The 281,088-nt window shown below is 46.6% G+C and overlaps 2 protein-coding genes and 1 pseudogene across 16 annotated transcripts; 2 read left to right on the forward strand and 1 right to left on the reverse strand.

Moving 5' to 3' along the window:
- Window positions 1-31,282: 31,282 nt before the first annotated feature.
- Window positions 31,283-201,008, reverse strand: Afg1l (AFG1 like ATPase). 13 transcript variants are annotated; one of them, XM_039099033.2, is made up of 14 exons: window positions 193,960-194,679; window positions 193,462-193,543; window positions 178,555-178,778; window positions 161,051-161,102; window positions 143,830-143,931; window positions 141,913-142,043; window positions 130,812-130,911; window positions 116,618-116,676; window positions 82,708-82,790; window positions 62,810-62,880; window positions 62,454-62,554; window positions 37,144-37,284; window positions 34,183-34,296; window positions 31,283-31,891 (listed from the first exon to the last, which is right to left on the reverse strand). In XM_039099033.2, the coding sequence occupies exons 1-14, from the start codon at window positions 193,975-193,977 to the stop codon at window positions 31,766-31,768; spliced, it is 1,404 nt and encodes a 467-aa protein (XP_038954961.1). In that variant the 5' UTR covers window positions 193,978-194,679; the 3' UTR covers window positions 31,283-31,765.
- LOC134483941 (large ribosomal subunit protein uL29-like) lies at window positions 161,462-165,697 on the forward strand (annotated as a pseudogene).
- A 23,743-nt stretch (window positions 201,009-224,751) lies between the features above and the next one.
- Snx3 (sorting nexin 3) lies at window positions 224,752-258,278 on the forward strand. 3 transcript variants are annotated; one of them, XM_039099063.2, is made up of 4 exons: window positions 224,752-226,128; window positions 248,552-248,647; window positions 255,597-255,721; window positions 257,623-258,278. In XM_039099063.2, the coding sequence occupies exons 1-4, from the start codon at window positions 225,967-225,969 to the stop codon at window positions 257,633-257,635; spliced, it is 396 nt and encodes a 131-aa protein (XP_038954991.1). In that variant the 5' UTR covers window positions 224,752-225,966; the 3' UTR covers window positions 257,636-258,278. The 3 variants fall into 3 exon arrangements, with proteins under 3 accessions (XP_038954991.1, XP_038954992.1, NP_001037748.1); NM_001044283.1 differs by having other exon boundaries at window positions 225,641-226,128; window positions 257,568-258,278; XM_039099064.2 differs by lacking the exon at window positions 255,597-255,721.
- The last annotated feature ends 22,810 nt before the right edge of the window (window positions 258,279-281,088 follow it).

Consider the following 281,088-nt stretch of genomic DNA (forward strand, 5'->3'; position numbering starts at 1 on the left):
TTTTTACTGTAAACACGCTGTGTTCTTTTACACAATGCATATCCTAAGAGCATGCAAAAATGTGCGGCATTATAAGAGTTTGTGGATTCATTGAGAGCACTCTGACCCTGACATTAAGGGAATGGGGACCAGACACTCGATGCCATTTCTCTCAAAGACTTAGTCTTACTTGGTGCCACAAGATATATATAAAAGTTCATTATTTCAAGAGTTTGAAATCAGTGCAAGACAAACCAAGGACATGTACAAAATGTTAGTTAACTGTCAGATGTCTGTGTTTCACGCAGGGATTTATCCCTGAGGTTACTTCCTATGGGAAAACTCACACGCAGGCATGCACTGAGCCTTAGATATCATTCCTCTGATTTTTCCTTTGCCTGCCCTTCGTAGACCTCCTGATCTATCTCCATTTCTCCTCACCATCTTTGTTTTCACCTAAACTTTATTATTGTAGGAAAACTGAGGACATACAGTGAGTGTTGGCCCAGTCGAACACCCACGTTATCTTTAAGGCAGACTTCTCCGTTTGCCTGTTGAAGACTGGGTGGGTCTCTTGTAGTCCAGGCTGGCCTTGAACTCATTATGTAGCTAAGGTCAGCCTTCAATGTCTGATCCTTTTACCTCCTGGGTCTCCACCATGACAGATACACCCAGCTAAGGTTTAAAAAAAAAAAAGTCATCAAAACTTTCCCCACCTCTTCCTTACTGTGTTTTGTTTTTTGTTCTTTTCTTTTCTTTTTTCTTTTTTTTTTTTTTTCCGGAGCTGGGGACCGAACCCAGGGCCTTGCGCTTGCTAGGCAAGCGCTCTACCACTGAACTAAATCCCCAACCCCACTGACAGTGTTTTGTATATTTTTTTTCTTTGAATGATTGAATGATTTAAGGTGGTGGTTATGATCCATTTTTTCTATAAATTCAGGTACTAGAGGAACAGAATTTTAAACTTTAACCTGAGTAAGATGAATAAAAGCATTTGAATACCTAGCTGTGACGGGGGCTGGGAAGAGGTACAGGCTCAGCCTCCTTAGGAACCTCTGTGGCAAACTTAGCACAGGCAGGCAGGCAGGTCCTGGTGCTCCACTCCAAGCCCACAGCCTAAGTTCTTGGTGCAGAGCATGGTGCACACCAAAAAGTGCTTCCTTTTCTTCAGAGTTGGCTCCTATGTTTTCTCAACAAATATGTGGCCCAGCTTAAAAAAAAATATATGAGAGCCCCCAGTCCTGCCCTCTGTTCTCCCAGCAAACCGGTCATAGTGGGATGTCTTGCTTAAACATTGGGTAGCGACAGTCATAGTGTCCCGTGGGACGTCATTCCGGTCAATTTTTGTCCTCGCTTGCTCCTGAGAGAACCTACAACTCCTGTCTTCTCATTTGCTGTCACAGACTTGCCCTGATAACATGCTCTGGGAAGCCGCTAACAGTGACAGCCTGGAGCCCGGACACTGTGGGAGGATGCTAAGTGGAGCTGAGTTCTGCTTTGCCGTTGGGAGCACTCACTCACTCAATGATTAGATTAAGAGTCCAAGCTCTTGAACTCAGGCTGACTCCTTCATTTACCAGCTCTTGACTTTGGAGAAGTTTTCAGCCCTGGAGTCCCAGTCCCAGATCGGATCAAGTGGCGTTATAGATTGAAGGCATGAGCGTTAGAATTGCTGTACTAAAGAGATGTTGTACATACGTGGACATGGGTAGGGAGTGGCTCAGCCTAGAACGGCGATTTCTGCCAAGTCTGATGGCCTTTGGTCCCTTAGACCAAAGTGTGATGAAAACTCGGCCAGTTCTAATGGTACATGCCTTTCATTCCTGCATTCAGGAAGGCAGAGGCAGGTGGATCACTGTGAATTCAGGACCAGTCTGGCCTAGAGAGTGAGTTCCAGGACAGCCAGGGGTTCACAGAGAAACCCTGCCTCAAAAAGACAGGAAGAAAACTGATTTCCACACATTGTCCTCTGACCTCCACATGCCCACCGTGAAAGGCTTATGCTCCGTGTGTGTGTGTGTGTGTGTGTGTGTGTGTGTGTGTGTGTGTATGGCCCATATGTATATTTTGTGTACACACACACACACACACACACACACACACACACACACTCTGAGGACAGAGAGGCTTTGAGGAGTCTTCAACATTTGCCAGTCAAATGAAAGGCAGTGATGTTGGAGACCCCTGCCTGACACAGGAACCACTCCGTTCCATGCTCCTGTGTTCGTTCACCATAGTGACTGGCAGGAAGACAGGGCATTGACCGGATTCCACTGGAGGAGGTGAGTCCATCGCAAACCACCTGAGCTCCTCTTAAGAACGCCCTGCCAGGGCAGAGACCATCCCTCTCATTCTATAGGACTGTCACACGGTGAGTGACAGCCTCGGAGTCAAGTTCAAAGTCTGTCAGAGCCCAGACAGGTGTGCGACTGTCGGCCTTGCTCGGTTTCCCCAGCCGCAGCTGCAGAGAGGAGGACCTGTACACCGGCCACTTGGCCTTGACCAAGGCGGCAGGGGCCAGAGGAGCCACAGGTCGCCATCACTTCCACAGCCAGCCCAGAGCTGTGGGCCGTCTGCTGATCTGCCCCCATGTGTCTGCTTTGCAGCTCGCTCTGTGTTTTCTAATATTGTTGCTAGGGTTTTAAAGAAACAAGGTGTATAGCTCTTGAAATGTTGGAAGATCTGGTGACAGCGGCATCTACACTATGTCAGGCCTCCCGTCTGTCCGTCCTCTGTGCATCTCTGGGCGTTCACTTAACCCCCTCAACGTGGCCCTGACATTCTGTTGCAGCTGGTGTTGGTACTTTGAGTTGTGTTGTAGTTTGGATGGACACTGGCGGCTGTCTACGCCCCTCAAAGTACAGCAGATCAAGCCGGCCTGCACCCTCCCATCTTCCTTGTCTCTCACCCCCGTCGTCTTCTGCCCCCATCTCACGTTCTGAACTAGAAGTTTGTTCTGAATGAAAAGTAAAAGATCAGAAGTGGCTGCAGTGACACATGCCCATAATCCCAGCATGCTGGAGGCTGGGCCAGAAGGATCAATAGTTGGAGGCCAGCCTGGAGCAGGGGGACAGTACTGAAGAACACAGGCGCCCTTGAGAACACAATTACAGGTAAGGACTGGAGGGACTGTCAGCAGTTCAGAGCTCTTGCTGCTCATGCAGAGGACCCAACTTAAATTCCCAGCAGCCACATCGGGCCACAAGACCCCAGCTCCAGGGGTCTACTGTCATGTGCACACACCCACATGCAGACTCCCATTCCTACATGCTTTTAATAATAATAATAATAATAATAATAATAACAATAATAATAATAATTTTTTTGGTTCTTTTTTTCGGAGCTGGGGATAATAATTTAATATTAAAAAAATCCAGCCCCTTAACTCTACTTAGCCACAGACTGTTTTCTTTTTTTTGTTTCCCTTCTCTTTTTTCTTTTTTTTGGAGCTGGGGACTGAACCCAGGGCCTTGCGCTTGCTAGGCAAGCGCTCTACCACTGAGCTAAATCCCCAACCCCCACAGACTGTTTTCTAATCTTGTGTTTAAAGTAATTCAGTTCAGTGTGATGGAATAAACAGATACCCAAGATGAACTTCTTGATGAAACCAAGCTTGATCAACAACAAGAACCAAAAAGAAAAAAAAAAAGCTAATATTAATATTTTTAAATTTTTAAAGATGAGCCATTAGAAAGCAAGAAGACCAGAAATAAAGCTTGGCCACGTTCTCCAAGAGCCGGAGATGAATATGAAGTTTATCTGCTTTGCAGAAGACTGAAAGGGGGGGGAAAGACCCTGTGTGGATGTTACTGCAAGCAGATCCTCTTCTTGAGGGGCTGCACCTACGGGTACCCCGCTTCTAAGATGAAGAGTCAAGGTCGCCAGTGCCGCTGTGGGGTTATCAGGCATCTTCTGGCCTGGTTTGTGAGACTCTAAGCAACTATCAAAAGTAAGCACTAACCCTCTCCAGGAAAATATCCTGAGCCCAGACCTCCGGGAATTCTCACAGAAAACATGTCAATAACAGAAGCTCCCGTTCCGAAAACAAAACCTGAGTGAGGGCTGACAGAGACAGAAGCCATGAGGAGACAAGCAGAGTGGGCACACAGAGGCAGAAAGCAGATGTGCTTATCTATTTAAAAAGTAAAAGAGAAGCTGGCCGGTGATAATGCACACCTTTGATTCCAGCGCTCAGGAAGCAGGAGTTCAAGGCCAGCCTGGTCCACAGAGTGACTTTCAGCCAGGGTTACACACACACACACACACACACACACACACACACACACACACACACACAATCTGTCTCAAAAAAAAAAAAAAAAAACCCCAAAAGCTAAGATAAAAGGGTTTGAAAGTATAAGAAAGGAACAAGGATCTTTAAAAGACCGAATGTTTTTGTTTTGGGCCAGGTTCTAGCTACATAGCCCAGGCTAGCCTTTGACTTGCCTTTCTCCTCAGCAGGAATTACAGCCTTGGGCCACCACACTCAGCTCTCACTTAACCTTTTTATTTCCCAGCTGGGTTTTAGGTTCTTGAGGACATGGAGTCAGGATCAACACATTAGAACGAAGGGTTCATTCAAAAATTTCCTTCTAAAAGCCAGAGTCTGTATTTACATCTCGGAAATGTAAATATCAGAGCCTTATTCTAAAACAGGAGCTGAGAATAGGTAAAGTCAGCATTTATGGGATGTTTCGGGGCTGGCCCAGCGGGCGGTGGGCTCTGTGGGTAAACTGACCTTCTATTGCATTCTGGTCTTGGGAAAACATGAGAGATGGGCCGGTGTTCCTCATCTACCTGTCAGGAGACCTACTTACATGCCCAGACATTGGAACCTCAAATACAATTACTTCATGTGCTACGTAATTCAAGACCATATGGATGCAGTCATCATGCTTCAGGATACGGTGCGTCTCTTAGATGCAATTTGTTGCAGACACTGATGTCAAGTTTTCTGGAATCGTCTTATACTAAAGCCCATGGGGTGTGATTCAAGGCTCAAAGATCATTAACCTGATTGTTGCCCCTCCTGAAACCACACCTGGAGACGGAGTGATCCTGTGAAACGGGAAGATGACGGAGGAAAAGTGAAGCTTGGCCAAGTCTTTATGTCTAACGTTAATGTCAGTTTAGAGTTGTCAGACTATCGAGGCAAAGCCCGTGCCTCTGTGATAGTAAACCCTGGCACAGGAGGGGGAGGAGTCACCGCTGACATGTGTGACAGAGTCACCGAGTAACACATATGTGGGCAAGAAGGGTCAAGACCTCCAAACTGGGGGTGCTTATGAAAGTACACATGGATGCCATGTGTGCATACACAGCACCCGGAGTCCCTGTAGAACCTCACTTTTCAGCTCTATCATTGGAAGGCTTAGTTTTCTGTCTAAGATGACGTTTTAAGCCTATATTTGAAATGGACAGGGAAGACAAGTGAATAGTTACATAAATGGATGCTCCCCTGGGGCCCTCAGCCTGTTTAGGGACTGACCATTTGTATTGTAAATTCCCAGATTCAGTTCTCTCTCTCTCTCTCTCTCTCTCTCTCTCTCTCTCTCTCTCTCAGAAAGCCCTTGGAATGTAGGAATTTTGACAACCATAGAAAGACAAGTTGGGTCTTTTGATTTCTTTACTTGTTGAGCACAAAAATACATCATGAAGAGGGAGTGGGTTGTCATGACAACTCTAACCAGAAGCTCCCACATGACACACATGGATTTTGGAAAGGAGAGACCTGCGGCCCCCACAAGCCAACCTCTCAGCCAAAGTGACAGGCTGTTGAACTTGGAAGCCAGTGTCATCCCGCACCTGACAACTCTGTATTGCTGACAACACCCAGTCCCCTTAACATTCAGGCCGGATTTGAAGGCAGATTCGGCAACAGCAATGTGAGGTAGCTCAGAAATGCCTTCCAGAATCCACAATGACATCTGTCCCAAGCAGACCTCTTTCTCTTAAATATAAAACAAGTTTATTATCATGATGTCACACCTTACCCAACATAAAACCAAGATATCACACTATTTTTAATATATTTATTTTTACCTACTCTTTTCCACTTGAGGAAGATTCTCTTGTCTTCATCAATATCCCTCGGAAAGAAGAGAACCAGCTTCGCCAAATTGTCTGATCCACACATAATACACACACACACATACACACCACATATCACATACATACATATACACACTCCACACACATCACACATAAACATATACACACATCACAAACACATATCACACACGCACATACACCACATATCACATACATGCAAACATACAACGTACATCACATACACACCACACATCACACATCATATACACCACGTATCACAAACACATCACATACATACCACACCACATATACCACATACACACATATACACACCACACATCACAAACACACACATTACATACACACACACCACACCACACACATATCACAAACACACACAGACCACACCACACACATCACAAATATATCACAAACAGACACATCACACACACCAAACATATACACATATGACACACATACACTCACACAGTGATGGTTTGTATAAGCTTGGTCCAAGGAGTGGCACTGTTGGGAGGTGTGGCCCTGATGGAATAGGTGTGTCACTGTGGGTGTGGGCTTTAAGACCCTCATCCTAGCTGCCTGGAAGCCAGTCTTCTCCTAGTAGCCTTCAGATGAAGATGTAGAACTCTCAGCTCCTCCTGCACCATGCCTGCCTGGACACTGCCATGCTCCTGCCTTGATGATAATGGACTGAACCTCTGAACCTGTAAGCCAGCCCCAGTTAAATGTTTGCCTTGGTCATGGTGTCTGCTCACAGCATTAAAACTCTAACGAAGACATACACATACCACAAATATCACAAATACATGCATGTGCGGGCACATACACATCATAAACACACACATGTACAACATACCACACACATCACAAGCATACACACATATCACACAAATAAGCACACACACAATGCATATCACATATATACATAAACACACGACACATCACAAACACACATCATACAAACACACAACACACATCACATACATTCATATACATATACCATACACATCCCAACACACACACACATCATACGCACACACATACCACACACAACACAAACACACATATCACATACATTCATATACATACACCATACATATCCCAACACACACACACATCATATGTACACACATATCACACACAACACAAACACACGTGCACACTACACAAAGTTGAATTCTTTCACTTTTGTATTTTCTTCTTTTAGCGACAGTGGGTTAAAACGGTTCACACTCAGCTGGTAGGTATTCAGTGCCTGCCCAGAAGCAGCCTGTAAAGCAGCACCTGTGCGTCTTTAATCTTGGCGAAGTCCAACGTCCCTGAGAAGGAGTTAAGGCTCTCCTCGTGTCATAACCAAGAAACTGAAGGTCTGGCCAACCGCATGGATGGGCCACATTCTCCTCACATCAGTCACAACTACATCCTGCCTTCTGCTTCCCTCATCATCCTCTGGCTGGGTTGGAATGTCACCTGTGACCCAGTGAGCCCCTTACTGGGGACTAGGCTGCCACATTGCTGTTGTCCTGCAGACAGCAGGTGCAGAGTAAGCATGAGAAGAGCAGGGGGGTGGGAAGAAAGGCGGGAACGCTGACCACTGGACTCCCCGCCCTGTGATGTCACTGGGCACAGGAATAGTCTGCTTAGATCACACCCGGCAGAACCCCCCTTTTGAAGCAGATGTGCTTTACGAAGTCCCCAACGTGTCCTCTGGGTTTTATAACCAGTTCCACCTCTCCATACCAATCTTGCACAACTTTTAAAAGATTGAATAGTCACTCACCCTAGGGATGAATGAGTCTCACGGTTGGGGTCTTTTTTCCAGAAAGCATCACACTTCAGAACCATCTTGGGGGTGAGACGGGGTCAGCCAGTGGAGGCCTCAGCAAGCACTTGCCCTGCTGTTTTGCCTGTGTGAGCCCTGCAGCTACCTTGGGTGGGCTGGTCCGCTTTGCAACTCCTGGAACACCAGTGCAGCTGGGCGGCTGGGCACAGCTATCACAGTAGGAAGCGCCGGAGATTCTCTCTGGCTATCACTGTGGATCATCATTCACCCCTTAGCTGTGCGGTCCCTGCCCTGGCTGCTGCCAAGTGCCACCGCCCCCTAGGTCTTTGCAAAACAGCCAACAGAGAGGGCATCTCTGCGTGCGCTCAGCCGCAGAGCAGAGGCCACCAGGCTGTGCTGAGAGGCAGCCACCGGTGTCTGCATTCGATTGCAGCCTTTGGAACATGCTTTTCTTGTTCCAGAAAGTTATACCAGTGGCATGGCTCCACTTTCAGGTCCTTGGCTTGGTCAAGATGGCTGTCCCAGAAGCCGCTCTCACAGATACAGCCCAGACTGTTATCCGGGTTTTTGTGTTCTACCTGAGAGAGCACCACAGCTGACCCTGGAGCGCTGTGACCCCCAGAACTCCTTCTCTCTAGTGTCCGTTTTGGTAAGCTTTACTCCTTTGGTTTTCAACCTCCTGGCCACCACCTAGGAAGCGCTGGGAGGGGCAGATGGGAACTGAATGCCCTCTGAGGAAGGTTCGAGAGCTGCCCAAACATAGTTACATTGCATAGCTCAAGACACCAAGAAACCACAATACAAGTGTGTTGGGGAGAATCACACACACACACACACACACACACACACACACACACACACACACACACACACAGCTGGTTGACTAACCGGCCAGAGGCAGCACCTCTCAGTGACTTCTAGTCCAATGAGGAGCCACTTCTAAAACAGGACCCTTAACTTGCCCTGACAGAGACATTCAGACGTACTCAGAAGGGGTAAATTCTCACCAATGGACCAGGGCGAAGGAGCCATCCCTTTCACATGATGCTGTAAAGGTTCCCTCAGATGAACGAGTGCTTCCCACATTCACCCACAACCCGAGGCCCTCCAGGTCAATATTGCCTTGCTTCCCGCTGACAGGGAGAGCTTGAGAGGGCCAGGCTCGGTGGAAACCGCTCAGGTCTCAGCCACACTTCCTGGGTCCCAATGCCCCTCACAGGAAAATAGGTATTTTAATTGACTGGCACCTGCCAAGGGTTGGCTTTGTCCGAACGTTTGTAACACAGCTGGGGACACTGAATAACCGTTCTAGAAATGACATTGGAATTCCAAACATGCTTGGCACCCATCCCAAGGTCTATTGCTAGTAAGATACCAGGACACCTGCATGTGTGTCAGAGGGCGGGCAGGACAGGCAGCATGACACCTGGTATCCCTTTTCTAGAAACACTTCTATCTGCTGGGCTCTGTCTCGCTGGCTTTGTCACAGTGAGGCTGACCACGACAGGGATCCAACTTCGAGGCAGAGTGGGAAAGAAATACAGGATCCCAGTTCTGTGGTTGGCAGCTCTCATGATCACACTGTGCAGTGTTCGCTTGCTTTAGCCTGCACCTCTGACAGCTTTACCAAGAGAGCATGAGAAAAAGAAAGAAAGAAGGGGGAGGGAGGGAGGGAGGGAGGGAGGGAGAGAGAGAGAGAGAGAGAGAGAGAGAGAGAGAGAGAGAGAGAGGAAGAAAAGAAAGGAAAAGGATTTTTCTAACCAGGTGCCTAGGCACTGGCTGTGATAGGTTCCCTTGGGGGGGGGGGGCAGAGTCTGTGCTTGAATCTCTGATCTTCTCCTGCCACCTTGTGGCTGGGAGGACAGATTGCTCAAAAGACAAGGAGATAAAGACAGGGAAGAGGAAAACAGTGCTCCTGTGGCTCTTCTGGGATTCACTGCCCATCATTCTAGAGAAATATATCAATATACATGTGAGTGTGTATGTATGTGTGTATGCATGGTGTATATGTATGTATGTATTGTATGCATGGTGTATGTGTATGTATGTATGAATGTATGTATGTACGTATGTATGTGTATATGTGTATTGAGAGGTTTTATCATGTAGCCTGAGCTGGCCTTGAACTCTCAGCAATGCTCTGGATTAATTTCTTCTGAGTGTTGGGGTTATAGGTACAACCTGACATACTCAGAAATATCCACTTTGGAATTCACACTGATTATAGTAGTAGTAGTAGTAGTAGTAGTAGTAGTAGTAGTAGTAGTAGTAGTAAGGTGGTGGTAGTAGCAGCAGTAGCAGTAGCAGTAGTAGCAGTAGTAGTAGTAGTAGCAGCAGCAGCAGCAGCAGCAGCAGTAGTAGTAGTAGTAGTAGTAGTAGTAGTAGTAGTAGTAAAATAGTAGTAGTAGTAAAATAGTAGTAGTAGTAAAATAGTAGTGGTGTAGTAGTAGTAGTAGTAGTAGTAGTAGTAGTAGTAGTAGTAGTAGTAGTAGTAGTAAAGTAGTAGTAGTAAAATAGTAGTGGTGTAGTAGTAGTAGAAGTAGTAGTAGTGTAGTAGTAGTAGTGGTGGTGGTATTGAACTAGCTATGCAGTGAAAGATGACCTTGAACTTGTTCCTCCTGCCTCCACCTCCAGAGTGCGCAGTTCTGTGATGCTGGGGATTGAACCCAGGGCTTCAATAATTTCCCAGCGCTATTACCATTATCCCAAAACCCAAGGTGCTGGCTGGGCATAGTACTGCACAGTTCTAACAGCACTGGAGAGGCTAAGACAGGAGAATGAAGGGCTCCAGGCTAGCTTGTCCAACAGGAGCTCTTTGTTTCAAAACAAATGAGCATTTCTACATTCAGTCTCCCCTTTTCTGTCTGTGGTGGAACCAAAGCTTCCTTCACTTGAACTGATGCCCCCACACCTACACAACTGTTTTCCTTCCCTGTTCACCCGACCCAACCTTTCGAGATAGGATCGTACTATATAACTCTGGCTGGAATGGAACCTACTGTAGACCAGGCTGGCCTTGGCCTCACAGAGGCCTCCTGCCTCAGCCTCCTGCATGCTGGGATTAAAGGTGAGTGCCACTAGGCCTGGCCCAAAACCTTCTCAAAGCATTTTTGTTTCAAATATAACTTTTAGAAAACATTTGTTTTAAATTTAATTTTTTAAATTAAACTTTTGGGTTTGTTCTTTGTGTGTGCTTTATTTGTTTGTTTGTTTGTTTTTGTTGTTTTTTGTTTGTTTGTTTTTGTTTTGTTTTGTTTTTGAGACAGGATTTCTCTTTGTAGCCCTGGCTGTCCTGAAACTAACTTTATAGACCAGTCTGGCCACCAACTCTGACCCACCTGCCTTTGTCTCCAGAGTGCTGGGATTAAAGGCATGTGCCACCACCACCCAGCTAAAATTAAACGTTTTAGATGTGTTCATTAGCATGTGATAGTAAGAATAATACCTATAGAGAGAGGTTCCCCAGTGGCATCTTGAGAAAGGTAGCACGTTACCACTGGGATGCTGACCCTGACTCAGCTCTCGTAGCGAACAGCAGCATGGCAGTGACTTGTCTGCTGCTCTGGTGAAACATTGTTACCACAGCACCTTAGAGAAGGATGGATCATCCGGGTCTGCTGCTCCAGATGGATAAGAGTCCATCACTGGGCTGGAGAGATGGCTCAGTGGTTAAGAGCATTGTCCGTTCTTCCAGAGGTCCTGAGTTCAAATCCCCACAACCATATGGCGGCTCACAACCATCTGTAGTGAGATCTGATGCCCTCTTCTGGCCTGCAGGCGTACATGCAGATACAGCACTCATCTACACTAAATAAATAAATAAATAAATAAATAAATAAATAAATAAATAAATAAATATTTGTGGTATTAACAGAGCAAAATGTTATCTTTTTACAAAGGAGTCCCACACTATTGTGGCAGGGAAACCACCCCAGGAGCAAGCATGAAAAACTGAGATCTCACCTCCTCAGCTGCAAGCAGGATGCTGAGAGTAAGAACTGAGAACGGCAGAAATCTTTTAAACTCTCAAAGCCTACCCCCAATAGTGCGCCTCCTCTAGCAAGGCCACACCTCCGAAGCCTCCCCAAACAGTGCCATCAACTAGGGACCACATATTCAAACGCTTGAGCCCATGGGCAGGAATGCGGGAGGGACATTTTATTCAAATCACTACAAATTCTATATAGATTCCAGTAAAGATGGTTGAGAGCCACCATGTGGTTACTGGGAATTGAACTCAGAACCTCTGGAAGAGCAGCCAGTGCTCCTAGTTCTTAGTCCTCCTGTTCCTTTGTAACTGCACTGCCCTCATGCCGGGCCCATCTTGCCCCAACAACTATAAACCTAACTCTTTTTCAAGACTGTCATGCTAGTGGAATCTCAGTGTATGTGGGGGACAGACGGGGGGATGCTTTTTCCATAAGCCCATTTCTCTGGGTAACTCCACAAGAATGTACTATGCATTAACCGTTCCCTCACTTAAAAAACACTTTGTTGGGGTTGGGGATTTAGCTCAGTGGTAGAGCGCTTGCCTAGGAAGCGCAAGGCCCTGGGTTCGGTCCCCAGCTCCGAAAAAAAGAAAAAGGAAAAAGAAAGAGAAAAAAGAAGAAAAAAAAAACCACTTTGTCTGTTGCCACATACTTCTATGAATATCAGTGTGCAGGTTTCTAGGTGAAGATATCTTTGACATAAATGTGCAGGGGACAGTTGCTGGGTGGGTGGCACTTTTCAGTGTTGTTGCCTTTCCTTCAATCTGTTAGATTCGTAGTGATGCCTCCCGGTGGTTTTAATCTGCATTTCCTGGCTGGCTCATAGTGCAGAAAGTCTTTTTCTATATCTGGTGTGTGTTTCTCAACGTCTTTGAAATCCACTCGTCTTTTCCCTGTTTCCTAGGTCTGGGTCTTGTTGTTTTATTTACCTGTGTGAGTGTTTTGCCTGCATCGGTCTGTGCATGGCATACATGCAGTGCTCATGGATGCTAGAAGAGCATCCGATTCCTTGGAACTGGTGTTACAGATGAGTGTTGTGAGAGGCCATCGATCCTGGGCCCCGCAGAAGAGCAGCCAGTGAGAACTTTTAACCATCGAGCCGATCTCTCCTGCACCTGTTCTGTTCTCTTTTCGAGACAGGGTCTACTGCTGAGTTTTGAGAAGATTTTAACCAATATTCTAGACTAGTATCTAGTCTCTGTGGCTGTGTAGGAGTGTTGGGTGTATGACGTGCAGGGATTCTCCCCCAATCTTCAGCTCAAAGACAAAAATTTCCATTTTGATGAAACTTAGCTTATTACTGTTTTACTTTATACACAGCCATTACACCATTCCCAAAGATCATCTGAGCATGTGCGTGTGCAGCTCTCCCTCCCCCTCCCTCTCTCTCTGTCTCTCTGTCTCTCTCTGTTCTTCATTCATTCATGAGTCTCTGACCCACTTCTTGCCAATACCACATCATTCCAGTCATGGCGGTTCTGAATCTTACGGTTGGCTAGAATGGAGCCTTTCTCCTTCATTGACATTTCTCAAAGTTGCTCTGGCTTTTCTTACTTCCGTTTGCCTTCCCATACATATCTAAGTGTGCCAGTTCCTGCTTGCAGTTTGATAAGGAATTCACTGAGTCCTGTATCTGTGAGAATCATCATGCCTGCTTTGCTGAGTCATCTAGTCCATGAACATGGTATGTCTTCCTGGTGACTCAGTTTTCTTACCTTTGACCATCAGTATTTTGTGGCTGTCAGCATGTAAGCCATGTGCATGTTGTGTGGTTCAGACAGAGGTCTTTCCTCTTCCTCTTCCTCCTCCTTTCCCTCCTCCTCTTCCTCTTCTTCCTCATCTTCCTCCTCCTCCTTCCTCCCCCTTTCCCCCTCCTCTTCTTCCTCTTTCTCTTCCTCCTCTTCCTATTTTTCCTCATCTTCCTCCTCCTCCTCTTCCTCCTCTTTTTTTAACTTTTGAAACTGTAGGAAATGATAAATAAATAATAAAGAAAGGAAGAAAGAAAGAAAGAAAGAAAGAAAGTGTAAGCAGATGAAAAACACAACAGAGCCAACACTACCATCCCTGCCCCAGCCCAGCCCACATATCTAGACAGGAAACGAGAACATTTTCTGAAGGATTTTAAGCAGTAAGAGACAAGAGGCCACTGTGGGGTGACTGGAAAGGACAGAGAGGTTTCTGGGTTGCAGTGGATCCTTACAGAGGGCTAGCAGGTAGGAACAATGGGTGTTCCCTGGAACAGATCCCAGATGCAGGACTGGAGTCACCACACAGCCCCCGTCCATGTAAAGAACACAGTCCCCTCCCGTGCATTTCCTGTGCAGCTGCAGGGTGAGGCAGCTCTGTTACACCATGAACTCATGACTTAATCGCTCTTTTACCCGGAGACCATAATTATTCAACCGAAGCGAGTAACCTGCAATCTCTAAATGAAGACAGGGTGATTACCTTCCTCTGTTTACCTGCACTTATGAACCTTTGCCTGGGTAGTGAGTAGAAGGGGCCATCTTGGGCCTCTGACTGGGGGCCCTTGAAGGTGCACTTAAGCCACAGTGCTCGTTGCTTCTTTTACCTTTGTTAGAAGCCTGGGTTTTTCCCCTTCCGCTTTACAATGTGCTTGGCAAAGCTTCACTTTGTAGTTTTCCACATTTTAACCTTTATGCTTTAATAAATAGTAAGTGGAATTGTGCCCTGTCCCCGCCCCCATGTCCCATAGCATGTCCACCGAGTGACATGATCACATCTCTCTACCTCATTAGGACAAGCGACACCAGTTGGGATTTGGGGTATTTAGGGAGACAAGGAGTGAAAACAAACTCTGACCCCTCATAATTCATTGCTCTTGGCCGAGTTCTGCCTTTCTCTCATTCCTGCGGTGGGTACTGTCCTTACACATCTGAAAAGGAGAGTGACCTAATCCTCTAGTGTTCTGTGAAGGGTGTGGCTAATGTCACCATTCACTGGCAAAGGTCAGGACAATGACCAGATGTGGGCCACCTCTGGGGAAGCTGCTTCTCCTGTCTATGGCTGGAGCTAGATGGTGTCCTTGACCTTGGTCTCTAGTGGGGCTGGAACCTGTTTCATTGTCCATCAAATGTGAATCAAGATGGCCTCCTTGACAAGCCCTGTCTTGTCTTTTACTGTTGGCCTTCTCCAGCTTTCTCAGCAGGATGTGCCTCTGGATCTTGACCCGCCCACCTTCCCTGCCTTTCCCAGGTGGTGAGCCTCACTTGTCTGCACTCTCCTCGTGGACCTCTCCTGGGCCACGGTTGTACTGCAGAGGCAGGGAGCGCACCAGGAACAGTCTGGAGAAGGCATCAACCTCCCTGCCTCATTCTTGCTTCAACTGTGTAGTCTTCTAATTTTAGGGTCTTCATTGCTAATGTGAGGAGACATAATTGGCTTTAATGTTTATTTTGTGTGTTCTGACTTTGCTTTTTCTTTATAGACTTCATTGTAGATACTCTGGGATTTTATCCTCAGTCAGTCATAGAATTTGAAAACTCGGTTTGTAGTTCTTCCTTTCTGGTCTGTTTCCCTTCTATTTCCTTTCATTGCCCACTCTGCCAGGAGAACTCTGTAAGTTAAATAAGAGTCTGGAGCGTGCGAGTCCTTTCCCGTCCTGATCTTGGAGTGACAGCACCATCTACCACCAGCTTCCCACCCTCCAACCCCTCCCACCCCCCCAACCAACCCCATCTCCACACCAACCCCATTCCCCACCCCAATCCCTCCCACTCCCCACCTCAACCCCACCCCCACCCTGTCCCACCCCCACTCCAACCCCTCCCACCCCAACCCCAACCCCCCCATCCTTATGAGGAAAATAGTGACAGGTTTGCTCTTTTTCCAAGTGTGTGTGTGTGTGTGTGTGTGTGTGTGTGTGTGTGTGTGTGAGAGAGAGGGAGAGAGAGAGAGAGAGAGAGAGAGAGAATGTGTATGTGGGAGAGACAGAGAGGAAGAACTTGTGTGTGTGTGTGTGTGTGTATGTGTGTGAGAGAGAGAGAGAGAGAAAGAGAGAGAGAGAATGTGTTTGTATGTGGGAGAGACAGAGAGGAAGAACTTGTGTGTGTGTGTGTGTGTGTGTGTGTGTGTTGCTGAAGATTGCGCCTAGCATGTTCTCTACCACTGAGTTATACTCCCAGCCCCACAGAATGTTCTTACGATGAATGTATAGTGAGTCTTGTCAAATGCTCGCTGTCGCGGGTTGGCCTAGTGCTGCTCTTATTCTAATGCCAAGACTGGTGCCCCAGAGAGAGAGAGAACCACGGCGGAGACAGGACCATGAGGAGGGAGGGAAGATGAGGAATGAAGAACATGCAGGGGGAGAGAGAGGACAGTGGCCATGGGCTAAGAGAGGGGAGAGCATGGCCCTGAGGGCTGCCCAATTGGAGCTAAGAGCAGCCCAGATGGAACAAGTAAATAGTAGTAACTCGGGATTATTGATAGGAAAGTGGATTCTAACAGCATGGAGGGAGGCAGCTGCCTGGCTACTGTGCTGTTTAAGGCTTACTGTACATATAAAGGCTACGTGTGCAGTTTTTATCCAGGAAACCAATAACCTAAGGCAGGATAGAAACCCCGCACTGGGATTTTTAGTATTTTTACACCACTTATTATGCATACATTTCTCAGATTGTGCAAAACTAATTTAGCCTTAATTCTGTGGATTGTAGTAACTGTTTTTTCAAATCCTGGGTTAGCTTTACACTTCCTTGGCTATGATATGTAACTGGCATTTTGGGGTTTTGTTTTGTTTTGTAACAAAGTCTACAGGCCCAGACTAGCTTCCAACTTGTGATCCTCCTGCCTCGGCCTCCTGTGTGCTGGGGTTGTAAGAACACATCGCCGGGGTTGGGGATTTAGCTCAGTGGTAGAGCGCTTGCCTAGGAAGCGCAAGGCCCTGGGTTCGGTCCCCAGCTCCGGAAAAAAAAGAACCAAAAAAAAAAAAAAAAAAAAAAAAAAACAAAAAAAAAAACCACATCGCCACACACGGTTTACAACTCTTTTATGTGTTGGCTGATTGTGTGTGCTAGCATTTTCTTTACAGTTTTGTGTTTAGATCCATGAGGATCATTGATCTTTATTTGTTTGTTTGTTTGTTGTTTGGTGTATTGCTGCTGGTTTTAATGTCCGAGTATCTCCCGCTTCGTGAGACTAGGGGAACGTCCCTTCCACTTCTGTTTTCTAAAAAAGAAAAAGAAAGAAAAAGAAAGGACTGAACATGACAGATTTCTCCAGGGAAGTTGTAAGTTACTGGTTCTGATCCACTCGTGGTTGTAGGGCTTTCCTGTGTGTGTCATACGGTGTGAGTCACATGTTTGTGTTTGCCAAGGGACGGGTTCACTTCATGGAAGTTGCCAAATGTCAGATGAGGTCCACCTCACAAACACGTGCGTGGAGAACTGGCTGGAGTCTTCTTTCTATCACACGTGTGGGGCTCCTTGCCAAATACGTTTGACATCATTTTTGGCTACAGATCACATCAATCTCGTGTGATGCAAGATTTGAACAGGTTGCCTCTGGCCCACCTCTCAGTGCAAAGTGCGTCACAGATTCTGTGATGTAAAGGTCTTGCCTTTATGGAACAGCTATACTGGTGACATCGTGATGTGATTCCTTGCCAGCTAGGGGGACAGAGATGCTATTTTCAGGCTTCAGCATGGTGGGGCCATGTTTCCCTGGGAGTAGGAGAAGGTGTCAGACCATGCTGTCTGACTACGCAGGACCCAGAGAGTACTGTTCTGCTGAGAAAACACAGGGTAGAGCAGTCTTCATTTCTGATTAGAAATATGTTGTGAGACTCATAGCATAGCATAGCATAGCATAGCATAGCATAGCATAGCATAGCGCAGCACAGCGCAGCGCAGCACAGAACAGAGCAGAACAACTCAGCGCAGCACAGCGCAGCACAGAACAGAGCAGAACAACTCAGCACAGCACAGCACAGCGCAGCGCAGCACAGCTCAGCGCAGCGCAGAGCAGAACAGCACAGCACAGCACAGAGCAGAACAGAACAGAATCGAGACTAAATGTGCTTTCCCCTCCCAACCCAGGGACCACCAAGTGCCCTGTATAAGCCCCAGACCTACCGGCAGCCACTGCCCACTCTGGCACTTGCAGTGTGCCAATTTGCTTCCCCATGCTCATCCTGTTTCCCGGAGATAAAGGTCTCCAAGCCCATCCATGCTGCTGTGCTTGAGTTTGGCGTGTAGATTACTTATATTCTCATCCCTGATGTTTCTGATGAACCACCAAGTTGGAGGGCAAGAAGTAAGATAACAGGGGTTGGGGATTTAGCTCAGTGGTAGAGCGCTTGCCTAGGAAGCCCAAGGCCCTGGGTTCGGTCCCCAGCTCCGAAAAAAAAAAAAAAGAACCAAAAAAAAAAAAAAGAAAGAAAGAAATAAGATAACAAGTCAGCCTTAACTAAGCATCCAACCGGAAGTACCCATGGCTAACACTGCTGCTTGATACATAGTTGCTAGGAAGGAAACACTATGTATACTGGCCATAGGTCACCCAGATATCAACGTGAGACCTATGCATTTAACCCAGCTCTTCTGGGTCCAAAGAGCAAAAATGAGGAAAGCAAGTCACTACATCTCTAGGAGCTGAGACCCTTACTGGTGTCCCCAGCTCTGACACAGACCTCTCTGCCATTTGAAACACTTGGAGAGAGATAAACAGAGGCAGGAGACAGCAGTTCTGTATAGTCTTGCCATGGATCAGACAGGCTCTTGCTATGTATCCCGAAACACAACACCTAGTCCAGGCTTTGCCTCAGACCTGTGGGGATCCCCTTGCTTTAACGCTTCCTTGCCTCTGTTACAGGCATTTACCATCACATCTGGTCAACTGCAGCTCTTTGAACGGGACAGGCATGGACTTAGGGACAGAACAAGTTTGAGGACTCTTCCCTAACCCCACAACCCTGGAGCATCACTTCCAGCCTTGGAAGGAGACTGAAATGGTGTGGAAGGTGGCTTCTGAGGACTGGGCAGAGCCCAGGGGAAGGCTTCTAGGCTCTGGTGTCAAGGAGGGGTCAGCCTCTAAGAACCGTGCCTTGAGCTTCTTCAAGCTAGTCGCACTTGCTGGGTCAGGAAGGTGAGCCCGCCTGTGCCTGGCTGACCTCAGGTGGTCCTGTGGCTTCTAACCTGTGCTGTAACAAAGATGACATCATCCCTTGCTCTCTCTCACTGGTAACTTGTTGAAGTTTGGTCCTGGCTCTCCCTCTCAGCCCTGTACTCCCAAAAATAAGACTCAGACTTAAAATATATTTACACATACCTTGGCCATGTAGCTAGGATCTTCTCTGACTAGATCATAACTTAAAATAACCCATTAATTTTTATCCACATTCTGCCACATGGCTGGTGACCTGTGCTCAGGCCCCATGTGTCTGTCTCGTCCCATCTTCCCAGCGAATCTCCCACGTCTGGCTCTCTCCCAGAATTCTTTCTTTCTCCAGGATGCTCCACCTTCTTTCCTATAGACCATAGGTTTTAATGGACAGGCGATGTAACCATCCAACATACAAGATATTCTCTCTACAGTAACTCCGTGGCCTCCCCACCTGTCCGACAGGCAAATCTTCCCACTGCTTCTTCAAGTTTAACCAGCAGCTACAGAAGCGTGTGGGGCTACACTGGGCCTTAGCTCAGCCAGCATTGAGACCATTTTGTCCCAAACTCAACATTGTTTTAGTGTGGCTTGCTGCTTATTTTTGCGTTGCGAAATCTGATTATGTCGGGACTATAAAAGTCTAAGCAATTATTTTTTAATTCTACAGACTGTGTTACTCTAATCAACAGAAATCAGCCGATACTTATTCAGCAAATAAATTTAATATTCCGCATGCTACGGGGTTCTGTTAAAAATATGATAGGTTATTAGTGCAAAATGAGAGGTGCACACTGATGACAGCAGCAGTTTTTACATATCCCCGCTCTCAAGTTCGGATTCTAAGAGGGAGGGTTCTGGAGGACAGCTCACATCTGACTTTTCTTTAAACATTTGGAAAAATAATAGTCTAGTCATTTTGCCTCTTCTGAGTTTCCATAAGTAAGTGGTCATTTCTCTTGGCACTTAGCAAGCACTGTACTGAGTTCAGTACTCATTTAATAAGGGAGAAACAAGGGGTGCTTAGAACTCTGTCCCTTTCTGTCAACCTCCAACCTTTCTCTGCCTTTTGCTATGATTCCTGGCTGACTCGACAGCCCTCCACATCCCCAGATAAAGTCATTCTTGCTCACTGTATTGTGTCTGTTTGTCCCTAAGAGGTTAAGAGTCCGTCTTGGTCAGGGAGTTTCTCCTATTCACGTAGACGTGTCTCTGCCTGGCTCTTTGAATAACAGTGAGTGAATGGATGGATGGTTGGTGAATACTTGTATGCTGTTTTTGTTTTTGTTTTTGTTTTTTTTTTCTTTTTTTCGGAGCTGGGGACCAAACCCAGGGCCTTGCACTTGCTAGGCAAGTGTTCTACCACTGAGCTAAATCCCCAACCCCTGTATGCTGTTTTTAACGACTTCATTGACATACATTCACATATAAAATCCAACCATTCAAACAGTTCAGTGCTCCTTGTTAATCCGTATGCAGTAACTTCCCCTCCTCATCCAGCTGTATGTGATAACCCCACCTCTCTGTTCAAATGCGCGTAATAAACACGCCGAGCTTCCGGGGTGCTGTGGATTCTTCATCAGAGTCTTGTTCAACAGATCTCAGCTTCTCTGTATGTCTTCCTGTATGGAAATAAGAACGGGGAAGGGGCGGGGGGGGGGGGCTGGGGAGAAGGGTGACAGAGTCACATAACAAATCCTGAATCCGGGACTCAGAATCTAGAGACCAGCACCAGGGTGCAGATCTGGGTTTTGGGGCAGGGCCTAAGCTTGTCTGCAATGCTTGAGCCAATCCCAAGCTCCTAAATCCTGAGCCAATCATATCTCGCCACATCATCACTATGCCCCAATGAAAGCTCTGCACGATGAGTATCTTAGAAGGTAACTCACCTCTTAGGACTTCCGGGAACATGGGGGAAGCAGCCACTTCCCTGGCCTCTGTTCACCAGTGCGCATCAGGACTCTCCGAGGAGTCGCAGGACCCTGTGGTGCTTCATTCTCCATCCCATTTTTTCCTTATCAAGGTTGACTTCCATGTCCCCCTTACCTGTGTCTGTGTATTCTTTCTTCAAGTCCCTGGAGTCATGCCCGATTCGGTAGCAGACAGTCTAGAACGGGACGTGGGAATTAGGGAAGAGATGCGTTTGGGAATAATTGGTCTCAGATGGTCTTCGTAGCTATAGGAATCAAAGCGTGTAAGGGGGCTGGAGAGAAGGCAGCAGGGGGAAGGACTCAGACTCTGTTCTCAGCACCCACGTGGTGGCTCACAACCATCCATAACTCCAGTTCCAGGAACCTACATCCTTCTTCTGGTACCAGGCATACATACGGTACCTACACATACATCTAGGTAGACACACATATAAAATAAATCTTTTTAAAAAGAGAGAGTGTGAAGAGAATGCTGTGTGTAAAAGCTCTTTGTCTAATACTGAATGTGGCTTTCACAGTTATAAAATCCACCACCGGACGGTGCAAAGCAAAGGCCCTCACCAGCTGCACCTCCGTCATGCCTGGGTAGACACGAACTTTGTTATAAACTGCGCAGTCTCTGGTATTCTGTTACAGCGACGCAAAACAACCAGGAAGGCGTCATTGGCATTTCTGGGCCTTGTTCTGGGCAACTTTTCCAGAAGCTCCACGATGTGATGTTACACCTGACTTTGTCCTAGTGTGCTTTCTACGGCTGTGATAAACGCCATGGGGCAGAAAGGGTTTAGTTCACCTCACAGTTACAATGGAGCAGGAAGAGAAACCAAGGTAGGAAGCAGGGACTGAAGCCGAGACCAGGAAGAACACTGCTTACCTTTCACAGCTCAGCCTGCGTTCTTAGACAACCCAGGACCATTTGCCTAGGGATGGCACTGCCCACAGTGGGCTGCGCCTTCCCCCCATCAATCATTAATCAAGAAAATGCCTCCACAGATTTGCCTACAGACCCATCTAATGAAAGCATTTGGGGGGAGGCGGGTAGAGTGGTTAAGAGCACTGACTGCTCTTCCAGAGGCCCTGAGTTCAAATCCCAGCAACTACATAGTGGCTCACAACCATCTGTAAAAGAATCTGATGCCCTCTTCTGGTGTGTCTGAAGAACTCTCTTCAGAGTACAGTGTACTCACATAAAATAGATAAATAAATCTTTTTTAAAAATATTCTCCATGAAAGCATTTTTTTAATTCTTTGAGGTTCCTTCCTCCCGGAAGACTCCAGTTTATGTTAACGCCCCCGCCCTGCTTCCCCACTCTCCCACCCATAGCAGCACAGGTTGGCATGTGACAAGACTCCAAGTCAGACACACACACACACACACACACACGCACGCACGCACACACACACACACACACACACACGCACACACACACACACACACACACACACAGCCAAGCTAGGAGTGAGAGCAGAGGGCAGAGCCCCTCCCCCGGAGGTGGAGTTTAACCTTGCCAAGGGGAGGGGCCTCCGTAGCAGTTACAAGAGGGTCTAATATGGGAACCACACTCCACTCTAAAAATGATCGCAGGTCTCAAACGATTTTGGGAGCAGGAGCTGGAGGACGGGTGGACGCGGATCACCCTGTTAGAAATGAAAGCAAATGTTACCCAGATGCGATGGCACATGGCTGTCATCTCAGCTCTAGGAAGGCTGAGGCAAGAGGAGCAGAAGTTTGATGTCGGGTGGGTTGTTTCGAACTAAACATTGCATTTTAAATAATCTTTACATAAACCGCGCGTCCTCCCTCTTAGCACATTGTTGGTGAACATCAGGGCAGGAAGCCGTGGTGCCCTGCAAACCACAAGGCTGGTTTGTTGTTACCATGGGTGTGAGGATGAGGCAGGAGTCCTTGCCTTCGGGATGGAGGGAGAGACACGGGCATGGGAGGGTACCCACGAGGCTTTGAGATGGCCTCGTGTATTCGTGACTTGGGCACCAAGACCTAGGATACAGCAGAGCTTGGCCATCCCTTGAAACTGGAGTCCAGGCTGCAGTTTGGCCGCGTCATCGCCAGACGCTGCTGAACCAGGGTTCCATGGGGAGCATTAAAGAACATGGGTGCTGGGCTCCCCCTCTGCCGGGTTGCCTGGCTCTCTGGGGCGCCCTGGGGGAGTAAGGAAGCCTTGAGAATTCCCAACCGGAAGGCTTTTCCCTGTCAGTTCACCCACTGACCACAAGATGGTGCCCTCTTCATGGGAAATGGCTGAAGACCACCAAGCGAGCAACAGTTTCAGTATTCAGTGGATTTCAGGACATCCCACAGCATCTCAGCCTGTGTCCTTGGAGTGAGGCTGGGGGCAGCGGTCCTTGTTCCTCTGTAGGAAACCGCCGGTGTGGGCTGCGTTTTCAGTTTTGCATTTCTCAACGGTGGAGAGTTTACAGTAGTCAGGGGTGGAACATTCCCGAGCACGGCTGGTTACCCAGCTAACCCTCTACCATCTGCAGCAAACTTGCTATTGCTTTCCCCAGAACAGCCCTTTGGGGGAAAATGAGGCCAAGAGTCACAGTAAAAACCAGCACAAGAGTTTCCTGGTTCTAGAAGAATCCAGACCACCTAAGGTCACATAGGTCACAGTCAGCGCTGGGGAAGACCTCCCAGGGCAGCCGACATCTCCTGCTGCAGCTGGCCCAGCATGGGGACAGACTCAAGGCCAGACAGCCTACCTCGACCTTTGGAGATATGACCCCACTCACTTGAGGTTTTTCCGTCCGGCATGGAGAGGCTGCAGGTGTGAGTTTTACAGGCTGGGAAGTGAAGAGTGTAGAAGTTAGTGTCTAGATCCTTCCCGATGCACTACTGTGTGTCTTAGCACCTCTGGCCTTAGTTTCCCTGTCTGATGGGTGGGTGGGTGGATGGATGGATGGATGGATGGATGGATGGATGGATGGATGGATAGATGGGTGGATGGGGGGCACTTCAGGTAAGCCCATGAGCTCCGGGCTGTTCTACAACCCCAGCGAAAAGACTGGCAAGCAAGGAGCCTCACAGACCACAGCCGGGAGAGAGGCTAGAGCGAGGCTTTCTAGTGTGGAATCATTACACACCACACTTCGGAACTGTGGGCAGAGTATCCCTAACTTGAAATTCAAACCCTGGGCTGCCCCACCAGGTGGAGCTTTTGGTATGCTGACTGGTATTGTCCAGTGGAAAAGTCCATGCCTGCCCTCATATGACAGGTTGTGGTCAAAATGTGGGCAGTGGGTGGGGGGCTCGGCAGTTAAGAGCACTTGATGCTCTCCGCAAGGACCCAGGTTCAGTTCCCAGCACCACACGACAGCTCACGACCAGCTATAGCTTCAGTTCTAGGGGATCTGAGTCCTTCTGGCCTTTGAAGGTTTCAGGTATGCACAACATGGCACGCATGTACACGCAGGCAAAACGCCCATATATCTAATATATGATATAACATATAAAGAATATATTTTAAACACAGGTACACACTAGAAATGACATATAAAATCATTGTATTATTTTATACATAGGTTTATGTGAAACTTAATTGAGTTGTAGTCCCATTCCAAAGACATCTCATTGTAAATACGCAAATACCCCAAATCTAAGGGACACTCGGCATTCAGACCCTTCTGGCCCTGAGCACCTAAGTTTTCCTTTTGGTCTGGCTGCTATATTGCTTCTTCGTTTTCTCTTTTTCTCGGATGCTGACCTTGGGAAGAGAACAGGATGATGATGGATCATTTCCAGCACAGGTGAACTCCATCCTCCTGCATCTGATACGGAGGCAGAACCCTTGCACTGGCCGTCCAGCCCTCCTCTCTGAACCACCCGCCACCCCCCAACTGAGACAGGCCCTCCCACCAGGGCCTCTCCCACAAGGCCTAGAGAGCTGGGGATCTGGAGGGACAAAAGGGACAGGAGATGGCGCCCTGCAGTTATGCAGGCCGAGCCTTTCACTGCAGTTCAACCTACACACGGTCTTTAAAAGCTGTCTAAACACGTTAGTAGCAGAGGGATAAGCCATGCACTAAAGGTCCGTGAAGGACACAATTGTGTTCCAAACTGACCACGGGCGTGAGGGTGATCTGGCTGTGTTATCTGCCACACGCTGATCACCAGGTTGATTTGACTCACACGGCTGGGTAGGTAGGTGTCCCCTGCTTTTTCCTCTTCTGTCCATGTGTCCTTCCTAAAGCTTCTCTCCGTGGAAGACAACCTTCCCCAACAGGGGCCCACCTTGCTTGGAAGTGTGCACAGAGTGCGGGTCTTTCTGCAGAAATCTCCAAACAAGCTTTTAAGGCCCAAACCTGGACCTTGAACAAAAACAGGAGTGTGGGGCTGTGCCACCAGTACCATACACTCTGTCCTCTGTCCTCTGTCTATCCATCTACACTGTCTTTTTATTTAATGTGAAAAGTGAAAGCTAATCTTTAGAATTGGGGTGTGGCTGAGTGACAGATGCCTGGCACGTGAGGCCTTGGGTTGAGACCCCAGCACTGCACACGGAGACACACGCACATATACACAGATGCACTGAGACACACACACACACAGATACACAGATACACTGAGACACACACACACACAGATACCCACACATATACACAGATACACTGAAACACACAGAGAGACACACAGACACACAGAGATACACATATACACAGATGCACTGAGACACACACACACACACAGACACACAGAGATACACGCATATATACACAGATGCACTGAGACACACAGACACACAGACACACAGAGATACACGCACATTTACAGATACACAGAGACACACACACACACACACAGACACACAGACACCCACACAGACACACAGACAGAGACACGCACATATACACAGATGCACTGAGACACACACACACACACACAGACACCCACACAGACACATAGATACCCACACAGACACACAGAGATACACACATATACACAGATGCACTGAGACACACACACACACACAGACACACAGACAGAGACACGCACATATACACAGATACACTGAGACACACAGACATATACACAGAGACATACAGAAATACAGAGACACACACAGACACAGAGATACACACAGAGATACCCATACAGACACAGATACACTGAGACACACAGAGACACACACAGACATACAGAAATACAGAGACACACACAGACACAGAGATAGCAGTACAGACACACAGACACACAGAGATACAGAGACACACACACACAGATAGCTGTACAGACACACAGACACACAGAGATATGCATACACACACACACACACACACACACACACACATTTAAAGATGAAGTTGTTCCTCCATGAGCTCTGAACAACAGCTGTGCTGTTAGCTCCTGGATGCTCACAAGTCAAGAGCAAACAAGGTTCTGTTTATAAACAGGGTAAAATGACATGGGTTCCCAGTTGTGAGATGTGAACCTCTGGCCAAGTGACTCCACTCTCCCAAGCCTTGGTTTCCTGACCTGTAATTCTCTTTGTAGGTTTACCTTTTAAACCGTGACATAGTGAGCTATTTTCTTCCAAAGGTTTTGAAACGTGTGTGTGTGTGTGTGTATGTGTGTGTGTGTGTGTGTGTGTGTGTGTGTGTGTGTACAGGTGGTGCAGGTGCCCTTGGAAGCTAGGAGAGAGCAGAGTTACAAATTGTAGGAGTTGAGACTCAAACTCAGGTCCTCTGCAGGAGCAGCACACACTCCAAGCCACTGAGCATCTCCCCAGCTTGGAAACATCTCTTCTCCCTTTATTTATTCTCTTTGGAATTCAGTGTCTCACTTCAGTAAAAAAATCTTTTGGGTAGTGATACAGTTCAGTGCTGGAGCACTTGTCTAGCATAGGGGAAGGCCCTGAGTTTGGTAGCCAGCGTCACAAAATTCCATCCATCCACCCATCCATCCACCCATCCATCCATCATCCATCCATCCATCCATCCATCCATCATCCATCCATCCATCATCCATCCATCCATCTGCCCACCATCCACCCACCCATCCATCATCCACCCATCCATCATCCATCCATCCATCTGCCCACCATCCACCCACCCATCCATCATCCACCCATCCATCCATCCATCCACCCACCCATCCACCCATCCATCCATCCATCATCCACCCATCCATCATCCATCCATCCATCATCCATCCATCCATCCACCCATCCATCATCCATCCATCCATCCACCCATCCACCCATCCATCCACCCATCCATCCATCCATCCACCCATCCATCATCCATCCATCCATCCATCCATCATCCATCCATCCATCTGCCCACCATCCACCCACCCATCCATCATCCACCCATCCATCCATCCATCCACCCACCCATCCACCCATCCATCCATCCATCCATCTGCCCACCATCCACCCACCCACCCATCCATCATCCACCCATCCATCCATCCATCCACCCACCCATCCACCCATCCATCCACCCATCCATCCATCCATCCACCCATCCATCATCCATCCATCCATCCATCATCCATCCATCTGCCCACCATCCACCCACCCATCCATCATCCACCCATCCATCCATCCATCCACCCACCCATCCACCCATCCATCCATCCATCCATCCATCTGCCCACCATCCACCCACCCACCCATCCATCATCCACCCATCCACCCATCCATCCATCCATCCACCCATCCATCCATCCACCCACCCATCCATCCATCATCCATCCATCCATCATCCATCATCCATCATCCACCCATCCATCCATCCACCCACCCATCCACCCATCCATCCATCCATCCATCCACCCATCCACCCACCCATCCATCATCCACCCATCCATCCATCCACCCACCCATCCATCCACCCATCCATCCACCCATCCATCCATCCACCCATCCATCCATCCATCCATCCATCCACCCACCCATCCATCATCCATCCATCCATCTGCCCACCATCCACCCATCCACCCATCCATCATCCACCCATCCATCCATCCACCCACCCATCCACCCATCCATCATCCATCCATCCATCCATCCACCCATCCATCCATCCATCATCCACCCATCCACCCATCCATCCACCCATCCATCCACCCATCTATCATCCATCATCCATCCATCCATCCATCCACCCACCCATCCATCATCCATCCATCCATCTGCCCACCATCCACCCATCCACCCATCCATCATCCACCCATCCATCCATCCACCCACCCATCCACCCATCCATCATCCACCCATCCATCCATCCATCCACCCATCCATCCATCCATCATCCACCCATCCACCCATCCATCCACCCATCCATCCACCCATCTATCATCCATCATCCATCCATCCATCCATCCACCCATCTATCATCCATCATCCATCCATCCATCCATCCATCTATCCATCATCCATCCACCCATCCACCCACCCATCCATCCACCCATCCACCCACCCATCCATCCACCCATCCATCCATCCATCCATCATCCACCCATCCATCCATCCATCCATCATCCACCCATCTATCATCCACCCATCCACCCATCCACCCATCCATCCACCCATCTACCCACCCACCCATCCATCCATCCATCCACCCATCCATCCATCCATCCATCCACCCATCCATCATCCATCCATCCACCCATCCATCATCCATCCATCCATCCATACACCCATCCATCCATCCACCCATCCATCCACCCACCCATCCACCCATCCACCCATCCATCCACCCATCCATCCATCCATCCACCCATCCATCATCCATCCATCCATCCATCATCCATCCATCCATCTGCCCACCATCCACCCACCCATCCATCATCCACCCATCCATCCATCCACCCACCCATCCACCCATCCATCCATCCATCATCCATCCATCCATCTGCCCACCATCCACCCACCCACCCATCCATCATCCACCCATCCACCCGTCCACCCATCCATCCATCCATCCACCCACCCATCCATCCATCATCCATCCATCCATCATCCATCCATCCACCCATCCATCATCCATCCATCCATCCATACACCCATCCATCCATCCACCCATCCATCCACCCACCCATCCACCCATCCACCCATCCATCCACCCATCCATCCATCCATCCACCCATCCATCATCCATCCATCCATCCATCATCCATCCATCCATCTGCCCACCATCCACCCACCCATCCATCATCCACCCATCCATCCATCCACCCACCCATCCACCCATCCATCCATCCATCATCCATCCATCCATCTGCCCACCATCCACCCACCCACCCATCCATCATCCACCCATCCACCCGTCCACCCATCCATCCATCCATCCACCCACCCATCCATCCATCATCCATCCATCCATCATCCATCCATCCACCCATCCATCATCCATCCATCCATCCATACACCCATCCATCCATCCACCCATCCATCCACCCACCCATCCACCCATCCACCCATCCATCCACCCATCCATCCATCCATCCACCCATCCATCATCCATCCATCCATCCATCATCCATCCATCCATCTGCCCACCATCCACCCACCCATCCATCATCCACCCATCCATCCATCCACCCACCCATCCACCCATCCATCCATCCATCATCCATCCATCCATCTGCCCACCATCCACCCACCCACCCATCCATCATCCACCCATCCACCCGTCCACCCATCCATCCATCCATCCACCCACCCATCCATCCATCATCCATCCATCCATCATCCACCCACCCACCCATCCATCCATCCATCCATCATCCACCCATCTATCATCCACCCATCCACCCATCCACCCATCCATCCACCCATCTACCCACCCACCCATCCATCCATCCATCCACCCATCCATCCATCCATCCATCCACCCATCCATCATCCATCCATCCACCCATCCATCATCCATCCATCCATCCATACACCCATCCATCCATCCACCCATCCATCCACCCACCCATCCACCCATCCACCCATCCATCCACCCATCCATCCATCCATCCACCCATCCATCATCCATCCATCCATCCATCATCCATCCATCCATCTGCCCACCATCCACCCACCCATCCATCATCCACCCATCCATCCATCCACCCACCCATCCACCCATCCATCCATCCATCATCCATCCATCCATCTGCCCACCATCCACCCACCCACCCATCCATCATCCACCCATCCACCCGTCCACCCATCCATCCATCCATCCACCCACCCATCCATCCATCATCCATCCATCCATCATCCACCCACCCACCCATCCATCCATCCATCCATCATCCACCCATCCACCCATCCATCCATCCATCCATCCATCCATCCATCATCCATCCTTCCACCCATCCACTCATCCATCCATCCATCCATCCACCCATCCATCATCCATCCATCCATCCATCCATCCTTCCATCCATCCATCCATCCTTCCATCCATCCATCCATCCATCATCCTTCCATCCATCCATCATCCTTCCATCCATCCATCCATCCATCCATCCATCCATCCACCCATCCATCCATCCATCTGTATGAACATGCACACGGCTACACATTTAACTTTTAGAAGCCCTAATTCAGATGTTTTTCCAGTGCTTGGCTACTCTGCTCATCTATCTGCTTGACATAAAGAGTTAATATCCAAAATAGAATGCTGTGCACAGATCACTGAATGACAACAGCCTCACAGAATGCATTTACATCCACATGAGGCGTATGATTGACTACTCTCCCACACAGTTGATTTTCACATCATTTGGAGAAGGGATTGAATAGTCTTTCTCCTCTGAAGAAGAATTAAAGTCTTTAACAAAATTTTTATTATGCGTGAGTGTGTGTGTGTGTGTGTTGAGTACAGGCATGGGTGTGGCAGTCAGGACAACACTGAGAAACTGGTTCTCTCCTGCAGCTATGGTTCCGGGGATTGAACTCATGTCATCAGGGTTGTGCAGCAAGCTCTTTTGTCTGCTGAGCCATCTCAGTGGCCCAGAGTTTAAGATTCTCTTTTTCTTTTAAAAACAAGATTTTTTTTTTTTTTGGTTCTTTTTTTCGGAGCTGGGGACCGAACCCAGGGCCTTGTGCTTCCTAGGCAAGGGCTCTACCACTGAGCTAAATCCCCAGCCCCCAAAACAAGATTTTTAAAAAATGTATGTGTATGTGTGTTTGTCTGCGTGGGTATAGGAGTGTGTGCATGTGCATGTGTGTGAGGGTGGATCGAGTCCCTTGGAGCTAGAATGGCAGGCTGTTTTGGACCACCTGTCGTGGGTGCTAGGAGCTGAACTCTGGTCCTGTGTGAGATCAGCAAGCACTCTTAACTACCAAGCCATCTCTCCAGCCCTTTAAAATCACTGCAACCCAGTTCCCTTTGGTGATGAAACTTAGCAACGATGGGTTCTACTTAGAGGAACCAGACACGATCAGTGGAGGAGAAGTCAGCTTTTATTTACAGAAGATTTGTCAAATGTCCTTTCCAGTTTCCTACGAGGCCCAACTCTGCGACTCAGGATCAAGGACGGGGAGTGACTCTGCCTGCTTCTTATAGCGAATGTGTTTCTAAGGTGACTTCTGTGCAGCCAAAGCTTGGAGATGCACAGACGTCCTGCACTCTCTGCCCGTTTGTACGTTCATGATGAAGTCAGTTGCCGACATGTTGGGTTTTGCAGTGATCTTCAAGAGTGATGATTCCACTTTATGATGCAGAAATAAATCAAAACAAATGTGGATCTACAAAGAAGAGACATCTTCAGTGTGCCCGTCCACTGCCTCAGAGGCAGCAGCCCAGAGGGCAAAGTGCATTGACGAGGAGGAAAAAGATCCTGTCACGTCTCATAGTGACGTAGTGATGTCTCGCTGTCTCGCAGCTTTACCCGGTCACATTTTTATTATTAGTTGTGAAGGTGACAGTTACTTCCTGCTTCTGTCCCCTTCAATCCAGTACTGCTCGGTCTGCATCTCTGTGAGGCGGGAAAGAGTGCGTTGAAAGGAGAAGATTTCCTCCTCCCCGGTAAACATGGAGAGTCCCGCTGAGTCCTGTGGGCAGAACAGACAAAAGCCACCCCCTGTGAAAACCGTAACCCTGAGGGAAGACTTGTAGAAACAAATCCCAGTTTAAAGAAACCTTCAGCCTTATCGATTTAGATGATATATTTTTCCACAGACAATCTCTCAAGTGAGACCAAAGTGCCAACGGGTCTAAACCAATAGATAATCAACAGAACCAGGAAGAAAAAAAAATCAGATCAAAGCCAAGTACAGAGGTTTTGCTCAGAATGGAAGTTTACTGCAAACCCTAAAGGAACGTGCTAGAAAGGAATCTCTCTCCGACAGCAAAAATGGTAATTTTGCCAGGCATGGTGATTTACCCTCTAATCCCAGAACTCCATAGGTTAAGACAGGAAGATTGTAAGTTCAAAACAACACTCTGTCTTACCCACACCACCACCACCACCACCACCACCACCACCACCAGCAGCGAGAGAGGGAGGGAGGGAGAGGGAGAGGGAGGGAGAAGGGGAGGGGGAGGGGGAGGGAAGGGGAAGAGGAAGAGGGAGGAGGCCCAGTAGTTCTAATAATTTAGGAAGCTCCTCAGGGAGCCCTTTCTAGACTGAGAGACTGAGAGGTTCTGTGCACCCTGTCCCTGGAGAAGCTGTCTGAAATCCGACTTTGGTCCCCAGTTACAGGTATTGGGTATTTGGTATTTGCTGAGGGTAGCCAGGGAGCCTTCCTACTGCGAGGGCAGGCAGCACCCTTAGGACTGGGGATATCAACATGGACGTGTGGTCATGAAGACAGCTTTGGATTTTCCTTTCTCTCCCTGGGGGCTTGCTCTTAAGTTCTTTCAGAGAAAATGTCTACGCTCCCCCAAGCCCCTCTTCCCCACTGGGTCCCTGTGACTCTAGGACTCTGAGGTCACAGCCCATGACTTCTTGATGGCCTGAGCTCACTTGGGCCCATGCCTGAACCTTTACTCTTGCAAAACTGTTAAGAGCCTCACTGAGGAACTAGTCAGACTGACTAGCTCCCCGTACACTCCCTGAAATGGACAAGGACAATGGCTGTGTAATAGGCACTGCACTCTGACAGGCAACATTGTGGTGCTGTAGCTCCCACATGAGGGTTTTAGACAGGTAATCCCACACCACTGTAGTCTGGATGTCTGTGCCTTCCAAAATATCCAGGTTGAAACCTTAGCCCTCAAAGGAGTGACGTTATGTGACAAGAGCCTTGGGACTCTGTTGATTAGGTCTTGAGAGTGGAGTCCTCAAGAACAACAATGTCTTCATAAAAGAAGGCCCAGGATGATAATTCCTTCCTTCCCTCCTTCCTTCCCTCCTTCCTTCCTTCCTTCCTTCCTTCCCTCCTTCCTTCCTTCCTTCCTTCCTTCCTTCCTTCCTTCCTTCCTTCCTTCTTTCCTTCCTTCCACAGCGTGAAGCATATGACAAAACAACTTGACCTCAGGCTCAGAGCTGTGAGAAACAGTTCCCAAGGTGGAGAAGCCATACATGTTATTTTGCTATAGCAGCCTGCAGAGTGGGCAGACAAAGCAACCATGTTTTCAAAGTTTACCCCAAGGATGAAAAATGTCTATTCAAGTCAACAAGAATTTACTGTTAGGACTACAATGCCATCCCCGTGTTTGGGGACAAATGGTGGCAATTAAATTCTTTTTGGGATTTAATTATTGCTTTGCTTCACATGATGCACATGATGAAAAGTACATTAGATCCCCTAGAACTTGTGAGCTGCCATGTAGGGGCTGGGAATCGAACCCAGGACCTCTGGAAGAGCAGTCAGTGCTCTAAACCGCTGAGCCATCTCTCCGACTCCAGTGCTGGCAGTTTAACTCTTGACTAATAGGTCAATGGTTTGATAGCTGATCTGTATACCCCCTAATGCTTTCACAGAAGCAGGGAATCCTAATTGAACTGGGAGGAACCCAGAGTTCAAACTGCAGAAAAAAAATCCAGACCATATGAGTCTGTTTCCTACCAAGTATCCCTGAGCCTGGTACCCAGAGCTGCTCTGTGTTTCCTTAGTGAAAAGTCTGGGACTGAAGCACGGATTTCTCTGTAAGCTGGGGGCTCGCTAGGTTCTCTGTGGGACTTGTTTCTGCTCTGTGACAATGAGAGCAAAAGCTCACATGGTCGATGGCGGCTCCAAGATGAGACTCTCAATATGCTGAGATTGAGACAGAGCTGGCTAGACAGCACCGTTCGATGGTTAACCGTACGTCACATTCCTTCTGCAAACCGTGACGTGTGTCAGACTCTAAGCCACTGAGCCATTTTATAAGGAAAGGAAGTGGAGGTAGCATCACCTACCTGGCTCAGCCCCAAGTCATCCATCAGCACCCGACTTTGGTCCGACTCGCTGTCCTGATGCTGATACACAAACAGGCTGGAGATGGGGACCGAGGCGCTGCAGATGATACGCACCTGAAGCAGGGGGACAGTGGACAGTGGGATTCCGCTCACACGGTAAAGAAAACCTGTCTGTCGCAGGAGCAGCTCGGGACTTTGCTTTTACAGGGTCTGGGGTTTTTCCTAGTAGTTTGTACTTACGCACGTAATGTTTGAAACCACACAGCACTTACCAACGCATTTCCATACAGCGTAGACCGCGCTGTGAAGCAGCCAGCGGGGGCTTTATACAGGGAACCCCAGGCCTGTGGCGGTCTCAGTACGGACCCCCGGGTCCTACTCCAGTGGTCTCCTTTATGGCCCCTCCAGAGCCCATGTTGAAAACCTCCCAGTACAGGACTCATAAGAGGTGGGGCCGTTGGGGTCATGACGGTTCCACAAAGATCTGCCTGAACTCTTTTCTCTCTTTAGTATTTATTTCCAGTCATGTGTGTCTGTGTGCGGGTATGTGCTTGAGGGCTGTGCAGCTCAGAAGAGAGTGTGGGATCCCTGGAGCTGGAGTTGGAGGCAGTTGTAAGTGCCCAGCGTGGGTTTGGGTTCTCGGGGAGAGCTGCACTCATTCTTAGCCGAGGAGCCATCTCTCCAGACCTGTCTTCTATTAGCATCCTGCAGGGCACTTTTCAAAGAGAGTAACATCAACTTCCTCCCGTCATCTCGGTACTAGGTGAGTGGGCAGACACGACCACAGCTTGAAAATGGTTTGTCTTTTATGTCCATTAGTTTGTCATACTTGTTCTTCGTGTCATTTTGTTCTTTCAGGTAGATGTAGCTCAGGCTATCCCCCAACCTATTATATTCCTGCCTCTTCCTCCCATGCACCAGGATTATAGGCATGTACACACCATGTAGCTCAGGCTATCCCTCAACCCATTATATTCCTGCCTCTTCCTCCCATGCACCAGGATTATAGGCATGTACACACCATGTAGCCCAGGCTATCCCCCAACTCACCATATTTCTGCCTCTTCCTCCCATGCACCAGGATTATAGGCATGTACACCATGCCCAGCTCCAAAACACATCCCTCCTGATGTTTAAAGAACCCAGGTTTGTTGTGACCCTTTCAAAAATCATCCTTCAAGTAAACAACCAACCCTTTAAATAACATGTTGACTTCAGGGACCCGCATCCCCATTTTATTTTAATAAATCTCTCAATCTCTCAATGGCAACTGGCACTTCTTCCATTGCTTAAATGGAGTGATCTATTTCACAGGCCTTCATGAGTACATTCTAGAATAATGTCTGCTTAACGCTCTCAATTTCCGAAATAAGATAATTCTGACCGGACTTTAAGAGAGAATGAGAGCTCCAAATAAGTGGTTTGGTTATGAATGTCGGGGGCAGTTTCTATCGCACACTGCCAGGTAGAGCGTTGGCTCCCTTAAGGAGTGAGAAGCTGGGAGATGACCGAGTCCAGCTGGGCAAGGGGAGCAGATCTTCTTCAAGGCATTTCCAGCTTGAACGTCAGCCATGTACCCTTTACCCTCTGTGCCAATGCCACTCCCCCACTTTCCTCAAGAAGCCTTTGCCCTTTGAAACCCAGCGACACCCTCCAGCGTCATGGACTGCACCTGGTGCAGTCATGGACCCACCATTAGCACAGGGCAGTGCCTCACACTGATGAGCCTGGAGCCTCAGCTCCCTGACGTCCCTGTCTGCACCTTCTGACCCCCTGCCTGGGGTGGCTGTGCTGCATGCTGACCACAAGATGCTTCACCAGAGCCTGCAGGCTGCCTTTCCCGCTTAGCGCCCTCATCCCACCCTGCCCCTCCTGCCCCAGCAGCCAGCCCTTCATCCCCTGAATATTTATAAGGAATGTGTAAATGCAGCCTCCAGGCCCGAGCCTGGGACTCACTAGCCAGGGTGGGGATGGAGTGGCTCAGGAGCCTGGATTTTAAGTGGCCACAGAGGACTTCCCTGGGCCTCTCTCAACTATTCCTGGACACCAAGGCTCAGAGACCTCTCTCTGTGTGGTCATCTCCAACTAGTAAAGGAACACAATCTCCACAGACGTGAAATTGATGCTGCTTGGGCCCTGGGCCCTGGGCTCCAGGATGACGGCCACCATGTCTCAGTTGGCACTGTCTTTCAGCTTAGCATCTTGCTTGGGATGATAGAGGTCATTGAATGGGTGAGTAAATGAAGCATTAAACTCTCTCATTTCTGTTCCTTCCTCCTTTGCTACAAAATCCCCTCGGCTTTAGAACTATTGTTTAATTCTGAGCAACAACTAGGGAGGGAGATCTTCCCTAGTAGTTTTGAAAGAAACTTAACTCTTTTTACTGTTTGTATCTTCTTTTAGGGTGCATACACTGTGAGGAGGGGCTCACCTGGACTGCGACCAACCTGCTTACACTTCTTCACAAAACCATGCAAGTGTCATTGTTACCCTTCCCTTCTACAGAAGGCAGCAGATCTCAGAGGCTGAGCCAGTCTCTAGAGTGCCAGGGTCCGCTCCTTAACCACTAGGCTATATTGCCTTTTGAGGGCAGGCAATGGCTACGACACAGGGATTGAAAGCAGTACACCATGATGTCCATCTCTTGCTGGTTAGTTCCTCGGTGGGGCTGGTGGGTCGCAGGGAGCATTACCATAAGGCAAAGCACTCATCATCCTTGGTCTGACCTGTGAGCACAGTCTGGCGTGCACAATCTACTTGTGGGATCATGGAGGGGACATGGATGTAGCGGAGGACAACTTGTAATGGAGCTCGACACTACTGCGGGAAGTAAGGGGCAGGAAGTAACGGGCAGGAAGTAACGGGCAGGAAGTAACGGAAGTACTTCCGGGATTCCAGCCCAGGTCACCTGACTTCACAGCCCACAGTGCTCAGTTCTGTGAACATGGCGTCCGTCCTCACCTTGAAGTCGTAGAAGTTGTCAATGAGAGTGATGAATCTGCGCACTTGCGTCCTCTTTGCCAGAGAAAACTGTGGAATGTTCCGTATGATTACCGTATCAAAATTCTTGGATAATTCCAAATAGTCACTTGCTCCGAGTGGCTGTAGGTAAAACAGAGAGAAGGGAGCTGTGGCCATCTTCGGATGGAAAGCTTGTCACAGAGAGATTTAGATGGTAATTTAGGGTGACTAGACCGGATGAGGCAGTTTTTGAAGGCCAGGTAAGGACATAGGCTAGCGAAGCGTCCCTTCCCCTTCCTCCATTTCCCATCCCCAGACCCCCGTGCCTCACCCTGGCTGGAGCCACAACACTCCCCTTAGCCGTGGAAGAGTTTCCGGCTTTGAGTGGGGGAATTTCTGGTTTGACCCAGACACTCTTCCAGGGGCCCCTCCTGCTGAGATGAGGGTTGTGCCTAGCTGTGCCTGCTCTGTTCACTACTTATTAACAGCACTTGGAGGTCTTTCTGTTCCTCAGCTGTCTGGAGAATGGCCATTCCTTTCTGCCTCACAGAATTATGAAGACCGGGTGAAGTAGCCCAGCGGCTGGGGCATGCCTCTGAGTCTGAACCATCTTTGTTGTTGCCTTTGGGGAAAGGGTCTATGTGTTCTAGACTGACAGGGAACTTGCTATCTAGCTCAGGCTATCTCAGAACTCACAGTGATCCTCCTGCCTCGGCCTCCAGAATATGGGGATTAGAGGTGTGCGTCCTTCTGCCAGGCCTGGCCATTTCCTGATTACTATTTTGAGCTCAAGTGATTCAGATGAGGCCCAATGAGCCTGGTACATAAAGATATGACATTTCCATGGGGACCAACTAATCTACCCGATGTCTGCACCCCCAACCTTGTGCATTTGCCTGACATTGGAATCAAACCTTGGGGGCGCATGGAATCATAACTCAGGGTAAACAGTGCCAGAAGACGCAGGGAAAGGCCAAATGGTGTGCTAGCGTGAGAGAGAAGGGCCTCACAGCCCTGCTGCTCCACAGTCACTCTACTCTTTTGGAATCAGTTAGGGTCATCTTACCTCCTGCAAATCAGAAACCATATGCAAAACAACATACAAACCTCACGCTTGATATATGGTTCTTATAACTAATCTGGCGCTTTGACCATGGATGTGAGGTTTTTAATCAAACCAACACACGCCCGGGAAAAGCATGATGTATCCTGGAGTGCCAAGGGCAACTGGAAACTGGAATTGTGCTCACCCCGCTGTCTTACAGAGTGCACACCCTTGTCGGTAGGTCCTGCGTTTGCCATTATATTAGCAAATGTCCCCTCCCTCATATCAGGAAAAGAGTTCCCTACTCATAAAGAAAATAAAGTGTAACGTAGGATCTCTCTCCTGTAGAAACAACAGGCGAGGAGGAAATGTGAGGTTGCTTCTCAATGTGTGCCTGGGATGACGAAAATGTTCAAGGCAACAGTGCTGGGGTGGGAAACGGTGGCCTTGCAATAAGTTCCTGCTGAACTACCCCATTTTATTCTACCACATTAAAATCCCCACGTTAGGCCATAGATAGAGGGCAAGATCACTTCCCTCTTAACAAACACCAGGCAGAAGACTGAAACGTACTAGTTAGTGAAGATTTTCCAGTCAGTAAGCTCCACTAAAGTGGATTTAAAATATAAAGAGGGAACTTGTGAGCTGGGGTGGGGCTTGGTTGCTGGAGTGAGTGCCTCACAGGCAAGAGGCCCAGAGCTCTGTCCTGGCATGGTATAAAACCAGCATGGAGAACCCCTCAGCCTCAGCACTGGGGCGGGGGGGGGGGTGGAAGAAGAGGACCAAGCCAAGGCCAGCTGGGGCTACAAAGTGAGCTTGAGGTCAGCCTCAGACACTTGAGACCGAATCTCAGAAAAACATTAAAGAGTGAAAACAGGCCAGGTATGACGCACCCGCCTTTGAAATTCCAGTACTGGGAGGCAGAGTTCAAGGGTAGCCTGGTCTACATAGTAAGTTCCAGGATAGCCAGGGCTACATAGAGACCCTGTCTCGGAAACATAAAAAGGACACGGAGAGGGTTTTTAATAGGTAAACATTTTACATAGTGGCTTTGTTGTTTAAATGTCTATAATACAACACTGGAAGGAAAATTCAGGGCTGGATCTGGTGAGCGACAGGAGTGATTTTTAATTAGAAGTGTGATGTTTCATCTGGCAAAGCAGTCGAGGGGCTGGGGATGCTGGCCCCGTTCCTTGCTGTCAGGTGGCCTTGAGCAGACTGCTCTGAAGCTTGGTTCCTTCACCAGTGAAGGAGAGTCTATTTAGCAGGCTTGTCCTGAGGGCTCGACGTCCTGACTACCAAGTAAATGCTCAGGAAATGCTGGTCACTTACAGAAGAGGGCCCATGGGACACTCCTTAGCCTGCCACATTCAGTAATCCCTTCGTGAGGTCATGAGGTCATAAGGTCAGGTAGCCTCAGTGAGTGGCCAGAGGCACTGACCCAGGCGTCTGTCCTCCAGGAAAGGACACTGCTGCCTCCAGCTCTTCCTACCATGCTCCACATGGTCTCTGCCCATGAAGTCACGTGTAGGTGACAAACAGCTTCTGTACCAGACCTTGTCCCCAATGCACAGTTGGTGGGGAAGGGACCCAGGCCTCCACTATGCTCACCCTAACACAGTACATGGGATGGAGGAAGTGCTTAATGTTTATGAAATTAATCAGTAGAGAGATATACTGATAGCATGTAAGCTTGGCAGGGGAACAGGCCAGTTTTTTCTTTTGAACTCATTGGTCTCCAAAGCAATGAAACACATGCACACACACACGCTCACTCGCACACACACTGTCTTGGCCCTAATTTTCTGTTTCCAAAGCAAGCCTTTGCTATGTATCCTAGCACACACACAGGCAAGATTCAGAAAGATAAAAGATAAAATTTTGGGAGCTGGAGAGATGGTTCAGCAGTTAGGAACACTGACTGCTCTTCCAGAGGTCCTGAGTTCAATTCCCAGCAACCACACGATGGCTCACAACCATCTGTATTGGAACCCAATGCCTGTTCTGATGTGTCTGAAGACAGCTAGTATACTCATATACATAAAATAAATAAATATCTTTTTAAAAAAAGATCAAAATGTTAAGTGATTACCTTTAGGTGATAGAGTGAAATATGAATTTTTGTTCCTTTTATCTTTTATTATCAATCATCCCCGTGAACTTGTATAACGGAGTAAAAAGGCATAGTATTCTTAAAAGGCAGAGATAATTTTTATAATGAGCGTTCATGTCTCTCTCATCTATGCCATATTGTAATCTTTTTCATTCTTTTGTTTCGTTCCCCCCTTTGTTAAGTTTTCCTAATCACAGTTTTTCTTTTTAAAAGAAAGAGAGTATATCCCAACTCCCAAATTATCAGGTGCAATATTTCGCCTTAGAATAGAAAACTGTAAAATGGAATTTCTAAGTTATTACATATATAAATATATCATTTCAACAGTCACGTCTGCCAGCATAATTATGAAATAAAAATCTTATATTTAACATTCAAATGGCCAGTGCTCCTTCACTGCTTTATCTCCGAGCCTACCTCCTTCTTTCTTTTCTATCCCTGCATCTAGAATCATGGTCAAAGCCAAGAGTTATCATTTTTCTGCACTCGATCTTCCGGTCCTGTATACAGCAGCTGTCCTGCAATGGGACACACCACTGTGTCTACTGGTAGTGTCATGTGTGAGTCCTTGAAATGCAAAAAACAAAAGTTTTTTTTTTTTAAAAAAGCTCTTGAAACCCAATGTCACTTAGATTTCCAATGTTAATCAATTTTAAATTTTTTTTTAATTAAGGAAAGGCAAGTATAAGAGAACACGTGTTTTCCCCTGTACGGTTGTCAGAAGAAAAGAGGATTGACACCTGAGATGGTGACTGACTTGAGTAAACAGTTACATTCAACTGGGGAAACTGAGGCTAGGACGGAGCGGCAGGGACCCCAGTGGTTCAGTTACCTCACAGCCCAGCACCACGTGGGTTCCAGTACTGAGCTCTGCTCCTCAGTTTGATAGCAAATGCCTCTTCCCACTGAACCATCTTGCCAGCCCTCTCTCTACTGAGTTATCTGGTTATGTTTTCGTTTCTTGCCTTTTACAGGTCTAGAATTTCCATTAGGACTTCTTTTTTTTTTTTTTTTTTCCTTTTCTGATGGGTGCTCTCTATGTAGCCTAGGCTGGCCTAGAACTTGTGATCGTCCTGTCTCGGCCTCCCAGGCTCTGGAGTACAGGTATGTACTGTCAGGCTCAGATTCCATGCATTCGAGAAGAGGGCATCGGATCCCAGTACAGATGGCTGTGAGCCACTACTAAGTGGTTGCTGGGAATTGAACTCAGGACCTCTAGAACAGTAGTAGCCAGCCATCTCTCCAGCCCTCAGATATCTCTCTCTCTTTTTTTTTTTTTTTTTTTGGTTCTTTTTTTCGGAGCTGGGGACCGAACCCAGGGCCTTGCGCTTCCTAGGCAAGCGCTCTGCCACTGAGCCAAATCCCCAACCCCTCAGATATCTCTTTTTAAATCTTCTAAATCCTTTCTAAAATTCCCAAACCCAGATTTTGTCTTAAGATGCTCCTGAATATATAATCCTGGTAGTTTGAGCTCCACTCTGTGGAGTTCCAGGTTTCACAACCCTGCCTGCCTGCAGGCACTGTCCTGTCTGCTGCTGGTCAGTCACTTTTGTGTCTTACCATTTCATATTAGTAGAATAATATAGTCAAAGTTCCAAGCTGTACGTTTCCTGGGTACTCAGCTCAAAGTTCTGCTGAAACCTATGGCACGGCCGAGTGAAGTTGCTCCATGCTCCAACCGAAGCAGCACAGTTAGCTACGTCTCTTGAGTCGAGGTGTATGGGGGACGAGATGGGCGAGTTTCACTGCCAGTCTGCCCTGGGTGAGATGTGGGTGGGAAATGCATGCTGGTTTCTCAGTTCGCCGAGATTTGGGTTTATTGTTTCAGTGCTTAGTCTATGCTAACACTTGTGTCACTAGGCTTCTCCGAGTTCTGATCAGCAGAGGTGTATGCTGGTGTTTGTCATTACTGGCTAATGCTTTCCTTTATTTCTTTTCTGTAGCCCAAGCTGGGCTCAAACTCCCCATGTAGTTGAAGCTGAACTTACAATCCTCCTGTCTCCATCCCCATATGCTGGGGTTACAAGAGTGCACACCATTATGTGTTAGGCAGTGCTGGGAAGGGACGCAGGGCCCGTGCACACTAGCTGCTACTTTGCCCAAAAGTGTTCTCTAGCTCACCGAACACTTTTCTATATGAATAGAGACTCTCATTCTTGGGTATTTCTCCCTTGGAGTCTCCCAACTCTGAAGGATTGTTTTCCTTAAGAAATCTGTATCCACTCTTCTGAGGTGGGGAGAGGTAGGGAAAGAGAGAGGGGGAGTGAGAAGGAGAGGGGACAAGGAGGCAGCAGAGGAAGAAAATCCAAATTTCTCTTCAAGCTGGGCAGTGACACACACTAGCAACCCCGATTACCCTGTGGTGGAGGCAGGAGAATGGCTTGAACCACAGTAAGCTTGAGACTGGTCTAAGTGCAAGCCCTCGCCTCAGTTGTTTTCTCTTTAAGTCTTGACTAGATTGTGGTTTAACGAGTGTTTATTAGAGGTGGCCCCTGGCCATGTCAAGGCTGAGGTTCAACCTTAAGCCGGGTTGCGGAGGCAACTTTCTCACTGCATGGCTGAGAAGCTTTTATTTGGAAAGTTTCATCCAGATTTGATATATTTTCAAAAGCTTTGTTTCTTGTTTTCTATTATGGTTTTATTTCTTACATTTTATTTACTTTTTATCAATTTATGTATGTGTTCAATGTAATGAATATGTTCATCCATTACTATCTTCTCCCTCCCACTCCGACAGACCCGCTTCTTAACTAGTTCTTCCAGTGCACACACATACACACATACACACACTCTCTCTCACACACACTGTTACACCCTCTGACACACACACTCTTTCACACCCTCACACACTCTTACACAAACACTCTCACACACTCACACACATACTCTCACATACACTCTCATATATACACACTCTTACACACATTCTCTCACATACACACACACTCTTACATACACACTCTCACACACATGTACACATGCTCACACATACACTCACACACACTCTCACACACACTCTCTCTCTCTCTCTCACACACACACACACACACACACACACACACACACACACATCAGATTTCACTATGTAGCACTGAAGAATTTGCTCAGTCAATCAGGCTGGCCTCAAACTCACAGAGATCCAACTGTTCCTGCCTCCTGGGCACTGGGATTAAAGGCACGCACCACGATGCCTAGCTACCTGATCATTTTTTTTCTCATTATATAACATACAGAATTAGATGTTCTCACTGAACCACACGTTGCTGATAATGCTGTAGGTCACACAAATGGTATCGCTTTTGATGTATGCCAGCCATCATGGGGACTATAGGAGACTATACATAGTCGATGCTGCCACGCAAGCCTTGCTTTCTGGTATTCAGGGTTTAAAATGTTTGGAAGCATTCCATGTATCAATTAAAAATATTCTAGAAAATTATAAGTGGAAACATCTGACATGGTTTTGGAGAAGTGAAGCTGCCCGTTTGGGGTGGTCCAAGCACGGAGACAGCCTCTGGGTGTTCCTGCAGGCCTGTCTAGACCTTCACGACTCGTGATTATCCGGCTGTCTTATCAAGAGAGGAAGCGAAAGGATCTGCCCACTTTCCAACCCGGGTTTGTAATCCAGGGCCATTAGAAAGAGGCATAAGACGGTTTCAAGTTCTAAGCATAGGTCTCAACACCTGAGGTTTCTGCAGACCTACGTCAACTGCTTCAGAGGACCCAGCAAGGCTAACTGTTTTGACAAGAATGCACCCTGGACCAGCATCGAGCTGGCAGGTCCCCAGACGGACAAGAGTCCAACTTGGATCAGCAAAACTGCAGATGCCAAAGCTAGTCCAACAGAGATCAAAAGAATGTCCCAGCTGACCAGGACACTAGAGAGCAGGGATGAATGCTTATTGTTTTAATATACTGAGTTTGGGGGTGATTTATTATGCAGCGATAGCTAAGGGAACAATTCCACTAGAGAGAGCTGCTACGGAATTCTATATTCTTATTATTGATAACGAGTTCAGCACATGTAAAAATATGGTCTAGGTTTTTTAGTTCTACACTACTGGTAAAAATATGTAAGTATATATTCTGTGACTTACTTGATGCCATCGCATCCTGTATTGACTTCAAATTTTATGCAGCAGCATACATTTTATTTCCAGATATAAAGCTTATGATTTACTGCACACAGGAGTCAAGTAAAAAAGTTAGACAATTATGTGGCATCCTGACAGGATGCAGGACGACTTGGGAAAGACTAAAAGCAGAGCGTCGCAAGGAAAGAACGGACTGACGTGAAGAGGGTATGAGGGGGGAATCAGAAATGACTGGAATATAAGGGAAGCACTTTAAGGGCTCTCCAACAGAGATACGAATTAGGGTTCGAATTGACAATTCACAGATTGAGAATCTACATAAAGTATAAGGGTCATGTGGCAAGCAAAGCAAGGTCATAATCATCAAAGAAGGATGAAATGTCACTGACAGGCCAAGTCTCACATACCAGTCTTGCAAAAGAAAGTGAACAGCTGCTCTGTGTAGGCAAGCATGAAGCCACGCCCCTGGCCCCCGAGGACTAGTTTCATTTACTTGTTCCAGAAAACAACATGTCAGACTCAACGGCCACTTGGAACTGTGTGCACAGGGACACTTGAAGATGTGTGCACAGGGACACTTGAAGCTGTGTAGCCAAACTCAACCTTGACATCTGATAGGGGAAGTGAGTGACTAACGAGATACACTGATGGGATGTTGCCAACAACAATGGCGTTCATGAAAAATATTTTACGATACGGAAACACACCTATGAGAAACATTGAGTGAAATAAGCACAATGCAAGTTCATAATTGTGTTAAGTCGTGCATTTTGCTCAAACTGCATAAGCAGGAAAGGGATCAATGGCTACCTGCAAATACACTAAGAGTTGTGCTTGAAGAGCTTCATTTAAAAAAAATTCTCTATTTTACAAAAGAAATAAAATGCATTATGCAAAAGAGAATGAAGCAGAATGATGTTAAACAATGCAAAATATCTTTACTAATCCCTATTTATAATTTTAACACTGCATATGTGTGGTATGTGTGTGTGCATGCATGCCTACATGCACAAGCATGATGTGTCTGAGTAGCCATGTGGAAGTCAGAAGAGAACTGTGGCGTCAGTCCTGTCCTTCCACCTTTGCATGGTTCTAGGAATAGACTTGGGTTCCAGGCTCACACGAGTCTTCTCACTTGTAGCAATGCTCCCTGATACTCCCCACATTTTCAGGTGCCTAGTCCCCTGCGTACTCCCCAATACTAATGTAAAGTCAATGTGCAAAATATCCAGCACAGATGCAATCACACACCACACAATGATGATTTTGGTCAGTGGTAGGTCATACACAACAGGGGTCTATGAAATTATAAAGGAGTTGAAAAATTCCTAGATCCGGGTACCTTTACTGTACCCTTTCTGCATTTGCACACAGTTACTCCTGTGTTTCAAGCTGTGTTTGGTATGTGTTCAGCGCAGTGATCCACTGTGCAGGTTGGTAGCTTAGGAACAATAGATTCTCCGTTGAGCCTATGTGTCCGTGAGCACATTCTCCAGTGTTCGCTTGATGGCACTGCCTACTGAAGCAATTCTCAGAGTCTATGCTGACATTGAGGAGTATGGGACCGCACTGAAAAACTGGAAAGGTTACACAGTGGTTCAGGTTTGCCATGGCTACCTTCAATGTCTCACTGGAAAGGAATAAGAGGCTCGCAGGGTCACTACTGTCTTACTGTCTTCTCCTTCAGTCCCCAGCAGAAAGAAACAAAGGCTTCCATTTTACGCAACTTCTAAACACAAGATTTCCTCCAGCTGTGCATGATGGTACAGGTCAATCATCTGGGCATCTGGGCAGTATAGGCATTGGGTTCAGGAGTTCAAAGTCATTCTTTGATATGTAGCAGGTGAGACACTGTCTAAAAATAATATACCAACAAAAGACTTCTAAATTAACCACGGCTTGGATGAGGAATAATATTAAATCCTGTAAGAACGCTGAGAGCACACTGAGCTTATGGCCAGAGTATCACGGGGCACACACAGGGTGTCACGGCATACGCAGATACCTGTGCTTCTATTTTTCAGTAGCTCACCCTCCTGTGTAAGAAAGCAGTGGCATAGGATACTTTCTGAAACCATAACATATTGTGAATTCATGCAATGTGCCCTGTGAATAATTAAAGCCCATGATTACTTCTGAGTAGTAAATGACACTTCACTTAGTAGTATCCTTGAGTATGTTATTCAAGTAGCATTATCTGCAGCGGGGTTCTTCTGATAGATAATGATGACATTCTCCGTCTTTCTACCTGAACAATTAAAAAGTTTAATAGTCTTTGATGCGACTGGTTATCTAGATAATTTTCGAGACAGGAACAATTAAAATCCACTTATTCGATGGTTTGCGCATTCCCCACTATTGTCTCCAACTCTTTGTTTCTGTGGAAACCTGATGGAAACTTAAGGAACTTTAAATCTATAATGAGCTTGCAAAGAGCGTTTGTTTTCCTTAATTACCGGGAATATACAGCTGCATCACACGTAGCAGTTTCTCTGGCAAACTTTGAGGAATAAAGAGCTCGCTTGCTGGCATCTTTCTCCCGTGTGAGGAATAGCACAGCTGTCTGCTTTGGTTTTGACCCTGGTGCCAGGAGTGGAGATTTTCTCCAGGCCCCGCCCCCAGAGCTGCCCCTGCCCTACAGTAAGCAGCTGCCCACTTCCTCTGTGTGCGCAGGAGCTGTCAGCCTGAGGCTCTTCCTCCTGGCCTTACTATAAAGCTTATTCTGCTCAAGTCGGATGATTATCTCGTCAAGCTATGTCTAGATTATACCATCCTAAGAGTCACTCTTCCTCCATTTTAGCTTTTATAAATCCCTTGCAGCAGTATTGGGGAGCACTTCTGGGGAGCATCTCATTAAACACATTTGCATGGCCTCTTGCTTTGTTTACAATAGGAATGGCCATACCTCAGGTCATAAAATACCCCAGGAACTGATGTTTGCTGGGAGTTAGAGTGAACTTGGCGTTCTCAACACAAACCTAAAGACCACATGAGTTGACGTTATTAAACAATGTACAGCTGTCAAATTCCAAATCTGTAATTAGAAAACAAAGTGCTGAAATCTACTAGGAAAGTATTTCCCCGAGAGTCAGAGGGGAGAGAAGGCTCAGGAACACGAGGCCATCAGACCCAGCGAGAGGACACTGGACCACACTAGGACACTGCACCAACCCTTGGGGATTCTCTCCGGAGGTGTTCTTGGGAATGCTGAGGAAAACTCATCCTCCTTTGTGAATGCCATTTCAAGGTTGGGAGGTAAGTTCTCAGTCTGCCAGATCTAGCCCCTATTAGTGCTCAACACAGGACTTCTGGGAGTGGCATTCTAACAGTAAGCCTGCAATAAAGATCTCTCCGATTCTTGCAGGGGCCTAATTTCTGGAGATTCAGGGACTGACAACCCCCTCACAGCACAAGTCACACCTGGCAGCTCCACCAAGAGCTGCCCATGTGACAGCGGTGCTCAGTTGGGTCCTGAGAGTACTTCCGGCTTGGTGGAGGACGACAGAGTAGGACTTCCGGGGTTGGCCGGAAGCAGTTGGCTCGCGCAGCCAGCCGTAGGGAGGGAAGGAAGATGCAGTGCTGCATTGGCAGAACAGGAGGAAGGGGCTGGAGAGATGACTCAGCAAAGAGTGCTCGCTGCTCTATCCAGGGACCCGAGTGCAGTTGTTAGCGCTTAGATGAGGCAGTTCACAACCTTCCGTTAACTCCAGCACGGGGGATCTGACGCCCCCTTCTGGCCTCCCTGGGAACACGCCCACATACAGCATACACTCACACAGATACACGTAAATAAAATAATCTTTAGAAATAGGAAACTGTTATCACTAGGCTCATAACTACTACTAATCACTGATAAACACCAGTACGACCCAAGATAACACAAAACCCGCAGAACAGCTCCGTGGCGTGGGTTATGGGAACAACCCACAGTTGGTGTACATCAGCCTACAGTTCCTTAAACAGTCGGTTGACCAGCATGGGGTACCCGGGTGCTTCAGACACATCCAAACTTTTTGGAAATTTAAGAAGCTGGGTTCAACTATAGTACAGATTGAAAATGGCAGATGGGTTAGTGTGGCTCAGAGACCGTTACTCGGGCACTCAAACACATCTACAGTAAGAATGCTCTGCCTGGGTAGTTCTACCCAGGGTTTCCAGCTTTGGTGTAAGGCACAGTGAGGAGGCAGCCTGGAAAACTCAGCCACTTCTGCTTGTGACTGGTGAGTTAGGGCCTTCTCAGATACTGGCTAAGCTAAGTGTGGCCTGAAGGCTACCCCTACTGGGAAGTGGCCTCTCTACACTCTCCAGCTAGCTTTTGTGCTCTTAAGTTTAAAGTTAAGGAGTTCGCTTTCATCTTCTTAGAAGCTACCAGAAGACTTTGGACTACTAGATTCTATTCCCCCTGGCCCCCTTGTTCTTCAGGCCAACAACCTTCAGTAAACCAGGCTCCAGAAGGATGGGAATAAGTTAAATGAGTTGACCAGTATGCTCCACTCAGGGTTTTATGTGTCCCCCACATCAGGAACACAAGCAACAAGTCTTGGGGGTTTTGTTTGTTTGTTTTTCTCAGAGACATACCATCTATGTATGTGATTGCTTCCATAATTATTCCTGGTATGTGGGGGTTTGAGAGTGTGGGATGTGGTTACAGGGATAGATCTAGGGCCTGGTACGCTATAAACACATGTTCCACCGCCAAGTCTCACCCCAGTCTCACTGGCTAGGGCCATTATGGTTTACTTTTTATTGCTGGATGCTTGCAAGTGCTCAGTACTGCAGTTTAACTCGATCCTCAGCCATTAGACACACTGAGTTCCCTCTTTAAAACAATGAAGAACTAGCATAGCCACAGAAGCCAACCAGTTCTCTAAAAAAACAAGACTCTTGATATTAGCAACTGAGCAGATGCTGCAAAAAAAAAAAATATATATTGGCAAGGGAAAGAGAAACAGTCCCAGTGGTGCTAGAATTATTTCATAAACTCGTCTACTAAAATAACCCATAACAATTCCTTCCTTTTTTCCACTCAGAAAAATATTTTATCAGCTGGCTAACCGTTTTTGTGAATGCGTCACACAGAGGACGGTAGTATTTGACTGTAGAGACCACAGCGGATGACAAATTGTACAGCCAACACTGAAACATTTCTATGTTTCCCCTGTTCAGTTTCAAATGCAATGCATTTAGCGAGACATCTATAAGACAGCAGTGAAGGAATTGGCGACACATGTCCCCAAAGTCTCTGTAGTCCCTGCAGTCCCTTGGCCACTTACATAACAGAGCCTCCTGATAATCCCTCAGCAGGGGGCAGCATTTGCTGTGTCTCTGAGATGGAAGGCTAGTACTGTAAATGTGTCTGGCTCTGGGATCTTTCCAGAAATTAGGGAGACTAGTTATACAATATGCAAGATCAGGTTCTGGCCCCACCAGCGTTTACACAGGTATGTCAATTGGGGGCGGGCAGCACAAGGCAGGGAAAAGGCTTTAGACAATGAACTTACTTTAAACCCCAGGACTCTAATATCTGAACATGGCAGAGCTGTGTAAGTGCAGAGGTCTCCTTCCATGTGTTCTGTTTGCAGCTGTATGGTTTGGGTTTTTGCTGTTGTTTTGATTTTGGTTTTCCTTTGAGAGGGTCCACTGGGGACAAGCTGATTCCTCTTGGGCTTGGATGTTTGAAAAGTACCATCAGGACTGAAGTGAAATGGATGTCTCTGAGACTCACTATTCTTTCTCCCATCCTTCCACTTCCCACGTCATCAAAGTACTGGGCAAAGATGCCTATTCATCTGAGAAAGGCTGAATGCCTCGGCCTCACTATGCTGCTGCTGGGTATACAAAGGCCAAACCCTTCAAACCATGAACAACACTGTGAACAGAATAACTCACTCCGTCTTCTTGCCTACAAGACGACCTTGAACTATCTGCAGCCCAAATTTTATCAAAAGATAAACATTCAAGGAAACCCTGGACAGCCTTAGCCTCCCGGGTTCTAACACTTAAAACCTTTTCTGGTTTGAGAGATGTTCAATGATGCAAGCTTGTGGGATGCTGCTCCGACCAGCTCTAGCTTTGTGAAGGACTTTTCTAGATTAACTGCGGTGGGAAGCCCAGCAGAAAGAGGACAGTGCTAGTCTGTGGCTGGGGTCCTGGACTGAATAAGCAGGAAGCCCGGAGCCTACCTATCTCTGCCCTTTCCTCTTAGGACCACAGTCAAGCCACCAAGCCTGGCTTCTGACATGAGGGCTTAGGGGCAGACTTAGCTTCTGTGCTTGCACAGTAAGCACTCTACTGAGCTACCTCAGCCCACACAGGTCTCAAGACTACACACTTTTGCCTTCCTTCTTTTTGCTGTTGTTTGTTTGTTTTTGAGACCATCTAGTGAGGCTGTGTAGCCGTGGTGGGCTCAGAACTCACTATGCAGACCACAGACCACGGATCACGGGATCCTTTATGTCTGCTTCTTGAGAGCTGGGACTGCAGGCGTGTGTCACAATACTGGCCTATCAGTAATTTTCCTGTCATTTGAAATCTGGTATCAAGCATGTGTTTTCTAAAGGTCTACAATTTGTGTGTGTGTGTGTGTGTGTGTGTACATCTGTGGGAGCGCACATACCTGTGTGTGTGCACATGTATGACGGTCAGAGGCTGATTCTGACGGTCTTCTTCTGCAGCTTTCTGCTTTGTTTACTGAAGTAGAGTCTCCTGATGAACCCGGAGCTCTCTGACTCAGCTGCTCTGGATAGCTAGGTTGCCTCAGGGGATCCATGGCTCCATTTCCCCAGTGCAAGGTTATAAGGCCACTAGTTCTTATGTAGGTAACAGAATCAGAATATGGACTCTTGTCTTCACACCTGGCAAGAAACTGTATCTTCTGAGCCATTGGTTGAGGAACTGTAGGCCCTAGGTGGAGAGTATTTTAAGATTTTTTTTTTTACTTATTTGCATGTTCAGGAGTGGGGGTGGGGTGGGGGTTATAGTACGTGCGTGTGAGTACGGTTGCCCTTGTAAGCCAAAAAGACTCTTAAATTCCCTGAAGTTGGAGATGGGTGGTTGTGAGCTGCCTGGTGTGGGTGCTGGGAACTGAACTTGGGTCCCAAGTGACAGCACTCCTTGCTAACTGCCAAGCCATCTCTCTAGTGCCAGGTCCAGAATTATTAAGTTTAAATTTTCCATTTGTTTCTCTTTTATATTTTCAAATTATCTTCTAAGATTTCTTTTTTTACTCATTGCTACTATATTTTCCTTTATACCTTTGAATATACATATAACACACACACAGACACACATACACACACACACACACACACACACACACACACACACCATTCTTTTGAGACAACTCTGGTTAGCCTGACACCTGCTGTATAGACCAGGCAGATCTTGAACTCACAAAAATCTGCTTACCTCAAGCTACTTTGCAAACATTGTCTGGGGCTGGTAAGATGGCTTAAAGGGTAAGGACACCTGCCACCAAGACCAACAGCTGGGATCAATTTCTGGGGGCCATGTGGTGAACACAGGGTGGCTCACTCCACTGACCTCTGGTCTCCACACACAGCATGCCATGCAGCCACGCCCTCCCCACTAATAAGCAAATGTGACTTTAGCAATATCATCTGTAACTCTGACATTTGTATCATCTCAGGGCGAGTCTGCTGGCTATCTTCTGTCTCACTTAGGGTTTCTATTGACCAAGGTAACTTTTATAAAGGACAACATTTAGTTGAGGCTGGCTCACAGGTTCAGAGGTTCAGTCCATTAGCATCATGGTGGGAAACATGGCAGCATCCAGGCAGGCATGGCGCTGGAGGAGCCAAAAGTTCTACATCCTGTTCCAAAGACAAACGGGAAAAGTTGTTTCATGAGTAGCTAGGAGGAGGGTCTCCAAGCCTAGCCCCGCGGTCATATACATCCTCCGACGTGTGGTCACAACCATTGGTCACACGGCGCTGACACCTCTGTCCAAGCGTTTGCCTTCCTTTGCTATGTATGTAGTCCACGGGCTAGCCTGAGATTTGAGCATTGTCTGTCAAAAGATGTCCCAGGCTATTCCTTGGTGATTTTTTTTTTCCTTTTCTAGATTTTTGGCTGCTATGATGCCCACTCGCTCCACTGTGGCTCCTCAGAGCACAAGGCTGGCTGGATTCTCCTGAGTTTTAGGACACTGTAAGAGACTGCGACCTGCCTTCAGGCAAAAGACTGTACAGAGGTGCAGCGCATCAATCCTGCACCCAGTGTCTCCGTGCTTTTGACTGGCCAGGTGATTAGGCCGGTCTGTCTTAAGATGTTTGTCCAGGATTTACAATGTGGGTAGCAAGCGGGCTGGTCAAATGGAAGCTGTCCCATAAGTATGGAGGTGTGACAGCCTCCTGGCTTTAGCATCCTCTGGATCAACACTGTCATTTCCAGCTCTGTTCTCCTCAGCAACGTAAAACCTAGGAGGCAGAAGTCACGGAAGTCCTCTGGGATGAGCATCTCCCCTCAACTCCTCCCTGCCCTGCACTTTCATATCCAACTCGCAGCTCTCAAACCGGGCTCCTCCATCACCCACGGTGCCTGCACTTCCTGTGGTGCTAAGCTTAGTCTGCTCCATGCGCTACGCACACGCTCGCCACATTCTTCAGAACTGAGACTGTAAGAGTGGAGGCTGACTCTTCCTCCCTGGGACCTACCCGCTCACTGCCGAGAACTGAGCCAGCTTTCCATTACATCGCAGTAGATACTGGCTGATGGTGACGGAAAGGGTCACACTGTAAGGAGGGCAGGATTCTGCCCGTTAGCTTGCACGGGCGACATAAACAGTATTGGCATGTTGAGTGCTGCTGCCGCGTCTTCCTGAAAGAGAGGCCACCCTAGGAGGTGGCCCTGTTCCTTGGCCTCTTGGAACGTGCTGGTGAAAGCCAATGCCTTCTCCTAACCGCACAGCTTCCCAAACCTTCCTAGAGCTCTTGGGCTCTGAAAGAGCCACAGGTGGTGGGTGACTGGGGCTCAGCTCTCTCCTACCATGGGGCTCCCAGGAGCTGAACTCGTGTCCCTAGGCTTGGCAGAAAAGAGCTTCTACCCATGGAGCCAGCTCACCGGCCCTGAGGGAAATGACTAGATTTAACCCAGTACGATTTTATCCTTGAGACAAAGGTCATCCTAAAAGAGTGCTCTTCTCCCCTGGGACCCATGAGGAATCCCTGGGGACCTCTCCTAGACAGGGACTGGGCTGGCTTTTGAACCAGTCATAAACAGAAGAACATTAAGTATTCTGCTACGAAAGGAAACAGATTTTTGTTTGTTTGTCTGGGGTTTGTTTTTGTTTTCTCAAACAAGTGCTAGGCAGCTGAGTTTGAGAAATCTGTGGCTTGCGGAGTCTACAGCAGAGCCAGAGAGATGGCTCTGTGGCTTAGAGCACTGGCCACTCTTTCAGAGGACCTGGGTTCAATTCCCAGCACCCACACATGGCTCCCAACTATCAGTAACTCCAGTTCCAGGACATCTGAAACCTTCTTCTTGCCGCCAGGGGCACCAGGCACACATGCATACATGCAGGTAAAACATTGATACATGTAAAAGAAATTAAAAAGATTATTTAAGTCTACAGTCATAGACAACAGTCACAAAGGTACCATTCTTAATCAGGTTTGGAGACGGACACATGGTCAAAGGGTCTTGCCTAAGGATTTGCCCTCCAACAGAAATGTCCCGGTAGAGAGATCATAGCAATGTGTCCCTTAAGCCAGTGTCCCCTTTCTTCCTTCTGACTCCTTCCAAGTCTCCTTTCATCATGGACACGATCACTATGACTCTATGTCCAAGGAGTTTTCGACTTTCTTTTTTTTTTTTTTTTTTTTTTTGGTTCTTTTTTTCGGAGCTGGGGAGCTGGGGACCGAACCCAGGGCTTTGCGCTTCCTAGGCAAGCGCTCTACCACTGAGCTAAATCCCCAACCCCAGTTTTCAACTTTCTAATCCAGCATCTCTTTCATGGTCATCTCTCTGAAAGTCTTTCCTTCTTTATCCTTCTAAAACAGTACGACAGATATAAAGTGTCACCAAGCTGTAACCTAACGGAGTGTTTTCTTGGAAGATATAAATCAGCAACAATTAGAGAACAACCACGACCTTAGAGAAAATTATTTTCTCCTTTATGTCCGCAATTTCAAAAATAAAGGCATAAGCTCAGGTACTGAGTTATGTGCCTTTTCTCCTTTTTAAATCATTTTTAAATGGTCCGCACCAATTGTGAGAATTTATTCCAAACCCCTTTTCGTTCTAAGAGCACACGTGGGTGACTTTTATACCTAACCCAGCATGGCCTCCATTCCTCTCTGTGGGTTGAAGCACATCCCCAAAGTGAAACCACAGAACGAGGTTGCATGACGTACACCGGAAAACAAGCAAGAGAGACCCAAAAGGTGCCTTCTGACGCCACAACTGTGCCTCTTTACAGAGCTGACCAGGATTACAGCAGGAAAAACGGAACAAAACACAGCACTGGATTCATACTCCCACAAAAACCAGACCAACTTCCCGCTAAGGTCTTTGTGATGTCGCTTGAGGCTTTCCTGTTCCCCCTGCTTTAAGCTAGCCTCTGCCTCATTCAAAACATGGCTTTGTCAGGAGTCAGCCTAGGTAAGAAAAGAATTACTCAAGACTGGTCCTGATGCTGGGAAGACAAAGGGCCGTGGAGATTCCTGGACTGCCTCGGCCTGCTAATAATGGTCCCCACCCAGATGCTAATTACCACTGTGGCATTCAAAGACTACCTTGGCCAACAGCACAGATAAAAGCTATGCATCCTTCAGCATTCCCCGACACTGTGTCGAGATCGGACACAGGCCCAGAAGCAGGTCCCAACCAGTAGTTTCACTAGGAATAAAACCAAATAAAGTGTGAAGTGGAAGGAGGGTTCCAGTCAGGAATTCTCTAGAAGGCCCTGTTTGCTAAGACTTGTAGTTTGACAGTACATAAGCTAGAATGATGTGATTGAGACGGATAAAGGCCAATATATGACTCTGGTTCTGATGGACATCTATTCCTTGAGCACCAAGGGTAAGGGAGTGAGCAGGAAAGAGGGAGAGGGAGGGGGAGGGGGAGGAGAGGGAGGGGAAAGGGAGAGGGAGAGGGTTGAGGGAGGAGTAGAGAAGGGGAGACAGGGAGAGAAAAAGGAAGGGGAGAGGGAAGGGAGAGGGGAGGGGAAGGGAGGGAGAGGGGAGGGGAAAGGAAGGACAGGAGGAGGGGAGGGGAGAGGAGGGGAAGGAGAGGGGGAGGGAGAGAGAGAACAGGCCAGTGACAGCAAATACCCACCAAGAGCCATGCATATGCATGGATGGGCGTATTTTCTGCCCAGACTTTCCACAAACACACCTGGACACCTGTCATTTTAAAACGACAAATAATGACGTGCTCTTGCAAACAGTTACCTGTGAACACAGTTATTAGTTGAGGAACCAATTTCCTGCAGGTGTAAGAATTACATTTCTCAGAAGGAAACTTCGGGAATAGCCAGTTCACTCATTAAAGCCTTTAGAATTCGGCTTTGGCTTGCTTTCTCTGAAAATGATTCTTTCCTTTCTGGGTCACAAAAGTTTAACTGCGATGCAAGTTGACCCTGAGTGCTGTGTTTCTCTTAAGAATAACCAAGGAACCCCAGGAGCTGTGGTTCCCATGGGTTTCCTCCCCAACCTTTGTTATTACTATATTAGAAATTCAAACCAAGGAAAACTTAAATTGTCCAACAATTGGAATCTACAATGGCAAAAAGTTATTATATTAAACTCGTAATGTTTAAAAACGAGTTGTATTTTCTAAAATAAAAATGATTTCATGGTAAGAGTGACACTGTTCTACATTTGAAAAAAAAATCTCTTTAATGTTTGGCTCAATAGAGAGGGCTGATTCTCATCTGTTTCTATTTCTGGTCCGTTGCAAGTGAGGGGTGTTGGCCGAAGTATTTGGGGAAGCTTGGCTACAGGGGTCAACAGTTGGGAAGTATTTTTAACATCCTTTCCAGACAATTACAGGACTATCCTTTGATGCTACAGACACAACAGAAACTCCTTTGGGAGAGGGAACAGTACAGACTCGGGGAAAGGACAGCCTTCGTGTGGCAAAGCTGACCGGCCTTTGGACGGCAAGTGTGAAAATGGCTTACAAGGAGACCTGATGAGCTGTGGTGACAGAACAGACCGGGGTATGATGAATCGGAAGCACCATCTGGCCCATCAGCCCAGTGTAATCATGGGGAAAACATCATTCTACCAAATGCCCGCCCGGGACTCCTCAGAACAGTCAGGATCCTCAAAAATGAGAAAAGTCTCAGAAGCTGTGATGGTTAAGGACTAAGAAGATAAACTCGGAGGGTGACGACATCCTAGAACGGGGAAAGAACTTCAGGCCAAAACAGATGAGTGTGGATAGAGTAGAAACTTAACAACACTGTGTCACAGCTCAGGAGTTCAGTGTACATTACTGAGAAATGTAGCCAACACGTGTTCATTACATGTAGTGAACATATATTCACGGAAGATGTTAACAATGAGGGGACCTCGCAGTGGGAGCAGGTGTACTCTGACGTCAGGTCTTCCTTTTCTTTCTCCCTCTCTTTTCCTTCTTTCTTTCCTTTTCTGCTTTCTGAGACAACACCTCCCTGCAGCCCAGACTGGCCTCAAACTCACTGTGTGGTCTGAACTGCCCTCAGACTCACAGTGATCCTCCTGCCTCGGCCTCCTAACTGTTGCGACTACAGGTATGAGCCACCACACACCGCTTCCTCTTATTTTTCCTATAAACCTCAACTGATCTAAATATTATGTTTATTTAAATGTTTAAAAACTTTTTAATTGGTTCTTTGTGAAATTCACATCATGCATGCTAAACCCATTCACACACACACACCCCTTCCCTCGTACCTGCTGTCCTATGTTGCAATCTTCCCACCAAAGGAAGAAAAGAATCTTGTGGAAGCTGTACCATGCCACAGTGTGTCCCACAGACACGCTTTTGTCCACACTTCTTTGCTTGCAAATGTTCACTGCAATTACCTTGGTCTGGGTGGAGGCCTCTGGCTTCTGCTACTCTATCCTTACAGGAACCGCACTGGGACTCCTCTCAGATGCTGTGTGTCATGGAGATCCTGCAGCTTTGGATCTGCAGGGCCAGCCCCCTAACGCACTCCAGCAGTTCATTAAGGGGTAGACATTGGGGTGGGACAGCTCGAAGTTCTGAATCTGGGCCTGAGAGGTCCCTGAGTTGGTCAGCCTGGCTCTTCAGCTCTCATCCATCAGGGCTGGCTCAACAATAAATAACCCCCATTATCAGGGTCGGCTCGACTATGCGGCCTGGGTGATGCAGGACCTGCCTATTTAAATTTTTTAAGAAGTTGACAAGAGGTAGATTTTAAAATGCTAATTGCACAGTAGAATCAGAAACAACTTCTCCTGTGTGTGTGCATGTGTGCGTGCATGTGTGTTTGTACATGTGTGTGTATATTTAAAATCACACTTATTTGTATGTGTCACACATATGTGTGGAGGTCAGGGGAAAACTTGTTGGAGTTGGTGCTCTCTTTCCACTACGGGGATGTATGAAATCAAGTCAGGCTGGTGGCTGAGTGTTGAACCATCATCATCACCCCTGTCTCCAGCTTGAGGAAGAGTCCACTACGTAGCCCAGGCTAGCCTCAAACTCCCAATCCACCTGCTTCAGCCTCCCAACGCTGGGATTACAGGTACAGACCAGCATACCCAGCGTATAATTTCTGGATTGTTATTTTCCATTAGTCTTTCTCTATTTTTCTTCTGTCATGTGTGATTTTACAACAGTATGCATTGGTTATTGGGAAACGTCTTTTCAATAAACCAGACCTTCCAAATGTTGGAATGGTCAATTGTACAATGACCAAAACATTTAGGCAGACATAGAGGCAAACACCTGAGACCTCAGGAGGCTGAACAGAAGGTCAAGGAGCTCCAGGTCAGCTAAGTCACACACACACACACACACACACACACACACACACACACACACATGCACACACACAGAGACAGAGAGAGACAGACAGACAGAGAGAGACAGACAGAGACAGAGACAGAGAGACAGAGAGAAAGACAGACAGAGAGAGACAGAGACAGAGACAGAGAGAGAGAGGGAGAGAGAGATTGTTCTAGCCCTGTCTCCTCTTCCCAACTCTTGAAATTCTGCATTTGTTGATATCACCAACAATCTCTCAACCTCACTGGGTGGGGGGAGTAGGGGGAGGTGCAAATACTGGGACCGAAATGGCAGAGACAAGTGCCAAAATTTTAACTTTTCCTCATTCGCTCAGACTTCGACACTGGTGACAAACATTGCTCATTGTTTTAACTTGAAGTGACAGTCTCCACTCATTTCCAAGAAATGTCTGTCAAACACTGTGAGGAAATGTCTGCCAAGTGGAATCACCACACTCAGCCACTCCGTCTTTTACATAAGAACTGGTGATCTTTAAAGGAGGAAAAAAAAAAAAACAAAGACGGAGAGTTTTCCCCGAAGGCAGCCACGGTGTACAGAAGTGTCTCCTAACGTCAGCCTTTCATCCTCCAAACATAGTAAGAATGCATGGTCTCAAAACTTAACAAAAGCAGTCATTTGCCCTCCCTGTGCGACCCCGCTTAGATGGAGTGCGCGCTCTCTGCTTGGCTTCTGCTGTGTTGCTCCTCTGTGACAGCCCAGCTATGGAGGACAGACATAGCACACTCTGGTGCCACTATCTGAATTCAGCTGGTCTTGCCTGTAGCACCGGTGCTGGAAATCTCACCCCAGTGAGAAGAGCAGAGGGTTCTACCTGGTGTTTGCACACAGAGGGAATGTGGGTCTCAGACTGGGGGGGGGGGAGGGCTGACTGGGGCCCCTGTATACTTGTGGTTTCTCAACGAAAATCACTGAAATAAAGAGCTCCTGGGCACGCCCTGGCTCTGGATCCAGAACGTGCACCACATCTCTGGCTTCACTTTTCTTTGGGGACACTCTGATAAAGCAGCAGTATTTGTATTAAGGACCTCTCGGGACAGGAGGTGTCCATCCGCTTCTGAAGGCATTGTGCTATACCTGCATCTCAAGGCTGATCTCGGGTGTGGAAATATGCAAATAATCTGAGTAGATTTCTTGGCAGAATTTGGATTCTATTAATGAACTGAGACAGAACCTGCCCAGACACTCCCAGGCCATAACGTAGAATGCAGCATCTAACTTTCAAGCCAGTAAGGAGTTCAAGTCTTTCTTTTGCTATTTACTAGTTGTATGATCAAACAAAAGTTACTTAGTATCTAAATGCCTCCATTTCCGCATCTGTAAAATGGGATGATAATAGCATTATTTACCGTGGCATTAAATAAGCTACTATATAAAGAACACTTGAAATGATGCCTTATTTACGCTGTTATTTTTATGTGGGTGCTGAGGGGGTCCTATTTTGGACTGGTTTTCTGAGCATGACCGTGCTACATCAGACTTGTGACGAGAGAGAATGAATACTAGAGATATCTAGAATGTAGATGTCGATCTGCAGGGTTACAGATATAAAACTATGCTTGGAACAGGGAGGAAAGGGGCGTAGAGGAGAGGGGTGTAGAGGGTGGAATACCCCGGGCCTTTTTGGTTTACTTATGGAGCAGGTCAAGTTAAAACCCTCCCTTCCCTTATTAAGTAACACACGATTAGACAAGTTGCTACCTGCTTAAAAGTCCACAAAAATATTATTTCCTCCCATGGCTCAAGACTAATCATTGCAGAGTGGCAACCGCTTGCCCCTCGGGGGATGGCTTTCTCATGATGATGTCTATAGGCCTTTCTGAGACTACGGGTGTAATCCAAAGCTGGACCCCAACTCCCAGATGCTAACTCAAACCCCTGGGTTGAGCGTGTTGTTTTTATCTTTTGGCAGCTACCGTCCTGGCTCATAAGATCATCACAGCTAATTAAGAGTTTTAGGCTTAATCTGAAGTTGTTGATCTCAAGGAGTCTCTTCCTGCCACTATTCAGTCTCTGAACTGCCAGTTATAAAGCTGCAAAGAAATGCAAAATCACCATAATAAAGAAAATGGCAGCGAGGAACTGACCGCTTAAAAATGACACCTCTCCTCAGACACTCTCAACGCTAGGGGACGGACCACACCCTCAAGCCAACGCCCTGTCAGTCATTCCGGGCTTGTCTGACGCAGAAAACATCCCAGTTACAATGGGATAAATGCAGACTTATGGTGCATGTAGTGGGCAAACAAAAACAACTGGGATGTTCATGCATTAAAGGGACAGCAAGAAATCATGAGATTCTGGAACATTTTAAAGAAACCGAATGACCAACCAGTCACAACGCAAAGGATATAACAGTGTATTGGTCTAGAACTTCGATAAGATGGTTGTGCTGAAAATATGGAAACCTTGTGTTATTGTTGGTCCTGATAATTTGGTTCATAGTTGTCACTCAGTCCAAACTTTGGTCAAATACGGGCGAGCTGTGTTGGTATTATTTTCACTTTTCAATATTAAGCCCTGATTAGCCTTCTTCCCTTCAACCCCACTGCACAGAAAAAAGACGCTAAGGAATTTCGGATTCAGCCTCTGTCTGATACCAAGTGTCCAGAATTAATGAGCCTGGTATAGAAACAGAGACACTCAGGATCTGATCCGCCAGAGGGCCCTGGCCTCCTCCAGCACCCGTCGCCCTGCCTGTTCCCTTGCCTCACTGGGGTCCTCCTGCAGTGAGAGGAGGGCCTTCATCCTTGACAAGAGAGTCTGTTTTAGCAATGACAGTGAAACTTAAGTGCAAGTCCAAGTAGCTTTTCTTCCTGGTACAGGTAACTGGGAGTTAAGACTGATACACTATGAGAGGAGAGGAGAGGAGAGGAGAGCCGACAGCCACAGTGGGGATCAGAGGTTGGCTCTCCATGGGAGTCTTAATTAATCCTAATTGTATTCCTTCTAAAGAGCTAAACGACTGTGGCTTGGAGTCATCTGTGATTTAAAGGTGACAAATTCTTGCCTGCTAGGAGTCGCTCTTGAGAAACACACTCGTTTAACACTCAGCAGGTATAAATGACAGTCATCTTCGCTGTGCCTCAAAACCACTCTGCTTTCGTCGGCTAAAAGGGCTAAAAGTAAAGATTCGGGACCAGGGAGGATGCGTGACTGAGGAACTCTGTAAAGTTACGTGAATGTCTCCAGATTTACACTGCATGGTGACATTAAGTCTTCTTCTGAGCACTCGAGAACTCTCGAACTTTGAAAAGACAGACTTCATATCGACAGAGGCTTTGCAAAGACGTTCTGATCTGTAGGGGATATGTGTGTGTGTGTGTGTGTGTGTGTGTGTGTGTGTGTGTGTGTGTGTGCGCGTGCGCATATATTTCATCTGTGAGATAGACTATTTCTATTATAGTACTACTGTCATAGTTTTAGAAATTAACATTCTTTCACCTGACCCATGCAGCTCAGACAGAATGGCAGCCGAACGGTGAATTCGAAGAATGCAACTCTTTATGCCACGTCTCCTTAGATCACAGTAAAATTGCTTCTTTTGCCCCCCACAACTAATCTCGCCTCATTTTTTTTTCCTCCTTGTAAAAACATTTATGCATCTATTCCATACATCCCTGGCCAGGCTAGAAGGCAACTTTCGAGAGTTGTTCTCTGTCCTACCACAGGGGACCGGGGGAACAGAACTCAGGTGGTCAGGCTTGGCTGCAGGCTTCCTTACCCGCTGTGGCGTCTCCCGGGTTTCCTTACTTCCCTCACATGTGACTTTTACAACAGAGCCGTACATGACACTGATGCTGCTTCTGTGTTCGACAGTGGGTCCTACATTTCTAATTTTTCCTGAAAGCCCTTCAAAGAGCAGGTTTTGTGCCAGTCCCTATAAAAAAAATTGCCCGGCAAATCGTTGAAGATGTCCCTTATGGAGATTTCTACCTCCCTTCTGACTCTGCGAATGGCCGTTTTAAGATCTGAAACTGGCTGTGGGGGGCGGGGGGCAGACATGAAGTATTTTAACATGTGAAAAGGCCAACAGGTCTGGCTGGGCCTGGGTACTTACTCTCTCACACAGCTCCTCAAACGTGCAGTCGGCGACGGTTCCACAGGCTTTATTCAGCCGCAGCTCTCTGCCTTGCACTTTCAGAATCCTTGGGCTAGTTACTATGGGAACACGAACAAAGACTCAATCTTGTCTGGATAATTACTATAAAATTCATCTCTTACAGATAGGAAATGCATAGCTTGATGAATAATAGCGCATGATTCAACACATAAATTAGAGGAAATGCTGATACAATGGCGGCCACTTGAGTGTGGCATCAACCCATATACAGCAGTGGACTTATTAATTGGTCAGTGGAGATTGGGCATTGTGCTCTAAATGTATTCTCTTTCAAGAGAAATTAACTTACGTACGATCGTTTTGTTTCTGAGCCAGCTCATCAAACAACTTATCCATGACAGTCCCCACATCAGCCTCGCTTGTGCTACAGTGAAAAGAATAATAGAATATGAAATTAATAACACTTGAAGCCAACATCAAACAGCTGCCTAAGCCTGCTTAGCTTTTTGCCCATAAAAAAAAGGGGAGAACAGGCTGTTACGCTCTAAATACAAACATTCGATTTAGAACACACTTAAAAGCACCGGGTATTAACTCCCAGGTAGACGATCCTGCCTTATTTGCGTACATTGAAAGACTTCTGAGCTTCTGGATGGTTCTAGTAATGAGGTGATACGGGAGGAGTAAACCCATTAATCCTGCGTGTGCACAATGGGGAGAAAGACTCTGGCTCTCTCCTGCATGCAGAACAAGAGCAAACAGGCAAGGCAGTCAAGCACCCAGCGAGTGTCCTTTGAAATCTCCACTGAGAGGGTACACGTGAAATTAAATATCGAGGGCGTTTTTTTAGAACGGGAAGAACCAAGTCAAGCCACCGGCTGAGAGGACCGAGCGCTCGGAATGAGGCCACTAGCTTCCAAATACCAACTTAATTGGCACGGCGGAAACTTTGTCAGACTTCTGTGCATCCCAACACACACACACAGGACGGCCTTCTGTCAGGATAAGGACGGGAAGAGACCACGGTTTCTCTCAAAAGTGTCCTTGTTGGAAACGCACCCCCACCCACCCCCTCCTTCTGTGAGGCCTTCCAGTGAGTCTTACCACACAATCTTTTGTATTCTAATTAGGAATCACCATATGGTTTAAGGAGCTCACATATAGGGATGTGATAGTGCTATGGCCTCTTTTCTTCTCACTTTTTTTTTTTCAAAGAAGGGTTGATAAATTAACAGTCAATGGAAGAAAATAAGTGGTAGAAGAAAGGCCATTGCAAAAAAAAAACAAAAACAAAAAACCCTTCAAGTGCAAATCTAAGTCTCCTCCAATCCTGCATGCAAAGTTACACAAGATGTCCCGGCAATATGCTTGATTTTGACACAGATCAATCTTGGCTAATTGTGGAACTGACTGACATCCGTTCGATCTCATTGAAAATCAGTCATTAAGATAAAGTTGAAACTAAACGGAATCTTTCCTAGCAGGCTGCTGGCACTTAAGACACAACCACGGAGTTCCTCAAGTGTAGCAAATGAAGCAACTTAGAGCACAGCGGCACAGTCCGCATGAAGGGGCCGGGCTGCCCAACTCTGCAGGTTTCAAAGCTACCGTTTGCCATGGTGGTGGCCACAGGGAAGGCTACCTGAGCTTCAGAAAGCCCTGTAAGACCTTCAAATGAAGCCACATTAAAGTAAATAAGAGACACTGTGGGAAGAATGATTTAATGAGACAATCACCAGAAACAATTTTTTTTTTTTTCGGAGCTGGGGACCAAACCCAGAACCTTGCGCTTGCTAGGCAAGCGCTCTACCACTGAGCCAAATCCCCAACCCCCAGAAACAATTTTTTTAAAGTAATTTTTTAAAATTACACTTGCATTCCGTGTGGAGGCCAGAGAAAACCTTGTGGGAGTTAGTTTTCTCTCTCTACCCTGTGGGTCCCCAGCTCTGTCTCGGGTCATAAAGCTTGGCAGTGCTTCTATCAGCCCCGAGAGCAAATTTAACGATATCAAGAAACTGCAAAGTCAATATTAATGTCACACCAACCACGTGGTTCAATAGAACAATTTCTACCATGCAATGGAGTTAGACACATGCAATGTTGTTGAGAAGTGACGTGTACGTGTGTGCTCGTGTGTGCTCGTGTGTGTGTGTGTGTGTGTGTGTGTGTGTGTGTGTGATACAACATAGCCCAGGCTAACCTTGAACTTGTGTTCTCACAACCTTAGTCTGCAGAGTAAGTACCTGGTTAATGATCTGCTTAAACATTATCTATCGCCAGTGTGTTTTAGAGGACATGCATCTGCCACAGTGTGTATGTGGAGACCAAAGGACAGCTTTGCTAGGTCAGTTTCGCATGGTTCTGGGAGCTGAACTCAGGCCATTAGGTTTTCCCAGAAAATACTTTTACCCACTGAGCTGCTCGCTGGTCCTAATGGTTTACTTGTCAAGGCGATAGGACGGAATAGGTCATTCCTCCTTTCAATGCTCCTCTCAGGTATGTGTCACAGCGATGTGTCATCTGAGTAGCTCTGACAGCACTGATGGCAATATTGAGAGGCAGCCTGGTCAGTCGATCTGTTCCTAAAGTCAGAGTTGTTGGAACAGAACCACTCCCTAACTCTCTGTGGCGTTGGGAGCCAAGTGGTGGCTTACTATGATCTCTACGGATCATGAAACAGACAGAGAGCTCATGGTTGAACCTGGTTAGCATGTGCCCCTCCCCCTAATGACAGCGACCCACTTCAGCAGCTAGGCCCTACTGCCTAGCAATGTCTGCAACCTCCAATAGCTGGGAGCACACACATGCACCTATGGGGACTTTTTAATACTCAATCTATTCCACTCATAGGACAACACTTATGAAATGGTAACGAGTAACTCCTGGGAGAAAGGTCCGCAGTGACATGAAAATGAAAGGAGTCTAAATAGACATTCAGTGGTGGGGGTTTGATTAACCCATTAGATCCGTTTATTGAATGGACCATCCAGCAGTTGAGGACTCTGTTGTTCTTGGGTTGTTTGTTTTTGCATCTCACAAAGTTCGTAGAATTGCTAACTTCCCCGATTTCTAAATATACCAATGAGCCTCTAATATCTGGCTCCAACTCCTGCTGTCTCAATTACAGAGGCTCCTTTTCACCTCCCTCTACCGTCCCTCATCTTCTGCGCACCACAGAGCCTTCATAAAGAGGGAGGGGGGGGGGCTGGGGATTTAGCTCAGTGGTAGAGCGCTTACCTAGGAAGCGCAAGGCCCTGGGTTCGGTCCCCAGCTCCGGAAAAAAAAAAAAAAAAAAAAAAAAAAGAGGGAGAGGTGATCAAGAGTCATGGGTCTCTGTGGCCAGCGATCTAATAACAGCCTTTCCCTTCCCTTTTTCTCGAGAGAGCTGGTTATGGTCCCTAGAGACAGGTGACAGGGAGAAAAGCTTTGTTAAAACGACTACTTGTGGAAAAGGGAGTGTGTCACCGGAAGATGGCCTTGAGAGTTTAAAGACTGTAGTTTTGAGTTAAACCTCTGTTTCCTACATGGGTTTCCAGATGCTGCTCTGGCCACCATGCCTTTGTGGCACCACCATGGATTCTAACCCCCTGGAACTCTAAGCCCAAATAAATTCCTTCTCTGTAAGTTGTCTTGGCTGCGGAAAAGTAATGCAGTACCAGTGCTCGGCGTAGCAGACACTACCAGGTTTATACTTCATGTGGCGTGCACAGCAAAGTCCGCCTTCCTCACACCTGCGGTCCTGCCACTCTTGGACCATCGTAATCCTTACGATGTGTGCGCTGTAAATGACCTCAATGTCAAGGCCTAGAATTCTGCAGCTCTTTCTGCTATGATGATTATGGTGTATACATTATAAATTGCTTCAGTGTAAGTTGGTCCACATCATTTTTAGATATGAGTAGAACAGAAAATCAGACATAATTGAATTAATGAAACGGTTAAGCCAGGAATAGTTTCTTTTTCCCCAGATCTTTTAATAAAATATCATGACTATATAAGTGATATGTAAAATTACATTCCAAGACATCTAAGATTCCCCTTACTGTTTTTTTAATTTTTGAGATTTATTTTTATTTTATGAGTATAGATGTTTTGCCTGCACGTCTGTCTGTGTGCCACACGTGTGTAGTGCCTGCACAGGCCTGAAGAGGGTGCCGGATACCCTGGAACTAGAGTGACTGAGGGTCGGGAGCTGCCGTGTGGGTGCTGGGGACCAGATCCAGGTCCTTTGGAACAGCAGCCAGTGCTGTCAACCACCGAGCCGTCTCTCCAGCCCCACCCCCGCTGCTCTTAGGCAGAAAATGTCAAATGTAAAACATTGTTATAACAGCCCAGAGAAAATACATTTAGATTCACACAAAACAAACAAAAAACAAAAGAAAGAAAAGGAGAAAGGAGAGAGGGAGGAGGAGGGAGGGAGGGATATAGGGAGGGAGGAAGGGGAGAGGGAGGACGGCATTTTCTGTGACAAGCTGGAGGAGCAGCAATGGCTCCTTCACAGTTCTGAAGTGAAACCACTTAAAGGAGAAGAACATTATCTCAAACGAAAACTCTTTATTCAGAAATGTTACCAGACCCATGTAGCTCTAATGAGCACCAGGACTTGCTAGGTTTTTGATTGGTTAGTTCGGGGTGCTGTAAGACCTGTTGTTATTATTTTTACTGATGTGTGTTTGTGGAGTGCTGCATTTGTGGAAATGCTCCAAGAGGCCAGGAGAAGGCAACGGACCCTTGGGACCTGGAATATATGGATGCTAGGAACAGAACTAGGCTTCTCTTGAAGGACAGCAAGTGATCTCAAATGCTGAGACATTTCTCCAGCTCGCCATAAGTGTTTTAAGTAAACTTTTATGAATATGTGTTATATGGGGCCTTTTTTCCTAAAGACCTTATAACTAAAGAATGGCTAGGTTATGTAAAGTAGGAGGCCTGTGGTCAATCTCCAGGACAGAGAGCTGGGAGCTCCGCCTCATGACAGCCCAGTGGAGAGGTTCTAGAGACTGGAGCGATGGCTCAGTATCCATGGAAACCTGTGAGCATGGCGGCATGCACCTGTAACCCCACAGGGGTGCTAGAGATATAAAGGCCCCTGGAGCTTGCTAACCAGCAGAACTGGTGATCCCCATGTCCAGTAAGTGGCTTGTCTCGGAAAAAAAAAAAAAGTGGAGAGAGACCAAAGAAAACATTTGTCAGACTTCTGACCCTTGTGTGCACACACATGTGCAAGTGCACAAAACATTTGTCAGACTTCTGACCCTTGTGTGCACACACATGTGCAAGTGCACCTGTACAGACATGAACACACACGCACCTAACCACATACCCCCCCACCCCCAATGAGCTTAATTCTGAGTTTTCTCTTGGAGCTATGTAGCAGATATCCAAGTTGTTTTATGTAGTTCCATTCCGGCCATAAAGAGGCATATCCTGGAGAGGGGGAGTAGCACCAAAATGGCCAGAAGACAGGGGCTGAGGTTGATGCTGTGAACAGTAATCCCTTCCCCTCCCGGGGAAGGAAGAAAATGAGCAGGAACGAGGGGTGCTGTGCAGTAGTAGGGAGTGCCGAGAGTGCACAGTCCCTGGTTTGATCCCCAGCCCTATGAGAATTAACTGACTTGCTTTGGTTCCCTGGAGACAGCTGGCCTCTGGGTAATGGCTCTTGGAACAACCCTATTATATACTAGGCTTTTGTGTGGATGCGATGCAAGAAAAAAGAGCCTGTCCACGGCCAATCAGAAGTTGACACAGAAGGAACATTAGGGTCACTTCTGATCTGAGGCAAAGTCACTCTTTCCCAAAGCCGTTTCCCTCCCCTGAGGGCCCAGGCTGCCAGAGCGCACCAAGGCCTCCTTTTCTTCTGCTCTGCCGTGCCCTGAACCCCGGCCAGGCCATCTCGCAGCTCCAGTCACCTTTGTTCCTCTCGGGGACTGTGCTCAGGGCAGCCTTCCATTTCTGTGGAGCAGCACCACTGTGTCTTTAAGTCAGAAAAGCCCTGGAATCAAGCACTGTTCAGCTGCCAGGAAATTTGGCACCAACTCCCACAGGAACGCCGAGTGGCGTACCTGGATTAAAAGCCCGGCTGCTTTGCGAGTTTTTGAATCGTGGCTTGTCTTTTCCGCATTAAATCAGTAAACAGAAAAGAAAATAGTTAGTCATTCCAGATTTGAAAAAAAAAAGAAAAAGAAAAAGAAAATTTATGGCTGAAACCGGGCATTCAATGTAAAACTTAACCTCAAAGAAAGAGAACATGTTGGAAAAAAAAGAGCTTCTTATTACTGGATCATTTAAAATTCTCAACAAAAATTCCCAAGCACTTGGAGGTTTCTGGAAGAGGGTCATGCATGAATTTAAATGGAAATTCATTTCTTCAAGAATCTCCCACTTCATTAGGACTGACTCAAGGGGACAGGATGCTAAGCACACTTTGTTCCTTTGTCCCCTTTCAAAAATCAACAGCTTGTTAAGGTATCAACAAGTAGACTGGGGTTGGCTTTCCTCAGTCCCCCTCGCTCCCGAGTTCTCTATGCCAGAGAGCCAAAGTTGATCTGACAGAGAAATTTCCCCTTCCTCTTGGGGTTCGTTGCCAAACTTTCCTGGCAGAGTCCTCGCGCTCTGCCGATTCCTTGTGCATTCATGCTGTATGCCCCTTTGTCCTCCGACCAAACATAATCTGGGGCTGGAGGCAGGTCTAAAATTAAGTTGGTTTATACTTGCCTTAATATAAAACAGACTTGGTCGAGTTTCAAATCCCGGAGGTGTGTTTTACATAACGGAGCCGGCTGTCCAAATGGAGTTTGGGCCATTATCTTCCCAATCACACACAGGCTTAACTGACCGCTCGAAGATGCATTTCAGTCTGCACTTTCCCACCCTTCTCAGTCACCTGGCGATTAGCTTACCTGGGCCCATTAATCCTGACCTGCATCTAACGCGGGGAGTGGGATCCCTCCTCGGATTGCAGTGCTTCACCCCTCTCATCCCCGTATAAAATGTCTACCGAGTTTCTGTGTTGCCTTTCCCTGAGAGAAGTCAGCAGCTTAACACACGGGAACTTCGGGAACTTCGCTTTGGTACATTTTTTTTTTTTTTTTTTTTTGGAGCTGGGGACCGAACCCAGGGCCTTGCGCTTCCTAGGTAAGCGCTCTACCACTGAGCTAAATCCCCAGCCCCGCTTTGGTACATTTTTAAAAAAATTTCCTTTTTGTATAATTTCAGAAAGGCAAAGCAAACAGAAAGTTTTCAAAGCAATAAAGAGGAAAAGAACCGTTGGTTGAATAACGAGAAAACGAGTCAGGGGAGTTGTGGGAGCGGTGCTTTTCTGAAGTCCACGTATGTAACCAAGGACGTGGGACTTGTGCCAGATCAGTTTTTCTTATCCTAGAGGCTGACTCTTGGTTCACACTCTGATCTATCTGAGGATGAAGTAACAAACAGACAGAAATGCTTAGCAACCTGAGCCGGGCATCGCCACTCACGCCTACGATCCCGAGACACGAGAAGCCGAGGCAGAAGGACTGCGTGAGTTCAAAGGCAGCCTGGGCTACATAGCAAGTTCTGGGCTAAGCAAGAGCCTATCTTACGAACAGGGAAGGGGAAGATACTGTTAAGACTGAAAAATTGTATACACGTGCTCTGCTCACACAGTGTACGTTTGCAGATGATTATCATCTTCGGACTTCTGCCCGTGGGATTAAGCTTTCTTCGTGACAGCAAGCCTAAAGGTCCTGTGGTGGACTGTCACAGGCAGCTCAGTAGAGAAGGAGAGAGCTACGCTGGGCTGCTCCGGAAGTCTGTATAGGGCTCCTGCTTTGCTGTGCCATTTGTCAGGTGGTATTTCGGTCCCACGCACTTGGTGTTAATTTCTCATTCGGTAGCCCTTGAGTTAATGTGTGATTAATTACTACTTAAGTGTACATCCGAATTGTGTCAACTAGAACACTTCTGTGGTTTTAGCAGCTAAAAACTTGAGAAGCACTCTGTGTGATTACGTCCTCCGGGATATGAAGCAGGGAGCTGCTGTTTAGAATATAGGGCCGAGTGTTTGTATCAGCAGGAGGGAGGGGAAGAAATGGTATCGTTATCAAGTAAGATGGACCGTAAAATAATAGAGAGAGGAACTCTAATCTGAAAGTCGAGGTTTCACCTTCGGTGTGCTCGATCATCGACTTTACGCGAGCATTCCAAAGCAAAACCAAAAAACAATGCTAAAAATCTAAGCATCCCCAATAAGGAATATTCAGCTGAGAACTGGCAAATGGGCCAGCCTGGGTGAAATATACAATTTCCTAGGAAGGTTCAGACTACTGAAACAGACCAAGAAAGGGAATGTGGAAGGAAAGAGAGTCCTTCCAACCTTGTTCTGAGAGACCAGCGTTACCTGATATGAAAACCAGACTAAACTACGTCCAGAAAAGACAAGCAATGATGACCATGTCTTCTGACTATAAACGTGAGTCCCCAGTAAGGCGCCGGCAAGCCTAACCGAGCAGGGCGTAACCGGGATTGCACGCTACGATTATTACAGTTTTGAGCCGAAGTGCCCTCCCCACCCCAAAACACGCGGCTCTCTTCCACTGGTGTTAAACGCACGTGCGTGAAAGGTGTGGTTCCCAGCTCACAGCACTAAGGGGAGGTAGAGGAAGCTTAGGGGTGGGGCCTACTTGAAGGCAGGTACGAGGGGGTACCCTCGGATAAAACAGAGACGCGATACCCTTGCCCCCTCTTCCTGCTGCTCTCCCCTTTCGGCTTCCCAGCTGCCTTTGCCCCATCACGCTCCCAGCCACGATGTCCAGCCTCGCTCGACACAGCCCTACGGCCGCCTGCGTGTGGATGGAAACCTGTGAAACCACGGGCAGACATAGGACTCTCCTCTTGCTAAGGGGTTTGTTTGACTCAGACGCTCAGCTCGGGGATGGAAAACTGACGAGTGTGATGGGATTTATCCCAAAAATGCAAGGCCAATCTAAAATCCAAAAAATCAATCAGTGGCATCAAGTGTGTTAATATGACAATGGACCCAAATCACACGATTATCTTAGTAAAGGCAGAACCTAACATCACAGAAATGCTCAGCAAACCAAGAAAAGAATACGATTCACTGGTAAGAGGCAGCTATGAAAACCCAGACACAACCGGGTAAGTAATGGCCAAACCGAGGTCATTTGCCAGAAGCCCGAAACTAGACAGGGCTTGTTCTCTCTCATCTCTTCTCAGCACTGCACTAGGAGGAAACTTAGACAAGAAAAGTAAATAAAAGGTGTCCATCTTGCCTGAAATCATCTGTATTTAGAAAATTCTAGGGTCTCTACTGAGAATCTAATAAGCCAGTTCGGCAAGATCAATATGAAAAAAAAACGTTGCCTTTTATGATAGTATTAAAGCCACTGAAATAAAATTGGGGATGAGTTCATTTGAAAGGAAAAAGGCACTAATGTAAGAAGAGCTTTAAAGCGTGTTGTACACTGGGACGTTCAGAGCACTGTTGGGAGAGACAAAAGGCCTCTCACTGTGACAAACAGCGTGAGGTTCAAAATACAAAGTACCAACATCTGGAAGGGTTACCTGGCTTACGACTGTGGGGTATGGTGAAGGGGTCCCATGATGTCTCGGATACCTTCCCAACCAGGAAGTGGCAACCTTCCAGGCAGGGGCTACAATTCTGCCAATGTTTGACTAGAGAGATGGTTTAGTTCTTAAGAGCACCTGCGTTGGACTGACATGTGAGGCAGCTACGACTGCCTATAACTTTAACTACAATGCTCTGGCCTCTGCAGGCCCCACACTCATATGCACACACCCACAAACAGACACAAGCAGACACATGGTTCCTGGTCAAAATTAAGGGCCTGTCAAGATGGCTTAGTGGTTAAGACTGCTCTTCAAAGAGACCCAGGTTCAATAACCAGGACCCACATGTGTGGGCCTGAGGTTTTCCGCAGAGATCTCTGGTCTGGCTAGGTGAGCGGGATCAAGAGAAGCGACAGGAACTCAGGCAGGTGCTGTCCTGCCTCTGTTTCAGGCTGGGTTTAGCCAGCAGAGGACTGGCTAGCCAGCAAGCGGTGCAGGAGGGCTTCTGGTGGCGATTTTGGGAGAGCAGATCTCTTCCCCAAGTGGCAGTGTTACAGCTCTTGTGACAGAAGCTCTCAGACAACGGAGTGATTCTCGTGCACCTTTAATCCTGAACAGGACTCTTAAGTACAGTTTTGGGATGGGTCAGTGTCTGACAGCAGGTACTTCCTATTGGTTTAGCCTGAGAGCTGGGGAAGACCTCATCTACATATTTGGGGGCGTGGTCCTATCTCTATGACTGATCTGTTTTCAGCCTATGTGACCTGTGGAGGAGGGGCTTGGGGTATTGCCCTACATGACTGATCTGTCTCAAACCTCTCTAGAGGGGTCTGTGGGGAGGGGCACAGCTATGTGAGGGCTTGATATCTTAGGAGACTGGGAATGCTCCTTCCATCCCTTTTAAGGTCTCCTGGGGATTCGGCCAATCTCGACCAGGAATCAGGGTACTTTTCATAGTCTGCCGCCCCACACACATAGTGGTTTACAAGCATCTGTAACCCCAGTTCCAGGGGATCAGACTCTCTTTCTAGCCTCTGAGAACACCAGGCACTCACACGATATACAGCATGGAGGCACAACACCCAAGCGCTTATAAAATTAATTAAAATTCTCGTCTAAAAAAATGATGCCAAGGTTTCAGGTGTAGGAAACATTACTGACAACGCGGACCTCGCAGCTGATGGGCGCGAGAGAGAGAGAGAGAGAGAGAGAGAGAGAGAGAGAGAGAGAGAGAGAGAGAGAGAGCGCGCACCGGGTGTTTTAGCTGTGCTGTGGGGGGTGTGAGATGAGTTTCATCCTTCCTTCTCAGGTTTTTCTTCCTCAAACTGAGCTCCGGCCTTGGAGAGAGCGCCAGAGGGCTCTTTGTGTCAAGTAGCTGTGGCCCATTAAGAATTGGACCTCAAAGACTCAGCCACCAAAATGATTCTCTTGTTGGAAAAGTTGTTTCTGGCAAGGAAATCTAAGAACAGCTGTGGGGAGGAGCTTTTCCTGAAGAAGTATTTAAGAAGAAAGTGATATTTGAAATCTGTTCAAAGGATGGATGTGATATATATATATATATATATATATATATATATATATATATATATATATATGTGTGTGTGTGTGTGTGTGTGTGTGTGTATGTATATATATATATATATAGCTAAGTGAAAATTGATGAATATAGGTTATGTCTAAAGTAACTAAATCATATATTCTTCATTTTCAGGAGGTTCCCCGCACTCCCGCAGTTAAGACAGCCATGAAGCACTAGCCCACTGACGTGGGTTCCATAGGGATGCTGCATAGTAATTAAGTCACAGTGGGGACAAGTCTGGAAGATGGAAGCCAACTGAAATAAAGGTTCTCAGCTTTGATAAGTGGCCTGCTGAGATGGCCCTCTGGAGGTCTTCATGGTCTATATTCTTCTATACACTGAGCTGGGGTGCTGAGAAGACAAGGCCTTCACTCTCCCCAAGATTGTACTGAGACGAGACAGTGTGACACGTGAGACAAAAAGCAGACATTTTCCTTCTGGCTGGAAAATGATGGGTTCCGCACAAGCCAGAGCTCCTCTCAGGGCGCAGGAATCAAGGCCTGTTCTGGAATCATCTGGGCCTGGGAAACTCCTTCCCACCCACGAGACCTGGGCACCAGGAAGGAATGACAAATATTAACACTGCTCTCTGTAAAAGACAAATAAAATCCCGTCTTTCTGACTCAGATGTCTTGCTTCTTATACTGGCTGGTTTTGTGTGTCCACTTGACACAAGCTGGAGTTATCACAGAGAAAGGACCCTCAGCTGTGGAAATGCCTCCATGAGACCCAGCTGTAAGGCATTTTCCCAATTAGTGATCAAGGAGGGAGGACCCAGCCCATTGTGGGTGGTGCTGTCCCTGGGCTGGTGGTCCTGGGTTCTATAAGAAAGCAAGCTGAGCAAGCCAGGTGGAGCAAGCCAGGAAGTAACATCCATTCATGGCCTCTGCATCAGCTCCTACTTCCTGACCTGCTTGAGTCCTGACTTCCTGTGGTGATGAGCAAGTGGAAATGTAAGTTGAATAAAACCCTTTCCTCCCCAACTTGCTTCTTGGTCATGATGTTTTGTGCAGGAATAGAAACCCTGACTAAGACACTTCTGCCGAGATCCATAAAAGACTAGGAGGTAATCTGAACTCAGAGGCAGAGAACGCAAAAATCCCAGGTCTGTGGAATCTCAGAGTCATTTTGATTTGCATTTCGCTGGTGACTAAGGGTGTTGAACATTTCTTTAAGTATTTCTTGGCTATTAGAGATTCCTCAGCTGAGAATTCTCTACTTAGCTCTGTACCTCATTTTTATTGTGCTTTGTGAGTTGTTGGCGTCTGACTTCTTGAGTTCTTTATTATCTTGGATATTAGCCCTCAGCTGAAAGTAAGATTGGCTGCCATTTTGTACTATTGACAGTGTCCTTTGCCTTATGGAAGCTTTTCAGTTTTTTGAGATGCTATTTATTAATGGTTGATCTTAGTGCCTGAGCTATGGGTGTTCTATTCAAGAGGTTGTCTCCTGTGCCAATGAGTTCAAGGCTATTCCCCAATTTCTATTTTATCAGATTCAGTGTATCTGGTTTTATGTTGAGGTCTTTGATCCACTTGGACTTGAGCTTTGTGCAGGGTGATAAATATGAATCTATTTCCATTCTTCTACATGCACAACGCCACTCAGACCAGCACCATTTGCTGAAGATGCTCTCTCTTTTCCATTGTATGGTTTTGGCTTCTTTGTCAAGAATCAAATGTTCATAGGTGTGTGAGTTTATTTCTGGGTCTTCGATTAGATTCCATTAATCAATTTGTCTGTTTCTATACCAATACCATGCCGTTTTTAATATTGCTTGAAGTCTTAGTTAGGGTATCCTCCTGTCTTAGTTAGGGTATCCATTGCTGTGAACAGACACTTTGACCAAGGCAACTCTTATAAGGACAGCATGTAACTGGGGCTGGCTTACAGGTTCAGATGTTCAGTCCGTTATCATCAAGGCAGAAGCATGGCAGTGTCCAGGCAGATATAGTTCTGCAGAAGGAGCTGAGAGTTCTACATCTTGATTCAAAAGCAGTCAGGTGAAGACTGGCTTCCAGAAAGCTAGGAGGAGGATCTGAACGCCCACCCTCACAGTGACACACTTGCTCCAACAGGGCCACATCTCTAACAGTGCCATTCCCTATGAGCCAACCATATTCAAACTACCACATTCCACTCCCTGGTCCCCACAGGCTTCTTCAAACACATGAGTGGGGGGGGGCATACCTAAACATAGCATAAAGCAAAATGCATGTAGTCCAACTTAAAAAATCCCATGGTCTGTAGCAGTCTCAAGAGTACTAAAAGTCCAAAGTTCAAAGTCTCTGCTGAGATTCATGCAGTCTCTTAACTGCAATCCTCTTTACAATCAAAAAGCACATCACATACTTTGGACATAACAGGATATATACATTACCATTCCAAAAATGTCACAGTGAGGAAATACTGGACCAAAGCAAGACCAAACACCGGCTGGGCAGACTCCAAACTCTACATCTCCACGTCTGATGTCCAAGTGTCTTCAGCTTTGGTGACTGCAACACAGTTCTTCCTTCCTGTTAGCGGCTTTCCTTGGCTCTGGTATCTCTACCGTCTTGGAGTCTCTGAGGCAAAGTCAGCTTTATAGCTTCTTCCAAGGTCTGGGATCCACACATGATCTTCTGGGCTCCTCCGAATGGCTGGTGTCACTTCTCCAGCTCTGCCCTCTGTAGCACTCATTCTAGGTTCAGGCTGATCCACTCCACTGTCGCTGCTGTTCTTGGTGACCAGCCCATGGTACTCACATTTCCAATACACAGGGGTCTTCCTCTGCAGCTATGTTTCACCAACAGCCTCTCACAGACTCTCTTCATGGTGCCAAGCCCCAATTCCTTTGCATGACCGCTTCAGTCCTGGGTCATCAACTGCAACTGAGGCTGCACCTTCACCAACGGCCTTCCATGGCCTCTCACAGCGCCCAGCCTCAGCTGCTCTTCATGACCCCTTTATGCCTTCAAAACCAGTACCACCCGGGTGACTCTTACACATTACCAAGTCCAGCCACAGCATAAGGTACAACCTTGGCTATCTCTGAAACACAACTTCTTTGTGCTCTCAGAAAACACTTCCCAGAAGATTTCACCTCAGTGATGCTCTTCTCTTCTAAATCAACCACATGGCTGAAGCTGCCAAGTTCTGCTGTTTGCTGGGGCTGGAACATACTCCCCTTGTTCTATTACACTATCACCAGCTTTCTATTTTCCAGCTCCTTCACTAGCTGAGGTTGGCTGTCCTAGGACTTGCTCTGTAGATTGACCTTGAACTCAGAGATTAAAGGTCTCTGTACACTTTACCTGGGCCTAAGCTTTTCATAGTCACAATGCCTGCAGATCTAGATCACAGGTGAGCCCTCCATTTCTGGATTGTAGTTCATTCCAGATACAGTCAGGCCATTGCTGGGAATGCCCACCACACCTCCAGAAGTTCTTTTCTTGTACAGGATTGTTTTAGCTATCTGAGTTTGTTTTTTGTTTTGTTTTTTGTTTTTTTTTGTTTGTTTTTCCATATGAAGTTCAGAATTGTTCTTTCAAGGTCTGTAAAGAACATCCATCAGAATGGCTAAGATCAAAAACTCAAGGGACAGCACATGCTGGTGAGGACATGGAGCAAGGGGAACACCCCTCCATTGCTGTGCAAACTTGTACAACCACTCTGGAAATCAATTTAGCATTTTCTGAGGAAATTTCCAATAGTTCTACCTCAAGATCAGCTATACCATGCCTGGGCATACACCCAAAAGATGCTCCAATATATAACAAGGACACATGTTCCACTATGCTCATAGCAGCCTAATTCATAACAGCCAAAAGCTGGAAAGAACCCAGATGTCCCCCAACAGAGGAATGGATACAGAAAATGTGGTACATTCACACAATGGAGCACTGCTCAGCTATCAAATACAAAGACTTCATGAATGTTGCAAATAGATGGAACTAGAAAACATCATCCTGAATGAGGTAACCCAGACCCAAAAGGACACGCATGGAATATAAGTGGATGTTAGCCATAAAGCACAGGATAACCACACTACAATCCACAGACCCAAAGAAGCCAAGAAACAAGGAGGGCCCGAGATTCACGGAGCATGCCTGAGTCTTTCTCAGAAGGAGAAATAACAGAGATAGTGGAGGTAGATGGAGGAAGGGAGCTGGGTGTGAGAGAGGAGAGGGAGGGAAGCCAGGAGTGGGACTCAGAGATATGAAGAGCAGAGAGGAGACAAGAACAGTCAGCAGTGGGCAGGTGGGGGGCACTTCTAGGATGTGCCAGAGGCATGGGTGGAAGGAGGCCCTCTCCTAGTTGCCTGGAAAACAATTTCCTTTTGCTGTCTTTGAATGAAGATGTAGAACTCTCAGCTTCCTCTCCAGCACACTGTTGCCTGGACACTGCCATGCTTCCTGCCATGATGATAATGGCCTGAACCTCTGAACCTGTGAGCCAGCCCCAGTATACACACATACACACACACTCACACACACTCACACACATACACACACTCACACACACTCACACACACTCACACACTCACACACACTCACACTCACACACACTCATATACACACACTCACACACACTCATACACACACACTCACACACACTCATACACACACTCATACACACATACACACACATACACACACACTCACACACACATACACACACACCACACACTCACACACTCACACACACTCATATACACACACACTCACACACACTCATACACACACACATCACACACATCACACACACTCATACACACATACACACACTCATACACACTCACACACACATACACACACATACACACACACTCACACACACATACACACACTCACACACACTCACACACACTCACACACACTCATATACACACACTCACACACATCACACACATACACACACATCACACACACTCATACACACACTCACACACACATACACACACATACACACACATCACACACACAGCACACACACTCATACACACACTCATACACACATACACACACATACACACACACTCACACACACACACACATCACACACACCACACACTCACACACTCACACACACTCATATACACACACTCACACACACTCATACACACACATCACACACACATCACACACACTCATACACACACTCACACACACACTCATACATACACTCACTCACACACACTCACACACTCACACACACTCACACACACACACTCACACACACACACACACACACACAATTTAAAAGAAAATGAAATCAAATCTTCCCGTGAGGCCATGACTGATGTGCTGAGAATGGAGGTGTATGTAAGTCTGGGAAAGATGGATTGTGTGCTAAGAATGTCCCATTCTAGATCCTTCCACAGACTTATCAGAAAGACCTCACACTTCTTAGTTCCTAAAAGCAAATGAAAAACAAACAGGAAACGTGAGACTAAGGTGGTCAGAAACTCTCTCTTCAGGAAACCATTGGACCGTCCTGTTGCAGAAGAGACCACAAATGGCCAGGGCAGCATCCCATGAGGCCACCTCCATGGCTGTGCCCCCTGCTGGACAGACGTGGTCACTGCATGTACAAAAAGATACCCTCTCCTGCTACCAGCCCCACACAAAGAGCTAATCTGAGGTGAGTAAATTCCTGGGTAAGTGTGACACGGGTCATGCATGACAAGTTCCATGAGGTTCAAAATAAGTCAGTGCTCCAGGTGGCCCCACAGATACAAATGAGAAATCCAAAACCTAATGGAACCGCCTGGTTTTAACAGACCACCTCAGCAAGAACCCAGAAAGAAACTGTGCTTGTCGGAGGACTAAAGGTACAGTACTACAGGAGGAAAACCTGGATAGGGACAGGCTGGTTTCAGCCAGGTGCAAATTTGAGCATTTACACTCAAACTCTCTGTTGCTGGCAACTTGCTGACATTGACCTAAGCGACCACTCTGGGACCTACTTAGACAGGCAGTCTAGAGGCTGGGGGCAGGCGGTGGTGTTTCAAAAGCTAAACATGCTCTCTGCACAAGCCTGACTTTGGATCCGGCACCTAGTGTAGAGCTGCATATGAGGTTGTGCGCCTGTAATCCTAACATTCCTACAGCAGTGGGAGGTCTCCTGGAAGCTCAAGGGCCAGCTTGCCCGGAGCAGGCAGCTTAATAACAAACAAGACCCTGACTTGAACAAATCAGAAGGCAAGGGCTGATACCCGGGACTGCCCTCTGACCTCCACATGCATGCCATGGTACGAGCACACGCACTGAACACACACACACACACACACACACATACACACACACACACACACACACACCTCCAACTGAAAGGCATGACAAGTGAACAGGCAATGCCCGTGTGAGTCAGTTCTCAGGGAGCAGACAATATTCTGAGCTGTACGCCTCACTCCAGGCCAACTTTGCAGGTTGTTCTGAATGAACTCTGGCAGTTTTTAGTATTATTTGGGTTCTGGCTTGGGACGTATTTCAGTGCCTTTGGAGGCCTGAAGTAGTGAAGTGCTGAGCTAATGACTTTCTAGTCAAGCCTCTGATCCACAGCCAGAATACACTGTTCTCGTCTGAATATTTCCATGTAATTAATGATCGTGTGTGGGAATGGTTTTTGTAGGTGCTGCACTGGGGGGAGAAGCTCGGTTCTCCTTCCAGTGAAACAGACAGGGAGTAGTCTGGATCATATATTTACAAAAGATTTCGTCCAGAGAGTAATGAGGGGAACACGTCTGACAGGGCAAGAGAACAGCACAGAACTCGAGAGTCGGTTACGAGGGGAAATGCAGTAATGTTTGCTATAAGATAAGCTGAGCTGGGTCTGGGGCTCTGTAATCACAGATGCTCAGAAGGATTAGGCAGGAAGCTCACAAGTTCAAGACCCGCTTGCTGTCAGAGACAATTCAGGGTAGCGAGGACAACGGAGAGAGAGAGTCTCAAAACAAAAGCCCCAAGCTGGAAGGGTGGCTTGGAGGACAAGGCTGCACTAGCAGAGGACCTGAACTTTGCTCCATGCACCCAATCTAGGCAGCTTACGGCCATCTGTATGTACGTAACCTTGGCTCCAGGGAACCTATACCCCTGGCCATGAAGGAGTTCTGCCTGAGGGCTCATTTGAGGACGTAAGGGGTACACTCTGAGCCTGCTACTCTGCCGTATCTCAGGGTTCCCTTGTACAGCCTGGTTTCCTGGACTCCGAGATGTTAGCGTGAGTCTGTGTTTACCCACTGCATGTCTTAGAAACTGAGTTTCGCTCTGCTAGAGTCCCCTCGTCGTGGGCAGGCAGATGAGATGGCTCAGAGGGTACTTGCTCCAAAAGCCGAATACCTGATTTTGATCCCCAGAACCCACAGAGCAGCCACCTCTGACCTCCACATGCTCCTGAGAAATGCGTGTGAGTGCATGAACTTCCATGAAACGTGTCAACACATACATACACACAAGAAAGTAAATAAAAATAATTAAATTAAAAAAAAATAAAATCAGGAAAATAACTGGATACCCCAGGGTTAGGTAAAATGTCTATGCTTTCAGCAAAAGCAGCTTTTTTTTTTTTTTTTTTACCTCAAGAAACCCTACTGAGGCAGTGTTAGCACCGTGACAGAGACTTCATGATGCAGACGTGTGCGTGCCGATGTCTGGCAACTTCCTCAATCATATTTTTCGAGACAGTGTCTCTTAGACCTTAGAGACCCGACTATGCTGCCTGGCCAGGGAGCCCAGAGCCTCGATTCTCCACGTCCCTAGCACTGTGTGCCAGGATACATATGGCCACATCCAGCTTTTCCAAGGCTGCTGGGATCCCAGTCCTCATACCTGCACAGCCAGCTCTTCAGACAGACCTAGGCCCCAGCCCATTTTCTTCATGTAAGTAATTCCTCACCAAGAAATACTTTAATTTTTCCATAGTACTTTGCCTAAAAACAGGGAATAGTCCTTTGAAGAAAGAATCGAGGAAGTAACCACTTATTGACACTTACTACCTCCTGGAAACAACACGGAATGGGCCACAGCAAGTCAGGGGAAGGTTATTAGCATCAGAAAAAATAAAGGGTCCAAAAAACTCAAGATAAAAGAATCCGGGAAGAAAGCGTCCACGTGAGAGCAGACAATAGCGTTCAGAGAATAGTTAAGAATCATAAAGTACTTTAAAGACTACTTAAGGGCGGGTGAAGAAGCAGCTATGATAATCATCAGCCTCTGGATATAAGCTGCAACAGTCCCTTTGCTGCGCTATAAAGTATGCAATTTTAATTATGCGATTTCCCCGACTAATTTCTGCTTCAGAAACAGTAAGTACTTCTGCTTACAAGGCGGCAAGACAAGAAGTTTCCTCAACCTCTCTTAGGCACGTTGTCATCAAAATTTAAATTACCAGAAACATGCCCTTTAGTGAAATTACAATTAGGCCTGGAATGCAGCTCCTGAGAGCCCACGGTGCGCCAAACACTGTTGGCAGACACTGAACAACAGTTGCATCTAGAAAGCACTTTTTCCTGCCCGGGGTCCTCGCAAGTGACATTTTCAAACAGACTGTATTTGTTTTCTCAGCAATAACTTAACTACATGTGCTGAATACATCTATTAGATAAATTGCTTCTGCTCAGGAAGATCTTGTGAAGGACTTCAAGATATACTGTTACATTTGCGTATAGGATACATTTTGTATCAGTTATGCATGGGCGTCAATCAACAACAGTAAATACAGACAGATTGTCCAACAAAATACGGCAACAACTTCGGGGGGACGGGGATGGAACACTTGTCAGAAATGTCCACAAATAATTAATTCCTCTAGCACAGTAAAGATACTCTCTTAATGTCACAGCCTCTTTTGAGGGGACACTCATTACTTCCTGACCATCTGTCACTTCCTCCCCAAAAACATAATTAAGGTTTCACCCAATCGCACATCCGAAAGGACGCAAATGTGAATGGTGAAAGCAGTATAAAGAAGTTAACAGCATTACATTGTTTAAAAATTATAAAACCCAGATTAGTCTTTCGGGTTCTAATAAAGCACTTATTTTCTTAATCTTTTCCTGGTAAGTCATTAAATTATAAGCTAAAAAAAACTTTAAAACCACACACACACAAAGAGAACACTTACAGGTAGTAGAGTTTCCCGGCAGGGGTGAGTTCCCTTTTCCGATAATCTACCCCAGAATCCAGCTGGACCGTATTGCAATATTCCTATAATGCGGACACACACAAAAAAAAAAAAACAAAAAAAAAAAAAACAAGCCATCTTTTAAAGCCAGAAATAGATTTGACCTAATATAGGACCCATACCCAAGACTGCTTGAAGGGCCAAGAACCAGAGACTAGATAGCCCAGGGACACTACCAAGCAAATACCAAATAAACAGTCTTTAAAAATAAAAACAATTAAAATAAGAATGAGAAAATGACCCCTAATGATACTCTGCTATACTCATAATCAGGGATTTACTCGGCCATCATCAGAGAGGCTTCCTCTTGCAACAGATGAGAAAAATACGGAGATCCACTCTCTCTCTCTCTCTCTCTCTCTCTCTCTCTCTCTCTCTCTCTCACACACACACACACACACACACACACACACACACACACACACACACACACACACACACAGAGATCGGGGGAGAGAAACCTTAGAGCACTCAGCCTTAAATTTGATGTCTCCATCAAATCCCTTCCCTAAGAGCTCAGGGAACCTTGCAGAAGAGGAGGCAGAAAGGTCCTGAGAGTCAGAGGGGACGGAGGAAGGACACCAGGAGAGCAAGTCCCTCAGAATCAACTGAGAAAAGCTCATATGAACTCACAGAGACTGGGGCGGCAAGCACAGGTTCGCACCAAGTCCTCTGCATATAAACTGTGGCTTTCAGTTTAGTGTACTTATGGGATGCCTGAGCGTGTGGCATGTAGGTCTCTCGTTCTTGTGGCTTCTTTGGGGCTCTTTTCCTTCTGTTGGTTTGCCTTGTCCAACTTCCATGTGATGGTTTTTGTTTAACCTTGTTATACTTTATTTTGTTGTTAGAAACATAAAATTAAAAATGCTTTGGAAAAATGACCCTGACAAGTGAAAAACAAAAAACAAGTGAAAAATCCCTAAGGAATGTGTGTGTGTGTGCGTGTGTGTGTGTGTGTGTGTGTGTGTGTGTGTGTGTATGTATATATATACGTGTATGTTGTGTATGTGTATGTGTGTATGTATATATATGTGTATAGGTGTATGTGTGTATGTATATATGTGTCTATAAGTGTATGTGTATGTGTATATGTGTCTGTGTATGTATATATATATGTGTGTGTATATGTGTCTATATGTGTGTGTATATATGAATATGTGTGTGTATATATGTGTGTGTATGTGGTACCTGAGATGTTTCAATGAAATAATATAATGAACTTAGAAAACAATTTAACTCATGCAAGATTCATAAAATTGAAGTTTCAATATTAAATCTTTCCAAGTCCAGCTTGTCCATGCAAGAAATGACGTGACATGATTCTTGCCCCTGAAACAGAGCTACCAGGGCCTCCTCAGGTGTTGATGGTTGATGTGGGCGGGCATAAGGCTTATCTGTGTGTGTGTGTGTGTGTGTGTGTGTGTGTGTATATATATATATATATATATATATATATATATATATATATATATATATATCAAGTGTGTGTCTATGTCTCAGCAAAATGGTAAATGCTGAGACCTTCAGGACAGCCCTCAAGGCTATGGGAAAGAACTCTGAAAACATGAGTTCAAAAATACACACATTCTCAACTATGCAAAACATAAGGATGTGATATGAATCATATGCGGGGCTTCACAGACCTGAAACAGACAATAGGGCAGGCAGATTCCTGAGTTCCAGGTCAGCCTGGGACAGAGCTAGTTTGGGCCCAGGTGTGGTAGAAATAATGGTCATCTCAGGACAGGATCCAACCCAACTAGCTCATTGTCTTTGCTTACAAAGGCAGGCCGATCTCTGAATTCATTTGCAATATTTTTTTTAAAAAGTGCTTGTTGCCTTTTTCTAAGAATGAGGGAACTGGGGCCATGGTCTGCTGATTTGTGGGATAATCAAAAGGGAACTGGGGTAACAACTGAATTGATATGTGAATAAAAGGCTGGGCTTTTGATTTGCAAGACATGAGCTATCCAGAGAGTCATTAGAATGGCAAGAGCAGGCAATCGGGAAACCTGCTTCCAGCAGAAAACAGGCCAGTTTGTCTGCACGATTTGACCTCACGTTGTGTCTTTCGATGCTCTCAAACACCCCTTCTCTCAGGAAGCCCTCTCCAAGCCAAGGCTGTTGCGTGGCAAGGGGGTAACTTTTGTATTATGTTTTTCTGAAGCTTTGCCAGATCTGTGCTGTCAGTAAATTTCCCCAAGTACCTACATTTGAGATTTGGCTCTATTCTTTAGAATAGCCATTTCTATTACTCGGGAAAAAGAAGGTGGAAGCTACCAGGAAGAATACTTCAGCTTGGAGGTGGAGGAAAAGCAGTCTGAGAGACAGCTGTGCTAGCATTTAACAGCGAATGACCACACGCGAGTGATGCTTCTGGCAGACCCACCTTCACCTTGAGTATTTGCCAGTCCCTCATCCCTCCTTCCAGCCATTAAGTCTTCAGTGTTTGTTCCTGTTCTAGAAGCTTCCTTCAACCTCCATCATCCTGCATCATTAATCCTTTCTCCACCCAAGTAATAATCTCTTCTTCCATCCTCTTGACATGTAAATAATGTGCATGCGTACACACACACACACACACACACACACACACACACACACCACTCCAAATATCTTAGTGCAAAAACTCATGAACTTTGCAACACCTACTTGGATTAATTGGGGGTTCGTAGGATGGAGGAAACATGTGCACATATGTACATATACACATACATATACATCATATACATACACATATGCATATACACGTATACACACATGCATACATACATGCTCCCTGAGCAGCAGGGTAATCCAGGGTGTTTAGAACATGTCAAATATTTATAGGATGTCCTTTTAGTTTGTATTAAAAGCAAATCTGAATTTTTAAAAACTTCATGAGGAAAAGTATCTTCATGACTTTATTATTTTTTATGAATGAAAACCACATTTTTCAAAATTTCTTAGACCAAGAACAGATAACACTTCCAAAATAGCCCATAATACTTCAAACACCCCTTATCCTAGCCTGTTCTATTTTTTTAAGATTTATTTTATTTACATGAGTACACTGTAGCTGTCTTCAGACTCACCAGAAGAGGGCAATGGATCCCATTACAGATGGTTGTGAGCCACCATGTGGTTGCTGGGATTTGAACTCAGGACCTCTGGAAGAGCAGTCAGTGCTCTTAACCACTGAGCCATCTCTCCAGCCCTCCCAGCATGTTCTGACAATGTGCTGCTGATAACTCAACCAAAAAGAAACAGGGCTCGTGATCTGTCCCTTGAATCTTTACTTGTGGAGGTAGTGGGGCAGGCTATCGTCCCAGCACTCAGGGGGCCGAGGCCTGAGGACTGTTGTGCACTTGAAAATGACTTGGCTACAGTGCCCTGCAGGCAGTGCTACATAGACAGACCCTGCAAACAAACCCCAGAACGCTGGGCCTGGTGTCCTAGGGAGAAGTTATTTCAAAATACATAATACAAATAAGGCCAAGGGACACCTCTGGATACCATGTTTGCCTAGATGCAGGGGCCACCTACTCAGCCTCTAGTACAAGGAAGGGAGGGGAGAAAGGAGAAAAAAATAGGAAACAATGGTAGGTACCAGACACCTGACATGACACCCACTGAACCTTCTTAGCTGGTAGTTAGAATATTTCCTCAGGCGCTCTGAAGTGCCAGGTAAGTGTCTAACTGCCCAGAGGCCACCATGCTACAAGAAAACCTAAGCTCTCCATGCAAAAAACAAAAAAAAACAAAAAACAAAAAAAAAACAAAAAACAAAAACAGAAAACAAAACAAAACAAAACAAAAAACAAAACAAAAAAAACCCCAAAAAACAGAAAACAAAACAAAACAAAACAAAAAAAAAAACCAAAAACCTGACAAGGATATGCAATAACATGAAGATAGCATGTTGACCAGTTTCCGGCCAACATTGCAGCCACAGCCATTTGCCATGGTGCTGAGGAAGGTGAAGGAGCAGCTGTGCCCAGAACTAAAGGCTGTGAGAAGAAACTGTTTTTAAGCCTGCATGAGTTACAGACATGGGCTGTCTGTCCACCAGTGAGTCACAGGAACATATGGCCTGGGCACACCTGGGAAGTGGTATGTTTCTCCCCTCTGAGGTGTATTGCTGTATACACACTTCTCAACGGCCCAGGGCAGAAGACCACCCATAGCGGCAACAAGAACCCATCCTCAGGCTGACCAGTGAGCTGGAGGTTGAAGAGGTTCTTCGTGACAGAGGCCATGTGAGGATAGTCTGGGTAACCTCCTGACTAGTCTCCTTAAGGGCAGAGATCCAGAAAACTAGACTAGCGGGTAGGCACACGGACAGTATTAGTATTAGGCAGCTGCCGTTGTAAATTTGCTTCACATACAGTAAGCTCTACGAGCTGGACCTCTGAAGGAATCCGACAGCTGAGACTTGGCAATACACGTTCCAAGAATGGCCCCTGAACCTAACAAAAATCATGGCTTCTTAACTGCCTCCCGGTCACCCGGCTCATCATTTAAATCCACTCCATGCCTTATTCTCGGGACTGCCTGTAACCCATCGCAGCAGACAGGAGCGCAGCAACGCCAAGGGCAGCACCGTGCAAGCGCACCATCGCGCAAGCGCACCACCCCGTTCTCTCCTTGCTTCACCGGACCCGTTAAAAACGAAAATAAAAGCCGCACTCATCTACGGCTCCCCACCTCCATCTCTCTTCTCTTCTACTTTGAATGCTATGGCAAAACCCGAGGAGAGAGATTTATCCTTCCCTTTGCCCCTCCTGTGATAGCGAGGGCTCAGCCATCAGCTCGAAGGAAGAGAATGCACGATTAAAGAGCAGATTCCTCTGCTTCTGTGAGGAAGCCATCTCGGACTGTGACAAGGGCAGCCATTCATCTGTTCCCTCCACTGCAGACAGCATGCCATGGGGAACCCGTCCACTCAGGGCCGTGTATCTGCCAGGTTCTGTATCTCTTCATGACTACAATTTATCCTAGATGACCCAATATTCCTAATGTAGCTGTAATTTCTTCTCCTTTTCTTTTTCTTTCTTCTCTCTTTTTTTAATTATTAAAAATAAGGGTAATGGAAGTTCCACAAGCTTCAGTTTCTCTTTCCGGGTAGCTAACTTCTCAAACGTGAGTGATTAAGCCGCAGCAAATGATTGCGTTTGTACTTTGAGTAATCACCACCAAGGAACACCTAATCAGCAGCTAAGATCTGTAACCAAAGCCCCGCGATGGGAGCTCTTAATTGTCTGCAAGAGATTAACTCCCCGTTTGTATTTTTAGAGGAAAAATAAACGTCAAATCTTCCGATTGTTCCCACCTATGCTAGCCTAGATTCCTCAAAGCGCTTTGCAAAAGGGTACAAGAGGCAGGAAGCCACACTCTCCGAGTGGAGGACGAACCTAAAGGATCTAGCCTCTAGGACATCCCCTTATTTCCCTCGACCCTTTCGAGCCCCGAGTCCTCTTAACAGCGCTGGTTTCCATGCATAAGGACTCTACCAATCAGCCTCCAAGTGAAATTTATTTTCAAATAGTTTGTGTATTTATGTACAAAGGACAAATACAATTAAATAATCTGAAAATGCAATTAGGAAGATGTGGGGGAGAAAAAGGAGATTGCATACGGCAGCAAGCACGAGCCAATGGCCTCTGACTTTGGAAAGAAGGGATTCTGAATAAAGTCACTGCACCTCTGACCCCCTGTTGTAGAGTCAGAACTATGCCGTAGGGACCAGGACATCTCAGAGTGGCATCTCAAAGTGGCTTTCTATAGCGTCTACTTGGTCCCCAGTCTGATGCTGGGGCAGAGCTCAGCGGTGCAGCCCTTGCCCAATGTGTATTTATTTCCCAGGCGCTAGGTCCTTCCTCGGGACTAGAAAGGTGGAAGCCATTTATGCTTTCCCAGTTTGAACAAAGGAACAACAAACACAATGGAGAAAACCTTTTAAGATCACAACATATTAGCCTCTACGAGAAGACTGAGATGTGCCCATGCTTCGCATAGTTTGTTTAAAAATTAATACCTTATTGTAAAATGGAATAAAATCTAAAAGTGGAGATAGAGTAGCGCAAGTCGAGATTTTAAAATTTCTTGTTGTTTTATGTGCTCTGGTGTTTTGCCTGCATGTGTCCATGTGAGGGAGCGGGACCCTCTAGTTACACTTGTGAGCTGCCATGTGGGTGCTGGGAACTTAACCTGGATCCCCTGAGGGGCAATCACTGCTCTTTCCTGCTGTTTTTCCAGACAGGGTCTCTCTGTGTAGCCCAGGCTGGCCTGGAACTCACTCTGTAGACCAGGCTGTCCTGGAACTCACTCTGTAGACAGACCAGGCTGTCCTGGAACTCACTCTGTAGACCAGGCTGGCCTGGAACTCACTCTGTAGACCAGGCTGTCCTGGAACTCACTCTGTAGCCCAGGCTGTCCTGGAACTCACTCTCTCTGTAGACCAGGCTGTCCTGGAACTCACTCTCTCTGTAGACCAGGCTGTCCTGGAACTCACTCTGTAGACAGACCAGGCTGGCCTGGAACTCACTCTGTAGACCAGGCTGTCCTGGAACTCACTCTGTAGACCAGGCTGGCCTGGAACTCACTCTGTAGACCAGGCTGTCCTGGAACTCACTCTGTAGACCAGGCTGGCCTGGACTCACTCTGTAGACCAGGCTGGCCTGGAACTCACTCTGTAGACCAGGCTGGCCTGGAACTCACTCTGTAGACCAGGCTGGCCTGGAACTCACTCTATAGACCAGGCTGGCCTGGAACTCACTCTGTAGACCAGGCTGGCCTGGAACTCACAGAGATCTGCCTGCCTCTGCCTCCCGAGTGCTGGGATTAAAGGCTTGTGCCATCACCGCTCTTAATGACTGAGCCATCTCTCTGGCCCCCTAAGATGAGTTTTCTTTGGTTCTTTTTTTTTTTCGGAGCTGGGGACCGAACCCAGGGCCTTGCGCTTCCTAGGTAAGCGCTCTACCACTGAGCTAAATCCCCAGCCCCTAAGATGAGTTTTAACATTACCTAAGTGACTGTGTTAAATAGGAAGTTGAGGGGTGAAAACCATGAGATTTGACTGGTTTTACCTATTAATAAGTAACAAAAAGAAAACGGAGGACTGTCCTGTTTCAGAAAATAAAATAAGTAATACCTCTTCCTGCTTAATTCTTCTCAAAATTATCTTTCTAACTATGTGGTCCATTCCAGTCTTACCAGTAAGAATGCACACACACACGCACAGCACACACACACACACACACACACACACGCGCACACGCACACATACATGCACACACACACACACGCATAGCACACACGCACGTACACACACACTCTCTCTCTCTCTCACACCTTAACCCCTACTTTAGAGCATAAAGGTAAAAATAAGCCAGGCATAGCACACGCCTTTAATATCAGCGCTCAAGAGGCAGAGATGGGCTGTATCTCTGAGCTCCAGGCCAGCCTGGTCTACATAGTAAGTAAGTTCAAGGCCAGCCAGAGCTACATGGTGAGATTTTTGTCTCCAGAAAAATACATTTAAAAAAATTTTAAGAAATCTCCTAGTCCTTTAAAAAAAAAAAGTCTGCTAATAACTTACATGATTTAAGTTTTTCCTAGATATAAAGAAATACTGAGGGGCTAGAGAGATACCTCAGTGGTACTGGCTGCTCTTCCAGAGGTTTATGTCCCCCCAGATCCCACATGATGACACACGGCTGTCTAACTCCAGTTCTAGGAGATAGGAAGCCGTCTCCTGGTCTTTGAGGGCAGCAGGCACATAGGTGGTACAGATACATAAAAGCAAGCAAAACATCCATACATACAAAAAAATCTTAACACACACGCACATGCACACACACACATGTACACACACACACATGCACACACACATGCACGCACACAGCATGAATGCAGTGAGGAATGGCCGAGGATGGAGCCATTGGTACAGTGCTCCCTAGTGTGTAGGAAGCTCTGGGTTCTGTCCCCAGCACCACATAAAACCAGATCTCGTGTCACATGCCTTTGATTCCAGCAGTCATTCGCAGAGGCAGGAGAGCTGGGACCTCAGACTCAGCCACACGGAGAGTCTGAGACCTGTCTCCAAACAAAGAGATACGAAACTGATGGCCGTATACATGACTCTGAGCTTAACTAGTTTCGAGATCCTAAAAACTTTTATGAGAAAAACTAGTTAGGTATAAACATGCTTTGTGACTACCACACTGCCTTTTATGCTAAGAACAGAATTCCATGAGCAGGTGGCAAGTACCAGGAGAAACTGAGCCAACGACAGACAGACAGCTGAGGAGTGGACAGCTGAGGAGAGGACAGCTGAGGAGTGGACAGCTGAGGAGTAGACAGCTGAGGGGAGGACAGATGAGGGGAGGACAGCTGAGGAGTGGACAGCTGAGGGGAGGACAGCTAAGGAGAGGACAGCTGAGGAGTGGACAGCTGAGGAGTGGACAGCTGAGGAATGGACAGCTGAGGAGTGGACAGCTGAGGAGAGGACAGCTGAGGCGTGGACAGCTGAGGAGTGGACAGCTGGGGAGTGGGCAGCTGAGGAGTGGACAGCTGAGGCGTGGACAGCTGAGGAGTGGACAGCTGGGGAGTAGACAGCTGAGGGGAGGACAGATGAGGGGAGGACAGCTGAGGAGTGGACAGCTGAGGGGAGGACAGCTAAGGAGAGGACAGCTGAGGAGTGGACAGCTGAGGAGTGGACAGCTGAGGAGAGGACAGCTGAGGCGTGGACAGCTGAGGAGTGGACAGCTGGGGAATGGGCAGCTGAGGAGTGGACAGCTGAGGAGTGGACAGCTGGGGAATGGGCAGCTGAGGAGTGGACAGCTGAGGAGTGGACAGCTGAGGAGTGGACAGCTGAGGGGAGGACAGCTGAGGAGTGGACAGCTGAGGAGTGGGCAGCTGAGGAATGGACAGCTGAGGAGTGGGCAGCTGAGGAGTGGACAGCTGAGGAGAGGACAGCTGAGGAGAGGACAGCTGAGGAGTAGACAGCTGGGGAGTGGACAGCTGGGGAGTGGACAGCTGAGGAGTGGGCAGCTGAGGAGTGGACAGCTGAGGAGTGGACAGTTGAGGGGAGGACAGCTGAGGGGAGGACAGCTGAGGAGTGGACAGCTGAGGGGAGGACAGCTGAGGAGTGGACAGCTGAGGAGTGGACAGCTGAGGAGAGGACAGCTGAGGAGTGGACAGCTGAGGAGTGGACAGCTGAGGAGAGGACAGCTGAGGAGTGGACAGCTGAGGAGTGGACAGCTGAGGAGTGGGCAGCTGAGGAGTGGACAGCTGAGGAGAGGACAGCTGAGGCGTGGACAGCTGAGGAGTGGACAGCTGAGGAGTGGACAGCTGGGGAGTGGACAGCTGAGGAGTGGACAGCCTTCTGAACCAGCATTACATTCTAACAGCTTACGTCTCACTCAAGATGGACCATGTCCTGCTATTTCTAAAGCTTAAGAATGTGTGTGTGCATGTGTCCATGCATGTACATGTGTGCATGTGTGTGTATAAAATTGGGGTACAATTGACTCTCCAGCTAACTCCATCGAAACAGAGTCTCTCCCTAGCCGGGAGCTCATGGTTTTCAGGGGCTGTGTCCTATGTCACCCTGTCTCCACCTCCCACATCGCTGAGGTTACAGGCACCTAGATTTTTACACAGATACTAAGGACTTGAGCTTACTCCCACTTGGACAGCAAGAGCACTTACCTACTTGAGCCATCTCCCCAGCAACAAGGATTAAAACCTGTAAGCGTTTCGTCGTTTGGCTTTTGTCTTTAAGATGCCGTACGGACACCGACCTGAGCAAAGCTCACTAGAACTTCTACAGTCCACTGTCGCCTTCCACCTCCCACAGCGCCAGAACCCTGACTCCAGCACCAGAGAATCTGGCCGGGTCTTAGGGCTTTGTGTACCAGAACCATACAGAACGTACGTCTTCCTGGGCCTTCTTTTATGTTTGTGAGATCCAGCTCCCAGGCATCAAATGTCACTAATTTATCTGTGCTATCGTATTGTCTTTGTGAGCCTACCAGAACAGAGTCATACTTCTGTGGTTCTCCTTATTTATTTGCTGATTGGTTGATTGAGTGATTTAGTTTTTGGTTTCTTAAGACAGGGTCTCCTGTAGCCCAGGCTGGCCTCTAAGTAACCATACAATGAAGATGATCACGAATGAATACCCTGTCTCCACCCACAGAGGCTGGGATGACAGGCGCGTACCACAAAGAGCAGCTCGTTCTCCCGCTCGTGGACAGCTGAGGCTTCCTGTCATTTAGCCTTGCCAATACCACAGCGACAATCATTCTTGCCTGTGATTTCTGCTGTGGTGTGTCCATGCTCTTGTTAGGTCGACCCACAACAGGAACCACAGGACCACATGATAAGAACATGTGTAGCTTCCGTGGACATTAGCAGCTTTTTGGATGGCTGTAGTGATCTACACTCACACCAGTGGCCTGTGACTGTCCCCGTTTATCTGCTGCTGCTATGATTGCGATTAAACCTGTCTCTTTATTTCAGAATCTCACTATGTAGCCTGAGTTAGCCTCGAACTCATTTCTTAGCTCACATTGGCTCAAATTGGTGATCCACCTGTCCCAGCTTCCTGAATGCTGGGATTACAGGTGCGTACCACCACTGTTTTACGATTGTGGTGTGTGTGTGTGTGTGTGTGTGTGTGTGTGTGTGTGTGTGTGTGTGTGTAGACCAGCGTCCCTAGCCAGCTTGCTCCAGGGACCCCCCAACTCTGCTTCCCAAGGGCTGGGATCCCTGGCAGCCATCATACCTATCTGGCTTGGAAAAGGTTTCTGGGGACAAACTGAGGCCATCACATTTGTGCAGCTAGCACTTTATCCACCGAGCTAACTCCCTACTCCCTCACAACTGAATCTTAGACATGGAGACTGCTTCCTTGAAATATTCTTATATTCCATAAACATGCCACGCTGTCTTATATGACAAAATGGGCACTCGCAGGTCAACGCGTGCCTGCCAGCGTCGGTACTTATCTGGATCTGCCTAGCAATGGCTCTGTGACCTCAGGCTGCCTCCCAGGTGACTGTGCAGTTCATTAATGGTGGCCGGGGAGCTTTCGCTTGGGCAGTCTGCTAGATTCCGGTATTTGCCTCAAGTTACTCACTGTTTTCTTTTCCTCCCGACCATTAGCAAATTTTCCAATTTGATAAGCTGATTTCTGCTGCTAACTACTCAGTCATGTAATTCTTCTGTCTGTCTGTCCTTTATTTTGCAACGAAGGGAACTGACTTCTCGATAAGATGCTTCAGAACTTCTCCTTTCTAAATGTAACATGCACCTCTCAGGACTAACTCTGAATACTAATGACCCACATTCCCTGAAACAAAAGACGTAGGCTGGCTGATTGAATTTTAAAAAAAACAGGATCCATCTATTTTCTTCCTCCAGAAAACGGACCTCCCCAAAGGCAGACACTACCTTAGGGTAAAAGGTTGGAGCCTGGCATCCAAGCAGGTGGAGCTAGGACGCAGGTGGGCATTGCCACACTAACGCCTGGGGAAAGAGACTCAAGCTGAAACGAGTGAGAAGAGAGCATTTAAAGGTCGCCTTATGATGACTGAGGAGCAGTGTCAAGAAGGCATCGCAGCTCTAGGCATGCACGCAGCTAACACTAGTGGGACCACCTTATAAAGCAAATTCTACAAGACATAAGTCCAACACCGTAAACGGTATGTGACTTCTGTACTCTGTGACCACCGACATACCCGTCATTCAATGAAAAATGACTAAATAAATGGAAACATTACAGTCAGGATCATACCACAGGTCAAAAGGATCCAACGGATATCTATAAAGTATTCCGTCTAAACACCGCAAATTAGCTTTTCTCAGGTGCCCGCACAGCTTCCTCTGGGTTAGATCATACATTAGAGCACAACGCCCGTCTCGATGAATACAGGAAGACTGACATAACTTCTTAGAGCTACGGAGACAGGGCGGGGAGGGAGGTGAGAGATGGGGTGAGGAGAGGGCACCAGGAGGCCAACTCAAACTAATGATGTATGGAAAGCCATAAGGACATCATACGCTCAGTAGTCTTGACAGCTGCAAATGGTTTGAGTGCAGGCACCCTGTGTACAGACAGCACCGCTGCAAGAAACCACAGGTGAGGCGACAAGGACAAGGGGAAGGTGTGAGTGGATGTTGCCATTGCGGTTGGTCAGCTACCTGCACTAGACGATGAGACCAGAGTGCTGAAGAAACATGGAGAAGCCAAGTTGGTGCGGACCGAAAAGCTCCGCCTCCCTGCTGGCTAGCCCTCGGAGTGCTGGGAGATGCTGTGCAGGCTCCTGGGACAGGATTGTCATCAACAAGGCTACTCTGCTGTGGACCCTGCTGGCAACAGCACCAGCCAGCCAGGCAAGATGTGCCCACTGCTACAACAGCGGCGCCTCTATTCTGGAGGTGATGACCACTTTGTGGTTGGATCTGAGTTCTGCTTCACACGAGGGAACTTGCATGCAGCCCCATAAACCCAGTCAGGAGGCCATGGCTAGGGACCGTAGTTTCATGGGAACCTATGAAGGGACTGCTGACGCTTTGGTAAATGGCTGTGATGTGCCATTCGAATCGCCTTCTATCTAACCACGTTCACGCCCGCAGATTACCGATGCTGTCGGATTCAGTCACGATTCCCTTTGCAGAGGGCAGAGGTAACTGCGGTGACCCACACCAGGTAAAGCACTGAGAAGTGACTGCTGTTGACCGCTCAATCAGAAGTAGGGCACCTAGCCCACCTCCTGTAGGGACCGGGGACCATCACCAGAGTTGCAGAATGAATGTAGGGGTGTGAGGAAATGAGGGGTATGGCCGTGAATGTCTGTAAACGCTCTACATAGAACACCAACATCGTGTCATGGGCAGGGGAGGAGCTCAGGAGAGCCCACCCCTCTCTGAGGGTTTATACACAGTTCTTGGTGGTAGGGTGGGTGAGGGTGGAGGTATGAGGAGGAGACACCACATTTACTTGAGTGGTGTAGCCAGTGGGAAGGTGCCGCTTGCTTCTCTCATAGCTCCTAAGTCTCATGTAGTCAACCCTAGTGAAATTCAGTGAGATAGCAAAACAAAATTAAAATTAAAAAGTGGGGACACAAAAGCAGAAGAGGACTTGCTGGGAGGAGAGAAGGGGGTCAGTAGGAGCTGGGGGAGGGGCAGTGCGAGATATGCTCAAAACACAATACATGCGGCGTGATAGTGTCTTGACGAAACCCATTATAGTCAATATGTGTTAATTCAAAGGGGGAGTAAGGAAATGTCGGGGAAGCCCAGGACCAGCACTGAGCAAAGCCAGTCCAAGAGAAGAGCAGCCAAGCCACATGTGTCGCAAACGTCAGGAGCTTAGCGATGGTGCTGCCTTAGTTGATTTTGTCTCTGATCGTAACCAGATGCCCTGGGTACTGAACATGAAGCTCTGATCGTAACCAGTGTGCCCTGGGTACTGGACACGAAGCTATGGAATGCACTGTTGGCCCCGCTTTGCCTGCTTTGGGTCCAGTGTTTTCTTGTTGTTTGCCCACTCCTCCCACGGATTGGGAGTGTTCGCCATGTGCCACTACAGATTAAGGAAATGGGACTTGCAGTTTTGATTTTATAAGGACTGCCTTGAGTCTCGGAAAAGATTTTAAACTCTTGAACAGTGTCAGATCTGTTAAGACTTTGGGTCTTTCGAAGCTGGACTGAAGTCACTTTGCATCTTGAGAGAGCTCTAACCCTTTGGGGTTGCAAGCGCCGGATGCTGTGTTCTGAATACACAGTGTCTCCTTCCAGCTCACGCTTTCTGACCTTGGTACCCGGAATGTAGCAGTTCTGAAGGCTGTGGTGCCTTTAGAAAGTGAGGTCACTAGGAGTGGGCTTTTGAAAGCTGTACCTGTCCCTGCCTCAAGCCTTGTCCCATGTCCTGGTCCATGACCAGGACTTTCTGCCAAGGTGAACCCCTCTGAAACCTTGATGACCAAATACAAACCAACACAAACCTGCCTTCCCGTAAGTTGTTTCTGCTACGGTAACTGCCTGCGACTTCCTCTTGTTTATACTTGGATAGAATAACAAGAAAGAAAACATCATTCTTCTAAGCCGCAGCAGATGACACAAAGTATCTGGGCTGTCGAGAACTGTTTGAATGGATGAAGGCGGGCTGAGGAGCAGCCAGGGTCCTCGATCCTGACAGCAAGATAAAGTGATACAGGACAGGCTGTACTGGAAACGCCCAAAGCTCACCGCACACAGTCCTCAGTAGTCAGACTCGGAAACCGTGGCGTGAACTAAATCCCATTAAATATTTAGCTTCAACACCAGCCTCTGATCGTCTCCACACGCTTGATTAATAATGGTTTAGGGCATCCAACATAGCATTTATAAGATTCTAAACGCCAGTCCTTCTCTGTCTTCATTTCAGTTGCTCAACTTTTCCTCTGCCACTGTCCGCTAGCACTTTTCTCTGAGGATGAAAAGAGACCCGATAGTTACTGCTATTGAAAGAAACTGAGGGCTGGGTATGGCAGCCTACATCTTTAATCCCAGCACTCAGGAGGCAGAGGCAGGTTGATCTCTGAGTTCCAAGCCAGCCTGGTGTACAGAGAGAGAGTTTCAGGACAACCAGGGCTACACAGAGAAGCCCTGTCTTGAAAAACAAAACAAAAAACCAAGAACAAAAAAGGAAGTTGATGAGGAGTGACCTTAAGCTGTTAGCCAAAAACAAGTTTCTGAGTCTCTCTCGACCCAACTCACTGCCTGTAAGACCATGGCCAGACGAGTAAGACAGATCCCACATCTATACCACAAAGATAAAGAACTCTTGATTGAAAAAATACAAAATGATGAATTCTACCCAAAGGTTGTAATGTATGAAATATGCACGAGTGCGCGCGCGCACACACACACACACACACACACACACACACACACACACACACACACACACACACGCGCACACACATGCATACTGTGGAACACGGTCTGCTGGAAGAAACTCTCAATAAAGAACAGAAGCCTGGATTACAAACCTGGTTCTGCTACTGGCTAGACAATCTTACGGGAGATGAGAGCACAGTTTAAAGATGGCCTACATAAGCTCTTGGTTTTTCTGCTGTATGGAAACTACACAGATATGTGGGATGACTGGAAAGGTTGTGTGGGTGCGCACACACACACTACTATTTGGGGTTATAAAGAAATTTAAGGGTTACTTTAGATATTATGATATCTATAATACTTTAGATATTATAAGAGTTTAACCAGATAATCAAACTTTACTAATCTCTGTATCCTAACGAGCACTTTAGGCTAAGGAACAGCATGTAGAGAGTCCCACACATCTTTGAAGACAATGACAAAGTTGTTTTCTAGTAAAGCCAGAGAAGTAAATTAAGCAGTAGTTATGGATAGCAAGGATATATTCTAATTATGCACTCGGGAGCCTTTCTACGATTCTAACTTATGGGCCAGTGCTGTCCAGCCTGTCTTTTGTTCATTTCATATGCACATGTATAAGGAGACAGCACTGCCTCAGTAGCCTATGTGGCGTGCATGAGAGCAACTTAAAAATGGGAAGGTACAGCCACGGTCAATAGCAAACGCACACACAAAGTATTTTGTGCCAAGTGCCCCTGGTGTAATTAAGATTTTGACAGAGAAAAAGTAAATTCGCATAGTAGGAAAACGAGTGTCTTAGGCATCCAGCGCCTGGAGAACTTGGCCAAACTATTGTTCCCTGTGCACAGTTTGTGTCTTCACGCTCGGATGTTGTTGAAACAGCAGACTTAAAAGAAATAATGTCAATGAATCTACCAGGCACTACCCGTGACCTCCGGGGTAATTAGCAATCATTCAGAAGCAACAAGACTAAAATGTTCTATTCTTTATCACTGTCAGCTCTTATCTTGATCAGCATTTTAATAAAGATGGTTCGTTTCTAAGACAGTTTCATGAATCAGTCATAATTACATTCTGACACGCAGTGAATAGTAAAGGAAAACTAAATATCACTTCATCAACCTTTCTAACCTTTATGCAAGTATTAGCTGTAAATAATTTTTACACAGTCCTACAACAGGGGATCTGCATATTTCTTAGCTTTGTGCAGACTTTACCCCAAATGAATTTCCTGTGACCTATACCTGAAAAACACAATCAGCCACGATTATCCAGTTTTGTGAGATGTTCAGGTGTTGCCTTTCAGAGTTCAAATCAACTTCAAGCATAAAAGGCTACTTTATTCTGCAAATGGCACAATATGCAAAGTGGGTTAAGTGGCCAAAAGCATCTCCGAGCCTGGTGGCTTGAAAGAAGTCTGCTGGGAAGCAGGACGTCACAAGAAAGCTATCCTTAAGCAGTGACACTGACAAACGTTGATTCATAGATGACGCTCTGAGGAGCCGATGGCTGGGACTGAATTACACACTAAAAGGAGGACTTTAGGGGGAGTGCAGTGAGGCGCAGGATCTGATGGCGAGATTTTTTTTCTGTTTTACTCGATGCCAAAGCTCAGATGGAGCGGTTGGAAATGGGTCAGAAACAGGAGACTTTCAGAGCGCGCTGCCTGAATGGTCTGCCCCAGGCCTCGGCTCCCCCCAGCTTTGCAAAGCAAATAGGTTAACTCGGAGTTTTCAGGTGACTAATTTATTTTTGCTGGGAATCAATTTGAAAATACTCTGGGCCATCCGAGGGAATATAAATCAACTAGCAAAATAAATGAACACTGGATTTTAGGTGAGTTGGTTGTTTCTGAGCACCTCAGATTTTCAAAATAAATGCAAGGCTTTCTCCAAATGGAGCTCCTCTTTCCCAGGACTGAGAAGACAGTGCTCGGACAGCCGGGGACACGCCGCCAGGTTCTCAGGGTGTGCGTTTGGCTCAAAAATAAGACAAAGTAAACGGCAGACACAGTAGTGATATTTTAACCAAACTGATTTCATTTAAAAACTTGAATCCTGTACTAATAACAAACTTCCATTTTACTTGGTGTCATTTCCATTTAAAGATTAAGTTCTCTGCAAAAAACGACCTAAAATTACTCCCTGTGTGATTTCTTGTTATCTTTCTTATAAAGCAATTCTACTAGGACGTTACCCCTTTGAAGACAGAAAGGTTCACCAAACCAGGGAGGATTGAAAGCGCAGAGACATGCTGTCTTCTGTGTGATAAATTTTGTTTAATTTTTCTAGTTGGCTCTCCTACGCGGTCATCCTTTCTAGAGGTACAAGCTTAGGAGTGGGGAGTGTTAGTTTAAAAAAAAAAAAAACACAACCAACCAAACAAACAAACAAAAAACCCAGATTTCCCAGAGGGAATAAAAACAAAGTGTGATTACGATTTAGACAAAGCTAAAGATGGCTCCCTCGGAGGCCCAATGAGGTCCGCTACCTCATTAAGGACAACTAAAAACTTGTGATGCTTTTTTGTTTCAAGAGAATCCAAAAGTCCTTGGTATAAAGCGGATGGGGATGCGGGGTCCATTCAGCCTTTCTGTACCACAACCATTATGTCAAAAGTATAAAACACTGCCTTGTGTGCAGCCAAGCTACAATGACTCTTCCGACATCAAAGGCTTTGCACCACGAGGGTTTTTTTTTTTCCCTTCAAAATTTATTCAAGCTAAGGGCAGAGAGACGACGATTCATACACGCTAATTATGCCTAATTATCTATTCCCTCTTCTGACCAGCTCCGGCCAGGGCTAAATGCTATCTGGGTTCTCACAACCTCCCTCTGCCCTGTCCATCCCGCCCCACAGTGGAGGCTTTGAAGAAAACAGTTGTGGCTTTTCAGAGTTCCCTCAATGTAGAGTTCAAGCAAATTAAATAATGATTCTGTTAGCTTTGACACGTTTGAGCGTTAAATATGAGGACCTCTTGGCTAATTTGGCAAATTCCTCGCAACTCTTCCCGGGTAGATCATAGTAACACCCGCCTTCCGGGGAGTGCCTCTCCTGCTTGCTTTTCATGATCCAAATGGAATGTTTATTGGATTAAAGTTCGTCTCTGCAGCCCTCCATGGTGGCCTGTGAGAAAGGGCTTAAAAGTTCTTTTAATTGGCTTGAGTTTTAAGGGAAGGGAAAGGGAAAATTCTATTTCACATTACATCACTAGCCAAGAAAATTGCCATGTGTAATTAAACTAATTTATCTCATGATTCAAAGAAGCCACTAATTCATATTTAGGACACACTTCCTTTAAACCATTTTTGTCACCACAGAACTGATTCCTTGTAATTAAATTGAAAATAACTATTCAAGGACAAAAATCCAAGTCTTAGACTATATATTTCCATGTAAGCCACAGCTGCTCACATTTCAGATAAAAACAAGTCTATAACTAATATACTTCATAGAAAATCTTTATTTTCATTTTATGAGACAGGAAAAATGTTTTTAAAACCATATACCCCAAATTATTTTTCTATAGGCTGTCTAACACAAAGTATTCATCTGGGGATAAAGGTGGATAAGAATTACATCTTAAAATTATTTCACAAAACTTTTAAATTTTTAATCCTATGTATCCACTTCAAAAACATAAAACCAAACACATGACTGCCGATGAAGTTTAATTCCAATATCACTGTGTTCCTCAGGAATTGTAAGTAGATTTTTCTGAAGCTTACATGAAATAAGTCCACAGGTGACAGCCCCTTGGGTAGATATACATCCTTAATTTACTTGGGCCTAGGAGACACTTATCACAGAAATGCATACCAAACGATCATGGTGGTGAGGGGTCGTCCTATAAGACATCAAACACCCTACAGGACTCAAGTGAACTCTCATAGTTTGCAGGAAGCCAGAGTCTCTCGAATCCAGGAGTCTGGTCTGCTACCTCTGTTCTCCTCTGGTTTTTTGTAGTTTTAAGTACTGAAAGGGCAACTCCTAAGTAAAGACACCATCAAGTTAAGGAAGAGTAACATCACCCTGTAAGGCTGATTGGGGGACAGGAGTGGGGGTGCGGGGCTATAGCCCAGCAGACATCAACTAGGTAGACACTGCCCACAAGGCTAATTCCGATGTTCAATACACGTGAGCTCTTGTGCCAGAGACATCAGGAACACACCAGCAAATCAATCTCAGCAGTTGTGAGAACCATAGGAGGACACAGTGCAAGATCCATTTATTTAGCAACTCTGAAATCCTAGCACCGGTACCGGACAAAAGGTAAACACCACAGTGGTCCGCCTAAGGTCATAACCAATTTTTCTAAAGTCTGCCACTCAAGAGCACAGCACAAGGACATTCCCAAAGGGTTCCTTAACAGGCTGAGAGTCCTTCAGAAAAGATTCTCAGAAAACAAAGTAACAGAGACCAGTACACAGCTTTAAGGTCTCTGATCAAGAAAATGCAACAGTCTGGAAATATTACCAAGGAGAAGTATAATCACTCCTGGATACTAAATAGTACAAACTTCGTAACAACAAGACTGTTACTCTCTTCAATTATGAAGTTTCTATATTTAAAATCAACTCATGCTATGTCAAATCATAATAAAATTACTTCCAAATGAGCAATGTTTTGTCAGAAATGGAGAACTCCTAAGAGTTAATGCTGGGACCTTACCATTCTCTAATTTCATTTTCTACATGGCATTAACGGAAGAGACGCTTAGGCTGTAGCCTGCTCTGAAGGTTGCTGTCCACCGGCTTGCAGCTAGCTTGCCAGCAACCAATCACCCAAATTTTAGCTTTTAAGGGGAAATAAAGGACTTCCAAAAGGAGAGAGCTCATTGTCATTGTGCGATGGCAGTCACATCTGTGTGAAGAAAAAGGCATAGACAAATGCCTAGGACGTTCCTCACAGGGATGCTATTCTAGAGTTAAACAGACGATGAAAGTCCTACGAAGAAAGTGAGGTTCATGCTGAATTTTTTAACTTTAATATCTACAAACAGCATTTCTTTCATTATGGAAAACAAACAAACAAACAGAATGGTCTGTGAGTGGTAAGTGGTAGAGTGAACAGGACTTTTACCCAAATATAAAAGGCAGCCCTATTGTGTCACCTATTCCCAGAATCTGATCAGAGGGGAAGAGGAAATAATTGCTGGCCAATCCAACCCTCACGGCTAACATTAGTCCAATTGAAAGTAGCCTAAAAAAGAAAAAGCTATTCTTCTGACAACGTATCAGTTAGTACTCTATGTCTTTCATCACAGCCAACGTAAATACTGATAATAACACAGGTTGTGTTGAATTAATACCATTCAATCAATGTACACTCAAAGCTTGGCATTCTTTTAATCTGTATAGAATTACTGGGCAGTTCATGCCTCTCATCCCAGGACTCGGGCCGAGGCAGAAGGATTGCTGCAAGTTTGAGGCCAGCCTGAGTTACACAGTGAGCTTTGAGCCAGCCTGGCGTACAGACCAAGTGAGGCTGTTCCTATGTGAACAAGAAAACAACCGAGTGGGAAGAAGGCTCCAGACAGGACTCAGACATGTTTGATCAGGGCCTGGGTTCAGTCTCCAAGACTGCAAAAAACATAGTGAGCATGGATGTCTGCATGTATGCGTGCATGACAATGACATTTTCGCCTGATTCCAACAACACCGATAACCTCAGCTACTGAGTTAGCTGGCCCTTATCATGGCTGCCCTCGGAATGTGGTCTACCGAGCCCCTCTTTTCACCAAGCATTTCTCCGACTTTTGAAGTAACGCTTTCCCTGAGAGCTACCACTGAGCCTACCCTAGCGCGGGTTCCCGTCCCAGGGAAAGTGCTGCTTACACACAAGGTCCTAAGTAACTGTTCAATCCCCTCATGCTTCATCCCTGAGGCTCCATGCACTGTCTGGGAAGGGCAGAAAGGACACAGTTAGGCTTTCGAGACCATTAGTCTTGGGGCTGGAGAGATGGCTCAGCGGTTAAGAGCACTGACTGCTCTTCTAGAGGTCCTGAGTTCAAATCCCAGCAACCACATGGTGGCTCACAACCATCTGTAATGGGATCTGATGCCCTCTTCTCTCCTGTCTCTGAAGACAGTAACACTATACTCATACATAAAATAAATAAATCTTAAAAAAAAAATGACCATTAGTCTCTGCTATGAGGACTTAACCCTACTGTTGCTGCAATGTGCAAAGAGCTGTAGATAACATAGCAAAAAGCAAAACAAAACAAACAAACAAAAAACAATAAAAGCTTTCGATAAAGCTTTATTCACAAAAGTAGGTAGCAGGCCAGATTTAACTACTGCCTGTGTGTGCTGACCTTGATAACAGATCAGAGGCCGAGACAGAAACATGTAAATGTAAAGAATGATCTTGTGCAGTTACCAGCAAAAAAGTGTTAACAATTTTATCGGGGCACATACTTTAAAAAAATCACCCCAGGGGTTGGGGATTTAGCTCAGTGGTAGAGCGCTTGCCTAGCAAGCGCAAGGCCCTCGGTTCAGTCCCCAGCTCTGAAAAAAAGAAAAGAAAAAAGAAAAATCACCCCACATATAAAAACTACGACAAACAAATACCACATTGCATCATCTGACCAGCAGGGAGTTTCAAATTACAGGTTTTAACGATTGCTACATTCACCGTCTTTTTAGTATAAAAGAATAAAGTGCCATCGGAGTCTTTTTATTTGCACGCACCAGATACATCTTGCTTTTATTTGGAGGTATGGAGGGGGAAATCTAAATTTTATACAAACGTGCAAAGTCTCCAGTAAATGGAAGAATAGTAGCGACTGGCTCATAAAATGTTAATAAACTTAATTATTAATCACATTTTAAGTGTACAGTCTTCATGGTTCCACCCTTTCTGTACACCCTTCCTTCAGGATCCTGCCTTTCAGGCTTTCCTGGTAACTTAACTCTTTAAGGCTCCAGGTAAGTACCACCCCCTTCAAGAATCCTGACCTCCACAGCTTTCTCTCTCAGTGCAAGCTGCTCCTCTCTGCCATGTGCCCCAGCATCTCGTGCTTAATTCAATTACAGAAGTGCTCACGTGACAGGATAAAAATGTTACTGCCTGAAAGGTTTAATCAGATTCAATTCAACCACCACCAATTATTTTACTGTAATATCTCTATTTGTAAGTTATTCATTTTGACTGGTGGTATGAAATCTTAAAAGTAATTCGCTCGGGAAATTTTATAAAGACTGTAATTCTTACATTATCATGCGTCCAAAAATACATATCTGTGGGTTTTTTTTTTTTAATTTAACTCCCTCTGAAATAGAGCCGGGATTGATTGATTTATACACTGGCCCATTTATTTGGGGCAGGGTCTCACACCCTAGTCCAGGCTAGCCTGGAATATGTGATCCTACTGCCTCAGCCTCTTGAGTGCTGGGATTACAAGAGTAGGCCACATTTGGCCTGTCTGGGGTTAAATGTGCACAAAGACCTAACCAACCGAACCCATGTATCCTTTAATTGTATCATCTTATGTGTCCGGCTGTTTCGCTTGAATGCATGTGTGCAGCGCCCCTGGAAGGCGGAAGGTGGCACTGGATGCCGTGAAACTGGGCTTCTGGGCAGTTGTTCACTGCCATTTGACTACTGGGAATTAAGCAGGACTCCCCAAAGGAGGGGTCAGTGCTCTTAACCACTGAGTCATCTCTCCAGTCCTAACCCAATGGGAACAAATCTACCTTAGTATGGGATCTGTTTGAAACAGACAGGCCTCAGATCAACTCCAGAATCTTCCCTGTTTAAAGTCTTTTCTCACTGACTATAGAGTTTTCTTTTACCTGGGAGTTAAATGACACAACAGAAAAATATATTATTTTTGATGGACTTAGGCAAATACACAGTGAACATCAGATCCGGACTTTTCTATTTTATGAAACATTATTTTCTACTTTGTCCTTGGGTCTTTTTTATTTCAGACATATGAATTGTGACAAGTGACTCAGAGAGCTGAGGCAGGAGGATGATGAGTTCAAGTCCAACAGGAACAAAACTTGAAAGCCTTCTCACACGCACTTACAAACACAGGCACATGAATAGTGCACAGTGACACTTGGACCCTCTTTCCCTATCTGGTGTCATTTCTTAATAGTTTCTAACCTCAAATTTTTTTCTTTGTTTTTATTTCTGCCAGCTCGCTTTTCTTCTGATCTTATATTCATCTCCTTTATTACTGCATTAGTAACGTGACTTCTTCACTTTCCCTGGAAGTATTTTTCAAAACATACTTTATTTTGTCTTGTTTTCCAAGTCAGTGTGGTCATCGTACGCTTTGTAACAAGTAACTAGTCACGTCTTTCTCTTCTTCCTGCTCCAGAGTCTGCCTTCTCATAAGTGTGTGTGTGGGGGGGAGAGAGGGAGAGGGAGGGGGATGGGGAAGGGAGAGGAGAGGGAGTGGGAGTGGGAGAGGGAGAAGGAGAGAGAGAGAGAGAGAGAGAGAGAGAGAGAGAGGGAGGGGGAGAGGGAGGGAGAGGGAGGGAGAGGGAGGGGGATGGGGAAGGGAGAGGAGAGGGAGTGAGAGAGAGAGAGAGGGAGGGAGAGAGAGGGAGAGGGAGGGGGATGGGGAAGGGAGAGGAGAGGGAGTGGGAGTGGGAGAGGGAGAAGGAGAGAGAGAGAGAGGGAGGGGGAGAGGGAGGGAGAGGGAGGGGGATGGGGAAGGGAGAGGAGAGGGAGTGAGAGAGAGAGAGAGGGAGGGAGAGAGAGGGAGAGGGAGGGGGATGGGGAAGGGAGAGGAGAGGGAGTGGGAGTGGGAGAGGGAGAGGGAGAGAGAGAGGGAGGGAGGGAGAGAGTGAGGGAGAGAGAGGGAGAGGGAGGGAGGGAGGGAGAAGAGAGGGAGTGGGAGTAGGAGTGGGAGAGGGAAAGGGAGAAGAGAGGGAGTGGGAGGGGGGAAGGAGAGGGAGAGAGAGAGGGAGAGGGAGGGATAGAGGGAGGGAGAAGAGAGGGAGTGGGAGTAGGAGTGAGAGAGGGAGAGGGAGAGGGAGAAGGAGAGGGAGAGGGAGAGGGAGAGGGAGGGAGAGAGGGAGGGAGAGAGAGAGGGAGAGGGAGAGGGAAAGGAGGGAGAGGGACAGGGAAAAGGAGAGGGAGAGGGAGAGGGAGAGGGAGAGGGAGAGGGAGAGGGAGAGGGAGAGGGAGAGGGAGGGAGACACATGCCGCCATCCGTGCCTGTGGAGGTCAGAGAACAACTCTGTGGTCACTTTTCTCCCTCCACATTCCCACAGTTCTAAGGATTGAACTTGGGCCTCTGGCTTGAACAAGTGCCTTTCATCCTCTCAGTCCTCTCCCCCAGAGCCATTAGACTGAGTCCTCGAAGAGGCATGTGGCAGAAACCAGGCAATCGTCAAGCATCAGTGCTGAGCGGTGGGACTTGAGGAGCTGTGACCTGGGGGACGGACTGACACTGCTGTCAGCAGAGGAGCAGCATGTGCTCCTTCACATTGCTCATGGATGAAGCGTGGACACGCGCGCCCCACCCTGCCATGAGTGGATGCAGCTGAGGACCAGCAGATCCACACCTAGTGACCTCTGTGGTCACGGGGTCCCTGGCTTCCCGAGCTTCACGAACTGACCTGCGTTCTTTATAACACCAGCTGCCCCCAGTTGTTCTGGCTTCAAGAACTGGACACAGTCGCTCGCCACCACATTCGCGTTTACGGTGGTAACGTTCAAGCCACCTGCTTTATGCTAACACTTCAGCATCAAGTATGAGAGTCCTGTCTAGATCTGCCGATTTCCTAAGAACGATGGGCAAATCTGATCTGCTTTAAAAATGATCCATTGGAATAATAATGATCATTTCAGACATCCTGAAAATATCTAAAAGAGAATATTTAAGTCGCTCAAAATACTCGTCAGTGGGTTTCAGGAGGGAAAACAGGGAACATTTAAACTGTAAATAAAAATGCAAAAAACTTACATATAAATAAAAAACCATTCAGGCGCAGTTTCCATTAGCATTGAGATGCTTCCTCCCGAATGTTTCTGTGTGTGTATTGTTTGCACGCTTCCATGGCTTTAGGTAAGCTCTTACGTTAGGCTGTGCTCCCAACGTCTGTGATGAGTAGGACTTCTGAGACTCTTGCCCTGAGTAATTACACTAGACGCCCCCACGTGAGCATGACCAGCATTCGCCTGACCGCGCCTCTAAACCCATGGGATAAAGCACTCTGCTCATGCCTGCTTTTCAGTGCCTTCACATTTATGCTTCCTTATGTCTATGGTAAAACATGGCTGAGTTCCTGAGCTAAGGGAGAAGAAACTATCTTCTCTGTTTATAACGGAAATCCAAGGCGTTGGGGATGTAGGCTGAGCACAGCGCAGCAGGGAGGGAAAGGGAGAAGCCAACCTCGGAGCTCGTGTCCTGAACTCCGAGGACAATGGCGGCAGATTATATTGGGAATGGTAATTGGCTTTGAGACCAATTGGAGTGGTGAAACCTTCTCCAGCAAGGCCACACTTTCCTCACTCATCCAAGCAGCTCCCCAACGGGAACCGAGTCTTTAAATATCTGATTCTACGTGGGGCGTTCTCACTTAAACCACCTCACTCTGCTCCCTGGCGTCCACAGGCTGGCGGCCATATTATAAAAACAACACTGTGGAGTCTAAACCCGTGAGTCCGCAGACTCCTTCAGTCTCAACGTTGTTTAAAAGGCACAAATCTTTTCTGAGACACAAGGCTATCTCTTAACTATAATCGCCTGTAAAATGAAAAGAATCTACGTATAACAGCATAAAATACACACACTCCATTCCTGGAACCAAATCCTATGCTGGTCACTTTTTCATTGCTGGGATAAAGGACCATGATCGAGGCAGCTTACGGAAGAAGACGTTCACATGGGCCTACGCTGCCTGAGGGTTAGGTCAGGAGGCAGGAACAGCGAGAGGCTGGAAGAGGATGCTCGGGGCTCAGACCTCAAACCACAAGTACAAAACAGAGAGGGTGCGCTGGGACGGGTACGAGGCTTTGAGGTTTCGGTGACATTATCCAACAAGGCCATGTCCAAGCCTCCCCAGGCTCCCACCTCGGAACGGAGTACTCGAATACTTGAGGCCATGTCCCATCACAGTCAGACCACCACGGACATTAAAGGAATTATGGCTAAGGACACCGGACTTCGCAAAGAACGAGCCACACAAACTGGGAAGCAGGGAAACGCTCTGAGTATTCTCTGAGCCGCAATGAATTTCCTAGCCAGCCTAGCCTAGAGTCTCCATGAGCCACTCACAGAGGTGCTGAGATAGACCTGGGCACGCACATCCGTACAGCACTTAAAAACAACCCTCACACGCGGTGGCGGTGACGCACGTCTTTAATCCCAGCATTCAGGAGGGAAAGGCAGGTAGATCTCTGTGAGTTTGAGATCAGCCCAATCTACAGAGTGAGTTCCAGGACAGCCAGGGCAACACAGAGAAACCCTGTCTCAAGAAGCAGCCCTCCATAGACCCAAGCTTAACTGCAAGGTGTTCAGCCACTGCCAACCTAAAAATCAAAATTCTTAGCTCATTAAAAGGAAATGATGGACTCAGTGCCACAAGCACTGTGTCTTAGCATCTGATCCAAATTACCAGACATGGGGGAATAAACTGATAACCAGAAATAACTGAGATGGCAGGACTTACAGATGAAGACGTTTAATAAGGGGCTTCCACTTTGGGGGTGTGGAGATGTGTAATTTTGAACCCTGGAAATGACTTATAAAGCATTATTAAAATATTAAAAGACTCTGAAAGCATCGGCATGGAAGACAGCCCAATACCTCACGTGTATATATATATATATATATATATATATATATATATATATATATATATATATATATATATATGCGTGTGTGTGTGTGTTCAACTCCCTCAAGATTGCCAGCAGCGCCTCTAACATCATCAACTGCTTAGCCCTCTGACCAAAGACATCCATGAAACTCGTGACCATGGTCCGTACCATCACTGCCACCCACAAGACTATAGGTTCCTTCCTATATGGCACAATTGCCATGGGGTTGGCCAGAAAATCATCCCTGAACCTGCTGATGCTGCCACAGCAGCAGGCAAGCTCAGCTCTGGACTGAGCAGGAAGCCCACTGGCATAGCTTTCTCTATGTCCACCCATAACACATCCTGGATGGTACCTGCACGTGGATGAGGGCTCGCTCGGGTGTAATGATATCAAGAAAGTGATGGAAGAGACGCCGAGGCTCCCTGAAGGGTGCCCTGCGAGGCACTGAGGGTGTGGTCTTCTGGTTCACTGTAAGAGTGACCCCACTCACCGGCCTCTGATGCTGCATGGCTCCTACTCTGTCAGGTTCATGTCCTGGCATGACAACGGCTTTGGCTACATGAACACTACAGCCAGCTCTATGGTCCCTATGACTCCAAGGGGTCAACTCTTCTGGATCTTGAGACCCAGTGAGCACCGGCAGAAAGAAAAGGCCTCAGTTACTTAGACATTTCCATGCAGCTCAGTCCCTCAGTACACTGATTAGCTCCCTGCCTTGATACAATTTCCATGCTGGATTCCCCAGAGAAGAGGAAGGGCTGAAGGCCCTACGATATCATGTGTCACCAAGAGAGTCTACCATACTCCCCCAAAGGAAGAAAAGACGTTCGGCCACAATGTGGTCCTCCCTCGGCCTCAGTGGGATGCTTACCGGTTTTTGTTTGTTTGCTTGTTTTCCAAGAGAAGAAACAAGCATTGGCCGGGATGTAGAGATGCTACAACATCAGTGGTGGGAACATAAACTAGCAGGGCCTTTCTCCATATCCCAAATAAGTCAAATATGCAATTACCTACCACATCTGATGGTTAATTATCATCGCCAACTTGACTAATCACCATGGAAACACATCACAAGTGTGTCTATGAGGATGTTGCCAGAAAGTTTTAACTGAGCAAGGAAGACTCACCCTGAATGTGGACAGCCCCATCCCATGGGCTGGGTCCCAGACTGAACAAAGAGAACGCTACTGAGTCCAGCGTTCTCCGCTCTCTGGCTGTGACTACATCATGGTCACCGCCTCACACCCACCGCTGCTGCCATGCCTTCGAAGTCATGCTGAACTGTATGCCTTTATAAACTACGAGGGAAAAGAAGCCCTGCACCCCTTCTAAATCCCTCTTGTCACGGTAAGAACGAACATGACCAACGTGCCTCATTTTCACAGTTCCACTTCTAGACATAAACTCTAAAGGACATGGGTGTCCTCACTGGACCTTTGCCAATTTGACACAAACTGGTTATCTGGGAAGAGAAACCTCAGTTGAGAAAATGCCTATATCAGATCGGTTTGTGGGAGAGCCTGTGAGGCGTTTTCTTAAATGTTTAAAATGTAAGGCCCAGCACACAGTGGACAATGCCACTGCTCAGTAAACAGCCCCGTGCCATAAGAAACCAGGCTGGACCAGGAAAGAGGAGAGAGCCAGTACGCCTCACGGCCTCTGCTCCAGTTCCTGCCCCGACTTCCTTCAGCGATAGACTAGGATCAGAACGTGAAAGGCAAGGGCCCTTTTCTGACCGTGTTTCTTTGGCCATGGTGTTATACATATACAGCAATAGAAACCCTACCTAGGACGACATGTATTTGCACCAAAAATGTCCATGGTGGCTTTGTTCACAAGGAAAAATGTTAAATTAAAGGACTGGGTAAACAAAATGTGGTATGTATATGAGAGATAATTATCACATCATTCAAAAGAATGGGCCAGGCAGAGTGGTACAAACCTATAATCCCAGCACTCTGGAGACTGAGGCAAGAGGGGTAAGTTCAGGGCCAGCCTGGCTACACAGTGAACTTTGTCACTAAAAAGTAGGGAGAGAGGGGGCAGGAAACAAAATACTCGGATACTCCACCACATGGATAGACCTTGAAAATACTATTTTTTCTATTTTATTGTGTGACTTCTTTTGTGTGCACACTCGAGTGTGTGTGTGTATGTGTGTGTGTACCTGTGTGTGTGTGCGTGTGTGTGTATGTGCGTGTGTGTACCTGTGTGTTTATGTGCGTGTGTGTACCTGTGTGTGTACCTGTGTGTGTACGTGTGTGTATGTGTGTGTGTACCTGTGTGTGTGCGTGTGTGTGTGTACCTGTGTGTGTGTACATGTGTGTATGTGTGTGTGTACCTGTGTGTGTGCGTGTGTGTGTGTACCTGTGTGTGTGTGCGTGTGTGTGTATGTGTGTGTACCTGTGTGTGTACCTGTGTGTGTGTACCTGTGTGTGTATGTGTGTGCGTATGTGTGTGTACGTGTGTGTACCTGTGTGTGTATGTGTGTGTGTACCTGTGTGTGTGCATATGTGTGTGTATGTTTGTGTGTATGTACCTGTGTGTGTATGTGTATGTATGTGTACCTGTGTGTACCTGTGTGTGTCTGTGTGTACCTGTGTGTGTGTGCGTATGTGTGTGTGTATGTGTGTGTACCTGTGTGTGTGTACCTGTGTGTGTGTGCACCTGTGTGTGTGTACCTGTGTGTGTCTGTGTGTGTATGTAACTGTGTGTGTGTGTGCGTATGTGTGTGTATGTGTGTGTACCTTGTGTGTACCTGTGTGTGTGTGTGCATATGTGTGTGTATGTGTGTGTGTACCTCTGTGTGTATGTGTACCTGTGTGTGTGTGTACCTGTGTGTGTGTGCATATGTGTGTGTATGTGTGTGTGTACCTCTGTGTGTGTGTGTACCTGTGTGTGTGTGTGTGTACCTGTGTGTGTGTGTGTACCTGTGTGTGTGTGTGTCTGCGTGTCTTTTTACCGGGCCAGCTCGCTCTGAGAACCTGTCTCTGCCTCCTGCCCTTACTGGATCTAAGGCTCCAACTCTGATCCCCCATGCTTGCATGACCAGTGTTTGATACATACAGGCGCTCAGTCCCTGGGTGACTTCTTTAACTTGAGTGCTACCTACAAGAGTATGTCTTCATTTGCAAACAAGAAACTCTGACTTATCATACTGCCATGACGGCGCTCACGGATGACTGCACGGTGCCCAGAGACTGCTCTACCTGACTTCCGTCTTTCGGATTTATTGGTGAGACTGGCTCACAGGGTTGTTCCGATCCTTGTTGTGTTCCCCACAGCTATGGAAAGGCCTGTGGGAAGCATCCTCTCCTAAGTGAATCTGCTCCTCTGACGGTCCTGTCATTCGCCTTACACACTCGGAGGCCATGTCCTTCACATCATACTGATTAGAAATGACCCAACAACACTTGCCAATACAGCACTCTAGGATAATGGCTGACACCACGGCACCAGGCACAGACGACAGCCTGTGGAAGCGCTGTTACGGGACTACTTTAAAGTTTCATCGGATAGTTCTAACATCTCTATCATCTGACTGTGGCCACTGTCAGGAGGCCTTTTCCCACGAGTTGGAGGTCTCCCTGGCAGTGTTTTTTCACTGAAACCCGAGGACATTTCTGTAATCTATCGTGAGACTTTGAATCTTCTTTTAGTTAGACTTTTATAGACTTTATATACAACATAAAACCAGGCAGGGTGGTGCACATCTTAATCCCAGCACTCCGATCTCTGAGTTCAAGGCCAGGCTGGTCTATAGAGTGAGTTCCAGGACAGCCAGGGCTACATAGTGAAATCCTATCCAGAAAAAAATAAAAATAAAAATGCATGCATAACACAGATGCATCACCTTAACTGTGGCCTTAAGCACGTCCACTGGGTTCCTCGCCATCAGGATCCACTTCGGAACCTTTCAGCATTCCAAACAGATACTCTGTTCTCAGTAAACACAGAATCCATTCCTCTGGGGTCTGGGATAGCTCAGTGGTTAAGAGTTCTTGTTCTTAAAGAGAACCGGATTACAGTTCCCAGCACCCAAATGGCAACTTGCAACCATCTATAGTTCCAAGATGTTGATGAAACATAGACACACATGTAAGCAAGATACTCACAGATATAAAAGTAAAGAACTATCCATTCTTCCTTCTGCCCAACACCTGGTGCCCTCCAGTCTATTTTTGTTCTCTTTAGCCTGTCTCTCCAGGTAACTCACATAAACAAATCACACAATATTTGTCCTTTCAAGAAAAATGTATCCTTTTTGGTCCTGGGTTGTTTGATTTCACATAGTGTTTCCAAGATTCATTCATGTTATAACTACATGTCAGAATTTCAACCCTTTTTTATGGCAGAATATTAATCTAATATATGTGTACTGTTCCAATATAGTTATACTAATCTAACATACATGTAAACAATTCCAATATATATACATACTATTCCAATATATAGTCTATATTTTATTTATATACATTTATACCATATTTATTGATTAAACCTATAGATTTTAATCACACAATTCCCCAACATTCCTATTATCTAATGAAAACTGTTATCATTTATTAAGAACTTAGATAAGTGCTTCTGTGGTAAATTATAAATTCTGTTGACTAGGGAGAGACATAAAGAAAATGTATTAATAATATCTTTTCTGTTGATAAATTATAATTTTCTCTTTACTGAACTGATACTGTTATTTTTATATCTTTATTTAGAGAGAGCATGTTTACGTGTGTGTATGTGTGTATGTGTGTATGTGTATGTGTGTGTATGTGTGTGTGTATGTGTGTATGTGTGTGTATGTGTGGTGTATGTGTGTATGTGTGTATGTATGTGTGTGTATGTGTGTATGTGTGTGTGTGTTGTGTGTGTGTATGTGTGTGTATGTGTGGTGTATGTGTGTATGTGTGTGTGTTGTGTGTGTGTGTGCACGTGCACACACACATATCCCAGTGAGTGGAGGTCGGAGTGACACTTCTCTCCTCCCACCAGTACCTCTATCCCGTTAGCCATGTCATCAGCACTGCTACGTGCTTTACGTTGGTTTCTGCTGTACATTTCTCTCTGCTGGGCCAAGATGAAAATCATGCTATCATCTAAGTAGGCAAGATGTCATTCAATTAAACATGAAGCCATCTTTACTTACAACGGAGTCTTCCTATAGACAAACTGCCTGACTTTGCTTCCTGTTGCTTTCATAAAACACTGTTCAGAGTCATCTTAGGGAGAGGAGGGGTTCATTTCGCCATCATAGAGGAAAGCCAAGGTGCTCAAGGCACAAGTTGGAGACAGGAACTGAAGCAGAGACCAATGTGTGCTGCTTACTGGCTTGCTTTCCAGCCTGGCTTTTTCACACAGCCTAGGCTCCACCTGCCTAGCAATGGCGCCGCCCACAGTGGGCTAGGCCTCTTACACCAATTAGCTATTAAGACAGTGGCCCACAGGCACGCCCCCCAGCCCATCACTGAACACTAAACAGCACAGAGACAGACAAGCGCCCCCCCCCCCCCGAGCCAGCTCTAGCTTCTTGTCATTGAACCATGTTCTGTTATACATAAGAAATCTTTGCAATGAACTGGACGTTTTAGATGTTTTCTAGCACAACCTTTACATTGATGCTTGGATGTGTCGGTTCATGGTCAATCTGAAATTATGGATTATTCATGTCTGGATGAATTATAGATTATTCTGCTCTTCTCTCTTCAGAGAAATCATGAGCAGAGAAGGAGGGCAGAGAAGGAAAGAAAAGGAAATTTGGTTGGGCTGATGTAGTTGTCTATCATTGGTACTGTATATTGAATTATGGTAAATTACTGGCCAAAGACAGATAGAAGGCTTAAGGTCCCCCAGAAGCTATAGCGGCAAAGTTCTGTGAGCCGCCTTCTTCTACAGCTCGTCGTGTATTAGTGCCATGTGAAGATTCGATTTTGGGCATTGATTCTTCTTCATTTCTTGTGTGTGTCGTGGTCTCTTTGTGGAGCATATTACTTCACAGTATAGCGGAAACACTGTAAATCCGCCTGTCCCCACGAGTGAAGCACGGGCATGAAAGGGAGACATTTCTGACAGTACGGACCCTCCGAACGCACTTTCCTCACTTCTATAAATATCTCAGAGAAATTAAGTTCCCCGGGAACCTAAAATTGGTCAGGGAAACAGATGTTTGGATTCTTCTGAGTTAGTTTCAGGCACCAGCAGTAACGCAGTGTTGTGTCAAAGAACTTGCCTGACTGTGTGTTTGGAGCATCTGAAGCTGTTTCAACTCTCCCTTCTTAGCACAGAAATTTGGAGCTCAGTTTCTGCTAAGTAAAACTTTATTCTTTTTTGAATGTGTTGCTATGCATCGAGAACGTTTGCGGGCCTAAAATTAGATAAATTACATTTGGCACATAATTGTGCGTCATCTGGGAACTGTATACTTTGCTTTCTGTTGTAAGTATCTGTGTACATTCCACATTCTCAACAAGATTATAAAGACCTGAAGATAAAAACCGCCCATTTCACAATGCCTACTGTGAGTAGCATGGCAGCTTGCACAGAGTAGGCTTTCAAGAAATATTGGTAGGCTATAGAATCAGTGAACAATCATGCAAAAATTACTTAAAATTAACAGTAGAAAGAGGAGGCCATTTTATCCTTAATGATATTGTAATGAAGACTATTTTAAACCCTATGCAGCAATGATACACACAAATATTTAAACTATTTATGTGCCTCAACTTGACATAATTTCATGATAACTTGATGGCAATCACATTTAAATATATTAGAATATTTTTGAAATAATGGTGTTCTAGAATAGCAACTTTAATAGCTAGGAAAACATGTTAATAATGGCCATTAGCCTGAAGGAAACAAGGAACACCAAACACTTTTTTTTTCAGAAATAAATGTATAAGTTTAAACGTTCTGCTATAATATTTATAAGCAAACCTTAAGTTAAGACTTATAGAATGTAAACTATCAAATGTTTCAGCTAGGGGACAATCTGGACCATATTTTATAATTTTTCCTTTGTACATACTATTTAAAAAGATATATGCTCTTGTCTCTGATTAAAATAGAAGGATGAATTCTGTTTGCTGTAAGACCAAAGTCTTCTACAAATCAGTCAGAGGTCCCCCCTGTGTCCGTCAGTGGATGAACAAATGAACCTCCTTACCTTCAGGACAGCTATAAATGGCACAAAGTTAGCCCTCTGGAGTCCGTTTTTATAGAGATCTGAAACACACAAATGCGCAAGCTTTTTACTTAGTGTCAGTCACAATGATACTCTATCTTGAGCCTGGCTAATGGAGCTCTCTACTGAGTAAGAGAGGGCAAGAAAAAAAATCACCAAAATCATTTCTATTCATACAGTACCAAGACTCACTACATTCTTAAAGAAGAAAAAATTAGCAGCTATGGGAAAATGGCCATCAGGAGGAAGATGTCGTGGAGAACATAAAGACATGCCTTCAGGATCCCAAGTCAACTGCCCAGCGTAGGAAGATGGTGTAGAGAGGCAGAGTGGCAAAGACAGAGAGACAGGCAGACCACTGAGTTCAAGTTAATGTGGTTTACACAGAGAAAAACCTGTCCCAAAAGACCAGAAACGGGGTTGGGGATTTAGCTCAGTGGTAGAGCGCTTGCCTAACAAGTGCAAGGCCCTGGGTTCGGTCCCCAGCTCCGAAAAAAAAAACAAAAACAAAAAACAAACAAACAAAAAGACCAGAAACAAAAATAGAAGGGGAGAAGGAGAGAAGAGAGGGAGGGGGAGGGGGAAGGGAAGAGGGGGAGGGAAGGGAGAAGGAGAGGGGGAGGGAAGGGAGAAGGAGAGGGGGAGGGAGAGGGAAGGGAGAGAGAGAGAGGAGAAGATGATAAGACACATCTAAAAGCACTTGGCCCTTGAACATAGAGGACTCTGTCAGGAAAGGCTTCATCATCTTTCTTGTCTTATAAGTGATTAACTAAAAGTCATGTAAAATTAATCATTTAAAAAATACATCATTAGGCAAAAACTACTCCTGAGTTTGTGCCAAGGTGACATATTTGATCAAAAGGTAAAGAAAGGCCAGTGTTAATGAATTGTCAAAAAGTCCAAATGCTCTTCTTAATAACCTAAGACATCAGGTAATTATATCATAGGCAATAGTTTCCCACTTAGATACTTTGCAACATATGTATGTGTCACCATGAATGTGCGCTTATACAAAATAAAGATGCATAAATACACTTATTTCCAAACGCAAACAAAAAGAAAATGGCAGCATACTTTAAGGATTTTATACTTCTCTTTTAGTGGAAGAAGATTTTTGCAAACAACATGACACACATATGTAACTGCGGTACTCAGGAGTCACACGTGTGTAACTGCAGTACATACCCACACCCATATATGTAAATAAACAATAAAATAAGTCTTTAAAAAAGAAAGAGGGAGCTAGAAGGACGGCTCAGGTCTTAAGAACGCTTGCTGCTTTTACAGAGGACCAAGTTCTGTTCCCAGCGACAATGTCAGGCAGCTCACGAGGGTTTGTAACCTCCGGTCTCAGGATCTGATGCCTTCTGCTGGCACCTACAGGCACCTTCATGCACATGCTTATACACACATGAAGAGACACATATATACATATAAGTCAGAACAATATTGAAACCTCAAAATGTTTTTTAAGGGAGACGTCTTAGAAAAAGGTTTTAAGAGTTTGAAATCTTATTGCATCAACAACTGTCTTTGACAGGCATTCTATTAAGCTAAAACAAAATAAAATAAATCACAAAATAAATTACACTGTAAGTCAGACTTTTCAAAGTATAGCATTATAGGATCTTTTCTATATTTCCCTGTTTAAAGAAAAATTGATAATTGTGATAGATTTCCACTGCCATCTTTTTAGGAAAATGAAATGGTCCTTGGAAAACATGTACTCTCCTTAGAAATACTAACCAGGGCAGCATGATGGTAAAGGGAGGGTTTGCCTGCGCTCCGTGGTGACTAAGGAGACGTTCTGTTTCACGTCACCTAACATGTTGATTAGGAAGATCACAAAAGGAAAGATGATGCTGACCAGGCTGTGAGGATATCAAAATTCAACACGAGATCTTTTCTTTACTATAACCTACACCTCTGTTGAGTAACATGGATAAAATGTAGGAAATGTGTTTCAAATTAAATATCTCCAGTTTTCACCAACTGCAAAAGCTGCTGGAGAAGGTGCGTAAAAAGAGTGGGGGCTGGGGGCCGTCTCGGTGTTAAAGTGTTTTCACAGCGTGCACGAGGCCCTGAGTTCAATCCCCAGACCTCCACTCGCAAAAAAATAAAGCAGATAGATTGACAGGAAGTACAAAATGTAAAAATAAAAATTCTTAAAACTCCGAGGATCCTGGCCCGCAGCAGCTCTCTGCTCCCAAACCCCGTGGGAGAGAGACCTCACTGCCTGGTCAGGTGGGCACTCCTGAGGCTGCAGAGCGGAGGAGACCACCAACACTGCCCACCCCTGCCCACATCCCTGGCCCAAGAGGAAACTGTATAAGGCCTCTGGGTTCCCGTAGGGGAGGGCCCAGGAGTGGCAGGACCCCTGCCTGAGACACCCTTAGGGAAACACAGGAAAACATTAATAAACAAGTAGAAGCCTACAGAGAGGAATCGCAAAAATCCCTGAAAGAATCACAAAAATCCCTGAAAGAATTCCAGGAAAACACAATCAAACAGTTGAAGGAATTAAAAATGGAAATAGAAGGGGCTGGGGATTTAGCTCAGTGGTAGAGCGCTTACCTAGGAAGCGCAAGGCCCTGGGTTCGGTCCCCAGCTCCGAAAAAAAGAACCAAAAAAAAAAAAAAAAGGAAATAGAAGCAATCAAGAAAGAACACATGGAAACAACCCTGGACATAGAAAATCAAAAGAAAAGACAAGGAGCTGTAGATACAAGCTTCACCAACAGAATACAAGAGATGGAGGAGAGAATCTCGGGAGCAGAAGATTACATAGAAATCATTGACTCAACTGTCAAAGATAATGTAAAGCAGAAAAAGCTACTGGTCCAAAACATACAGGAAATCCAGGACTCAATGAGAAGATCAAACCTAAGGATAATAGGTATAGAAGAGAGTGAAGACTCCCAGCTCAAAGGACCAATAAATATCTTCAACAAAATCATAGAAGAAAACTTCCCTAACCTAAAAAAAGAGATACCCATAGGCATACAAGAAGCCTACAGAACTCCAAATAGATTGGACCAGAAAAGAAACACCTCCCGTCACATAATTGTCAAAACACCAAACGCACAAAATAAAGAAAGAATATTAAAAGCAGTAAGGGAAAAAGGTCAAGTAACATATAAAGGCAGACCTATCAGAATCACACCAGACTTTTCGCCAGAAACTATGAAGGCCAGAAGATCCTGGACAGATGTCATACAGACCCTAAGAGAACACAAATGCCAGCCCAGGTTACTGTATCCTGCAAAACTCTCAATTAACATAGATGGAGAAACCAAGATATTCCATGACAAAACCAAATTTACACAATATCTTTCTACAAATCCAGCACTACAAAGGATAATAAAGGGTAAAGCCCAACATAAGGAGGCAAGCTATACCCTAGAAGAAGCAAGAAACTAATCGTCTTGGCAACAAAACAAAGAGAAGAAAAGCACACAAACATAACCTCACATCCAAATATGAATATAACAGGAAGCAATAATCACTATTCCTTAATATCTCTCAACATCAATGGCCTCAACTCCCCAATAAAAAGACATAGATTAACAAACTGGATACGCAATGAGGACCCTGCATTCTGCTGCCTACAGGAAACACACCTCAGAGACAAAGACAGACACTACCTCAGAGTGAAAGGCTGGAAAACAACTTTCCAAGCAAAGGGTCAGAAGAAGCAAGCTGGAGTAGCCATTCTAATATCAAATAAAATCAATTTTCAATTAAAAGTCATCAAAAAAGATAAGGAAGGACACTTCATATTCATCAAAGGAAAAATCCACCAAGATGAACTATCAATCCTCATCTTCGGTTGGTTTATATACAAGTGTGCAATTTCTAGGCTTGAAAGTAAAATGATGCTATCTGGTGCTGGATAGAGGAGCCTTATTTTTTATTATGGCAGCTTGCTATTTTTGTAACATGGTGATTTGAACACAATAAATACAGTAGTAACTGAAAAAAAAACTCAGTCCATATTCTAGCAGCTTTATTCATAAATGAAGCAAAACAAACAACTCCTTAAGCTTTACTTGTAACCCCCCAACCTGAAAGCAATCCAAACGTGAAGTGTGGGTGAACAGAAAACAAGTCATGTGTGTACGCACAATAAAATACTATTCTGCAATGAAAAAGATAAACTACGTGTATGACAGGCAAATCTCAAAAGGAACCAAAACAATGTATACTGGGCAGCTCTCTGGATATAAAACTACAGTAAGGGCAAGCCGGTCTGCAGTGACAAAGCAACTTTGCTCTTGCCTGGGGAAGGAGGACAGGGCCGCTAGTGAGTTACAACAAAAGGACACAGCAAAGTGTGGGGAAAAACAGAAATATCTGCTACATGGTTGTGGTGATAGTTTCAAAGATGAATTTGACTTCAAATGTCTTAGAACGTGTGAGTACTATATTTACATGACCCCTACCCCATGTAGGTAAAACAATTTCTGTGGCCCTCCCTTCCCGCTGGGGATCATCAGTCAATATCAGCCCACAAGGACAAAGGGAGCAGAGATGACTAGGGGTCGCAGGAAATCCTGTGAGTGTGTGAGGTGATGACCTCACACCAGGACTGGGGGTAGGAACATCCAGGATGGGTGACGGTCACTGGTTGAAGGCCTCCATAGCGTGGGGAAGCGCTTCAGGAATCTCAGGTGCCAGCAGAACGGGTTCTTATCAGGAGAAAGGAAGTCGAACCTGCAATCTTAGTTTAGGCAATCATTCTGCAGGTAGAGGCGTGTAGGGATTTTGTAACTTCTAAGACAAGGTCAGAGAAGGGGGAGCCCTGCCCTACCTGACAATGGTACACTACAACCTTAATTAGCAGGTCAACTCGTTTCTATTATATATTAAAATCCATTCTAAAATCACATCCAGCATTAGTAAATATCTGTGAGCACAACAGACTAGAAGAAAGCCAAGGTGCTATTTTAAGGTATTTTTGGTTTTGCTTTTGTTTTGAAATGGGTCTATCTATGCGGCCCTGGCTGACTGACCAGGAATTCACCATGCAAACCAAGCTGGCCTAAACTCATGGAGATCTGTCTGCCTCTGCCTGAGTGGTCCTGGGATGAAAGCGTGCACCACCACATCTGTCTTATCTTTTTTTAAAAAAATGATACAGGGCTCCGGCTCCCTTGTGCAGCTGACACACGTATAGGGGCTCCCTTGTGCAGTTGACACACGTATAGGGGTTCCCTTGTGCAGCTGACAGACGTATAGGGGTTCCCTTGTGCAGCTGACACACGTATAGGGGCTCCCTTGTGCAGCTGACACATGTGCACTGGAATGCTGAGACCAATGAAAGCAGTGGTGGGGGAGGGGGTCACTTGTTCTGGATGGAAAGATTTCCGTTCATCAGTTAAAGAGAAATAGCCTTAGCTTTTAAGTCTTACAGAGTTAATGTCTCAAAGGGCTAAGTGTGTAACCCTGCACCTTTAAGGAAACATGAGATTCAAAACGCTCTGCTCTGGGACGCGTGTTCTAAGCAGAATCCTAAGCAGAAATCGGTTGACTTGAAAATCTCCAGGCTTTTATGGAGCTCATAATGGAAGAAGGGCTGTAGTCATCAAATTGAAGATTTTCTCTGCAATTCTAATACTAATTGCTAATCCTAATTCTAATGCTAACTGTGATACAGTAGACCCATCTCCTGGAATGTTACTTAGCTACAAAGTTTTTCACGTTTAGTTTTAACCTTCTTATAAGAAGGCTAGGCTGACTCCATGACAGGCTTTGAACTGGCTCAACGACAGTTTCCAGACTTCCCTAGCAACAGTTTCCAGTCCCCCAGGCCCCCAGCAATGGTTCTGGAATGTCCCTAGAGACAGATTCAAGAGTAAGATGGAGGTCACCTACGCCTCCCAGGAATTCCCCTAATGTGCTTTAAATCGGGCCTGTGGCGAGCTCACTTGGGGGCCCCCATCTCTGTAGATGGTAGACCCCAGCCTGCTGGACTTCTGCAGAGTAAAACACTCCTTGAGTTTGCATGCTATTTGAGTCCGGGGTATCATTCTTCAGCAAATCTTAGACCCTTACACTTAGAGGCAAAGATTTCCGTTATATTTATGTCAACAGAAGTTGTTATTTACTAAATATCGGTTAAAATTCGCCCATTCTTGCCCGTGAGCGTTTTTTCCCAATGATTCCAAACGGAGCTAACTGAATACTGTGGGTTCTGAGTCCCAGTGGAGTGGGATTGTGGGACACTCGACTGCAGAGACTAGGATGAGGGCCTCCGGCCTCTCCAGAAGGAAGAACGGCGGGAACTCTGAGAGGCGGAAGTCTCTCAGAGCAGAATATATGCGAAGAGGGCCTTAATGTAATATGAGCGTGTCCATCCGTGCAGTAGAGGTGCCTGGGACAGCAGATCCTGACCTTAAACTTCAAGTTTCAGACGCAAGGGGATGCATAGTGCCTATTTATACATGCACAAACTGGTTTAGACTATGGAATGCATTTAAGAAAGGTACTTCAAATGCATTTTCCTATAAAATAGGAATAAAATATTTCCATGGCTCTATAGGGTCGATTTGATTTATCCTTCTGAGATATTATTATTTTATTATAGATTTTTTTAAAGGGCGCATTTAGACCATTTAAGCAGTAATGGCAATTTAGCTTTTGTCTTTCATTATTTAGAAAACATTTTGTTAGTTTCTGTAATCCACGTAGGTAAGACCTTACCTATTTAATACAGTGAGCCTCATCTGCGCTGGCTGTAAATTTCTGTACAAATGTCAGGTCAATACGGTAAACTGGAATCCTTTTTCCCGACATCTATGGCCTAGCATTTGGTTTCCTTCACTAATAAAAACTAAAGCGCAAACAATATTTTGCTAAATCTGTAAAGAGTATAGCAGATTGAGTTTTCCTTTCGATTGTAAATTGTAGTTACGCAGTCAGGCAGGGTGTGTGGGAATCCCAGCATGTGGGAGCTCATGGCAGAAGGAAGGAGAGTCTGCTGGAGTGAGACTCTGATGAGAGACAGAGAGGGAGAGGGGGAAATTGAGAAGAAATGTAGCTTCAGGTACCTTTTCTATTTTCCTGAGGCAAAGTACATGGTGGCTTTAATCTCTTCGGCAGCCATAGTTCCTTGGCCCCCAACCTTAGTCCTAGCACTGGGGAGACAGAGGCAGGTGGGTCTTTGAGTTTGAGGCCAGCCTGGTCTACAGAGTGAGTTCCAGGATAGGTAGACTACACAGAGAAACCTAGAACATCTAGGAAAAGGACCCAAAGTGATTTATCATCATCATCATCATCACCACCACCACCACCACCACCACCACCATCATCATCGTCATCATCAATTACACACACACACACACACACACCACACACACACACACACACACACACACACACACACACACACACACACACACGTCTCTGTGTGAGTACAGATATTTGAGTGCGGGTGCCTTCAGAGCCCAGAGGCATGGGATGTCCCTGGAGCTGGAGCAGCAGGTATCTGTGGGCTGCTGACAGGAGGACTGGTCCTCTGTAAGAGCAGTACAGTCTGTCAAACATTGAGCCGTCTCTGCAGCCTCTAGCAGAGCTAACTGAGTTTATAGTAAGAACTGTGACCAAACAGCAGAACAACCAGGTTTGAACAGTTTTCAGTTTTTCCAGAAAAAAAAAAAAGTGTCTGCAAGGTTGGGGCCAAGGAAATACAGGCTGGGAGCTTGCTTAGCTTGGCAGCGGGGGGTTTCCTAGAGAAAAGCCGCCGATGGTATGTCCTGTCACTGAATTACCTAATCTTTCGTACAGTTCTTCCTCATAGATCTGGGCTCATCTGGGCGAAGCTCGTCTTCTGGGCCCGACAGGAGCGCTGCTCTTACAGATTCACAGTGGCTATGGATGCCGGCACAAGGCCCATGGCAAGATCAAGCTGTCCAGCATTCTCTCAAGGAGTCCACAGGGGTTCACAAGCCGCTCTACCTAACTGAGAAGCAGGGCACAAGGCCTGGGTTCTAAAGCTGAGACTGTTTTCTTTAAGGGTGTGACCCTGGTTAGTCAGCCTCATTCCAGTGAAAGGTCCTACGCCCAGACATACTTGGCTGCACAAACTGGAGTCAATCTGTTATTTAAAATGGGACACAAAGTTGAGGGTCAGGATCCAGGAGAAGGTAGATCTAGGCAGAGTCAGGGAGAAGAATATGGGGTAAATATGACCAAAATACACTGTACGAAATTCTCAAAGAATTAACTTTTAAGGGTTGGGGATTTAGCTCAGTGGTAGAGTGCTTGCCTAGCAAGCACAAGGCCCTGGGTTCAGTCCCCATCTCCGGAAAAAAAAAAAAAAAAAAAAAAAAAAGAATACCAAAAGAATTAACTTTTAAAAAATCTATAGTTGTAGACTCTGACACATTCATCGCCACATCAGAAATGTTACATAATTTCACTGATAAATGTAACTCTGAAATAAATACAGTTTTGAAATAAAACACATAGGTCTGATATCATATTAAAAGGCGATTCTAGTTACATTTTATGGAAGGGACAGTTACATTGTTCCACAGTGCTTTCAGACTTTGCAGTACTGACCACGAAGTGACTGTGGCTGCTGCTCTTTTGTTTTGCTGAGACACAGTCTCCCTGCTTAGTTCTGAAGAGCTTGGAACTTGCTGGGTAGACCAGGCTGGCCTCGAACTCACAGGGGAATCTAGCTACCTCTGCCTCCCAAATCCTGGGATTAAAGCATGCACCATCACACCCAGCTAGTGTGCACACAAATGCGACTGTGCACATAAATATGTGTGCACATCAATGTGAGTGTGCACACCAATGCGAGTGTGCACATCAATGTGAGTGTGCACACCAATGCGAGTGTGCACATCAATGTGAGTGTGCACACCAATGCGAGTGTGCACATCAATGTGAGTGTGCACACCAATGCGAGTGTGCACATAAATGTGAGTGTGCACACCAATGCGAGTGTGCACATAAATGTGAGTATGCACACCAATGCGAGTGTGCACATAAATTCGAGTGTGCACACCAATGCGAGTGTGCACATAAATTCGAGTGTGCACACACCGGTAGCCAATCTGCAGTGCCATCTAGTCCTTTGTCTACAATGACTATCCTGGTCTGAATAAAAATCATAAAAACATTGTTGCCTGGTGGTCTAAGAAAATGAGTTCTTCAAATCATTCTACTCGGGACATTCAAATGCTGCCCTCTGCATTTATCACTATAATAAACAGCAAAGAGAAAACAGAAACGTGAGCCAACAAGATGGCTCAGTGGGTAAGCCTGATCACCTGAGTTCAGTTCCTGGGTCCCATGTGGTAGGAGAGAGCCAGGCCCTACTAGTTGTTCACAGACATGCTCCACGTGTACGTGTGCATGGCATGCACTCGGGTGCACGGGTGCTCACACAAACACATACATAAAGTTTTAACTTTTCTAATGTTAAAATAGTTGGGGGTGGGAGAGGTGGCTTGGCAGTTAAGAGGCTGCCCTTGCAGAGGACATGACTTCGGTTCTCTACACACACGGTGGCTCACAACCGTCTGTAACTCCAGTTCCCGGGGATCCACTGCCCTCTTCCAGCCTCCAATGGCACAAGACATGCATGTGGTACACAGACATACATGCAGGCAAAATACCCATATGTATAAGATGATAATAATATTTTTTAATTTTTAAAAGGGAAAAAAGCAAAAATTCTAACATCTTCTGTGCAGCTCTAGGCTCGATCCTGGGGCCGCCTTCTTTTTGGTGGCCCAAATTATACTGCGAGGGAAGAGCAGTCACTCAACTCACCCAGTCTATTTCCCTCTAACACCGTACTCCTGCTTTTAAACAGAGTTCTCGAGTTTAATCATTAAGTTAATTTTGAATTTTTAACTAATTTGATCTCCTGACCTGCTCACTTGCTGGGTCACCATCCAATTAATTCTACTTTTTTCCCTACTGGAATATCATGAGACTAGAAAAACTTAGGAGTAGTGTGAGAACAGAAAAACTTCTATTTCAGAACATAAACCATGAGAATTATATGCGTGAAATTTTAAATCCCCGGTCTCTTTCCTGGTTGTCCCCTGCAGATCCGCAGCCATCATCACCCTCTCCCAGCTTTCTTATTCTGCACACTCCTGACATGCTTGTCCACGTGGTTCTTTGCATGAAGAATAGCTCTCTGCACTAACAATGTCTCTGGCAGCAGTCCCAGCCTCAAACCCGATGCCTGCCAGTACACCCGTCCACTTGGGTACAACAGCCAGACATTGCTAAATGTCTCTCAAGCCAAAGAGTTCCCACTGGAGAACTGCTGTCTGGGACCAAGACACAGCCATTTCTTGTCCAGTAATCCACAGTACTTTCCTAGCAGGTCTCCCTGGGTCCATCACATTACTACACTCTACCCAGAAGCCCATCTTCAGATCATAGCCGATGCGGTCTTCCTGACTGGAATCCTGTCGGCCCTGTTCGAGGCGAGCTTCAGTGGCTTACGTTGTCTCTTACAATAGGATTCAAAAATCCTTACTGTTGCTTTATAGAATCTAGCTCCTGCTTCCCGCACGCCCCACTTCCTGGTCACACTGGCTGTCTTCTGAACTCTCTGATACACTACTCTCTTTCTGGCCACTTAGCATGGCCCAACTCTGTGCCAAGAACTTTCTTTCCCCAGCTGGTACGGCCATCTGAGAATCTGCTGTCTGGGGATAGAAGAGGAAAAGGTCTCCCATTTAACCCTGGCTGGCCTGGAACTTGCTGTGTAGACTAGGTTAACCTCAGACTCCAATCCCCTTGTCCCTGCCACCCTGGTGCTAGACTAGAGGCAGGTGCTACTCTTTCTATTGGTGACTTCTATCTTTTCACTAACAGCACTATCTGGGGCCGTGGATCAAAGCTATCACCTGCAGGAAACCTGCGTGTGTTCTCATGGTTGGAAAAGAGAACCACCTTTAACCCGGGCAGTTAGACCTCGATCATTCAGCGCCATTAAGCAACCAGCGCAGTCTTCCTTAATTTATATAGAATAAAATTAACTCTCGTGGCATATAGTTGTGTGACTTTTAACACATATCACCACCACCATAATCAAGATGCAATTCCAATACATCAAGAAATATTCTCCCTTTGTTCCTGTGCACTCAAAAATCTCCCTCCCCGACCCAGGTAAGCATGCATTCATCCTTCATTCTCTCATTATGCCTCTTCCTGATACTGATATTCTGGTTTTTTTCTTCATGGTAAAATTATGCACACACAGGAATGGACTCACACATGAATATCCACATTCATACTGTGTCGTGTTATTCGAGTTACAGTTTTCTGATTTGGGGGGGGTTGGGGGTGTTTTGTTGTTGTTTTGTTGAGATAGGGGATCCTGGTACCAGTCAGGCTGGTCTAGGACTTCCACCATAGCTCAGGCTGGCCTAGGACTTACACCACGGTACCTCCTGGGTGACAGGATTACAGGTGTAATGCCACCATGCCTTGGCATCAAAGCATTAAGCTATCTGATCCCAGCATTCAGAAAGAAGAGACGAGCAGACCACAGTAGTTGAAAGCCAGCCAGAGCCAGGTGACGGTGGTGGTGCACACCTTTAATCCCAGCAGTGGGAGGCAGAGGCCAGCCTGATCTACAGAGAGGGTTCCAGAGAGCCAGAAGCCCGGTCATGAAAAACAAAAATAAATAAATAAAAATAAATAAAAGCTAGCTTGAGCTAGGTAGTAAGTTTCAGGCTAGCCAAAACTATAACGCAGCAACACCCTAGCTCTAGATAGATAGATGGATAGATAGAGAGACAGATAGATAGATACATAGATACATAGATAGATGGATGGATGGGTGGGTAGATTAGATAGATAGATAGATAGATAGATAGATAGATAGATAGATAGATAGATGGGTAGATAGATGGGTGGGTAGATTAGAGAGACAGACAGACAGACAGAGTAGATAGACAGACAGACAGCCTATTAAGATGACTTGTGTCTGCCAATGGGAGAGACCCCAGAGCTTGTGGGGAAAGTATTGTCAGTTGACCAGAGTCAACTGCTGCAAGTCTGTATCTGAACTCACTTTGGGGCTTCTCCAAAGGGTAGTTCTAGCTCACTTTTAGCACACGATCTGACAGACCAGGAGCCTTGTCTGTGCCTACCCAATCTGTGCTGCCAAGTGTCGCTCAGCCTCTCCTTGCGACTGCCTGTCTTGCTTTGCCACACCACCGAGAGCCACTTTCCTTCAGCAATCTTGCTAGAACTTCCTAGATTATCCTAGCACCTTGCTCCTTACAGGAATAGCATGGGGGGCATTATCACTCAGACTACCACAGCATTCAATGCCCCCTCCCCCCTTCTTTCCTTTCCTTTCCTTTCCTTTCCTTTCCTCTCCTTTTCTTTTCTTTTCTTTTCTTCTCTTTTCTTTTCTCAGACAGGGTTGCCGTGGCTAGCCTGGAAGTCAGTTTGAACTTTTAGACATCCACCTGCCTCTGCCTCCTTGCCATGCCTAACAGTAATTTTATGTTTTTAAAAGAAGCTCCTAAGCGCAAGGCCCTGGGTTTGGTCCCCAGCTCCGAAAAAAAGAACCAAAAAAGAACCAAAAAAAAAAAAAAAAAAAAAAAGAAGCTCCTGTGTGGCTCTCGCTGCCCTCATGGATGTCAACCCTTCGGTCCACATGGGCAAAGGGAACAGAAACATTGAGTGTGGGAGAGCGGGGTTCGGAAGCCCTGTGAGTCGGTAGGGTGAATGACCACACCGGACTGCTAGTCAAAGGTGGATCAACTTTACTTAGGGTGATTCAAGGCTTATAAAGGGCAGGGATATCCAAGATGGGCAAGGGTCCTTGGCTGGGGGTTATGGGTGCCTGGCATGCCTCATTAGCATGGGGAAGCATCTCAGGAATCCCAGGTGAGGGCTGAATGGGTTTTGTCAGGAGAAAAGAAGTCAATCCTATAAACTAATTGAGGCTATGGGACATTCCTCAGGGAGAGGTGAATGTGGGGGCTTAGAACTCCCAGACAAGGTCAGAGAAGGAGTCTCCATTACTCGCCAAGCCCCAGCAGGCTGCCCATCAAGGGTAGACTTCAACCTTACTTAGCAGAGTTCTCCCTTACTCTTGAAGGATGAGGGGATGGCCCAATAGTAGACCATTTGCTTGGTCTCTGTTTTTCTATTCCCTGTGACCCAGTCCATCAGTAAGCCCTGTTGACTCGGCCTATAAGAGAAACAGCATCTGAGCGTTTCTTACCACAGCTCGGTCTCCTCTGAGTGCTACGACAGCCTTCTCAGTCCTTACTCCCAGTCTCAGCCCCTCACAATCCATTCTTGCAGAAATGCAGGCATTCCACATTCTCTCTGAGGCCGATTACTGAGATCCATCCACGTGTTAGGCACTCTGAAAGTGCCTAACACACTCACACCCACTCACGGAGAACTCACACCCACGTGGAGATGAAAGACGTTGATTGATCAGTGCCCTCGGAAACCTTCTGGGCAGACAATGGGCCAAAAATAGAATAAATAAATCAAATATGGTGGGGGCATGTGTGCCATGTGGAAAAAGAGAGAGAAAGGTAAACAGAAGTACCACAGCGTGAGAGGGAAACAGGCCTGGGGCCTCTGAGCAAGAATCTGATGGTCCCCTGCAAGCGAAACATTATTTTGGATTCCTCGCCTTTAACTGACCACGTGGTGAGATCTAAAAGGAAAATACGAGATTTGAAATGTGCTACATCTGTCTAACACTGCTTGTATTTTAATTCTTAAATACTTTCCTAATAAGCCACAAGTGCCTTTTTAGAAATTATAAATTAAGTGAAGTAGAAAAAAAGAAAGTACTCATGAAAGTGAGCTTCCTCTCTTTCTAAAATTTAATTAAGAGTTTTTCATTTCATTGCGCTTTCTTTTATGGCATAAAAAAGCAGCTAAAAGGACTTGCATTTTTATATGTACCCGTGGGTCTAGTGTTGGAGGAACCGTATCCAACATGGGAATCAACTGAGCTCAGCTTGCTTTAAAAAAAAAAACAGAAATTTTTTAAATGTGAATTCAGACTAATTTTTCAGATTGAGCCTGTTACAAAACCAAGGGTAGGTGAAGCCATTGGGCTCACAAGCACAAGAAAATTACTACAGAAACGTGAGTTTTCGAGAGCTCCTTAAGTCTCCATCTAATTGGATGGGGAGAGTGCGATGTTCCGTTACCTTCCGGTGGTCTGTTGGACGTTGCCACAACGACGACCCCGTTTTTGAACAGATTTTCAAAAAGCTGTTTCAGAATCATGGCGTCAGCGATGTCAGTGACCTGTGGACGGCAACACATTTGTTTTATTTTAATTTCACTTCTGCTCTAACAAATTTGCTAATGGATTTATTTATTTATTTATTTATTTATTTATTTATTTATTTATTTATTTGCTAAGATAGAAGTGAATTCCAAGAGGGAAAATTCTAATTATCATCTTGAAGGAAGGAGTAGATAATTAAAAGCATGAAAGGCCATCAAACAGTCTTCTAAACTCACACATCCTGTGCTGTGAGTCATTATTCCGCCCAAATTATCAAACAGGGCTACGCTAACTTCTCCGGCAAGCACTCGTAAAAAACATAGAAAAGTGTCCTGAACATTCGGGAAATCCAATTAATTAGAACATGACCAACTCTCTCCTTACACGGCCACCCCCACCACCCCCACTCCAACACACACACACACACACACACACACACACACACACACACACATGCACACACATATGCACACACGTACACAAAGGCAAGGGAGTAAGAATAATGACATTAAAATACGCGAGCTGTTTGCAATTCCTGATACCTTCCTGGCGAAGGTCCCCGGAAAGGTGACTTTTAATGGCCATGGGACTTTAGAAATAAGGACAAGTAGCCAGTGAGACATAATCAGCTGCTGTTGGAAATAGAATGATATGACATAGATACTATTGTGCAATTGTTGCACAAAACAATTCAACAGATGGCCCGGCACAGAAATAAGCAATTTCATTGTTCTTTTTAAGTGCTTTCTATTACTGTCCATGAATAATCCAAAGCCACTCAGTCACTTCCAGCACGCCAGCCTCCGCTAACCTTCCAGACACAAATATTCCTGCTGAAAAAAAAAAAGCAAAAAACAAAAAAAAACCAGAAAGACACCCATCCCTTACCAGGATGCCCGGTACGGTGCTTTAAAACGGCCTCTGGCAAAACGAGAAACAAGTCGTGCACATAGAACGAGGCGTAAGACAGGGTGGGAGAAACTGTGTTAGGCAACGGAAACGCAGCCACTGGTCTCTTCAAAAAATTATTTCTTGTTCAAATCCATAATCAGAAGGTCCACTTAACGGCCACTTTTAAGAGAGGCCTTTCCAGTTTATAAAGAAATCAGCAATCAGAGGGGGAAACTCCGCACACAGCCTAATGCTGGATGAAGACACAGGCTGACCCCTGCGGCTGCCGGATGGTTCTTAGATGCTCAGTAGAAAAGTGCTCGGACATCTTTTACCAGCACATCTCAGACTCAGTTACATTTTGCCCTCCATGTGCTTACTAACTCCTCACCTTTTTTAATTTCCCCTCTGTTACGGGATACAGAAGCACATGGGAATCTCCCTGTCTGATCAGGAAATAATGGGTTACCAACCACTGACCCCTTATAACACAGCCAGGCAAACCTGAGCTGCTCGGGTCTAACTCGCTTCTCTCTTCATGGCTGGGATCTTCCTGGTGGTGAAGATTTTCCCGCCTACCTGAACCAAAGGAAACTGGGAGGAACAGCAGGACAGTAGGGGTTTCTTTTTGTCTCGAGCAATGACTTAAAAACATATTACCTAGGAGAAACTACTGGAAATGCCCTTCCACAAAAGGCTCCTGGAACTTCGAGTGCTCGATGAAGAAGAAAAGAGACTGGGGGAGGCTCAGTTGGAGCTCAGGATCACGGACAAATTTTGCTTTCACAAAAACATTCATAGAGAAAGTCCTTTTCAAACGCTTAAACACCAGTGGCATTTCTGATGAGGGGACAGAAGAACGAGCCTGCGAAATTCAGCAGTTAAGTGAACTTTTCAATGTGATTTTGAAGCCAGGTCTAGCTTTCTCCGTGCATTTACTCTACAGTGAAAATCAGTGAAATGTGACCCAATATTGGAAAACAAAGGCGGCCCTTTGACGACATCCACGATGCTTTTCGGAACAAAAAAAAAAAGGAAAAACAGCTTTTGTGCCCCGAGGTTCGGAGCAGAATACTCAGCTGGTAACACCGTACAAATGCTTAAACCAGAAATGGGTGGAACAGATAGGCTTGTGGTTGAGAGCCGCTTAGCTGTTTTTTTGTTTTGTTTTTTTTTTGTTTTGTTTTTTTACATTATGGAACGTTTCTGTGCTAGCTGAGAAAATTAACTTGGAGGAGCTATGACTAATTAATAAAGCAGGAGTCACCCAGTGCAGCTGGATGCCAGTGTAGCCTCTTTGATCTTGGCCCTGCACTTGTCCTGCCTTGCTGGGGAACAGTGATTTTACAGTGTAAGTGAACAGAAGACAATTGGCCCCACATTCTTGGAGAGCTGGGGTGTTCGGCACCCAGCATTTCATTACCGCCCCGAACAAAAGACAAGGCTACGGATTACCAAGAAGGGTAGTCTGCAGAGAGTGGAGACGTTTCATTAGCATTAAAGAGAAGAGATCTTTATGACCTAGTGTTGCCCATCCTGACTCACTTAAAAAAAAAAAAAAAGTAATTCATTTCCATGTATAAGTGCTGGCGTCTCAGTCACCACTGATTGGTACCTCGCCATGGAGTGACTGACAAACACAAGCATGTATTATCAGTAATTAGTATTAGCACAAAAACAAGCACCTACTTTTTATTAGCAGTTTTTAATAGCGCTCCTGCTTTGTAAAAATGGCGAACGGTATCTGGTGAAGGATACTGAGAGTTTACGGAGAATTTACACGTAGGTCTGCTCATCGAAACGCTTTTTAAAACTACTGTATTAGGTAGCTATGTCCTCCCTCAGGATTCTCATGTCTTGAGAGTCATAAGCAGTTTAGCATATTCAAAGAGTAAGTGGTTTAGCAGGTAACATATTCAAAGAAAATACAATAAATGTTTGAAAGGAAACCCGAAGAACGAGGTATTCTTTTATCTCAGCATCTAAAACGCACTTAAGGGGGAAAAAATCCTCTGCAGACACCCTCAGCCAAGCTAAGACTCGTGTCTGCGGTGTCTCCGTTAATAAGGATGACGAAGGGAGAATTTGCTCTGCAAAATGTGAGCTAAATGCTGCTAAAATAGCACCTCAAAACGTCCTTAAGTTCAAGAGCGCAGGTAGAAGTGTCCTTGATTCTAACCAGCAATAATTCCCATTTATCTCCCTATTCACTCCCACCACCCCAAAGGCCGAGCACATAAATCAAAACCAGCAAGTCTAAAGAATGACATGGTTCGGTTTTAAGAGGGAAGTGACAGTTGCAGACACACTGTCACTAAGAATAGAGCACCTAGAAATTCTCCTCTAATGAATCCAGCAAGCATCAGACGAGGTTTAAGGATGAGTATTAGGTTCTGTTATTAAAGCATCGACCAAAACCTCGCCTTCCTAGATATTTAAACACGTAACACAAGACTCTGTATATTAAGGAAAACACACAACTTAGCTGTTCCAACTCAGGGCAAGGATGCTGGATTTAGGCTGCGTTATCTCTGTGGCCACCGATTAGTCGAATAACCTCTCTGACTGGCCATTTCCTCATCAGTATAATGAAAGCGATAACCATACTTGTTCTAAAACTTTAATAAGACAAAGCTGTGGTTATTGTCCATACGGATGGTACATGTATGCTATACTGAACTCTGCTTGTAAATGGAAGGATAGATATCACACACAGTAGTACAGGCATCAGGGTGAGCAGTTAAGAGTAACTCTTGTCCTTCAGAGGACCCTAGCTCAGTTCCCAGAAGCCGGACAAGGAAGCTCACAGCTGCCTATCACTCCAGCTCAAAGGGATCCGTGGTTCCTCCTCACAGACAACCAACTTATGCCAACTAAAATAAAGCTTTCATTTAAAGCAAGAAGAGAAAGAAGATCGCATGGATGGAGCATGTTCTGAATCCCAGCACTCAGGAGGCGGAGGCAGGTGGATCTGTGTGAGTTTCAAGCCAGCCTGGTCTACAGAGCAAGTTCCGGAACAGCCAGAGCTACATAGAGAGGCCTTGACACAAAGCAAAACAAAACAAGGACAAACAACAAAAACACATAAGCACATAGAAACCACCAGGTAAATAGCACCCAACATTATAGGACACGTATAAGGAGCTGAGAGGCAGCTTGTAGGTGAGTTATCTGGCAAGCAAGAGGCCCTAGCAACAATCTCGAGCACCGTCCCCCAAAAATAAACAACAAAAAAATGAATATATATGACGGATAGAGTGTAACATCCCAATAAATAAATAAGCAGTACCTGAAACATTTCATTAAAAAAAAAACAAAACTAATCTAACTGGTAAGTAACCAATTGAGAAAATGTATATTGATACATAAATTAAGTAATAAGCTATCATATCCATCTATTAACCATTAAAAATTATCAGAAAACTAGAGACATTGACAGAGGAAAATGTGGGCTGAAGTTTGAGGTTTCCGGGTGCATAATTCTGATTTTGCTTGAGAGGTGCAATACACAAGGGCAGTGATGTTTAATCAGGGAATGCTGTAAGCGAAGCTTAATGGGCCATTCCGGTGGGAGTTCGAAAGACCGGGATGCCAAACAGGGACAGTAAAGACTGTTCATGAGGTTCAGGCAAAGAGGGCTCTGTTGAGAACTAGGCTGGGGCCCTTTGTGTTATAGTCTGGCAAAGCACGAGCGATATGACCTGCTCGTGTCCTGAAATTTTCAAATTAGGCAGGGTTGACTTCGAAGCCAGTGGGCTTTTAATTTGTTGTAGGGGGGAAAGTCAACCCAGTGTAGTATTCAACTGTGGCATTGTTATTGTTTGATGTCAGGTTTCTAGTGAGAAATCAGAGCAAAAAAAGAGAGAAAGATGTAAAACAAAAACTAGGCTCAACCAGGCAAAGAAAAGAATGTGAGAGCATTGTAACCTGTGGACGGGGCCCGGAGAGGTGTCTCAAGCAAGAGCACTGGCTGCTCCTGCAGAGGAACCAGGATCGGGTCTCACCACCCACGCAGCAGCTCGCAACCATCGATAACCACAGTTTCGGGAAATCCAGTGCCCACTGCAAGCACCAGGCACACGTGCAGTGGACTGGAACACATGCAGGCACACACTCATTGCCTTAAAATAAAAATAAACCTTTAAAACAGCAGGAAGGGGATGAGAAGGGATAGCTCAATGGTTGAGCACTGGCTGCTCTTCCAGAGGACCTGGGTTTGATTTCCAACACCCACATGATGGCTCCCAGTAACCTTTACCTCCAGTTTCGGGGGATCTGACATCCTTTTCTACCCCTGAGGGCACCAGGCATGCATACACAGGCATACATTCAGGCAAACATCTATGCAAAGAGAACACAATAAATAAAATCTTAAATGAATAAATGGCCAGCTGTGGGGATACGCTCCCCTAATCCCAGTACACAGGAGGCCAGAATGCATAGGAATTTCTGTGAGTCTGGGGCCAGCCTGATCTATGTAGAGTCCCAAGCCAGCAGGGGCTGTATAGTGAGACCCCGTCTCAAAATAGATAGATAAATAAATAAAGTTGTGGATAAAGCATGGATAAAAGTGTGTGGTTATTTAAAAGAGAACATCATAAAGAGAATCCTCAAACTCTGACTGGGACGATGGGAAAGACACCTTGATGCGAGACCTCAACCATCAAAGGTTCCAATATGAAAAGTGGGAGTATATTTGGAAATACGGTCCCTAAATAATAGTGCCTGGACAGACAGGGACAAAGGTAACTGGGTCTAAGAGTGTCCCCTATATACGTATTCCCCTAGTTGAATGAAATTCATAAGACACAAAGGTCCAGGGTCCCCGGCAAGCTTGTAAATCAGCTACTTATGGACAAGCATAGTTTATTTAGTGGTGGGACAGAGGGCCTGTGATACAGAGCCAGGCACCTGGGATAACTATCAAACCATGTTTGGATGAGACAGGAGATGACGCATACCTCCATGATTAGTGTTGGCAGGCAAGGTTCTTTAAGATCCTCTTTCACTCAGTGTGGTAGTTTGAATGAGATTGTCCCATTGGCTCATACAGTTGAACGTTCGGTCCCAGTTAACGGAACTGCTTGGGAAGGATTAGAAGGTGTGGCCTTGTTGGAGGAGATGTGACATTAGGGGTAGGTTTTAAGGTTTACAAACCCCAGGGCCATTTCCCATGAACTCTCCCTCTCTACACCCTGGTTGTAAGCTCTTAGCTACCGCTCCAACATCATGCCTGCCTCCATGCTCTCCACCATGATGATGACGGACTAACCTTGTCAAACCCTGTCAAGTTCTTTCTCCTGTAAGCTGCCTTGGTCATGGTATCTCTTCACAGCAAGAGAAAAGTACTTAAGACACTCAGTAGGTACCAAGACAAAACCCTGTCACTGCCTGTGCTTCTCTTAGAAGACTGGGCTTCTTTTAAACACCAATGTAGACGTTTCTCTTGATTCCTTCTTCCCGTAACGAGTCAACCTTCTCAAATATAAACTTAATAGAGTACTCAGCCAGCCAAGTTCCTGGTAGGACTTCATTACTTGTAGGACATTTTGATCTGGGGAACCCTAGAACATACACCTTCATGGGAGCCTTCCTCAAGAAAAGAACAACAAAAGTCTGAAACTGTGTTGATATGAAAACAGATAAAGAGTTGGCGAGGTGGCTCGGTGGTTAGGAGGACCCAGTTTGATTCCCACACCCGCATGGCAGTTCACAATAGTCTGTAACTCCAGTTCCAGGTGATATGATGCTTTCTTCTGACCTCTGTGAACAATGCACACACATGGTGTACAAACTAGCAGGCTAACTACTCATACAACTAAAATAAAAATGCATGCATGCATACATACATACATACCTACATACATACATACCTACATACATGCATGCATACATACATATATACACATACATACACATGCATACATACATACATGTATACATACATACACACACATGCATGCATACATACATACCTACCTACATACATGCATACATACATATATACACATACATACACACATGCATACATACATACATACATGTATACATACATACATACACATACACACACATGCATGCATACATACTACAAGATTTAGGGGGCTGAGGAGATGGGTCAGTGGTTAGGAAGCTTGACAGTCTTACAGAGGGCCTAAGTTCCTCTCTCATCGCTCCTAGTGGGCTCTTACCGCTGCCTATAACTCTAGTCCCCAAGGGTCTGGTGCCCTCTGGCCATCTATATACACATGGCACATAGAAACTCATGGAGGCAAACACAGACATAAAAATGAAATGAAATAAATATGGGTGTAAATATACAGACTTTGTTCACAACTACATGTTTATTTCATTCTTTGAATTTTAAAAGGAACCAAGTTAAAACATCTTCAAGGTCCCGAAGGTGTCACGGGCCCCAGACACTGTGCCCACTGTGTCTCATGGGTGCATCGGCCGTGCTAGCTATGGGGGCTTCTCAGGACCGCGTGCTTTGCACGCCCATGCAGTAGCCCCTTACTTTCCTAGTGTGGTCTTCCCAAAGCTCTCATGCCACAGGACCATGACGACTACCTCTCTGGACGGTTTTAGTCTCATACTTTTAAAGTTAAAGGTAACAGCTCTTTTTAAAAGTATGTTTCTTTCTTTCTGTATTTATTTATTATGTGTGGGTGTATGTGCAGGTCAAAGTACACATGTGGATGTCAGAGGACAACCACACGGGTCCTGGGAGACAAACTCAAGTCATAAGGCTTGATGGCAAGAGCCTTACCCACTGAGTTATCTCAGGAGCCCAACGACTCTTTTTTTATTTTATGAATTATTAGTGTGAACTCGAATCACTAAGCTCGAGCACAGAGATCTTTACCTGCAGAGCCATCTCCACAGACCAAAGGTAAAGGGAAATTCTGATACCTCTAGAGCCTCATCTGATAATAGAAAAGATGGCAATTATACTACTGAGCTAAACATGAACACAAAGACATTTTAAAGCAGGCTGGAGAGATGGCTCAGTGGCTAAGAGCACTGACTGGTCTTCCAGAGGTCCTGAGTTCAAATCCCAGCAACCACATGGTAGCTCACAACCATCTGTAATGAGATCTGATGTCCTCTTCTGGTGTGTCTGAAGACAGGTACTGTGAGTGAGTGTGTGTGTGTGTGTGTGTGTGTGTGTGTGTGTGTGTGTACGTGTACTTATAAATAAATCTTAAAAAAAATCAAAATAAATCAAAATAAAAGTGTCTGGGGAAATGGCCCAGCAGTTAGGAGCACCTGTTGTCCTTGCAGAAGACATGAGCTTAGGTCCCAGCACCCATAAGGGGGCTCAAAGCCATCTATAACTCAAATCTTAGAGAATCCAATGCCCTCTTCTGATCTCCATGGGCACAGCACATATGTGAAGCATTTACCTACATGCAGCTAAAACACAGACGCATAAATCTTTAAAATGAAATAAGTTAATGCACAGACTAGCATATTTAGAACTATGTTAGCTAAGAGGCTAATAATGGGAAATGAGAAGACATGGCCCTTCCTGACTATGGGCTAGAGTGAAATGCTCCCCACATATCTCAGGCATCTGGATACTGACTTGGTCCCCAGTTGGTGAGTGTTGGGGAGGATTAATTGTATGGCCTTGCTGGGGGGAGTATGTCATTGGGACTTGTGCCATTGTGAGCTGTTTGGGTTCAAATGTGAGGTCACAGCTGCTGCACTAGCTGCCTGTCACCTGCCACCTCCATCACGCCATCACGGGCCATTCCTACAGGATGGCAACCCAAATAAACCCTTTCTTCTATAAGTCACTTTGGCCATGGTGTTTAGCACAGCTGTAGAAGCCCTAACTACACACTGATCATCATGGCTGACGTTCTTTTTTTTTTTTTTTTCTTTTTTTTCGGAGCTGGGGACCGAACCCAGGGCCTTGCGCTTCCTAGGCAAGCGCTCTACCACTGAGCTAAATCCCCAACCCCATGGCTGACGTTCTTAAAGCAGTGTAACTGTTAAAGGCAGTGTCGTCCTCAGAACAGCCAAATGAGATCCTCTCCTTCTGCGTGCTTAGTTTAGCTCTTTAGAGGGGCAAGGAGTACTTTCTCTTCTGGAAAAAACTTGCCTCAGAAGACCTTTGCCATTCTAGACTATAAGGGTGAATTAGCAAACTGTCTCCCTTCCTTCTCCCCCCACCAACACCCCCTCCCCTGGAGCTGAGGACTGAACCCAGGGCCTTGCTCTTGCTAGGCAAGCACTCTATCACTGAGCTAAACCTCCAACCTCACAAACTGTCTTAATATGACTGAAGAGGAAAAGAAGAACGATCCTTCCTCTCCAAGTGGTTTGGGTTCGTGGCTGCAAAGGGTTAGGGTCCATGATGACTGGGCATGGCCTCAGATAGGCATGGTGCTGGAGCAGTCGCTGAGAATTCATGTCTTGATCTGCTAGGAGGCAGAGAGCTAACTAGGATGGCATGGGCTTCTGAAACCTCAAAGTTCACCCCCCAGTGACACACGTCCCCTGACGAGACCACACCTCCTAATCCTTCTCAAACAGTTCCACTGCCATATTCAAACATACAAGTCTAGGTGGGCAGTTCTCATTCAAACCCTATACTTTATCACAAACTGTACCCCGAGCTTAAAATGAGATGTGTCAATCTTTGCTTTTTATACCTCGAGCGCTACTTTACAATTGTATTACATCTGGTGTAGTAGAAGGGAAACATATGCCATTTACTGTAACTTACAAATCCGCACACACCTCTTAAGGTAAGTAACTATTCAGGCTTTCTGTGCCACATGGACTCTGTTCTATTTTCTTCTTCTCCTCCTCCTCTTCCTCTCATTCCTCCTCCTGCTCCTCCTCTTCCTCATCTTCCTCCTCTTCCTCCTTCTCTTCCTCTTCCTCCTCTTCCTTCCCTTCCTTCTCCTGTTCCTCTTCCTCTTCCTTTTCCTGCTCCTCTTTCTCCTCTTCCTCCTCTCCCTCCTGCTCCTCTTTCTCCTCTTCCTCCTCCCCCTCCTGCTCCTCCTCTTCCTCCTACTCCTCCTTCCTCTTTCAGGTACCACATAAAACATAAATGCATTGCTGGAGAGATGGCTAAGTAACTAACGCTCTTGCTGCTCTTACAGAGGACTCAAGTGCAGTTCCCAGCACCACAACCACCTGTAACTCCAGCTCCAAGGATCTGACGACCTCTTCTGGACCCCAGGACCACCCGCAAGTCGTACATGGGGGGCAGGGCAGGAGACACACACACAAACAGACGAATGAGTAAGAAAACAGATCTTAAAGCACAATAAAGTCTTTCTTTCCTTAGTGGCTGTTGCACCCACCTCGGCCGGCAAGGAAGAGGCAACACGGTTGGATTCTTCTCAACAGCCTTTATTGCAGGACCACCTCTTTGCTGATACCGGGACCTCGAGCTGCAAAAGCGCTCGCCTTCTATAGAGAGCAGGCTGAGGCTATGCTAATTATCCTTCAGGGATTGGTGGAGCATGAATCCCTCATTAGCATATTAACGTTCTGGCCAACTGACTCCAGGTGCAAAACCCAAGCATGCACAGTACCGTTGTTCACCACAGGTGGGCGCCGGATCACCTTATTATCCTACGGCCGCCCTGGCAAGGGGACAAATCTGCACATACCCGATAAGTCATTTACTACCAGACGGGACTGGATGTCAGCGCCATCTTTGTTTTACCGCGCCGCTCCCTACAAGTGACCACACAGAAGGAGGGCCCAACTTATCCTGAGTAGGCCACGGCTTGTGAAACTCTAAACAAGACAATAAAAATGAAGTAGAAACAGAGAATGTGTGAAATCGATTCACGAAACAATGAAAATGCCAGGAGTAAATATTCACACGCCATTAAATGTGCCACTCTGGGCTGGAGAGACGGCTCGGCAGTTCAGAGTGCTTAGCGCTCTGGCAGAGGACCCGCGTTCTGTTCCCTGAAGCCAGGCAGCTCATAACCATCTGTGACGACAGCTCCACGGACCCAGTGTCAGGGAGTCTGTGGACGCTCATATACACATCCCTACCTGTGAGTGCGAACCCACACGCACTAGCACACGTACACACACAACTCAAAATATAAAAATCAATCTAAAAAAAAAGAGAAAAATCTCCACTTTACCTGAAATTCATCAAAACACAGGAGACTAGCCTCTTGGCTGATTTCCTCCGCTATGGGCGCTATCGGGTCGTACGACTTAGCCATGAATCCCACCTTCCTTTTCGGCAAACTCTGTTTAAGGCGGTGTATCCCTTAGATGATGGAAATAAAACAGACGGAATGTTGTATTAATAGAAAAATTTAAGGAATCAGAACGTATTTTTAATCTCTAAATGAAAGTTAACTTGGACATAAAAATTAAATTTAAATTCCGCACGCAATCGAGTTTAATCACCCCAATTCCACTATTGGAAGGAGTTGCACTGTGTCTACTTCGAAACAAGTTATTCAAATATAATCTCAGAACTGCAAGGGAAATTCAAAGTCATTCATCTCGTTTGCAATCAGTGTGTGGGCGGCAGTGATAGGCGGCCAGATGCCAGATGAGGAATGGATGGTCCTGAGGTTGAAGGGCAGGGAGCAGAGGCTGGAAATCGGCCTGGGAAGTACACATCTCGTCCGGCATATCTGATCAGAAGGCTCTCTTGTCTCCAACCCAAAACTCAAGCCATCCTTATTCACGATATTCACCCCAAACACTAAAAGTGCCCGTGGGCAGAGGCAGGAGACGGGGGAGGGTGTGGTAGGCAGTGGGGGCGGTGGGCAGTAGGTGGTGGATGTGGGCAGGGGAGGGAGGTGGGCAGTGGGGGCGGTGGGCAGTGACTGGTGGGCAGGGGGTCTGGGGGGCGGGAAAGGGGGTGGGGGCAGTGGGTAGTGGGCAGTGGTGGGCAGTGGGCAGAGGCAGGGGGCGGGGAAGGGGATGGGGGCAGTAGGTAGTGGGCGGTGAGCGGAGGCAGGGGGCAGGGGAGGGGGCGGTGAGCAGTGGAGGAGGTGGGCAGTGGGCAGAGGCACGGGGTGGAGGAGGGAGGTGGGCAGTGGGGACAGCGGCAGGCAGTGCGTGGTAGGTGGGGGCAGGGGAAGGAGGTGGGCAATGGGGGCGGTGGGCAGTGGGTAGTAGGTGGGGACGGAGGGGGCAGGGAGCTGGGGGAGGGGAGGGGGGAGGGGGAGTGGTGGGCAATGTTCTTATTCTAGGGAGTTATAACTGATAGACAAATGGTACAGACAGTGAAATAATCGACAAACACTGAGAGATAGGCAAGATGGAACATACTTGGATCCCACCAACAGAAGGTGATACAGAAGGATCAGACAGTATATCCGGCTGTCTCAAAAAGTAAACAAGAAGCCTGGTGAGCTCGCACACCTTTTAGCCCAGAACTGAGACAGAAGCAGACAGATCTCTGAGTTCGTGGCCAGCCTGGTCTACAGATCAAGTTTCAGGACAGCCAGGTATGCACAGAGAAACCTTGTCTCAAATAAACAAAATTAAATTAAATTACATTTAAAAACCCAAGAAAGACCTGTGAACTATAAAATCTACATGCAGGGCTGGAGAGATGGCTCAGTGGTTAAGAGCACTGGCTGCTCTTCCAGAGGTCCTGAGTTCAATTCCCAGCAACCACATGGTGGCTCACAGCCATCTGTAATGGGAACCGATGCCCTCTTCTGGTGTGTATATATAATAAATAAATAAATCTTTAAAAAAAAATCTACATGCAAATACAGCTGAGTGCCTCCAAGTCAGGTAAAACAGTAAGGAACCAATCAAAAGGAACTTCCTGAAACAGCCGAGGCCTTACCGCGCCTACCAGGCCTAAGCTCTGTGTTCAATTATGGAGCTGAACTGGTCTTGAGATTTCCCGAGATTCCCCCCTTTTCCATAGACCATGAAACAAGAGACAGTGAAGGAAACCTCACTTCAAGTAAAAGCCTGGTTTGGTTTGGTTTTGTTTTTAAACCTGTACGTGCATTCACTACAAAGGAAAATGATTTAGTAGTCATCGCACTGACAACTGCTGCTTGGAATCCCGGACTTACTTTTGTGCACATCTAGCATGAAGCCGTGAAAATGGACCCGCCTTTTGCTCTTCACTTCCACATACTCATAAAACATGTCCATCACCATTGTTTTCCCCGTACCTTAAAAATAAAAATAAAAAAACTGAGGAATACCATTGAGCAGTGTGTGCCGCTCACACTGATGACGGCTCATTAGCTCTCGGGAAATTAGACGGCTCGCCTGGGAAACTCCGAGCTGATTGTCTCTGCTTCCTCCTGTTCCCGTTTGTGGTCAGCACTGAGAGCTGAGCCCGTAACCCGGCATGACTTATAGGTCATTCCTGTCTCTTCTTCTGAAAGACACTAGAACGAACTAATCTACTGGCGTTAGTACTCACTGGGAAGTGTGGGAACTCAGAAAGTAAGCGTAAGGATATCAAATGAAGGGGGCTGGCAAGATGGCTCAACAGGCCAGCCTGCACCTTACACTTGGCATGCTACCCTAACCTCCTGCATTTGAACACACACACACACACACACATACACACACACACACACCATACACACACACACACCATACACACACACAGACACACACACACACCATACACACACACACCATACACACACACACATACACACACACACCATACACACACACACACAGACACACACACACACCATACACACACACACACCATACACACACACAGACACAGACACACACACCATACACACACACAGACACACACACACACCATACACACACAGACACACACACACACCATACACACACACAGACACACACACACCATACACACACACAGACACACACACACCACACACATACACACACACCACACACATACACACACACACCATACACACACACAGACACACACACACCACACACATACACACACACAAACCACACACACATACACACACACCACACACATACACACACACCACACACATACACACACACCACACACATACACACACACACAGACACACACACACCATACACACACAGACACACACACCACACACATACACACACACAAACCACACACACATACACACACACCACACACAGACACACACACCATACACACACACCACACACATACACACACACACCATACACACACACAAACCACACACACATACACACACACCACACACATACACACACACACACAGACACACACACAGACACACACACACACCATACACACACACAGACACACACACCATACACACACACCACACACATACACACACACACCATACACACACACAAACCACACACACATACACACACACAAACCACACACACATACACACACACCACACACATACACACACACCATACACACACACAAACCACACACACATACACACACACCACACACATACACACACCACACACACACACCACACACATACACACACATATACATACACGCACACATATACACACACGCATACACACACATACACACACACATCACACACATACACACACAAACACACACACAAACACACACCATACACACACACAAACACACACCATACACACACACAAACACACACCATACACACACACACAAACACACACCATACACACACACACAAACACACACCATACACACACACAACAAACACACCACACACACACACCCCACACACCCCACACACACACCAACATATACATATATCACAGGCGTGCTCAACAATAATAGATAAAAATGTCTCTTTAAGGAAGTGAAAAGGTAATAAATGAGAGGAAATGGTCAATTATAATACTTTGTTCTAACACTGAGAACATGTTTTTCAAAACTGAGCCCTACTTCAGAAACCCTGATAAAACGTCTTTAGAATGAAATTACCTAGCTTTCAGCACTTGAAAATGTCACTCCCTGGAAGTTCACTAACAGTTGAAGGTCAGTCACCTGACACAGGCAAGCCCAAAACTGTTTCTCTCTCCTCTCCCAGAGAGCCTAGTACCTGGGGGCTGAGACAGGGCCCATAAGTCAGCAAACCGAACCAGCATGTAGGGATCCTGTCTCCTTCCCCCTCCCCCTCCCTCTCCTCTTCTTCCTCCTCTTTATCCTCCTCTTCCTCCTCCTCCTTTTCCTCCTCCTCTCCCCTTTTCTTCTCTTCCTTCTCCTTCTTCCTCCTCCTCCTTCTCCCACCTCCTCCCTTTCCCTCTTTCTCCCCTTCCTCCTCCTCTCCTTTTCCCCCACCTCTCTCTTTCGCTCCCCTTCTCCCTCTCTTTGCCTCCACACACATACACATATCAGGAGGTGCAATTACTAAAATTCAAAGGCAGCTCAGTGAGCGAGAAGAAGACACAGACTCATCTTGGGGCTTTACTCCAGAAAACACTGGGCCCACGCTATTTCAAGGCCAGGGTCCTCGTATGTGAAAATGGAATTCCCAGTCAGGCCTGGCATTAAACGGCTCGCTTAGCTGGAAAGGCGACTCTGGAAAGCGTCAGTGCAGTCCTTGTGGACTCCACCATCACATTTATCAAAAAGAGTAAAGCAGAGAATTTCCAAATTCTTCTCATGCAACACTGATCCAGAAAAGCTCTTGAATAACCCAACCAAAAATGTGAGGGACAGATGTGAACTCGGTCTGTGTGCAAACTCTCTTCTGAACGAGCTTAAATGGAGCGAGGTCATCGTGCGAGCTGGGAGCCAGCCCAAGTTGCTGAGATAAATGAACAAAAGGTGAAAACCACAGCCTCACCTCACGATGCCTAAACACGTGTGTCAAGAGTAAAAGCTGAGTGCCTCAGCGGTGGCACAGAGCACTGGCTGCTCTTCCGGAGGACCCAGGTTCGATTCCCAGCACCCATGTCAGCTCACAATCATCTGTAACTCCAGGTCCAGGGGATCGCACCGTCTTCTGGTCTCCTTGGTGATTGGACGCACGTAAGATGCAGTTATTATGTGGATTAGGCAAATTACATGTCCAGACAAACTGGACAGGAAGCAAGGATAAAGATCGACCCTCCGAGGTAAGATAACTGGTTCATGAAAAGGGTCGGGAGCCGTAGGCACTGGGGCCCACACCTGGGATCCCAGGCTACAGGAGGCTGAAGAGTGAGCACCGTGAGTCTACAGTCTACCTCAGAGGGGTTCCTTTCCTTGCACTGTGAGTCTACAGAAGTTAAATCACTAAAACCACTAATATATACATATAAGTATATCTGCAAACATACATACCCATATATACACACACATATACATATATTACATGAATATGTATACATTATGTTATATAATTATATAATTATACAGTATATAATTAATGTAATTATATAACTACAGTAACTATACTGGCTAGTTTTGTGTGTCAACTTGACACAAGCTGGAGTTATCACAGAGAAAAGAGCCTCCATTGAGGAAATGCCTCGATGAGACCCAGCTGTGAGGCATTTTCTCAATTAGTGATCAAGGTGGGAGGACCCAGCCCATTGTGGGTGGTGCTGTCCCTGGGCTGGTGGTCTTGGGTTCTATAAGAGAGCAAGCTGAGCAAGCCAGGGGAAGCAAGCCAGTAAGTAACATCCCTCCATGGCCTCTGCTTCAGCTCCTGCTTCCTGACCTGCGTGAGTTCCAGTCCTGACTTCCTTTGGTGATGAACAGCAATGTGGAAGTGTAAGCTGAATAAACCCTTTCCTCCCCAACTTGTTTCTTGGTCATGAGGTTTGTGCAGGAGTGGAAACCCTGACTAAGACAAATTGGTACCAGCTTAATGGGTTATTCCTGTGACAGGCTGACCAGGTTTTGGGAGGCCTGTGGAAGGACTCTGGGACTTTGGGCTAGAAGAGCCATGGGATGTTAAGAGCTCTGTGGGATGTTCTGTAGGAGCTTGGAAGATAATGTTGAGAACAGTGCAGAAGATGGAGGTCTGGCTTGTGAGGTTTCAGAGAGAAGATTAAAGACTCTTGTCAGGCCAATGTTTTGTTTGTGAAGATTCTGTGGTTTTGGCTAGTTGGGGCTGAAGAATCAGCTGTGATTAACAAGATCCCAGAACTGCTAAAGTAAACCTTTGCGTTACTGGGACAATTGATGCTGGTTAGCTGGAGCTAAGAAATTAGCGGTGATTAAGAAGAGACCAGCATCACTGAGGTGAAATCTCCTGGCAAGTGTTTGAGAGCACAAAGAGGCTGTGTTCCAGAGATAGCCAAGGTTGTACCTTGTGCTGTGGCTGGACTTGGTAATGTATGAGAGTCACCCAGGTGGTACTGGCTTTGAAGGGGTCATGAAGAGCAGCTGAGGCTGGGCACTGCGAGAGGCCATGGAAGGCCATTGGCGAAGGTGCAGCCTCAGTTGCAGTTGATGGCCCAGGACTGAAGGGGTCAGGCAAAGGAGCTGAGGCCTGGCACCATGAAGAGAGCCTGTGAGGGGCTATTGGTGAGGCCTAGCTGCAAGGGAAGACAGCAGTGTTTTGGAGATGCCAGTACCATGAGATGACCACCAAGAGGAGCAGCAGCAGCAGTGGAGAACAGGCATCTGGAGCCCAGAAGACAAGGTGTGTGCCACAAAGGACAGAGCTGGAAAAGTGACCCAAACCCTAAAGGAGCCCGGAAGATCATGAGTGGAGCCCAGATGTTGAACAGTTTGACTTTGTTTTTATTGTGACTGTGCCCTGATGTTTTTCCCTCTTGAAGTAAGAAAGTATTTTGGTGGAGTCCATAGTTAAACTTTGAATTTTAAAGATATTGGACATTTTAAATGGATTGAGCTTTTAATATGTAAAAACTGTGTGACTCTTAAAGTTATTTAGATCTTGGGGATGAATAAGAAGGTAAGGGTTGGGGTTGGGGATTTAGCTCAGTGGTAGAGCGCTTGCCTAGGAAACGCAAGGCCCTGGGTTTGGTCCCCAGCTCCAAAAAAAAAGAACCAAAAAAAAAAAAAAGAAGGTAAGGGTTGAAGCTTAATAGTGATGTGTTTGTGTGCCAAGTTGACAAGGGGTCAGTTGAACTGGCTGGTTTTGTGTGTCAACTTGACACAAGCTGGAGTTATCACAGAGGATGGAGCCTCAGTTGAGGAAATGCCTCCATGAGACCCAGCTGTAAGGCATTTTCTCAATTAGTGATCAAGGTGGGAGGACCCAGCCCATTGTGGGTGGTGCCGTCCCTGGGCTGGTGGTCTTGGGTTCTACAAGAGAGCAAGCTGAGCAAGCCAGGGGAAGCAAGCCAGTAAGTAACATCCCTCCATGGCCTCTGCATCAGCTCCTGCTTCCTGACCTGCTTGAGTTCCAGTCCTGACTTCCTTTGGTGATGGACAGCAATGTGGAAGTGTGAGCTGAATAAACCCTTTCCTCCCCAACTTGCTTCTTGGTCATGATGTTTGTGCAGGAACAGAAACCCTGACTAAGACACTAATGTATATTAATAAAGCATATATATATATACATATATATATATGTACATATACATATATAGAGAGAGGGGGGATACTCAGTCACAAGTCACTGTGGCACATACCTAGGGTCCTCGGGCCAATCTCAGATACACACTGAGTTTGAGGCTCAAAATAAATAAGACCCCCCCCCCCAACTCAAAAACCAAAGCAACAGAAAAATAAAGACTGAACGCCTGTGTTCTGCTGGTGGGCACAGTGGCCCAGCCAACCGCTGTGGCACAGTATGGCCGGCTCCTGAATGAAACACAACACAAGCGTTATCTGGCAACTCCACTTTGGGGTACACAGACCGGCTGGAAGGGGGAAGATAAAGGTCTGTGCAGTCATGTTCATATCAGCTTTACTCGCAATAACAGAAGACGGAACGGCTCACAACTCCCTCCGATAAGTGGCTAACAGCCTGTGGTATACACAGGTGAGAGAATACTACTAGGCCTTGAAGAGGAAGAAAATTCATGTGTGATTGGATTTATTTTTTGCCCCTGAAAAAAGTATTTTTTAGTTTATTATTGATATATTCTTTAAATTACCTCACTTCAAAGTAATAGCTTATAAAGTTTATTTTAAACTATACTGATGGTTTAAAAATGGGAAGAACATGAAAACAAAGACTCACTCTATGGGGGAAATTCTGGTGTGGGGGACAAGATAGATGAATCTTGAAGATATTTTAATAAATAAAATAAGTCAGATACAAACCCCGTGGGGGAGAGACCTCACCGCCTGGTCAGGTGGGCACTCCTGAGGCTGCAGAGCGGAGGAGACCACCAACACTGCCCACCCCTGCCCACATCCCTGGCCCAAGAGGCAACTGTATAAGGCCTCTGGGTTCCCGTAGGGGAGGGCCCAGGAGCGGCAGGATCCCTGCGCCTGAGACACTGTCGGAACCTGAAGGAAACAGACCGGATAAACAGTTCTCTGCACCCAAATCCCGTGGGAGGGAGAGCTAAACCTTCAGAGAGGCGGACACGCCTGGGAAACCAGAAGAGACTGCACTCTGTGCACGTCCAGACGCCAGAGGAAAACACCAAACGCCATCTGGAACCCTGGTGCACGGAGGCTCCCGGAAAGAGCGGCTCAGATCTTCCCGGTTGCTGCCACCGCGGAGAGGACTTAGGCAGTACCCCACGAGCAAACTTGAGCCTTGGAACCACAGGTAGGACCAACTTTTCCCCTGCAAGAAACCTGCCTGGTGAACTCAAGACAGGTCTACAGCACTCCTGACACACAGGCTTATAGGACAGTCTAGCCACGGTCAGAAATAGCAGAACAAAGTAACACTAGAGATAATCTGATGGCGAGAGGCAAGCGCAGGAACCCAAGCAACAGAAACCAAGACTACATGGCATCATCGGAGCCCAATTCTCCCACCAAAGCAAACACGGACTATCCAAACACACCAGAAAAGCAAGATCTAGTTTCAAAATCATATTTGATCATGATGCTGGAGGACTTCAAGAAAGACATAAAGAACTCCCTTAGAGAACAAGTAGAAGCCTACAGAGAGGAATCGCAAAAATCCCTGAAAGAATTCCAGGAAAACACAATCAAACAGTTGAAGGAATTAAAAATGGAAATAGAAGCAATCAAGAAAGAACACATGGAAACAACCCTGGACATAGAAAATCAAAAGAAAAGACAAGGAGCTGTAGATACAAGCTTCACCAACAGAATACAAGAGATGGAAGAGAGAATCTCGGGAGCAGAAGATTCCATAGAAATCATTGACACAACGGTCAAAGATAATGTAAAACAGAAAAAGCTACTGGTCCAAAACATACAGGAAATCCAGGACTCAATGAGAAGATCAAACCTAAGGATAATAGGTATAGAAGAGAGTGAAGACTCCCAGCTCAAAGGACCAGTAAATATCTTCAACAAAATCATAGAAGAAAACTTCCCTAACCTAAAAAAAAGAGATACCCATAGGCATACAAGAAGCCTACAGAACTCCAAATAGATTGGACCAGAAAAGAAACACCTCCCGTCACATAATTGTCAAAACACCAAACGCACAAAATAAAGAAAGAATATTAAAAGCAGTAAGGGAAAAAGGTCAAGTAACATATAAAGGCAGACCTATCAGAATCACACCAGACTTTCGCCAGAAACTATGAAGGCCAGAAGATCCTGGACAGATGTCATACAGACCCTAAGAGAACACAAGTGCCAGCCCAGGTTACTGTATCCTGCAAAACTCTCAATTAACATAGATGGAGAAACCAAGATATTCCATGACAAAACCAAATTTGCACAATATCTTTCTACAAATCCAGCACTACAAAGGATAATAAAGGGTAAAGCCCAACATAAGGAGGCAAGCTATACCCTAGAAGAAGCAAGAAACTAATCGTCTTGGCAACAAAACAAAGAGAATGAAAGCACACAAACATAACCTCACATCCAAATATCAATATAACGGGAAGCAATAATCACTATTCCTTAATATCTCTCAACATCAATGGTCTCAACTCCCCAATAAAAAGACATAAATTAACAAACTGGATACGCAATGAGGACCCTGCATTCTGCTGCCTACAGGAAACACACCTCAGAGACAAAGACAGACACTACCTCAGAGTGAAAGGCTGGAAAACAACTTTCCAAGCAAATGGTCAGAAGAAGCAAGCTGGAGTAGCCATTCTAATATCAAATAAAATCAATTTTCAATTAAAAGTCATCAAAAAAGATAAGGAAGGACACTTCATATTCATCAAAGGAAAAATCCACCAAGATGAACTCTCAATCCTCATCTTCGATTGGTTTATATACAAGTGTGCAATTTCTAGGCTTGAAAGTAAAATGATGCTATCTGGTGCTGGATAGAGGAGCCTTATTTTTTATTATGGCGGCTTGCTATTTTTGTAACATGGTGATTTGATTGAACACAATAAAGTACAGTAGTAACTGATCTCCCCCTCTTCCTGGATGAGTGAGGAGATGATTAAATGTTCATGTCAGCATCCAGGAGCATATTCAGATGAGCTTCTGCTTCTGTTGAAAAGGATGCTGTGTTTGATTGTGGTCCGAAGCTTTGAAGCACTACTTGGCATCTCCTTCCTTGGAGGTCTCACTGTTTAAACATAACAGATTTGATAGCTTGTTGGTAAGGTGAGGTCCAGCTTGTCTCCACTAGGTCATCTTCATGTGAATCTGGTGGTTATACGGTTTTGTTCTAGGGATATTTCATTTTTTTAATAACGGTTTTAGCTGACATTCACGGAGAGAATGAATCCTTAGAACTGTGCCACTAGTGAAAGGAAATCCTGTCTAGAGTATGTTTCTTTACAAAGCTGTGTCACACCATCCTTTGGGCCCTCTGCTGGAAAAGTAGAATCAAGTCTCAAATAATGCCTTTTAAATTGTATCCTCTAGTATTATAGATGTAGGACAGTACTGTATCATACCTCTGTGGATGTAAAATAGCTTGTACCTGCTTTATGATACGTAGTAGTGACCGTGCTTTATCAGAGCTGTTTTTAATGATGTTTCTCAGAATGTTTTCTTTCCAGATGATGATTGAGAAGCTAATTTTAAAAAAAAAAAATGGTGCCAGGTACCACAAGAGTAACAGAACTGTGCTGTTTTCTCGGGTTTTGTTTTTTTACTTTTTTTTTTTTTTTTAATGGAGTATGCTGGATGTCTCTACAGTTTTGTTCAGATGACTGCAGAACCTGGAAAAGCTGTTGCTGCTGTTGATGCATAACACTGCTACTATTGGTCTTTTTATATAAATATAAATATATATATACAGATATATAATTTGAATTTTTTGAAACTTTACCTGTGCTGTCAACTTTGGAAAAAAGTATCCCCGTTTACTGTGTTGAGTTGGCACTGTACAGAAATTAACAGCCATATTGGTCTAGAAATGTTGAACTTAAGTTTTTTCCATTTGTACAGGGGTAACACACTGTATTAAATATGTAAGGTCTTATATACGTGGGTTTGATTACAAAAACTAATAAAGTATTCTCTAAATTAAAAAAAAAATAAGTCAGATAGGAAAGCAATTCCCTCTCGGTGAGGAGCCTAGAGTCAGACTCACAGCACGAAGGAGAACAGTGGTCTCTGGGAACTTGAAGGCTGGAGAAAAAGGGGGTAAGTGGAAACTGGGAATAAACGATCAAGAGAGCACTGGCTCATCGGTCTATGCACGACATCCCCAAAGCCACACATTGCCTGGCACGGGACAGTCACTCAACAAGATGCTTCTCAAGTGGTGAGGATGAGGCCAGAGGACCTGGGGACGAATGGAAGGAGTCTGACACTGAATTCTACCAAACTCAAAATGTTGCTCTGTTCTCTAAGAATCATAAAGGAAACCAGCTGTTTTCTCAAGAGGGGGCATTGCCAGGGGATCAATGTTAACAATCTAAAGCTTTAAGTGCTTATAGTCAAGTCCTAATGTAAGAAGTCCAAAACAGGCTGAGCCACGGGCTTGCTGTCCCAGACGGCATCCTGGGCCTCCGCCTGGGTCAGGAACCCGCGCAGGAGGGAACTAATCAGAACCTGGGGCTGCCGAGGCCTACATGTCACAGCCAACACTGGCGCCACCCGCCACACCCGTTTGACCCTCTACTACCTCGGTCAGATTCTGAACATTAAAAAGTAGGGTGTCGGGGCTGGGGATTTAGCTCAGTGGTAGAGCGCTTACCTAGGAAGCACAAGGCCCTGGGTTCGGTCCCCAGCTCAGAAAAAAAAAAGAACCAAAAAAAAAAAAAAAAAAAAAGCAGGGTGTCTGCGTGGTGCATTTGAGGAACTCGGGGACGTTGGACAGCCTAAGCTCTTTAGACGAAAACAGCTTATAAAAGACTTCGAAAGAGACACTGGATGTCCTGGCAGAGTTCTTTGAAGACCTTGCAGATAAAAGCCCTACACCCTGAAAGGACTATGATGTCTCTTTTGGGGATGATGTGCTCGCCATTAAGCTGAATGGAGCTCTAGGGGCCTACGTGATCAGCAAGCAGACCCCAAACAAGCAAATCTGGTTATCTTCTCCTTCCAGTGGCCCCAAGCGCTATGACTGGACTGGGAAGAACTATGTGTATTCCCATGACAGCCGGTCTCTGCATGAGCTGCTGGCTAGGGAGCTGACAGAAGCTTTAAACACCAGGCTGGACTTGTCTTCATTGGCCTATTCTGGAACAGGCACTTGACTGCTGGCCAGATTCAAAGACATTAAAAATTATCAGGCAAATAAAAGAAGAAAGGAGGAGGAGGAGGAGGGAGGGGGAGGTGGAGGGATGAGGAGGAGGAGGAGGGAGGGGGAGGGGGAGGGATGAGGAGGAGGAGGAGGGAGGGGGGAGGGGGAGGGGAGGAAGAGGAGGAGGGAGGGGGAGGGGGAGGGATGAGGAGGAGGAGGAGGGAGGGAGGGGAGGGGAGGAGGAGGAGAGAGGAGGAGGAGAGGGAGGAGGGAGGAGGAGAGGGAGGAGGAGGGAGGAGGAGGAAGAGGAGGAGGAGGAGGGAGGAGGGAGAGGAGGAGGGAGGAGGGAGAGGAGGAGGAGGGAGGAGGGAGAGGAGGAGGGAGGAGGAGAGGGAGGAGGGAGGAGGGAGGAGGAGAGGGAGGAGGGAGGAGGAGGAGGTGGAGGAGGTGGAGGAGGGAGGAGGGAGAGGAAGAGGAGGGAGGAGGAGGAGAGGGAGGAGGAGGTGGAGGGAGGAGGGAGGAGGAGGAGGTGGAGGGAGGAGGGAGGAGGAGGAGGTGGAGGAGGGAGGAGGAGGAGAGGGAGGAGGGAGGAGGAGGAGAGGAGGGAGGAGGGAGGAGAGGAGGGAGGAGGAGGAGGAGGTAGGGGGAGGTGGAGGGATGAGGAGGAGAGGAGGGAGGAGGAGGAGGAGGTAGGGGGAGGTGGAGGGATGAGGAGGAGGAGGGAGGGGGGAGGGGGAGGGGAGGAGGAGGAGGAGGGAGGGGGATGTGGAGGGATGAGGAGGAGGAGGAGGGAGGGAGGGGGAGGGGAGGAGGAGGAGAGAGGAGGAGGAGGAGAGGGAGGAGGGAGGAGGAGAGGGAGGAGGAGGGAGGAGGAGGAAGAGGAGGAGGAGGGAGGAGGGAGAGGAGGAGGAGGGAGGAGGGAGAGGAGGAGGAAGGAGGAGGAGAGGAAGGAGGAGGAGGAGAGGGAGGAGGGAGGAGGAGAGGGAGGAGGGAGGAGGAGGGAAGAGGAGGAGGTGGAGGGAGGAGGAGGAGGTGGAGGAGGTGGAGGAGGGAGGAGGGAGAGGAGGAGGAGGGAGGAGGAGGAGAAGGAGGAGGAGGAGGTGGAGGGAGGAGGGAGGAGGAGGTGGAGGGAGGAGGGAGGAGGAGGAGGTGGAGGAGGGAGGAGGAGGAGAGGGAGGAGGGAGGAGGGAGGAGAGGAGGGAGGAGGGAGAAGAGGAGGGAGGAGGAGGAGAAGGGAGGAGGGAGGAGGAGGGAGGAGGAGGGAGGAGGAGGAGGAGGGAGGAGGAGGAGGAGGATAAAAAGAACCGGAGACATCCCTAGTGGTTCCTTCTCTCCCCTGCAAATGAGGCTGTAGGTGGTGTCTTCTACGCCCCTCCAGCCCCGGCCTCAGCCAGCTTCTGGAGTTGAGTGTGATGTAGAACACACCAGGCTGATGGGACAAGTGCCTCCTAGGCTGCTCCGGGTAAGGATGGTAGGACACGTGCTTCCGCTCTCTTCTCATATCCCAGACAGATCATTAACCCTGCCCGCATCACTGCAGTGAGAACTGAAGTTCCCAAAGAAAGGAAAGAAGAAAGAAGGGAGGGAGGGAGAAAGGGAGGGAAGGAGGGAGGGATAGCTGCACCTGTGTAAAGATTCTACAAGACTAAATGACTAAACTTACAAACCAGAGCTAAGTTAACTCAGCTAATTTTTTTAAAGATTTATTTATTTATTGTATATGAGTACGGTGTCACTGTCTTCAGACACACCAGAAGAGGGCATCAGATCATTACAGATGGCTGTGAGCCACCATGTGGTTTCTGGGATTTGAACTCAGGACCTCTGGAAGAGCAATCTTAACCACTGAGCCATCTCTCCAGACCTAACTCAGCTATTTTTAGTCCCTTTGAAAGCTACCCATTGTGCACACCTATACCTGACCTAACATCTTTGTGACTATCAAAACTTTAAAACTTCTCAGCCGACCACTAGCAAAGTCACCAGGTCTCAAACTTACCACAGTTGTCTTGCCTGGCTGCAGCCCAAACACCTGAGGCCTGCCAGTGTGTTTATTTAACAACTTCCTTTGTTCTGCAACTGCAAGAATCTTGTGTAAGCACTTGCACGTGGAGTGCAGTGTTTGGGAAACCTGACTCTGTGTTTTTAGGCCCTGGCCACTCATTTGGATCCAGAAAACAATGGCCTCTTCCTCTTTGAGCTGGGAGCTGGGTTTTTGCCTTGACAGTAGTCTTCTGGTCAAAGGCTTGTAACAGAACCAGCTACATGCCAAGAATGGGGCCACAATGACCATTACAACCACCAGTGCCGCTACCGCCATTAGAGGTTTTCAGCCTCTGGATGTAATGGGCGAAGTATAAATACTATTGCTGAAAATAATTTTTGATGAGGCTTGGCCTGTTGCTATGACTTGTAATGCTAAATACTGGCCCCAAGGTCTGGTTGCCCCCAGAGATGAGGAAATCTTCACGCGTACAGCAAGTGATGCTGTGTAACTGTGGTGGTTTGAATGTGCTTGGCCCAGAGAATGGCATGATTTAGAGGTGTGGTCTTGTTGGAGTCAGTGTAGCCTTGTTGGAGGAAATCTGTCAGTGTGGGTGTGGGCTTTAAGAACCTCATCCTAGGGGTTGGGGATTTAGCTCAGTGGTAGAGCGCTTGCCTAGGAAGCTCAAGGCCCTGGGTTCGGTACCCAGCTCCGAAAAAAAGAACCAAAAAAAAAAAAAAACAAAAAACCTCATCCTAGGGAGAGATGGCTCAGGGGTTAAGAGCACGGACTGCTCTTCCAGAGGCCCTGAGTTCAATTCCCAGCAACCACATGGTGGTTCACAACCGTCTGTAATGGGACCCAATGACCTCTTCTGGTATGTGTGAAGACAGCTACAGTGGACTCATATAAATAAAATTAAATCTTAAAAAAAAAAAAAAAGAAGAAGAACCACCTTATCCTAGCTCCCTGGAAGCCAGTCTTTTGCTAGCAGCCTTCAGATGAAGATGTAGAACTCAGCTCCTCCTGCACCATGCCTGCCTGGATGCTGCCACGCTCCCACCTTGATGATAATGAACTGAACCTCTGAACCTGTAAATCAGCTCCAATTAAATGTTGTCCTTATAAGAGTTGTCTTGGTCATGGTGTCTGCTCACAGAAGTAAAACCCTCACTAAGACAGTAACCTTGCTCCTAAATTTAAAGCTATTGGTTGTATAAAGATACCTACGGCCTATCGTTTGGATGAAAAAAGGTAAGTAATATTTTGATCCCTAGGCTTAGGGTCTGAGGAGGACCATGAAGGGTAAAAGAAGAAGATAGAGAGAGGAGAAAACACCATTGGGTAGGTGAGTCATGAAAACATGGCCATGAGGGCTCAACTAGACTTAAGAGCGGTCCAGATGGAACATGGTCCTTAATAACTCGGGGTTATTAATAGGAAGTAGACACTAATAGCCTAGAGGGTAGATATCTGCCCAGCCCTAGCACTTAAAGGCTTATCAGAAATAGAGAGGTTTTGTGTCTTTTGTCTGAGAACTGAATGATCAAAGGCAGTGTAGAAACCCCTGACTGAGAATAAGATATGCTACAATGTTAATCCACCAACTTTAAATACCAATCCTGTGGAGGTTCCCTGGATGTAGGGTCCACCCCAGCCCCTCGTTTCCACCCGTCTGTGAATAGAGTACATTACAGCGGGCACCACGGCACACAGGACAGTGGCGGAATGCATGGCAGCGAGTGGGGTTAGGAAGCAGATACCTCCTTCCCAGTAAACCTCCTTAGATTTGGCAGCTGAATCTTAAGTCTAGAACGGGAGGGTGAAGAGTAAGAGTTTAGACTAGGGTGGCGTTCTAAGACTATTTTTCCAGCCAGAGTCCCCCAAAATGAGAACTTGGTACTTTTTATTACTACCCCTTTTCTGAGTATTGTAAACTGGCTCTAACCAACAAAAGTTATCTCACTTCCTAGTTCAAGGTTGGTTTCTCTTCCCCTCTTTATTATAAAGGTATTTTAAACAACAGTTACGTGTTCCAGCCTGCATCAAACATCCCCAATTATACTTATATTCGCTCTGTCTCTATCTCTGTCTCTGTTCCTCTGTCTGTCTGTCTCTCTCTCTCTCTCTCTCTCTCTCTCTCTCTCTCTCTCTCTCTCTCTTTCCCCCAGCCTCTCCCTCCCTTCTTCACTCTTTGTTCTCTTAGTTTTGTTTGAGGCAAGGCCTTACAACATAGCCCAGGCTAGCCTCAAGTTCATGCTCCTCCTGCCTCAGCCTCCTGAGTGCTAGGATTACAAGTCTGCGACTCCTTCGTGGCTAGTTCTTTCAAGAACTCCGATGCATTATTCTAAATTAAGGGATTATTCCAATCTCTTCATTTAGACAATTCCAGCAAACTTCACCAGTCTCGTTTGTCAAGCCCTTCTGCATATGTCTTTACTAACCATCTCTATTTATAGTTCAGTGGTTAAGGTAACAGGAACAACAGAGAGCGTATCTTTTGCAATGACTGAACATGAAAGGGAACGGTCAGGAACCGTGATATTCTCCTAAAGAACAAGAGTTGGCCAGAGTGAGGGCCCTGAGCAGTGCCCCAGGCACAGAACACTGACAAGCACCTGCATCTGGATCAGGAGGAGACCACCCATCTGGATCAGGAGGAGACCACCCATCTGGATGAGAGGAGACCACCCATCTGGATGAGAGGAGACCACCCATCTGGATGAGGAGGAGACCACCCATCTGGATGGGAGGAGACCACCCATCTGGATGAGAGGAGACCACCCATCTGGATGAGAGGAGACCACCCATCTGGATGAGAGGAGACCACCCATCTGGATGAGAGGAGACCACCCATCTGGATGAGGAGGAGACCACCCATCTGGATGAGGAGGAGACCACCCATCTGGATGAGGAGGAGACCACCCATCTGGATGAGAGGAGACCACCCATCTGGATGAGGAGGAGACCACCCATCTGGATGAGAGGAGACCACCCATCTGGATGAGGAGGAGACCACCCATCTGGATGAGGAGGAGACCACCCATCTGGATGAGGAGGAGACCACCCATCTGGATGAGAGGAGACCACCCATCTGGATGAGGAGGAGACCACCCATCTGGATGAGAGGAGACCACCCATCTGGATGAGGAGGAGACCACCTATCTGGATGAGGAGGAGACCACCCATCTGGATGAGAGGAGACCACCCATCTGGATGAGGAGGAGACCACCCATCTGGATGAGAGGAGACCACCCATCTGGATGAGAGGAGACCACCAATCTGGATCAGGAGGAGACCACCCATCTGGATGAGGAGACCACCCATCTGGATGAGAGGAGACCACCCATCTGGATGAGAGGAGACCACCCATCTGGATGAGGAGACCACCCATCTGGATGAGAGGAGACCACCCATCTGGATCAGGAGGAGACCACCCATCTGGATGAGAGGAGACCACCCATCTGGATGAGGAGGAGACCACCCATCTGGATGAGAGGAGACCACCCATCTGGATGAGGAGGAGACCACCCATCTGGATGAGAGGAGACCACCCATCTGGATGAGGAGGAGACCACCCATCTGGATGAGGAGGAGACCACCCATCTGGATGAGAGGAGACCACCCATCTGGATGAGAGGAGACCACCCATCTGGATGAGGAGGAGACCACCCATCTGGATGAGGAGACCACCCATCTGGATGAGGAGGAGACCACCCATCTGGATGAGGAGGAGACCACCCATCTGGATGAGGAGGAGACCACCCATCTGGATGAGGAGACCACCCATCTGGATGAGAGGAGACCACCCATCTGGATGAGGAGGAGACCACCCATCTGGATGAGGAGGAGACCACCCATCTGGATGAGAGGAGACCACCCATCTGGATGAGGAGGAGACCACCCATCTGGATGAGGAGGAGACCACCCATCTGGATGAGGAGACCACCCATCTGGATGAGGAGGAGACCACCCATCTGGATGAGGAGGAGACCACCCATCTGGATGAGAGGAGACCACCCATCTGGATGAGAGGAGACCACCCATCTGGATGAGAGGAGACCACCCATCTGGATGAGGAGGAGACCACCCATCTGGATGAGAGGAGACCACCCATCTGGAAACTCACAAAGACCAGCAGAGTTGCTGGGAAAAGGCAAGTCTGCCCAAGGCACAGAACTAGGAGAATGAGGAACTGCTGCCACTGAGGCCCTTACGGTGTCTAATAACTAATATAAAGGAAACTGCAGGGTGATGCTGAGGCAGGAGGATCACTTGAGTTCATAAGACCCTGCTTCAGGGGTTCTGGAGGGATAATAGTAATAACCAGGTCACTACTCTAAGGCTTAGATCATGAATAGAAATGTGTGTAGAAATTAAAAAGTAGACAAGAATTAGCTCCTTTCTAGAAAGAAACTGTCTATCACCGACAGAGGGCTTCTGTCCCAGGGGTCGCCCCAGCGTACACAGTCTTGTGTAACACAGCTTCCGCCCTAAGCTGCAGCCCCAGCCTGTGAGCATCATCAGTGGTGGAAGCTTTTGGCTGTCCCTCCCTCTCACATCAGACTCCTCATTCTGTTCTCCTCGGCTTTGGGACGGAGAGGTGTGGACACAGAAGGTTTTACCCCTGAGGAAAAGCTGTAGAGCCTCCTTGACTGGCCCACCCAAGACTTATTCAACACTTACCAACGTCTCCATAAACATACAGGCCCTTTGGAGGTTTGTTCCTTGAAAAGAGCTGCAAATTAAGAACAAATTACAAATTTTCTACCATGCAAATAATTACATATAATCATATATACATAATGTTCCCAACTGTGCTATATATAGGACTTCGAGGGGGCAATTATATACAATAAGTAGGAAAAAAAAAAACTTGGTGTGAAAGTCTTCAAAGCCAAAATATTATGCAGCCTTTAAAAGGGAGGTATTTTTGATAGACCCCCCCAACACAGTTAAATCTTGAGGATTTATTTATTTAGTAAAATAAGCTAGTCACAGAAAGATAAAATACTTCTGACCCGTGTTACCTGTTCAGGGGATATAGCGTCCCATTTGTGTAACATGAGGACGTGGGAAGGAGTAATACAGAGAACTATGTCGACATTTGTCACCCCTGAGCTGTGTAACGAGAAGTGCTTATGATGGCTATCATGGTGACAGACATCCCAGCACACAGGAGGCTGAGGCAGGAGGATGGCTGGACTATACAACCAAACCTGTGATTTAACGGGCAAAACCTCAAAGCACAACTCAGAATCCAATCCCTAACACTCTTGTTTCTGTTGTATAGCCCACCAGCTCATTCAACTCTACCAAATTCATCTCCTGATGTGGGCCACACCCTGGCACAGGCCATGCAAGCGGGTCTCTCCACTCTGATTCCAACTATGCCCAGCTTCCCTATGTCCCTTGCAAGTCACTACTCTTAAGACACAGCTAAAAACAGATTCCGGAAAAGAAAGTGGTTTGCTTTCTTTTCGTGTGAAACATTGTGTCACTAGGTTTTCAACTTGCCAACAACAAAAAGGATTACACCCTTAAACAATTTTAGAACAATGTCCTATTTGAAACCTAGCATAATACCTAAAAAAGAAAATCTCTAAATATATTTTTGCAATGTTAGAAATCCCCCTCCTCTGTTTTTGTTTGTTTGTTTGTTTTGTTTTTCCAGATAGGGTTTTTCTGTTAAGCCCTGGCTGTCCTGGAACTTGCTCAGTAAAGCAGGCTGGCCTCAAACTCTCAGAAATCTGCCTGCCTCTGCCTCCTTGAGTACTGGGATTAAAGGTGTGTACCCCACTGTCCAGCTAGATATCTTTTGAAAGCGATTCTGTGTTGATAACTGGGGTGTCAAGGCCGAGGTGACTGCTGCCTATCTAGCCAGCCATTTTATGCTGTTACTGCTGTTACAAGGAAACCTTATGTGCTGTTACTAGGGAACTTTCTCCTGCCCTAGTTGATTGCATCTTGCTGTGTTCTATGCTCTGGTGCTCTTGGAAACCAATCACAATAGAGGTCAGTTAGAACTGCTTTGTATAGGTGGCCACAATAAACTTGGACCCAGGATCCAAACCATCCACCCAGCAGCACTTCCTGCACCTGTGTAAGAGCTTTTAGGGTATAAGCTGCCCCTGGGATGGACCCCAACATGAGAGAGACACCTGCACTAATATAAGAAACCGTAACACTTCTATTGTGAGTAGGGATCGAGTAAAGTTTTAAGTTCCCAAGATGTCCCTGGGAACTGACATCCCACTCGGCAGAAAGAGACAAGTGCGTGGGTAACCGACATCCTGGTTGTCGAGTGAAGACATGAATGTTGGGCAAGGCAAGTCCCCGCCACAGTTAAAGACCCCAACCAATGGGAGCAGGATGAATGTACAACAAAGACGTGTTCCTAAGGAAATCCCTACCCCTCAATCCTGATTGGTGACGTAACGGCACAGATGTTTGTGGGTTTCACAAGCTCTGTAGGATCCTGGCTCATGGTCACAGTCAGGTTTGCGGCCCTGATGAATCCATCCTAGGGTGAATGCTCAGTAAACTATCCTGTCTGACTGAGATTGGAGTTTGTGTGGTTTGTGGGGCGACTTCTGGATCCCAATGTAGGGGTGTTGTAATTCATAATTCTTCAAAATACATTCTGTAAAAATAATTCTTATTGTTACTCCTGTTGTTTGGGGGTTTGTTTGGTTGGTTTTTAAAAACAGCATACCCTTGTATCTGCATGGCCTTAGTTGGCCTGGAACTTGCTATGGTGGCCAGACTGGCCTTGAACTCACAGGTCCCCAGTTCTGGGATCAAAGGTGTAAGCCACCACATCTGGAATAGTTTTTCTTTCCCTGGTATTTGTTAAAGCCTGCTCCCCCAGCACAGCTGCGGCCATTTTGTTCCATGCCTGCAGTCATTTCATGTTGTTACTGACACAGAAAAATAGCTTGACTCGGAGCAGGGTCAAGCTGACCACATACCCTGTTATGGTCAGAGGTTTGTTAATCCTAAGAAATTCCACAACCGTAAGCTCCACTTAGGACCAATCAGAATAAAGGTCAGTTAGAACTGCTCTGTCTGGCTAGCCAAAATAGCTTGAGTCAGAGCCGACCATTGGGAAGCACTTCCTGCACCTGCAAATGAGCTCATTGTGGGTTTTACCTTTATAAACTGGCCCTGGGAAACATTTGGGGTCGCAGTCAACTCCCGAGTCTAGGCTATGCCCCTGATCAATCAGTCAGTCTTGGGGTATGCATTCAATAAACCAGCTCTGTTCGACTGGGATCGACGTCTGAGTGGTTTGTGCAGCAATTCTCAGACCTCGTCAGCATTGTTCCCATGGAACTATCAATAAACATTAAATAAACAAAATGCAGTTAGAAAAACAACAAAGCTGGAAGGAGGGCTTCACTGGGGCTCAGCGTCTCCAGCAAGCGTAGCACTGAGGATGGGGTGAACATCTCCATGACAGAATGCTTCCCAGAATGGCGGGGACTCCGTGCTCAGTACTTCAGGAAGAGGCACTTATGGGTCTGTCTTCTTCTGTTCTTTCCTATTCAATAACCCAGTATGTGCTGGAAAGAGCACCTGTCAGGATTTTGTATGCTACGCATACAGTTTATGTTACATTGCTTTATATATTTAAAAATATACTTTATTAATTTTTTTGAAAATTCATATTTACTTCCCATTTTCCTCTTCTTAAATTAAATTGAATTTGGGCTTGGTTTGGTGAATTTTTAGGGGGGAAGGATGTCTCGGATTTTGACAGAGGGTCTTACTTACTATGCAGCCCTGATGATGGCCCGAACTCTCTATGTAGACCAAGCTGCCCATAAAATCACAAGGATCTGCCTGTGTCTGCGTCTGAGTGCTGAGAATCAGGGCCTGTAGCATGATGCCACGTCCTACATTGGACCTTATATGTTTTTAAATGGTAAGGAGATGCTGTTAGGTATCCATGGCAATCTAGCACTCGGAGGCTCAAGAAAGTTGAGGGCTAGCACTCGGAGTTCAGGGCTAGTCTGAGCTACTTGTCTCAAAAAAACAACAAAACAAAACAAAACAAAACCTAAAGATGAGATAAAGCTATTTGGTAGACCTTTGCCCACTTACATGGCCCAAGACCATCACCCGGCACCACCACAAAAAAAAAAAAAAAAAAAAAAAAAAAAAAAAAAAGGCTGATAGACAAAATAGAGAGGTTCTGACTACTTAATTTAAAGTCTGTATACCAGATGGCACATGCCTTTAATCACAGAAAGTAAGAAGGTAGAAGGAGACTGATCTCTGTGAGTTTGAGGCCAGCCTGGTCTACAAAGCTAGTTCTGGGACAGCCAGGGCTGCTATACAGAGAAGCCCTGTCTCGAAAACCAAAATTAATTAAAGTAGAAATAAAACCCGGATACTGTCTACCAATGCAGGTTACACACGGTCTATCTAAATGACACTCGCATTTTTATTGCAGTTACGTGTTTCTATGTTTGCACACAGAGGGCATATGTGCATTTCACAGCGTTTCTGTTGAGGACCGAGGACAGCTTTTTTTTTTTTTTTTCCGGAGCTGGGGACCGAACCCAGGGCCTTGCGCTTGCTAGGCAAGCGCTCTACCACTGAGCCAAATCCCCAACCCCAGAGGGCAGCTTTTGAGAGTCAGTTCTCCCTATCCACCCCGTGAGTCGTAGAGATCAAACTCGGGTTGTCAGGCTTGGCTGCTAGCAAATATACCCACTGCGCTCTCCCACGGGCCGTAAATGATGTCATATACAACAGTCCGCCCTCATCTCAGGAAGCATGGCCCTCCTGGACCTCTAAACTTTGACTATCCTGAGCCCCATACATGCCACACTTCCCTATATAGACCTATCGATATCAGCCGTAACAGCCAACGATAAAAACATTATGAAAACACACTATAATGAAACTATTTAAACCTTGCATGATGAGGCGGCCTCAGCCGTGAACAACACAGCAGTGGCCAAGACTAAGTGGACCTGCGCGGCAAGGAGGAGGAGGAGCTGTTGACACAACTGGACTCTCTGAGGGTGGGACTGTTCCAGCTTCGCGTCGCCAAAGTGACAGGCGGCGCCGCGTCCAAGCTCTCCAAGGTACGAGTCGTACGCAAATCCATCGCCCGTGTCCTCACTGTCATTAATCAGACTCAAACGGGAAACCTCAGGAAATTCTACAAGGGAAAGAAATACAAGCCCCTGGACCTGCGGCCCAAGAAGACGAGAGCCACGCGCCGCCGGCTTCACCAAGCACGAAGAGAAGCCGGAGACCAAGAAGCAGCAGCGGAAAGAGCGACTGTACCCACTGCGCAAGTGCGCAGCCAAGGCCTGAGACAATGACAGTAAACCGCAAGACTGACGGGGGGGGGGGGGGGGGGGGGAGCTTGCATGGTGGAGTAGGGGCGCTAAAGATACGTTCAGGGGTTAAGAGCACTTGCGGCTCTGGCAGAAGACTGGGTTTGATTCCCAGGGCGCTCAAGGCATCACGACCAACTATTTATTCTATTTCCAGGGAGATCCACATATCTGGCCTCTCTCCTGGCCTCCTCACATATCTAGCACTATGTCATACATACATACATACATACATACATACATACATACATACATACATATATACATACATGCATACAGAGAGAGAGAGAGAGAGAGAGAGAGAACACTTATGCACAGAAAATAAAAATAATCCCCTCTTACTTCTCTCTTGCTTTCTCTTGCTCTTCGCTTCTCTGCTCTCTTCCCCTCTGTTGTCCCTGTCCCTTCTCTCCCCACCCCCTTACCCCGACACGCTCATGGCCTCCTTTGTTCCTCCCTTCTTCTACTCTTCTTCTCTCATTAAACCTCTCCACGTGGAAAAAAATTAACCCCAAATGTCTAAGCAATACAGTTGGTTAGTAAGCTCAAGCAATTTTAGGTCTGGATGTAGCCTGGGACCGCAGCCTGGGACAACAGCCTCGCATGCACAAGTGCCAGGGTTCAATTCCTGCCAGCACAGCTGAATGCTAGACCAACAAACAATGCTAAATCTACTAGTTAGGGTTGGGGACTTAGCTTGGTGGTAGAGCGCTTGCCTAGCAAGCACAAGGCCATGGGTTCGGTCCCCAGCTCCGAAAAAAAAAAAAAATCTGCTAGTTAGTCTACTCGCTCTTGAATGGTTCTCTGGAACCTTCTCTGTCTCCTTGAAGCTAACCTACACCCCTGTCACTTTCAGATAATGGCTCCTGCTTCTCCATAGAGAGAAACCAGAAGGTGTCTTCCCTTGTGAAACTGCAGCCCCGGTGGGTGGGTTTCAGGGTGTGAGTTTAATGAATGATCCCAGTGCGACTGAGATCAGTGTTTGAGTGGTTTCTGAGGCATTTCCTGGACCTCAAAGCTGTAAATTGTTTTTGGTAGGATGGCTGTTTTCACAATATGAATTCTATCATTCCATAAACACGGGTTATCTTTCCATTGTTCTAGTGTTTCCTCAATCTCCTTCTTGAGAGATTTTAAGCAAAGTCTCACAGTAGTCTTGCCTGGAATTCACTATGTAGATGAGGCTGGCCTCTAACTCAGATAGCCTCCTCTCCCTCTGCACACTGAGTTGAATCAGCCGGCGAGAGATCAGAAAGAACTGGAAAGGGTGAGCTTATTCAGCAGTAAGTCTCAGAGGCTGAAAACATTCTGGATTAGATTGTAGGGAGGCTGGAAGCTTCCAGGACTATGTCTAGGTTAGGAGAAGAAGACAGTAAGGCTCCAAGACACAATTACTTCAGGCGGATAAACGTTACAGTTATAGTTCTTAGCCAGTATGGAAGACGCCTGGAATCCCAGGGTCGTCCTCCAACTGGGAACCTTCATTCAGATCAAGACGCTGCCCCACCCCAATTACTCAATGATTTGCTGATCATTCTGAGGCTTATGCTCATGTCCTGGTGTCCTATCGATTAGTGGGAGATGGAGGAGGGGTGGGGGAGGGGGAGGGGCATGGGAGGGGACAAGCCAGAATCAGAGTTTCACATAGGAGCAGGAGACCGGGGAGGATTTGCTGGAAAGCTGCTTCTTGTTGCTTGTCTCCCAGTGGCACATAAAAGTACTTGTTGCTACCCCTAAGTTCCCAGCACTAGGGAGGGGGAGGAAGAAGGATCAAAATCTGAAGCTGGCTTAGGTTACCTGGCAAAACCTTGTCTTAGAAAAGTTAAAATCATTTATGTCTGTCTATTCTGTTATCAGAGATGGAGAGGTGTTTTGTTTCCGCAGTGTAGACAGGGTCTCTTTTTGCTTCCCAGGCTGGTCTCCAGTTCTTGGCCCCTAATCAGGGGGCTTCCTGAGTAGCTAGAACTGTAAGTGAACCCCATCATGTTCAACTAGTTCCCCCTTCCCTCCCTCCCTCCCGCTCTCCTTCCCTCCCTCTCTCTCCTCCTTCCTCCCTTCCTCTCCTTTCCTCTCCCCCCTTCCATTGGATGCTTAAATCCCACCATTTATCAAATTAACCTAAAATACAAATCATGAGAATCGGTGGGTAGAGTGGCATGTTCAGGGCTGTGTCTACACAAGAGGAGCGAGCGCTGTGCGGGTGTGAACTCCTGGGCTTACCGTGTCCTGTCAGTTTGCTGCCGCAGCTTTTTGCGATGGCAACATTAAGCCAACGGGACTGGGTTTGAACAAGGGGGACACACACGACGGAAGGTGTCTGGGGTAGGTGACACATCTCTGTTCTGCCACAGCTCCATCGCTGGCTCTGGCTGCTGCTCTGTAAGCCGTTTCTTGGGTTGTAGAATCCGAAAGCCCCTTCATGTAGATACTTAAATGTGTGCTTAATTATACAAGCACACCGGGCAAATCGGTGTACTTTAGGTTAGGAGGGCTCTTTTGAAAATCAGCTAAAGCCATTTAAAGAAAACATTTTCATTTAAGGAGAGTTTATGGATGCTAACGTATAGTTCTGCTGTGTTTTTTGTTTTTTTGTTTTTTTTCATTTTTAAAGATCTTTAGAAACCTGAAGGGTGTACTTTTATCAAAAGTGGCCCACGTGGAGAACGCTACCATGCCAGTCTTTAAGAGATGTAATTATGTTTGGCGTTCCAGCTGGAATCATTGTCTCCAACTCCGCCATTTGGGGAGATAATAACGCAGTGGGGAAACAGGGAGAAACAGGAAAAGTGATATTCCTGCATTTTAAACAAATCGAAAACAATACTTTTTATCTTAACAGCACTACCCTTATTATCTAGTTGTCCTGATGGAGACTGTGCTGGAGTGGGAAGGCGGACAATCCAGAAAGGCAGAGGGTGTGCCTTTTAATTTAGAATGCTGATGAGAACCACCGAGGATTGTGATGGGTAGGGCTGGAAAAAACCCGAAACCTTTATTTTTGAGACAGTGTCTTGCTGTGTAGCCCAGGCTTGCCTTGCCTTGGGATTCTCCTGCCTCTGTCCTCTGAGTGCTGGGATGACATGGGTGTATACATGCCCAGCACCTTGGGTTGTTTTTAATGTTAAAGTTTTTAGTGACATAGAGAACAAAAGGTAAGATCTAAATAAATATTTGGAATGGTTGCTTTGAGTTTACAGCACTTAAAGCAAAGGAGTAGTTTGGAAAGCAAATATCTAGAACGTCAAAATCCAGGTTGGATATGCGGTCCCAGGATGGTCCCTAGGGACTGGAGAGATGGCTCAGCGGTTACGAGCACTGACTGCTCTTCCAGAGGTCCTGAGTTCAGTTCCCAGCAACCACATGGTGGCTCACAACCATCTGTAATGGGATCCGATGCCTTCTTCTGGTGTGTCTGAAGACAGCCACAGTATACTCACATACATGAAATAAATAATTTCTTAAAAAAAAATAAGACGGGGGTTGGGGATTTAGCTCAGTGGTAGAGCACTTGCCTAGCAAGCGCAAGGCCCTGGGTTCGGTCCCCAGCTCTGAAAAAAAAAGAAAAAAGAAAAAAGAAAAAAAAAAAAAGTCCCTAAAGTGGGGTGTGGTATTGAGTCTTTAATCCCAGCAGAGACGGTAGATACTTTATAACCAGGTTTTGTGTCAAAGAAACAAAGTTGCATGCGTTAGGAATCATCTTGATACAGTGTGGCAAACGGGATGAATGAGAAGAAACTCTGGAAAAGACACCACGCCCCTTTGCTCCTCTCACAAGGCAAGCCAGGGACAGCAGGGTCATTGTGGTTCAAAAGGCAAAAGCAAGAGGACGGCTCCATTGTGGTCCCTGTCAGTGTATAGGACCACTTAACAAACTGCAGCAGCAGGAACCAGGAGCAGCAGGGAGAGCAGAAGCCTTCTCTTTCTCAGAGTGCCTCCTGCCCCTCTTGGGGCTCTGGCATTTTTTTCCCTCTCCAGAGTCCCCAGAATTAAACTATCTGCAGCTGGCAAAAAATTATGCCCTTCCTACAGCAGGAGCCAATTCTGGTTAATGGCTGTGGACAAACGAAAACAGCCCCATATCCCACACCTGGGAATAAAACAAAAACATATTCTCATAACATCACTGGATTTTTTTAAGATTTATTTATTTTATGTATGGGAGTGCACTGTCTCTGTCTTCAGACACACCAGAAGAGGGCGCCAGATCCCATTACAGATGGTTGTGAGCCACCATGTGGGTGCTGGGAATTGAACTCAGGACCTCTGGAAGAGCAGTCGGTGCTCTTAAGTACTGAGCCATCTCTACAGCCCACATCACTGGATTTTTAAAGAAACCAAAACTCTCACTGTAGGTCTCCATCACCACTGGAGTCATGCAGTGCCTCAAAGTTGTGCCACTGGCATCGCCCTGGGGAGCCAGCACATGGTCAGGGCCCTGTGTCCTGAAGCACATGCTCAACTACTGACCTCTGCTCGAGCTATGGAAGGCGGAAGCACGCAGATGGCCTGGGATTTCCTTTCCGTTTGTTGTTTATATGCCTGTTTATTTATACGATCGTTTGTTGAGAAAGGGTTTCATATAACCCAGGCTGTTCTTGAACCCCCTATGTACTCTAGAAAGAATATCCTGCTTCCACCTCCTAAATGCTAAGATTACCAAATGGCTCAGCAGGTACAGCTCGCCACCGAGCCTGATAGCCTGAGGTTACTCCCTAGGACCCACGCAGCACAAGGAAAGACCAGGTTGATCTCCACTGGAGCATCCCCGCTCACCCACATATAGACAATAAACAGATGTAATCTAAGAAGAAGAGGAGGAAGAGGAGAAAAGAAGCCAGCCATGGCAGTGCACACCTTTACTCCCAGCACTTAGAAGGCAGGGGCGGGTGGATCTTTGTCAGTTCAAGGCCAGCCTGGTCTACAGAGTGTTTCAAGGAATCAGAGAAACCCTGACTCAAGAAAGAGGGAGAGGGGAGAGGGACAATGAGGAAGGGACAGGAAGAGAGGGGGGGGAGAGAGGGGGAGGGGAGGAAAGGGAGGGGAAGGGGAAGGGGAAGAGGGAGGGGAGGGGAGGGGGAAGGGGGAGAGGGAAGGGAGAGGGAGAGGAGAGGGAGGGGAGAGGGAGGGGAGAGGGAGGGAGAGAGGAAGAGGAAGGGGGAGAAGGAGAGGGAGGGGAGAGAGAGGGAAGAGGGAAGATGAGTCATTGAAATCTGAGAAGTTGCCTCAGTGAATAAGGGCCTCTGTCACCAAACTTGACAAACTTCATTCTCTGGGCTGCACGCGGTAGGAGAGAACTCAGTCTTGAAAGTTATTCTCTGACTTCCACATGGGCAGCTTGGTACATATGCATGTGCTTGTTCATACATGTACACACAAAAGGAAATGTAGGTAAATAATTAATTTTAAAAAAGAAACTCTTTGAAGGAAAATACCTAATTCTTGAAGAACTAATAGTGATGAAGGGTTCTAACATCTCGGAAAGCCCTTAGAGATATGAACTTCATACAAAGGCATCAGCAACGGGAAACAGGAGAGCTGGTAAGGAGCTCGGGAGGGATGGCTTTAAAGGGGAGGGGGAAATAAATGTTTACATCCTGCGAACGTCGCTGGCTGTCATGCCGGCTCCTGTATGATGGACTCTGTACACTCTAAGCCTGAAAAGGGGTTGGGAGATTCTCAGTAAGGAATGCACAAGAACCTAAGTTCGGATCCCTGGCACCTGTGTAAAAGTCTGGGCGTGGGATGCAGGCAGGTGCCTGGGACCCTAGGGCTGGGGAGAGAGGGCGTGAGCTCCTAGGGGCTCGCCTGCCAGCCGGTCTAGCCAGGCAGTGAGTTCCAGATTCAGTGAGAGACCTTATTTCAAAACACAGGATGGAAGGCGGGTGAGTTGAGCCAGTGAATGAATAAAAGCTCTTGCCGCCCAACCTAATGGTCTGAGTTTGAGCCCTGTAACCCACATGGTAGAAGGAAAACGAATGCCTACCTACAAGTTCTTCTCTGACCTCACATATACCCCCAAAAGTGAAAATAAAATATAACAAAAAATGTTAAGATACATAGCATTAGTCATCTGAAAACAACAAACTTTGAACTTTAGCTTTCACACACACACACACACACACACACACACACACATGGGTGTGAGTACCCTCACACATGTGCACACATACAAGCACACACCAAGAGAGGAGAAAGATTGAGAGTGCGTTAGATTCACTGATGAGGGGGAGGTCAGAATTCGTCACAGCACGCAGCTTTACAGCGGTCGGTGCACGCATCTCATGTGGACAAGTAACGGTCGCCACCATCCTCAGGTAGAATGCACCACACAGAACTCTAGGTATCTCCACACAGCTGCCTGCACATTGTCACCTCGGACATCTTGCTACAACATCACTAGGTGAGACTTCCTCGGCCAAGACCATGGCATAGAAACCCCATGGCGTGTGTGCTCCATTGTTGAACAAAGCAGTGTTAGGTGAAATGTGACTGTGGCTGGGTACCCCAGTCTCACTTCCTTACAAACAGGCTACGAAGTCTCCTCCCAAAAGAGGAAAAATCCTGGAGCCTACACAGCCCTGATTAATGGAGAGCGAGAATGGAAGGCTGTTTAATTCTCTCCCTCCCTGACTCCAGAAACGCTTGATTCGGCTGTGTAAAAGTAATTCTAATTATAGTGATTTACATGAACTACTTATCATTTATGCCTAATTACTTCCCAGCACAATAACAATTATGCATACATTAAATGTGTTGGATTAACCTGGTTGTAAGTTTTATTTGGTAACAAAGTATCCGTGAGCTCCATTCTTCACAATCCATGGCTCCTGGGGCAAAGTCAATGCTCTGAACTCCTTCAAATGTTTACTACCGAAAGCATGGCCAAGTGAAGGAGGGACGTTCTATTTTAATATAATAGTGTAGACTTGAAGAGAAGAGAGGAGAGGAGAGAAGAGGAGAGGAGAGGGGAGGGGAGGAGAGGAGAGGGGAGGGGGTAGGGGGAGAGGCAGGAAGAAGAGGAGAGAGGAGAGGAGAAGAGAGGAGAAGAGAAGAGACAAGATGAGACGAGACAAGAAGAGGAAGAGGACCAAAATAGACCTTTAAACTTCTACATGGAGAACACACTTAAAGTTCTCAAAGTCATGCCACAAACATCATCTGGGAATTGAGAGCCCACCCACTCAGATTTCCCTCTATGACAACTAGTAGACTCGTGTTCCATTTCCCCCACTGTACTTAAGAGATAGATAGGTCTTTACAGTCTTCTAAAGTAAGGCTTTACACGTGTTTTTCTCAAACTCTATCAGATGTGTGGGTCTCAGGCTGGAAAGAGAGCTCATTCAGCAAAGAGTTTGTTATATGGTTCAAGTCCCCAGAGCCAACAGGCACTCCCTCCATGCCTGTAATGGTGGTGCAGGGGAAGTGGAAAAAGGACTGTCCCCAGGCTTGCTGGCCAATAGCCAACAGGCAAACCAGCTTCCGTTACAGATTTCTGAATAATAGATAGATAGATGGATAGATAGACAGACAGACAAACAGATAGACAGAGAGAGAGATATTCTCTAAATGAGTAAATAAGGTGGAAAGTTGCAGAACATGGTCCAAGAATAGTCATGGGAAGTGAATTCTGAGTGCTTGTGAGAAAACTCCAAGAAATCAAGAGTTTTTTTCAAAACTGCAGAATTGTTCCTTCAGATTGCCCATGACAGCTGACTATTGTCATGTGTTTATATGCCCCTTCAGAGAAACATGCCTTTGCCCCGCACTGCTTGTCTTTGTGATTGTACACTTTACCTTCAGAGTATAAACTGTCTGATGCTCTGAATAAGATTGGCTGCTGCCTGAGACTTTAGTCCTCATCTTTAGGCCCTGTTCTCCCAGAGAGAGACTAAGGAGGACAACCAAACGGTGACCTGGATCTTCCATACATGTGTGCAGGAACCGTCACACACAGAGAACAGGAGGGAAAGGAGCAGTGGGACCAGTGCACAGTATATCTGAACATTCGTGCTCTGTTCATCATGAGGAAAATTCAGGCATAGGTCTGCTTGCTTGGTTTTTCTCCATTGTTTGGGGTTCAACGTTGTTGTTGAGACAATATCTCACACAGCAGGCGGTCCAGGACAGACTGATCTAAAACAGACACAGCTCCTTCTGCCTGAGCACTGGGAATGCTACAGTAAGGCACAAAGTCTCTTTTTGGTTCTGGTTGTGTCTTATCGCAACATTCCTGAGGCAGGCTAACTTTTTGTAGAAACCTATTTTGCTGGATTGTGAAGGCTGCAAATCGAAACTGCACGGTGCTGTCTCTCACCACATGGTGAATGGCATCGTCCCAGAAGCACAGGAGAGGCGCAGATTACATAAGGAACGCTACGGCAGTAGGTGTGGCCTAGTTAGATGAGCACTGGACTTGCTTAGCGCGTCAGGATCAGAATTCTATGCCCAACAACATCTAACCAGGCACAAAAGACTACAATCCTAGCGCTCATCAGAAAGAAGAGGATCAGAAGCAAGCTCAGGGTTATCCTCAACAACATACGTGTTCAGGGCCAGCCTGTGCTAAGAGCCGTCTTGGGGTTGAGGATGTGGTTTCACTGCTAAAGTACAGAAGCAGGAGGCCCTGAGTTCGGATCCTACCACCCACATAAAAGGCACGGTCCAGAGGTGTACACCTGTGATTCCAGCACTGCGGTGGCAGAAGCACGGAGATCCTTGCTGGCTAGCCAGTCTAGCCGATCAGAGAGCTCCATAGTCAGTGAGAGACACTGTCTCAAAAACAGAGTGGAGGGCCAGCAAGATAGGTCGGGGGGTAAAGGTGGTACTGCCAACTCTGATAACCGGAGTGAAATGCCTAGAGCCCGTAACAGAAGGAAACAAAACCTCCTCTAGGGAGAACTTTGGTTTGGTGATGCTATGTGAACATGTTTTTTGTTTTAATCCCGGGTGTAGGATGTGGGGCTGCTTCGGTTTGCCCACAGCCGTTAACCATGATTGCCTCGTGGTCTAGGAGGGGTGTGATGTTTAACACCAGCTGCAGATAGTTTAACTCTGGGGACTTCGGAGAGGGAAGAGGTCGGGAGGGAAGTAATAGGGGAAGATAATAAAAGTTCAGATTTGACCTTCAGCCTAGATACTCACAGACAGACACACAGACACTCACAGACACTCACAGACAGACACAGACAGATACACAGACACTGACTAACAGACACACACACACAGACACACAGACACTCAGACACACAGATTCTCTCTCATACACACACACACACACACACACACACACACACACACACATACACACACACACCACAAATGTATATACAAAGGATCCTATTTCAAAAAACTGAAACAGAAAGCCTCAGGCAGTGGAAGGCTGGGCAGTCGAATGTGCCTTTGTAACTGGTGAGAGCAGCCTTAATCCTTGCCAAGGGGAGCACCTTGAAGACCTAAGGACCTCGCCAGTCCTGCCTCTCAAAAGCCCCACACTTCCCAATTCCCAGCAAACCACATCCATAGCTCATCGAGAATGGGATCAGTGAGTCCTTATAGAAGAGGACCAAGGGAGTCAGTCACCCTTCCACCAATGAGAACACAGATAGCAATCCACAGCAGTAGGAGGGCCTTCGCCAGTACCCATCGGCCAGCCGCCTTCACCATGAACTTCCAGCTTCTCAACTCCAAGAAGTGATGTCCTGTGTTTACACTCTCCCAGCTAAAGATATTTGTTGTAGCGGCCTAAGGTGCTGAAGATATGGACTGAGTGGATTGCAGCCAAGCCCGTGAGCCCAGTTAGAGTGGGAGTGCGTGTCCCTGTCTTCTCACGTGTGATCTTAGTTTCCAATATCTCCTTCTCATTGAGACACAAAAGCATCATTACTCCTTTCGATCAAACTGTATTAACTCAACGCAAGCCTCTCGTTTACATAAAAAGCAAGATGCTGGGGCTGGCGACATGGCCGAGTGGCTAAGAGCATCCTCTCTTCTACCCTGGTTTGACCGCCAAGACCACATGGTGGCTCTCTCCCTCCGGAACTGCGGTCCCAGGGGACCACGCCCCCTTCTTGCCTCCGAGGACATCCCATGCATGTGTGTGCAGACTTCCATGCAGGCAAAACACCCAAACTCATAACAAAATAAAAATACTTCTAAAGTAAGACCTTTTTCTCCCTTGCTTTTTGCAAGACGGGGTCTCACTACATAGCTGTGGCTGTTCTGAAACTTACTATGTAGACTATGCTGGCCTCTAACTCCCAGAGTTCCCCTGCCTCCATATCCTGAGTGCTGGGATTAAAGGTGTGCCAGTACGCCAGTATAAGAGATTTTTTTAACTTTTTTAAATTAATTTATTTATGTATATGAGTACACTGTGGCTGTGTTCAGACACACCAGAAGAGGGCATCGGATCCCATTACAGATGGTTGTGAGCCACCATGTGGTTGCTGGGAATTGAACTCAGGACCTCTGGAAGAGCAGCCAGTGCTCTTAGCCACTGAGCCATCTCTCCAGCACCATAAGAGATTTTGAACACTCAGAAGGGATTGTTTTTTTATATTTGTAGGGGTTTGCTTGTTCATATAATTTACAGTACTGGGGACAAAAGCCGGGGTCTCCACCATGCTAGGTGAGAGACTATCATGGATCTAGTACTCCACATCCTGCACAAGCATTTTAAAAGCTAAAATTACTGGCTGAGTGTGATGCTGCACACGTTTAATTAACTTAGGAGGTAGAGGCAAGCAGACCTCGCTAAGTTGAGAACAGGCTGAGCTACAAAGTAAGTTTGAGGCTAGCAGAGCTACGGAGTAAGACTGTGTCTTAAAAGATAAGAATATTCAATTTAAGTAAATAACTAATAATAAAATTACTTTCACTGGACTTTTCTCTTGTAAGTTTGTGTCATCGCCTGAGGGGTTTGTTTGCATTTTTAATGTGCAGGTGCGTGTCTGCATAAATGCACGCCATGTGCGAGAGGACAGCATGCCAGCCAGAAGAGGACATCAGATCCCCTAGAGCTGGAGTGACAGACATTTGTGAGCCCTTACGTGGGTTCTTTAGAAGAGCAGTGAGTACTTATAACCACTGAGCCATCTCTCAAGCCCCTCATCAGAGTTTTAAATGAACTATTAATACTATGTGTCACACGGTGCCTCCTTTCCTAAAGCCCTTACAGTGAAGGGATGGTTGGGTGATGGGAAGCAGCAAAATGGCGGCCAGTCAATTAGGGAAGGATAGTTTCTCAGGTGTACAGCTCCTCTTACTACTAAAGTGACGTCCTCTGATGATGCTGGCCTCTACAGCCGGAGAAGGTATGGGTTTCTTACTGAGCCGAATTTCAGCTAAGGCTCAAAGCAGAGGGAGACAGGAGGCAAATGCTCCATCCACCCCAGAAGCTCACATCCATGTGTGGATTATTTTAAAAGAAAAACTAGGCACCATAGCGTGTACCTCCCACTCAGTGGTTAGAGTGCCTATCCGTGTGCAGAGTCCAGGGCTTAATCCCCAGTGCCACCAGATGGGGAAAAAAACCTGTGTAAGAGTTTGAAGCCAGCATGGTCTACACAGCAAGATCCTATTGATTAATTAATTAACCAATCGATTAATAAGGAACAGGCAAAGGGAATTGGTAAGCGTGATCAAGGCAGAAAGTTGTTAGCTGGGTAAGAGAGTGCAGGGAAGGGTAGTAGGAAAAGCATCTGAAGGTTAGGGTTCAGTTAAGAGATCTCCCTCCCCGGGGATGAGGAATTTCCCAGGCAGCTACCACAGCAAGGTGCGTTAGAGCCTGTGGCTGTGCGTGGCTGAGCCTGACATGAATCCTCAGAAACATAAGGGTATACAGACGAAATCCACTTGCTGCCTGCTTCTTGCCCATAGAAGTTGAGGCTGGGGACTAGAAAAGTGACTCAGCGGTTAAGAGCACTGACCACTCTTACAGAGGACCCTGGTTCGGTTCCCAGCACCCACACAGCTGCTTACAGCCTTCCACAACCACAACTGTTGGGAACCCGACGCCCCCTTCTGGCCTCCTCAGGCATGTGGTGCGCAGACACACATGCCGACAAAAGCCTTGCTTTGTTTTCTTTTTTTAAGAAAAAGGTGGAAGAGGAGGGAAAGAAGAAATCCAGAGGAACTAAAGCACTCCATGCAACTGGGTTGTGGGACAACACCTTATGTTCCCTCTGGCCTGAGTGGACTCAGGAAAAGGGATCCAGAGAGAGCATTAGAGAAAGGACCAAAAATGGCTGAGTGCAATGCCAGGAGGTCTCAGCAGGAGGCAGGGGTAGGAAGTGTTGTCTCAGTCACAAGAAGGCAGTCAAACAATGGGACACCATGAGAGTCCCCAGGAGGCTTTCCGGAACCTGCCAAGGTGCCCCATAACCAAGGGCCAGCCGCACCTTCTGTTCAACCGCACCTTAGACAGCTGTTCACCCTACTCTTTCTCCTTTCTTCTGACCCACAGAAGTGGAGCAAAGCAGAGGAAGAGGGGAGAGGTGGTTCTCGTACACGCGTGCATGCACTCACGCACGCACGCACTACACCTCTCCGCCCCTGCCAGCTTCCAGGGTGAGGCTTGAGGACCAGGATAGGGATGGCGATGGGGTGGGGACAGGATGGGGATGGAGGAGTCGCACAGAAGCTTCACTTAGCCAGGGTTACAGGATGAATAATTACGAAGCTGCCTGGATAGGTGAAGGTAAGAGAACGCTAAGGAACATCAAAAGCAGGAACAGAGGTCCAGCCAAGTCTGTGAAAAACCTTCATGTGGTTTCAGGGCTGTCCCCCCTCCCCCACCCAGCACCATATCTACTTTAGAAAGTTCGAGAACCTCACCTTTGAAAAGAGCCCTCCTTCCTCTATGTTGTATCCTTTAAGGTCCTCCTGTAACTTCTGCAAACACTGAACGACTCTTCTTTGATGTTCATCGTTCTTCAGCTCCTGAGCTTTGATCAGAAAGTCGTAGTGGGCCAGAGGCCCGTGGCAAACAGCCAAAGCTCTCGAATGGGCCTCGGAAGCGGCTGTTGGGCGCACACCCTCCAATGTCTGGACTGTGTAGGCTATAAACAAAAACATGCAAGATCTTAGACTCCATTCACTCATTTCGACCACGTCTTGGGCGAGCAGTTGGACTCCTTACATAGCTCAGGATAGCCTTGACCTGCATATCCTCCTGCATTTATCTCCCAAGTGGGTGGACCACAGGCTACTTGGCCTGTCCCTGGTCCCTAGTTATTAAGAGTTCCGACAAAGGATCGCCTCGGAATTCTATGAGAAGAGCTGGAGAGGCGACCTGGTGGTAAGCGTGCAGACCAAAGCTCAGTTCCCAGCACCCACGCGGAGTGAGGGCCTCACAACTCCAGCTCCAGCTCCAGGAAAAAACTCTGTCGCCCTCTTCTGGCCTCGGAAGGTACTGCACTCAAGTGGCAAACCCACACACAGTTATATACACATAATTTTTCTAACATTTTAAAGGGAGCGGGGAAGGAAGCTGGGCAGTTAAGAGAAGTAACTGCTCTTTCAGAGGGTCAGTCTCCAGCATCCACATTGGGCAGCTCACAACGATCTGTAATTCGGGGAATCTAACATCCTCTGGCACAACGTGGTGCATATAAAGTAAAGGAAATAAATAAATAAATGGCTAGCTTCTGACTTGGATAGCTTTAAGACAGAGACGTTTGCCGAAAAGATGGAGCAAGCAGAAGACTGAATTTTCAACCCCATGCACAGAAAGAACTCTGGGGAGGGCAGGAGCCTAGAGGTTGAACTTCCTAAGTACTGCTATGTGAAGAGAGATCTGAGAGCTTCCGGGTCAGTGAGCACAGCTACATACGGAGACGGAGGCGTGCCTGCCCCGCGTGCTCGCTGGTTTTTCATGTCGCGGGGCTGTACCTTTATAACAAATGAGTCGTAAGCCTGAGTTGTGTGAGCTATTCTAGATAATTGCCAGAGATGAGGTGGGAAAGGTCATGGAAGCCCCTGAATCCACGGGCTGCCTGCCGGGCAGAGACGTGGGTACCGGGCCACCCCATTTGCAGCTGGCATAGGAAGGGGAGCCACACAGCGGCACTGGGGAATGTGCTCTTCAGTCCTGGTGCTCAGCGTCAGCATGGAATTGGTTCTTGGGCTTGCACCTGATACTGAAAGATCTCAGAAGCCTGGCGGTGGTGGTGGCGGTGGCGGCGACACTCACCTTTAATCCCAGCATTTAGGAGGCAGAGGCAGGCAGATCTCTGAGTTCAAGACCAGTCTGCTCTATAGAGTGAGTCTCGGAACAGCCAGGGCTACACAGAGAGACCCTGTCTCAGAAAACAAACAATTCCGACTCTCACAATCAGAGGAGAATGCTTTTTTCATTCTCTTAATTTTCTGAAGTTTAACCAAATTAAAAAAACTCAAAGCAATACCACTTTCTTTCCCTCTTTCCTGCAATCCTCTCCCCTTTCTCAGTTCCATGGCCATTCCATGGCCGTTCCCTGGTCCCCTTCGTCACACGATGTGCTTGCTCAGACTCTCCTTAGGTTGTGGCCGGGTCCCCTTACTCTGCTTACTGCCATCACACTGATCTAGGACACCTTCCACCAACCCAAGTGTGACTCCATCAACACACAAAGCTGCAACCTATCCAAAGGCCTTAATTGGCTTCCTCTGCGACTCTAGAATCAGGCAGCACAGCACGCCAAGAAATTCAGTCCACGTTCCAGCGAGCTAGGCGGAGGTTAGTTTCATAGCATGCTGAGGAAACCAGGAACAAAAGCAAAAGCAATCTGCTATAAGCTTTGATATCCTGTTTAATGAGTGATTTTCATATTCCCACTTTTTTTTTATATACACAGAAATCTTCCATTCAGTTTAGGGCCAGTGAGAAGACTTGAGGGTCAAGGCACTTTCTTACAAGCTGATGCCCTGAGCTTGACCCCTAGAGCCCTCATATAGGTAGAAGGTGGGCTGTCCTCTGACCTTCACATACAGGCTGTGGCATGTACACACCCACACATGCACATCATACACATACATAACAATAACTTAAAATATTTATTTACTTTACATATATGAGTATACTGTAGCAGTCCTCAGACACATCAGAAAAGGGCGTCAGATCCTATTACAGATGGTTGTGAGCCACCATGTGGTTGCTGGGATTTGAACTCAGGACCTCTGGAAGAGCAGTCAGTGCTTTTAACTGCTGAGCCATCTGTCCAGATTCATAAATAAAATTTAAAATCCTCAATTCATTAAAGAAAAGTGGGAAAAAAAGGAGCACACCTATACCCACATAACTCACATTTCCCAACAGACCCCTGGCCATTTCCCCACCTTTTGGGATCACATTAAGTAAAACGGCAAGTAAAGGTTAACACGGAAGGACTGAGATAGCAATTGACTGTTTCCACAACTGGCTCTTAACAACAATTGGAGTGACTGAAGGAAGGAGAGGGAGCGGGATGGGGGTTGTATCATCATCATCATGCCCAGAAAAGTAAAGGGTGATACTCTACAAACAATGCTGTTTCACTGAATATCTACTTCCTTTCATCCAATCAGAAATTCTAGTATATGCTAGGCAGCAGGTACCTATATGACCATCACCATAAAAACCTTATGCTGGGCCAGCAAGATGGCTCACCCAGCAAAAGCACTTGCCACCAATCCTGATGATGTGCTTCTAATCCCTAGAGCCTGCTTAGCAGGCGGAGAGAGAGAACCCACTTTCACAAGCTGTCCTCTGACCTACACACATGTGCCTGGAACTAACTCAGTAGAACAAGGTGGCTGTGAACTCAGGAATCGCCTGCCTCGGCCTCTGCCTGTCTCCTTAGTGGTGGATCAAAAGTGCACACAACCACGCCACACTGGATACATTTCAATCTTCTGTATACCTTTTCGATTATCTCGTTCGTTCCTCACTAACAGCCGCTGTGCTATCTCATCAGCTTCCCTCCGTACTGCCTACCAGTTGTGTTTTCGCTCTTCTGTCTTTGTATTTGTTTGAGACAGTCTCCCTGTGTAGCTTGTGCTGTCCTCTAACTCACAGCCCCTCCTTCTCTCTGTCCTCTCCATTCTGGGACTATCCATGTGTGTCGCCACACCAGGCTTTCTCCTCAATTTTTTTTCTTATCACTCAACTCTTAATTTATTTTTAAAACATCAAAATTAACAAAAGCGTCCGGAGCCCCATTCTGGGACATATGCCCTCCTCCCTTCCTGTCACAACTCAACCTCTGGAGCCTTTCCCGGCCACAGGTCATGCCCTGCTCACTCTCAGCCTAGGATAACAGGCCTCGATGAGATGGCTCCTGACAAGGCCTCATCGCTGCCAAACTCAGGAGCAGCAACTTGGTCTTCCTGTCCCCGTCCACGTGTGTAAAAGATTTCACTTCCGAAGGCCATGCACTGGAAAGCCTGGAGACAAGACACCCTGTGTCGCTCGCAACTTAGCCCTCTTCACTGCTTGTCTTGTTTCTTGGTGATTCCTTAGTACTCTATACATTCTTCTCTTTTCAAAAAAGAAACCGAAGGTGAACCGAGGAAGAGGCGTTTGCTCAGCCAGTCAGCAGCCGTGGAGAGACTCTCGCTGCAAGATGCCCAAGGCTGAGATTGGCCAGCCCAGCCCTGGAGAGCAGCTGTATAAACCAAAATACAAAAGACTCTTCCAAAGCCGCTCTAAATTAAATCTGCTACTACATCAGTAGACTCAAATTATGTGATGCTGCTACCATATTATTTTGATTTGTATTAATTTGTCTTATTGTACTCCAAATGGACAGTGGGAAAAATGCCTTCTGAGGTTCCATACGCTAATCTACCAACAAAAGTGGGAGATTTTAGAAGCCCAGAAGTCCATGTTGTTCTTCCTAACACCTCAATGTTGTATCTTATGTCAAACTTTCTGCAAACCAAGCTTCTGGGAGACTGTGCTATGCACATAGCCCACTGGCTGTACAACTTAGTCAGGGCTGGATGTAGTGGTGCACGCCTGTTGTCCCAGCTACATGGTGGGGCGGTGAGGTGTGTGTGTGTGTGTGTGTGTGTGTGTGTGCGTGTGTGTGTGTGTGTACATGTGTGTGTATGTGTATACATGTGTATGTACATGTGTGTCTATGTGTGTGTGTCTATGTGTGTGTGTATACATGTGTGTGTATGTGTGTGTGTACGTGTGTGTGTCTATGTGTGTGTCTATGTGTGTGTTGTGCTGTGTTGAGTGTATGTGTGTGCATCTGTGTGTGCATCTGTTTTGTGTTGAATGTGAGCATGAGTGTGCCCCATCACACATGTCACCTCCCAGAGTTGGTCCTTGCTCTCCCCCTCTGATTTCTGTGGCTGTGCTGTATGTTCCAGACCGGCTTTTTCCTGGCCTCACCATTGCAAGGCAGGCATCCTGGGGTAGCAGCAGGCACATGGCCCCTGGGAATCAGACTTGTGCGCTCGGTCATGTGTGGCTAACTCTTTTCCCTACTGAGACATTTCCAGAGACTTCAGCCCTAATAGAATGGCTGAGGGTTCAAGGCTAGGCTGGGCCACAAAGTGAAATCCTGTCTCGAAGAGAAGGGGGAGAGAAGTAAGGGAGTCATTATCAGGACAGTCTGAAAAGCATCAAAAGTTAATGCTCCTCAAAGTCTGAGGCACAAGTTCAAGACCACTGGGCTACACAGTGAGATCTCCTTCCCTTCCTAATACCCTGAAGAAACACAAAATCAGCAGATTAAGAGGGGTTTGCATGGATGCCGTAAACACCAAATGCCCGCTGATCACTTCAGCAGGGTTAGGTTTTCTTTTCACAGTGGATTCCAAGCCAGGCACATGGTATTCCCTGTACCTGGGTAAGTGGAGGCAGGATGGTCAGACCAGTGTAGACTCCAAGACTCCAGCTCAAAAACAAGTTTTAAAGAATCAAAATTGGGAGTCATATTAAAATTCAAGGCCTAAGTCGCTGGTCAGCAAGGCCCTGGACTCAATCCCCAACAGCAACATAAAAATGTTTAATTTTTTTTTTCAAAAAGAACATGTCTGATGCAATTCTGAAGGTTAAAGGAAGGGAAGCCAGCATTAACAGTCACCGCTAAAGCCATGAAACTGCACTTTCCTTCTATTATCTGACTTTTGGAAACAAACAAACAACAAAAACAACAACAAAACTGAAGGAGGCAGTTTCTCCTCACAGGGGTAACTAAAGTAACTGAAGAGGGCGGTGATGGTTTGTATGTGCTAGGCCCAGGGAGTGGCACTGTTGGGAGGTGTGGCCTTGTTGGAGGAGATGTGGCCCTGTTGGAGTAGGTGTGGCCCTGTTGGAGTAGGTGTGGCCTTGTTGGAGCAGGTGTGTCACTGTGGGTGTGAGCTTAAGACCCTCCTTCTAGCTGCCTGGAAGCCAGTATTCTGCTAGCAGCCTTCAGATGAAGACGTAGAACTCTCAGCTTCTCCAGGACCATACCTGCCTGGACACTGCCATGCTTCCTACCATGATGATCATGGACTGAACCTCTGAACCTGTAAGCCAGCCCCAATTAAATGTTGTCCTTATGAGACTCGTCGTGGTCATGGTGTCTGCTCACGGTAGTAAAACCTTAACTAAGAGAGGCAGGAAAGCAGAAGTCTAGCCAGGATGCAGAGGGAAAGTTTGGGAAGCTTGTTGAGCCAACACCTCATTAAAACCACCAAGACAGGGCTGGAGAGATGGCTCAGTGGTTAAGAGCACCGACTACTCTTCCAGAGGTCCTGAGTTCAAATCCCAGCAACCACATGGTGGCTCACAACCATCTGTAATAAGATCTGATGCCCTTTTCTGGGGTGTCTGAAGACAGCTGCAGTGTACTCATATACATAAAATAAATAAATCTTAAACAAAAAAAACAAAAAAAAAAAAAAAACCCTACCATGACAGACACAACAGACTATACTCGGGTTGGTCACGGCCAGGTCACAGACAGGAAACCAAGACTCAAATGCAGACCTCTCAGGCCCTCCTCCTTAATCTTCCTGGTCAGTCAGTGCCTGGATGTCCGTTCTGTTCTCCATGCTGGAATTCTGCCCTCCAACATGGTAGGGTCATGGGTCATCATGGTGCTGGCAAAATTCTTCCAACACCGCTGCTCTGGCTAAACACCCTAAGTCAAAGGCTCAGAGAAAGTCTTCCTGCGTGCGTCTACAAGCCCTTGTGTTTCACACAGCTGACCTGAAGGAATTGTGAGGGTAATTAGACTTGCATACAATTACACTTGTCAAATATAGTATACAGACACTAGATGAAGACAGAAAGGTAGAGTCCTCCGCTACGACCTCCGCTACGACCTCCGCTATGAAGCTGACACCCAGTTAAGTCAGATCACAAAGGAAACGCAAAGTCGCAGTGGCTACAACAAATGGATGAACCTACTGACACGGAATTTAACCACGGTGCGCTTAGGTTTAAAATGTTAGCTGGGGGGCTGGGGATTTAGCTCAGTGGTAGAGCACTTGCCTAGCAAGCACAAGGCCCTGGGTTCGGTCCCCAGCTCCGAAAAAAAGAAAAAAAAAAAAAAGAAAAAAAAAAAGTAAAATGTTAGCTGGGAGCCGGGTGTGGAACACGTCAGAGGCTGGGGCAGGGGGGTTGCCACAATCCTGAGACCAACCTGAGCCACGCAGCAAGACAGTCTCAAGAATGAGAACGACTTCGCTGGACATGCTAGCGTCCTGTGTCACCTCAGCATCTTAGCTGCCAAGGCAGAAGAACTGCACATCTGAGAGCGGCCTGGCTACCCTGCCAGACCCTGTCTCAAAAAACTCCTTAACTGGGGTTGGGGATTTAGCTCAGTGGTAGAGCGCTTGCCTAGGAAGCGCAAGGCCCTGGGTTCGGTCCCCAGATCAAAAAAAAAAAAAAAAGAAAAAGAAAAACCTTAACGGTCTGTAAAAGGATCAACCAAATAATAAAATAATGAAAAATGAAAATAAAAAACCATTGAACAGAGGAGCTCATGAAGCAGTAAAGAACTGGAGGAAGGCAGCGTCTACGATACAAAACTCTGTGCACAACACAACACTGCAAATGCCATCCTATGGAGCTAAACGGCCTGTAACTGCGCTCTCAGAAACGCAGATGGACAGAGTCTGACAAAACACTGCCCTTAGCGAGGGAAGGGCGGAGCCGTGAGATCACAGAGCCAAAGATAGCAGCCTAGATCAGGAAGTTAAGGAACGGTGAGCGGAAATGACACTTCCCTTGGGATCTAAAGGACAGAAAGAGTTCAGCCAGGGGAAGGAAGGGAGGTGGCACAACAGCAGGCCAGGAGGCTCTAGTGCATGTGTGAGCTCGAACCCAGTTCGGCGTGGCTCTGCAAAGTGGAGGGAGGTGCCAGGGACTGAGAGTGGGAGCCTATCTCAAAGATGAAGGAAAAAGAAAGTCTAAGTAGTGATACTAATCAACATGCAAGGTCTTTATGAAAATCTTTCACAAAGGCATAAGCAAAATATGAGAGAAGCATGTTATAAGAAGAAAAGATAAAATGTTATAAATTACCAATTATTCCCAATTAATTCACAAAATAAGTATTTCCCCAAATCCTAACCTAAAGCCCTTAGAAGATAATGGAGGCGGGGCTGTGGAGATGGCTCCGTTGGTGAAGTGCCAGCCAGCCAGCCAAGCTTGAGGCCCTCAGTCAGGACCCCAGCACCACCCACAGTGCAGACTGCAACCCCAGCATGGGAGGCAGAGCCAACTGACCCCTAGAACTCACGGCCAGCCAGTCTAGCCAATCAATGAGCTGTCTCGAAAACCAAGGCAGAGAGGAAAGGGAGAAGACTGGACAGAACCTATGTCCTCCCCCTCACAAGAACAGGTACGTGCGACACAAGCACGAATGCTCACCATACCCAGAAATAAAGCGACAGTAGGCTCCTGACTCCCAAAACTGGGAATGAACGTGAAATGCCCCAATAGATAGAGCCATTTCCCTGCACTTGGGAGTGGGAGGCAGCTAGAGGACCTCGGTTCAAGGTCACCATCAGCTACAAACTAGAGTTGTATAGCAGCTTGGGATACAGCAGACTATCTCCGTCCTCTGCCTCCTCAGAAAAACAAAACAAAGCCAAATAAACAAACAAAAAGCAAAAACAGTGAACGAGCCATGGCTGGGACAGATATTCCAAAGAGAAATGGAATAAATCAATCTTTTGAATTTTTTTTAAAGATTGATTTATTTATTATATATATACGTACACTGTAGCTGTCTTCCCACACACTAGAAGAGGGCATCAGATCCCATTACAGATGGTTGTGAACCGCCATGTGGTTGTCAGGATTTGAACTCAGGACCTCTGGAAGAGCAGTCAGTGCTCTTAACCACTGAGCCATCTCTCCAGCCCGAATTTTTTAAACTAAAAGTAAGAGGACAACTTTTGGCAGTCCGGTCTCTCCTTCCAGCCTGAGTCCCAGGGATAGCTCAGGTGACTGGGCTTGGGGCAAGCACTCTACCCACCGAACAGCTCAGATGGAAAATCTCACTGCTGGTATTATTATTATTATTATTATTATTATTATTATTATTATCATTATTATTATTATTTTGTCACTCCATTGGTAAGTACCCGTTTGTCATCCATTTTAAGAAGATATCTGTATAACTCTCTATTTATCAAGTATCTACAGTGCCCTAGTGGGGGCAGAAAGTCATCTGTTGAGTGGGAGAAGCTCGCTCTGGGAGGCAACAGACCTCAACAACTAACATCTAGAAACTGAAAAACGAAAGACTTTAACTTAGATTATATTACACACCAGAATTCCTGCCAGGTGGTTTGCTGGGGGCGGCTTGCTCGTTCTGGGATGGGGCTGTACACAGCCAGACTGACCTCAAACTCAATCTGCGCTAAGGACAGCCGTAAACTGCTCACTCTCCCGCCACCTCCCAAGTGTTGCCATTATAAATCCACGCCGCCACATCCAGATTTACTGTAAATATTCTTAAGTCAAAACAAATAACCAGGCGTATAAGGCTTTAGTCGGGAGGGGTGTGTGGACTGCAGGGCTTGCTCCGCCCACGCCCAGCTTATGGATCACCGTGGCCACTTTCCTGCCACAACAGAGACCACAAAAGTGTGTTCTGCTAGACAGAAAGTGTGGTTCTATGTAGTTTGCTCTTTCTCTTCCGATCAAAGATTGAGAAGTTTTCTCTGCAGACCCCTAAGAGAGACGGGGTCTACTGAGCCTTCAGTTTCTCGGCTGATTACGGTCGGCTCCTCGGCACTGGAGGGAGCGGGACTGAGGCACACAGCAAGCTCTGAGACTACAGACTAAAGACCTGAGCTTCGAACCCAGGAACGTGTTGTCTTCAGCGGGGAGTAAAGGTGACCTCAGACCTTTCGGAGTTTTCTATCTACAACAAAACTGAACCAGGGAGCTGTACCAAGGCTGGTGTTGTGACACCTGAAATCCCAGCGCCCCACAGGTGAAGGTCAGAGGATCACAAATTCTAAAACAACCAGGGCTACATGGCGAGAGCCTACAGGTAGAGAGAAAGAGGGGGTAGAGGGCCCGAGGGGAGGGGTAGACAAAGCAAAACCTTCGTCACAGAAGTCTATTCGAGTGTCTATTAAGCAGAAGCAAACTAAGTATGGGGTTGATGTCAACCAACCTCGCCCATACACGCTATCATTCCCAGCCGGGAAGAGCACCGCACCTGTACTTAGGATTCTGCAAGCCAGTGACTTCTTCGAAGAGCCAGAACAATGCAAACCAGAGCCAGAGTAGCCTGCATCAGCTTGGCGTCTGACCTGCCATGTGTCTGACTATTCAGATAGCGTCTGAGGCCTGAAGCAGAGATCTCCCCTCTGCTGTAACCATCCGGCTGTGGTGGTTTGAATGATGGTCCCCACGGATTTAAATGTTTGACCTCACTTAGAGGAAACACTTGGGAGGGGTTAGGTGTGGCCTTGTTGGAGAAGGTGTGCCACTGGGGGTGGGCTTGGAGGTTTCAAAAACCCACCCCATTCCCAGCCTCTCCCCCCTCCCCTTCCTCCTCCCCTCCCCCTCACCCCTCACCTCTCCCCTCCCCCTCCTCTATCCTTTCCCCTCCCTCCGCTCTCTCCCCTCCCCTTCCCCCTCCCCTCCCTCTCTTCTCCCCCCCCCCACTCTTCTCCCCTCTCTCTCCCTTTCCCCTCCCTCCCTTGCACAGTAGCTGAGCCACTGCTCCAGAGCCAGGCCTGCTACCTAAAACGAGACGCTTTCTTTTCTCGGTCACCTCGATCACGCGGTGTTGTCACAGCAAGCAAGGGTAACTAAAACATTGCCTGATTATAAAATGCTGGTTTGTGAGAAGGGAGAGGCTGAGTTCCAAGTAAAATGAAGGGCCTGATATGTCCCCACTTTCCAATAATGAAGTATTTAAAAGCACCTTGATTTACCCATGACTTTCTTCTGTAACTATAAAGACGACATCGTGGACACCATTGGAATGTGGTGTTTGGGACAGTTCCTGTAACTAGGAATCATTCCACTCCTAGTTATAAATTCAACAGAGACTGTATTTCTATAACTAAACATATACACAGACATATTCACAGCAGTATCAGAACTGTTAGCTATAAATTGTAAAATACCCCAGTACCTAAAAATGTACAATGGATTTAAAACTGTAGTATTGAGGACAGAAGAAGCAGCTCAAGGGTTAAGAGCACTTGTGATGGCTTGCCAACATATGCAACTCTAGTTCTGAGGGCTCCAACAGCCTCTTCTGACTTCCGAGGGCACGAGGTGTGCACGTGGTGCACATACATTCATGCAAACCAAACACTCATGCACATAAAATAAAATCAATCTGAAAGTAAATTAGCATTAGGAATTAGAGGCTTAGACTAATACTAGAATGTTCGCCTAACACATCTAAGGCTCTGGGTTTGATCCCCAGTATAATAAAAGGGGGAAAAAGTTGTTTGCTAGGCACACCTATGTGGATCCCTATGTCCTAGCAACTAATGAGGTCAAGGCAGGAGAATTGCTTGAGTCTAAGAATTTGAAATCCACCTAGGTGATCAAAAAACAAAAACAAAAATGAGCCCAAAAAAAACAACAAACACCTGGGTTTGGGGTACAGGCCTATAACCCCAACATTCAGGAAGTTGAGTCAGGAAGACCAATAGAAGTTCTAGGGCAGCCTTGTCTACATAACTAGTTTCAGGGTAGCCAGGACAACAGAGAGAATGTCTCTATCTCAAAACACAAACTGAAACAGAATACCCACCACGAAACCAACAAAACCTGTGGTAGTCACAATCAGGTCGTATTCAGAGAGAGCACGATAGATGGCTACACCGGAGGAAAACTACAGTTCTGGATTTCTCCAGTGAACATTACCTACGTGGAGTCTCACTGAGTGTTCAGGGGAGTAATCCAGTTGGATTTCTACTTTAGTTTGCTTTCTATCGCTGTGATAAAACACTGACCAAATAACTTCAGGAGGAAAGGGATTTATTTGGCCTATGGGTCCCAGTCAGAGTCCACCATCAAGGGAAGTCAGAGCAGGACCTAAGTGGAGGCCACAGAGGATGCTGCTGGCTGGCTCGCTTCTTTGGTTAGCCCAGGACCACCTGCCTCAGGATGATGCCTCCCAGGGTGGTATAAGCCCTCCTTCATCAATTAGTGATTTAAAATATGCCCCAGAGACATAACCACAGGTCAAGGTAATGATGCTTCCTTCTTCCCAAGCCTCTCTAGTTTGTGTCAAATTGACCAGATAGTACATACATCAGAAACAGACAAACGTATAGTAATATAACCACCCAGTCGTCAAATGTGCCTGGGACAGGGTTGATAACAATCAAAGCCCCAGGGTGCATAAATGTTCTGTTTCTTTTGCTGAAAGCCGCAGGTGGCAGTATATGCCTATGTACAGCACTGAGAAAGCTGACACAGGAAGGTCACTGGGAGTTCAAGGATAACCACAACATAGTGCGTTTCAGCCAAGTGCATAGACATAGCAAGGCTCTCCAAGGATAATCTCAGAAACACTGAACTAGGATTAGCTCCCGGGCTGGAGAGATGGTTTGGCGGTTAAGAGCACCGACTGCGGGGCTGGGGATTTAGCTCAGTGGTAGAGCGCTTACCTAGGAAGCGCAAGGCCCTGGGTTCGGTCCCCAGCTCCAAAAAAAAAAAAAAAAAAAAGAGCACCGACTGCTCTTCCAGAAGTCCTGAGTTCAATTCCCAGCAACCACATGGTGGCTCACAACCATCTGTAATGAGATCTGGTGCCCTCTGTAGGTATGTGCCTGAAGACAGCTACAGTGTACTCATATAAATAAAAAAAAATCTTTAAAAAAAAAGATTGGCTCCACTGTGACCCAAGAACTGGATACTGGGGAGGCTAAGGTAACAGAATCACTGTTATGTCCCAGAACAGGCTAGGCCAGAGCAGCCTCGTCTCGACACTGAGAACGCTACCTTCTAGAATGCAGCCCCTGCATCAGTGGATCCCTGTGCCACAGTAACTCTGAGCATTCTCTGGAATCCAAGCAGCATCACCTGAACTAGAGTACTCACTGACCGAGAGCCTCCGTCCCTGGAGTCAGTGTCAGAGGCTCCGTTACTGACAGCACGGGCAGGCATTCCTGACAGCTCTCAATGCACTGCCTCATAATCGCTCTCTGAGCCTCACTGAGGAAGAACAAGGAAGACATAAGCCGAATCAGCCCCACTTCAACAAAGCGGAAATAGACGCAGAATGGAATCAAAATGGCAGTCAGATCTCTCCAGGTCACCTGGGATCACATACGCCCACTGGTCCCAAGACAGAACTAATGGAAAATTCTTCAAAATCCCAGTTGGGGAAGGAAGAAGCGCCACTTCTTCACAGAGGGGAACAAACACTTGCCTAGTTAAATGGATCGAAACCCTATAAGGCATTTCGACGTCTAGTTTAAAATGTTTACCCAACTGCTGGGAGAAAAAAATGCACAATCAGGAAAAACACATTTAATATTTCTAAAGGGCTGGATTAAAATTTCAGCTGTAAACTTCATTACTGTAATTAGATTTTTAATGCATATTTATTAAACATCATTCAAATACTGTGTACAAATTATTCCTGAGTTATTTGCACGTTTGTGTTGATTCTGGCAAACTGTCAATGGTAGCCACTGACCGGCGATGTCCTGTTACAGAGGCGAAGCTTATCCTGGGGTCGGAGGCAACTCCTTTCTGCTCTGCCGAGCTCTAATCATACCCAAAAGATAAACATTCTGCTTCTTTTTTTGAGAAATGAAACGGTCACAAAGGACTCAGAAAGTCAAGCCTCCCGGGTGACATTGAAGACCCGCGTTTGATTTGGTGAGGAGTAAACAGGGTGCAGAATAAAGAAAATCAAATCTTAATTAAACTCTTTCTCTAGAAAAACAACATAAGCCGTCATCAGGGAGTGCAACGCACGGTGATTTACTTTATTTATAAAAGGCTGATTTAGGGGCTTTAAAAGGGTGCTTTTGATTTAAATGGAAAAATTATGAAAATTAAAACTAAGCGCTTCCCAGTTACCATTCTCTCCCTTTAGAAGGCAGTTAATCTTAAATGTGCCGATGTGTATGATGTGGCGGGGGAGGGGGGAGGGGGAGTACTTTAAATCTCATAACAAATCAGTAAAATAGAGCCTAAAAATCTGAATAAAACCATTGTGAAGTAATCAGAGGCATGGCCCAGCACGCTGTGGAACTTCTCAGTATTCACTGTGCTCACATCATTTGATAATGAGGACTAAGAGATCTCCTTTCTTTCAAATTATAAAGAAAATGATTGATCCCTTCGTCCTGTTGTTTAATTGAGGCAGGGTCTCAGGCAACCCAGCCGGGCCTCGAACTCACTTCGTGGCTGACTCTAACCTTGAACTTCTGATCCCACCACCCCCACCCTCTGAGTGCTGGGGTTAAACGGAGTCCGCTGGGGTTACATATACAATGTAAGGTACTGGATAACCCGTGAGAGAAGTCCCTTAGAAGTCCATGTTTGCGGACGGAGCTGGATGGCATCACTCTAAGTGTGACAAGCCAGGCAAGCCAGGCAGAGGAAGACGAATGCTACTCACTGCCTGGTCTCGCTCATGCTTGCACGCTAAAGGTGGTTTACAGAAGTAGAGAGTTGAATAGTTGGCAACTGATGGGCCAGAGATGAAGGGGGCAGAAGGCCAGGTAACGGGCTGACTACAGTTGCAAGTGTTTCCTGCATATCTTATTGGGATATAACAGAGAGGAGCCGAGGGATCCCAGGAGAGAAGAGTGAGTAGTGTTGAAGGAGACAGGATGGGTAACTACCTTGACATCATCATTACCCGTGGTATCTACGTATGCGGTATCTGCGTATGTGGTTGTTATACTCGACACCATAGATGTGCGAGACTGAGGTTTTGAAAGGACAAAACAGAATTGCACACCGGCGGACCCAGAAGTGTCTCCCTGTCAACTAGCTTTTGTTAGCGCTGGATGCTGTCCCAGCCACTGAGGAGGAAAAGGTATCTTAGCACCGCTGGACCCTGAATGCTGCAACACTGACGGCCAGACAAGATGTGTCTGCTGCTGTGGGGGCATGACTGTTGCTGGAGTAACTAATCCTGCTGGATTGGAGGTTTGCTCCATAGGACAGAATTCAAGACTGGTACTACAAATCTAGCGAAAGATGGGACCCGGGGATGTCACTAGGGGAGGCAGGGAGAGAGCCTACTACAGTTGTTCTGTTTTGCTAGATGGTCCCCAGCTCCAAAAAAAAAAAGAAAAAACGAAAAAAGAAAAAAGAATTACCTGTTCGCGGTCTGTAACTTCCTAACTGAAACCCGCCGCCTGATAAAGAGCATAGAAAACGTGGATATGAGGAGCATCTGGGCTGAGAACGGAAACAGAAGAAATCAGATGATCTACCCAGGGCCAGCAAGATGGCGCGGTAGGTAAGGGTGGTGGCTGCACGTGCCTGACCACCCGAGTTTGATCACTGGAACCTAGATAGAGAAGGGGAGAGAGGACTGACTCCGCAAAATTGTCCTCTGAGCTCTACATGGGGGCCATACCCGCACACCAGATACACATACACAACATTAATAATGAGGAGGGTTTTTTTTTTTTTAACAAGAAATAATCAATACAGTGTGGTGTGGTCAAGAGATTCATACAACAAGAGGCAAGTGGATCTTTCTGAGTTCAAGGTCAGCCTGATCTACAGAGAAACCGTGTATCGAAAAACCAACGAAATAAAAATGAGAGAGAGAGAGAGAGAGAGAGAGAGAGAGAGAGAGAGATCCATACAAGACTAAGCTCGCTCATGTCCAAGAGATGGTGCCCAAGAAACCATCCTGCCAAGGAGGATAACCAGCAGGAGTAGCGGCACCCAGCAGGCTTTTCTTGCTTTGTTTCTCTGATGACCTTTTTGATTGGCTGGCTCTCTCATGACCTTTTTGATTGGTTGGCTGTTCTGTTGTGAGGGGAGGGTTGAGGTAAACATTCTACAGTGCGTAAGTGGAGGTCAGAGGATAACTTAAGGAACTGAATTCTCCCCCTCCACCACATCCCAGGGGTCAAGTTGTTTTCTTTGCTGTTTTTTTCGGGTTTGGGGGAGAGGGGTTTAAAGATAAGTGTCTTCCTGTGTACCCCAGGCTAGCCTGAGACTCAGAATACAGGGCTGCACTTCCACATGAAAACGCCTTGGGAGTTAGGGGCTGGAGAGATGGCTCAGCAGTTAAGAGCACTGACTGTTCTAGCAGAGGACCCCGGTTCAACTCTCAGCACCCACAAGGCAGCTCACCGCCATCTGTAACTCCAGTTCCAGGGGATCCAGCGCCCTCTTCTGCTATCTATACGCACTGCATACAAGTGACAGACATATGTACGGTCAAAACATTCTTACCCATACAATAAAACAAAATAGAGGGGCTGGGGATTTAGCTCAGTGGTAGAGCGCTTACCTAGGAAGCGCAAGGCCCTGGGTTCGGTCCCCAGCTCCGAAAAAAAGAACCAAAAAAAAAAAAAAAAAAAAAACAAAATAGAAGGGGTTGGAGATTTGGCTCAGTGTAGAATGCTTGCCTAGCAAGCACAAGGCCCTGGGTTCGGTCCCCAGCTCCGAAAAAAAAAAAGGAAAAAGAAAAACAAAATAGAAAAGGTAGGACAAATCTTGGTCACAGGTCATAAAAAGACAAACAGCACAGGGAAACCGGTATTTCATATATGCAAGAACCAAATGGCTTTTGTTGTTGTTGAATTTAGATGGCGTGTCACTATGCCGTCCCAAGGCTGTGACACTTCCCAGGCATCAGTATCTTTTGTTACTGTGGTTCTTTGCATTAAAAGACAAATCTAAAACATCCATATCCCATATTCATCAGCCACTTAAAGGATATGGATGTTTTAAGTAATCTATTCTAGGCCCCTGAAGTTTGTAGGATCTTTGTTTTTTATTTTAACTTTTTATTTATGTGTTTGGACTACATATGTGTCTTTGTATGACTTATGTACCAATGACTTGTGTACCAATTACGGAATCCCCGAAATGGAGATATTGGAAATTGGGAGCCATCATGTGGGTGCTGGGAGTCCAACCCAGGTCCTCTGGGAGAGCAGCCAATGCTCTTAACTGCAGAGCCATCTCCACACCCCCCAAGTTTGTGGGAGGTTTTTAATCACGTATTTATACATCAGCCCTGCTACAATTAACCTTCGTTTATCCCAGAACTATATCTAGTGTTTAAAAGAATAATGGTAGTTTTAAAAATAATCTTTTTTTAAAAGCACTCTCAAGAATGGGCCTGAAGGCGATGCTGGTGCGTATCTTTAATCCCAGCACTTGGAAGGCAGGGGGCAGGCAGATCTCTAAATTCAAGACCAGCATGGTCTACAAAATGAGTTCCAGGACAGCCAGGGCAGCACAGGGAAATCTATCTTGAAAGACAAAAAAAGAGAGTGCGGGGTGGGAGTGAGGAATGCACATCTCTAACAATAAATGCTAATAATAACAAATGGACTTGAACTGTTTCACATACAGATAGTCACTACACCGACTAATACAAAGTACATCGGTTGGCATCCTGTCTAAGCTCCACCCCAACAGCCACCTGGCTAAGCTCCGCCCCACAGTTGCCTGGCAACAGCCAACTGTGCCTGACTATAAAGGTGGCTGCTTGCCCCCTCTTCTCCCTCTCACGCCTCTCTTGCTGTCTTGCTCTTCCTTTTCTCCTGCCCTCTTTGTCCCTGTCCCTTCTCTCCCCATCTCCCCCTCTCCCTCCCCCCCCACCCGCGACCAACATGCCCATAGCCGGCCTTTCCTCTCTTCTATTCTGATTCTCTCACTAAACCGCTCCTTGTGGAACTGTGTTGGCTTGGTATACTGCCCGGGCGCGGGCCGAGATTTAAACCCCAACATCCACAGAGCTGAGACGGCTCAGGGAGCACAGACCTCGCTGTGTAAACTACTTCCACTCTTGTTGAGAAAGATCTCTGTGCAGAAGATGAGGCCGCTGTGAGCTGAACGTAAACGGGGCACCATCCAATAGCAACACCAAGCTACAGTACCATGCTACAACAAAGAGACATCGTGAGAGTTCACCCTCACGGTCTCTTGCCGCTACGGAACACACTTTTCTTAGTTAGCTCGAATAAAGCAGAATTTTAGGCCGGAGTCTTTTTCTGGTGGAAAACCCAGAGACGCCCTCCTTTTCACTATCTGCCCCAGTTCTCCACGCCTTCTCCGCTCCTCTTGGAGACCTTCATTTCATACGTGTAACTACTCCACTCTGCAGACCTGCCCAGGCAAGTCCTCTGTTCTGCTGCTCCCCCTACCTCCTATTTCTTCCTCCCTCCCCACAACTAGCACCACCACCAACACCCCAAGTTTAACCAGTCAAAACTGATTCTAGGGGCTGGGGATGGAGGGTGTAGCTCAGTGGTTAAATGCTTGCTGCCCTTCCAAGAGACCTAAGTTGTTTTATTTTAAAAACAAAACACAAAAACACACACAAAAAAAATGGGGGTTGGAGAGATGGCTCAGTGGTAAAGAGCACTGACTGCTCTTCCAAAGGTCCTGAGTTCAATTCCTAGTACCATATGGTGGCTCACAACTTTCTGATGCTGTCTTCTGGTATACAGATATACTTGCTGACAAAAGTGCACATAAACATTAAATAAATTAATTAAATACATAAATAAATTTAAAAACAACAACAATTTAAGCAAAAATGGAACTGCCCCTTTGGGTTCCCTTTCTGCCTTGACTTAGTTTCCCTTAGTAGCCCAAACTAGGAACTCCACGTCGATATTAACAATCTTCCTTATCTGTTGCAGAACTGTCAATTCTATCAAGAAGCCATCTCTGAATTCCCTCCCCATTACCCTACCCTTCACCACAGCAATATCTAGGCGTCACCAAACTGCCTTCTCAAGTACTTGAACTTCTGTCCAGCATCAGTGTCCCCCCCTTCCCCCCCCAATGCCTGGTGTGTCCAGGCAAGCCCAGGAGTTGAAACACGTGCCCCACCGCATCTATTCCAGGGACCCTCCACTACCTTCTCTCACTAAGCCTAGACGCGCCCTTGGCATCAGCGGCTCTTTGAACCCAAACGGCAGCCCCCCCATCGCAGGTTCCTCTCTGGCCCCCCTCCCTCTGAGCGATAAAAACCAGTGAGGGTCATTGGCTGTTCTCTCCACACTTGGCTGGAAAAACAAACGAAACTCATCGTAAGAAAGAAAAGCGATTAGGAGTCTGCCTAGAATATTGAAAAGGCTCAGCTGGGGCTGGTGGCTCTCGCCCGCCCGAAACGGCAGCTGGGAGGCCAAGACAAGGGGGCTGCAAGTTTGAGGCAAGCCTAGAGAGCTCAGAGCAAGTGAGTTCCAGGCCAGCTCAGCCAAGACCCTCTTTCCAAAAAGAAATAAAGTGTGTGTGTGTGTGTGTGTGTGTGTGTGTGTGTGTGTGTGTGTGTGTGTATGGAAAAGAAAAAAAGCGCTCATTACATATTAGCTATCAAATGTTAGGTACTGTAATTCTACCTCTCTCCAACGTCTGGGGTCCAATTCATTCACACAACTCCTTACATTTAGTTTAAGACTTCAAATGAGTTAACAATGTTGTCACATTTCTATCTGCACACTGGCCTTTGATTCCTTTGTTGTTGGTTGTCTGTTGTTCTGCTGAGACAGAGTTGGACCTGAACTCACTGTGTAGCACAGGTTGGCCTCAAACCTGCTGTGATAGCCTAGCCTCAAACGAGTGCTAGGATTACTGCCTGAGCCCTGAGCACAGAAGGCCGCTTTGCTGTCTGACTAAAGGCTTTCCTTTAACTAGTAAGAACTTTAAAACCAGCAGGGTGTCGGTGCAGGCCTTTAATCCCAGCACGCAGGGGGCAGAGGCAGGTGGATCTCTGTGAGTTGAAGGCCAGCCTGGTCTACAGAGTGAGTTTGAGGACGGCCAGGGGTACACAAAGAAACCCTGTCTCAAAAAAAAAAAAAAAAAAGTTTACACTTTTCATTAAATGAAGATTTACTAACAGCTAAAGAAAACAGGTAATGAAAAATCAAAAGAACTTCAATTACACAAGATACCAAAATGCACCTAGCGAAAACATACATATCCCAAAATAAAATTCATCCGTGCTGCCTAAGGACCAGAAGAGCTGTAGCATTTCAGGAACCATAACCTTTCAAGGTGGAGTTTACAAAATGGCTGTCAGGCCCGGCATTAACGTTACGCCACGTCACGTGATGAAACGTAACTTAAGACACCAAAAGCAAAGGCCTTACAGAAACGGCTCCACGGTTAAAAGCACGGGCTGCTCTTTCAGAGGTCTCAGGCTTGGTCCTCACCACCCATATGGCCTCTTGTAACCGTCAGTAACTCTAGTTCCAGGGTATCTGACATCCTCTTCCCACCTCGACAGGAACTATGCATACATGTGGTAGGCAAACGCTCACACACACAAACAAGAAACAACGTAGGAATGAATGACCGGCCAGACGTGGTGGCGCAGGCAGGCAGAATCCCAGCTACCTAGGAGTCTGAGGAGGCCCACAGGCATCAAGCCCCACCTGAGTGAATTCAGAGCTAGCCGAGGATGCAATTTAGACCCCGTCCTGACAAAAGTGGAAAGAGCCGAAGCTATAGCTTGGCGTCAGAAGGGTGGTCTGAGGCACAGGAGACATTGGGTTCAAAGCACAGGACTGCTGAAAGCCAAGCCGATCCCACCCATCCTGTCCTCAGTCTTCCCTATCACTTCCTTCCTGCCTTTGTTTAAGCTTTGCTAAATCAAACTTCAAACAAGAGGGGAAAATAGAGATAAAACAACGTGAATACTAACACCCACTCCGGGGTTATTTCTTGATTAGGGGGATGGTGTCAAGAAAGGGGTAGAAACTATAACCAGGCTCACCGGATAAGATTTAAAGTTCAGTATTTCTCTTGTTTATAAAATGGAAGGGAAAGTTTTTTACTTTAAAAAATGTGTGTGGTGTGTGTGTGTTGTGTGCGGTGTGTGTGGTGTGTGTCCTGTCTGTTGTGTGTGTGTTGTGTGTGTTGTATGTGGGGGGTGTGGTGTGTGTGTTGTATGTGTTGTGTGTGTGTGGTGTGTTGTCTGTGTGTTGTATGTGTTGTGTGTGTGGTGTGTGTGTTGTCTGTGGTGTGTGTGGTGTGTGTGTTGTATGTGTTGTGTGTGGTGTGTGTGTGTGGTGTGTGTGTGGTTGTGTGTGTGTGGTGCGTGGTGTGTGTGTGTGGTATGTGTTGTGTGTGTGTGGTGTATGAGGTGTGTGTGGTGTATGAGGTGTGTGTGGTGTGTGTGGTGTGTGGTGTGTGTGGTGTGTGTAGAATGTGTTGTGTGTGTGTGTGGTGTGTGTGGGGGTGTGTGTGGTTGTGTGTGTGTGTGTGGTATGTGTTGTGTGGTGTGTGTGTGGTATGTGTTGTGTGGTGTGTGTGTGTGTGTGTGTGTGTGTGTGTGTGTGTGTGTGTTAGAGGACAAGTGGTGGGTGTTGGTCCTTTCCTTCTACCATATGGATCCTGGGAATTTAACTCAGGCTTGAGAGCAAGTCCCTTCCAGGCAAGGCTAATAGTTCTAGTATTTACTTCAATGATTGGGGGAAAAAATCTATCTTGAGATGATGAGAATCAGTATTTAAATATATACTGTTTAATTATATCAATTTATATATATATTATATATTTATTACATATAAATATATATATTTATAACCAGTTCAGTGAACAGAGAGGTAAAATCAGCACTTCTGGGAAACAGCGGTTGGAGGTTCTCAAGTTCGTGTCCAGCCTGTACCACACAGTGAGACCGCTTGATTATAATTTGGCAAACCAAACTTATAGGCTTGATTAGCCAAAATATTAATCCACTCATTTCACCAACACACGATAGTAGAAAGAAGGAATCGAAGGTCAGGGGCAAGATAGATGATAGATAGATGATAAATAGATGATAGAGAGATAGACAGACAGACAAACTGATGCCTCTCGTAATTTAAACATTAAGAACAGGATCCTCTTTGAGAATGCTTCTAAAGGGAGGGAAGGGGACACAGAGTCTGTGACCGACATGACTTTTAAGTCCATTACCAGCTTTAAGAACCCAGACGGGATGGGGTGAAAGCCTCCCCACACACCAACCCCACTCTTGCGGACCCCATCCCTCCTAACAGGACACTCGCACACCCGCCCTCTCCAGGTTTCAGCTACCCGGGAAAGAACTGGGTTGACCTCTGACCCTCAAATGGAAGTTACTCTGAGCAGCTGCCTGAGGTGCTCGGCGCTCCTTCAAGGCAACGAGGTACAAAAGGTCGAGAGACACGAACTCGTCTCTAGGATTCTTAAACCCTGTGAAGCCACGGGTGCAGCTGGGAGAGATCAGACAGTGGGGTGACCCCAGGGCCTTGCGCGGCCCGCTCGTGGCACGGTCACTGACCTTTCCAAAGGGGTTTCCTAGGGCCAGGGGCCGGAGGAGAGATTGCGATGACCCGCGCCCCGCACCCAACACCTCTCCCAGTCAGCCGGCTACGCGCCGCGGAGCGCAGGGTAACCAAGGGCGACCAGGAGGCCGCCATCTTGAGCTCCGTACAGGGAGGAAAACTTTATTGTAACACGAAGACACGACGGAACAGCTGAATGCCGTGGCGCTCCAGAAGGCCACGCCTGAGAATGAGGGAGCGTTGAAGAGAGGTGACCTCAAGCTTAGAAAGGCTGCAACGCCAGTCCTTCACGTCTTCCGGTGGGCCTTGAGACTACCAGTCCCGGCAGGCAGCGCGCCTCCAGGGGCGTGGCTTAACGATAACGCCACGCCCCACTGAGAGGAGGCTGGGACCACCCCGCCCCCACTGGAACCCGAGTTCTCCAGGCCAAAAAAAAAAAAAAAAAAACACAGTAGGTTGTAACAATTCCTGAAGACTACATAATATGAGTAGAAGTCATTTTCTACATAGCACATGATTTCATGCTTTGAAGAAGCTAATAAGTGGGACAGGAAAGCAGAGAGCTCCAGATTGACAACTGGTGGATGTGGTAGTCAGGGGATGGTGTTAACACTTGAATTTGCGACTGTCCCCATTTGAGGCAGGCGACCCTTAGGCTAGATGAAAACTGCAACTAAAGACAAATAGTGGAATCAAGGAGAGAGCACCGTTGTGGAGAAGTAAGGAGACTGAACTTCTGAAAATGATTATATTTTTGTCTAGGTGTGCGTGTCCTATATTGAAAGTGATTTTTTTTCTGGAAGCCAGAAGTGGGTATTGATCCCCTGGAGCTGGGGTTAAAGGCAGCTGTGAGCCTCTGGACATGGGTGCTACGAACCAAACCCTTGTGTGCTGCAGAAGTTACACATTATTTTAACTGTTGAGCCACGTCTCCAGTCCATACAAGATTAACTTTTAACAAAAGATAACGGCCATGGGGTGTCATGTGTTGCTCAGTTGATAGTGTTTGCCTAGTTAGCAGGAAGCCGAAGGTTGAGCAGTTTGGGACTGAATAGCACAAACTGCAATCACTTTGGAAATGGAGACAGCAGGATTGCAAGTCCAGCTACGTAGTTACACAGTCCAGCCTGGGCTACAAGAGATACTTAAAAATAAATTAAAAAAAAAGAAAAGAAAAGTAAGCCCTTCAACTATGGATCACATCTGAAAGACCTCAACATTTAGCTGGGAATTATGGAAAACAAGAAAGTCTAGCATTCCTAGGAAGGAGAAAACAAAGTTTCAATTGTGTGACCAGAAAAGAACACTGAAACGAATTCCAGGAAGCCAGACTGAGGTCACCAGAAGAGGAATTCTGAAGAAACAGGAAGTGGAAGGTGTAGTGTGGCAGAGTTACTTCAAGCCTCGTCTCTGCTGACGTCTCAGAGTATGTTCCCACGCAGATGGGAGAGAGCCTAGCCTAAGAGATACACTGTGTTCCTCTCTTTCTCTTCGGCTGTTACCTTATGTAAAAAATGGCCCCCAATTGGGGTTGGGGATTTAGCTCAGCGGTAGAGCGCTTGCCTAGCAAGCGCAAGGCCCTGGGTTCGGTCCCCAGCTCCGAAAAAAAAGAAAAAAAAATGGCCCCCAAGAAATTGGACTTTTCAGAAGAATCTCACCCAGGGACAAGGAATAGACTGAAGCCCGCTGCCAACCAGAAAAGGGACATACCAGTCCACCGTGTAGGGCACACTGGAGCCGGGCAATGGTGGGTCAAGTGATGGGCGGACCACACCTGACCTGGACAGCTGAGTTGTTGTACCTCTTTCCTACGATTTAAACCTAAACCTCAGGTCAGGACCTCAAAGATGGATGCGGAGCCGGGGTTTTGCTGTACCTGTTTCTCTTCCTAGTGCGCCTATGCTTCCTGCTTTTACCTTTTACTTTTAGCCTCTCTCTCTCTCTCTCTCTCTCTCTCTCTCTCTCTCTCTCTCTCTCTCTCTCTCGTGTGTGTGTGTGTGTGTGTGTGTGTGTGTGTGTGTGTGTCTTTGTCTCTCTTTTATTTATTTTTTATTTTTATTTTCCCTATGCAGAGCTAGTCTTGGTATTAGGATAGAAAGGCTGTGTCACCCTGCCGCCTGGCAGAAGCAACTTGTTTTTAAAATTTTTTGTTTTAGGTTTCGCCAACATACATGTCCGTATGTCACATGTGTGCCTAAGTGCCTAAGGAGGCTAGAAAAGGGCATCAAGTCACCAGTGTACTGGCTGGATGGATGTGTGTCAACTTGACACAAGCTGGAGTTATCACACAGAAAGGAGCCTCCATTGAGGAAATGCCTCCATGAGATCCAGCTGTGAGGCATTTTCTCAATTAGTGATCAAGGTGGGAGGACCCAGCCCATTGTGGGTGGTGCTGTCCCTGGGCTGGTGGTCTTGGGTTCTATAAGAGAGCAGGCTGAGCAAGCCAGGGGAAGCAAGCCAGTGAGTAACATCCCTCCATGGCCTCTGCATCAGCTCCTGCTTCCTGACCTGCTTGAGTTCCAGTCCTGACTTCCTTTGGTGATGAACAGCAATGTGGAAGTGTGAGCTGAATAAACCCTTTTCTCCCCAACTTGCTTCTTGGTTATCATGCTTGTGCAGGAATAGAAACTCTAAGACATCTGGAAACTGAAGATGGTTGGTTGTGAGCCTCTGGGTGTGTATTGGGAATTGAACCCGGGTCAGTGCTCTTACCCACTGAACCATCTCTCTTCATCGCTCAACTTGATTTAAAATAAACCTCACAACACGCCCCAATTTTATATTCTCCTCTTATATATAATTGTAACCTCACACAACACTGCCAAGTTCATGTTCTCCACAACAATCATCACTGTATGGTACCTACTGTGTACTCTACACTCTAGAGCCTGACCTCTAGGTGCTGCGCACAGTAGGTAGGCAGTAGCATTTCAGCCTCAGTCCACAACACAGTGCATTCTTTGCTAGGTGACTAGTGCATCATCTGCTCTTCCTAGAACTATAGCTCCCTGTGATTTAGTCAGAGCTGGGTCTCTAGACCTGGAATCACGTCTAGCCTATAAGAATATTTTTTTAAACTGAAGAAGTAATTTCAGTAAAAACATAAAGTGTACTGTAGGAAGACCCTGAAGACGGTGTTGCGGAAAATGGAGAAGTGTTGCAGAGTCACCTGTGACTCTTAATGCCACTGCTGGGAAGGGACCATGGAGGGAGTCCAGCATGACACTGGAGAATGTGGGGGGAGTGGTCCCTTTCCACCATTCCTGGGGACCAACGTCACAGGGGTGCTGGTGTCCTCTGGGGCTTTTCATGCTGGCTTCTGGAACCCTGTTCAGGAACACTGTTGTTCTCCCCAGCCCCTCTGGTTCCACGAAGCGAGTGGAACACAATGTGTAGTGTTTCTGTTCATCCTGCAGGACCATGGGACAGACACGGGGTGGGACTTCCCACGATGGTTATAGTGTTGGGACTCTCTGTGACCCTTGCCAAGAGGAAGGAACTGTGACAGCAGAGAAGAGTTTTCAGCTGTGCGTTCCACCAGCCATGACCTCACCAGCCCTTCACCCGTCTATCCACCCACCTGCCATTAACTCACTCTGTTAGGACCTAGGTAAAATATTAAGGTCTACATGGACTGTTACGTCCTAGATAACTGTTACCTGGCTAGCCGGCCATTGTAAAGAAACTTTCACATATGTTTCTGCTGTTACTAGGAAACTTTCTAATGCCAAGACTGATTACATATTCTGTTATGTTCTGGGCTATGGGAAACCAATTACCACAGAAGTCAGTAGAATGCTTCGTGGAGTTACCCATAATAACCTTGGACTCGAACCAGCCACCCAGCAGCACTTCCTGCACCTGTGTGTGAGCTTTTAGGGTACAAGCTGCCCCTGGGATGGACCCCAACATAAGAGAGACGCCCACATCAATATAAGGAACTATTTGGAATAAGACTTCCATTTCGAGTAGTGGTCAAGTACAGGTTACATTCCCAAGACCTCCCTGGGAACTGACATCCCACTCCGCAGAAAGAGTCAAGTATGTGGGTAACTGACATACTTGGTTTGCAAGTAAAGACATGAATGTTGGGCAAGGCAAGTCCCCGCCACAGTTGGACACCCCAGCCAATGGGAGCAGGATGAATGTACGACAAAGACGTGTTCCTAAGGAAATCCCTACCCCTCAATCCTGATTGGTGACATAACGGCACAGATGTTTGTGGGTTCTGAGCTTAAATACTCTGTAGGATCTTATATTTTTGGTTGTGAGCCTAGCCTTTAACGGCTGAGCTATCTCCTCTGCCCTACTCTGTAGGATCTTAACTTGGGGTCATGGCCCCAGTCCATCAGTCCCTGGGGCGTATGCTCAATAAACTGTCCCTGTCTGACTAAGAAAGGTGTTCCTGTGCTCTGTGAGGCGATTCCTGGACCCCGACACACTATGTAATCCTTAACTGAGTAGCATTTAGTGGCCTTATCCTAGCTTAATCCTTTTGCCTCAGCCTCCCAGGAGCGGGATTACATCCATGTTTCATCACACCCAGCTACACATGAGGAACCGAGGAACCACTTGCAATGAATTTCTTACTCTCAAACCTCACATCTAACCCTTTCTCAAATATGATTGGCCCTATTGTCTTAAAACACCTTAAATCCATCCATTATCATTGGTTCTGTCAGAGGTGATGTGGGCTCTTTCCTCTCCAAACTGCTGTAGTAAGTGTATCTTTCCAAAGTTGTAACCTATCTGATGATCTAAGTTAGTAGGACCTCCCTATAGACCAAATACTTTCTTTTCCTTTTCTTCTCTTTCTTTCTTTCTTTTTCTTTTCTTTTTTTTTTTTTTTTTTTTTTTTGAGACAGGGTCTCACTACGTACCTCTGGCTGTCCTAGAACTCACTATGTAGGCCAGGCTAGCCTCCACAGAGATCCATCCTCCTGCCTCTGCCTCTCACATGCTGGGATTAAATGTATTCAACACCACAATTGGCACAATGTCTTTGTAACAGAACTTAACAAAATCAAGACACAACCCCTCTCTCTGCTTATGTCACCCAAAGAGTCTGGGCTTGGAAAATGGCATCAGTGGTTTAACCAGTTTTCTATTTGTTTTCACGTTTTAGTATAGTTACAACTACATATTAATAATTCCAGAAGAAGTAGAATAGTAGTCCTGTATACCAATTAACACTCTTTATTTCTTAAGTATGTATTCTGAAACTATTTGTGGGTCATTGTGTTTTTTATAAGAAAAACATATTTTTAAGTCAGGTACGGTGGACAAACACTCCTTGAGAGGGAGGAAGATCACCACAAGTTTAGGCAGCTGAAGCTGTATGGTTTTCCTTTTAAGTAAATATTAAAACAACCACCTAAAATTTAAGTTTCCAGGGAAATGCTAAGAATGTTCCAGGCTTAATCCTACATAGGCATTGAGTTTCTATGTTTCAATTAGAACTTAGAAGCCTGGTGTCTTAGCCAGGGTTTCTATTCCTGCACAAACATCCTCACCAAGAAGCAAGTTGGGGAGGAAAGGGTTAATTCAGTTTACACATTCAAGTTGCTGTTCATCACCAAAGGAAGTCAGGATAGGAACTCACACAGGTCAGGAAGCAGGAGCTGATGCAGAGGCCATGGAGGGATGTTTCTTACTGGCTTGCTTCCCCTGGCTTGCTCAGCTTGCTCTCTTATAGAACCTAAGACCACCAGCCCAGGGACGGCACCACCCACAATGGACTGGGCCCTCCCCACTTGATCACTAATTGAGAAAATGCCTTACAGCTGGGTCTCATGGAGGCATTTCCTCAAGGGAGGCTCCTTCCTCTTTGATAATTCCAGCTTGTGTCAAGTTTACACACAAAACCAGCCAGTACACCTGGGAATTTCCAAAATAAAAGGGTTTAATAAACTGTTGTATTAGTTTGTCAGAAACCAGGCTGTGGGTCACATGCCCACAGCCCTGGCTGCCTGAGAGTCAAGGCAAAGAATCATTTGGTTCCAGGAGTTGCAGGCCAGCCTGGACAGCCTGGGGGAATTTATTAAGGAAGAACAAAATAGACGTTAGCCAGAAAAGGGCCGGGCCCCAGAGTACATTTCCAAAAGCTACCAACAGGACAGTGAAGTTAAGTAGACCTGGAAAGCATGTATCCTATTCCAGACTAAAGAATCCTGGAAGGATGTCTTGGCGGTTAAGAACACTTGTAGCTCTTGCAAAGGACTCAGGTTCAATTCCCAGCTATGACTCGCAACTATCTGGAACTACGCTTGTAGGGGATCCAATGCCTTCCCTGCCCTCCGTGGGCACCAGATATGTGGTGCACACACATACATGCAGGCTAAAAAAGATGTATATTGTTTGTAAGAGGTGAAGAGGAGGGAAAACTTTGGGATGGGAGAGCAGCAAGGCAAGTTGACTGTTGCTTCTGGGTGGCTTTGAGTTAACGCAGTTGAAAATGTATCTTCACAGGTTCAAGTGACACGGAGAGTAGGATTTTAGGGTCACTTTCTCTTTACATTTATTTGTGTATGGGGATGTGTGTGCACACACATGCACACAGAGCCACACCCTCCTGTAACTGCCTGAGTTACCAGCAGCAGCAGCAGCAGCAGCAGCAGCAGCAGCACCTCTAACCACTGAGACCTCTCGCCAGCCCCGTGCTGGGATTTTGAATAGATTTCAGCAACTGGGTGTTCAGCGGTGGTGGTACACATTCATAATTACAAGCACTTGAAGGGCTAAGGCAAGAGGATCTTGAGTTCAAGGTAACCCGGGCTGTACAGAAGGGGGTTCATTCCCTTTTTGCTGCTGTCACAAGTTAGAGGAAAGACTCCTTTGGACTCATATTTTTCTTTTTTTTTTTTTTTTGGTTCTTTTTTTCGGAGCTGGGGACCGAACCCAGGGCCTTGCGCTTCCTAGGTAAGCGCTCTACCACTGAGCTAAATCCCCAGCCCCTGGACTCATATTTTTCTTTTCCAGAAGTTTCTATTTATCGTAGCAAAGAACGCAGGGTGACAGGCTCTGTCAATTGTGGCTAGGTCATGTGACCTTGCTGTTTACGTGACAGTAGATCAAGAAGAACTTAGTGCAGAGTCTAGAGGGAAGTAGGAGCCAGGCAACACTTTTCAAAGGCCTGCCCCAGGGATCTACTTTCTTTTGTTTTTGTTTTTGTTTTTGTGTTTTGTTTTGTTTTTTTCCCCCGGAGCTGGGGACCGAACCCAGGGCCTTGCGCTTGCTAGGCAAGCGCTCTACCACTGAGCTAAATCCCCAAACCCAGGATCTACTTTCAATAGCCAGGCATTACATCAGACCCCGCAGATCTCAAGATTACCAACAGCTGGGAAACAAGATTCCAAACCTGAACATTTCAGGTTCAAACCGTAAGAGAGCCAGTCCTCCTCTCAAAAATGAAGCAAAACAAAACTACACTACTGCTCGCTGATGATCTAACCATTACAGTTGCACCGCTGTTTGTATCTGATGTATACACCCAGGCAATAAGAAGTGAGTCTTTCCATAGCACACTTATCCAGAGGCACTGAGGCTGGCCCGCAATGCAGCCTCTTGGCTCATAATAGAACTATGTGAACCCTCTGTACTCCCAGCTCCACTCCGAACTAGCAGGGAGTTGGCCTAGACATCAAAGAAATCAGATGGGTTCAGTTTGGCTAGGCTTTTCAAATGGATGTTTGAGATGATTTAGATAAGATTTCCATCGGGTAAGTTTTATTTATCCCACTTCGCTGATAATGGAAAAGTTCTCAAGTGAGACAAGTGAATATCATGGATAGTATCTCATTTAAGGAATGTTCCTTCCGAGGCTGAGTATCTTCTGCCAAAACCGAGACCGGAGATCCGGGGACCGGATCAGGAAAGGGTCATGCGACCGCTGATGTCGACACACACCGATGTAAGGGCCCAATTTTCCCAGCGTGGATCTCACTTACCACGAGCGAGTCTCATCAGCTTCAAAGGGAGAGCTGTGCACCCACAGACCGGAGTTTGCAGTACCCAGGCTCACTCAGCAGGAACGCAGGCTGTAAATTACGAGAGTGGGCTTCACTTTCTTTTCAGACAAATCAACCCAGCTGGATCTGGCGCTGTTCTTGGAAATAATCAAAAGTCCCTTCTAACATCAAATCCACTCGGTTTGATTTCACACATCGATCTTGTCACTCACCTAAGTCAAGCCATTGTTTAGATTTGTAGGTTGCTATGTAAGTAAGGCGTGTAACGTGGCCACGTGGCAGATCCTCATCGCCTTCTTAATATCAGAACGCCGAAATTTATTTCTGTGGTAATTTTGTGCACGGCAAGGAGAAAGGAAGTAGGAGAGATATAATTTCATGTTTGCTGTCCAACAATTTTTTAAAAAATATATATATATATATATTTAATTCTGTTTATAAGTAGTGCTTTTCAGCTTTAATTTGATGCTTTCCTAGCAGGTAAATTATCTTTTAATGTAATTACTCTTATGTAATAATTATGATCTTGAAAGTCTGCAAGGTGATTAAAGGCCACTTTCTAAGGAACAGATTTCTGGATTTAAATCTCACAATTTCTCTGCTTGTGCTTTTAGCTTTAGACTTGGCTTATTACTATTATTATTATTATTATTATTATTATTACGATTATTAAATACTTACAAGATGGCAAGTCCTAGCATTAGACCTTTGCAAACACGTAGAATTTTTAAAGGTCTAGAATGGCTTTAGACACAGATTTGAGAGGTTGACCTGGTGAGTCCCTCTCCCGTCTCTCAGCCTGTGGTTTTGACTCACGCTGGTGTGTGCTGCTCACCAGCACCTGTGCCCATTTAGCAAAGATTCCAGTACAAATCACTCTGAATTGTAGAGACGTCTCTAAGAAGCGTAACAATTGTTGCAATATTTTTAGAAACTGAAACAAGGAAATAAACAACTTCAGTAAAAGTGATTTAAATAACAAATAACGTGTCTTTATAAACAGCCTATCTCCTTGAGAACAAAGAATAAACAAGGAGATGAGAGGGTTTTTTTTTCCTCTCCCCATTCCACTATTAAAGCAGATCACAATATGAATGGGTGAAATGTCATGAATAATTGGAGAAAATCACAGAGTAATCTTCCACAAAAACATCTGATTTATTTAAATTGTCACTGTTTGTCTTATTAGAACCTTTATTTAACCTTGTTACCCACAATGCAGTATTCAAGTTGGTTGATCAAAAAAAAATTACTTTGAAGCTAAGCACATTTAGAAATCTTTGGCTCTCTCAGATGGTGACATAAACCAATGGACACTACTCCGTTTAGGGTCTCACCGACTGGCATCACATTCAAGTGGTATGTCGATGAAAACTTATGCTCTGAACTTAAAATCATGGTAAATAAATTAAGTTATTCAAACATTCCATCAGATTTAAGGTTGGGTTTATGATGGTCTGGAGAAAGCAGCACTGTGTCCCACTGTGATTCACCCAGTCAGGCACTGCCTTCCTCCTGGACTCCACCAAGGTCACTCCCAATCATGGCAGTGCAGTCCTCAACTGGTGACCTCAAAGCCCATTTCCTTGTGACTGTTATAGAGGTCTCATGAGTCAGACGCCGTCCCAAACGACCTTCAGAGTAATAACTCTTTGGGTACTCAGTGAAGTAGTCCTATTATCATCCCTATTTTTATCTGTTTTTTTAATTTTATGTGGTCATGTGTGTGTGTGTATGTGTGGGCATCTGCATGTGGAGGCCAGAGTCAACAAAAGAAAGGGTGCCGTCTTTCTTTTCTGTAATGTGCGTATGAGTGTTTTGCCTTCATGTATATATGTGCACCATGTGCATGTGTATGGCCAAAGAGGCCAGAAGGGTGGGTCGCACACCCTGGAACTGAAGTTGACAGTGAGATATGGACTGCCATTCGAGAGCAGGCCCCAGATCCTTTACAGGAGCAGTCAGTGCTCTTAACTGCTGAGCCATCTCTCCAGACCTCTCCTCTTATTACATTTACGTATGTGCATGTATATGTGCACACACGACGCAGGCACGCAGGCACGTGGAAGTTGAAAGGCAAAGGAGACAGTTCTCTTCTTCCCACCACCTAGGTCCTAGGGATCCAACTCCGGTCTTCAGACTTAGCAGCGAGAGCCTTTACCTGTCGAGCTGTTGATTTGTTCCTGGTGTCTTCTTCAACCAATTTCCAACTTACTTTTTGAAGCAGCGTTTCTCATCGAGCCTGGAATTCATCGTTTAGTCACGCTGCCTGTCTAGTAAGTGTCAGAGCCTCCTGTTTGTTCAGCTATGCCGCGTCTGTCGTGTCATGTGGGTGTTGAAGATTAAACAGTCCTCGTGCTTTCTTCAGTAAGCACTTTACTGACTGAGCCATGATCACGACCCCTACTCATTCATTCATTCATTCATTCATTCATTCACGAGTCAAGGTTTTGCAGTGTAGCCATGGCTGGCCTCAAACTTAATACCATAATGCAAACTGGCCTTAAATTCACAGCAGTCCTCCTACCACAGCCTCCTAACTGCTAAGATTACAGCCTTCAGGCGTCATGCCTTATATGTGAAGAAATGTAGACTCGCCCTGGCATGTTGTTTGTCTTAGTCAGGGTTTCTATTCCCTCACAAAACATCACAACCAAGAAGTAAGCTGGGGAGGAAAGGGTTTATTCAGCTTACACTTCCACATTGCTGTTCATCACCAAAGGGAGTCAGGGCTGGAACTCAAGCAGGTCAGGAAGCAGGAGCTGATGCAGAGGCCATGGAGGGATGTTACTTACTGGCTTGCTTCCCCTGGCTTGCTCAGCTTTCTTTCTCAAAGAACCGAGGACCACCAGCCCAGGGACGGCACCACCCACAATGGGCTGGGTCCTCCCTCTTGATCACTAATTGAGAAAATGCCTTACAGTTGGGTCTCGTGGAGGCATTTTCTCAACTGAGACTCCTTTCTCTGTGATAACTCCAGCTTGTATCAAGTTGATACACAAAACCAGCCAGTCCAGTGTTAAATGCCTGTTATTCCCGCACGTCAGAGGCAAAGGCAAGAGTATCACAAACCGGAGACCAGCCTAGGGCATGTTCCAGTCTAGCTTGAGACTCTGTTGAGATAAGGGGAAGGGCGAGAGGGAGCTGAGGGGAAGAGGGCAGGAAAGAAAAACAGAAGCACGGCCAGGCATAATTTACCTTAAAGTGACTGCCCATAGGATTGTGTTTGCTTAGAGCACTGCCTCTATCTGACTCTCACATAAAAATATAAAATTTCAGCCACGAGAAATTTATACTACAAAAGACGAAAATACTAGAATTGTAATACGTAGATCATGCTGGGGTTGGGCACAAAGGGCTGGAGCTTACAGCAGGAGCTAGGCAGGGCAGAGACTGGGCATTCCAACATCCACTGAGCATGTTAAGAGCGGGGAGAGGAGCAAGAATGATGACTTCTCGTCCCAATCCCAACCTAGGGAGAAAGCAGGAACCGGATGAAGACACTGCAGTTCACTTGAGGGGAAGTAGACAAGAATGATTTTTAAAAGAATTTAATTAGTGGTATGATAAACAGAAATCACATGTAGGTAGGTGCCTGTGTGAATGTGCGAATGACCACTGAATGACCAATGTTCATTTTTAATTACAGTCTCCTCCCCCACGCTCCTCCCACCATCCCTTCCCTGTCTCCCCGAGTGCATGTGCGTGTGCATGTGTGTGTGTGTGATTGTGTTTGTGTGGTTGTCTGTGTGTGCATGTGCATGTGTGATTGTGTGTGTATGTGTATGTCATTGTGTGTGTACATGTGTGTAATTGTATGTACATGTGTTTGTACATGTGTGTATACATGTGTTTGTACATGTGTGTGTAATTGTGTGTTCATGCATGTGTGTGATTGTGTGTATACTTGTGTGTGTGTGCATATACATGTATGTGATTGTGTGTGCATGTACATGGGTGTGTGATTATGTGTGCGTGTGCATGCGTGTGATTGTGTTTGTGTGATTATGTGTGTGTGAGTGTGTGTGTGTTTGGTGGCAGGGTCAGAGAGTCCTTTTCTTTCTTGGGTCCTGTAGATCCCAGGATAGAACTAAGATCTCTAAGTTTGATGACAAACACTTTTACCCACTGAACCATTTCACTGTCCCCGGCATGATCAATACTATAGTGATATGCTCACACTCCAGTTGAAGTAAAGACAGGCTGGGGACGATGGAGCGCTCAGTGGGCCACACGTTGGCCTTTGGTAGATACCACCAAACTCAATACACAGGTTCTAGATAAATGTCCTGTTTATCTAGGTGCTTCCAAAACGCCACAGCTTCCTTCGTAAGTACAACTGAGAACCACACCCCGCATGCCGTGGATGGAGTCTGTTCCCCTAAGGCTAAAACACCCACAGCAACGTAAACATTGTTTGCTCTTGTAGATCCGGCCCAGAGCCTTGTACATGATAGGCAGCACTCTACCAACAAGCTGCATCCCCAGTCCAGCCTGAAGGTTGTTTTGACTTTATTACTACTATTGTCGCTGTGTGTGGCAAAAGTAGTGTGTGCATGCATACGAGATCAGAGGACAACTCTGTGACGCTGCCTCTCCTCCTCCACTTTTGAGTCAGGGTCAGACGCAGGGTGGTCAGGCTGCTGGGGTAAATGCCTGTACCTCTGTGCCGTCTCCCTGTCCCTAAAGGTCTTGACTGATCTTCTTCTCCACGGTGGGACTGGCAGTACTTCATTCCATAGAACAGAATAAATTTCCCAATGAGCAGAAAGAGAAGCTTAGTTTTAGAGACAGAAAAGGACAAGCAAACAGAAAAAAAAGTAGGTTAGGCCTGCAAAATTACTTCCTCACAGGGCAGGGATAGGAGAAGGCACCAGAAGAAAAGGCTGCTGCTTATCTGGGGTGGCTTGTTTTATCGAAGGGTATAGTATAGAGACTGCCATTATAGATGATGTCTCAGTAAATTTAAGCTCTCACTGTACAAGCACAAGGGCCTGAGTTCAAATCCCAGCTCCCTGTAACAAGTTAGGCGTAGTCCTGGGAGTACCTGTAATTGGAACAAACATTTTTTTTCTTTACCTTCTCCCCCACTTCCACCCCCAGACGGGGTTTCTCTGTGTAGCCCTAGCTGTTCTGAAACTCACTCTGAAGACCAGACTGGCCTCGTACTCAGAGATCTGCTGGCCTCTGCCTCCAGAGTGCTGGGATTAAAAGAAAATTACCATCAACCAGCTTTTTTTTTTTTTCTGGACTGTTATTTTTTTAATTACTTTTTTTTCTTACTGTTTTGTTAGGAGTGATGCCCTTGAAACCTTCCACTATTGATGTTATTATGGTTAGCGTTAAGTATAACTGGGTTCATGGAAAATCCCCAGCCAGCTGCAGAAGACTAATACAAATCTGGTGGTCAGGATGAATAATGATATGACAACGTTGTGACCTTGATGAGAAATACATCTGACAGATCTGACAGGGCAGGAGAGATGGCTCAGCGGTTAAGAGCATGACTGCTCTTCCAGAGGTCCTGAGTTCAAATCCCAGCAACCACATGGTGGCTCACAAACATCTGTAATGCCCTCTTCTGGTGTGTCTGAAGACAGCTGCAGTGTACTTATATATAATAAATAAATAAATCTTTAAAAAAGAAAAAAGAAATACATCTGACGTCAAGATGCCCAATGTGTCTTGCCTAGCAAGCTCAAGGCCCTGGGTTCAGTCCTCAGCTCCAAAAAAAAAAAAAAAAAAAAAAGATGCCCAATGTGATGACCTGTGTCCTTTCTGAGAAACCAACATCCTGCTGGCTAATAGATATGACAAACCTGTGACCTGTGTTAGAACATCCTGTCAACATCAGCCAATTGCCTGACCACAAGAGAGCTGTGTCCTTGGCCTGTGTAAATGTTTCCCACTTCCCCCCTCTCTCCGTTACCCCTGTTACGGTATAAATTCAGCCTTGGGAAAAAAATAAAATTGTCGCCTTGATCAGACTCTTGTCTTGGCGTCCTTCTTTGCGTCTCTTGCCCCCCATTCTCTTCCAGGTACCCTCAGCACCCTTGTTGGCACTGTTTTATTTCTTCTGGTTTATTTTTCTCCCCAAGACATGGTCTTTAGTAAGATGACTCTCTCTTGAGATGCCTACACCAATATCACAGGCGTATCTACAACTTAAGCATCTTTTTTCCCCTGCTAATTCTACTGTACAGAACAAAACTCTTTACAAAAACAACTCAACTTTTAAAACAAAAAACAGAAGCAAAAACAACAACAAAAAAAGACAGGGATCTCAGTCTGCTAGTCCAGGCTGGCCGTGAACTTGCAGTAATGCTTGTCCCAGCTTCCCAAGTGCTGGGATTATAACTCCACCTCACCTTTCCCCTAGATCCTCAGAAAGTCAGGTAAGCCGATTGATTTGTTTGGTTGCCATGGTAACGTAGAATGATTGACTCAGTTACTAATTTTAGCCTGTTCTTTCGCGGCCTGAGGCGTGTACTTAGTCTCCTAGCTTGTGTGGCTCTTCACTTGGTTTGGTTGATTTCTTTTTTATCACACTCATTTACTTGTGGGAGTGTATGTGCGCTTGGTTCTTGTATGAAGTCAGAGGACAGCTGTAGGAAGGAGTTGGTTCTTGGTCTCCACAGTGCAAGCAGGTCCTGAGACCTGCACTTGGGTTATCAGGCTTAGAGGCGAGCACCTTGAGGCTCACCTCTGCTGAGCCATGTCGGTTGGTCTGGTTTGGTTTTTTTTGAGACGGTCTCATGTAACCCATGCTTACACTAAGTCCTGGATTCTTACCGTGAGCCGCCAAAGTCGGTGCCCTGTGATTTCTTTTCTTTTCTCTCTCTTTTTTTTTAAAAGACAGGGTCTCTCTGTATAGCCCTGGCTGTCTTGGAACTCACTATGGAGAGCAATCCAGCCTCCAACTCACAGAAATCAGTTTCCTCTGCCTCCCAAGTGTGTGCCAACTACACTCTGGATGGTTTATCCCCGTCTTGGAAACATATCTCCCTTATAGAAGTATGCCCAAATCATAGGCAATTTACCTGTCAGTCATCAGTTCCACGGATAGAAAACAGTAAGCTCTCAAGCATGTACAAGACTCTAGGTCGCGCATTCTGGGACGCTCAGTCCCAGAGCGTGTGCATGCCCGTGGACTCATCCGCGCATGCGTACACCCACACACAAAAATCCCTATCAATTTCATGTTTCTGTTTCAGTATTTCTGGACCCCTTCCCCCTTCCCCAAGATTTTTATTGTTTTATTGCCCTTTTGAAACAGGTAGCCCAGAATGGCCTCCGATTAACTATATACTGACCTTGACTTGCTGAAACTTATGCTTCTTCCTCCCAGGTGCCTGGATTGTGGTGTTCTTGTTCTGTCCCTCTGACCAACTGGGTGCCATCTCCCCTCCCCTTGCGTGGCTCACAACCACTCCAGCCTTATACAACCTGCTTAATACATGTTTGTTTAAAAAAAACTGACCAAAGGGATCCAAAAGTCCCGGAGAAAACTTCTCTCTTGTTGCTGTTTGTTTTCTGAGACAGCCCTCGCTGTGCAGCGCTGGTGAAGAGGCCATGTCTACTCGGCCACAAGCTTACAAAATGCCATTGCTCCTAGAATGGGACTCGTCTTTACGCCTCACCGATTAGCCAAATATTTCAGCCCTTGCCTTGCTTTTTTTGAGACAGGGATTTACTGTGCAGGTCTGGGCTGGCCTCAAACTCATGACCTCCAGCTGCAGTTCCTGAGTGCTGGGATCATTGGCATGTGCTCCCCACCCCACACCCAAAGGTTGTTTTAAGTAGATAAAACCTCTCAGGTGATCTGTTGGAGCCATTCTTACAAACAAGAGACCTTTAGCCTTTTCTCTCTCAGGTGGCTAATCTTTCTCCTTAAGTGGGATTTCCTAAGAGCTGCATTCCTCCTGGAAAGGAAAGTTCAGACAGTTTTATCTCCCTGCGCTTTGGGAATGATTAAGTAACTGAGGAAGGGGGGAGGACAGAAAAAATCATGAGTTTGCTCTTTAAACTCGCTGTTCTTTGGTGGTATCCTTTCTAACACTGCTGGGAGCCTTTCCCAGTGAACACACAGCAGGGAGGTCCCGCTGAGCACTTAGGAGCTTATCTGAGACAGTCCGGTAGAGAAACACAGGTCCTGACTACAGAGAAAAGGCCCTTCTCTACCCAGTGTGCAACTTCAGGAAGGATGCTAGCATCAGGAAGGGGACATCTGCCAGATTAGCCTGGATGACTAACGGAGCGACAGATGTCACAGCCAGATCACTCTCACATCCTTGAGCTCTGTTCTCTGCTAGCCCTCCTCACCTTGGCCTTCCATGCCCGTCCTCAATAACCCATTGCTAGGTCAGTCTAGAGAGAATCCTCAGAGATGCAGGATCAGTTTCACCATCTGACCATGATGTCTAAACCCTTAGCTCAATTGATACCGGCAAGAATCTTCTCAGTTCCGCTTAGCAAGAATCTGGGCATCATGGCAGCTCTCCTCAGTAGTTTTCCATGCACTGACCCTTACTCTGGTCCCCTGACTGTGAATTCCCACTTGTCTTTGCTATATTTTAGTCTGATCCCACTCTGACAGTGCTATTGCAACAGTAATTGCTAAAGGTTTTATTGTTGTTGTTATTCTTGTTGTTGTTGTTGTTGATGATGATGGTGGTAGAGGTGGTGGTGGTGGTGACGGTGTTGTTGGTGGTGTTGATATTGTTGTTGATGGTGGTGGAGGTGCTGGTGGTGTGATGTTGTTGTTGTTGGTGGTGTTGATATTGTTGTTGGTGTTGATGTTGTTGTTGGTGGTGGTGGTGGTAATGATGGTAGATGTATTGTTGATGTTGGTGGTGGTAGTGGTGGTGGTGGTGATGGTGGAGATATTGTTGTTGTTCTGGTTGTTGCTGTTGGTGGTGAAGATGATGTTGATGGTGTTGGTGTTGATATTGTTGTTGGTGTTGGTGTTGACGTTGTTGGTATTGGTGTTGATATTGTTGGTGTTGGTGTTGATGTTGTTATTGGTGGTGGTGGTAATGATGGTAGAGGTACTGTTGTTGTTCTGGTTGTTGCTGTTGGTGGTGATGGTGATGTTGATGGTGTTGGTGTTGATATTGTTGTTGGTGTTGATGTTGTTGTTGGTATTGGTGTTGATATTATTATTGGTGTTGGTGTTGACATTGTTGGTATTGGTGTTGATATTATTGTTGGTGTTGGTGTTGACATTGTTGGTATTGGTGTTGATATTATTGTTGGTGTTGGTGTTAACGTTGTTGTTGTTGGTGGTGGTAATGATGGTAGAGGTACTGTTCTTGTTCTAGTTGTTGCTGTTGGTGGTGATGGTGATAGTGATGGTGTTGGTGTTGATATTGTTCTTGTTATTGATGTTGTTGTTGTTGGTATTGGTGTTGATATTATTGTTGGTGTTGGTGTTGACGTTGTTGGTCTTGGTGTTGATGTTGTTGTTGGTCTTGGTGTTGATGTTGTTGTTGTTGTTGGTAATGATGGTAGAGGTATTGTTCTGGTTGTTGCTGTTGGTGGTGATGGTGATGTTGATGGTGTTGGTGTTGATATTGTTGTTGGTCTTGGTGTTGATGTTGTTGTTGGTGTGTTGATGTTGTTGTTGGTGGTGGTGATAATGATGGTAGATGTATTGTTGTTGTTCTGGTTGTTGCTGTTGGTGGTGATGGTGATGTTGATGGTGGTGGGTTTGCTGCCCCTCATTTTTACAATTCAGAAGCTATAGAAGAAAAGATTACAGGGCAGTGGGACACACCTTTAACCCCAGTATTCAGGAGGCAGAGGCAGGCAGACCTCTGTGAGTTTCAGGCCAGCAAGAGTGAAATCCTGTCTCAACTAATTAATCAATGAGTGGGTGTTAAAAAAATCATCATCACCATGACCAAAAGTTAAACTGAGAGAGTAATTTGTGACTTACAAAAGAAGTATCCTTTAAGAAAAAGCAGCCACGGGGTTGGGGATTTGGCTCAGTGGTAGAGCGCTTGCCTAGCAACCGCAAGGCCCTGGGTTCGGTCCCCAGCTCCGGAAAAAAAAAAAAAAAAGAAAAAAGAAAAAGCAGCCACTCACATAGTGGCTCACAATAGCCTGTGACTTCAGCTCCAACAATCTCTTCTGGTCTGTAGGGCATTCTAACATAAGGTTCACACACACAAGAGGTGTATAGCTTTAAAAAACAAAAAGAAAAGGGAACCATCGATCTTAAAAAGGCAAAAAGTTTGTATAGTTCACGCATAGGAAAAGGAAATATAAAAAGTTGATAAATTGTGAAAAGGTGTTCAGGCATACAAAATGAGGAAAATTCAAATCAGGATACAGACGAGAAAAGATTTTTTTTTAAAAAGGATAATACATTGTGATTGTGAAGCTACAGACAAACACGTGCTTCCGTGTTTGTCAAATGTCAGGAACTGGAGAGATGGCTCATCAGCTAAGAGCACTTGTTCTTTCAGTGGACCAGGGTTTGGTTTCCAACACCACAAGTCTAGGAGATCCAATGGCATCCATCTTCCGACCCTTCAGGCACCAGGCACACCTGGTGCACATAATCTTGGACAAAACACTCTTACACATAGATAAATAAATTCAACATATTTTTAAAAGAATTATTTATTTTATGTATATAAGACACTGTAGCTGTCTTCAGACACACCAGGAGAGGGCATCAGATCCCATTACAGATGGCCGTGAGCCACCACAGGGTTGCTGAGAATTAAACTCAGGACCTCTGGAAGAGCAGTCAGTGCTCATAAACACTGAGCCGTCTCTCCAACCCTGAGATACAACACTTTTAATTAAAAAAATAAATTTAAAGAACTGGGTGGTGGTGGCGCACACTTTTAATCCCAGCATTTGGTGTCAGAGGCAGGCAGATTTCAGTTTAAAAAAAATGAACTAGTCTATGGGGGGAGGGCGGCAATGGGGGGAGGATGGGGAGGGGAACACCCATAAGGAAGGGGAGGGGGGAGGGGGATGTTTAAAAAAAATGTAATCAAATGTCAACTTTAGAGAGAAACTGGAACTTTAGATTTTACGGGATCTTTCCATTATAAATGCACTTATCTTCCGGCTCAGTATCTCTACCTACACAGCTTTTTTCTCCAGCCATTCCCAATGTGTGACACACTCGAGGCCTCTCACTGTAGCATTGTCAAAGGCAAGACTGCATCCTGATTAGGTGACTCGAGCTAGAGTCATCATAAGGAGGAACTTCAGCTGCGAAAACGCCTCCATCAGATTACGTCTGGGCCAGCTCTGAGCGCACTCAGTAGCTCGCAACCGTCTGTAACTCCAGTTCCAGGAGATCTGGCCCCATAGGTACCAGGTAAGTGCATGACGCACATACATACATGCAGGCTAACACGTACACGTGTAAAACAAATATCGTTTTTATTATTATTATTATTATTAGTTTTACGAAGGCTGACTGAGCAAGCCGTGGGGAACGAGCCAATATACAGCATTCCTCCAGACTCTGCTCAGCTCCTGAGACTTGGCCAATCACACCCTTTCCTCATAGCAATGGCAGCCTCAACAGGCCCTACCACTTCAGCAGAGAGCAAGTTAAACACAGCACATATCACAATATTTTGCCATTAGAAATAGAAATAGAAAGCGCAGTTCTTATCCCATATATAATACTGTAGGAAGAAACAAAAAAAAAAAACAGAAAAACCTACCCAGATTCTCAAAAGACTCACATGGCCTAATACGGCCTCACAGTCTGAGAGGCTCTGGGAGAAACTTGTGCTCTCAATAGGGATGCGCCGGGCTCCATAGTTTCCTTTCCTTTTTGATTTGTTGTTGCTGTTGTTTTCTTCTTTCTTTCTTTCTTCTTCTTCTTCTTCTTCTTCTTCTTCTTCTTCTTCTTCTTCTTCTTCTTCTTCTTCTTCTTCTTCTTCTTCTTCTTCTTCTTCTTCTTCTTCTCCTTCTCCTTCTCCTTCTCCTTCTCCTTCTCCTTCTCCTTCTCCTTCTCCTTCTTCTTCCTCCTCCTCTTCTTCTCCTCCTCTTCCTCCTCCTCCACCTCTTTCTCTCTTCCTCCCCCCCCCCCCCCCTCCTCCTCCTCCTCCTCCTCCTCCTCCTCCTCCTCCTCCTCCTCCTCCTCCTCCTCCTCCTCTTCTTCTTCTTCTTCTTCTTCTTCTTCTTCTTCTTCTTCTTCTTCTTCTTCTTCTTCTTCTTCTGTTTTTATTTTATGTATGTGAGCATAATGTAGCTGTCCTCAGATGCACCAGAAGAGGGCATCAGATCCCATTACAGATGGTTGCAAGCCACCATGTGGTTGCTGAGAATTGAACTCAAGACTTCTGGAAGAGCAGCCTATGCTCTTAATGTCTGAGCCATCTCTCCAGCCCCGTCCTTTTCAATTTTTAATTTTAGCATTGTTGGGATGTGGGATGTGTGTGCGGGTGGACAAGTGCCAGAGCATGGGTGTGGAGGTCAGAGGACCACTCTGTGGAGTTGGTTCTCTCCTTCCACCTTCGCTTGGGTTCTGAGGCTGGAGCTCAGGTCATGTAGGCTTGAGACAGGGGCGTTAGTAGTTGGGACTGGCTGCTAACTCCTTATATGGCTGAAGAGGACCTTGAATTCCTGATCTTCCTGCCTCTGCCTTCCAAGTGCTGGGATAGCAGCTCTGTGCCATCATGCCCAGCTTTGATTTTTAAAAACTTCTCTATGTACATAAAGAAAGAAGCGAGGTGACCTGTTAGGAATGAGGAAGCACTGACAAAAGAGGGCAAAATAGGAGATTTCTCGGGTGTGTTGACGTCGCAAATGAAGCTGGAAAGCATGAACAGCCAAGGTGCTACTCAGTAAGGGATTTTCTTCAGCAATGCCGAGCAGCCTGGACAGGTCAGAGTGTGAGGATTAAAGGGCTTTGAACTGTCAAACGATCTAGAAGAGAGTAGGCTGGTCTTTGCCACCCTAACCCTTCTTAGGTGTGCTGTGATTCCTGATCCTGACTCCCTGGCTGTCCAATTATTTACTTTTGTTTCCCTCCGAGATTTCTGGGTTTGGGTTGGTTTCTAACCAAGTAAGGAAGCAGTTGATAAAGCAGACCCTTAACCGACATTTAGGATGAAAACATTAAGGTAAAAATGACAGATTGGTTGCAGAGGTATAGGCCCCTGCCGGTTGCATTTATTGGATTATTTAGGCGCACACTTTGTGGTGATTGTCCATTTGATTTCCTTTCTCCAGAGGCTACACGAAGTACTGATAAGCATAGACATTCCTCTTTTGAAAGAGGGTCTCACTGTGTGGCTCTGGCTGGCCTGGACTGTGCTATATATAGACCGAGGAGCTGGCCTTGAACTCAGAGAGATCCACCTGCCTCTGCCTCCTGAGTGTTGATGTTAAAGGCGTGAGACACTATGTCTGGCTTCCCCCATTTTTCATTAGAATACTTTCTGCTGTCTATTTTTTTTTTAATCCAGACCGTTATGCACTTACTGATAGGTTGTTTCTTCGCTGCTGGTGAAATGAGCCAATTCAAGCCAGACTAGATTGGATTAAAGACAGGTTCATTGGGAAGCTGCTCTCGGGAGGTCAAGTTCACTGGGCCCAGGGACTGAGGCCAGGGAAGTCACCATGGAGAGAGGGGAGGAAGGAGGGAAGGGAGAGAGGAAGAGAGAAGGGGCATGCACGCAGAGAGAGGAGAAGAGAAGAGAGAATAAAATGTCTGGATTTTATAGGGAGGAGCCTCTGTGGGAAGAGCAGTCCAGTCCCTGGGTTGGAAAGTTCAAGGTTGTGGGCAAAGTATGCCAGGTAGGGACTGAGGGATGCTGGAAGAACCTAGAGGCCAGGGCTGCTTTGGTATGTAAAATATGCAGCTTGGGTCCCTTGCCCTGGAGTCCTGAAACCAAACAATTACTTGACTGGGTTTGGAATGACTAAGGACATAAAGTTTTACGTGTGTGAGGGCATTTCCCAAGAGGTTAATCTGAAGGAGGAAGCCCCACTCTTAATGTGAAAGCTCCATCCTGTGGATTAGGGGCCGGGGCTGAATAAAAACTGTGACAGGAATGCCAACATACACTGCTGTAGCTTCTGGGTCTTTCCAGCTGCGAGGAGTCCCAGCTATGTGCCCCTGCCCTCCGCCCCTACCACCACCCACAAACTCTGCCACGTCTTCCCATGGTGACAGACTGTACTCTCTTAAACCGCAAGCCAAGATAAATCCTTTTCTCCTCAAGTTGTTCCTGTTGGGCATTTTGTCACAGCAACAACAACAACAACAAAAAAATCAGAGTAACTAATACAGTTGTTTCCCACCACATTGTTTAAGACACATTATTACAACTTTTCAATTTTCTTTTTCTTTTTCTTTTTTTTCCTTTTTTGAGACAGGGTCTTGATAGGAATCTCAAGCTGGCCTCTCCAACAAAGAGTCTCATGCCTGTCTTCTGACTGCTGGCATCATAGGCGTGTGTCTCCAAACCCAGCATCTATTTATTTCTAGACAAGGTCTCAGTTGTCCAAGCTGGCTTTGAACTCCCGCTTCTCCTTCTTCCACTGAGTGCTAGGATTACAGCCACTTGCCATCACAGCCGTTTAATGTGGTGCTGGGTTTGACCCAGCACCACCTCATTGCATGCTAGGCAGGCATTCTACCAACTACACTGTACCTCAGACCGTATCTTTAATTTTTTTATTTTGATAAAAGATTTATTTTGATTTTTATTAGAATAGTATTCGTGACCAGTGTGTGATAATGTGTGCACTTGGGAGGCAGATGCAGGCAAATCTCTGTGAGTTCCAGGCCAGCCAAGCCTACCTCCTGAGACTGGGTCTTGAGGGAGAGCTGGAGAAACCTCAGCAGGTAAGAGCATCTGTCAGTAACAGAGTTCACACGGTGGTTCTCAGCCATCCAGAACTTCAGTTCCAGAGGGTCTCCATCCTCTTCTGACTTAGACACGCACATGGTACAAACATGCATTCAGGTAATACATGGACACACGTAAAATATATCTAAATAAATAAATGGTTCAGAGAACGGGGCATTTCGCTGCTCAGTCTGAAGACCAGAGTTCCATCCCAGAACAACAAGGTCCAACTCTGACTTCCGTATGTTCACCATCTCACACACTTTTACAGAGAGAGAGAGAGAGAGAGAGAGAGAGAGAGAGAGAGAGAGAGAGAGAGGGAAACAAGAGAAGTTGAGTTTGAATGTGAGGATGCTACAGTGTTAACAGATGGGACTTGAGCTTCTGTAGATCCAGCCTCGGTCAGGGAGGGAATCCTTCGAGCCGCTGAGCTAGGTGTCTCCTCACGGTTCTCATTGTGCTGATGCTCTCAGTTCAACAATGCCAGGGTTCCAGTGTTCCTACCCTCTGCTCATATCTTTAGTAATTTAAATCTTGAACTCATTTTTTCTAGAAAAAGTTCTCATGCGAACCTCTAAATTTGGTGTGTACCCCAGGATGTCCTTGAAATTGGATGCTTTCTTTCCCACTGAGTCTTGAGATTTGGTTATTTTGGTCATTGTTATGAATAGGATTCATTGTTTTCTGTCCGCTTCCTTTAAAAATTTTCCCATTGCTATTATAACTAGGCATTTGTCTAGACAAAACAAAATTACTGTTACTTTCATCTAACCACTGTAATCTCTTTAATTCTAGATTATTCTCTCTCTGTCCCGTGTGAGTAAGTGTAGTATGGTGTGTCTATATGTGTGTAGTACAGTGTCTATGTGTGTGTGTCTGTGTGTGTGCTCACAAGCCTGTTGTGCAGAAGCCAACATCAATGTCCTCTTCGATTACTCTTAGTTATTTCTCTGAGGTATGATCTCTCACGAGCCTGAAGCTCATTATTTCGTAGTCCCCACCCCGCCTCCCCCCACCCCAGGCTGAGCCTTCAAAACCTCAGTGATTCCCCTTCCCCCCTCCCTCCCAGTGTTGTGGTTACTGGTGGTACTGGCAAGCCTTATTGAATCCTGGGGTCCAAACTCAGGTCCTCATGTTCACACAAACAAGCGCTGTTAATCCGTGAACCATAGCTCCAACTCTTTTCTCTTTTCAGAACTGTATTCTCCTGTACTCTGGAAACAAGCTGCTAACTCTGGAACTTGCTAGCTTTAGTATTGTTCTACACTGCTGTTTCTGTAGGCTGACCCGAAGGGTCTCTAAGGAGCCTGTGAGACGCGATGGTTTTGGTCAGATATCACGGATGACACCACAATGCACTGGCTCCTGGTATCCTGGTTCTCGGCCCTCCCCTTTCTTCTGGTCTCCATTTCCTCTTCCGGAGTCTTTCCGCAGTCCTTTTTCCACTTTGTGTAAAGGCTTATCTAAGTTGTATTCCAAGAATAATTTGGAATTTACCACTTAAAAACATACCAGGGTATGTGGGGAACACGAGTGGCCACTTACCCAGACAGGACTCCGGGCTTTCATCTTGTCCACCCCCCACCCCCCAACCAGGGGCCAGATTTGTCTCTAGGCACTGTTTGACCTTAGTTTGATCTTATCTGGTTTTTAAAATTCCACTCCCTTATTTTACTGCTTTGAACCTATCAGGATAGAACAGGGTGACCTTGAAACTTCCGATCCTCAGCTTCTACTACCTTGCTGAGAGCTGGCATTACATTAGGCCGGGATTTATGTCCTTCCTGGGGATTGAACTCAGGCCATTATGAATCCTAGGCAATCAATCTACCAACAGAGCTACCATCATCAGCTCCCTTGGTTTTTTGAGATAAGTTCTCATGTAGCCCAGGCTGCCCTCCAACTCCTGATTCTCTGCTCTCCATTTCCCAAAGGTCAGGAATACAGATGTGCACTGATTCATTTGAGACGTTTATTAAAGGTTTCTAGAAATGAATTTCCGGGGATCACAGTGAGGCACTGGACTGGCTGTCTTACAGTATAGGCAGTTTTGTCTCCTTCCTGCTGTTCCAACTACTGCCTTCAATGCGCCAGGACAGCTAAAATCATTTCCGGGGTCCCTCCGGGAGGAGAAGCTATGTCAGAAAAACCGGAAACCCACACCCACTTCCCAGCGCCCCCTACTGCGCCTGCGCGTCACTCGGCGGCGCGCTCTCCCGAGGCATTGTGGTTGTTGTAGTCTCCCGGTATCCTTGGCGCCCACCGTTCCGTGACGCCGCCGCCCCTCAGCCCCACCCCGCAGTGTCCCTCCGGGGCCGCCGCGGGGCCTGCGAACCGGGCGCGGCGTTCAGGCCAGTCAGCTGTTTCTCCTTGGGCAAAGGGCGGAAGCCCGAGCAGCCTGGGGCGGAGCTTCGCGTAGAGCGAACGCCCACCCGTCCTACGTGCTCGTTCGCCTCTGTTCGCTGCGCGCGAGCCGGGAGTCCCCCGCGGCGGGCGGCGGCGGCGGCGTTGGCGGAAGGAGGCGGCGGTGGAGAGAAGCCCGCGGCTGCCGCGGCGATAGCGAAATGGCGGAGACCGTAGCGGACACCCGGCGGCTCATCACCAAGCCGCAGAACCTGAATGACGCCTACGGGCCGCCCAGCAACTTCCTCGAGATCGACGTGAGCAATCCGCAGACTGTGGGGGTCGGCCGGGGCCGCTTCACCACCTACGAGATCAGGGTCAAGGTGAGGCGTCCGCCCCTCTCCGGCAACCCTCGGTTCGGGGCCGCTATATCCCCATTGGACCCCGGCACGGGGCCCTGAGGTCTGCGGCCTCCCAGGCCAGACGCCCCTGCAGGGCAGCTTGTCTGCGGGCGGAGGCGTGAGCCAGGGGCTCGTCCGCTCTCTCCGTGGACGGTTTGTATGAGGACCAGCCCGCTGGCTCCGGTAGAAGGTGCTGGAAGATGAGGGCGTGGGTTGAGTGAGCTCTGCTTGCCTCTCAAGCAGCTGATCTGGGCTTGACATTTGAGTTGTAGAGGTAGATCTTTCGAGAACACTGTTCTCCGATAGGGAGCTAGGTGTGGAGGGAAAGGGCGGGGGGTGGGGGGCGGTTGTGCAAAGTTGAAGCCCTCTCTCTCTCCCTCCCTCTCCTTTTTTCCTGGACGCTTACCAAGACGTAGTCAAGCCAAGCCTAGCTGCTCCTTCCAGGCCTTTCTCAAGCTACAGTAAGAGCAACCTAGGTCGTACACTTCTCTGAGCAGGACTTGATGGGAGTTCACGGGAGCGCGTCAGATTTTTGTGGTAGGGCTGAACCAAGCGTTAGCAGTGAAGAGAAATGGTTGACCTTAGCATGCTTGGCTGCTGTCCTGCTGAAGGCCTAGGTGTGTGGAATGTCATCTCCCTCAGTATCCAAAGTAACAACAGCCTGGGAATGGGGACCCTTAAGTATCTTGTTCCCTTAAGTGTTGGCTTTTTCACTTGAACTGAAGGAAGTAGGTTGGAGTAGAAGCGGACGCTTAGAATTTCCTATCTGGTGGGTTTCTTGGCAGTAAGTATTTCAGACGATTTGAGGGATTGAAAGTACTGCTTGGTTTTACTCTGTAGATCAGGATTAAAGATTTTTGTCCCACATCTGGAACAAATTTCTTATTAAGTCAATTCATTGCTAAAAGTTAAATGTTAAAAAGTAACCATAAGGGGCTGGGGATTTAGCTCAGTGGTAGAGCGCTTACTAGGAAGCGCAAGGCCCTGGGTTCGGTCCCCAGCTCCGAAAAAAAAAGAACCAAAAAAAAAAAAAAAAAAAGTAACCATAAGATAATGTTGGCCTTAGAGGACTCATAAGAGGCCTGATCACTGTTAATGTTAGCGTTTATGTGAAGAAGCTTCTTGTTAAAGTCAGCACTCTGTGTGGTAAACAGAATTTGCCATCCTAGTCGTTTTTAAGTTGTATGGCTCAGGAGTGCTGTGTATATTTAGCATGTGAAACTTACACACTCTTAAAGAATCGTTCTTAAGTCATTGGCGATCTAGAAAAAAAATTAGACATCCAGCTTTTTTTTTCCTTTGAGGTTAAAATCTCAAATCCTTGGTTGGCCTTGAACTTGTAGGCCAGGCTGGCCCCAACTGCTGGAATTAAAAGTCATGTGTCTCCTTGCCTGTTGGATAGCCTGGTCTCTCAAGCTACTCTTTCAAAACTGCAAAATTCAGGCTCCAGTACACTGGGAAGTACATTCTTACCCAAGCCTGCTTTAAAGGGGGGTAATTTTAGGAGCTAGAGAGACCTCGTGTCAGTGGTTAGGAACACTTAATTAACTGCTTTTGCAGAGGGTTTGAGTTCAGTTCTCAGCACCCACATCAGTTGGCTCACACAACCTCCCAACTGCAGGCACAGGGGATCCAGTGCCCTCTTCTGGTCCCTTTGAGCACTTTCAGACACATGGCACACAGACTTACATACTTTTTTTTTTTTTTTTTTTTTTGGTTCTTTTTTTCGGAGCTGGGGACCGAACCCAGGGCCTTGTGCTTGCTAGGCAAACGCTCTACCGCTGAGCTAAATCCCCAACCCCATAAAATTTTTTTAAAGGTAATTTTTTTTTCTTTTTAGCTTCGGGGATGATTTTTGTCTTTAATATATGGCCTGTCACAAAAACAACTTCCTCTTTGGCCTTTATTCACCAGAACGTTTCCCTGTGTTGGCATGAAACTTGGTATTCCTGTCTCTGAACTTCCAACTAGTGCTTCCTGTCACGGTTGAGTCGGGTCCGCCCTCACTTCCTCCACGTAACAACTCGGTGCTTATCTTGCTGAGTACATTGTTAAAGGGATCCTAGTAGATGACTGTTTCCTAAAGTACTCCTTGCCACCAAAGAGTGACTGTACCATGTGAATGGAAGTATTGAAGGCCTGACTATGTACACAGAAACAGCCCTTTTTAAGAGTGATGAGAGAGCAAGATAATTAGATAGACTATTCTTACTCTGTGTTTTATTATGAGGCAGTTGGTTGTATGTTAATGACTTACAGTCAGAAATACTGGTGCCCAACAATAAAACATAATTGAGGTTCTAAACGTTTAGAAAATGTTGGTGTTTTTTTCTTAGTATGTAATGTATTGGCTAAAAACTCAGGACACCACGTAGTGAGACATTAGGTTGTTTAAGCACCGAATGACTTGAGAGATACTGTATTTAGCTAGAATGAGCCGGGTGTAGGCGCACGCCTTTAATCCCAGGCCTTGGGTGGCAGAGGCAGGCCGATCTCTGAGCTCAAGGCCAGCCTGGTCTACATAGTTCTAGGACAGGAGGGGTGACGGTGAGATGAATGCATTTATCACTCCGTAATTTTATTTATTACTGTTCCGTGCAGTTGATATTCTCCCTAGTTTCCGCCTCGTGCCTTTTGCTATTGTATTTATCATGTAGGAAGCCATTTTATTTTTCAGAGTTCGGGCCCTTAAACTATCTTGCAGTCATACTCTAATTCCAGCCTTGTGGAAGATGGTCAGTTTTACTGGGACTGATTGAAACTGCTCCAGCTCACGGGGTAATCTCATCTAGATGGTGGTGCTTTAGAATCCAAGTTTCCCAATCTCCATTCATCTTCTCTCTTTGAGAGCAGTGTTTAAGGCCATTAGGATCACCTGATTAGTATCTCCGCTCCTGAAAATAATTGGCACGGTGTTAATGTTTTAACTTGTCATAATGGGTAGGTACAGCAGAGAGCACTGTAGCGATGACGGGTCTGGGGAAGCCAGATTAGGGTCCAGATTATCTGGCACATTTATTAAAGAGAAGGCTGAAAAGGAGATCCTGCTGCTGCCTGAGGTTTGCTCATAGTTTGGGGGTTTCAGAGTCTACTGTTGTACTTGGAGACGACTTGGAGATTCTGTTCTTGAGGTTCGAGCTAGCCTTGGGTTCAAAAATAAGTATTTCTTGGCAGTGCAAGATGCCAAAAAATTAAGATTCTTCTTCCTTTCCATGAAGGAAGTCCTTGGTAGCTACACCTGCCTCCCAGGACTGGATAACATGGTGACTGGCACCCAGTGCTCAGGCACACTCTGGCCCTTTCTAAATGTAAATGTCTTCTGAATGAAAGGTCTGTGCTCACTTGCAGTTGACTTACCAGAATGGATTACCTTGTTCTCAGAAAGACTATTGGCATGAATGTCTACCCTCTTTGAGGTGACTCTGATATAGAAAGAAGCCATCTTGTTTGTTTAGTACCTAACCAATAGCCATTTGAAATTTACATTAAAGTTTAAAGCTGGGGCTGGGGATTTAGCTTAGTGGTAGAGCGCTTACCTAGGAAGCGCAAGGCCCTGGGTTTGGTCCCCAGCTCCGAAAAAAAGAACCAAAAAAAAAAAAAAAAGTTTAAAGCTTAATACCAGTGTTGATTGATACAAATTTAACAGGGGAGGTGCCCGGTAGAAGCAGCAGAACGGCTGGGTATCCACCATGCCTTTCCCCAGCGCTTAGGCAGAGGCCAGCCTGCTCTGCATGGGGGATTTCAGGCCAGCCAGGGAGGGATGGAGGGATGGATATATATATATATATATATATTTGAATGAAACCGAGACCTAGCAGCTTGATAGCATTCACTATTCTAAAGATGTCTAGATTTTTTCTTTGGGCTTAGTCCTCTGATACTAAATTCGGAAATCAGTATTTAAGACTTGAAAGTATTTTATTAAAGGGTCAAAATTGTGTGTGTGTGTGTGTGTAATGTGGTTTCTGAGGCAATGTTGCCCTCGAACTCACTCTAGCTTTCCATTCCTGACCCTTCTGCCTACATTTCGGAAGTGCTATATCACAGGCCTACACCAGCCATGCCTGGCCAAAATAGTGTTTTAGAAAATGAAGTCTTGCTTCTAAAGACAGGCTCCCCGTTAACCCTGGCTGCTTGAGCTCACAAAGGCTTGCTTGCCTCTATCTGCAAGGGACTGGGACTGAAGGTGTGTGCCGCCATGCCCAACTGAAAACCGGGTAGTTAAAAACACATTCATTTTATCTTGTGGATGTCTGTGCTCCACATGCTGGGTGCCTTCGGGGGTCAGAAGATGTCCATGTCCTGCAGCTGGAGTTAAGGTGTTTGTAAAGCACTGTGTGGGTGCTGGGAAGTGCTTTAAACCCCTGTTCCCACTCAGGCCATCTTGATACTGGGGGTAGTTGTCCAGTCTTCATAGTTCTTTCAGTTACTCAGTTAGCCGTGGTTTGGGGTGTTGTTGTCTTTAATTTTTTTCTTGAGACAGGATCTTTGTATGCAGTCTTAGCTGGCCTTGAGCTCACAGAGGTCCTCCTGCCTCTGCCTCCTGAGTGCCAGGAATAAAGGGATGTACTACCATGCCCAGTTGAAATGTTCTCTAATTACACATTTGAGATCAGTTTTAATTGACTTTTGAAGATTTTTTTTTTGAATTATTTTTATGTGTGTGAATGTGTACGTGTACCTTGTGCAAACCTGGTGGTGCCCCAGAAGCCAGAAGAGACCAATGGATCTCCTACAACTAGCGTTTTGTGTGGTGGTGAGCCACCATGTGGGAGCTGGGAACTGATCCTGGGTCTGCTACAAGGGCAGCAAGTGCTCTTACCCACTGGACCATCACCCCAGCCCTGTGATCGGCATTTCTGGATCTCCACAGAGTGGAGTCGCTCACTGATGGAAGAAGACTGTGTTCTAACTTAACACCAGCCTTAAGAGAATGTCGTAAAGGCAGTGGCAGTTCAGAAAGAGCCCTGTTGGTTTATATTGGATAATTAAAACTCAGATCTATATCCAGCTTAAGAGTCAGAAACAAAGACACAAAGATTTTCCCCTCCCAAGGGAAGTAGTCTGCTTTCTGCCCAAGAGCTGCTGTGACTGTAAACTAAGTGTCTGGTGTGGACTGCCATTTTTTTTTTTTTTTAATTTAAAAAAGTTCTATCTACACCTTAGTTTTGGTGTACTCAGATGTTTTAACCCTTGGAAGGACATTTCAGCGTTGCCTGCTTGAGATGTGGAGGTTGACGTCAGCAGGTCAGGTGTGCCTGAAAACCCTCTGAGATGTTCAGTCTGCTGTGAAGAGGTAACCAGGAGAGTATTGGTCTAACACTGTGAAGGGGAGGAGTCTATCTCCCTTGATGATAGCAGTTAAGTTCACGGACAGACGGACGGACAGTCTGACCACGCCAGAGCTCCACTTACTGGATCAAGTGCATGCAGTCTTCCAGAGCTTTCATTCACTTCCTCCTCTTCTTCAGAACAGTTTTCCTTCAGCTGCCTCAGCTGCTCTCAGGACTTATCTCATGGCACTCGGATTTAATGTCCTCTTTGTAGAGATTTTGCTGATCCTGCCTCACTACACTAGCTTTACTTCCTGTGTGCCTTAGTTGCTCTGTTTGTGGCTTTCTGTAGTTCCTGTATCTCACACTAGAAGTTTCTAAAAGAGAAAGACTTGTCATGCCCACCGTTGTCCCACACCGTATACTGCTCAGCACATAGCGGACACCTAGATCCATCCCTGTTCTGGACATTAGCTTGCTGAAGATCATAACTCTTAGTAGTGAAGCTGGGATTTAAATCTAGATTTTTCTGATAGAGTGTATGCCTTTTCTACCACCCTCACATCCCTGTCATGTGGAGAGCTTGTAAGCACCATTGGAGATAGTCTTGACTAGATAGATAAGGTTTGGGCAGTGGTAGTTTGACCAGCATCCCAGCAAGGCACTTTTGACACCCAATCTTATTGTGTTGTCTCCCCAAGGAAGACAGGTGGCAGGGAAGACTGAGGAAAAGACAGCTACCTACTCTTATTAATAGCCTAGATGGGATTAAAAGGGTCCTGAAGTAGTTGTGGCAAATGCAAATATGGCAGATCCCATAAAGAAACCATGGATAATATCCAAAGACAGGAAATGTGTTTTGAAGGAGAGGCAATTAAATAGGTTAAAAATGTCAGCTTCTACAGCTTGGAATTTGAGGAGAGATCTAGGCTGTGTTCACCTAGGCCAGGTAGTTTTACCTCTACGTATATCTAGTCTATAACATGAAAGTTAGCCAGAAATCAAGAAGAGACAAATGTATTTTTTGGAAAAAAAAAACAAAAACAAAACTTAGGATCGATTAGTTTCTGAGGGCTAGTTCCTTACTGACTGCACAAAAGACTGAGTTTAATAAAACATGGTGGCTCACGCCTGCAGTCCTAGCACTGGGGCCTGGAAGGAGGATCGATAGGAGTTTGAGGCCAGCTTGGGCTGCTCAGTGAGACTCTCTCAAAAAATAAAACTTACATCTGAAACAAGACTGGATTTTTCTGATCAGTGTTTTTTTTTTTTCCACAACCAGCCAATAAATGAAGGTTTATAAGCTCTATTGTGTGACACATACTGTATTGGTGAGGTGCTTGACTGAAAGTTGGGGCACCCTGGGGGTGGGGCGTATTGGCGCACACTTTTATTCCGGAATAGTGACCTGAGTGGGCCTCTGGCAGCCATGTAAAAAGCTGGTTATTAAGGCAGTGGTATACAGCAGTGGGGGGGAAGACGGAAGAGGCCTAGAGCCTGGAGCCAGCCAGCTCGGCCCAGTCTGAGAGGCCTAGGTCCGTCCTGGTGAGAGACTCCTATCCCCAAGGAGGATGGGTCCTGAGGAACAGCACACAAGGTTGACCTCTGGCCTCCACATGCACCTGGACGCATACGCACACTGTGTGCATGGTGTGGGTGAGTGTGCATGGTGTGGGTCAGAGCCTGTCTGGCCAGGAGTGCGGGTGCAGAAGGTGGGCAGTAGAGGGAGCACCTGTGTCTCTGTACTTGGCTGCCTGCATCTTGGTTTATAGACCTGCCTGGGTCGTCTAATACTGATGGTGGACTACTTGATTCCCCAGGACTCCTTGCAGGTGTCTGACTGAAGGTCTCTGCTATCCTTCAGCTCCCTTTCCTCTCCCTGAGCCCTTTCCATTGTGCTTCCCTGAAAGAACCCTCCAGTCTGCCTCACCACACTCTCTCTTACCCTCTTGTGACCTCTCCCTTGGTCCTGTTCCTCCTGCCCACAGTCCCTTCCACTCACGTCTCCCCACATGCACACACATTTCACTTGTACATGTGGGAGAACCCGGCCTCACATAACTTCACCTCAGTTTACTTTCCTGCACTGTCACAGTTCATCTTTACAACTGAATACAGAGCCTTTCGTAAGTACCACATTTTCTTTATCCGTCTGCTAATGGACACCACGGCTGGTTCTGCACACTGGCAGTTAGTCATAGTGCAGCCGTGAACAAGGATGTACAACGGCCTCCTTTCACTGACACAGAATCCTTAGACCTAAGGAGTGGTATAGCGGGATCATGCAATTGATGTGTCTTCACACTCCTGGCTGCCCGTGTTCTAACTAACACCCATATTTATAACTCTACCAATTGACTTTTATTTTTAAATGGGGTGAGAAAGTTTGTTTGTGGTTTTGTTTTGTTTTTGGTATGTGAGGTATTGATGCACACATCCATGGTTTACCTGTGGGTTTCAGAGTCTGCTTTCTAGAGTCTGTTCTCTTCTACACTTGGGTCCTGGGGATTGCAGTGAGGTTGTCAAGTGTGGGGACAGTGCCTTTGCAACTGAGCCATCTCCCTTCCCCTCAGAGAGAGTACATTAAATTTGCATTCTCCTGATGACTAAGGACGTTGAATGCTTCTATTCCCTCTAGATGTTTTTTAGTACTGTACAGCAAACTACCCTGAAACTACTGGTTTTACTGGTTTATAACAGCAATTTTCTTGCCAGTCTGAATATTACCTTGGTGTGGTGTCTCTGTCACTTAAATGACTGTTAGCCAAATGACTGACATGTTTGGCGTTTGATACTGTCACTTGCTACACAGACATAAGGGTTTAAGCTCTAATCCACCACCTACCAAAAAGCTGGGTGTGGTGGCCAGTATCTTTACCCTACACTGAAAGGCCAAGACTGGCGATACCTCATGGCTCACTGGGCACTGACTGAAATGGTAAGCTCTGGATTCAGTGAGAAAACCCTGTTTTAAATAAGAAGGTAGAAAACTGACTGAGGGGGCTGGAGAGGCGGCTCAGTGGTTGAGAGCACTGTCTGCTCTTCCACGGGCCCTGGGTTGAGTCTCAGCACCCACGTGCTGGCTCACAACTGTCTATAGTTCCGGTTCCTGTGGATCTGATGCACTCTTCTGGTTTCCCCAGGCACCAGGCACACAGTGGTGTACAGAAATACACACATATAAAACACTCATACACATAAAATACAATTTTTAAAATTTAAGTGATTGAAGAACACATCCTAATGTCAGCCCTGGCTCAGGCTTGGCCACACAACAGGAACAGCTTGTACGAGCATATACACTTGGAATGCACACATACCACAAAGAAAAGAAGAGGCTAAATGTCCATCTTGATAGTAAGTGAATGGCTATAAAGAGAAAACATGAAGATTTCCCAAAGACAGGTCACTCTGGCAAAGTGAGCTAGGCATGGCAGCACATGCTGTAATCCTGGCCATTCTGAAGGCTACTGGTCCGCGTTTCTTAGTCCAAGCAACAGTCAGACACCCCATCTCAAATACAAATAGGAAAGAAAGGAAAAATGAGAAAATTATGTGTTAAAGCATTTGTGTACTGGGGTTGGGATTGTATGCATGTATGTGTACCTAAGTGCATGTGCCTCTGTGTGGCCTATTAGCACAAGCGATGACAGCTTTGACCCTATCTTTTAAAATTTATTTATTAAATACATATATAAACACACTGTGGCTGTCTTCAGACGCACCAGAAGAGGGCATCAGGTCTTATTACAGATGGTTGTGAGCCACAATGTGGTTGCTGAGATTTGAACTCAAGACCTCTGGAAGAGCAGTGTTCTTAACCACTGAGCCATCTCTCCAGCCCTGTCCTTACTTAGTTTTTGAGACAGGGTCCTGAAGCTCAACTTTGTTAGACTGGCTGGTCAGCAAGTCCCCGACATCCTCCTGTCTCAACCTTTGGGTGCTGGGACTACAGGCACATACAACACTGTAACTTTTTGGGGTATCCAGACTCAGTTTCTTGTATTTGTGTGACCCTCTGAATCGTTTCCCCAGACTTCATAAACTTTTTTTAATTATTCCATTCGTTTACATCTTAACTGATCCCACTTCCTGGTCACCCCTCCACAAATCCCCTATCCCACACAAACACAAACTGTGACATAATTTCAAACTTTATCGTCAGGCTTCTGAACCACCAGAACTCAGCAAGGTTCTAGAGTCAGTAGGGCCATGTATTTTGCATGCGTTAGAAGAGAAGTCACTTTGCACCTGTGGTTCTAAGTATCAAAGTACAAGATATACTTAAGTTTTTTAGCTAGTAAGTACGTAGCTGCACAATTTTCCTGAGCTTTAGGATACACAGGACAGTGTTTTCATAAAAACTCACCTTGTGAAGGTGAGTGTATGAAGGCACTGCTCCCTGGTGCTGCAATATTGACACCCGTTCCTTCTCCAGACCCACTCAGTTAAAGCCAGAAAGAGAACCAAATTACATATCATATGTACACACAGAGAGGTTTTTTGTTTTTCAAGATGGGATTTTCTTTTTTTTGTCTGCCTCTGCTTCTCAAGTGCTGAGATTAAAGGTGTGTGCTACCGTGCCCACCTTAAGAGTTTTCTAATGCGCATACCATGTCAGTGGTATACACTTGCAGTCCCTGCAAACCGGAGAGTCAATGGTTGATGTCCATTTTTGGGTTAGCATGCTGCTCTAAAGTAGCAGCCTATGGAGAGACCTTGGCTGAGGAGAGGGGGAAGAAGGAAAGCTTTAGGTGCTCGGGCCTCAGTTATGAGTACAGTTAGCTCTTCGGTGAATCACTTAGGAGTCTGTTCTTTGGTCTTATCTGCTCTAGAATTTTCCTTTTTCAGTGCCCAACAATCATTTAAATTTGGCAGAGGGTGTTCTGGTTTTATTTCACGTGTGAGTGTTTGTCCTAATGTGTATCTGTTCACTGTGTGGATACAGTGCCTGCAGAGGCCAGAAGTGGGAGTCGGATCCAGTGGGGCTAGAGTTATGGATGGTTGTGAGTTGCCCTGTAGATGCTAGGAATTGAACCCAGCCCCTCTATAACAGCAGTCCGTGCTCTTAGCCTCTGAGCTATCTCTCCAGCCCCTAGCAATCATTTAAATTGGGGTGTTGGATTCCTACTACCAGATAAGCATTTGGCTAGTCTCTCACATTTATTTTATCTTGTTTAGTGTGTGCTTATTTGATCACAAGTGATGGTAGCCTCTGAGATGGACAGGACAGCTCTTAATGAAGGAACAAAGGGTGTACTAGAGCGTGACTCCCTGACTTTCATTGACCTCAAGTCTGTTTTATGTTTTAGTCACTTGTCACTCTGTCTGGTCATTGGTACTTCTGTGCCAAGCTCCAGGTGTGGATTGACTTCACACCCCATTCTCTTAAAGTAATCTCTTGAGAACCTTGTTTGGGTGTTTGTTTCTTTTGTGACAGGGTTTCTGTGAAAGCCCTACTCGGCTGTCTTGGAACTCACTGTGTAGATCAGGCTGGCCTTGAACTCAGATCTACGTGTGTCTGCCTCCCAAGTGCTGGGATTAGAGGCCTGCAGCACCGCGAGTCATTTATTCTTAGTACTTTGACCATTTATGAGTCTGCAGTATATACTGCCCACCACAAAAACAGCCTCTGATTAAAGTTAAGAACACTCTCGATCTATGGGCAAAAAATAAAACATAAAACTTAGAGGACAATTTGACAGAGACACATCATGTCCATTGTTCCCATTCATTGCTTATTTTAGGGATTTGCCTGTAAGTTTGTAGTGTGAACAGTTTCTCTGCACAGAATCTTGAGGAGGTTTTAAGCCTGGCCTCCTGGGGGGTCACCCCTGGATCTTACACTAGTGACTGGCCATGGCCAAAGGTTATACATAAATCCATAAAAATCTAGAAAAGCTTCTGCCTTTGGAAGAGGGCGCTGTGGAAGTTGGGAATGGATTCAAACTTCAGGCAGTTTATGACTTTGCCCTAGCTTTTACATGGCCCGATTCTCCTGTTTGTTTCTGTCCTTTATCTGTGGCAGATGCCACATGCAGCTGCAGTTCTGTGGATAACCAATGTTCCTAACTCGGCTTTCTCCGGCCACTCGGAGAAGATAGCAGCTTATCAGGGCTGCCATGGCGCTTTCTCTTTCCCCTCTGTTCATCAGGTCTCTTGGTTCCTTGCAGTCTTGGTTCCTGCTTGGCCCTCCCCAATTTTCAGTTCTCAAGAACACTTTTTAAGCAGTATACCTGCAAATACAGCTTTATTACTTTCTCTGTCATTGCTGGATTCAAGTGGGACCTGGTATGGTGGTAACAGTCGTCCAGAATGCCGTCCTTCGTTCTCCTCCCCTGTAGTTCAGCAGCACACTTTGCACCGGCACTCAGTGCTTCCCAGTTTGTGCTGCCTTCAGCTCATTCCTCTACTTGGAGTGTTATTTTGGGGAAGAGGCTTTACCGAGCTCACTCCAGCAATGGCGAGGCTACAGCCTTCCTCTTTCCTGATACTGAAGATGACCCCCAGGCCTCCTGAAGTCTGCCCGGCCTACTTTTCCCTTATGCGTTTCTCTGATGCTCTGTAGTTGAAGACAGAAGATCCTAACTCATATTGTTCCTGTCGGGTGTGTGCGTGGTGTGGTGTGTGTGCCCCAGCATGTGAGTGGGAGCAGACGACTCTGTCTGTAGGATGTGCGCATGCCCTGGTTCCCAGGCTGAGGTCAAAGGGACTGTGCGTCTGCTCTCCTTGTGCACTGTCACATCAGGGCTCCAGAACTTGAACTCTGCTCCTCAGGCTTGAGTGGCAGGTGCTGTCTGTCACCCACTGAGTCATCTTGCCAGGCAAGTTTTATTCTTTTATATAAACAAATCCAATTTTTATGGCACAGTTTATTAAAAAGAGACTGATTTTCCTTTCATATATTTTCGTTTGCTCTTTGTCAAAATTACTTGGCCGTATTATTTCTGAGTCTTTTTTTTTTTTTTCTCGGAGCTGGGGACCGAACCCAGGGCCTTGAGCTTGCTAGGTAAGTGCTCTACCACTGAGCTAAATCCTCAACCCCTATTTCTGAGTCTTTATTGGACTTCCCTCCTTTTTTCTTTTCATTTTTCAAAAAAAAAAAAATGTATTTATTCGTGTGGGTGTGCACCTGAGCTGGGACACTGATGTTCTAGAGATCAGGACAACTTACTGACTGAATCCGTTGTCTCCCACCATGTGGCTTCTGAGGACCAAACTCCCATGGTCAGTTTTGGCAGCAAGTGCCCTTACCCGAGGTACCTGGTCAGCCCATACAGTTTCATTGCTTCTGATTGAGACAAGGTAATGCCTCTGGCTTCCCCTTTTCAGATTATGTTGGCTGTGAAGTCTTTATTGGTTCCCTGAGACTTAAGAGTCACAGTGGTTTAGCGTCTCGTTCCCAGGCCTCATTTCTCCGCGGCAGCATGCTGTTCGTGCTAATCCGAGAGACATCTAAATCGATGTACGTCTGGGTTCCCGTTACTGAGTCTTAGCTAGAGTTCGCAACTCGGCTTCTTTAAGATGCTGACGGCTAGATTCTGCCTGTGGTACTTTGAGAGCACTTTGTCACCCGTGGTGTCCCTTTTGGGGGGATGGAGGGGTGCAGACTTAATGGAGGAGGAATGTCATTTGGAGTGAGATGGAGATCAAAGCTCAGGCCTCTTCCAGTTTGTTCTTCCTGCTTTGTGCTTGTGGTTCAGGATGTGAGCATTCTCTGTGCACAGCTTCAATTCCAGAGAGCCAGAGGCAGATCTCTGTGAGCCTGGTGACCCTGTCTCAAAAACAGGAAAGGGGGCTGGAGAGATGGCTCAGCGGTTAAGACCACTGGCTGCTCTCCCAGAGGTCCTGAGTTCAATTCCCAGCAAGCACATGGAGGATCAGGACCATCTGTAATGAGATCCGATGCCCTCTTCTGGTGTGTCTGATGACAGCTAGAGTGTACTCACATACATAAAATAAACTTTTTTTTTAAAAAAGGAGCAGAAAGGACGTGAAGGCCCAGGTTCCTGCTGTTGATGCAGATCCTTCCTGCTAGGGTGTCTCACCGCCTTAAGCCTCAGCCCAAGTAAACCCTAGTCCTTATGTCGTTGGTCATTGTGTTTATCACAGCAGCAGAACAGTAACTACTACACTGCCCTAGACCATTTGGATGCCATTCTAGATGGTGTTCATGTCTGGGTAGGATTCTTAGGGTTAGGCAAGTTGGGAAGATAGGCAATAAATACAAATTTTAAACTTTTGCACTTAAAAATGTGCAAAGAAAATGTTAGATTAGTAAGATATTCATTTATAGGCCTAATTCTTCTACCATAAGAATGTAGAATTATGATTGTAAACTTGTACATGAATTTCCTTTACAATTATTATACATTTCTGTTAAAGGTTGTTCATGGAAAACCTTTCATGTTCTTTTTTTTTTTTTTTTTTTTTTTTTTTTTTTTGGTTCTTTTTTTCGGAGCTGGGGACCGAACCCAGGGCCTTGTGCTTCCTAGGTAAGCGCTCTACCACTGAGCTAAATCCCCAGCCCCCCTTTCATGTTCTTGGCAATTCATAAATGAAGGCTGTGAACAAAATGGGAAGGATATGGAGTTAGTTGGTTTATACATTAAACTAGTTTAAAATAACTCTTCGTTGTCCTTTTTGGAAGTTGTACCATAAAGCATACTTCCTTACAATAATGAGGGATTGTATCATTGAAGGGCCATGTCCTTAGTTTTTAAAGACGACGAAACTAAATACCTTGGCCTAGTCACAATCTCCATTTCAAAGGTTCTTCAGACTGAAAGCCTATTCTTCATTTAAGTGACTTCTCTGCAGCCATAGTCAGGAGTTCATCTGGGTTATAGGCCACATCTCTGCTTAGTCATGCTGTTGGGGTTGGGTGCCCTAGGCATCAAAAGTACTGCAGGGAGAGGTGGTCGCCGAGCACGGCAGCTTAGCCTTTATCTCTAGAGCAGATACCCGGAGAGACCAACTGTTGAGCGGGGCCTGGAGCGGGCATCGCTTACACCGCCTAGGACTGGCTGAATAGATGTGCTCTGTTGAGTGTACTTTTGATGTTGTTGCCAGTCTTTTCAAATGCACACGTGACACTGTCTGAGGAAACACTAGAAACACCTGGTAAACATTTTTCTTCTATCTTTTGTTAAGCTATATTCAGTTGATTGCATTTTAAAGCTCGGCTTTCTCCCTGGTATCAGCGATAATCAGGTTACATACAGGGTGCATGTGAGCTGCTGACTTTGCTAGGTTAAGGCTAATGATGGGCAGCTTACTGTGCCTAGGCTTGAAGGGAATCCTGATGGTCTTACCCAGATGATTCATAGTTCAGTTCCAGGAGGAGAAAAAGAAAGGCTGAGTTTTATTTTTCTCTAAGTAGCAAATTAAGCGTGCAGGCTACAGAGATCTTTCCTCACATTGCTTCTGGTGTTTAAAAGTACACCACCAGCAGTAAGGCAGCCCCATGCTTCTGAGTTTTGTTCTAGTTGTCTTTTGGTTTTTGAGACAGTTCATAGGTAGCCCATGATGATCTCATACTTGCTGTGTATCTGAAGAGTACCCTGAACCCTTTATCTATACACTGCTCCCTCCCGTGCACTGGGGTCCCGGGAGTGCACCCTTGTGCCGGCTTTGCTTTCGTTGTGTTTCATCGTTTTCCTAACCTCGTCTTTCTCATGAGCTTAGAAGAATTCACTTGTCAATTGCAAATGACTCGGCAAGAATGATACATTAGAATTGCACCCCTCAGGCCGAATTCCTTTTGGCCAGAGGTAGATATCCTTTCCTTTCTGCCAACTTGACTAGAACTTCCTGTGTGTGCAGAATCCACAGATTGTGACCGGATAATACAGTCTGTCGACTCACACGGTATTTGGCAGGCAGTGTCCCCTTTCTGAAGTAAAAACTGGTCTCTGTCTTAGTGGTAAAACCAGAAATCAGGCACACGGATTTTGTGGTGTAAATAATGAGTAAACCCAGGCTTAGCTTGCGGCCTGTGCTCAGTCCAGAGCACAGGTAAAAGGTACATTTTAGGCAAATTCACCCAATACATGAATTCCCAAGAAGCAGATTCCTATTGTCCTCTTACAGTTTTGTAACTCTTAAACTATGTAAAGGACAGGATTAGAGGAAGGGGAAATGATACGTGAAAGGGGAAGAAAAGACTGGGTGACCAGGCAGGTAATCTAGTGCTCACCTAGATACATATAGCCTGGACTCAGGCCCCAGCTCTGGGAGGGAGAAAAAGAGGCAGCGGTTGGGGGATCAGATAGAGGACTGGGGAGGAAACTGAAGGTTAACTACATTGGCTAGATCTGGCCACATAAAGACTGTCCTGTCATGGTATGAACCAAGCACCCTTCGAGCAGGTCAAGTGGGTCCTCAGAAAGCATTGGTCTCCCTGCCGAAACGAATGACGGTGGACTGGTCATGACGGGACAAAGCCACCGTCGATTATTGATTATAGCTCAGATGGCTGCCCCTGAACCTTTTGTTGTTGTTGTTGTTGTTTTAAATGTAAGGAGGGCTGGAGTGAAAGCTCGGCAGTTAGGAGCATAGACTGCTCTTGCAGAGGACCTCTGCATTTGTATCCCAGCACTCATAGGGCAGCTTAGCAATGGCTCCACTCAGATTCAGGGTGCCTCGGTCAGGATTCCTATTCCCGTACAACCATCATGACCAGGAAGCAAAGTTGGGGGAGGGCTGTTGCTTCTTCGGCTCACACTTCCACACGGCTGTTCATCACCAAAGGGAGTCAGGACTGGAACTCACGCAGGGCAGGAAGCAGGAGCTGATGCAGAGGCCATGGAGGGATGTTACTTACTGGCTTGCTTCCCCTGGCTTGCTCAGCTTGCTCTCTTATAGAACCCAGGACCACGAGCCCAGGGACAGCACCACCCACAATGGGCTGGGTCCTCCCCCTTGATCACTAGGTGAGAAAATGCCTTACAGCTGGGACTCATGAAGGCATTTCCACAACTGAGGCTCCTTCCTCTGTGATAGCTCCAGCTTGTGTCGAGTTGACACAGAACCAGCCAGGACACAGGGGATCCATCATCCTCTGACCTCTGCAGGCACCTGTGCAGTTGTGCACACATGGACATGGACGTACGTGGTTATACATTAGATTTAAAGGCTTTTTGGTGGCTGGTTTTTTGTTTTGTTTTGTTTTGTTTTTCAAGACAGGATTTCTCTGTGTAGTACTGGAACTCTGTAGACCAGGCTGGACTTGAACTCACAGGGATCCGCCTGCCTCTGCCTCTTGAGTGCTGAGATTAAGGGCCTGTGCCCTCGCTGTCCATCCAAAATAAGAGTCAAACAATTATTTTTACTTTTATGGCTATGGGTGTTAAGTCTATATGTATGACCTTGCGTGTGGTGCCTCTGGAGGCCAGAATACAGTGTTGTGTCCCCTGGAACGAGTATAGACTGTTGTGGTCTTTCATGTTGGCACTAAGACTCTAATGTGGCTCTTGGAGCACGGCCTGGGCTCTTAACCACCAAGCCATTGCTCAGGCCCCAAGCTCTTACATATTTAATACACGTTTGTCGTGACAATTCTGGAGTTTGGTTTCTTTAGACCAAGCATCAGAATGTGTTTCTGTTTGATCACGTGGGGATAAGGGGCTGCTGGGAGCTTACCGCAGCAGCAGACGCTCATGTTTAGCCTAACTCAGTTCCCACTGTGAGAAACCAGACCTGGGGCGGCTTGAAGGGAGAGTGAAGGCACAGCTATAGTTACCCGCTTCGTTACAGGCTCACTCCCTTTAGTAAGCCACTCTCAACACACGAACTCCAGTGGTCTTTCTCTTACAACGTGGGAATTACTGCCTTTTAAGTTATTACAAAAGACTTACAAAGTATGTTGCTAACTTGGAGAAAATAGAGGGAAACAACATCCAGAGTATTGAGTTATACTGTAACTCTGTTTCTCTTTGCTGCCTGTTCCCATCTGCAATGTTTTACAGTGCACAGGTCAGCAAGTAAAACAGACCCACAGGCGACCTCCCCTTGTCCTCCAGACCCGGCTCCCCCTGAGCCACATCCTCTCTTCCTACAAACATCTCTGCATTGGAACTGAGGAGGTGGCTCAGAGGGCCCAGTGCTTGCTGTAGAGCGTGAGAACCTGGGATCAGATCCCAGCACCGGTGTGAGAAAGAGCTGGCCTTGGTGACACAGTTCTGTGACCCCAGCACTGACTGGATCCAAGCACAAGCAGATCCTGGAGGGTTTCTGCCTCCCGTCTTGCCAGTCAGAAATCTCCAGGCCTCAGTGAAAGACCTTTCTCAGTAAACTACATGTGTATTGCTCTGTGCGCGTGCATGTGTGCATGCATGGTGTGCTCACGTGTGACGGTGCAGGTGTGCAGACCAGACACAGCCTGTGGGAATCACTTCTCCATCCATCATGTGGGTCCCAGGAATCAACATGAGGTCATGAGGATGGGCTGGCAGCTGCCCCTACCCGATGAGCCATCTTGTCAGTTCATGTGCACCTGTTAGCTTAGCTCTCAGGGGGCTGCTGCAGGAATAGGAGAATTCAGGGCCATCCCAGGGTTACAGACTGGTTAGAGGCTAGCCAGGACTATGTAGGGAACATCTGTCTCAGAACAACAAAAAATTTTTACATAATGATATATCAGCTAAATGTGATGTTTGGATACACTTTGGAATAAAGTCTAAATAGATCTGAAACATTTTTTCCTGATAAAAACATTCAAAATGATTTCGCATAGTTCTTTGAAGTATTAGACGTTGTATCTAGTCACCCTGCCTCGCAGTGTTGACTGAGTAGCTCTCCGCCTGCCCTGCTCCCGATGGGGCGTCTTCATCTTTCTTCCTAAGTATCCCCCCCCCCCCCCAGCATGCACACCAGGTCCTTCAGCTTTCCTGGAGACACCGTATCATCCAGAGACTGTGGAGTCGCCCTGTGCTCTCCCACAGGACTGCCGTTGGTTCTCAGCACCACATCGTGCAGCTCACAGCTAACTGCCTGTGACTGCAGTGCCAGGGCACGCACGCACGCACAAAGAATGCCAGCCCCGAGAGCTCTGAGGGGAGAACACATGGCCAGCCTGGGCTGTGTAAAGTGAGACCCTGTCACAGTTGTCATTGTCCTGGTCAAATTGCTCAGTTAGTTTCTTGCTTTTGTTGTTTATTTGTTTCATTTTTGGGGGGGGGGTGTATGGCTGGTTTAATGTAGGGGAGGGATATAAATGCGTTGTGGGGAGGGTACTGAGGCCAGTCCCAGGGCTTTGCGTATATTAGTCAAGGCCCCATTGATGATAAACTAAACTCCAAGTCCTGTTCATGGTGTTTGAACCACACAAATTCAGATTTTTATATCATTTCTATTTTCCTTGGTGTTTCATGAGCTTCATGAGGGATTTACTGCATTTTATTCATTGTCTTAAATGATGATTCCATATTTAGCACTGTCGTCGTATAGATGCTTGGTGAATACGGTCTGCCAGAGTTAGACAGTGGGTGAATATCCAGCCTCAGGCCCTTTTTACAAGCATTAGATCAGAAGTGGCCAGACAAGAGCTCGCAACCACGTAGTGGCAGAGTAGTTCAGCCAAAGCAGGGCGGGTCTCCTTCGCTCTTCAGGTAAGCTGAAGCGATCTTTAATGACAAGACAACGTCTTTTAGACTTACCTTATGTGTGTGAGTGTTCCGTGTGTACGATGTGTGGGTTAGTGTCCCAGAGCTTAGAAGAGGACTTTGGGTCCTCTAGAGCTGGACTTACAGGCAGCTGTGAGCCACCATGTGGGTGCTGGGGACCAAATCTGGGTCCTCTGGAAGAGTAGCCAGTGCTCGTAAATGCTAAGCCTCAGGAAGACTTTATTCTTGAGACGTCGATAACAGGCTGGCCTTAGACTTATATAGCTGAGGGTGACATTCTGATTCTCATACCTAATGCTGGCTTTGCTAGCTGTCCCTGAAATTAATTAGGAAAAACGTTGACAGACACCCGCCCGTCAAGCTCGGTATTCTAAATGTAATGGGAAATAATATCCAAGTGTGTGTTTGTTCTTACAATGCTAGTGCCCTTACTGGGCAAGGGCTCTCCCGTCCACACACCCTAGCCCCAAGTCTCCTGCTAGACCTTGTCAGAACTCCAGTGTGGCACTTGTACAAGCAGAGAGATGATAGCTGAGAAACCTGACAGGCCCTTTCAAACATAAACTACTAGCTAATACAGAAGGCCAGAGACTCCCTCACTCCCCACTCAATTAGAGAGATTCGGATATAATCACGATTGTGTCAAAAGTTCAAAAGGGAAAATGGGAGGTAAAACGAGCCGAGCTGGCTCTCCCCTCAGCATTGTACCTGTTCGCTGGATATGTTGTTGGAGAGATTAACTTTACAGACTTCCGTACCCAGAAGTATGAAAATTCTTGGGGACCTCTTTTCACAGGCTTGATCTTAGCATACTGAATAAAGAGAGCAGCTAATCCCTTTTGTAAAGTAATTCGAGAGGAGGGAATTCAGAATGTAAAATCTCACCTGCAGAAAATACTCGGAGCCGTAAAGACCTTTCTATCTTTAGACACTTACAAAGACTTAATATTTTAATGCGGAAGGGTGAGCCCCGTTAAAAAGCCAATGGGTGAAATTAGAGAGAAATAATCCAGTGCTTTCTTTCTGGGAATTATCACCCTGCTCCCCAGGGGACCTGGGTTTTTTTCCTTCTGAGGAATGAGAATGCTTCTCTGTATAGCAAGCCAGCATCTCTTAAATGCAAGTTTGACTTTTAGTATAATAAGAGTCTTGTTAGGTGCAATTTTGCTCCTAGTCATTAATACAATGAACAAATGTTGTGGTTACCTGGGAAAGAAAACTCAAGTGCTTTTAAACCTCTTGTGAGATCTGGTTTCATGCTTGAAACCTATACACTGCTATGCCCAGTAGCATCTGTAGAAGGCTCCAGGCTTTAAGCTCTACAACATAGAAGTTAATACACTTTGGAAAAAATTGACACCACTACAAATTGAACTCAAGGTCCTGAATAGAAGGCATTCTTGTTTTCACTGGCAGCATTGAGGTTAAAGTGAGTAGAACGTTCACAGCAGCGGCTGCTGAGCACTGCCTGACCCACAGCAGGAAGCGCTCTCCTCCGTGTGCCTTTCAGTTTTCCCTTCTCAGCTCCCCAAGTGCAGAATAACATTCAAGCTGGAGAGATGGCTCAGTGGTTAAGAGCACTGGCTGCTCTTCCAGAGGTCCTGAGTTCAAATCCCAGCAACCACATGGTGGCTCACAACCATCTGTAATGAAATCTGATGCCCTCTTCTGGTGTGTCTGAAGACAGCTACAGTGTACTTATATAAATATAATAAATCATTAAAAAAAAGAATAAAATTCACCTGAGAGAGTCGGTAGTATTCAGTGGATTCTCATAGAGCCTGGCGTTTGCTGCATGACGTCATTTCTAAGCTCGACAGTAAACTGTGACAGGGTGTCTCTGCGGAGCCCATGCTGGCTTAGCACTGGCTACCCCGCTTTGCCTCCAGAGTACAAGGACTATAATTCCTACATGCATATTAAAATATGTTCTTCAGCTAATGTCTTAAAATCATAAGTCATTTCCTTTCTTCTCTGCTAGGGATTGAATCCAGGGCCTTGGCTTTCCAGTTAAGCACTTTACTACTAAGCTGTACCCCCTCCCCACCCCCCAGCCAATTCTGGTTTGTATGTTTCCTAGCATTTATTTATTTGTGTATGAACACATGCACATGCCACAGTACCCATGTGGATGTCAGGAGAGCTAGCAGCACTTGGTTCTCGCCTTCTACCCCGTGAGTGTCAGGGATTGGGTTTATGCTTGACAGAAGGTGCCCCTTTCCCTGCTCTGGCCGTCATGACCCTCTTGTTACCGTTACCTGGGTCAGGGGTGGTGGTGCGCATCTTTAATCTTAGTGCTCTTAGGAAGCAGAGGCAGAAGGATATCTGTGAGTTCAGGGTTAACCTGGTTTGCATAGATTCCAGGATAGCCAGGGCTACATAGAGAGGCCTTGTCAGCCTCCTCCACACCCACCCACTCCCCCAGAGTTGGCAGAAATAGCAGCAAGCAGAGTAGCCTGCAGTCCAGAAGTGGTGTGCATTGTGACTGACCTCTGCATACTCCGCACCACGGTCTCTCTCTCTGTGTGCCTTCTTCCCGTGAAGATCTGCATCTTTTAAAGATGTGTGTGAATGTGGGCATGTGTCCAGGAGTATAGTGGCCACAGAGACCAGAAGGTATTGCATCTCTTAAAACACATTGCAAGTGGTCGTGAGCCATCCAGCATGGGTGCCGAAAACTGAACTTGGGTCCTGCAGAAGGACTTCCTTTTAGCTGCTGAGCCATCTCTCCAGCCCCTCAGTTACCTTTTTATGTTAGGAAGGTGGCTTTTGTTTTGCATGACTTCTAATTTTCTCCTAGTAATAAATAACACGCCCTGACCTTTTGGACATTGGTTAAAAAACCAATTAGGATAACATTTAGGGTTTAGGGAGATGCTCTGCAAATTAAGGTGCTTGCCGTGCAAGTGTGAATTAGGACTCTTAGAACCCATGCTGAAAAGCTGGATGACTTGGTGGCAGGCCTCACAGTCCCAGCTTTCCTACTGCAGGATGAGAAGGGGAGCTGCAGGACGCACCCGGAACTGGCAGGACAGACAGAGAGGAATACACAGCTTAGCAGCTAAAACAAGACACCATACTTCAAAACGTGGTAGAGGGGAAAAAACTAACTCAGTGTTGTACTCAGGCCTCCACGTGCACAGCCACACCCCCTCTCACACGTGCACATGCAAGAGAAATGAATTTCAAAGGAGAAAACAAAAGAAAAAGTTGTATATTTGGACTGGAAATGAGTCTCAGGTTAGTGTTAGGAGCCACTGCTCCAACCCTAGCATTGCAAAAAAGAAAAAAGAAAAAAAAGAGTTATCACTGGCCAGGGCAGGATGAGAGCAAGCTCAAGGCCAGCCTGGACTACAGAGTGAGGGTAGTCAAGGCCTGGGTAATGTGCTTAGTGGCTTTGTGGTGTTTGTACAGTAACCGCTTTTGTCACCTTACCAGTATGGAGGCATCTTTCTGCCTTCCCGGATATCTCAGTGTGCTTTAACTTAGTGCCTGTTTTGATTTCAGACCAATCTTCCTATCTTCAAGCTGAAGGAATCTACTGTTAGAAGAAGATACAGTGACTTTGAGTGGCTTCGAAGTGAACTAGAGAGAGAGAGCAAGGTAAGACTATATTTTTCTGACTTACCGTGTAACCTTAAAGGAAAAACATGCCATTCTAACTGAAGATCTCCAGAATGTGTCTTAAAATGGGCGAGAGCCAGTACAGGGCTTGTGTGAACCGGTCCATCTCAAGTTGCACCCGAGTAGAGGACAGTCGTCCTCACAGTTCAGAGCTCTTGTCCTTTTCTGCTCAGTAGTGCAGGGGACATTTGAACAGCACTTGACAGGCCTTCCTTCCAGCTGTTGTTGCTTCCTCATCCTCAAGGTATATATATGTGTGTCCAGTTTTGTTTAACTCATAATCTGCATTTTATATTCTCCCGCACGTATGTAGAAGTTTCATAAACTGGTGATCTCATTGTTAGATAAGCTGTGGGCGGGTGGAGGAGACTGATGGCCGTAGCGTGTGCTCCTGTGATGACCAGGACTGAAGACACCTTCGAATGTCTACCTCTGTCACTCACTACTTCACTTTTGGGACAGGGTCTCTCACTGAATCTGAAGTGTGCTGGCTAGCTGCACTGGCTGGCCAGCAAGACCTCGGGCCACTTCATCCACCCCAGGGTTTGGAGCTCTCCGCACTGCCACTTCCTGGTTTAATGTGGGTGCTTGGAATCTGAACTCGGGTTCTCATGCTACACTTTTAGCCCTTAGATCTTGTTCGGGGGCGTGTGTGTGTGTGTGTGTGTGTGTGTGTGAGAGAGAGAGAGAGAGAGAGAGAGAGAGAGAGAGAGAGAGAGAGAGAGAGAGAGAACAGTCATATGTTATCACATCAGGTCCATGTGATGTTGGGGATCGTGCATGTGAGGGAGCCACACAGACTGAGCCACATCCCCAGCCTAGAGTTGACGTGATGACCGTCATCCACTCTACTGCACGGCTGCTGTGCTTTGAGAGACACTACTCTATATACCTTGCCAAGAGTGGTCTTTTCTTAGAAGGAAACTGTGAGGTCATTTTGTAACTAGAATTTAGTAGGAAGAAGTTGACTGATGTAGATGGAAGATTGTGTTATTTTTCAAAGTTCAGTAAAACAGAAATGAAAGGGAAATAACTATCCAGGGAAAGATGGCCAGACGAAGACAAGCATCATGCGTAAGCCATGCTGCCCTCAGAACCGTACTTCAGGTAAAGCTGGCCTTCCTGAACCATGTGGGGAAGAGCCCTGAAAGTGGGAGAGGAAGCAGACAGCAAAGGTAGGCGGGCACGTCTGGCTGCGTTCTTCACATCTCATGGTCGACTTAGTCAGCGAGCATGAGTCTGTTACTCTAGGAGACACAGGAGCAGCTCTGGCTGCATGAAGATCCTGTTTAAGGCTCTCGCATTCTGTTAGAGAAGCTGCAGTGGTGGAGAGAAGGAAGGAACCTTGTCTCAGAAGGAGCACATCTGCCAGCGCAACTATAAATCTATGAAGCTGTGACAGGATTCTCAACGGAGGTCTGTATGCCCTTGGCAGACCCGAGCCCCAGAGTCAGAACGTGCTTGATGGTATATTGAGCATGGATCTGTTCTCCTGGATACCAAGCACGTACTTGAAGGACGTAGCAGTTAAACCTGGAGGGGCTGGGCCATAGAATGCCTGAGAAATCTTATATAGCACATTGCTTTTGGGCTGTGCACACAGACAAGCAGAGTGTGAGGAGTTTAAAAACTAACCCATGTTTTTATAGGAGACTAGTTTATGGCACAGATAACAAGAGTGGGGACCAGAATGTATCTCAGTGGCAGAGTACACATTTAACATGTACCAAACCATACCCGTCTTTACAGAACCACAGCATAACACCCATCAACGGATAGGTGAATTCAGTTAAAGACTTTGAAAATCTGGACAGTATTGACGAATACAATATGTGGGGCTGCTGGTAATTGTAGCTAGAAGATCTAACTGTATAAAACAGTGGGAAATAAACAAAATAAAGCCAGGCCTGGTGGCCACGCCTTTAATCACAGGAGACAGAGGCAGGAGGGTCTCTGAGTTCAGGCTAGTCAGTTCCAGGGCAGCTAGGGTTAGGAAGAGAAACCCTGTCTCAACAGGCAAGCAAACGTGTGTGTGTGTGTGTGTGTGTGTGTGTGTTTGTGTGTGTGTGTGTGTGTTTGTGTTAAAAATAAAACAAATTGAACAATTTAGGAAAATCAAGGAATTTTAATGACTATGAAGAAGTATTTTGAAAGAATATTTGCATTATTTTTCCGAACATAGCTTATATGCTACACTGGAATGTTTAAAATGATTTATTTTTATCTTATGGGCATTGGTGTTTTGCCTGCAAGTATGTATTATGTATGAGGGTGTTGGATCCTCTTAGAACTGGAATTACAGACAGTTGTGAGCTGCCATGTGGGTGCTAGGAATTAAACCCGGTCCTGGAAGAGCACCACTGAGTCACCTCTCTAGCTCCTGGAATGTTTAGTAAATGTTGCTGACTTTTTCTCCAGCATCTGCTTTATTAACTTGTGAGCTACACAGTTGGTGATACATAATTCACCTAAGATGTTCAGAATTACACAGCCATAACCGTAGTTTAGGAACTCATTATCATCCATTACCCTTTTAAAGGAAACTTGCCGGCCTGCTGGAACATTCCCACAAGTAATCCTAGCACTCAGGCAACAGGCAGGGTTACTTCATGTTCAAGTTCATGGCCTGTAGGTTTACAGTTCCAGACCAGCTAGAGCAACACGTAGAGACCATCTCCAGAGAAAAGAAAGAAGAAAGGGGAAGGGAGAGAAAGTAAAAAGGAGTCCTGTGTCTCTGGGTTATAATGACCAGTTGCTTCCTCACTACCCCATCAATCATTTGTGTGCTTTGCGGCCCTGACTGCATAAATGGAAGGTACAGAACACCCCATGGCCTGTACGCCGCTTCTCTCAGTACAGAACACCCCATGGCCTATATGCCGCTTCTCTCAGTTTGCACGTTCTCAGGGTTTTATCCTGTTGTAGCACGTATCACACTCGTGTAGTGTGCATAGCAGGTACTTGAGGAGGCCAGAGTAGGGCATCTGCTCCTCTGAACTGGTGTGTGAGCTGCTGTGTGTGTGGTGGGAACAGAACCTGGGTCTTTGTAAGAGCTGCCGGTGCCCTTAACTGCTCCAGCCATTGTCGGTTTTTAGTGCAAAATAATAGCCTGTTGTATGAGATACCATTTTTATTTATCATTTTATTTGTATGGGTGTTTGCCTGCCTGCCTGTCTGTCTGTGCTCTGTGTGTGCAGAGAGACCAGAAGGTGTCAGGTGTCCTGAAACTGGAATTAGAGGCAATGTGAGCTGCCATGTGAATTCTGGAAATGGAACCTGGGTTCTCTGGAAGAAGTTGGTGCTCTTAGCCAGCAAGCCATCTCTCCAGGTCTCACTGGTCACTGTCCTTCGTTATAGACGCTTAGGTTGTTACTGTTCTTGAGTAAACACCTGGGATTGTGTTGCCGAATCATATAACTTAAAATTTTGTTAATACCTTTGAGTGTGTATGCATCCTGCACATGCGGACCTGCAGTGCCACAGAGGTGACAGGACAGCTCTCAGGAGTGAGTTCTCTTTTCACCCTGGAGACAATCAGTCGGCCTTGGCAGAAGTACCTTCACCCCTGATCCATATTGCCAGCCAATAACTGCCTCGTGCTCTCTTTGAAATTAAAGTTTGTGTAGCCCAGACTAGCATCCAACTCTCCTTACAGCCCAGGTTGACCTTTCATCTCCTGCGCCAATGTCCCAGTGTTTGCAGCCCAGGAATTTCTTTCCCATCCCTGCTAGCAGTGTGAGCATTCCGCTGCTCTCCTGTGCTGTGTTCATCATCACCCTTGGCCTTGTTGGTCGTGCAGGGAGTGGTGTCACTGATTTGGTTCTCTTTGGTGACTAACATTACTGCTGACCTTTCCGTCTTCTCATTGGCTGTGTGTGCTCTTCGGAGATGGTTTGCCTGTTTGATTGGGTTGCCTTTTTATTACATCATGTTGTCTAAAATGTAAAGCAGTGACTCAAGGTTCATATACCTGCTTTGCAGTCTTTGTGAGCCATTTTACTGTGTGCTCATGGACTGTAAGCATCTTAGGTGTCCAGCCTCTTTGGAAATTTACTCCCATCACTGGGAAGAGCAGCACACATGGGTCATTCTGTTATATATTTGTTCTTTAGTGAAGGCCTAAGCTAGAAACTAAGTGTCATTCGGTCTGTTTGTCATCGTGGTTTGATTCTTTATTTCGGTATTACACTCAGCAGACATCCTCTTCTTACCCACAAAGAAACAAATACAAGGAGTGTCTGTCTGTTCTAGACAGGGTCTCATGAAGTCTAGGCTGACCTCAAGCTGTGTAGCCCTGAGGTCCTTTCTTCCTGCTGCTACATGTTGAAATTGTGGGTGTGCCCTGCTATCCTGGCTGCAGATTGATAAGGAGAATTCTGATTGACTGAATGTACACCGTCAGTGGAGAGCTTGCCTGATGCAGAGCCCCAAGCTTTCGCTTCCCCGCACTGCACCTACCTGGCTTGATGGTACCTGCAGGGCGTCCCAGCATAGGAGGACCAGAAGCAAAGGTCATCCTTAGCTACACAGTGAATTTGAGGCCATCTGTGCTGCCTACGAGACCTCGTCTCAAACGAGGTAAAGGAATTCTAGTTAACTCTTCTCTTACTACTTAAGAACTGCTGGATGTGACGCACTGGGACGCTCAGTAGATGAAGGCTGAGCTCACCAGGGAAGGACGAATGACGTCTGTGAATTGGCTACGTGTGCGCCATTAGGAGTGTGCACGTACTTACGCACATATACACACGAGTAAGTCAGCAGGCGTAGCAACGCTTTCTTAGTTTATTTGATGTTTAAGAGGCTCTTTGCTAGGTAAGCCATTCGTGACTTTTGTGTAGGTACCAAAAGGTCCATTCTAGGGACTGTTTTGAACATTGTAAGGAAGAATAGATATCTACAGAAAACAAAGCATCTACATGGTGGTCAGAGTTTATGATCCCAGGTGGAGGGGGGGTCATAAATTCAAGGTTATCCTCAGCTATATAACAAGCTCAAGGGTAGCCTGGGCTACATGGTATTTTGTCTTGGATGATTATTTAGTTCACTGGTTCTATTGTTTTTGCTTGAGGTGGGTGGTTTTGTTTTGAATTTAAATTTTATTTGTATGCTAGGGAAGGCATCTAAGTCCCTCAGAGCATCTTAGGCGTCCAGCCATAGAGTAGAGCTGCCATGTGCCTTCTGGGAGTTAGACCTGGGTCCTCCGTGAGAGCAGCCAGTGCTCGGTGCTTGTACCTGTCGAGCATTTCTCCACCTTGTTTGATTCTTTTTCAAGGCAGGGTTTCTCTGTGTAGCCCTGGCTGTCCTGGAACTCAGTATGTAGACCAGGCTGGCCTCACTACAGAGACCTGACCGACTCTGTCTCCTGAGTGCTGGAATTAAAGGTGTGTGTCGGCTCCATACCCAGCCCTTTTTTTCCTTAATAGATGCTTTTGTGTGATGTTCTTCCTCCCTGCCAGGTGCTGTGAGGACTGTGGGACCAGGGCCTTTCCCTACTGTAAAGTCTCTGCGGGTTTAACATTTAGTTTGACAAATTGCCAATATATGGGAAAGAGCTATGTTGGTTCTAAGACAGACTTCTGGAATAAATCCTTTTGTCTTAATTATTGGAGAGCGAAACTAGGAAGGGATTGCAAAGTTTATCTTGTTTGTGCATCTGGTTTCTTGTTTATTTCCTTGATGCTGCTCCCCCACTTATCTGTGTGCCGTCGAACTGGTCCTTTTCTTTTTAACTCCACTGAGTTACTATTTTAGGGTAGATTTGTAAAGGAACAGCCTGCTGCAGAGCACATGTCTACAGTGCTGTCCCTGCAGAGCCAGGGCAGGGAAGTCCAAGGGCTACGTGAGGAGGACCTGCGCTCCTGGGCTGGGGCGCTGCTTCAAGTCACAGCCCCTAGCACCATGGCAACAGCAGGAGTGTTTTGGTAGTGACTTTTAAGACAGGGTCCCCTGTAGCCCATGCTAGCCTCAAACTGGTTGTGGTAGCTGAGGTTGGCCTTGAATCCTTGATCTGCATCAGTTTCCTTGCTTGCCTACCGTGCACAAGGCCTTGGATGAAATCCCAGCTCCTGCCTGTGAAGGAGGCCGCTCAGCTCGGGGGTGAGAGCCTAGGACAGACAAAGGGACTGAATTGTATCGCTAGGTGCTGCCTAAAGGAACCAAATGTTTGTTTTAGAAAATTCCCAGACGGGGAAGCTGAGCCCGCATTACAGTGGGTGGGAGGACTGGGGTATTCTGTAAGTGGGAAAGAAGAAATGATGGTTTTTGGAGAAAGAAAAGGAAGTTGGGGAAATTGATGGCTCATTAGAAGAGTGGCCAGGGTACTGATGATGGGCTCCCTCACACACAAGTCAGACCTGCAGCTCCCCGGGTGACAGGATTCTGACACCAGCTCCACCCACCGTCTGTGGAAAGGACATTTTGTTCTTCAGCTGCAGCTTGAGTTTGGTCAGACGTGTTGAGGGGCCGGGACCCTTGTCTCAGTGCCGCATGGCAGGATGGTGTCTTGTATGCCGTTCTTCGTGTGGACTTGTCCACAGCCACAGCTGCTCATCTTGCCTCAGAACCCTGCCATTTCCAGTGGCTGGTGTGTTCCCTTGGTTTACAGTGCAGAGAATTGAGCCTGGGTCTCACTCTTGCTACCTTGGTCTCCATACACCACACTTGACACTTGACTTCCATGTTTTATTTATTCTGTGTGTGTGTGTGTGTGTGTGTGTGTAACACGAATGCCCTTCCATGTAAACGTGTGTGTGCAGCCACATGAGTGCCACACTGTACATTTGGAGGTCAAAGGACAGCGTATGAGCCTTGGTTCTCTCCTTCCGTGTGGGGCCAGGGCAGCTGTGCTCTGGTGGATGGGCGTGACACCGCTACCTCACCCACTGGGTTGGCATCACCAGGACTCACTTTGTTCCTGTCATTTTAGGTTGTCGTTCCCCCACTCCCGGGGAAAGCATTTTTGCGGCAGCTTCCTTTTAGAGGAGACGATGGAATATTTGACGATAATTTCATCGAGGAAAGGAAGCAAGGGCTGGAACAGTTCATAAACAAGTGAGTACTTTTACCCCTGGGGGGCGGTGCTGTGAGGCACCAGATGACGGCTGGCCGCCTTTCATTTATTCAGTGTTTTATTTTTTGTGTGGGGATGCTCTGCCTGTCTGTGTCCACGAATGCTGCGAACTGAACCCAGGTCCTCTAGGAGAGCGGCCAGTGCTCTTACCTCCTGACTACCTGTCATTTAAATGTTAGACTAAGTCCATTTCCAGTCTTTCTTGTACACTATTTAACTGAGCTGAAAGTGCCTCGTGCTGAACTCCATGATAAATGCTTTGAGTGGTGGAAGTGAGGGATTTCGTGTTGACCTAAGTTTTATATTTGCTGTTCTTGGATAATTTATGCAAATTACATTTAAAATTACATCATTCAGAAATAGCTTTGCTTGTGATTCTGATTTAAGGTATATTCTCATGTGGATAATAAAATGAACATTATATTTGCAATCATTTTGTTTGATTGTAGGTAGCAGTATTTATGTAAAAGTGTATGTTAAATTTTTTTCATGGCAAAATGTTCTTTTGAAAAAAAATCTGCAGAATTTACGATTGTCTTTTAGTAGCTGTTGACTGATAAGCTCAAACCAGTACTATCCCCCCTCCTGCCCTCTTTTTCTTTCTCTCTTTCCTCCTCTAAGAAATGTGGCCCAGGCTGAGGAAACTGAGAAGTGTTACAAGGTCACACCCACAAGCGGGTGGGGAGAGAGAGACTCTCTCCGCTCAGGCACTGCCCACTGTTATCCCTGAGCTGGGCCACAGCAGTCCCCAGTCTTAGCCTTTGAGTAGCTGAGATTGCATCAGGCCCCTGGACCCAGGCTTGTGACTGTGTTCCAGTCTTGAGGTCTGCCTGATTAGTCAGATCTTAGAGAAGATGGTTGTGTGAGCTACACATTAATTTTAACAAATAATTTGGTATCTGTGAGAGGAACAAAAGCCTGTAACTTTATCTACTTAGCACAGAACCTTCATTTGTGCTTTTGTTTTTGTTGAAGGCTGGACTCACTGTGTAGCCCAGGCTGGCCTTGGTCTTCCAGGGCACTTGAGATGGCAGGTGTCCAGCAGACCCGCCTGTGAGCATGCTCTGTGAGGAAGCGAGGCTAGGTGTGACGCACATGGCTGATTGCACGTCAGTCACGGAGGAGACGTAGATGGGGAAGGGGTGAGCAGAGCACCTAAGCACTGCGCTGCTCCTTACTGAGCTTCCTGGGTTTCGGGTGAAACCCATGCCCTGCTGTGTTTGGTTTTCTCTCTCTCTCCTTGCCTATGCTGGCCTCATACTCATTCACCTTGCTCAGCTTCTGTTCTGGGATTACAGGCATGGGCTGACACTCCTGGTTTGGATCCTGTAGGTTTATAATAATACACGAACTATTTCACATGTAACAATAAAATGTAAGTTTCTTAGGCACGTACCAACTAATTAAGCTAACTCATTATGCATTCCAGAAATACTACGAAGTTTTAAAAGTTATTTTTATTTCTTTATTATCACATTTACCCCGTGTGTGTGCTTGTATGTGCATGCGTGCGCCTGTGTGCACGCGCCAACCTCGATGCCTTTGTGAAGGATAGAAGATAATTTGCAGACTCATTTCTTTCCGTTTACCACATGAGGTCTGAGGACCATACTTGGGTCATCAGACTTGGTGGAAAGTGCCCACCTTTATGAGCCAAAGGCCATTATCTGATAGCACAGCTTATGGGTAGTTCAGAGTAATGCTTGCATTTAGTAAATTGCACGTATGTTCTAGCTTTAAAGTGAGTTTATTTTGACCCCTCCCACCACCATCTTTAAGAAACAAGGGACTGAAGTTTTGCTTTTTTTTTTTTTTTTTCATTTCCAGGGTCGCTGGTCATCCTCTGGCCCAGAATGAACGTTGTCTTCACATGTTTTTACAGGATGAAATCATAGATAAAAGCTATACTCCATCTAAAATAAGACATGCCTGAGTTTGGCAAGAAGAGGCAAACCCCAAGACCATGAATGATTCGTCCGTACCAATGAAGACGTTGTAACTAACTTAGCATGCTGCAGACACTGCTGTAACAAACGCGCACGCCCTGGATGTACTAACACTCACGCTCCCTTTCATTCTGTCTGTTTGGCAAGACGTTCATTTGCTTTAGTGGAAACTCCCTCACTTCTCCAGCCTTTCTAAGTAGCCCTTCCCACCGTGTCCCTCCGTGTGCACTGTAGCCTCAGCCCTGTAGACCTGCAGTGTTCTGACTAAAGCTGCCGACTTGCTCGAATTTGCAGTTTCTGTGTCGTGTGCTTCTTGAATCTGATTGACTAGGATATTTCTCCCCACCCCTGATGTGTGATGTCACCACTTGGTCCTAATTTATGTGCAGGAGCACGACACCATTTGTCTCCAGTGCCACACATACGAGGTGTACTTTGTGTGCAGAATGTGTCTTCCTTCTGGCCTGTAATCCCCTTCACATGAGAGATTAATGAGGGAAATCTTTATATTCTGTATAAAACAAAATCAAATTTATATACTAAAATCATTTGTCTAAAATTTAAGTTGTTTTCAAATAAAAGTTGAAATGCATTTCTGCTCTGCTCTGACTGCATGGCCTCTGGAGCCTGACTTGTGTGGCTCTGTTGTGAAATCCCTCCCTCCTTTGCTGAGAGGGATTATATACTCCGTCTACTTCCATAACTCCATTCCTCTGTAAAGGGCAGTGGTATCAAATACACCGCCACCTTTCGAATGGGGCTTTAAACGCTGGGAGAGGGACGTATGTTGACATATGCTGTGAGTCTCAAGTCACTTTGGAAGACGTTTTAAGTTAGTATCACGCCCTCTGTTCTCAGCAGCTGTTCCCCAGGGACCTGGGTGACCTGCTGGACACGGCCACGGTATAGTGAGCGGCGGGTGTCTGCTCTCAATGGTTTGCCTCGCACAGTTGGCGCGCTCCGTCCTTTGAGGAGAGAGGAGCACAGCCTTACAGCCTGGTGACATAAATCACAAGACCAGAAAACCTGTAGCTCCTTGCTCCATGACGCGTTTGACCAGACTAATGCGACTGCAATGGCGTTTCCAGTTTGAACCTGGACATCGAGTGGTTTGGGACTCTGCTGTGATTAGGTGTTAGATTCCAGGAAGAGCAACCCCAGAGCTCATCTTCTCGGGAAACATGGGGGTAGCGCAGAGTGACCTCAAAGTCATGCTCCTACTATGCCAGCCTCCCAAACGCTGGGATCCCAGGCACATGCCAACATACACAAGCTTGAGAAAATATTTGGGAAGAAACAAGTTTGGGATATCCACAAGCAGGCTGCAAGTGCAGTCATGGGTGCAGAAAGAGACCTCTTGTTGCCAAAAACAGTATTTCAGGATTTCATAAAACCAGTTACATGAACCACTCACCGCAAGATGTTCTAAAGCGGTCAGGCACGATGGCGCAGGCACGATGGGGAACACCTGTAGTCCCAGCCTTCAGGAAGCAAAAGCAAGAGGATTATAGTGAGTGGCAGAGTTAAGCATAGCAAAACTCTGTCTGAAGGGGAGGTGTATGTAAACGAGGCTGGATAGGGCTCAGCATGGAAGAATCCCGAGAACCTGTGTAAAGCCCCGACAGCCATGTCGCTACTCATAATCCCAGCTCGTAGGAAGTTTGAGGTTTTGTGTGAAGTCCTCCCAAGTGCGTGCATGCGGGCGGGGAAGTAGGCAAAGACACCCAGCTTTGACTTTGTGTCTCCATACTTAGGTTCACATGATCATCCAGCAGGTCACAACTGGCTGTAACACCAGCTCCAGGCAGTCCAAGTCGTCTTCTGGCCTCCAAGGACAACTGTACTCACAGACACATGATTTAAAAGAAAAACAAGTTAACTTCTAAAAAGATATAAACGGAAGACACAAAAGTAACTGGCAGAATTAATCGTGAAGGTCTAGAACAGAAACTTGGGGATGCGAAGAAGCTTCTGTTAACTGATTCTGGGCTTGAGGATGGCGCTCAGTTGGCAAGTGCTCCCCTAGCATCTGGAAGACCTGGGTCCAAACTCGTAACTGGCCTCATAGCCGTTTGCTGCAGGCATTGGAGAGTAGCGAGTATAGTTGGCATTTGCTTTCTTTCTTCAGTGTTTTGCTGCCAAGACGCTGTGATGGTTTTTTTGTGGGTCACTCTGAAGGAATCTCCCTCTGCAGGGGCAGAAGCGAAGCCTGTGAGGAAGCCCCTGAGCGAGTACAGAAAAGACACATTGGCGTTTGGAAGGACAGATAGTTCATGCTGTGGCCTGAAGATTAGCATTGATTACCACAATACCGATCCAGACCGTGAACTGAGTTCAAAGCTATTCCAGGACGGTGTCAGCCTCCAGTGTTTTGATCGTGCTGACCCTTATGCAAGTAACATTCCCCTTGACAGATGAGAAACCAGGCTCCCGGATTGCATAAACTGGGTTTGGGGTCCTCAGGATGGATGACTGAAGATGTCTGGATCAAACGTTCCCCCACACAACCGGTGCTGTCAACAGAGACAGTGGCTTTTCAGGATGGTGCACTATTGTGACTCCTGGCCCTCGGTGGGGAACCAGATGAGGACGTGAATGCATGGGAGTTGTAAGAAAGTAAAAGCCACAGTTACTCCCGAAGATCCTGACATGGAAAGGCACCCAGCTGAGAGGCGAGACCCTGTGATGGATTTGACCGTCTTTGAACCTCACTGACCAACTTCATCTTGTGGTTTTGTTGAGAACATTTCTTTGTGTAACAGCCATCGCCGTCTTGGAACTCTGTAGACCAGGCTAGTGTCCAACTCTCAGAGATCCTCCTGCCTCTGCTTCTGGAGTGCTGGGACCAACGACATGCCCCATTCACTATCATGCTCCGTTCACCTTCATCTTTAAAAAAACAGAAAATTAAGAAGAGGGTACTTATCAGATCCTGAAAAAATTATTTTTTTAAAAGATTTATTTATTTATTCCATGTATGTGAGTACACTGTCACTGTCAGACCAGAAGAGGGCATCGGATCTCATTACAGATGGCTGTAAGCCACCATGTGGTTGCTGGGAATTGAACTCAGGACCTCTGGAAGAGCAGTCAGTGCTCTTAACCACTGAGCCATCTCTCCAGCCCGAAAAAATTATTTTTGTTAATCTTCATGTATAGTGAACGAAGTTTCTCCTATTTAGAACTCAGAGAAAATATGCCCTTTGAACTGGAGGCTAGCTAGGAAGCCATTTTACAACCTCAAAGGATACTTAGAGCTGCCTGTCACCATCAGAGACTGTTCTGTGACAGAAGTGGTTGTGTAAACTCAGCCAATGGTATTGGGTGCTGCAGAAGTGTGAGCAAGAGAGATCAAAGCCCAGTCTTGGGTCACTGTCAGTCAAAACTCCACATGACCAGAGAGGACACAGCAAAGGTGAGGACAAAGGGACGTGAGGGTCAGGTGGAGGGACAGGTGGCCGTGGACAGGCTTGTAAGGACTTGGAGCCTGCATTCTTCCAAACAGAAACCTGGAGGTAGGGGCGGGAAGAGCTGTCAGATTTCTGGGAGAAGTCACCAGAGCTATAACCTGGTTAAGAACAGAATGCAGATGACTTGGGGCTGGCAAGATGGCTCTGCATGGTAGAGGAGCTTGCTGCCAAGCCTGGACACAAGAGTTCAATCCTTAAGATTCACATGGTGTAGGGGAGAACTAACCCCCTCAAATTATTTTCAGATCCCCACTCATAGGTGCCACAGTGTGTGTGTGTGTGTGTGTGTGTGTGTGTGTGTGTGTGTTTGTGTGTGTCTTGCTGGAGGCTGAGTATGGATGGCATGAGACTAATAAATCCCTGGACGCTGCTTCTACAGAAGCTGCACCTACAGGGACCCAGCAGATAACAGTGAAGATGAGCGACAGAGTGAGCAGTGAGTCCTCATCGGGAAGTGTAGGTTGATGGCAAGGTGATGTGTGATTGAACAGTGGAGAGTGAGGGGAGGGAGGGAGGAAGGAGGGAGGAGGGAGATCAAGATGGAGTCTACGGGAGAGGACGGTTCAGATTTAGGTGAACTGGATGGATTTTTGTCTTGTCCAGGTGGGCAGTTTATATCTTTATTCAATTGGCAGTGAATTTATTGTGTGGATGGATTGTGGATTGAGAATTAACATGTAAATCTAGTTAATAAATTATACGTTTCTGGAACTTTGATTTTTACCGGGCTAAAGAGGACAGTGTGTGAAAGAAATGGCTGAGAGGCAGTTGGAGCGTGCGGATCTGGTTCTGTTGCCTGCATGGGGTGAGAATGCACAGGGCATGCAGAATGAGATGTGTGTGTGTGTGTGTGTGTGTGTGTGTGTGCACGCGCGCGTGCCAGACGTCGTAACTACCGCCTAGGGAACCGCATAGAGGGTGGCTAAAAGGGAAACAGCCAGGAAAGGGCAGCTTGCAGACCGTGTGGTAGAGTAGCAGCCAGAGCGAGCATGCTCAGGGGAACTGATAGCAAACGACCGGTTTTTAATTTTTACCGAAACAAAGAAGTAGCAGCCAGAACCTCCTGCCTTGCCCTGATCTTTGGAGTGAAACTTCCAGAACCTTATACCAAGTCCAGACTGATGTTCATTCCCATCCAGCCCCTGCATCAGCAACCTTCCTGTCAACAGTGAGAATTAAATAGGAAATGCCAGGGCCGGGGAGGGAGTAGGGGCCACAGAGCCAAAGGCTCTGATGCCAGAAACCCAGAAAGTACTGAGATTTGACCTGGACATTGTAGCGTCTCCCTCCACACCTTCCACTACACCAGTGGGGCGCGGGCATTACAGTGGCTATCACTGAGAGCCCTTCTCTGAGGAGTAATTAGGGAAACCTAAAACAGAGGCAGAAATAAAGACACCAGAGGAAGGTGAAGCCTCCAGCAGTTTAAAACAAAACAAAACAAACTACCACAAACCATAAACAGTCCAACTCCCACCAGATCTCCCATGCATGGCCCCTCAGAAGACCTAAGTTTTAAGTATTACCCACTGTGGCGTGTCAAACAAGTCATGGCCGAGCAGAAGAAAGAAGTCTGGAGAGAGAGGAGAGCAGTCAAAGCCAGAGAAAGACACTGAAGGTTGTACAATTACAAGTTAGAAGTAACTGGTAAGTTAAATGATGTCACGGAAAAGGTTGACAAGGCACAAGTACTTGGGTAGCACAGACAGCAAAACTTAGAATCTTCATCTTACCAAGAGCTGGGACAGGTTTTACTTTGCCCCAGGTCACATGGCCTTAAGTAAAACTGAAACCCCAGTCTTCTCGACTAAAATCTGCCCCTGTGCTGGGCAGAGGGCGCTGCTCCTTACACATGCGCAGTGTGCAGTCTGCCCAGGTGCATGCCGGTGCTGCGCCTTAAGGTCAGACCAGCCCTGTGGCGACAGTTTTCTAGAGAGCATTGTGCACAACAGTCGGAGTCTCAGATTGATCTGAGTTGTTGAAACTGGAATGGCGGTTCCTGCTCGGAGGGTAATACTGGCCTCACCGTTACTCAGCTTTCCTGGTCCGTTCCCTTTCGAGCCAGATTATACTTTAATCCAGTTGTTTTTCGTGTTCAGGAAATCCAAACCATGTTTAACCGGTTTATTCATTGCAGTGTCTCTAAGGTGAAGAAAGTTTTGTCCTTTCACTGGGGATTTGTTAGCTCTGCGCAAAGGGATTTTCTTGGGTGTAATCTGAACACTTTGACCTGCGGAGTGTCCCCCTCCAACGCCCCCAGTAGGCACAGATCTGGGCGGCGTTGACCCTTTGTGTGCTGTGGATCCTAGACAATAGCTTCTGCCTCTCTGAGGGACAGTGGTCATCGATGTTAATCACGGAGCTGCTGCTTCTTCAGGACCTCGTCGTTCCTTGCCACTGCAGCCAGTGTCTGGTTTCTGAAAGTGACTTTCATAGGGTACACATATTTTCTTCAGTATTAATTGAATAACCCTGTATTAAATCAGAAACTGGCACACTGGCTCCTGGTTTGCCCAGAGACTGCAATGAGAGGAGACTTTACAAAAAAAAAAAAAAAAAAAATTGTCGATAGGGTCTCACTATAACTCTGGCTGTAGAACCAGCTCTGTAGACCAGGCTAGCCTTGAACTCACAGTGTGCTGATTGCCTCTGCCTTCTGAGCGCTGAGAGTAAAGGTGTGTGTGCCCGTTGAATTTTACCTTTTAAGAAAGCAGCAGGTGGCGGCACGTCTTTGATCCCAGTTCAGGAGAAGGAGACAGTCGGACCTCTGAGTTTGTGAATTTGAGGCTAGCCCAGTCTACAGAACTAGTTCTAAGTCAGCCAAGGCTACACAAAGAAATCTATCTTGAAAAACTAGAGAAGGAGGAGGAGAAGAAGGGGGAAAGAAAAAAGAAAAAAAAAAAAAAAAAGAGCAGCAGGACACTTTTTACTCTGGTTTTTGACTTACAGAAACATTGTAAAGATATTGCAACAGAGAATTCCCAGAGTTCCTCACCAAGTGTCCCGTCCTGTTACTGTGTAAGCCAGCACTTTGGTTAAAAGTAGGAACACTGGTGTGGTATGCCACTAACTCTTCCAAGCTTTGCTAGTGTTTGTAACATTCTTTATTCCAGATTCCACTGCAGGTCCTGCCCTGTTAGTGTGGTGTCTTCTTAGCCCCCTATGGTCAGTGACTTGTAGAGCATCTGAAGCGTTGTAGTGCGAATATTGACTGTTCAAAATCAAGTAAAAATTTAAAAAGGAAGCCTCATTGGAACCACAAGGAATCTTAGAAACAACCCAATCTAGTGTCTCAGATATGGAAAGGAATTCCCAAAGACACCCCCCACCCCCAGCAGCTCCCAAAACCTAAGCTAGAAACCAATAAGATTGACAGGAGGGCGGAGGGGCGGGCCTCCAACCATCCCACCAATAAAAAGATTGACAGGAGGGTGGTGGGGCGGGCCTCCAACCCCCACCAACAGGCTTAAGTTCAGACCTCAGCTGTTTCCAGGATTATTTCCGTGTGGCTTCTTGCATCCAGCCTAAGTTTGCTTCATCTAACATAGCCTTTTAAGATCCACCCATCTTGTATAAATCAGCAGGTGGTTTAAAAATCAGTTAAGGGCTAGAGCGATGGCTCAGAGGTTAAGGGTGAGTCCAGCTCTTGCCGAGACCCAGGTTCAGTTCCCAGTTCCCATTTCGAGAGGCTCAGCCCTCTGTAACTCCAGCGCCAAAGGAGCTGACGCCGGGACCCAGGGGGCACATATACTCCCACACCCACACAGAGACGCATAATTTGAAGATAAATCTATTTTTAAAAATTGGGAAGCAAATGGGGGGGAAAAAAAGCAGTTCTTTGTGGAAGAATGAATGATGCCTAAAAACCCATTCACAAAAGCGAGTGATGGTTCCACCTGTCTGTCATCTGCGCTTGCTCGGAAACGCAGCGCCAACCAACTAACTCTCTTGGGGCAAACATTGGTCTGATTTCACTCCAAATAAACACTGGCTTCCTATCCTTAGTCCTGGGCTGATGGGAGGAGAATGAGGTGATGTGGGATGGGCCGCAGGGAGAGGGCACCGCCATACCTCCCACCTGACAAGCCAGGGACCGACGATGTCGATGTGGATCTTGTTCCTACACTTCCGCCCTTCCTAGACTCTTCCCTTTAGCTGCCAAACTCATGTTTTCATAGGTATTAACTATTATGGACGGATGGCTTTTCCCTGGACTTGCACTGGGATTCCCAAGAAGGAAGGAGCCTCCTCTTGCCTCAAGCAAGGATGCACAAATGTCCTCAGACCCTCCGACACCTGGAAGTTCACCGTGCAAGACTAAAGCAGCCAGTGGTTCAGTCTCGGAAATTCTAAATAGACTGCTTTTTAAGTTAAAATATAAATTATCTCATGAATATAAATGCAGTAAGTATATCAAGCAAATTAACAAAATAACAAAAAGGAAGTATGGTTGGTGGCTTGGGTCCTCCATCTCTGGCAAGAGTGGTGATGGGGCACAGAAAAGACAGATGTTCTCAAGTGGGAACACAGCGCAGGAAGGGATCGTCTAGTGTCCTTAGGAGGTCTTTGTAGTCAAGCAGTCTACAGTAAGAGAGGAGGGAGCCACCTGATAGTCTTTGCACGCACACGCACACACACACACACACACACACACACACACACACCAATCATCCACAAACACTCAGACTTAAGAGCAAGGCTTTGTCACTCCAGCCTGTATGGGCAATAGCTTTGCAAATGTCTGGTGGGTCCGAGGCCTTGAAGGCCTTGTCTTAGCTAGGGTTTCCACTGCTGTGAAGAGACACCATGACCAAGACAACCCTTATGAAAGAAACCATTTAACTGGGGCTGGCTCACAGTTTCAGAGGTTCAGTCCATTATCGCCATGACAGGAAGCAGGGCAGCATCCACATAGACATAGAACTGGAGAAGGAGCTAAGGGTTCTATGTCTTGATTTGAACAGCCAGGAGGAGGGTGTCTCTCTCTCTCTCTCTCTCTCTCTCTCTCTCTCTCTCTCTCTCTCTCTCTCTTCTGCACTGGGCAGAGTCGGAGCACTAGGCACCCTCAAATCCTGTCTACACAGTGACATACGTCCTCCAACACAGTCACACCCGTTCCAACAAGGCCACATCTCCTAATAGTGCCACCCTCTATGGGCCAAGCGTATTCAAACCACCGCAGTCCTCTTTGTGGCCACGCCCATGTCAGCATTTGCTCAGGACTTCACCTGCACATGGCTTCCTCCGCTCCTTCCACATGGTAGATTGTTTGAAAAACAGCCAAGAAATAACCTGCCCGGGATCCACCATTTTTTCCTTTACATTTGTCTTTGGCATATCTATTTTGGTTTGAAGGGGTGTTTGTTTTACTTTTATTTTTGTTTTTGAGACAGGAGCTCACTCTGTAGACGAGGCTAGTCACAAAGCTCTACCTGCCTCTGCCTCCCGATAGCTGGAATCAAAGGTGTGCATCTCTGTACCCAGATGGTGATATTTATTTTTCAATCCGCCTTTCTGCAATTCAAATGACGTGCCCTGCACTTTAGCGCTGAAGAGGACTAAATCGTGCCCTCACACAGTTCAAATTACAAATTCAGCTCTTTAAGATGATCTGTGTGTTTACCTGGTCTTCATATATTTTGCTTAGAGTTAGAAGTAAATGTGTGTATGTAGGGGGGGGCGGGAATAGCTCAGCGGTAGAGCGCTTGCCTAGCATGCTCATGGCCCAGGGTTCAATCCCCAACACCAAATAAATCAAGTGTAAAAATGAATGCACGTTGCTGGCCTGGGCTAACACATGCCAATAGGCGGATACTAAGGAAGATCAAATAGGAGAATCATGAGTTTGAATCCAAAGCTACCACTTCAGCTGGACACAGTGGTCACACCTACAATGCCAGCATTTGGGAAGTAGAGCTAAGAGTGCTGTAAATTTGAGACAACTTTGGCCTAGGACCGCAGAGGGTTCCAGACCAGCTATGGGCTGCAGAGGAAGATCCTGTCCCAGAAATACAGTTTCCAGCCCATCTTATGAGGTTGGTTTACGCAGCCCTTTAGATGGCGTCCAGGTATGAGAGAGCAGTTCCGTCTTCCCCTTGCTCTCCAGCTCCCTAAGGTGTCCTCTGTAATTGAGGCTAAGCCAGTAGATGTGTTCTGACCGTGGGGAGAGCATCAGGTCCTCAGACATTAGTGCCATTGACTTTATGGCCCTAGGAAGATGTCCCTGGGTCTGGGTATTACCCACCATGCACTTGAGCACTGATCCAGTTTTGAGTGGTGGTTTGGTCTCCACATTTCATCAGAGCCTGTGGTGGACCTGGAAGACAGGACCCTGCTTCAGGTCTTGCTGACTGCTGACTCCTGAAGCTCACAGAGATAGCAGTCTGCCCCGCCCTCTGCTGACACGCCTGTTACTCCGCCAAGCTGTCACGCTGCTTCAAGAACGCCAAGACTTCGCGCCTTGCTTGTCTTTCCATATGTGTGGCCAGCGTACACGGCCACCCCAGGAATATTGTGGGTTTGAGGAAAACGTGCGAGTCACTTCATGTTCCAGTCAGAGGACTGATTTGTTCTGTGATATTCCCCAGGGTTTCCTGCATCTACTGTCTCCAAGGACGAGGAAGGAAAGAGCTTCCTGGTATATCCTCTCCTCGATGTCGAAGCAAGCCTGAGCCCCCCCGTCAAAGGCCAGAACTCAGGGAGGTTGATCCTCTGTGTTCCGTCTGTGAGAAAGGACGTGGAAAAAGAATTCAGAAGTCTAAAACAGCAGCCTGACTAGTCAGGGTCTCCACGGCTGTGAACAGACACCACCATGACCACAGCAACTCTTACAAAGGATGACGTTTAATTAGGGACTAGCTTACAGTTTCAGAGGTTCAGTCCATTATCATCATGGCAGGAAGCACGGCAGCCTCCAGGCAGACATGGCGCTGGAGGAGCGCAAAGTTCTACATCTTGACCTGCAGGCAGCAAGGAGGAAACTGGATGTGTATCTCACTGGGTGTACTAGCTTGAGCATTTAAGACCTCAAAGCCCCACCTCCACAGTGACGTACTTCCTCCAACAAGGCCACACCCACCCCAATACGGCCACACCCACTCCAACAAGACCACACCCACTCCAATGAGGCCACAGCTCCTAATAGTGCCACTCCCTATGGCCAACCATTCAAGCACATGAGGGCCATACCTATTCAAACCGCCACAGGTGGTTTAAGCCTTTGTGTGTGTGTGTGTGTGTGTGTGTGTGAGAGAGAGAGAGAGAGAGAGAGAGAGAGAGAGAGAGAGAGAGAGAGAGAGAGAGAGAGAGAGAGAGAGAGAGAGAGAGAGACAGTGCTTCACACTAGGTAGCCCAGGCTAGCTTTGAACTTTTCCTGCTTCAGTTTCCTGAGTTCTGGAATTGCAGATATGTGCTATCATGATTCTCAAGGCAACCTCTTTCTCCCTCCCTCTCTGCATGTGAGAGTTCTGGGGAGTGTAAGTTTGACTGAAAATGCCCCCGTAGGCTCCTATGTTAGAATGCTTGGGCTTGGTTGCTGTGCTGGCTCATGTTATGTAACCTGACACAGTTAGAGTCATTTGAGAGCAGGAAACCACCATTGAAAAAAACGCATCGGTAAGACTGGGCTGTGGACAAGCCTGTGGGGTATTTTTTTTAATTAGTGATTGATGGGGAAGGCACAGCCTGTTGTGGGTGGGGCCAGCCCTTGGCTAGAGGTCCTGGGTTCTATGAGAAAGCAGACTAAGCAAGTCATAGGGAGTATTCGGCTAAGCAGCATCCCTCCAGGCCTCCCCCCACCACACACACACACACACACACACACACACACACACACACACACACACGTACACACACACACACACGAACACACATCCCCAGTTTAGTTCTTGCCTTGGCTTCCCTTAGTGGACTGATATGGGATATTGTGGGTGTGTGTGTGGGGGGGTGGAGGTGGGGGGTCAGGGGACAGTCATTGCCACTGGCCCTTGAGGATGGAGAGAGCAGAAGTGGCCAACAGGGTTTGGAAGGCCATAGGTTGTAAGAACTTCCCAAGTCAGCTGCAGTAAGACAGCTCCACTCGGTTGTTCCAGGAGCAGGGAACATAGGCGCTCTTAGGGGTACGGTGAAGAGGGCTGATTGGTCCTAACAAAGCACCTGATTATCATGTGGGAGGGAAGCTAGAGCAGGACTTGTGTGCTGAGTCAAGCACATTTGCAGAGAGCTCTGAATATAGCCGTCCTCCTAAAAGGCCAGGCATCTGTGCTCAGAGACATTCTCCGGACAAGGTCAGGCAAGGGAACAGGGAGCCCCACCGAGAAATGGAGTCCTCCATTTTGCACGGGCTTGGAGAGCTGCCCGGATGTGGTGGACCCTGACTGTAACAGTACAGTTCCCTAACAAGGAAGCCAAATAAAATCCACATTGCCTTTGGTCATGGTGTTTCATCATAACAACAATAACCCTAACTAAGAAAGTCCCCAGTCAGGGGAACCGTTTGGGAAGGATTAGAAGGAGTGCACTTGTTGAAGATGTGTCACTAGATGATGTCACTAGATGTGGACTGTGAGGTTTTAAGAGACTGGCAATTCTCAGCACTCTCTGTGTCCTACTTTCAGATCAAGATGTGAGGTCGAAGCTATCCCCATACCATCACGGGCTCTAACCCTAGCCAATAGCCTAGGGAAGCCAGTTCTCTTAGAAGTCGCCTTGGTCATGGTGGTTTGTCACCACAATAGAAAAGTAACTGAGACCGGATCCAACCCAGGAGTACATGCCAAGTACTCGCTGGGTCACTGAGTCAGTCTCCTCGCTCCTAACCAATTTTTTATGTCAGAATCAAACCTCCCCCTCCCTTTCTTTGTAGTAAACCCTATGTTTATATGGGGCAGATAGATGCATAGGGCAGACAGTGACAAGAACACAACGCTCAGAAAGGCATGGAAACACTAAACCCTGCTGAATCTTTTTCAAAGCTGTCAGGGCTCCCACAGCAAACAGCTGGCCACTCAGAGTCAGGCTGTACAATGTGGGGAGAGTTTTAGGGAAAGGACCGACTACAAACACAAAGACAAGATGTAAAAAGAAGGCATAGGTTGCTGAGGCTGGACCCGTGGGACAGTTGTCACCAAGGAGGGTCAAGGGGTTCTTGGAGGAGAAACGCCAAGTGGCAGGAGCTAGGGCCACCCATAGGTTGGGACTGGAGAGGTGGCTCAGTGGTTAGGAGCACTGATTGCTCTTCCAGAGGTCCTGAGTTCAATTTCCATCACCCTCTTCTGGCCTTCATAAGTACCAAGTGTGCAACTGGTGTGCAGATATACATGCAGGCAAAACCGCCTCATACACAGAAAATAAAATAATTTTTTTTTGGTTCTTTTTTTCGGAGCTGGGGACCGAACCCAGGGCCTTGCGCTTGCTAGGCAAGCGCTCTACCACTGAGCTAAATCCCCAACCCCATAAAATAATTTTAAAAAGAAAGAAATGACCTGTAGGAGAGCCAGCCCTGCGTTCTCCTGGGGCCCATCTTGGTTTCCAAAGGAGTGCAATCCAAACAGACATACCTTTGAAGCCATGAAGCCAGTCTTCAGTAGACAGAGCATGACTGAGAAGGGCAATGGTATGGCTTCCATGTGACAAAAGCTAGGTGGTCTAATCCAATATGTCTCACCTAACCAGTAGAAACGTTCACTATTTAAAAATAATTTCAGGGGCTGGAGAGATGGCTCAGCGATTAAGAGCACTGACTGCTCTTCGACAGGTCCTGAGTTCAATTCCCAGCAACCACATGGTGGCTCACAACCATCTGTAATGAGATCTGACGCCCTCTTCTGGTGTGTCTGAAGACAGCTATAGTGTACTCATATATATCAAATAAATGAATAAAATCTTTAAAAAAATTCATTCATGACTACTCATGTCATTTCCAACTCCTCCTTGTCCCCCCTACTCCCTCCCAAATTCACGATCTCTCTTTTAATTATTACTGTTATACACACACACACACACACACACACACACACAAGCACACACCATTGGCACATCACCTGAACTTGTCATATGCAGGTCCTGTCTAGGTGACAGTAACGTTAAGGTTTCATGGGGACAGCTTCCCTATCACAGAGAAAATATTACCTCACAGAAGACTTCCTGGTCCTCTTGCTCTCTCAGTCATCCCCACACCCTCCTCTTCTAGGATGTTCCCTGAGGCTATGGTGTAACTGTTGTGTTGTAGGTGGACACTCCTCAAGCCTGTGGATTTCTGTAATGGTCTCTGATGAGGCCGAGAGCTACACTCTGAGGAGACAGAGACAGAGCACTGGGTGTGTGACAGGGCCAGGCCCTGAGGTTGGAGACGGTGCAGGCTGGCAAGGATTTGGGGGACTCAGCAGACCCGTCGGGCACCAGAATATGAACGTTGTCTCAGTGACAGACAGAGCAGCTGTGGGATTTCCCCCTGCACCGTTCATAAGGGAAGACGGAAGGGTGATTTTCCTCAAAATTCAGATCGGCTAAACCTTGTCTTTAGGCCCTGTTGACCTGGCCTTCCTTTTTCTGAGAAGTACTAATAGGGCCAGCGCTGGTTCCCCAGAACCTCTGACTCTCTTACAATGCTGCCCTGTGTTCTCATGGACACGCCCCAGCACCCAGCAACTAGCAAATCCTCTCAGAAAGGTGAGCTTGTATATGATAGTGATGGTTTATCATATATTATTAATATATTTATTACTGTTACTTATTGGGGGTGCACATGCCATGATGCACCTGCAGAGGTCAGAGCACAGCCCACAGGGAAAAGTTCCCTCCTACCATGTGAGTCCCAGGAAGCAAACGTTATTCAGCAGGTGCCTTTCCCCACTGGATATCTTACTGGCCCATGATGTTGTACTTTATTCAAAGCGAGTGTAGATTTTAGGCAAGTTAACGGTTCTGTTAAAATATGCATTTGAAAATCCTACCCAAGATAAATACTCAACATCCTAGAGAGAAATCCTGTGACTTCTCAGAGACAGTGTTGTTTGGTTTCAGACCCTGGGACAAGAAACTGAGGCGCATATCTTACATACTAAAGCAGACCTGGCCTCCAGGTTCTCCCAGCATCCCTCAGTTCCTACCTGTAACCTGCTCCCAAGCCTGAACTTTCAGGTCAGGGGCTGGGCTGCCCTCCCATAGAGGCTCTTCCCTATATAAGCCAGACATAAGCTCACTCCCGTGCTCTTCCTCTCTCTCTCTCTCTCTCTCTCTCTCTCTCTCTCTCTCTCTCTCTCCCTGAGCATGCGCGTGCACACACCCTTTCTTCCCCTCCCCTCCCCCTCTCCTCAGGATAACTTCCTTGGGGTCAGAGAACTCATTGGAGAGCAGCTTCCCGATAAATCTGCCTTTAATAGAATTTAATCTGGCTTGAACTGGCTCATTTCCCTAGCGGAGAAATTATTTATCAGTTGTGTTTAGTTGCAGGCATTCAGATGGTGACAGTTCGTCATTGAACTCTCCTGTGCCTTCAAGTTGCAGTAATGAGCAATTAAGAGAGAGGACTGAAGGGAGGTGAAACTTAAGACAATATGAGGGACGTGGCGCTGATTGGGAAACAGGTTCCTTCCCTATCTTTAGAAACTGGCAGATATATATGTGTAAAGCCTAGAGATAACGTTCATTCGCCATTTATAAATTTTCCTACGGCTTGAAAGACCAAGGAAATTCAGGGCAGGCCATTGTCTTAGTCAGGTAGGGTTCTATTGCTGTGAAGAGACACCTTAACCGAGGCAACTCCTATAAGGAGCAACATTTAATTGGGGCTGGCTTACAGTTTCAGAGTTTCAGTGCTTTATCATTTATCACGGCAGGAAGCATGGCAGCATCCAAGCAGGCATGGTCCTAGAGAAGAAGCTGAGAGTTCTTCATCTGAAGACAGCCAGGAAGTGTCTCTTCCACCATGGGCAGAACTTAAGGATAAGACTCAAAGCCCACCCACAGTAATGCACTTCCTCCAACAAGGCCACACCCACTCCAACAAGGCCACACCCACTCCAACAAGGCCACACCTCCTAATAGTGCCGCCCCCTGGGCCGAACAAATTCAAACCACAACAGCCATTGTGGGTAACCGGCCTGGACACTGCGTTACTTTTTCAGGGGATCTGTTGTGAGAGAGCTCCCTTTCCTCTTCGGAAAGCTTCCAACCAGACAGGGCAGGATTAGAGACCTCCGAGTGGTCACGTTATCTGTTCACTGTGTGTCTGCATTTACTAACGCTTTGGAATCCAGCTTCATTACTGTGTTTGTTTGTTTGTTTGTTTGTTTGTTTGTTTGTTTGTTTGTTTGTTTGTACAGATGCACCAATTCCAGGTTTGGGGGTCTCAAGGAGTGACTTTGACATGTTTCCTCACAGCCTCGTGGGGTGAGAGCTTGGTCTTCCAGGTCATGGCGCTATTTTGAGAGGCGGTGAGAATCCATCCAGAGGAGCATCTTCTTGAAACATTATATCAGATCCCCAGTCCCTCCCTGTTTCTTTCCTTCCATTTGCTATGCACTTTCGTTACCACAGCCCCACGGACCAAAGACAATGACTCATGAACCCCAAATAAACCCCTTTTCTCTTTAGTCATTTCTAGCATTCGGGAACAACAGCAAAAAGCCTTCACACAGGGTTTCATGCAAACAGTGAGGAATGAGGCAGCCATTTCTTCTAGACCCTCAAGGCCCATTACTAAGCAAAGTAACTTTCCATGAGGTTTCTATTCCTCTATGGTTTCTTTTTTCTTTCTTTCTTTTTTTTTTTTTTTTTGGTTCTTTTTTTTCGGAGCTGGGGACCGAACCCAGGGCCTTGCGCTTCCTAGGTAAGTGCTCTACCACTGAGCTAAATCCCCAGCCCCTATGGTTTCTATTCCTATGATAAAACACCATGACCAAAGCAGCTTGGGGAGGAAAGGATTTATTTGGCTTCAGAATAGAATCATCGTCTATTAAGGCAGGAACAAGCAGGGCAGGAACCTGGAGGCGGGAGTTGATGCAGAGGCCATGGAGGGGTACTGCCCATTGGCTTACTCCCCATGGCTTGCTCAGTCTGCCTTCTCATAGAACCCAGGACCGTCTGTCCAGGGGTGGACCCTCCCCCATCAATCACTAGTTAGGGAAATGCCCTGTGGGCCTCTCAACAGCCTGATCTTATGGAGGCATTGTCTCAACTGGAGTTCCCTTCTCTCAGGTGACTCTAGCCCTTGCCAAGTTGACCTGAAACTAGACAGCATAGGAGACCATAATAGTGAGGCTTGAGAGAGAAAGGAATCTGGTGTGAAGAACTTGGTGGATGGGGGGGGGGGGAGGCCATACTTCCAGGAGCCACAGTGTCTTAAGGTACTTTTCTATTGCTGTGGTAAGACACCGTGATCAAGGTAACTTATAGAAGAAAGAGTTTGGGGGCTGGGCACTGGGTTCCACAGTTAAGAGCACTGGCTGTTCTCCCAGAGGACCCAGGTTCAATTCCCAGCCCTTACATAGCAGCTTACAACTATCTGTAATTCCAGTTCCAAGGAATCCAATACCCTCACACAGACATTTACATGCAGGCAAAACGAGAAGGAGAAAGAGGAGGAGGAGAAGAAGGAGAAGAAGGAAGAAGAGAAGGAGGAGGAAGAGGAGGAGGAGGAAGAGGAGGGAGAGGAGGAAGAGGAGGAGGAGGAGAAGGAGAAAGAAAGAGAAGGAGAAGGAGAAGGAGAAGGAGAAGAAGAAGAAGAAGAAGAAGAAGAAGAAGAAGAAGAAGAAGAAGAAGAAGAAGAAGAAGAAGAAGTTGTTGTTGTTGTTTCAGGGGTTTAGAGACTACAGTGGTGGATGACAGACTGTTCTAAGAGCAGCTGAGAGCTCACATCTCAAACAGCAAGCAGGAAACAGCACACTGGGAATGTAGCAGTCTTTTGAAACTCCAAAGCCCACCCCCAATAACACACCTCCCACAAAAATGCACTTCCTAATCCTTCCCATACCACCCCACCAACTGAGGAACAAGAATTCAAACACAGGAGGCTAGGGGAGGGCATTCTCATCAGGCATGAACCCCAGATTGCGCCAAACCTTTCTGCACTGACCCCCTTACCAGGCTGACTGTTCAGACCTCTTCCCCCAAGCAGATGGAAGGAAAACTCATCTCATTCACTGGCCCATCAATGTTCTTGGCTCCTGAAGAGTAGTTCACTCATGATGTTGGCACAAACTCAGATGACACTACTTTTTGGGAGAATGAACGGACAGAAGACACCTACAAACAGCCCGGTGTGGTGAAGAAATTCCAACATGTCCCACACTTCCTGGTTGTTTTCATTCTTGTTCTTTTGAGGCAGGGTCTCCTCCACCCAAATACATAGCCAAGGTTGGCCTTGAACTCCTGATCCTTTCATTTCTACCTCCTAAGTGGTGGGGTTATAGGTTTCCACTACTCCAGATCCACTATGCTGCCAAGTTTCTAGAAGCGTCCCCAAAAGCCCTCCACAGCCTGGATGTGTCTGTCTGTGCACCACACATATACCTGGGGCCCGTGGAGGACAGAGGTTACCCCTCCTTTGGAACTGGAGTTGCAATTGATTGGGAACCTCATTGATTGATTGATTAATTGATGGTTGATTAATGAGGTGCTGGGAATCCAGCCCAAATCCTTGGGAGAAGCAGCCAGTGTTCTTAGCTCCTGAGCTCTCTCTCTCTCCCCGAAATCCATAATTTAAACCGTATTCGGGCTAGGATCTGTTCATGGTACTTTCTACATTCTGTCTTTATTTCATTAAGCCTAATTAGTCGAACAATTAATGGCAAGTGCATCCTAGCACACACCGAGTAACAGAATCATCACGAAAACACTGGAAGGAATTCTGTACGTCCATAGCTGCACCTAGGAGAGGCTATTGCTCAGACAGCGAGGGCATTGGCGGGCAAAGCAGGTTTGCTGATCACAGCTATGGTAAATACATAGGTGTGTGTGCGGCCACTGGAAAAACAAAAGCTGAAATGCCTACCTGGAGCAGCTGCAATTGGAAGCAGCTTTCTCTGCCTTCTGGTTCCCCTGCTGTTGTCTTTAAAAGAGAGAGAAGAAAAAAGATACTGTATGCTGTTATACCACTGTATTTGATTCCTTATTGCTGTTCATCTTGGTTTGCTGTCATGATTCCTTATTGCTGTTCATTTTGGTTTGCTGTCCTCTGTAGCTCACGCTGACCCTGAAGTTGCTGTGTCTTGAACTCCTGATCTTTTTGCCTCTACTGCCCTGTTACAGCATAATGGTATCTTTGAAATAACTATCCCCTCACCTCTGTCCTACATGCCCTACCATGTATGTATCAAGTGTTCCATGAGGCACTGCGTAGGTTAGAATTGGAATCAGACACCCAAGCCCTCCCACAAAGAACTAAGCTCTTCTCCCAGGGCTGGTCTGACCCAGGTTTTCCAAACTGCAGAAGCAGCTTGGAGTTACCTGGGTCGTGGAGAGGCGCCACAACACACATTGCTTTGGGCTCAGCTGTAGTGTCTGTGGTCCTGAGGTATCCCTGCACAACAAAAGCAGTCAAGAATGTGAAAAAGCCTTTTGGATCTGACAGCCTCGGCTCCACTTTGAACTAGATAATCCGGACTAACTGCTCCTCCCCAGCCAGATTTGAATTCTCCATTTTGTATAAAGAATCCACTCATCTTTCTTATTCAGGAGTTCTGAGAAGACCTGCTATACTACGGAGCGACATTGTGGGTGGAGAGACCTGGCTTCCTCCTTTCGTCATCCACAGAAGATGGAGACTGAAACTTACTAGCTTCGGGGGTTGGGGGGGGAGCAAGCTTTGGGAGTCAGTTCAGGGGTGCATCTCTCTTCTGCATACCAGCCCCCCCTTTTCTCCAGCCTCCCCACAGACTGCGAATGCTCTGCTCAGAATCTCAGGCTGCTGCCAATTACAAAAGGACTCTTAACTCCGTGTTCACAGACCCTTGATTGATAGCACTGGTGAGTGAAATTATAAACCTTAATGATCACGTTAATTTTGGGGGAAAGGGAATCGGTCAGAAGAGGTCCTCAATCACAGGCTCTGCAATCAGCAGGGTGAGCTCAACGACAGGCCAGAGCAGAAGAGGGGGAAGAATTAACTTCTTAAAAGGTCACCAGAGAGTAGGGGGGAGAGCAACAAGGGACGAGGCTCACCAGCAAGGCTGGAGCCTGAAGACGCACCTTCTTGAGCTGGAGCGTCCAGCCTTAGCTACAGTGGGAGTCACTTGGTAGTCCGACAGTTATATCAGACTGGCGTCTTGCTCGATGACTGGGCACCTGACACAAAGCCCTGAGTTCAACCCACATCACACATACACACATACAAACAAATACTCATACACACCACACACATACACACACACACGTAACATATAACACATAACACACATAGCACATAAACATACACTACACACACCACACATAACACATAACATACATCGCACATACACACCACATACACACACATACACACACCACATACACAGACCTCACACACACCACACATGCACACACATAACATATAACACTTAACACACTAGCACATAAACATACACCATACACACACACATATACATGAAACATACACACACGACACAAACGTCACACATAACACATAACATACATATAACACATAACATACATGGCACATGCACACACCACACACACACACCATGCACATACACACACACACCATGCACATACACACACACACCACACACACACACACACAAATCTACATGAAACATACACACACCACACAAAAACACTGCACATACAAACAAAATATACAAGCACATACCACACACACAACATGCATAATACATATACAACACATATAATGCAACACACACAACACATACACACACAAATATACATGAAACATACACACATGACACAAATGTCACCCATAACATATAATACACATAGTGTATGCACACACATACACACCATACATACATACACATACCACACATAATATACAACACACACACACACACACACACACACACACACACACACACACCTGATACCTAGGCCCTACCTTCAGGGGGGCTGATATAATTGGCCTCGACTGCAGCCTGGGTATTAAGCTTTTTAAAGCTCCCCAGGTGATCTTATGAGCAGCCAAAATGGAGCTGGACACAAGTGGAAGGATTTTGGAGGCTCGTAGCCAAGGTTAAGCACATTTGGAAATGGGCTTAATCTGATTAGTCCCACCACCAAGGAGAAGGTCTCCGGTGGCCTCCTGGGCACACTTGAAGATAATGCTGATGGGATATTAGTCCTGAGGGAGGGCAGTTAGGCCTTGCCCCGCTGAGTCTCCATCTCACAGATGAAATCCAGAGGAGTGGAGAGGGGAGCTGACAACCATGACCGAGGGTCTCCTGGCTGTAACTAAAAGCTCACATCCTGCTTGGCCTTGGCCTGTGCTCCTTCCCCCAGGATCATGGCCGAGGAAACATCCAGGATGGACAGGAGTTGTGTCTGTCTCCTAGCCTTTGTGAAGAAGGAATCTGGATCTCTCCTGACCCTGGCTCAGTGTCCTGGGACTCAGAAACCAGGAGACATTTGTGCAGTGGTACCAAGGACAGAATAACCTGCTGGTCTAAAGAGCAAAGCTTGGTGTCTTTATGACACTGACTCTGCAGGCAGTTTCCAATTAGAGCACTGTAGCCCTTCGTGGAGACACAAAGATACCAGGACATGTGATGGCACTCTGGTTCCTTAACTGCGTCTGTCTGGTGCCATGCTCCTGGTGGGCCAGCTGACTGTGTGCAGCTGAGTGCTCGTGGCCTCCCCAGCAGGCCCTGTGGAGGTTAGCAGCAATTGAGAAAAAGAGCTAGCACATGTTCCAAAAACCTACAAGCACTACTCAAAATGCAGACCACGTGGGGAATAAGCCATTTGTCATTTGCCGTAAGGGTGCTGGAGTTAACTCAGTTTAAGGAGAGTTACTGCCCAGTCTGCTGTCCCTGCAGTCTACCCAGTAATTCTGTTCTCTCTCCCTCTCCCCCTCTCCAATCCTGGACACACACACACACACACACACACACACACACACACACACAGAGAGAGAGAGACAGAGAGACAGAGAGCAAAAGAGACAGACACAGAGAGAGACAGAGAGATAGAAAGAGAGACAGAGACAGAGAGAGGGAGGGACGGAGGAAGGGAGAGAAGGAGGGAGAGAGAGAGGGAGAGAGGGAGGGAGGAAGGGAGGGAGAGAGAGACAGAGAGAAAGAGAAGGAGGGAAGGAAGGAGAGAGAGAGAAGGAGGGAGGGAAGGAGAGAGAAAGAGAGACAGAGACAGAGAGAGAGGGAGGGAGGGAGAGAGGGAAGGAGGAAGGGAGGGAGGGAGGGAGGGAGAGAGAGAGAGAGAGAGAGAGAGAGAGAGAGAGAGAGAGAGGCTGTTACTTCAGGAGTGATTATTTCTGTTATCGTTCTTTTTAAAGGTGAATCTATTCTCTGATGTTTGGGGGCAGAGAGGGGGAGGGGGAGGGGAAGGTTGATTCTATTGCAGTGCTGAGGGCTTGCACAGGGCAAGCACTTATTTTACCTCTAAGCGACGCTCCAGCCCCAGGTACCTTGGCTTGTGGAGCAAGATCTTTCTTGTCAGACGACATCAGCCACAGTGCTTCTTCATCTGCATGCACCAACTTTCTCCCGACCTTCACTGTGACACGGGAATTTGTCAGGGTCACAGAAGTGGTCTAGCAGTGCAGCTCTGACCACGGGGGACGGGCAAGACCTACTTCCCGGGAGCCAGAGCATCGTATGGGAGGCATATTAATGACGGGAACATATGCATTCTCTGTATTTTTCTAACAGCCTCTGAAGTGTTCATCAAGCCTTTGTCTGATTAAGCACTTTTAAATTCTGAGCGGTGAAATGGGCCCTCTCAGGCCCTCTTGGCAGGAGTGCAAATTGATACAACCCTTTTGGAGAGCCATTTGGCTGTACCCATCGAAATTAAAAATGCATATAATCTTTGACCCAGAAACACCACTAGAAGACTTTATCCTACAGAAATACCCCCACGAGGCCACAGAAAGTATACCTAGAGGTGTGTTTCTTTGCAGTTCAGTTTTGTGTAGTGAGAAGCTGTCAACCAACAGAGAGGTAGTGAGAGAACCATCCATGGATGTGACATACCCAGTATGGCTTGCTACATCATGTCAACTTGACACAAGACGTTATCATTGGGGAAGAAGGAAACTCAGTTGAGAAAATGCCCCTCTAGAAGGCATGTGGGGCATCTTCTGGATTGGTGGTTGAAGCTGCAGGAGGGCCCAGCTTACTGTGGGCAGTGCCTCCTCATGGGCAGGTGGTTCTGGCTGCCAGTAAGCAGAGTTCTTTCATGGCCTCTGCTTCAGTTCCTGCCTTCAGTTCCTGCTCTGACTTCCTTCGGCGATGGGTTGCAACCTGAGGGTTATAAGATGAAATAGGTCCTGCTTCCCAGGTTGCTTTTGGTGATGGAGTTTCATCACAGCAGTATAACCCTAAGGCGTGAGCTCCAACCTGACATGGCCTAGGGTAGATGAAGCCCTGGGTTTGGTCCCTCACTAGCCAGGGGACAACCAGACACATGGAGAAAGTAAAGTGTTTCCATTTTAATAAAAGTGATTAAGGACCTGGCATGACAGGACAAGCCTGGAATCCCAGTCTTCAAGAAGGTGAAAAAGGATTAGAAGCAGCCTGGGCTACGTAGGAAGCCCCTCTTGAAAAAGAAGAAAAGGGGGGGCTGGGGATTTAGCTCAGTGGTAGAGCGCTTACCTAGGAAGCGCAAGGCCCTGGGTTCGGTCCCCAGCTCCGAAAAAAAGAACCAAAAAAAAAAAAAAAAAAGAAAAGAAAAAAAAAGAAAAAGAAGAAAAGGAGATGGGGGAAGGCAGCCATGGAGAATGTCTCTGGCTAATGGGTTCAACTC

This window comes from Rattus norvegicus, chromosome 20, assembly GCF_036323735.1.
Source record: "Rattus norvegicus strain BN/NHsdMcwi chromosome 20, GRCr8, whole genome shotgun sequence".
NCBI classification, from domain to species: Eukaryota; Metazoa; Chordata; class Mammalia; order Rodentia; family Muridae; genus Rattus; species Rattus norvegicus.

What these genes read in the sequence shown, in the direction of transcription:
- Afg1l (XM_063279475.1), bottom strand. Translation starts at nt 200,733, where the DNA reads ATGGCGGCCTCCTGGTCGCCCTTGGTTACCCTGCGCTCCGCGGCGCGT. An exon ending in AAGGAGGGCTCTTTTCAAAG is followed by an intron (nt 161,103 to 178,554) that starts GTGAGGTTCTCG and finishes CTTAATTTGCAG; the next exon opens with CTCTTTTCAAGGAACAAACC. An exon ending in TGTGTTTTGATGAATTTCAG is followed by an intron (nt 130,912 to 141,912) that starts GTAAAGTGGAGA and finishes TGCCGTCCACAG; the next exon opens with GTCACTGACATCGCTGACGC.
- Snx3 (NM_001044283.1), top strand. Translation starts at nt 225,967, where the DNA reads ATGGCGGAGACCGTAGCGGACACCCGGCGGCTCATCACCAAGCCGCAG. An exon ending in CCTACGAGATCAGGGTCAAG is followed by an intron (nt 226,129 to 248,551) that starts GTGAGGCGTCCG and finishes TTTTGATTTCAG; the next exon opens with ACCAATCTTCCTATCTTCAA. An exon ending in CTGGAACAGTTCATAAACAA is followed by an intron (nt 255,722 to 257,567) that starts GTGAGTACTTTT and finishes TTTCATTTCCAG; the next exon opens with GGTCGCTGGTCATCCTCTGG.